General features: G+C 37.9%; 2 protein-coding genes and 1 long non-coding RNA gene across 18 annotated transcripts; 1 reads left to right on the top strand and 2 right to left on the bottom strand.

Annotated features, from left to right (window-relative positions):
* Positions 1 to 59538: 59538 nt before the first annotated feature.
* On the bottom strand, positions 59539 to 126294 carry AKNA (AT-hook transcription factor). Of its 13 annotated transcripts, none has more exons than XM_074211761.1 (22): positions 126197 to 126234; positions 113390 to 113515; positions 108122 to 109323; positions 107333 to 107407; positions 100494 to 100650; positions 98137 to 98291; positions 96346 to 96405; positions 93163 to 93290; positions 89774 to 89990; positions 89106 to 89263; positions 86994 to 87182; positions 84700 to 84988; positions 79594 to 79700; positions 78866 to 79080; positions 78441 to 78549; positions 74133 to 74303; positions 72844 to 72959; positions 67164 to 67301; positions 65689 to 65784; positions 64822 to 64938; positions 63693 to 63897; positions 59539 to 61208 (listed from the first exon to the last, which is right to left on the bottom strand). In XM_074211761.1, exons 2-22 carry the CDS (start codon positions 113421 to 113423, stop codon positions 60923 to 60925), a joined length of 4224 nt encoding a protein of 1407 aa, XP_074067862.1. In that variant the 5' UTR covers positions 113424 to 113515; positions 126197 to 126234; the 3' UTR covers positions 59539 to 60922. The 13 variants fall into 13 exon arrangements, with proteins under 13 accessions (XP_074067862.1, XP_074067860.1, XP_074067861.1 ...); XM_074211759.1 differs by lacking the exon at positions 126197 to 126234 and adding an exon at positions 118829 to 126147; XM_074211760.1 differs by lacking the exon at positions 126197 to 126234 and adding an exon at positions 115678 to 115868.
* On the top strand, positions 78331 to 83953 carry LOC141505695 (uncharacterized). Its single transcript, XR_012473671.1, has 3 exons — positions 78331 to 78609; positions 79891 to 79990; positions 83569 to 83953. It is a non-coding gene; the product is annotated as an uncharacterized LOC141505695 (long non-coding RNA).
* A 2871-nt stretch (positions 126295 to 129165) lies between the features above and the next one.
* WHRN (whirlin) lies at positions 129166 to 261760 on the bottom strand. 4 transcript variants are annotated; one of them, XM_074211752.1, is made up of 12 exons: positions 260909 to 261760; positions 226793 to 227011; positions 203929 to 204054; positions 172690 to 172892; positions 171728 to 171764; positions 160845 to 161057; positions 159552 to 159758; positions 143540 to 143611; positions 141390 to 141975; positions 135680 to 135885; positions 134547 to 134669; positions 129166 to 133481 (listed from the first exon to the last, which is right to left on the bottom strand). In XM_074211752.1, exons 1-12 carry the CDS (start codon positions 261671 to 261673, stop codon positions 133299 to 133301), a joined length of 2940 nt encoding a protein of 979 aa, XP_074067853.1. In that variant the 5' UTR covers positions 261674 to 261760; the 3' UTR covers positions 129166 to 133298. The 4 variants fall into 4 exon arrangements, with proteins under 4 accessions (XP_074067853.1, XP_074067854.1, XP_074067855.1 ...); XM_074211753.1 differs by having other exon boundaries at positions 135680 to 135861; XM_074211754.1 differs by having other exon boundaries at positions 135680 to 135858.
* Positions 261761 to 281179: the final 19419 nt, after the last annotated feature.

Raw genomic sequence — 281179 nt, 5'->3', positions numbered from 1 at the left:
TTTTCTGACATTATGCTTTCTATGCATCCTTTATCACAGACTACCCCAATGCCTGAAATACATTTCGTTTTTTTCTCAAGCTGTTGAAATATTCTCTTCCTGTAAGGTTCAACTCAGCTAGCATATCTGTCATAAACGCTTCCCAAATTATGCACCTGAAAATAGTCTCTCCCTCTTTAGATTTTGGGGACCACTTGTTTGAATATCTCTTTCAATTCATTTATTCATTCATCTAGCATTCATTCATTCATTCATCTAGTATTTTTTATTAGGTTTTTTTTTTTTGCAAGGCAAATAGGGTTAAGTGGCTTGCCCAAGGCTACACAGCTAGGTAATATTAAGTGTCTGAGGTCCTATTTGAACTCAGATACTCCTGACTACAGGGCCTGTGCTCTAACCATTGCACCACCTAGCTGGCCCATCTAGCATTTATTGAGCATTGATAGTACTGGGGATAAAAAAATAAAATTGCAGTACTCCCCATTCCTTAAGTAGCTTATTGTATCATACTACACCTTGATTATACATATGTAGATATGTGACAATTTATTTCTAGTAGAATATAAGTTTTTTGAAATTAAATAGTTTATCATTTGTCATCTTTTAAAACCCAGGCTTGATTACAATGCTTGCATATATTAGTAAGAATGATAATAATAATAACAACCACAACAGTAATAACAACTAACCCTTACATGGCACTTTAAGATTTGCAAAACACTTTATATAACTTAATTCTTTTGATCTTCACAGTGACCTTCAGGAATAGGTTCTAGTTTTATAGATGCAAAAACTGAAAAATAGAGGTTAGGTAATTTCCCAGGCTCATACAAGTAGGAAGGGACTAAAGCAGGGTTTTCTCCCCTCTATGGAAAGTATTTCCCTTTTTTGTTATTGGTTTGTGTGTGTGTGTGTGTGTGTGTGTGTGTGTGTGTGTGTGTGTGTGTGTTGGAGGTGAAAGGGGTTAGGTGAGTTGCCCAAGGTCACACAGCTAAGCATCAAGAGTCTAAGGCCAGACTTGGTCAGGTCCTCCTGACTCCAGGACCAAGTGATCTTTCCACAGTGCCTCCTGGAAGCCCCCAAGGCAGGCTTTTAACTCTGGTGTTTTTTTGTTTGTTTGTTTGTTTGTTTGCAAGGCAAATGGGGTTGTGTCTAGACCAAGGCCACACAGCTAGGTAATTATTAACTGTCTGAGGTCAGCTTTGAACTCAGGTACTACTGACTCCAGGGCCAGTGCTCTATCCACTGTGCCACCTAGCAGCCCCAACTCAGGTCTTCTTGACCCCAATTTCTGTATGACATCTTAGTAGATATCTAGTATGTTTACTGAAGATTCCAAGGAAGTCTCTACCTAGAGTTGACTAATTAGAGTTATATTGTAAAGAAATAACAGGCAAAGAAGAAGTAAAGACAGTTTTGTCACTAGCACCCAGCTAAGTGGCAAAGACCTCAGAAGTCAAGGAAAGTGGGGGGAGGAATGGTGTTTGAAAGGGGACAACAGCAACTAGTGAATGAGAAGCTATGAACAAATAGAAGTTATAAGAGAGAGGGGAGATGGGAATCTGAGACTCAGGGATGGTCATTAAGCCTGAGCTAAAACTCAAAACTGGAATGCCTTCCTTTTACTTCTCTAGAGTACTTGACCTGGATGTCTTCTATCCCAATCACATTCTATTTCTTGTTATATTACTTTATGATTGTATCATGTTACTCTCCCAACATACTGTTATCATTCTAGCACAGAAGGACCTAGTTGCTTACATCTTTGCATCTCAATTATCTAGGCCAGGATTAATATAAAATAGATATTTAAGAAATCCTCAGATAATTGAATTGGAAAGATAAAAAAATCAAGTCATAGAATTTAGGTTCAATTTCCAGCTTTACCATTTCAGAGTTAGATGACTTTGTCCTTTAACATCTATGAATCTGTATTTCCTCATTGATTAAATGAAATGATAATATATTTCATAGAATTATTTTATGTCACAGCATTGCAAATATATAGCTTTTTAGACATGTCAAATATTGATAATATTTTATCTAATATCTAATATATATATATATATATATATATATATATATATATTCGATAGTATATCATGATTAGCTAATGTTATTCTCTCACATTTGGTCCAGAGAGGTTAAGTGATTCCTTCAAATTAAAACATCAAATTAGTGACAGAGACAGGGGTAAATTCTAGACCTTCCAAAGTCATTCCACAATTCTTGCCACTGTACTACACTTATTCTCTATACCTCTGTTGAGACAGAATATTCACAGGTTTCCAACCACCTATGGAAAGTTCCAAAAGAATTAACAATGGGGAAAATTCATCACATCAATATGACCACTAGACTTGGGTCAAGAGGACCAAGGTTTGAATGACAGCCCTGTTACTTCCCATTTATGCAAACATAAATTCAATTTTTTGAGTCTCATTTTCCCCTATCTAAAAAATGGAGAGAATACTATTTGGGTTTTCTTTTTTACTGTGCTTCTGAGAGGAAACCAGTGGATAAAATGTAACATTCTAGAGAAAGAAGTGATATGTGTAAACTATGTGAACAAATAGTTTCTAGTCTTTTTTTAACCCCTTGACAGAACACGCAGGCTTTTGGGGAGACAAAAATCCTACCATTCTTTAATAGTCTGCATAGATATATCACATACCTTTGGTTTCTACCCTCTTTTGTTCTGAGTTTCCCTACTTATCATAGAGTCCAAGAAGCAGAATCAGCAACAAAGAAGGCAAAAAAGAACCAAGTGGATAGAGGAAGCTGGGCATTGTCTTTGGTGCTTCCTTTCTGTGTCTGACTCTTTGTTGGTTTAGATTTAAAGAATGGACAGCAGATCTTCTGCAGGGAAAAATTGGAGTAAATTACATCTTATCTTTGTTAGCTAGCCAAACAATTGGAATTTAACAGAACCTCTTCTTGATTGTGAAATGGGAAGTGGGAGGTATTTCAGTTTAACTTCCTTTAGATTCGTTGTTTCATGTCTTACTGTGAATGGTAAAAATAGTTCTGTTTTATGCAATCAGATATATCACTTCATTTTAAAACATCATGCATTGACTCCCTATTGGTTAGGGAGAAAACATGAATGTCCTTAATTTGACGTTTAAAGGCATCTACAGTCTGGCTCCAATCTATGCTTCCTGCATTTTAACAAAATACTCTTTTGTGCATTTAATAACTCAGGAAAATCTCCAAACATTCACTGATTCATAAGCTCCTCCTTTCATCTCTTGCCTCTGTGTACATGCACATGTCATTCCTTCTGCCTCCTCATTTTTGACTTTTGAAATCCTTCTCTTCTTTTGAGCAAATTCAGGGCATATACTGTCTGTGTACTCTAGCTGAGCACCACCCCATTTGCTTACCCTATCCAAAAGTGACTCCCCTAAAATTTTTTTTGGAGTTTACTCGAATCTCTTATTTATCTTGATCACAATCTACTTGTAGTATGTATTGGTTCTTTCATTTCAGTTGTGTCTAACCCTTTGTGACTCTATTTGGGGTTTTCTTGGCAAAGATGCTAGAACAGTTAGCCATTTTCTTCTCCAGTTCATTTTACAAATGAGGAAACTAAGGTAATCAGGGTTAAGTGAGTAGTCCAGAGCACTAGCAAGTATCTGAGGCTTGATTTGAATTTCCTGATTATTGACCCAGAGCTCTATCCACTGGGTCACCTAGTTACTGCTCCATGTGGTTTGTTACATAAATATAGTAATATGGTAGATTGCAAACTCTATCATGACAAATTCTCAATCTTTTTATCACTGTATGCTCAGGATAAATTTTATAAAGTAAGAAAATAAAAATATTTACTAAATTGAATTAAGTTAAAAACCACCATCTGGTCTCTCCCAAAATCCATTGCATAGAAGTAAATGGAATCAGTGATGGGAAAAAAGACTGTAGACGCCATAGGCTAGTACTTTCCACCCTCAGTGTGAGAGATTTATGACCCAGGAATCTGTGAAGATGGATAAGGGGAGACAAAACAGGAGTCATTGAATGAGGGTTACAAAGAAAGTTGAGGTTAACGGTTAACGAAGAGGTAAATGAGACCTAATGTTCAGATTTAGGATAATCCCCCAATGACTCTGGATCTGCCCAGATTTTTTCTGAGGAAATTGGATGTGTTATTAAATAATTTGGGCCCTCTTATCAAAACATGATGGATAAATGAGGGAGCAAACATAAACTAGGTGTACCTTTTCATGATGGGGAAACAGTAATTAAAACAAAAATGTTAGCGTTAAAGAATGAATTTGGAACAAAGAATAAGGCAAATTCCCTATGGAACACAATCCTGCTCCTTCATGAATTAGAATATGAGGGAAATTATACCCTTTGCAAAATTTTTCTTTGCTATTGACTTGTCTATTATATTCTAAATAAATGCTATTGATTTTAAATTAATGAGGCATTTGATCTGGCATAAAATGGGAGCTGCAGGATTGAGGTAGAAGTTCTTAAGATTTGGATATGAATAGATTCCTACTCCAGCAGTCCCTCGGTCCTGGATGTGATCATTAACATGAATCACTGAGGGTGATCCTGCTGCTATCACAGATTAGACAAAGCGATCCAGGTACATGTGAAGAAGAAGAAAGCTATCATAACTTTAATGTAAGGAAATGAAGGAAAGAGAGCCTGAATTGAGATTGTGAAGCTGAGAAAATGGTGGGGAATGCTTTCCATGCCAGAAGAAAAGCCTGTGTTAATGAAGGAGAGAAATGTAATGTTGAGTTTAAGGAATAGCTACCAGTCCTGTTCAAATCTTTCAAAAACATGAATGGGAATAATAAGGAAGATGTTGGAAAAAATATCCAAGAATAAATTAGAATGTGTCTACTCTCCCTCAATGGCTCCAATCACATCCAATGAAGTGTTCTGTCAAATGAGAGACTTCCTTGCTCTTTAGTCCATTTAGCCCCTTAACCATCAAAATACTCTGAAATTGAAGACAACAAGCAGAACAGTGACAAACCCTCCAGGTTCCACATTTCTAGGATCAAGGGGTGAAAGGAAGAGCTTGGAAAGGAATTCTTCCTTTGCCCTCATAATTTCTGTTTCTGGTATAGGTGTTATCAGTAATCTATTTTCTTCTACCTCTGGACTCAGCAGGAAAGAACAGACATGAAAGGAAAAGACAGTCCATTTTGGACCATTTTAAAGATGCAACCTGCTCTGGCTAGGCATCCACTGAACAAAACTTAGTCTCACCTACATAGTGGGGAAACACAGGAAAGCAGGAGCCTCTATGTTAAGCTATCTGGGTACATTCAGGGCAAATCACCTCCTACAACCACAATGATGGAATGGTCATGGAGAGCGAGGGTCAGTTCTATATCCTTTTGTCTTAATCCTTTAACCTAATTAATTCTGAAGACATTGTTAAACCTTCTAAAGAAAAACTAGTCTAGCTATACCCATGTAAATACCATTATCACCTTGGCAGTTATTTGTCTATTAAATTAAATGGAACTGGTTTCCCAAATGTTCTCTACCAAATGATAAATAATGGAATTGTAAGAAAAGCTTAGATTAAAGAGGGAGAAGTGATAGAAAACTTCTCAATATGTGTGTTCTTTGAATCCAGGAGCCCCTCTCTGGTTATTGCATAAGAGCTACTCAATTCTAGGGCTATAGTTGCCATCCATCACCAGGTCTCATTCCTATATACATTATCTCATCAGGTCCCTAGACATGGACACAAGCTGCTCCTTCAAGACTTGAGGGGTTCTGGTGAGGTACTAAAGACATTATCATTCTTCCAGTTCCCCAGTTTCATAGTCCCAGATTTATCACTGATTCTTCTTTCCTTTCTAACAATGCTTTTATTCAATCAATCATCAGTTCTTGGTTATTTCAGTGCTGCAGTGTCTATCTTAAACTATTCTGTTCTCTCTACTGACATGATCCCAGTCCTAGTTCCACTTATCCTTACTTCTCATCTTACCTCTTCAATAGTCTTCAATTGGTCTTAAGGACCTTTTATTTCAAATTCATCTTTCATGAAGCTATCACAATAATGTTCCTTACATCTAGTGCTCTGCCCCATTTCCACCTCAAAACTCATCAAAACCATCCCATTGTTTCTGGGATATAATACAACCTCTATAACCTGGTATTCCAAACCTTTCAGGGGAAAAGAATAAGCATTTATATAGTTCCTACTATTTTCCAGGCACTTGTAAATATTTGATCAAATCGTTTGGTCCTTATCCCAACCATGAATGGTAGGTGCTGTTATTATCTTCATTTGACAATTCAGGAAACTGAGCTACTCAAAGTCTTAGAACTAGTAAGGGTCTGAATATAAATTGCACTTGGGTCTTGACTCTAAGTCCAATGCTCTATCCACTGTGTCACCTAACTTCCAATAATAGCATGGTTCCACAGTATTTGTTTATAGGTATCCTTTTGATCTTAAGTCTTAAATAATTCTTCATTTGTTTCCTCTTACAGGTCTTATGGACACCTTTTTTTTTGTTCTAGTTCTAATTTTTTTCTTGGGGGGGGGTTGTGAGGCACTGGGGTTAAGTCCTAGGTAATTATGAAGTGCCCAAGGTCAGATTTGAACTCCAGTCCTCTTGACTCCAAGGCCAGTACTTTAGCCACTGTACCACCTAGCTGCCCCTCTAGTTCTAGTCTTTAAGTACCAGATCGATGTGAATTGGGTACAGCTCATGATAGCTGCCTAATATGTCTGTGGTTGTTTGCTAAAGATTAGCTTTGCAAAGATGAAGTTCATTGTATTATTTTCTGATTCCAAAGATTTTCCAATCAGTCAGGAGATTTAGAAAATATAAATAGTTATAATATGAGGGGAATATGACAGAGGCATAGGATTTTTTGACTGGAACAGAGAATGCATGAAGGAAGTGTAGAAAAGTCAGATCTTGAGAGTTCTTTTCCCCCTATGAAGAACTTTGCTGCCTTTATATGGGACAGCAAATATCACCCTCTTATCAGGCATCTCTTGTTCTCATTATGTCCCAATGCAAACATGATCACCTTGTCCTGCTAACTATTCCCAAATATGGAGTGGGGATGACAGTCATTTGAGATTTCCTATACTGTAAAATTTCAAAGCAGCATTTCATTTTCCTTTCCTGAGGATTAAATTTGTATTGCTGCTAGCCCCACCATAATCCTGACTCTAAGAGGTGATAGTAGACTAAGAATTCGAACATGCATCCTCTTACTGGCATTGAGTCTGATATCACAGCACTTGAGAAAGTAACTCCATCATTTGGAGCAAATATAGTGACATATAGTGGGCAAAAATATACTATATTCCTTTCCAGATTACTTAACATGCTAATTAAGAAAGTATTAAATGCTTCTATATAGGCTAACAGAAAGCATGATATGAACTGAGCATAAGCTGTTTTTATTATAGTTGTTCAAGTGACACCTTGCATCCCCAAAAGTGTACATACAGTATATATCAGTACTACAAGATGATGATGATGATGATAAAGAACAAGAACAAGAACATGAAACAAAAAAAATAAGAATAAGCTTGAGAACAACAAAAAGAAGAACAATAACCAGAATCAGTCACAGTAGAAAAATGATAAAAGTAAAAGGTAGAGAAAGGAGAATGAAGAAGGTCCAAAACTGGTGAATGCCAAACAATGAAGGAATGATAGTAATTCTGGTAGCCCAAGCAGGAGGTTGGGGGCAGGGGGGAGGGGAATACTAAGTGATCTCTTAGATTGTACAACCAAGTCATTTTCTCTTCTTCTTTGGGAAGGGACAGTGGAATCAACTTAAAAAATGAAGGAGGGGTGGCTAGTTGGGACAGTGGATAAAGTACTGGCTGTGGAGTTAGAAGGACCTGAGTTCAATTCCCACCTCAGATATTTAATAACTGCCTAGCTTTTTGACCCTAGACAAGTCACTTAATCTCATTGCCTTAAATAAATAAAATTTTTAAAAAAGAATGAAAGGACTAGGGTCCCATTGTTTTCTGGACTGTGGTCAATCCAGAGGTGACAAGCTGAAGCTGATATCTGCCAAACCCTTGCCCTTAGGTTGTTGGCCTCAGAGTAACCTAAGGGAATGCTTGGGGATAGCTATTATGGGTTAGCAGCAAGGGGAGCAACGTCTATATTCTATCTCAGGTTAGGGACTGAGGTAGAAGAACATTGAGACTGAGGAATGATAGCAGGAGAATTCTTTCTTTTCTTTTTTTTATTTTTCTTTATTATTTTTTCATTCACATGTATATTTTTAAGTTACAAAATTTCCTTCCATGCTCCCTTCCGACCCCGTCTCCCCTCAGCAGCAAATAGGTTAGCATAGTACCTACTATTTTTTTTTTTTGCAGGGCAATGGGGTTAAGTGATTTGTCCAGGATTACACAGCTAAGTAATTATTACATGTCTGAGGCTGAATTTGAACACAGATCCTCCTGACTCCAGGGCCGGTGCTCTATTCACTGAGCCACTTAGCTGCCCCGTACATATATGTGTATATATTTTTTTTATTTTATTATTTTTGAGTTTTACAATTTTTCCCCTTATCTTCCTCCCCCCTCAAGGCAGTTTGTTAGTCTTCACAATGTTTCCATGGTATACACTGATCTAGGTTGAATGTGATGAGAGAGAAATCATATCCTTAAGGAAGAAAAATAAAGTATAAGAGATAGCAGAATTACATAGTAAGATAACTGTTTTTTTTTTTTTCCTAAATTAAAAGTAATAGTCTTTGGTCTTTTCCCAAACTCCACTATTCTTTCTCTGGATACAGATGGTATTCTCCATCACAGATAACCCAAAATTGTCCCTGATTGTTGCAATGATGGAATGAACAAGTCCATCAAGGTTGGTCATTACCGCCATGTTGTTTTTTTTTTAATTTATTCTTATTTTTATACAAGTGATGCTTTTTCATACATTACTAAAATATTCTTGTTCAAGAGTAAATATAATACCCCTCCCCCCAAAAAATATAGACCCACATGAGTGATAAAGTAAAGTAAAAAGAAAAAAATTAAAATAAAAAATGATAATGATAATAATAATAGGTGCAGCCAGGTGGCACAGTGAACAGAGCACTGGCCCTGGAGCCAGGAGCACCAGGGTCCAAATCCGGCCTCAGACACCCAACAATCACCTAGCTGTGCCACCCCAGGAAAGCCACTCAGCCCCACTTGCCCTGCAAGCTTCATAGTAATAATAATAATAATAATAATAATAATAATAATAATAATAATAATAGAAAATTTGCTTCAGTCTGTGTTCCAACACCTCCAGCTCTGTTGTGGGTGGATCACATTCTTTATGATAAGTCCATCACAAAAGCTACTTCCATATTTTTTTACCTTTGCCATTGCTGATCACAGCTCCCTCCATTCATACCTCCCCACTACCATATATTATATTTTCTCTCTCCTTTCACTCTGTCCCTCTTCTTAAATGTGCTGTAGGGTAACTGAGTGGTGCAGCAGACAGATCACCGGCCCTGGGGCCAAGAGACCCCAAGCCCACATACCACCGCTTAGGCTCAGCATCCACCCGGCCCTATGGTCCTGGACAGGCCATCCAATCTCAGCCCCTTGAAAGAAGTAAAAAAGAAAATGCATTATATCTGACCACTCTCCACCCCCATGGTCCATCCTCTCCTCCTTCATTCACATCCCCACCCCTTCCCCCTGTCCCCTCCCCTCCTTCTTACTCTAAATGTCTATACCCCATTGAGTATATATATGCTGTTTCCTCTCCTAGCCACCTCTGATGAGAGCAAAGGTTCCCTCATTCCTCCTTGCCTTCCCCCCCTTCTATATCATTGCAATAGCTCATTGTAATAAAAAATCTTATTATATGAAATACCTTAGCCTATTCCACCTGTCCTTTTTCTTTCTCCCATTACATTTCCCTTTTAGCCATTTAGTCCATTTTTACCCTATATTATATCTTCAAATTCAGCTCTCTCACCTGTACTTCATCTATAAAAGCTCCTTCTACCTGCTCTATTAAATGAGAAGTTTCTTATTAGTATTATCAGTATCATTTTTCTATGCAGGAATACATGAAGTTCATCATCATTAAATCCCTCATATTTTACCCTTCTCCTCCACTCCCTATGCTTCACTTGAGTCTTGTATTTGAAGATCAAACCTTCTGTTCAGCTCTGGCCATTCCAACAAGAACATTTGAAATTAACCCTGGTTCACTGAAAATCCATCTTTTTCCTTGGAAAAGTTCAGTTTTGCTGGGTAGTTGATTCTCAGTTGTATTCTGAGCTCTTTTGTCTTTTGAAATATTATATTCCAAGACCTATGAGCTTTTAATGTAGTTGCTGCTAAGTCTTGTGTGATCCTGACTGCAGCTCCACAATATTTGAATTGTATACTTCTGGCTGCTTGTAATATTTTCTCTTTGACTTGGGAGTTCTGGAACTTAGTTATAATATTCCTGGGGGTTGTTTTATTTGGATCTCTTTCTCGGGGAGATCGGTGTATTCTCTCAATTTCTATTTTGCCCTCTGCTTCTAGTATATCAGGGCAATTTTTCTGTAGTAATTCTTTGAAAATGATGTCAAGACTCTTTTGCTGATCATGACTTTCAGGTATCCCATTAATTTTTAATTATCTTTCCTGAATCTGTTTTCCACATCAGTTGTTTTTTCAATGAGATGTTTCACATTTTCTTCTAATTTTTCATTCTTTTGGTTTTGAGGTATTGTATCTTGATTTCTCATAAAATCAGCAGTTTCCCTCAGTTCCATTCTATATCTCAAGGATTTGTTTTCCTCAGAGAACTTTCTTATCTCTTTTTCCATCTGGCCAATTCTGCTTTTTAAAGCATTCTTCTCCTCAATAACTTTTTGAACTGTTTTATCTATTTAACCTATGCTGGTTTTTAACATGTTATTTTCTTCAGCATTTTTTTGGATCTCCTTGACTAAGCTGCTGACTTCTTTTTCATGTTTTTCTTGCATCTCTCTCATTTCTTTCTCCAATTTTTCTTCTATCTCTCTCGCTTGATTTTCAAAGTCTTTTTTGAGCTCTATCATAGCTTGAGCCCAATTTCTGTTTTTCTTGGAGTCTTTAGATGCAGGAGCTTGTACTTCCTCATCTTCAGATTGAGTATTTTGATCTTTCTTGGGATCATAGACAAAGTATTTCTCAATGGTGTTCCACTTTTTTTCTCTGCTTACTATTTCTCCAGCCTGTGTCGGGTTTTGGGGTGCTTCCTGAGCTTTTGAGTATTATTGGAACACCCCCCCACAGGGATCTCCATGTGTGAAGCTCTGTGTTCCCTCCCAGTCTGTGAATGACCACAAGCACACCCTTCTGCCACGGGGCTGAGGTGGGGGGCCTTGCTGTTCTTGAAACCAAAGAGTGAGACAGAGACCAGAATTTGATGTTTGGAGATCTTTATTCCCGAGGACTGCCTGGGGATGAAGAGTACCCAAATCAGACAGTACCTGGGTGTTCAGGGGATAGGGTTTTTATAGTGGTTTGGGGTGGGGGGTACTGAGAGCAAGCAGGATACAGAAGCAAAGACAGCATTTAGATATATTGTCTTGTCATACTACTACAAACATATGTAAACATATGGCTCAGTATAGATAGGGGGCTAGACAGTGTAGGAAAAGGGTCAAGGTCTTTGTATTATGTCTGAACATATTTTCTGAGATGGAGGGAGTCACATATTCACAGGCTTCCCACAAGTTTGAGGGAGTGAAATTTACCATCTTATGGTTCCAGCCACATCTGGGGAAGGGGAGGCAGTCCTGGAATTTAACAGATACAGCAAGATAATTAGGCTAACAAGGGTGCTTTATAAATATTAACCAAATTTATGGTGTATCCATGACCCCAGGGTCAAGCATTTGGGTCCTGTCTGGTTATTTTCAGACCCAAAAGTGCTTATCCAATTTATATTTCTAAGGAATTTCTCAGGGCCCAGAAGGATGTCAGGGACTCCTTTCTATAAAGGAATTTCACAAGCATTGATATTGTACTTCATTCCCCACTTTTTTTTCAAAATAACTCAAACCCTTGAATTATCATCTTCATAACCTGGATAAACATGGACTGCAAGCATCTTTACAAAGGATTCAAGTATCATCATTACACCTCAATCTACCTATGTCTTTAACTTGTACAGGCCAGCTAAATCAGAGATAAGACTCTCCTTAGATAGGATATAAACATACCACCCAATAATCTCCCTCCTTTTCTTTCAGTGGAGAACCTCTGTACCCTACCTCTAACCCTTTTCATAAGGAGAAGGGCATAAGTAGGGGTGTCAACCTTACATTATCAAGGGGAGGTTACAAAAACAGATCCCTTGACTATACAATGTATACATAGATGAGAAATGGTAGAGATGAACTGGTCCAGTGTCTCTCCTCTCTTCTCTTCCCTCCTGGAGACCTCTGATGTCCTTCTGCATCTTCTGAATCTGTTCCAAAAGGTCCTCTCTTCTCAAGTGACTACTTGAGACTTTGTCTTCTAGTAAAGAAACTGCTTAACATTTTACTCAGATCAAAACACATATTTTCATCATAAGACAATGAAATTTTGGAGCTTAGTGCAATTTACATTTTGCCTTATTGCCATATTGATGCACATACTTCACTTTAACACAATAAGCTTTCATTAGTGTTTTACTATATGAGCAAACTCCCAATGAGAATTGTCATATTGTCTTAAACTTGTAACATACATTCAACAATCATCTTAGTTCAGAGTACTCAGCATATGGTTTAAAAATAAAACAATCTTAGCCTTTACTCTTATTACAATAATGGCTCAAACATCCTTAACCAAAATGAAATTTTTCAAAATATTCCCAAATATACCATTGACTTTCTTTTTCCTGATATACTTATCTGACTCACATTCCTTTCCTTAAGCTAACCCTTAAAACTAATTATCCTAAGAATTTCCCATTCTTCTTCTTAACTAAATATCCCTTCTAAAAAATTAAAGAAACTTAATTCCTATCCTAACATGTAGCTGTTAGCAGGTGTCAGAGCCACACACTGAACACACCTAACCTATCTCTGGCTATTAGATCCAATTCACCTAAAATTTCTTTTTCTTGTTTGCTTACTAACTAACTATAAAGATCCAGGCAGGACATTAAAGGAAAATTCCTTTACAGATATAAGTATTGAATGTCAGTGTCCAGGCAGGAGTTATGTGGGTAAGTCAAATGTCTTAGGCTAGATTTATTCTTCCAAGTGAGATATTATCCAAATGTTATTTTAGGGAAATCAAGCCAAAGGGGTCCAACCTCAACCATACTGAGAAATCGCCCCTTTGGCTGTCCATCCCAGTCACATGACATCTTGGCTTCCTTGGCTGCAAGAACATGACATTTACCCAGTAGCATTTCCTTTTGCTGACCATCCTGGTATCTGATATAAAAAGAAAATTGATTAAAAGTCCCATGATCTAAAACAGTTGTTTTACCTAATTAGATCTGCAAGTGAATCCACTTCACAATTTAGATTGGGGGGGGGGGTCATAATCAATCAGCTCCCTTCCTTACACATATATCACATATATGTACTCTGAGTGTCCCTGTCATCAGAATACATTAAAGAGGGTTACTTTCTAAACATTGAAAAAGCATTCAAGTTCTCCCAGTATCTGGAGTATTCCTTGAGAGATTTTAGTTGTAAAGGCAGGGCCATTGTCTGACCCGATTCCTAGCAGGAGGTTAAATCGGGGAGGGGCTCATTTAGAATTTTTAAACTATTTCCAAGACTGTTTCATTAGCTTCTACCCATTCTGAAAATGTGTCAGCAAAAACTAAGAGATACTCAAAACCTGCTGCAGGTGTTTTTACTGTCTCTCTCTTTCTATTGTTTTTGAGATAAGAATTTTTCTACCAGTTCCTCACCCTCTTCCTGCAGCCTTCTTCTCCCCTTTTTATTCAGCCAAGGAATCTTCCTCGGGGGGAGTAGACTGGTTCGGGGGAAGGAGAGACAGAACAGGATTTTTCCATCTAGGAAGGTTCATTACCTTCCCTGCTCTTGTATTCCCCTCTTTTGATCTAGCAAGGATTCTTCCAAGGGGGAACAGACGGGACCTGGTGACAGAGGTGGGGGGGGATGGGGTTTGGAAATTCAGGGGCTGAGGGTTCTAAATTTAACAATACAGTAATAAGCGTAACACATTAAGAACTAGATTTCACAAAATAATCTTTCCATTATTACATCTATACCTGGACCTACAGATCTAGAGCAAGGTCCAACACATCATTTAAAATTTCAGGGAACCCAGAGGGTCATGCTTTGATAATTTCCCTCATTAACAGTCCTTAATTCCAGCTTTGACATCATTACAGTAAAATAGTTTACATTTCCAAAAGCAGATCACATGTTTGACACCACCCTTCAATCTTACTAATTGATAAGTCATCTAATTAGGATTACATAATTTTCAAATTCCTAATCCTTTTCCAAAGCCCCTCATATTTATTCAGTATCATTGGAAAGGATATCTTGCAGTTAAGATATAATGTAAACATTAAATTCTTAACCTACATGAAATATAACATGTTGACATCTTTTTTTTTTTAGGTTTTTGCAAGGCAAATGGGGTTAAGTTGCTTGCCCAAGGCCACACAGCTGGGTAATTATTAAGTGTCTGAGACTGGATTTCCAAGGCCAATGCTTTATCCACTATGCCACCTAGCCACCCCCACATGTTGACATCTTAAAGCAACATAAAACAACAGGTTCTCTTAAAGTTAATCTTATAATTATCTTTTACACGCAAACTTTTGAATTTTTGCTTTATAATTTATTTTATCACTTCTTCCAAATACACTTCTATTTTCTTTTTTTAGGCTTTTTTGCAAGGCAAATGGGGTTAAGTGGCTTGCCCAAGGCCACACAGCTTGGTAATTATTAAATGTCTGATACCGGATTTGAATCCAGGTACTCCTGACTCCAGGGCCAGTGCTTTATCCACTGCACCACCTAGCCACCCCTACATTTCTAGTTTCAAAGAAAATAAGATTCTCTATCAATGCTAGTTTTATACAATCATTTCAAAAGCCCAATGTACACTTATTACCCATGACAGTGTTACAGTTATATGTATAATTTCCTCTTTTTAACAGGTAATAAATAAGTTACATTGATCTCACATATCATTCTCTTTCATATACATGAGATGAAAAACAAAGTCTTTCATAAATTTTCTGGGCCAAAAAGACCTTGAAAACCATAACCCATTGGCAAAGGTATTCTCTAGTTTTTTTCTAATAACAAATTTTTACAAATGTGATAGATGAAACTTCAATTCATTCCTAATTTGTTATTACAAAACAATTTTAAAGTCTCAAAAAAGTATAGCTTAAATTGTTCTTATATAAAGTTTACTAATTGTACACAGCATATTTGAATTGCATGTATGTTTTCTTTACTCCCTAAAATTTTACAATACAAAGAATTCTTAAGACCAATTGTTGCTAAAAAAATCCCTTCTTATGACTACAAGATTTTCTTCATACTTCTCTTCAATTCCAAAAGTCATATTCAAATTAACCTTAAATAATTTTCTTTTCAAATGCCTGAAAAGTTTGTAAATTCTTTTTATCTTTATCAGTACAATTCTAATTTATCAATGCTCTCACTTATAAGAGCTTTCTATCCTCACTGACCAACATTTCTTAATAGTAGAACATTCTATGTTCTGAGAATTGGAGATTCCCCACAATTTGAGATATCAAAGTGATATGTACTAATTCTTTTTACCTTTACTGTTTATCATTACTCACTCACTCCAGATTCTTCCCAAATACATGATCTACATTCCAATTAGTGTAAAATATTACTTTCCCCTTGTTTAGTTATTCTAAATAAAGCTAACTCACAAGTCTATCCTGACTCCCATGACTCTGGAGGGGCCATAAAACATCAGAATCCGAACTCAAACATATTTTTTACAAATCCCTTAATTCAATTTACATGTATCTTTAAATTAGTACATTATAGGATCAATAATAACATAATAAAATGAACATTTACCTAGAAATTGCCTTCATATTAAACTTTACACTTTATGGGGTTTATTACTTTTCTAATCAATTCATTGACAAACATTGCCAAAGGTACCAGTTTAAGCAATTTTTAAATCACCCAAACCTCATATAAACACATATCTCCCTATAGACTTATAGTTCTATACTTTCTTCTTTTCTTACAGTGATTTGTAAACCATTTTCCAAAGTTACCAAAATCCATCTTTGGTGTACAAAGTCAACCCTGCTTAAACCTTCTGTCTACATGCTTTTTCCACTTTCCATACTTAACAAATGGTTCAAAAAAAAACCCCAATTGTCTCTACGTCTGGATTTTCTTTCCAATACTTTCAGAATCTCTTACTCAAACTATACAACTCACATTTTCCTAGATATATATATATATATGTACATATATATATAGAGAGAGATCTATATCAATCTATCTATCTATCTATCTATCTATCTATCTATCTATCTATCTATCTATCTATCTGTATACTGTTCCACCATTCCTTTTCATTAGCTTTTCTTAACCTTAATTCATATTATTCTGAACTAGAATCACATAGCTTATACAGCTATATAAACCACAGGTATGATTCCACTTTTCACAATACATTTTCCATTCCAAGGTTTTAATATTTAATATTTCTTGATTATAACTGCTAAAATCCTGGAGAAGGCAAACAGTCATTCAAAAATTGCTTAGCCTAATTAGAATATTCCCTGCCCCGCTTCTTCAAATAGAGTGAACTGAATAACTTTTATAGAGAGACCATCCTAGATTCTTTCGGGGGGGGGGGGTTGGTCTTCTATTCTTCAACCCTTACATGTCCCATAATTTTCTGTAATAACTAACAATATCTGAATCTATATTGATAAACTCCTGAAGTTCTGATGATGCCATATCATTCTGGAAAAAGATTAATTATTTAGTTTCCCCTATATAGGGATATGTTGATAATCACATTATACACTTTAGGATTAAGCTAACTCTCTTGTCTTTCTGAAATCTATTTTCCCTGTTTTTCAAATTGAAATGGCATTCCTTTCTATGATTCTTTGTTTAATATATTACTTCAAAATAAGGTCCCTTTTAATAACTTACTTTACTAATTCTTCCTGTAGCTACTCTCTCTCCTGAAAGGGGGAGGGAGGGGGGAAACACTCTGGCAGTACAGAATCAAGGAGAATGGGAAAGAAAAGGGAACATAAACAAGGAATGTGGGGGGGGGGGCTTCTCATAATAGTAAAATAACAGGGTGAGTAGTTTGGCCTCAGTCAATTTAACACCAAAACCCATTCCTTTTTTAAATAAAAATAAAAAATCCTTCTTGGAAGTGCTCAAGAGACAATGCAGGGATGAGGAGGGAGGGATTATATTACCCATTGTAACACAGGCAGAAAGCAGGCTCAAGGGGAGAGCCAGTGAGGGCATTAGATGAATACTGCCTAAAAATAAAGAGCAGCAATTTAAATGAGCCAAGGAAATTTTTAGGGGAACTTTTCTCCCTATCTAATAAATCAATAGAAGAACCCGAACACACAAGTAAATAGACAATCTAAACACATAAAGTCAGATGAGGCAGAAGCACAGATCACACAAACACAACAGAATTTTCCAAACTGACAATCTCAACACATATCAACAAACACAGGCCAATGGCAAATTCCTGACGTCTCAGGAATGCCATGAAGGGAGATTTCAGTGTCACATCCGACCATCTCTCCCTCCCAAAGGCCAACCAGATGTGTTCCCTGCTGTCTCAAGGAGCATCTGATACAGAATTCTCCAGCAACCAAATGTCTAGACCCAGAACCAGAACAAGCTTACTTTGGGAGGTGTAACAGGATCTCCACTTAGGCTGAATGGGGGATTGCAGTTGAGGAAATGTCCATACTAAGACTATGTCTACCTAGTCCTGGGGCCCTGGAACATCATCAAGGGCCGACTCCCCAGGAAAGGGAGAGACAGTTCGTTTGAACCTAAACTCATGGCTCCCATGGTCTCCTTTGGTGACACAAAACACCAAGATCTTGCTGGGGCCTCCAAATGTTGAACCCAAAGAGAGCCAGAATTTAATAAATTTGGAGATCTTTATTCCCAGGGACTGCCTGGGGATGAAGAGTACCCAAATCAAACAGTACCTGAGTGTTCAGGGGATAGGGTTTTTATAGTGTTTTGGGAGGGGTAGTTTTTGGGAGGCAGGATACAGAAGCAAAGACAGCAGTTATATATATTTTCTTGTCATACTACTACAAACATATGTAAATATATGGATCAGTATAGATCGGGGGCTAGACAGAATAGGAAAAGGGTCAAGGTCTTTGTGTTGTGTCTGAACATATTTCCTGAGACAGAGGGAGTCACATAGTCACAGGCTTCCCACAAGTTTGAGGGAGTGAAATTTGCTATCTTATGGTTCCAGCCACATCTGGAGAAGGGGGAGGCAATCCTGGAATTTAACAGATACAACAAGGTGATTAGGCTAACAAGGGTGCTTTGTAAATCTTAGTCAAATTTATGGTATAGCCGTGACCCCTAGGGTCAAGCATTTGGGCCCTGTCTGGTTATTTTCAGACCGAAAGGTGCCTATCCAAATTTACACTTCTTGCAAATTAAAGTTTCTCTGAGGTACCATCTCACATCTCTCAGACTGGCCAATATGACCAGAAGGGATAATGATCATTGTTGGAAGGGTTGTGGTAAATCTGGGACACTATTACACTGTTGGTGGAGCTGTGAGCTCATCCAACATTTCTGGAGAGAAATTTGGAACTACGCCCAAAGGACAACAAAAATGAGCATACCCTTTGACCCAGCCATACCAGTACTGGGTCTATACCCTGAAGAGATGATGAAAAAGGGTAAAAATATCACTTATACAAAAATATTCATAGCAGCCCTGTTTTTGGTGGCAAAGAATTGGAAATCAATTGGGGAAATGACTTACAAACTGTGGTATATACATACATACATACATACATATATATATATATATATATATATATATATATATATATATATGTGTGTCATGGAACACTATTGTTCTATTAGAAACCAGGAGGGATGGAAATTCAGGGAAACCTGGAGGAATTTGCATGAACTGATGCTGAGTGAGAGGAGCAGAACCAGAAAAACACTGTACACCCTAACAGCAACATGGGAATGATGTTCAATCTTGATGGACTTGCTCATTCCATCAGTGCAATGATCAGGAACAATTTTGTGCTGTCTGCAATGGAGAATACCATCTGTATCCAGATAAAGAGCTGTGGAGTTTGAACAAAATTCAAAGACTATTCCTTTTAATTTAGGAAAAAAACAGATATCTTATTGTCTGATCTTGTTATCTCATATACTTTTTGTTTCTTCCTTAAGGATATGATTTCTCTCTCATCATACCCAATTTGGATCAATGTACAACATGGAAACATAGTAAAGGCTGAAAGATTGCTTTTCGTGGGGGGTGGGGGGTGGGAGGAGGGAAGTAAGATTGGGGAAAAATTGTAAAACTCAAATAAAATCTTTAATTAAAAAAAAGTCAAGTTTATATTTCTAAGGAGTTTCTCAGGGCCCAGAAGGATGTCAGGGAGCCCTTTCTATACAGGAATTTCACAAGCATTGATATTGTACTTCAACAGGTAACCAAATAATGATTCCTATGTTATCATTTTATTCTTTTAGAACAAAAGCAAAAAAAAAAGTTTCCTTAGCATAAGATAAACCTTATACCTGAATATCCCAATATATTTTACTAGGATTCTTTATCCAGATCCTTCAAGAATTCAGTCTCATACATATGATACATTTAAAACCCCAATGTAATTCTTATTTATGCCACAGTTAATCTGATGGCAAAGGATAAAATCATTAGATGAAATCTCAATTCATTTCCAAAAGTTTAGTTTGATAAAAATTTTAGAATGCCTTGTACAAAGAATCCAGACATTATAACAAATCACTCACAGATAAGAATTTAATAAGCCTACTACATAAATGCCTTCTACAAAACTTTTTTATCTTTCCCAGAAGAAATCAGCAAAATGTTCCTGATAACATGATTATTATATATTTTTCTTCTTCCTTCTGAATAACACATATAGATTCCCAAATTTGCTTCACAATGCATAAATCTCAATTGCTACAAAACTTCTAAGGACCATTTTCCTTGAACCCACAGGTATTTCAATAAAACTCATTCAAAGTCCCAAGATTTCCTAAACTTGTTTTCTATGGCACTAGAAATAAACCCCCATTTCAACCTTAACTTACACAGGCATACTCTAGATAAAACTAATTTAACAAGCTAAGTTCCTTAATTACTCCCATTCTATACAAAAATTTTGTCAAAATTTAACAATAATTCCTGTTTTTAAAATACTCAAAGTGATCCTCAAAAATCTAGTTTAGACCTTCACGGAGTGAGTTTCAGGAGTACAGCACTTTTGGCCATGTGGTCAGAGCAGAGGGATCAATTAAACATGATGTCCTTTCAAAAATCTAGTCTTCCAATCCCTGGTTCATATATTTTCTTTCTTATTCTGCCATATATCCCATCTGTGGTTTCTTTCCCCCTTAAGGCTAAGCACTTAAAGTCTCCTGGGTCCCACCATGGGCAGGGCACTCCTCAGCCAAACTCAGCTTAGAGTTCAAGTCTTAACACAATGGGGGGGTGGCAGAATCAAGCCACCATGTGCACAGCCCCCCCCCTCCCCATCCAGGGAGAAGGCATGGGGCATTCCTCAGACAGTCATAAAAATAGGAACTCTTCTCTCCTATAACTGCTAAGTCTTAATTGTCTCCTTTAGAATTCATGCCCTTCTCAGCTTTTCCCATCACAGCTTTTGGTCTTTAAGAGCTCACCCCCACCTCCCATCTCCAACTCCACACAACAGCATGCTGGTTCAATAAGGGAGTAGTTGAGCTCCAGGAAGGGAGGATGGGAGATGCAGGATGCTGCAGAACTTAGTTCCTCCCCCCACCTTCTGAAATTCCTCCTAGCCCTTCCCATAGTTTAAAACTTAAGCTAGGTCCTCAGATCCAGAAAAACCCTTAGATCCAGAGACTAGGACTAACCCAGACAATTTAGGACACAGTCAGTGACAAACATGACAGAACATACAATTCAAACACACACACACTGGCACACACCATAATAGGATTCAGTTGGCTTCCAGTCATGAGGCTCCCTGGCCTCCTAAGTCCACCAGCAACTTCCTCCATGGTGGGCTTTAAGTTTGGGGGAAACTCCCCCTACCTATTTGGGGTACCCTATAAATCCAATCCTCTGGTCTCTCATCCAGGTCCCAGCCCCATATGAGGACTTCTCAGCCAGATTCTTTTAAGGCAGTTCCAGTCACCAGACTAACCACCATTCCATACCTAGGTCTGTACTCCCAGACATTTTAATCACTTGGCTCTGAGTCCAGGACAGCCTTCCCAGAAATCCCTGAGATATACCTCCCACAAAGAAAGTTGAGAAATGTGCTTGAAATTAAGACAGTTTGAGCACTCTTATCTCTTGTTCTTCCAGGAGAATTATCAAGATTTAAATTACAATATCCCAGAGTCTAAGCCTCCCAAACTCTTTTCAGCAGCTCATCATTATAAATACTTAGTCTAGAGTGATTAAAATGTTTTTTATTGATACATCGTTGCAAAGAAGGACTACCTCTTACTTAAGGAAAGGGACCCCCAAATCACAGCAATGATGGATCTTATATGCAATTGGAAAGGCTTATTCCTCCCCCTTCTAGCCCATCATTGACCAGGTCACAATCCAATTGATGCATTCACCCCCATATGTTTTCCCCTAATGAAGACAGGGGAGTAAACAATAACTTTCTTGAGCAGGCACAAAGGAAAAGAACAGGGGCGGTAGTGCAGTGGATAGAACATCAGCCTTGAAGTCGGAGGACCTGAGTTCAAATTCGGCCTCATACACTTAATAATTCCCTAGCCATGTGACCTTGGACAAGTCACTTAACCCCATTGCCTTGCAAAAACAAAAACAAAAAACAAACTGGGCATTGCATACAATAAGTTATTTGTGATGGATTTTGCCTGTTTTACCTTACCTCAAATCCCACCCTTGCCTAAGCAGAATTCTGACCTGGATGTCTAGATCTTGATTGAATAATCCCTTAGATTATGGGGGTGGAGAAGAGGACTGAGGGGGGAGACAGAAAGGAAGCAGACTCATAATTCTGGGGATCAGGGGAAGCACATCTGAGTATAGTTTAAAAACCACTCCCTACATTAGAGCTTTTCTGTTTCTTATACCTGTTGGGTGCTTCCTTCCCCAAATCATTTTCTATAGTTTCTAGTGAATATTTTAAATTTATATATATGTATATATATGAACCCCAAAGCCCATTGGTTTGGGCTTCTCTCATCTTTGGTGAACAACAGGGATTCTTTCATGTGACAAAACTGAGGAATGGGTGATAAAACTGCCAGTTCACAGTTGTCATTATTGCAGTGCCTCAGTATAGGTCAAAGAGTGCTTTGTTATGGATCTGGGACCTTCTCTTGCACTGATGTTGACTTTCCCTCAGTGCTCCAGTTTTCTGAGCACAGTGTAGCCTTTGTCTCAGCCAAGTCCCCTGGGACAGTAGACCTCTTTATCTCCCTATACTGACCTGGGTCAGAAAAAAAGATTCACTATAACTTTTTTCTGGATTTCCCCATCAGAATTCAGTCTAATGCCTTTTTAAGATGTTTGGAAGAGTTATTAATGGGAGCTCAGCTGCCTTGCTTCTTGGTACTGAGGCATCATTAATGCAATATCTTTTCAAACACTGTTACAAGAGCCTGCTATAGATGGTGACAATAATCCATCCTATTCCGTCTAAACCATGCCATTTCCATGCTAAAAATAATCTTAAATGACTTCCTATTGCCTATAGGAGAAAATTTAAATTCCTTAACCGGTAATTTGAAGTTTTTTTTGTGACTCCTTTGCTTCCTTCTTCTCCACTCATTTCCCTTTGTACATTTTGTTTCAGGCAAACTGGGAACCTCAGTTTCCTGATTTAGTCCTACCACCTCCAGCCTCAGCTTTCACAAGGACCATCCCCCAGGTTTGAAGTGCCATCCCTCTTGATCACTGATAATTGAGAACCTTTGCTTCCTTCAAGGCTGGACTCTGGCACCCCAACCTAGACAAAACTTGCCCTATTCCTGTTCCCTACCCCAACTACCCCACCACACCCAGCATACTGTCTGGTTCTTTCCTAGGCCCCTATTAGAGTTTTACTTCTATGCATTTATTTATTTATATGTCCAAGCCTCATTAATAGGAATGTTCATAAGCTTCTTGAGGACAGGGCCTATCTTTTGCCCCTTTTTGCTCCAACAGTTAGCCCAATGCCTGCCACTTAATAAAAGTTTATTGATTGATTTTGTTGTGTTTGATACCTACTCCTGGGGGGATTGGGGGTCGGGAAGGAATAGATAAGAAGACTATGATCCTAAACTCTTAGCATGTATGGTTGCATGATAACCTTGCATAAGTGGCAGAGGAATAATAATAAAAATTATTATTATATTTATATTTTAAAGGAATTTTAAGTTATGCAAAGTGCTTTACATGAATTATCTCATTTGATCCTCACTACAAATCTATGAAGTAAATGCCTCCTATAATATATAAGAATGATTATTCTCTTTTTAAAACAGATGAAACTGAACACAAAGTGACCTGTCCAAGGTTATACAACTAAAGCATTTAAGGCAAAATGAAAATTCAGGTCTTTTTGAGTTCAAGTTTAAAAAGTAAAAGAGAAAAAAGTCTTGTGTTTTAACCCATATACTTATTACAGGGATAAAGAGTAGAAGGAGGAAAGGACTCATTTTTATAGGCTTGGAAATCTATAAACTTAAGGTAAGGGAGTTTGAAAGGTCCAGGACCTCAGGATTCACCTCATGGATGGAAGTACATACAACTGCTGTAGTGTCCATTCACTACTTGATAGGATTATGACTAAAGCTATATTGACTCGATGAAATTCTACTTTCTCAGAAATGGAGGAAATATCTCATCAGAGCATAGAATTTGGACTTAAAGGGGATCTTGTTGATTAGTTTGACCAATATTTTCTGTCTTTGGTTTTTTTTGGTTTTTTTAGGTTTTTGCAAGGCAAATGGGGTTAAGTGGCTTGCCCAAGGCCACACAGCTAGGTAATTATTAAGTGTCTGAGACTGGATTTGAACCCAGGTACTCCTGACTCCAAGGCCAGTGCTTTATCCACTACGCCACCTAGCCACCCCCTGACCAATATTTGCAAAGAAGGAAACTGATTTCCAGTGAGTATGTGACCTTATTCAAGTTAGTTAAGTAATATAATCAGGAGTTGAACCCAGATTTCTACACTTGAACTTCAGTCAATGAACTTAGAGATTTTTATCCCATATGTCAATTAAGGAATGCTATGAGCATTATATGACTCCTGTTTCAGGTTTCAAGTTGTCTGCTGAAGTCGCTATGTTTATATTCAGAAAGCCATGGATTTGGCATTCAAATTCAGGTCCCCTGGCTTGAAAGTTTGAAAATCCTTGAAATCCTTGAAAGGATTTCCTTATCTGTAGGATAGGTAACATCAAAGATGTTCAAGTACTTTCTTTGAAATTTTGTCTTCCTAAAATGTACTCAATTTCTATCTTGAGGGATATTGGTTTTCTTATTAAACCCATTGCCTCTAAGCAGGAACCAAATCCAGCTCTCCAAGAAAGGGATTGCTTAGTACCCCATCTTTCTGTTATCTAAGTCCAATCTTCTATTCTTTTTTTCTGGGAAGGAGTCTCAGAGGCCATGACTTGCTCTTTCTTGTTCTTTTGGAGAACTAGGTCTAACACAAGAGAGTTGAGAAGACAGGGGAAGGAAAATGCAGCTCTTTGTAATTCTTCCCATAACTTTTTGGGGTTTTCAGGGGAAAGATGAGTCAAAGGTCATCAAGAAATGGAGGAAATGAGCAGGGTCTATGTATTTTTAAAAAGTGGCAAATGTGGGGGGGAAATAGAGAGGATCCAATAGGAAACTGCTCCCTAGATTGATATTTTCATAGTCTTCATCCCCAGAAGGGTAATCAGAAGTAAATGCATGAATTTGAAAGTCAAAAAGACAGAAAGATCCATCAGATAAGGTGGGAATATATGAAGGTGAGTAAAAGGGTTAATATTTCAGAGATGGGCAGATCTGGTCAGAGCCTCCACTTCCTTGAAACCCACCATACATATATTTTTTTAAGTCCCTAGGCTCCCACCCTTGGGAACCAGTACTTCCCTAGAATGAGGTTATGTGAAGTACCAGAAGGACCATTTCTCTTGTATTGGTTCCTCATCTCCTCATCTTACATAAATTTTTCTGTCCTATGACTCACAAACTAAGGTCAGAGATTAAGGACAGACCCAAGTCTTAATGACAGCATTATCCAAAAATATTATTTACAATCCACAAGCTACTTGGCCTCAACTCTTGTCCATTTCCATCTCCACCCTAGATTGTGTTGAGAAGTTCCAGATCTGTTACGTATGAGAGTATGATTACTAGTCTCTGTCGTCCAAAAGTTTTGCTTTCCTCAGACTGCTGATGTAGCAATCAAGCACTTTCCATTGATTTTCTGACAATTCCATTAGCCCTTCCAGGGGAATAATGATTATGTGAGTGAGGTCTAGTGATGTAACTAATCATCAAAATCTCGAGTTTCTTTGACTGTATGGCTTGAGAGTGATGTTTAGCACTTTGGGTTACAAAACTTCTGGGAAAAGTCTAGTCCTAGGGGCCAGTAGGTAGCAACGTGGATAGAGCACCAGCCTTGGAGTCAGGAGGACATGAGTTCAAATCCAACCTCAGACACTTAATAATTATGTCAAATCTGACCTCAGACACTTAATAATTATCTAGCTGTGTGACCATGAGCAAGTCACTTAACTACATTGCCTTGCAAAAAAAAGTCTAATCTGTAAGAAGTCTAAGAGCTGACAGATTTCTGCAAGAACGGAAAAAAGGGATGATAGATTGACAGATCATGGAGGGGATAAAGGAACAAGAGACTGAAAGTGAATGGACTGACTTGATTTTCCTTGGTTATTCCTATTTCCTTGTGCTTGGTCTCAGTTCTTTACAGCCTTATTTCAAGAGTTCAGTCTAAGAGATGAAAGGATAATGATATGGTTTCCTAGCTTACTGATATCAAACTCAAATTAAAACAGTACCAATCCTGATTATATAAATAGAAAATCCCATGATAATATGTTTCATTTTGTTATTTTATTTTGTTAAATTTTTTAAATTTATTTATTTTGTTAAATATTTATTTTGTTAATTTTATTTTGTTATTTATTTATTTTGTTAAATATTTCCCAGTTATATTTTAATCTGGTTTGGCCTAAATTAGGGAGCATTGTGAATTCTCTTATGCCAGACACCTCTATCCTATGCAGTACAAGGTCCTTCTTCTCATTTCCTTCTCTTCTTCCTTTTCCTCCTATTGTTCCTCCTTACCACTTCCTCCTTTTTTTTCTCCCTCCTTCTTTACTTCTTCCATGTCTCCCACCCAGGTCCCCTATCCCTTCCTGTCTCAAATGTCTCCTTTCTGCTCTTGAAGTCCTGCAGCTGGATCTTGACTGGGAGTGGGAAGAAGAATGATCCTGGTGGGAAAAGAATAATATAATAATAATAATAATAATAATAATAATAATAATAATAATGTTTGTCCTTCATCGTTGAAAAAGATCACAACATCAAGGAGGTGATGTCATGACTAGCACACGAACTGGATTTGAGTGAAGGGATGCTATACTAAATCACTAGCCTCACTTTTTCCTCCAAGCCTTCTGGGTCCACGGGCCAGATATGGATCAGGACAATTTGAGATCTTCTTGGATGTAAGGCAATCAGGGTGAAGTGGCTTGACCAAGGTCGCACAGCTAGTTAGTGGCAAGTGTCTGAGACTAGACTTGAACTACCGTACTTTTGACTCCAAGGCCAGTGCTCTACTCACTGTACAACTTAGCTGCCCTGGGAAAAGAATGGGTCCTAGGCCAGTGATCATGCACAAGAAACATGTATGGCCAGGTATAACATGTAGAGGTACATAAATACCAAGAGACTGTGGGGAGGGGGGCATCGCAGAGCCAAGATTGTGGCAGGAGAGCAGCCTTCTTAGGAGCTCTCTCCAAAATATTTCACAAACCTTAAAATTATGTCTCAAACTAAATTTTTGAGAGACAGATCCCTCAGAAAGATCCAGGGAGGCAATTCTCCAGCCCAAAGTAACCTGGGAAATAGTGGGAAGTCTCTGTTCCACAGGTTTGGAGGGGCTGCAATGCACCAGAGCAAAGGAGCTTCAGCCTTCTGGGAACAGCCCCAGGGTGCCTGGGTCCTTGGGTGCCCCAGCTCCTGGAAGCAGGAGCAGTTTCCTGACCTGTCAGGTAGCACCAAGCACAACTTGGAAGATCAGCAGGGAGACCTCTTCCAGAGCAAGCACAAAGCCCTGGTCAAGGTGACCCTCCTCTGCCCATCCCAGATCCCAAGAAATGGAAGCAGGCCTATGGAACTGTGCAGCAGGGAACCTCACAGCAGCTGCTCCTGGAGCACTCAGCCCTTGGAAGGTAAAGAAGTGGAGGGAGACTGTTGAGGTCTCTCCTTGGTCCCTGGGACAGGACTCTGGGGCTTTGACTATATTCTGACTTTGGTTGCAGTCTGGGGCCCCCATAGAGCAGGGACCTTCCTCACAGCCCCAGGGCAGAAGGGTGAGCTTGTGTTCACTCAACAGTCCAGGTGAGTACTCAGAGCCTCCCATAAGACCTTGAAGGAACTGAGGCCCTTGTGGGGGTGTCCCAATAATACTCAAAACTCAGGAAACAGGGTAAAAACATCACTTGTACAAAAATATTTATAGCAGCCCTGTTTGTGGTGGCAAAAAAATGGAAATTAAGTGAATGTCCTTCAATTGGGGAATGGGTATATGTATGTCATGGAACACTATTGTTCTATTAGAAACCAGATGGGATTTCAGGGAAGCCTGGAGGGATTTGCATGAACTGATGCTAAGTGAGATGAGCAGGAGCAGAAGCAGAAAAACATTGTACATCCTAACAGCAACATGGGGGTGATGATCAACCCTGATGGACTTGCTAATCCCTTCAAGTGCAATAACAGGGACAATTTTGAGCTATCTGCAATGGAGAATACCATCTGTATCCAGAGAAAGAATTATAGACTTTTTAACAAAGAACAAAGACTATTACCATCAAATTAGAAAAAAAAAGTGTTATATTATTATTATGTAATTTTACTATCTCATACTTTATTTTTCCTTCCTTAAGGATATGATTTCTCTGTCATCACATTCAGCTGAGATCAATGTATAACATGGAAGCAATGTAGACATTAACAGAATGCCTTGGAGGGAAGCAAGAATGGGAGGGGGATTTTAAAACTCAAAATAAATAAAATCTTTCTTTAAAAATAAAAGCTCAGAAAAAAAAAGCTCAGGAAGTACCCCAAAACCAGGAGCAGGCTGGGGAAATGAGCAAACAGAAAAAAAGGAACCTGACCAAAGACAATTACTTTGATCCCATGAAGGACCAAAGCATACACTCTGAAAATGAGAAGGTCCAAGCTTCTGTATTTAAAGACTCCAAGAAATATAGAAGTTGGGCTCAGGCTATGATAGAGCTCAAAAAAGATTTTGAAAATCAAGTAAGGGAGGTAGAACAAAAATTGGGAAGAGAAATGAGAGAGATGCATGAAAATGAAGTCAGCAGCTTAGTCAAGGTGATTCAAAAAATGCTGAAGAAAATAACATTAAAAACCAGTTTAGGTCAAATGGATAAAACAGTTCAAAAAGTTAATGAGTAGAAGAACGCCTTAAAAATGCAGAATTGGCCAGATGGAAAAGGAGATAAGAAAGTTCTCTGAGGAAAACTAATCCTTCAAATGTCTACATGGAGACATAAACTAAAAGAAGCTGATGATTTTGCAAGAAATCAAGACACAATAATTCAACACCAAAAGAATGAAAAACTAGAAGAAAATGTGAAATATCTCATTGAAAAAACAACTGACCTGGAAAACAGATCCAGAAGAAATAATTTAAAAATTATTGGGCTACTTGAAAGTCATGATCAGGAAAAGAGCCTTGACTTCATTTTTAAAGAATTTCTACAGTAAAATTGCCCTGATATCCTAGAAGCAGAGGGAAAACAGAAATTGAGAGAATCCACTTATCTCCTCTGGGAAGAGATCCAGAAAAACCCCAGAACAATCTAGGAATATTTTAGCCAAGTTCCAGAACTCCAAGTCAAAGAGAAAATATTACAAACAGTAAGAAGGAAACAATTCAAATATCAAGGAGCTACAGTCAGGATCACACAGGACTTAGCAGCAACTACATTAAGGACTTGTAGGGCTTGGAATATAATATGGAAGGCAAAAGAGCTTAGAATGTAATCAAGAATCAACTACCCAGAAAAACTGAACATCCTCTTCTAGGGTAAAAGATGGACTTTCAATGAAGTGGGAATTTCAAATGTTTCTGTTGAAATGACCAGAGCTGAACAGAAAGTTTGATCTTCAAGTACAGAACTCAAGTGAAGCATAAAGAGGGTGGATGGGATAGGCAAATTATGAAGGACTTAATGATGACGAACTGCATGTATTCCTGCATGGAAAGATGATACTGAAAATACTCATATGAACCTTCTCATTTATTTGAACAGTTAGAAGGAGGATTTACAGATGAGGAACAGGAGAGAGCTGAATTTGAATGTAAAATGGAATCAGTGGGTGAAAGGGAAATGTACTGGGAAAAAGGAAAAGAGAATTTAATAGGCTAAGATATTTCATGTAAAAGAGTCAAGAAATAACTTTTGCAATGGTGTGGAAGAAGGGAAGGTAAGGGGGGAATAAGGGAGCCTTCATTCTCATTGGAAGTGACTCAGAGAGGAAACAACATACACACGCAATAGGATTTAGATATCCAGAAGAAAAAGGAGAGAAGGGGGATGGGGGAGGGGGAGGATGTAGGTGATAGAGGAAAGTGTAGATCATGGAGAGGTTAGTCAGATGTAACACATTTTTGTTTTACTTTTTGCAAGGTGGTAGGATTGGGTGGCCTATCTGGGACCATGGGGCTGAGTAGTTGTTGGGTCTCTTTGGTAGGATGTAGGTTTGGGGTTCTTGACCCCCAGGGCCAGTGCTCTGTCCACCATGCCACTCAACTGCCCCATAGAACATTTTTGAAGAGGGACAGAATGAAAGGAGAGAGAAAATATAATAGATGGTAGTGGGGAGGAATGGATGGAGGGAATTACAATCAGCAATAGCAACTGTGGAAAAATATGAAAGTAACTTCTATGATGGACTTATGATAAAGAATGTGATCCACCTGAGACAGAGCTGATAGCATCTGAACACAAACTGAAGCACATTTTTTTCTTTTTCTTTCACTTTTTTGTGCAAGAAGGGGGTATTATGTCAACTCTTACTACAAGAATATTTTAGTAATGTGTAAATAAATTAAAGAAAAATTTTAAAAAAGAGACGATGTGACCCAGGGAACATATATGGATAGACATAGACAATGAATGGCCAGAGAACAGGCATAGCCTGGGAAGCACATCTCTAGAAATGCTGCCATACTTTGCAATTGACCTCTGGCCTTGGAGTCAGGAGAACAGGAGTTCGAATCCAGACTCAGACACTTGATTCTTATTAGCTGTGTGACCTTGGGCAAGTCACTTCACCCTGATTGCCTTGCATCCAGGATCATCTCGAGTCATCCCGATCTCCTCTGGACCCAGAGGTCTCTAGAGGAGAAGGTGAGTCTGGTGACTTAACACAGCCCTCCCCCCATCAAGTCCAATGCAAATGCTTGTCATGGCATCACCTCCTTGATGTCACATTCTTCATTAATGAAGGACTAGGGGCAGCTAGGTTGCACAGTGGATAGAGCACCAGCCCTGGAGTCAGGAGTATCTGAGTTCAAATCCGACCTCAGACACTTAATAATTACCTAGCTCTGTGGCCTTGGGCAAGCCACTTAACCCCATTTGCCTTGCAAAAAAAAAAAACCCTAAAAAAAAAGAATGAAGGACTAAACATTACATTATAAATAGCACTGCTGGTGCAGCTACTATTTGCTGCTGCTCTCTGATGCCATCTGCTGGCTATGTTGTGGATACGCTGAGCTTTTGGTTCTCTTGGATGCTTACCTGGTGGTTTTCCACTTCCAGTTGCTTTCCTCCCTGTAGAAGTAGGAATCTCCTAGCACTTTTTTGTTTGATTGGTTTTCGTTCTTTATGCGACTCATACTCTAGCTAGGTTAAGAATCCTTTAGGCATTTTAAGTCCGTCTTTTGAATTCCTCTCATTGATGTTGATGATACACTCTCAGATTAAACTCATACTATGAGCTAGGGTCCAAAATTTCTTTTAACCCTTGTTATATCTTTGATCTCATTTGAATCATCACAAGGAATCTACATAACATAGAATCTACATAGAAAGGAGCGGAGTGGAGCTGGGAGGAGGATTGTTTTTCATCCCTGATCTGCAATGCAATTAGCTCAAGAATAAAACCAAAAAAAAATGGGGCAGTTAGTGAGGCTATCTTTAAACTGTTTCCCTTCAAAAACCAAAATCATAAGTACTTTATTATTACTTGAATAAGTAATAGTCAATACACTCATAATGCTTAGAATCCAGTTGGGGAATATGACAAAAATATAGTTGATTATAATATATTGATACAGCCTTGTATGGTTTGGTCTCACTTCCTCCATACTACTTATCCAAAGAAGAGTTTAGGGCAAAAGTAGCAGTAGCAATCAAATGTGATCGGTAAATCCATCCAGTGCAGCCAAAGAGAATGTACCAATTTTGATTGTGATCTTCCTTTTATCCTATCCTGCAAATAACATGCCTAGAAGCCCAATCTTCAACCAAAAATCTGGCTTATTTAAATTCTGGGTGTGTCTTATGAAAGGTGTTATTTTAAAAAAGGTATTGTATTTGTTTGTTGCTTGGTCATGACTGATTCTTGGTGACTCCAGGTGAGGTTAGCTTGGCAAAGATAATGGAGTAGTTTGCCAATTTCTTTTCCAGTTCATTTTACAGATGAAGAAACTGAGGCAAACTGGGTTAAATTATTTGCAATTGATTACATAACTAATAAGTGTCTAAAACTAAATTTGAACTAAGGAAGATGAATCTAACACTTTATTGGCTTAAAATTAATGCTTTCAGTTATTTCTGCTTTTGAGTTTTGCTTTATGTTTAGGATTGGCCTATATTTACAACAATACAGTAAATTATTTTTAAAATTGTAATATAATAGTAATATAGTAAGTCATTATAATCTATGCTGCTATGAATATTATATATATATATGTATATATATATGTGTGTGTGTGTGTGTGTGTGTGTGTACATTTCCCACCCCCTCTTTGAGATATGTAGCTTGTAGTGAGATCGCTAAGGCAAGACAGTTTTGTTATTCTTATTGAATAATACTACATTTCTTTCCCAAAATATTTATATAAATTGATAACTTCATTCAAAAAGTTTTTCACCAATTATATGGTTATTAATCATTTGTATCTTTTGTTTTAAATCCTTGATCCCTTACTCTTATAAATTTATGTCATTTCCTTACTGAATCTGGATATCATATTTTTATAATAAACCTAAAGCAAACCCACATAAATCATTAGCATTCCTATATGTCGAAATCAAAGCTCTAGGGGCAACTAGGTGCCACAGTGACTAGAGCACTGGCCTTGGACTCAGGAGGACCTGAGTTCAAATGTGACCTCAGACACTTAATAATTATCTAGGTATCTTGACCTTTGGCAAGTTACTTAACCCATTGCCTTGCAACTCCCCCCCCCCAAAAAAATAAAACCAAAAGCAAAACCCTGCAAGAAGAGATAATTTTAAAAACAATAATATTACCCCATTTAAAATAATTCTAGATGATATAAAATACCTGGGAGTACACTTGTCAAAAATAACCCAGGAATTATATAAACAAAAATTTTTTAAAAAAATATTGTTATGCTAATAAAATCAGGTTTAAATAATTGGAGAAATATTAACTGTTCATGGGAGGCAGAACCAATATAATAAAAATGGCAGTTTAACCAAACTAATTTATATTTTCAACACCATCTCAATTATCTTATCAAAAATTATTTCAATAAATTTTTAAAGATTATTTGGAAGAACAAAAAGGCAAGAGTATCAAAGGAAATATATATTTTTAAATGTAAAGAAAGGAGGTTTAGTAGTACCAGATTTTAAACTGCATTATAAAGCAGTAAGCATCATAACTATGTGATACTAGTTAAGAAACAGAAAGATAGATCAGTGGAATAAAGTAGATATATAATTTACAGCAGCAAATAAAAATATTAACCTTGCATTTCACAAGTGTAAAGACTTAAGATTTTAGAATAGGAATTCATTATCTGGAAAAATATTGGAAAAACTAGAAAGCAATATGGAAGAAATTGAATATAGACCAATATTTTATGCCATTTACAAAAATATAGTCAAGAGAAATATTACAAGAAAATTAGAACATGAAACAATACTTAGACTTATGGATAGATGTACAATTTATGAACAAATAAGAGGTAGAGAACAAAATTAGTATAACATGGATAATTTTGATTACCTTAAATTTAAAAGGTTTTGTACAAATAAAGCAAATGTAGCCAAGATGAGAAGGAAAGTAGAAAATTGGGGGGGGGAAATGATTATATCTGGTTTCTCAGATGATCTCATATCTAAAATAAATAACTTTGTCAAATCTATAAAAATACATATCATTCTTCAACTGATAAATGGTCAAAGTATATGACCAAATAGTTTTATGATGAAGAAATTAAAATAATTTAATCATAAAAAATGCCCTAAATCATTATTGATTAGAGATATGCAAATTAAATAATATTGATATTTCACTTTATACCTGTCTGCTTGGTTAAAATGATGGAAGGGGAAAACAAAAATTGTTGGAGGGGATGTGGAAAAATTGGAACACTGATTCATTGTAGATGGAATTGTGAACTGATTCAACCATTCTGGAAAGCAATTTGGAATTATTCCCAGAGTTATTAAACTATTTAAACCCTTTGATCCAGCAATACCACTTCTAGGTGATATTCCAAAGATGATTAGGGAAAAAGAAAAGAACCTATATGTATTTAAAATGTTTATAACAATGCTCTTGGTGGTAGCAAAAAACTGGAAATTGCATGGATGCTCATCAATTGGGGAATGATGTTTCAAGATGTGTCATATGATTGTGGTGGAATGCTACTGTGCTACAAGAAATAATGAACTCAGTGATCTTAGAAAAACTTGGTAAGACCTGGTTGGTTGATTCTTTTCCTTTGTTATCAAAAAAGTCTAAAATGATATCACCATGTTTGAGACAAATTACAGTGTGTCCTACTGTGGCTGATCAACCCAATACGAGCTTGGAATCTCTACCACAGGTCAAGTACAAATAATCCATGTGAACATCTGTGGTGGGTACTCTAAACTTACATATGTCACATTTCCTTTGAGATGCTTCAATTCTGCCTTTCTCATAGGGCACAGCACTCTCACTGATGAGGGCATGCCATACTGGATAGTCTTGTACCAGTGTCTCCCATGCCACACAATCAATTCCAAAGTTCTTAAGAGACCTTCAGGGTATCTCAGTATTACCTCTTCTGACCCCCTTGTGAGTGCTTGCCCTGTATAAGTTCTCCATAAAATAGGTTTTTGGCAAGCATACATCTGGCATTCTAACAACATACCCAGTCCATCATAGTTGCACTCTCTTTAGTAATGTTAGAATGCTGGGCAGTTTAGCTTGAGAAAGAATCTCAGTGTTTGGTATCTTTTCCTGCCAGGTGATCTTCAGAATCTTCCTAAGACAATTTAAATAGGAGTGATTCAGTTTCCTGATATGGCACTGGTAGATTGACCAGGTTTCACAGGCATATATCAATGAGGTCAGCACAACAGCTCTGTAGACCTTCAGTTTGGTAGTTAGTCTAATACCTCTTTTCTCCCACACTTTTCTTTGGAGCCTGCCAAATACCAAGCTAGTTCTGGCAATGCGTGTGTCAACTTCATTGGTAATGTGTGCCTCCCTGGAAAGAAGACTGCCAAGGTAAATGAACTTGTTCGTAGTTCTCAAATTTGCTTCTCCATTTACTTTATTTGATGGTTCCATATATGGATGGTGTGGTGCTAGCTGATGGAGCACCTGTGTTTTCTTGGTGTTAATTGTTAAATCAAAATTAGCACAAGCACCAGAGAATCGAGCCATACTTTGTTGTATCTCAGCTTCAGAGGTTGCATTGTGCACAGTTATTTGCAAAAAAGAAGATCATGCACCAACACTCTCTCTACTTTGGTCTTGACTTGCAGCCTTTTCAAGTTGAAGAATTTGCCATCAGTGTGGTAGCTGAAGACATGCTCAACCTCAGTGAAGGTATCTGATATCATGGCTGAAAACATCATAATAAAAAGCATGGGAACAAGGATGCATCCTTGTTTCACTCCATTTGTGACTGGGAAATGTCGAGAGCTTCATCCATTATCCAGAACCCAGGCAAGCATACCATCATGAAACTGATGTACAAAACTGATGAACTTCTCCAAACAACCAAATTTTGACATAATTTTCCATAAACCCTTATGACTGATGATATCAAAGATCTTGGTCAGATCTGCAAATGTTATATTCAAACCTCTGTTCTATTCTTGGCATTTTTCCTGGAGTTGTTGGGCAGAAAACACCAGCAAACACCATTCTGCTACCCTTTCTGAAGCCATACTGGTTCTCAGGGAGGTGACCATCTTCCAGGTGAAAGATCAGCCTATTGAGAATCTTACCAGCAATGACTAGAAGAGAAATATCCCTGCTATTGTCATAGGACAATCTATTCCCTTTGTCTTTATAAAGATAAATAATGGGAGCATCCTTGAATTCTTGGGGGATATCCTCTTCATGTTATATAACCTGGAAAATTTCAGTCAGTTTTTGGTTGAACTATGGATCCCCCACCTTGTAGATCTCAGCTGGAATAGAATCAGAACAAGGTGCTTTGCCCCTTGAATGCTAATGGTATTCAAAACCTCTTCTGTTGGAACTTCAACTAGGAAATGATTGACTTCAACTTGAAGTAAAAGGTCAATGGCTTCTTCATTGATTGGTGATGGTCTGTTAAGATGCTATGGAAGTGGGGCGGCTAGGTGGCATAGCGGATAAAGCATCGGCCTTGGAGTCAGGAGTACTTGGGTTCAAATCCGGTCTCAGACACTTAATAATTACCTAGCTGTGCGGCCTTGGGAAAGCCACTTAACCCCATTTGCCTTGCAAAAACCTAAAAAAAATACTATGGAAGTGTTCAACCCATCTCTCTAGGATCATGTCCCTAATCAATGTGGATCCATCAGCCCTGAGTAGTTGAGATATACTATAGGTCTTTGGCCCACAAATAACCTTCAAGGCATGATAAAAGCATTTTGATTTTTTACTGTCTGCATAAAATTGAAATTCATTTGCCTTCTTACTGAGTCGAGTCCTGCATTTCTCTAAGTTTTGCTTATACTTTACTTTTGATGAAATTAAATACTGCCTTCTTAGAAATAGATGAATTACCTTGCTGATAAACTCTGTGGAGTATTCATTTTTCATTTAGCAGCTTTTGTATTTCCCCAACATTTTCATCAAACCAGTCTTGATGTTTGTGAGTGTTCTGACCCAGATGAACAAATACAGTGCAGAACACCAGATCTCTGAAAGCTGTTCACTCCTTTTCTGTTCCACTGTTTCTTTTCTGTTGCCAACTGTGTGTTGGCTAGTTTTCCCTCCAAGTTAAGAACAAACTGTTTCAGCTCAGAGAGATACTCTAATCTTTTGACATTAATTCTTCTAGCATTCATTTTGCCTTGGAGTTTGTCTTTCAGGTCTATTGGATCTTGTGTTGTCTATGAGTGTATGCATTTTCCATGCACCAATGCAATGGTGAGTGGAATCTTCTTTGAAGAAATTTCTTTGGATTTTTTTGGGGGGGCATCTCAACAACATTGTGGGATCTTTGACTGCCACAGTAATCAGGCTAGGGTTGGATAAGCAGACAATTTTTAGAGCACTTTTTCTAGCCCTCCTCATATCAGGAGGTGAGCAGTGTGATCCCTCAAAAGGACTGCTCAGTTACTCAGGGGGCTGCCAAATCCCACTGCTGCTTTCAGTGGTGAAATGACACTAAGATCTGGGCCATCTGTGTGGAGGGTTGTGACTACAGCTCAGTATATCTTCACCTGCTGCTTTATCTCTTTCTTGTTGCCACAGGACTTTGATGAATGGTTATGAGTGATGTCTTTTGATTTGATATTTTTTTTATTGAACTTAAGTGGAGCTACACCAAGTCATTTGCCTCATTCTTTCTTTCGAAGTCATCATGATCCAGCATAGCAAGACAGAGTCAAGACAACTAGTGATGACTCTAGATGCCATGTATGACCTTGGAGTCCTTGATATCTAACCAGGCTCTAAGTGCTCCACAGCACCTGCTTCAGTTGACTTCATGGCTGTTGGAACCAGTGGAAGACTTCACATGCTTGGGGTAGACACCCCCTACTACTCACTGGTGAGTTTGAAACTCCTTCAGTTACCCTCAGCCTGGTTTAGCCTGCCTGCTGAAACGGTTTACCAGGATGTGGTTGCTGTGCATGCCGCAGCTTCTGGAAGCCACAGGGAAAGTTAGGTGTCTCAGATGGACATCAAAGGTAGCAAGTAGCCCTGAAAAGGGTTCAGCAGCCCTCATGCCACAGATACTAGTCTTTTTTTTTAAGGTTTTTGCAAGGCAAACGGGGTTAAGTGGCTTGCCCAAGGCCGCACAGCTAGGTAATTATTAAGTGTCTGAGACCGGATTTGAACCCAGGTACTCCTGACTCCAAGGCTGGTGCTTTATCCACTACGCCACCTTAGCCACCCTGATACTAGTCTTTCTTGAACAAACCCTACTCCTCAGCAAGACTTGAATGAAATGATGAAGCATAAAATGAGATGAACCAATAACTATTTTTTTAAAGTTTTTGCAAGGCAATGGGGTTGAGTGGCTTGTCCAAGGCCACTTGGGTAGGTAATTATTTAGTGTCTGAGATTTGAACTCAGGTCCATCTGACTCCAGGGTCAGTGCTCTATCCACTGTGCCACCTAGCTGCCCCAGCAATATTGTTTTAAGAATGACTCTGATCAGGGGCAGCTAGGTGGCATAGTGGATAAAGCATCAGCCCTGTAGTCAGGAGTACCTGGGTTCAAATCCGGTCTCAGACACTTAATAATTACCTAGCTGTGCGGCCTTGGTCAAGCCACTTAACCCCGTTTGCCTTGCAAAAACCTAAAAAAAATGACTGATTGAATAAGTAATTTTGACTATTATAAATTTCCAAATTAACTATAAAAGCTATATGAAGACACTATCTGCATCCAAAGAAAGAAATGACAAGTAGATGCATAGAATAATTTTACATACACAAACACAGACACACATTTATATGTGTGGGTATATACATATACATAATATATTCTAATGGTAACCATCTCTAGGGTGGAGGTAGCATGAGGAAAGGAAAAAAATTGCATGATAATTTTCTTGTATATTTAAAAGGAATAACAAGTTGTGCACAGTAGATTTACACTTTCATGTACAATCAACTTTTTATTATGCTATGTTATGGAAATGTTTATTTCACAAATTAAAATTAAAATAAAATTTTACAATATTTATGGCATTTAGTTCTCTTGAGGTTATAAAGATAAAAATGAAAGACTCTCAGCATTGTTAGCAGGATACACAAATAAATATATACAAAGTACATAGAAAGCAAACCAAAGTAATTCAGGGGAAGTGGAAGAGAGAAGAAAGCACTAGCACCTCAGGTAATAAAGAAAGGCCTGACATAGGAAGTGTCACCTGAGAGAAGATTTGAAAGGAGCTAGGGATTCCAAGAGTTGGAGGTAAAAAAAGTGTAGAATTTTAAGCAAAAACCTTTTTATGGAGACAAGAGGTGGAATATTGGAATATTGGAAGAACAAGTAAGCTAGTTTAACTTCCTCTTTCCACTGGTTTTAATTTTCCTCTAATTAAAAAAAATTATAAAATATTTAGAATATTGTTCATTTATAATTCACTATTATATGTTGTAAAATGAGAATTACATTATATTTCTACTAGTTTTATCCAATTTTCTCAAATATTAAAAAATTGGGGCCACTAGGTGGCATAGTGGATAAAGCACCGGCCTTGGAGTCAGGAGTACCTGGGTTCAAATCCGTTCTCAGACACTTAATAATTACCTAGCAGTGTGGCCTTGGGCAAGCCACTTAACCCCATTTGCCTTGTAAAAAAAATATATTAAAAAATTGAATAACATCTCTTCCCCAAAGTTTTATGATCCTGATTTTATAAAACTTTTTACTTCTCCTTTCCGCTAGATGAAAAATTGCCCCTTCATAATTCCTATTAATATTTATTCACTTGTATTTCACGTAAAGTTTATTGCATCTCCATTTAATTTTATAAATAAGGCCATTAATGTTTTATTAGTATTGCATTAAATTTATAAGTTAATTTGGACAATATTACAATGTTTACTACATGTTTACTTTGTTCTACTCAGCCATGAATATTGAATAAGCCTTCATTTTTTTAAATTTTAAGGTTTTGTGTGTGTGAGTTGTTAAAATATATATCTTAATATATCTTAACGATAATTCTAAGTGAATACATTTTCACTTTTGTAGCAATATATAGAAATGTTGATTTTTATAGATTTATCTTATGTCTCTAAATCTATCTCAATCTTCTCTTTTTAAAATTTTCTAAATAATCCATCTTGTCATCTAAAAAGGAATCTATTTTAAACTTTTTCTCTATGAATATTTCTTAAATTTTGTCATGTGTTATTACTTCTTATTTTTATTTAAGTAAATGCTACATAATGGTCAGAATATTTTTAACAAGAGTGCTTTGAGTATTGCAGTAGATAGAATGAGGGACCTCAAGTCAGGAAGACCCGAGTTCAAATCAAGCCTCAGTTACTTATTGTGTCAACAAAACATTTAACCTGTCTGTCTCAGTTTCCTTAATTTAAAAACAAGAATATTAACATCATATTTTTAAGAAAAAATGAGATAAGTTTTGTAAAGCACTTTATAAATCTTAAAGCACTGTATAAATGCTAGTTATTATTGTTTCTCTTGTATGTATTATGTATGTATGTGAAGTTTTTGGTTTTAAGGAACACTTCTCTCATTTGCTGGAGAAATAATTTGACTTATTATAATGATTATTTTTTTAAGGTTTGTGCAAGGCAAATGGGGTTAAGTGGCTTGCCCAAGGCCACACAGCTAGTAATTATTAAATGTCTGAGGCCGGATTTGAATTTAGGTACTCCTGACTCCAGGGCTGGTGCTCTATCCACTGCGCCACCTAGCCACCCTAATTATAATGATTATTTCCTTAACTTTGATGATCTTTATATTTCTAGAATAAATTCTACTTGACCAAGATAAATATTTGAAAGCATATTACTGTAAAGTTATCTTAGAAGGAACTCAGAGACCATAGTCTAATTTTATTTTATATATGAGCAAACTGAAACCCAGAAGAGATAGGTGACTTCCCCAGGTCATTTAGGTAATAAGTGTTAGGGGGGTGGATTTGAATCTAGGTCTGCTAACTTCAGAGTATATCCTTTTTTTTCAGTCATACTGTTCAATTGTGCTGTTTCTATAAACTTATAGTTCTTTTCTTCTGCCAAAGTCTTGCTGGATTTAATTGTCAGGATCATATGTGCCTGATAGAAAACATTTCATAGAAACTTGTCATTTAAAAAAAATTATGATGGGGGCAGCTAGGTGGCGCAGTGGATAGGGCACCAGCCCTGGAGTCAGGAGTACCTGAGTTCAAATCCGGCCTCAGACACTTAATCATTACCTAGCTGTGAGGCCTTGGGCAAGCCACTTAACCCCATTGCCTTGCAAAATAAAAAATCTAAAAAAAATTATGTAGTGTAGTTCAATTGAGTTCTTATGTATTTATTATGATCTTCCTTTTCTGTTTGTAATTTGTCATTTAATTTTTTCATTCTTTATTAAATTCTAATGATCTATTAATTGATTGGCATTTTTAAAAAATAGCATCTTATTTACTAAATTGATTTCATTTCACTTTGCTAACTTCAATTTTTGTATTGATTTTTTTTGTTCTGTTTGATTTTGCATCATTTGTCTATTTTCTAATTTTATCAACTGTAATATCTACTCATTAATTTTCTTTTTGTTGTTTCTTATTAATACAAGTATTCAGGGGGGGAAATTGCCCTTGTATAATTTTGGCATATAGCATCTTCTGATTGTCAATGCTTCCTTTAAATTTGATATATTTCCCTTTTTTGTTTCTCATAGTGCTTTCTAAATTGAATTCAGCTTTCTCCTAATATCATTATTGTAACGCCAGATTGTTTGGATAGTTGAAGCATGACAAACTTTTAGACTATCTCAGATTTAAACACACACACACACACACACACACACACACACAACACACACACACACACATACCTTTCAGTATTGTATATATATATATATATATATATATATATATATATATATATATATATATATATTAACTAAGAAAGAGGTTGGACCCCACAATGTTATCTCTCATACAGGGTGTGGTCTCCTCCTCTGTTTCTGGGCACGTTTACTTGCCCTATCCTGCCTTCACACTGGCAGATCTTGGTTCCCCAAGAAGGATCAACTGAAATGCTCCCAAGGTTCTAGGGGTTAATTCTATTGCAAGCCTCCCCTACTCATCATTATGGCTTATGTACTTCCACCAATAAACTTATACATTCACATTATGGTACTATTAACTCTTACAAATAAAATATTTACTAATAAATGAGAAAAAATCAATACTAATCATGATAATAGAACTTAAAAAACCAAAGCAAAAATAATATACCACTGTTAACTCATAAGCCTGAGTCATACTATCCAATGCACACAATTTCTATGTGAGAGAATGGGAACATATAGAAACCTTAATAGAGAGACACAAGAATAAAGATAATCTATGTTTTGTGTTTGGGAAATCTTATAACTCTGAACTTCTGACCTTTATTAGTTTAATCCTTCAAGAAAGTCTTCACATAAAGTTACTTCTCTGCTGTTTCTTTCTGATCCTCACCACTCCTCTTTTAGTTGAATTCATTCCTCTTCTTGGGTAGCTAGGTAGTATAATGAATACAGTGATGGATCTGAAGTCAGAAGTTTAAATTTAGCTTTAGACACTTACTAGCTATGTGAGCCTGGGCAAATCATTCTATCCTATTTGCCTGAGTTTCCTCATCTGTAGAAAGAGGAGGAGAAGGAATTGGCAAATTACTCCAGAATCTCTGCCAAGAAAATCCCAAATAAAGTCAGACACAACTGAATAACAAAAATACCTCTTCTATTTTGAAAGGATTAACCAGTAAGAGGACTGAAATAGAGTTACTTTATTGTGTTGAAAACACACATCCATATATATATATATATATGGATGTGTGTTTACACACACACGCACACACACACACACACACACACACACACACACACAAACACAGTGATTTTATTTAATTCAAAAAACAGCAAACATATTCTTTAGATTAACTTTCTAAGGCAATGCTAACAAGCCTAGGGAGTACTTTATTCCATCGATGGCTGATTTGTCTGACCATTTACTCCCTAGATTTTCTTATAGCAAGGAATTAACTCAGAGAAAAATATTTCATGTAGATTCCATAGGTAAGAAAAAGGAGAACAGTCAGCTCTTTGCTGAATAACTGCTGTATTGTACAATCAATAAAAATTACAATAAATAGTTTCCTAGCTTATTTTCCTTTTGCTTTTTGCTCTCAAATAAGAAGTAGCATCAGAGAATAACTATTACCTTTAACCAGGTTTCAGTTCTCTCAAATGGTAGATCACACTGGTGAGAGATAAGCAAATTCATCTCTCTTCCAATGAGCTTCATTCCTTTTTCAATCAATTAGAATCTCCCAGCATAATAGTTGAAGCCTTACTTAGGCCATAGGAGTTGGCTAGTAATTACTCTTCTGCTTTGATCTTAACTCTCCTGTTCCTATTGGGTTCCTAGGGTTTAAAAAATAGAACTTCTTGGCAGTCAATGAGTCCCTTTCCCTTGTGAGGTAAAATACAAAAATCCACTTTCTGTTAGTTATGAAGTCACTCAATACTGATTTAATCATCTCATCATCTCCAAACTGTTGTTTTCCTCCTTAGTGAGTTTTAACTTCTCAAATTCCAAAGAGTCAAATGCAAATGACTAAAAGATTACAACACTTTAAAGTCTTAGTAAATTTCTGTGAACTCATCCAACCTTTCTGGAAAGCAGTTTGGAGCTACACCCAAAGGGCAACAAAAATGTTCATACCCTTTGATCCAGAAACACCACTACTGGGTCTATACCCTGAACTGATGATGAAAAAGGGTAAAAACATCACTTGTACAAAAATATTCACAGCAGCCCTGTTTGTGGTGGCAAAGAACTGGAAATCAAGTAAATGTCCTTCAATTGGGGAATGGTTTAACAAACTGTGGTATATGTATGTCATAGAACACTATTGTTCTATTAGAAACCTGGAGGGACAGGAATTCAGGGAAGCTTGGAGGGATTTGCATGAACTGATGCTGAGTGAGATGAGCAGAACCAGAAAAACACTGTACACCCTAACAGCAACATGGGGGTGATGATCAACCTTGATGGATTCACTCATTCCATCAGTGCAGCAATCAGGGACCATTTGGGGCTGTCTGCAATGGAGAATACCATCTGCATCCAGAGAAAGAATTGTGGAGTTTGAAGAAAGACCAAGGGCTATTACCTTTAATTTAGAAAAAAAAAACCTGATATCTTTTTGTCTGAACTTGTTATCCCTTTTACTTTATGTTTTTTCCTTAAGGATATGATTTCTCTTTCATCACATTCAATTTGGATCAATGTATACCATGGAAACAATGTAAGGACTGGCAAATTGCCATCTGTAGGGGGGGAGGGAAGTAAGATTAGAGGGAAAATTGTAAAGCTCAAAATAAATAAAAATTTTTTAAATAAATATATATATATATATATATATATATATATATATATATATATATATATATATATATAAAGTCTTAGTAAATTTCTCTGTCTTCAAACAAGGCCTCTCAGTTCTCTAGTTAGTCCTTCAAATAATTTGTCTCTCATATTTTATATGAAAACTATTCACATTTTCATTTCATTAATTTTTCATACTTTTCTCCTTTTTTCTCCTCTTTTCACAACTAACTTGTGTATAACTAAATAAGTTTCTATATAGCACACAAATAAATTTAATCCTTTTTCTTTAGAGACGAGTTCATTGTACATTCCCCCCAATTCATTTTCTGCCTCTCTCAGTAACCAAATTGCTCATATACAACAGAGAGCAATAACTTACATGTGTTTCCCTTAACCAAAATATTGTTGGATTCTGTTTTTCCAATACATTCAGTACCGCATTTCTCTTCTGTAGGGAAATTCAACCTATTTACATTCCAATTTAGAATTGTTGAATTTGATTTATTCACCATAATTACTTGTTAAATTAGTTACTTCCCTCCCCCATCAAAGATATTTAGCTGTTCTTCTATCACCAATACTAATCCTTACCCACTTTCACACATATCTATAACATTCCATACAGTTCTGATATTTTATATTATTAATCCTATTAGGTTTACAGTTAATCAATTTCTCCATCTAGAGACTGTTTATGAGAAAACTACTGTTCAGAAATTGATTCCCTTTTCTTCTGTCTCTGTTCTTATTACCCTTTGGTTTTTCAATTGTATTACCACAAATCAACTTATTTCTCTTTTCCATTTTCTTCAAGGTTATATAATTGATATTAATCAAAACAATCCTACATTTACTTTTTAGTGCTTCTATGGTGAGTGCACTAGTTAATCACAGTTGTAAAATATTGATTTTGCATCCCAACATTAACTTATTATTTTATATGGACTTTTAAATGGTCACCTTTTGTTTCAGAAAATAAATTCTTGTTGATAAGCTGATTTAGGGGGAAAATGATTGTTCTTGTAATCTGAGGTCATATCATTTGCTTAGTTAGACAAATCTGTGCTATTAGTATTTTCTTTCAGCTGCTTTTAAAATAATCTCATCATATTTTTGAAGCATTAAACAATGTTGTGTTTGGATGAATTGAATTTGGGTTTATTGTTGTTTTACTAATTCCATTGCTTTGTAACACAGCCCTTATTTGAAACATTTCTGGGAAAAATTCATGAAATCAGATTTTTCATTTTTTGAGGAATACTTGAATGTTCCCTCCTTGCTCTGTCCTCTGAATTTGTTCCATTTATTAATAGCTTCTAACCTTTTTTTCCAGTTGGGTAATTTTCTAGAGTTACTCTACTTTCTTTCTTGTTTCATTCATTCAGTCTTCCAGTTAGACAATTGTTTTTCACTGAATATATTTTTTATATTCTATAAATATTTAAATAATTGAACTTCATCATCTTCTCTTGAAATTTCAGTCACACTAATTCCTAATTCACTTCATCTTGTGATAAATGCTAACTTCATTTCTTCCATTGATTATTTCAGTATCTTTATCATCTATTTTATATATCTAAAAAATTCTAGATTTATTTTTGGTGGTGTTATTTCTTTTTAAATGCATTTTACTTTTATCCTTTGGGATTTGACTCCTTTGAAACTCTAGAGGTTTTGCATGTATTGGAATTGCATTGTATTTTTTCAATTTCTTTTTTCCTAAAAAACAAACAAAGGGGCGGCTAGGTGGCATAGTGGATAAAGCACCGGCCTTGGAGTCAGGAGTACCTGGGTTCAAATCCGGTCTCAGACACTTAATAATGACCTAGCTGTGTGGCCTTGGGCAAGCCACTTAACCCCCCGTTTGCCTTGCAAAAAACCTTAAAAAAAATCCCACAAACATTTTATTTAAATTTTTTTTAAATTTAAGGCAATGGCATTAAGGGACTTGCCCAAGGTCACACAGCTAGGCGATTAATATGTGCTTGAGACCAGATTTGAACTCAGGTCCTCCTGACTCCACCACACCTTCTAGCTGTCTCCCCCCAAAAAAAAACATTTAGAGTGTTTCTAGTAAGTTTTCTTATTTTGAACATTTTCAGTGCAGTTTTCCATATGATAACTGCAGAGACAAGGTCTTATGTGACATAATAATCATAACAACTTCCATCTATGTGGTACTGATCATGTGCATGGCAATGTGCCAAGGACTTTATAATTGTTGTCTCATTTTAACCTCACAAAACCCTGAGAGGTAGATGCTGTTATTATCACACACACACCCATTTTACAGATGAGGATACTGAGGCAAACAGAGTATAATTGAGTTGCCCAGAGTTACACAGAAGAGCATCTAGTAAAGGATTTGAACTCAAGTCTTGACTGAAGACCTAGTACTTTTCCAAAAATATTTAGTACTTTCATTTTAAGGATAAAGAAATTTAAACCTGGAGATATGAAGTGACTTGCCCTCATAGGTTATATATTATGTAGGTTACAAAATTATAATTAAACCTTGACTCCACATACATATTTTCTACTATGCTACACTTCCTTTCAGTTTTATGTGTAGTGAATTTCCAAATATAGCAGTAGAAATGAAACTCCCTATGTACAGAGAGGCCCATGTAGGGAGGGACCTGTTCTTTTTATGAATTGAAGAGAGGCAGAATAGATATCTTGGCTCTTTTGACCCAGCTCTTCTCCAAGAAAGACTTTCATTTCTTCCAGGAGGTGAAGCAGGATGTGGAAGCTGGAGATCCCTCTCTAGACTCTTCAGAGAAAGGGGATACTGAGCTCAAATTATATCTACTTTCTCCTTTAAATATTATTATTAAGTCTCATCTAACTTTTGATTGCTTTGTCATTTGTGGAGAAAGGGGGACCCCAAGCTTTTATCCAAGGCATGACCCCTTCCCCATCCAATACCAGTTACACAATAAATATACATATAAAATAGTTAGGAAACTCATTTATCCAAATTAGTAATGAAATAGACATCAGAAAAGGTTTACATAGGAGAATATATATCAGACAGCATAGAGTGAAGGAGCTCTCCCATTGGAAGCAAGGTAGGAAATTCCTTGAAGTTCTAAAGTAGGATTGGGGATATTCCAAAGACTGCCATTTTCTTTCATTTTTTCTCATCATCTTTTCCTTCAGTAACTTGAATAGGGCTTGACTTCTTCGATCCTCCCTCTCAATGCTGAAAGCCTGATACTCCATGAAGTCTCTAGCTTAGAGAATCTCCAAAAAGGACTGAAAGGAGATTATTGAGACCTAGAGCTCTTTCCTCTTATTAAGTCTGCCCTGTCCTTCATATAGGGCAGGGATTTCATCTCCAATAAGGAGAGAGTCCCATATCAATGGATTTGGGATAGGGATTACCTTCATTGTATATGGGGAATTAATATTGAAATTCAAAATATTACTCAAAATACTACTTTCAAATGAGAGGAACTAGGCACCAGCTTAGATTTATTCCATTAAAAAGTAACTGAGATAAGGCACTAACTCTGTCCCTAGTGCTAATTATAAATACTTAATGAATTGAGGGATGATCCTAATTCAGATAATTCTAATATTCGGGGAAACTACTACATATAAAATTAATAAACTAATAGAACCTAAGATGTTTTATTTAAAAAAATTAGGGGGAAAATACATACACTTTTTTAGCCTTTATTTGTCTCCTTTTAAAAAAAATCAATTGAATGGTTCTGCAGAAATTTTGAGTGGGTTCCAAAGCAAAATTCACATGTCTCATAACAGGATCCTCCTCTTTAGTGACTCATACTCTTTTTCTAAGCACTAAATTCTATCCTATGGCACTTTTCACTAAGGTGTCCTGAGAGGCAAGTTTGAGAAGATATGGCTCTGATTCTCCTCATCTCACTTAGATTTTGAAAACTGTTTTACTGGGATACTTGGAACTTTGCCTCACACAGCTGGGGCAGGATGATGCTGTGCCTCTCAGAGCTTGCCACCACCCAGCCATCCCCACTTGACTCCCCTGGTCTTTGGGAGAATACAAGGACAGACAAAGTACTAGGATCAATGACTTCATATTTGGATTGGATTTTGGTCAAATGCTTAAGATGTCACATTTTTGGCAGGAGAGCTTTTTGAAGCATCAGGGTACAGGGGAAACATCATTCATTAAACTGGTAGACAGAATATCTAAGCTTCAATTCTATTACAATGAATTGTTAACTCTGTGACCTTGCATAAATTTCTGAATTTCTCTGACTCCTGGTCTGTGAAATCAGAATGGCAAAATGCCTTACCTAACTTACAGAGATGTATATATATATATATATATATATATATATATATATATATATATATATATATATATATGTATATGTATATATATATATAAAGAGAGAGAGAGACATAAATCTATATAATTATAAATAGATTTACATCTATATTATACATTATCACTACATGTTGATGAAAAAGATTCCATGAGACAAAAATTGAATCAACTGAAAGGCCTGTGTGCATCTTTGAAATGGATCTATCCAAGATATAAAGACAATTCACAGAAATGTTAAAAACCAAGTACCATTTCCAATAAATAGTCAAAGGTAATGAACAAGCAGTTGTCAAAAGAACTTCAGGGCAGAGCCAAGATGGCAGCATGAAGCTAACACGTTCCTGGAGCTTTTCCCTACCAAGGACAAATGAAGCCTCCATTCTGACATTCAAACTACAGATCCCACCAAGAAAAAAGAGAAGATTCAAAGAAGTTTTCAACAGTAGACATTGTGGAGGATCTTCAGTGAAGATCTGTGTCTCTTAGGGAAAAGGGAAAATAAAGCCCAGGAGGCAGGAGAGCATGAAAGTCAGTGGAAGGCTTTTAGCCACAGTGTAATCCAGGTCCCAACATTTTAAAGTAGCAGAGGTCCTGGCAGCTAGATAGCAAGTGAGTAGGGAGGATACCAACTCCAAACAAAAGTCTGGACCCTGGGAACACCAGGGCAAAAGACTGGATTGAGTCAGGAACAAATCCCTGTTAAATCAGAACCTGAAACATAAAGGAGGAAACAAACCAAAGACAAGGCCTAAATTACATAGGCAATGTCTTGGCCAACAACAAGCCAGGGATTAGACCCCAGTCCCAGCAAAAAACAAAAAAAGCTTGGATCTATATTTCCTATACCCCAGGAGCTGAGCTAAAACAACAAAGATGACAAAAAAACTAAAAGAGTGGTCACTATAGAAAACTACTTTACAGACAAAGATGATAATAATGCCATGTGTGATGAAGAAATTAGTGAAAAATTACTTGCAGGGGAATTATCAAAACAGTCTCTAAATTGGACTCAAATACAAAAACTCATAGGAGAGCTTTAAAAAGAATTTTAAAACCAAAGAAGAGAGGAAGAAGAAAAATGGAAAAAAGAAATGAGAGTCATGCAGGAAAATTAGGAAAAATTGACCAAAGAAATCAACTCCATTAAAAGTAAAAATAACAAACTGGAAAAGGAAACACAAAGGCTAATTGAAGAAAATAAAACCCTAAAAATTAGAATTAAACAAATAGAAACCAATAAATCCACAGGACTACAAGATTCTACCAAACCAAATAAAAGGGCTGAAAAAAATGATAAAAATACCTTTTAGGGAAAATGAATGACCTAGAAAATAGATCCAGAAGAGACAATCTATGAATCACTGGACTACCTGAAAGCCTAGATCAAAAAAAAGAACCTGGAAAACATCATGCAGGAAATTATAAGGGAAAACTGTTCAAATCTACTAGAACAAGAAAACAATATAACCACTGAAAGAGTCCACAGAATCCCTTCAGAAAGAGACTCCAGGATAAAAGCTCCAAGGACTTATAGCCAGATTCCAGAACTCTCAAAGGAGAGACTATTGCAAGCAGCAAAAAGAAAACAATTAAAATACAAAGGAAACACAATCAGACTCATACAGGACCAATCGGGCTCAACATTAAAGGATAGAAAGACCTGGAATACCATATATCAGAAAGCAAAGGACCTGGGATTACAGCCCAGAATGTACTACCCTGCAAAATTCTGCAAAAACTGTCAGGGAAAGAGATGGATGTTCAACATCCTGACACAAAGACCAGAACTGAACAGAAAATTCAATGGTCAAATACATGGATCAAGAGTTGCATTAAAAAAGCAAATGGAAAGGGGAAGGAAAAAACAAAACAAAACAAACGTTGGTCAAGACCATCAGATTGCATACAATCCTAAAAGGGAAGATATAACACTTCTAATTCTTTAGAACTTTCCTTTCTTAGTATAATTAAAGGGTCAAATATAATTGAAGAGAATAGACTTAAAGGATATGGGTAGAGTTTGGTCTTATCTCTCTATTGAAGAGGTCAGAGTTGACATCACTCTGTTTGAGACAAAAAGCCCTGAAGAAAAACAGGGGTGTTAACTTTAAATTTAAGTGTCTCATTATCTTTTGACTCACTTTAATTCTACTGTGCTTAGCACCTTGTGTAATGAGGCACCATAAAGTTCCAGGTTCTGAGTCAGTGTCTCTGTAACTTACATTTATTCACAAGGTTCTCAAGTGAGACCTCCAGAGCCTCCCAGGACTTAGAGATCTTTAAGATTCTTGCAGTTTGACTTAAACCAAGCTTCATTTAAAAAGGAGTTAAGTATCCTGGATGGGGAGGGGAGTAGAGTGTGAGAGAAAATAGGCCTGGGAAGAGGAGCACAAATAGTTAAAGAAATGATGTAGCTTTGGATGATACTTTGGCTCATGAGGAGAATTTTGTGTATTTGAAAGATTCTTGAAAAGGGACTAAGGTAAAAAATGATTATAATTATAATTTTATGTAATTTGAGACAATGCTGCTTCTCAAGCAATCAAACAATTTGTGATAATACATTGATAACAGTATGAGCTTATCAAGCAATCAAATAATCAAACTATGATTGACGATTCCAAATTAATAATACTAGAATGATAAATAACACCAAGGAAAGGGGCATAAAAATTTATAATTTTAGAGGGAAAGAAAGGAGAATGTGAATAGATTTAGCCTAGAGAAGGAATATGATACATTCTCACTTGAGTTTAAAAAATCTAACTTAATCTACAGAAAGGGAGGGAACTGGGAAAGGGAAAGATAAGGAAAGAAGGGACTGATAAAAGGGAAGGTGAAAGTATAAGTAAAAATAAACTGAAAGCTAAATTTTAAAAAGAAAAGTCAGAGTGGAAAGGTAGTAAAATTTTAGTGAGGAGAAATAAGAGAAAAGGAAAGAAAAAATATAAATGGAGAAATGGAGGGAAATACAGAATTCGTAATCTTAACTGTAAATGTGAATTGGATGAATTGTCAAATAAGACAGAAATGTCAGAATGAATTAAAAATCAGAATCCTACAATATATTGTTTACAAGAAACACATTTGAAGCAGAGCGATACACATAGAGTAAAGGTAAAAGGTTGGAGCAAAATATATTACGCCTCAGCTGAAGTAAAAAAAAAAATCAGGGGTAGCAACCCAGATCTAAGATAAAGTAAAAGCAAAAATCAATCTCATTAAAAGGGATAAGGAAGGAAATTACATCTTCCTAAAATGTACCATTGGTAATGAAACTGTATCATTACTAAAAATGTATGCACCTAGTGGTATAGCATCTAAATTCCTAGAGGAAAGGCTGAGAGAATTACAAGGAGGCATAGACAGCAAAACTCTAATAATGGGAGACCTTAATCTCTCTCTCTCAAAACTAGATAAATCTAACCACAAAGTAGACAAGAAGGAAGTTAAGAAGATGAATGAAATCTTAGAAAACTTAGATATGATAGACCTCTGGAAAAAACTTAATGGGAACAGAAAAAAATATACCTTTTTCTCAGCAGTACATGGCATCTGTATCAAATCTGACCATTTACTAGGGCACAAAAACCTTATAATCAACTGCAGAAAGGCAGAAATAATAGATACACACTTCTCAGACCAGGATGCAATAAAAATTACATGTAATAAAGTGTCATGGAAAGATAAACCAAGAACTAATTGGAAATTAAATAACTTTATCTTAAATAATGGGTGGATCAAACAGCAAAAATAGAAATAATCAATAATTATAACCAAGAAAGTGATAATAATGAAACATCATACCAAAATTTATTAGATACAGCCAAAGCTGTTTTGAGGGGAAACCTTATATCTCTAAATGCCTATATGAATAAAATAGAGAACAAAATAGAGAAAGAAGAGATCGATGAATTGGGTATGCAACTAAAAAACTATAAAAAGAATAAATTAAAGATCTCCCATTAAATGCCAAAAAAAAATCAAGGGAGAGATTAATAGAATTGAAAGCAAGAAAATCATTGCTCTCATATATAAAACTAAGAGTTGGTTTTATGAAAAAGTCAATAAAATAGTCAAACCTTTGGTTAATCTGATTTTTAAAAAAGAAAGATGATAACCAAATTACCAGTATCAAAAATGAAAAGGGTGAACTAACCACCAAAGAGGAGGAAATTAAAGAGATATTTCAGAGCTACTTTGCTGAATTGTATGCCAACAAATTGGATAATCTGAATGAAATGGGTGAATATTTACAAAAACTAAAACTGCCCAGATTAACAGAAGAGGAAATAAATTACTTAAATAACTCCATTTCAGAAAAGGAGATTGAAGAAACCATCAATAAACTCTCTAAGAAAAAGTCTCCAGGTCCAGATGGATTTACAAGTGAATTCTATCAAACATTTAAGGAACAATTAATTTCTATTCTATACAAATACTTTTAAAAAATAGGAGAATAAGGAGTTATGCCAAAGTCTTTTTATGACACCAACATGGTGCTGATACTTAAACCAGGAAGAACCAAAACAGACAAAGAAAATTATAGAACAATCTCTGTAATGAATATTGATGCAAAAATCTTAAATAAAATTTTAACAATGAGACTACAGGAAGTTATTACTAAGATAATACAACATGATCAGGTAGGATTTATACCAGGAAGGCAGGGATAGTTCAACATTAGGAAAACATTAAACATAAAACATTAATTAAATATATTAATAGTAAAACCAACAGAAATCATATGATGATCTCAATAGATGTTGTAAAAGCCTCCAATAAAATATAACTTCCATTCTTATCAAAAACACTAGAAAATATTTTTAAAAACTAGAAAGTTTAGGAATAAATGGAGCTTTCCTTAAAATAATAGTATTTATCTAAAACCATCAACAAATATGATATGTAATGGGAATCAACTTGGAACTTTTCCAATAAATTCAGGGGTGAAACAAGGATGCCCATTATCACCAATACTATTCAATATAGTAGTAGAAACGCTAACTATAGCAATAAGAAAAGAAAAAAGAAATTGAAGGAATCAGAATTGGCAATGGAAAAGCAAAACTTTTACCCTTTGCAGATGATAATATGGTATACTTAGAGAACCCAAGAAAATCATCTAAAAAACTCCTTGAAACAATTAATAAATTCAGCAAAGTAGCAGTACATAAAATAAACCCCCATAAATCATCAGCATTTCTATATATGAACAACAAAGCCCAAAAGCAAGAGACAGAACTAGAAATTCCACTTAAAATAACTGTAGTTGACATTAAATACTTGGGAATCTACCTCCCAAGACTATCCCAGAAACTGTATCAACACAATTATAAAGCACTTCTCACCTAAATAAAGTCAGATCTAAATAATTGGAAAAATGTCAAATGCTCATGGTAAGTTCAAGCTAATATAATAAAATGACAATTCTACCCAAATTAAATTACTTATTCAGTGCTATACCAATCAAACTACTATAAAACCATTTTACCTTGCTAGAAAAACTAGCAACAAAATTAATCTGGAGCAATAAAACTCAAGAGTAGCAAGAGAACTGATGGGGAAAAAAAAATGTAAAGGAAGGTGGCTTAGCTCTACCAGATCTAAAACTATACTATAAAGCAGCAGTCATCAAAACTGCCTGGTACTGGTTAAGAAATAGAGTAATGGATCAGTGGGTTAGGATAGGTTCAAAAGAAATCACAGTAAATGACTACAGTAATCTACTATTTGACAAAGTCAAAGACATCAACTTCTGGGATAAGAACTCAATATTTGACAAAAATTGTTGGGGAAAACTGGGAAATAGTATGGCAAAGGGGCAGCCAGGTGGTGCAGTGGATAGAGCACCAGCCTTGGAGTCAGGAGTAACTGGGTTCAAATCCGGCCTCAGACACTTAATAATTACCTAGCTATGTGGCCTTGGGCAAGCCACTTAACCCCATTGCCTTGAAAAATCTTAAAAAAAAAAGAAAGAAAGAAATAGTATGGCAAAAACCAGGCATAGATCCACATCTCACAGTCTATACCAAAATAAGGTCAAAATGGATATAGAATTTAGACATAGTGATACCATAGATTAATGAATAAACTAAGAAATACTCTATTAGATCTATGGAAAGGGGATAAATTTGACCAAACAAGAATTAGAACACATTATTAAACTGCAAAAATGAATGATTTTGGCTACATTAAATTAAAAACGTTTTGCTGCCAAAATTAGAAGGAATACAGAAAGCTGGGAAATTGTCTTTGCAAGCAGGAGTTCTGATAAAGGTCTCATTTCTAAAATATATATAGAGTTACATCAAATTGATAAGGTTACAAGTCATTCCCCAATTCATAAATGGTCAAAGGATATGAACAGACAATTTTCAAATGAAGAAATTAAAGCTATATATGATCTTATGAAAACAAAACTCTAAACCATTATTGATTAGAGAAATTTAAATTAAAATAACTATGAGGTATAACCTCATACCTATCAGATTAGCCAAGATGAGAAAAAGGGAAAATGATCATTATAGGAGAGATTATGGGAGGATTGAGACAATGATGCATTGTTGGTGGAGTTGTGAATGGATTCATCCATTCTGGAGAGCAATATGGAACTATGCCCAAAGAGCAATAAAATTGTTCTTTGAGTCAGCAATTCCAATTCTAGGACTATAGCCAGAAGAAATTATAAAAAAAGAGAAAAGTCCTATGTTTCAAAATATTCTTAGCAGTTCTTTTTATAGTGGCAAAGAACTGGAAATTGAGGGGATGCCCATCAATTGGGGGATGGCTAAACAAGTTCTGGTACATGGATACTATGGAATTTTATTGTTCTATAAGAAACCATAAATGGTCAGACTCTAGAGAAACAAGGAATGACTTATGAGATCTGATGCTGAACAAAGGGAGTAGCACCAAGAGAACAATGTACACATTAACAGCAATATTTCGAGATGAACAACCTTGATGGAAGCAGCACCTCTCAGAAGTTCAGAGAGCTAGGACAACTGTATTAGACTATGGACAATGTTATCCCCATCCAGAGGAAGACAATCAAAACAAAACAAAACACACAAGCACCAAAAAATACCCGCAACCCTTCAGAATCTGATGAACCCTTTATAAAAATCATCTCTAAAATATCTCTTTCCCTTCATCCTAATTCCTCATACCAAAAATAACTAATCTGTAAACATGTTTATCAAAAACATGTATGTACATGCTAATCTGACTATTTGTCACTGAGGGGAGGGGTTTAGAAAGGGAGGGTGGAAGGAAATTTTGTAAATTAAATTTATACATGTACATATAGATGAAAATAAATAAAAGAACTATTAACAATCATGTGAAAGTTTGTACTGAAAAATGTTGGTGATGTAAAAAATCAAGAGATAAATTCTATGTTTAAAAGATGAAATATGTGTAATGAGCACAACTGTATAAATGGAAAGAAAAAATAGTTGAATTCTGTAATCAATCGATCAACATTTATACTGCATACTAAGCAAATGTGCTAGAAATACAATAAGAGGTAAAAGCCAGATGCTGACCTCTGGGGGGAAACAATATTCCAACAAATTTATACAAATTGTGCAAGTTAAATACAAAATAAATAGGAAGTAATTAATAGAAGGCCCTAGAATTAAGAGGGGTTGGGGAAGGCTTCTAATAAAAGAAAGGTAGGGAGGAGGGAGAGTATCCCAGGAATGAGAAACAGCTAGAGAAAATGCTTGAAGCCCAGAGATGGAGAATCTTGTTCATGTAACCGTGAAGAGACCAGAGTTATTGAATCAAAGAGGATACATCAAGGAGTAAGGTGTAAGAAGATTGGAAATGTGGGGGGAAAGGGACAGTGGGGTTATGTTGTAAAGGTCTTTGGATGTCAAATACAGAATTTTGTATTTGATCTTGGAGGCAATAGGGAGTCACTGAAATTTATTGGGCAGGGGAGAGGCAAGTGACATGATTGGATCTATGCTTTAGGAAAATCACTCTAGTGACTGAATGGAGAATGGACTGAAATGGGGAGAGACTTGAGGTAGGTAGGCTCACCAGCAGATTACTGCAATAATCCAGGCATGAGGAGATAAGAACCTGATCTAGAGTGCTGGCAGTGTCATTGCAGAGAAGGTAGTGTGTTCAAGAGATATGACAAAACTGAAATTCACAGGCCTTGGCAATAGATTGAATATGGGGGGATATGAGATACAGTAGGGGATCCAGGATGACTCATTTGTACAAGACCAATAGACTGAGTGGTGGCTCTCTACAATAATAGGGAAGGTGGGGGTGGATAGGATTTGGGGGGAAAGATAAGTTCAGTTTGGGACATATTATTGAGTTTAAGATGTCTCCTGGAAATCCAATTAAGGATGTCTTCAAGGAAATTGGAAATTCAAGATTGGAAGTCACGAGAGATTTGGGAGACAAGAGAGAGAGAGATTTGAGAATCAGCATAATTAAATCCATTTGAGTTGACATAATCATCAAGTGAAGTAATCTAAGATTTTTTTTTTTTAGATTTTGCAAGGCAATGGGGTTAAGTAGCTTGCCCAAGGCCACACAGCTAGGTAATGATTAAGTGTTTGAAGCTGGATTTGAACTCAGGTATTCCTGAATCCAGGGCTGGTACTCCATCCACTGTGCCACCTAGCTGCCCCCAAGTGAAGTAATCTAGAGTGAAAAGAGAAGCGGATCCAGGATAGAACCCTGAGGGTCACCTATGGCTAAGAGAGGGGTGTTCTAGAAGAGGATCCAGCAAAGGAGATAAAGAATTAGTGGTCAGCTAGGTGGGAAGAGAGTCATGAGAGGGTGATATCCTGAAATCCTAGAGAGAAGAGAATATTGAGGAGAGAATGACTGATAGTGTCAAATGATGGTCAAGGTCAAAGAGGTCAAGAAAAATGAAAACTTGGAAAAGATCATTGAATTTATCAACTAAGAGACCATGAGTAACATTGGAGAGTTACAGTGGAATAATTGGAAGCTGGTTTATGTGAGGTTAAGAAAAGAGGGAGAGGAAAGAAAGAGGAGGAACCTTTAAATAGATATATAGGATGAGAGGGGGAATGGAATGATCAAATGAATATTTCTTGAGGAGACATGGGCAGGTATGTAGATAGGAGAGAGTGAACCTGTAGAAAGGGAGAAATTGAAAATAAGTGAAAGAGTGAAAATAACAGAGGGGGACAATCTGTTGGAGAAATGGGGATAGAATGGGATCACTAGGACAAGTAAGAGGATTAACTTTGGTAAGAAGTAAGGCTATTTCATCATGTGAGATGGGTGGAGGAGGAAATAGTAGTAAAAGGCATCTGAATGAAAAGAGATGAAGAGGGGAGAAGAGGGAGCTCTTGGCAAATAGCCTGAGGTCTGAGGAGGGATGATAAGGTTTGGAACAGTTGTTGTGAAAAGTGGGATAATGTATTAATAAGAGAGGTCTAACAAGATTGCCTAGCAAAGTGGGGGGTCCAATTGAGATTGTGTAACATAAATCTATAGTGGACACAGCAAATGGTGGGCATGATCCAAGTCAGGAGATTGGTAATGAATGGACTAGGTTTTCAAGAAAGTTAGACAGTATCCAGCTGAATTGGTTTACCAATGGGATAATATGGGTAAAAGAAGAGAGTGGCTAGTATAGGGGAGATGACCTGTAAGAGAATTAAAGAGGTCAAGGGATTTGAATTGGTGATAAAGATGAAGAATAGGGCTTCATAAGAGAAAGGAAAGGGAGAGATGAAAAGTCAATAAATTAATGAATAGGGAAGGAGTGGGAAACTTTTTCTGCCAAGGGTCATTTGGATATTTATAACATTTGTGAGCCAAATAAAATTATCAATTTAAAAATTAGCCTGCTATATTTGGTCAAACATTTAATTCACCCTATAAAGCAACTAGAATGAATTTTGAGTCCTCCTTGAGGTTGCCGTGGGAGCACCAGATCAAATGATTTCCCCTGGGTCTTATATGACCTGTGAGTCAGACATTTCCCAACCCTGAGATAGAGTGATTTCAGAATTTTTGAACACAGAGGCGGTACATTTGAGGGTCATGATAAATATGATTCTGTATGGGGCTAAAGTGGGGCAGACTAGTATCCTGTGGGAAGTAAATTGAGGAACTGAGTAGTTAGGATATTTGAGGGAGAGTAAACATGTATGTTGAAGTCTCCTATTATGAGAAGTTCCCTATTATGAGGGGAGATGTCTGTGATCCAGGTATCACAATCTAGAAAAAAGAGAAGTGACCCAGATTGTTGAAGTCAACAGTTACAAGAATTTTGATCATATGGTAGCTATAAACTGCATAAATATCAAAAGTCACTGATGGGAGCAGAAGGAGAATCTGAACCCAACCATGGGGATCAAGTCATATTACAATTCTCCCATTCCAACCAGTGAGCCAAGGAGAATGAGTAAAGGTGCAGCCAGTATGAAAAGGGTGGAAAGGGAGGTTGTGTTATCAGGAAGGAGTTAGATTTCAGTAATAGCTAATAGATGTGAGGAGGGTAAGATTTAATATGAAGGGAAATTTGTCTGTAGAATAGACATTATAGAGGATATAATGGAAGGATTGGAGGCATTTGATTGAAATTTTGGGGTGAGAGGGCTGAAGGGGATGAGAATGATAATGAATAATCAGGTAGTGGATGGTTTATAAGGTTTTTCTGTCTAATTATGACCAAACATGTCCCTGAAATTGCATTTCCTTCTCTTCACTGGAGATGGGAAATATGAATTTGAAATAAAATTACCCATGTTGTCAGACCCTGTTGATGTATTTGTTAGTTTTGATTTTGATTTTTCATTATAAAAGATGGGGAAGGTCATTCAGAAATAAAAATATAAAAACAAAAAAAAAAACTTTTGTTGACGACTTGGCCCCTAAAGTTTATTTCTAATGTAAATGACTATATATGGGGATCTGGAGTTCCAATCAACCTTCTCATTTGGCTTGCTCCCTTCCCATCCCTCCCCACTCTCAAGGATAATATACCTGCTAAATTTTTAGAATCTGAATGTCCTCCCAATGTAGTAACCTCACATAGACAGAAACCTATTTCCACTTGACTAAGTTAATTAACACCCTGGACCCTGTTAAAGCAGACCTCAGCTAAAACAGAAAAGAACCAAAAGATGCCCTTTTTTGATGTCTGAAAAGGGAAGAGGAAGTAGAATGAAGACAAAGAATGCAAGGAATGAAGAGAGAAAAAGGGAGAATAAAATGATGTAAAGAAATAAAAAGTCTGAATAATGAAAATGAAATGAGTTCTGGAAGGGAAGGCATGGATTCAGTCTTAATTTCTGCAAGACTTCAGAGGCTTAGTGTAGGAAACAAAGTCCCTTTCTTGCTTACCTTGCCTCTATTTTCAGTGCAAACATAACTTAGTAAATCAAAAGATGACAAAACACACCAGACACATTTTTTGCTTTGTTTTGTTTTTCTTAAAAAAAATCAGCATTCATTTTTCTTCATTAACCTTTGGAATTAAAATAAGATTTAAAATACCCCAAATATACAAATGCCATAAGCAATGCATTCTAGGAATGCTGAGGTAAGCATCAATGCGGGGGATTATGGTATCCCTCAGTGCGACAGTCTTTACCCAAAAGACAGATTCCTCAGGAAATATCTCAGCTCTGGTCAGTTAAATGCCAAATAAATCCACAGGAAGGAGGAAGGTTTAGGAGTAAGTACCAGGAGAAATTCTTTCAGGAAAAAAAAAACAAACTTCAAAAACACTAGCTTTAAACAGATGGATGGAGAAACACTTCTTTCCAGCAAAAGACTAATTGAAGGATGAGTGTCTGCTGCCTTGAAAACCCAGGGGGTTCTGTCCAATCAGACCACAAAAATAGTGCAGAAGCTGCCAGAAATGAGCCCCCCCCTTTTTTCACAGCTTTTGTATTCGTAGGAGTTGGCAATTCTCCTACCACTTCCCTTCTCCATAAACACACACACCCTGCAAGTCCTTGTCTCCTTGACTCTTGAAGGACTCAGTCTACTCCTGGGGACATGAGACAAAGCAGCTTTGCCTCAAAAAAAGACATCCTTAACTAGAGGCAGGAAAGGACCGTGTGGAAGGAAAAGTGATTCCCAAAGTTTCTTGTTTGCAGAGCACAGTTTATTATTCTCAGCATCACAATGCTGGTGGCTAACTGAAAGCCTTAGCCCTCTCTGTCCATATTTGAAAAATACACTGTTCTCTTGTAAATTAAAAAAAAAGCATTAAAAAAATAATCTTGTCATCTGCTATCAATTTAGCATTCAAATGAAGGGTTTTCCTCCAACATTTCCAGAACATTTGTTTGCTCTTGCAAGAAGTCCACCATTCTAGATGAAACAAAAGTCAAATGTGCTGCCCTCAAGTCAGTTCTTGTCAAAAGAGACAGGATCCCCTTAGACCACGAGCTCTATGCAGGTCAGCAGACAAAGACCGACTCATTTGCTTGGTGGTGAGCTCCACATTTTTGGCTGCTTCCACAGCTTGACTTAAGGACCTACTGAGGTCATCCAGGTCAATGAGATCCAGCTCAGACAAGTAGCGTCGGCCTGGAGTTGGAGTTTGGCGGCTCTGAGATGAGGGTCTCATTTGGGCAGGTTTTTTACCACTGGAATAATGTAGAGAGGAGGAGGTTGAGGTAGGTGCTACTGGAGAATAGTACCTGGGAAGACACAAAATAAATAAGTGAATGGTAAAAACCATAAGAACCTTATGACCTTTTTTTTCTATTGGGCCATAAATCTTGGATGAATCAAATATAATGAAATATGGGTGTTTGGATTAGAAATGATGGTGTTCCTGATCAATGAATAGAGTACCTATGAGATAAATAAGGCATGTTCTATATTATGCTTTTTTATTAAAAGAGCTCAGACAGAAAGTTCAGAAGGCTTAGAAAATGGAAGGGTAATGATCCTTTTTTTTTTGTTGGGGGGAGGCAAATCGTAGTTAAATGACTTGTCCAGGGTTACATAATTATTAAGATCTAAAGAGATTTGAACTCAGATCTTTTTGCTTCCCGACTGAATGCTTTCTCTACTTTGCTACCTAGCTAGCTGCCCTTTCTTTATAACTTTCTATGTTTTATCTTATGAATCTAAAAATATTCTTCTGAAGAATCTATAGGCTTCACCAGACTGGTGGAGGAATCTAGGATACAAAAAAGTTTAAGAACCTCCAATGTAGGTACTACCAACTCTCCCTCTTCAAAAATTACTTTGTATATATTTTGTGTTATAATAATGATAGCTAGCATAGCACTTTAAGGTTTGCAAAATATGTAATACATGTAAAATCTTCTTTTAACATATATATATATATATATATATATATATATATATATATATATATATATATTGCCTTACCAGAATATAAACTCCTAGTGGGCATGAGCTGATTTGTTTTTGTCTTTGTACTTCTAGTATCTACTACAGTGTCTAAAACATAGAAAGTCTTAATAAATGCTTGTTGGATCAAACCTGGATCATCCACTACCTTATCTGAGTCTCACAACAATCCTGGGAAGAAGATAGGGCAAGTATTATACCCTATTTTATGGACAGATTCACAAAATCTAGGTCTAATTATAGGGGCAGCTAGGTGGCACAGTAGATAGAGCAACAGCCCTAGAGTCAGAAGGACCTGAGTTCAAAACCAACTTCAGACATTTAATTACCTACCTGTGTGACCTTGAGCAAGTCACTAAACCTTATTGCCTTGCAAGAACCAAATAAATATCTAAATAAAATAAATGAATGAATAAATAAAAATAAGTAATAATAAAAGAAAAACTACTGTGTGGTACAGTGAAAAGCTCAAAAGGTTTGGAGTCAAAGAATTTGGACTGAAAATTCAGTTTTTCTAGTTACATTACTATCTGTAGAGACAGCTAGATAATACAGTTAAAGCATTAGCCCTAGAGTCAAAAAGACTCATCTTCTTGAGTTCAGATCTGGCTCCAGACACTTACTAGTTGTTTGTGACCCTGGGCAAATCACTTAATCCTATTTGCCTCAGTTTGCTCCTCTGTAAAATGATCAGGAAAAGAAAAAGGCAAACCACTTCCATATCTTTGTCAAGAAAACCTAAATGGGGTCCCAAAGAGTCTAACATGATGGATCAACATCATCTCTTATGATATTGGGCTAATTACTTAACTGCCTTAGTTTCTTCATCTCTAAAATGCAGCAAGCATATAGAAGGTCCTAGCCAGCTGTAAATATTGTGTCTTTTTCCATTCTATGCTGTCTGTTTCTATTTTTTTCTGACTTTTGGTTTGCTTTTGTGAATAGGTTTTCCTGTCTTGTCCCCGCTGAAGCCTGGGTATAGAAGCCACTAGAGTCCAAGTTAGGGACATGCAGGAGCCAATTTCTGTGAAAGAATCAATTATTCACTCTTCAGTATGTCAGTGTTCACTGTGAGCATTGATACCTTAGAAATTGCCAAACACTATAAATCAGGGCTTGATTTATCATTTTGTTAATTTCTACTTTTAAAGAAATGGAGAAAATATTAATAATGCAGATTAAGAAGTCCATTGTGTGAATTTTTTTTTTTAAAAAGAGCCAACTGTAAAATATATACCAAGGCACTGTTGGTCTGAGTCCAAGGCTGATTGGCATAGAAACTTAAACCAGTTGCTTTGTTTCTTACTTGAATTCAGCCCTCTTTAGGTGGCTTTTTGACTCCTAATCAGCTGATTTTTTCCTTGACTGCATCTCAGATCTCCTGAGTATAAGTAGTCCATGAGACCTTTCTCATGGCAGGCATAATCGGTGTGTGCCAGTACACCCAATCATTCTGCCTTCTGAATGGAACTGGAATTTGTTAGATATAAATCTGGATTAATGCAAATAATGTATCCTCTGCAATAATGGGCATTATTTGGATTTTTATTACCTACTTCCATTGCCAGGAATAATTTATATAATTATATAATTATATAATTCATATAAATTTATATATCTTTGAATAGTGTGGATTTAAATCATGTGTTCACAGGATTCACTGTTGACACTAATGAGAATCTGGTTATATGTATCATATAGCAAAGACCTTCTTGCTATCTCCTCAACAGGCCCTGCTTGAGCCTGGCTCAATTGCCAGGACAAAAGAGTTCATCTGGAAGGAAAAGAATGATTCTTACAATGCTGGAGGTGAATAAGGCACAACAGGAACTGGAGGGACATAAGTGAAGGCTGCTCCCACTGGACCTGGAAGTGGGGGTGCCAGATACCACAATCCAAGAGGACGAGGAAGCGATGGTGAAGTGGACTGCTGTTGACGTTGCCCAGATTTCCCAATTGGGCCAGAACTTGGAGGTGATCCCTTCTGTGTGCCCTTGTCTATCCCTGTGGGAAAAATGAGTTCCAAAGACAGTTAATCATTACCTTGCCATGAGAAAAACAACAGATGGGATTATTTCATGTCTAAAGACACCTGCCTTCTTGACTGAGATTCTCAGGTTCTGAGATCCTAAAGCTCTAGGATTCTTTGGCAAATGAGCATTACAAATCTAATTTGAATCACCTTGGCAGAAGGAAATGTTTGCTAAACTAGAGGAGCAAAGAACCCTAAGTAGGTGGTGTTCAGATAGCATTCCTTTTCTTCTGGAAACTAGAGTGAGAATTGGGGAATGTGGTTCCACCCCCCATGCTGTGCTACTGTTCTTCCAATATCCTCCCAAATTTTCCTATCACCATCTTCCTTCCTCATCTCTGAGTTTCTCCCCCCTTTCTCTGTGAGGGGTTCTGGGTCAACATTCCTGAGGAAATAGAGGGTGATAGGATATGTAAGAAAGATAGACAAAAAAGAGACCAGGCTAAATATTAATGGTTGATGTCACTTAGAAACAGAGACTTTTGTGAACCTCTACATTTTTTCGTGTTCCTTATTAAATCTGTCCCCAGGAAAGATGATACTGGAGATTTTAGGGCTATACAAAAGTCAATTATACCTCCTATTATCAAAGGATAGATCTTTGGACTCTACCCTACCCCCTAAACTAGCTTCTATAGAGTGGCCAAGATTAACACTCTGCCTATACCTACTTGGACCATGACTACTAAGAAAGGATTGCTCAGCTCTTCTCTCACTCTTAACCCAAATTCTGTCCACTGGTGTACTATAGTGGAGCAGTGGAGCAGAGACTGACTTACCTTTGCTAAAAAGGCTTTTATGTTATGGAGCAACAGATAAGAACATCAAATTCAAGGCGATTTTTAATGGACTTTTTTTTAGGAGGGGGTAGAGTAAGGAATCAGTTTCTATCCTACCAGAGGGCTCCCTATCCTTCTCTTCAGGACTCCTAGGTCTGTGACACATTGGACACTGGCTCTTCTTGACATAGTCATGGGGAAAAAGTTCTTCTGGATCCTTGCTGGGAGTGTTATCTAAAAAATGAAAAACAATCATTACATGGGACCTTGGGACCTTGACTTTACTCTCATTGAGTTCAACATAGGCAGAAGAATTGTGGTAAAAAATAAAATAGTCCTCTGTCTGTCTTCTCTTGACTCAGAGTTAGGATTAGTTCTAAGGGCCATACTAGGGAAAGGATGTGCCATTTCCTTGGCACCAAAAGATGTTTTGGGGGGTGGAGAATAGCTAGATTGGTGGAAGAGACAGTACCAAATTAGTTTGTGCCTCAGTGGGAGTGTCTTAGTCACCTTGGCTCTAAATGTTCATAGTATCTCCATCTCATAGATAATGGATGAAGTTTCAGCCAGAATTATCTGTGAAGGAAACATTGCCTTTTGAGGCATGCAAAGCTCCTTGAGTATAGGAATTTTAATTTTTGTTTTCATATACCCTCCCTCCTGCCCAACAATAGCACAGTGTCTGGCAAATAACATTATATGTGTATATATATATATATATATATACATATATATATATATGTATGTATATATGTATAGAGAGAGAGAGAGAGATAATATAGATAAAATATAATAATGATTGCCCAGATCCCTAGGGTAAAGACCTCAACCCTTCTAATATGTACTACTAATAGTGACAGAAAGACCTCACTGAAATCAAAATTAACTCTTCAGGCTGGTCTGGTCTATAATTTCTGGCATTAGTTGGATTTTCATTGTCTATTTCCACTGGGTCAGGGACAAGATCCCAAGAAAGGTTATTACCAGGAAGATTTTTCCTCACTGAGTGACAGTAGGGGCAGGAACGAGAATTGTTGTCTGCCTGGAAGCGCTGGGAAGATTTGATGTAATATTCCTGACCTAGGAACACAAACCAAAAATGGTAACTGTTTGCCATCTTGGGAATGGGTGGAACTGGAAATCAAAAAGTCATGATAAAATCATGTTATCACTAGTGAAAAGAACTCGAGTGTGTAACAGGCTTGTCATCTGATGGTCATTGGTCAAACTAGTGTTATTTTAAAACACAGAATCAAGTTATCAGCCTGGAGTCCCTGTGGTATTGGTTCAGGTTACAATGACTCACTAGATCACAGATTTGGAACATATAAAATACCTCAGAGGTCATCCAGGCCAACTTTACAATAAAAAAAATTAAGCTTAGAGATAATAAGAGATTTGTCCAAGGTCAAAGTTGGGATATAAACTCTGTTCCTCTTAACTCCAAACCCAGAACTCTTTCCACTTCAGCACCACATTCCCTCATGGGACAGGGAGAAAGGACATCTTTCCTAAAGTTTTATATCAGTTTCTGCTTGTTTATATTTTCTTTATATTTATATTTCTGCTATGTTTATATTTTCCTGGAAGTTGGAATCACACAGGAAAAAAAGGGGGAAGGAATGGCAGAGAATAAAGATTTTCTTTTGTGCCACAAACTGAAGTTGTTTGAAAGTCAACATCATGGAGTAGAAGGGATCAATGCAAGATGTCCCCAGGTACCAAAATTAATCATTCTTTTTCTTTCCTCCCTTACTCCATCCCTCCCTTTCTCTTTCTTTTCTTCTTTCCTTCTTTCTTTCTTTCTTTCTTTCTTTCTTTCTTTCTTTCTTTCTTTCTTTCTTTCTTTCTCTTCCTTCCTTTATTCCTTTAACTTGTAAAATAAGTTTTATTGATGTCTTTGGATTTTATTTCAGTCATTCCTGAACATCACCTTGTGTCCTCAGTCTGAACTGAAACCTCCTTATTACTAAGACAAACAAGCAAAAACAACTGATAGAATAACTAAATCTGACATCTATTTAACTACCTCTCTGCTTGGTCTCTATGCTAAGAGGAGGAATAGGGTAGGTTAGGTTTCATTATCTGTTCTAATAAGATTAGTAGGTCACAAATTTAATGATGTTTTTTGTTATTACATTCACTGATGTGTAAATTGTAAGCAATTCATGTAAGCAACAATAATTAGCATTTTTTGGTTAAGATTCATTGTTTTATTCTTCTTATTTTATTGTTAGTTCTTTGCTATCTGTAATCAACAATTACTTAGCTTTACTGATCTCACATACCATTTACATTTTTTTTTCCTTCCTCCTCCTCTTTTTCTTAACTAAGATCTTTGCAATACTTTTTTCTAGACTGGCCCCAAGGCCAGTGAATGGAGCTTCAGCACATAGATGAGATGAAGAAGATCTTGAAATACCTCCCCAGTCAGTGTAATGACTGTTTTCTTCTCTCACCTGTGTAGTGGCCTTGGTAGCTGATTTCGTCTGTTTGTTTCCCTCTGGTTTCTCCTTTTATTCGGTCTGGGAGGTTCTGTTCCTCAGCTCTGCTCTCCTTAGACTGGACCCTGGATATGAATTGTTCTGACTTAGAAGCTGCAATGGATAGAGTCCAAAAGAACCAGAAGAAATCATCAGAGGTGTGAGTAACAAAACTTTCACTGAGGAGGGGTCCTTATCTAGAGTGCAATCTAGATTGTAGTAGGGGGAAAATATACCCTGGCACACCTTGGAATTTCTACCCTGATGGAGGAAATAGCATTCTACTTCTTAGGTTTAGTATTGTTCAGGGGAGCAGGGTTTCTGGAGGGCAATGCCATGAAAAAGTAAACAGGGGAAAGAAGTACCTTTAGAAAGGTACTGATATCACCCTTTAAATTTTTGCCCTGGGGGCAAAGCTCCAACTGCTCTTCTCTAGTTACGTCTTTGGAAAGCACTTCCCAGAGGGGGAAAAAAAATAACTGCAATTCTTCTAGTTGATGACAGTAATGCAGAAAAAGGCATAGATATTTAACTTATTATTTGTACTTCAGGTCTTCATCTCTTTCAAATGTGTAAGACTGAGGATATAACTTTTCTCCTATCCCCAAAAAACATTATAGCCAAATTTTGGAACTATCAGGTCAAAGAAAAATGGCCAGAGAGAAAGAGGAGTACAAAAAAAGTGCAGAAGGAAGGAAGAAATGGAATGGGGGTAAAGTATTTCACATAAAGAGGAACAAAAAAAAACCTATTAAAGGGGGGAAAGAGAAAGGGTAGGTGATGGGCATTATTTGAACAAAATGCTAGCAATATAATTACAGTAATATAACACAAGGATTATACACCATGAACAGGTGAGATTCATCCCAGGAATTGACTCAATATTAAGGGGTTGATTCAATATTAAGAAAACTAACAACATAATTGACTACAACAATAGCAAAACCAACAGAATCATATAATTATCTCACAAAATTCTAAAAAAGCTTTTGACAAAATGCAGCAGTCATTTCTATTAAAAACACTAAAAAGCATAGGAATAAAGAGGAACAAAATGATAAGCAACATCTATCTAAAATCATCAGCAAGCATTATCTGTAATGGGAATAAGATCAAAAGTGAAGCAAGGATGTTCATGATTACCACTATTATTTAATTTAGTTCTAGAAATGTTAGCTATGGCAATGAGAAAAAAAAGAAATAGAAGGAATTAGAATATGCAATGAAAAAATAAAACTGTCACTTTTTGCACATGTTATGATGGTATATTTAGAGAACGCTAGAGAATCAACTAAAAAAACTTCCTGAAGTAATTAACAACTTCAGCAAAGTTGCAGGATATAAGATAAACTCACAGAAAACATAACAAAGTCCAGCAGTAAGAGAAAGAGAAATTCCATTTAAAATAATTATAAACAACATAAAATACTTGGGAGTCTATCTACCAAGACAAACTCAGGAACTATATGAACACAATTATATACTTATAATTTTTCACACAAATAAAATCAGAATTAAACATTGGAAAAAATTTCAATTGCTTATAGGTAGGTTGAGTCAGTATAATAAAAATGGACAATCTTGCCTAAATTTTCTTATTCATTATCATACCAATTGAACTACCAAAAAATTATTTGATAGAGCTTCTTCTGGAAGAACAAAAGTTGAAGAATATCTAGGGAATTAATGAAAAACTACAAAACTTCAAGAGGTTTAACAATAACAGATCTCAAGCTATATTATAAAGCAGTAATCATCAAACTTATCTTGTATTGACTATGAAATAGTGATGGATTAGTGGACTAGATTAGGTATACAAGACAAATGACCATAGTAATCTATTATTTGATAGACTGGGGATACTAGAAAACAATAGGGCACAAGCTAGGTATAGACAAACATCTCATACCATATACCAAGATAAGGTCAAAATGGGAACATGATTTAGATATTAAGGTTTAAACCACAAACAAATTAAAGGAGCAAGGAATAGTCTACCTGTCAGATATATGCAGAAGAGAAGAATTAATGGTCAAACAAGAAATAGAGAGAATGTAAAAAAAAGATAATTTTGATTATATTAAAGGCTTTTCCACAAACAAAATAATGCAATATTAAAAGGAAAACAGAAAGCTGGGGGAAAAAAATTTATAGCAAGTGACTCTGAAAGAGGCCTCATTTCTTAAATATATAGAAAACTGAATTAAATTTATAAGAAAACAAGTCATTTCCCAAATCATAAATGGTCAAAGGGCAGTTTTCCGATGAAGAAATCAAAATTGTCTCTAGGCATTATGAAGAAGTTTTCTAAATTTTTTATTAAAGAAATGGAAATTAAAACAATTCTGAGGTATCATCTCATACCTATCAGGTTGGCTAATATGAAAAGACAGGGAAATAATAAATGTTGGAGAGGATATGGAAAAATTGGGACACCAATGATTGCTGGTAGAGTTGTGAACTGATCCAACATTCTGAAGAGCAATTTGTAACTATGCCCAAAGGGCAACCGAACTGCAAACTCTTTGATACACCAATACCACTGCTATTGGTATTCCCAAAAAGATTTTTTTTAAAAAGGGGAAAGGATCTTTTCAAATATTTATAGTGGGCATTTTCATGGTGGAAAAATATTGGAAACTGATGGAGTGCCCATAAATTGGGAATGGTTGAATGTTATGGACTATTCTTCAATAAAAAATGAATAGGCAGATTTCAGGAAAAACCTCAAAAGACTTTATGAACTGATGCAAAATGAAAATGAAAAGAACCAGGAAAACATTGTATACAATATCAGCAACTATAAATGTAATTCAGATCTTCACAGCAGTACAATGATGTGAAACAAGTACAAAGGACTTATAAAGGAAAATACTATCCAAATTCAGATAAAGAACTGATGGACTTCCAGTACAGATTAAAGCATACTTTCTTCACTTAGCTTTCTTTTTCATGGACTTGTTTACTTTTGATCTTTCTTCTTTCACAATTGTGAATAATATGGAAATATGTTTTCTGAGATAGCACTATATAACATATCAAATTGCCTACCATTTTAGGAAGAGAGGAAGAAAAATTTAAAATTTAAAACTTTGTAAAATGAATGCTAAAATTGTCTCAACATGTAATTGGAGAAAAAAATAAAATACTTGAAAATGCAGGAAAAAAAGTCATAGCTCCCCAAGAAAATTGAAAACACTTGAAATAAAGTTCTGTCTCCATCACTTTGAGCGATGGATCATTCACTCAACCTTTTCATGCTTCAGTTTCGTTATCTATCAAAATGAAGGTATAATAGTAATGACACTATGTCTTTCAAGGTTGTTGTGTTTTGAAAATCATAAAGTACCCTAGAAATGTGAGTTTTTATTAATAAAATTACAACCCCTTGATAGATGCACTTGAACAGAACAAAATACAGTGTGGGAATAGATTGGTGTCAGTCTGCTTCCTATATTTCTTCTCTATCCAACCTTTTATTTCCCATTTTCCAAATCCCAGAGAGAAAATGATTAAACATGCCAAAAGTACCCTTCTGTGAAGCTGTTTCACCTTTAGGGTGTCCCAACTTCTAATTCAACCATCCATTTGATCAGATTTATCTGGGTACATTTACTTTTCCCTCCTCTATAAGTCTCTAAACTGCTTCAGGTCAGAGACTTTCACTTTTGTCTTAATATCTCCAGTGTCTACATGATGCCTGTCACACAGTAGAAATTTAACATATGTTTTGTTGAAAAATGAAAAATTACACAGTCCCTACCTTAAGGAGTCAACATGATACAGAAGAAAAACTCAGGATTTTGGAGCCACACGACCAGGATGCAAATTCTTGTGTCTCTGAGTATTAATGCCTATGTGCTTTGGGTAAATTGTTTCTCCTTTTTGGGCCTTATTTCCTCATCTGTGAAATTCCAAGGATGGACTAGAGGGATTTTTAAGGTCTCTTTTAGTTCTAAATGTTTTATTCTAATCTTATGGGGTGGGCAATATAGCTTATATCTAAATAATGACGATACAAAGTAAAATATGATAAGAACAAAGGAGAATGATGAGGGAGGAAGATTGCTTTCAACTGGGGGAATCAGGAAGACTTCACGGAGGAAAAGGTACTTGAGTTGGGTCGTAGAGGAAGGGAAAGACTCCAAATACAAATGCTGATGAAAGGAAGTCACTAGACTAATTTGCTTTCATTCTTTTCTGTAGTTGCAGAAAGTATCTCTGACCCCAGCCAGCATCTCACTAATATGTGCCAAGGTCATGAGAGGGATCAACCATGAAGTAAAATTCTTGACAAAAGGAGAGAAACAATTCCAAGGGTTCCTGTCCCCTGTGTGGACAGTAGTATCAGTGTACCCTTCCCCAGGAACTGTCATTAAGAGGCAATAAGAGTTAGATTTTCATCCTTCCCAAGTTGTTTCTGATGGTAAGAAGCTGTATTAAACTCTTTCAGGACTTGACTTTACATTTAATAAGAGTCAAATGAAGGACCCTCTTTGTTACCCCAATGCATCATCTTTATCCTCATCATCAACAACATTTATACAGTAAACTCAGGTTACGCACAAAGTACTTTCCTCACAACAATCTTGATGGGTTCTTTTCTGAATCTTATGATTTCAGAAAGACAGCAATGAGTTGGATCATAGAAAGGTGCTAAAAAGGTCAAACCAGGATGGCAGAGGGCCTTGAATTTATGTTATATAGAAATAAGATGAAGAGTTGGAAGACGTTTAACCTGAGCAAAGTGGGGATATGATATCTATTTTCAAATATTTGAAGGTTTGTTATATGGAATAGGGAAATAGATTCACTCTATTTTGCCCTAGAAAATAGAATCAGGAACAATGGGCAGAAGTCACAAAGAAGAAAATCAAGATGATGTCAGAAAAAGCTTCCAAACAATGAGAGCTACCCCAAAATGAAAGGCCTGCCTTAAAGCTTAGTGGGTTCCACTACATTGAAAGTCTTCATTGTAGAAGCTGGAGGAACACTTCTTTTTAGGGATGGGTTACTAAGGTTCCTTGTAACTCTCAAGTTCTATGATACTGAGGCAGAGAAAATATCAGCCCTGTTTTTGAGAGGAAGAAATTGAAGCCAAGGCATGAAGGCTGTAATTTGGAATCACAGAGATGAAATGTGAATCCTAGGTGCAGCTACTTAATGGTTTTGTGACCTTGGATACAAGGTCCTACTAATCTGGACCTTCATTTTCTCATCTGTAAAATGAAGGTACCTGGACTAGATAATCCCTAGGGTCCTTTTTCTATCTCTAAATACTATAATTTAATGATGGATTAAGGGATTTGTTCAAGATCACAAAGCTAGAAAATGCCAAGAGGTGTGGGTTTGAACCCAATTCTCCTGACTCCAAGTGCTCCAACGCTCCTTCCACTAACACCAAACCTGCTCAAAGAATGTCCAGTTAGATTCTCTGAAGGTAAAGAGATCTGTCACTGAAGAAGCAGTTTTCCAATTCAGATTCTGACCCCTAGAAAGTCAGCCTTAAAGTGGAAATGTTTTACATGACTTCATATGTAAAATGAGTATCAGATTTCTTGCCTTTTCAATGTGTGAAGGGAGGGATGGAAGAGAACTTGGAACCAAAAATAAAATAAAAAAAATCAAACAAATTTAAAAAAGTCAATTCACTTACTTTGGGCTGGTTGTGGACCTTCCCGGGGCACAGAGGAGGATCTCAGCCGCAACCTTACTCTGCTATTGCTTTGGGTTGTATCTCCATGGTCCCCCCGATATCTTTCTGCAGATTTACTGACAAGAGACAAGAAGAAGACAAAGTTAACTCCTGGAACTTTGCTAAAAAAATACAATCTTTTATAATTGATCTTGACTATCAAATATTCCAAAGATTGTGGGATCAATAGTTAGCACCCTAACCCAAAGAAAGGGCAGCTTCCATACAAACTCATCCTCTTTCTAAAAGCCAATAGCCACATTCCCTCAGGTACCATGTTCTTTTGTGACTGTAAGTCCTCAAATAACCAGGGAGATGCAATCACTTTTTTAGGCACCTGCTGCCACTGTGCTTCGACTGACTCCAGTTTTAGACCACCTGGTACTAAGATGGCAAAGAAACTAATGCTCTGGGGTGGGGTGGGGGGGATAGGAAGCTGAACTCAGAGTCTGAGTTCCTACCCTTTAAAGAGCTGCTTTGAGAGAGTCATAGGAAACAGAATGGGCAGGGGACAATATTGTTTCATTCCTTTATACTCTATCCTGGTCAGGCTACATAGTAAGGATTGTGATCTGATTTGGTCACTCTGTCCCAGCCAGATCTCAAATAGAGAATTGTGTTCCATTCAGGACATCACATCTTAGGAAGGATGGTACCAAGCTGGAGTACATTTAGAGGAAACCAGTGAGGATACTGAACTAACTAGAGACCAAATCTTATAAGGACTGGTTAAAAGAACAAGATACTTAACTTGGAGAAGACAAGATTGGAGTCAAATGCAAGAGCTTGATGTTATGAAAGATTGAAGGTAAAAGGATAAGGAGGTAGCGAGGATGAGATGAATAGATAAAGAAGAGAAACAAAAACATGAACTTGGATATATCATAGTATGAAAACAAAAAATCTGAACTTGGACAGACTTTGAGAGAGAGTGGAGGATTGAAGAGCCTGGAATACAATGAGACATAGGGTCATGTAAAACTGGACATTACTCAATGATAATCTCAACAATAGGTATTTAAAGGGCTGTTAGTGTGAAAAGGAAATTAGATTTGCTTTAGTTGACTCCAGTCACATGAAACCACGTGGTTTCAGTATTGGCAATGGTAGCAAGTTTACCTCTGCAGTGGCCTTTAAAGAGGAACCCACAGGGTCATTTTATAAGGGATGTGGTAGCTGTCCAAACTTGGGTTCAAACAAATGACCTCTGAATCCCTGCCAACCCTGAGATTCCACAATTATCTAAGTACCTGGTGTGGGATGAGTTCCCCAAAGCAAAGAGGTCCTTTGCAAGTCTGCTACGAGCCCTGGTACCAAGTTGGAAGTTATGACTTGAGATGTCCCGAGCTGGGTTGTCCAAGCTAGCCTCTATCCTCTCTCGGAGTCGGGTCACTTCTTGCTGTAGGGCCCGGATAGCTTGACTGTCATAAAAATAGAGTTGGTGAGCACAGTGCAATGGGGGAATTCTAAGGGGTTCCTGTGACTATTTTGTCTTAGGCACAAGGGAGGGCATGTATCTGTTGGTCATGGCATACATATGATTTCTAGGCATCATAGGACCATAGGTTTAGAGCTAAATGAACATCAGAAGCCATCTTAGTCCAACTTCTTCATTTTACAGATGAGAAAACTAAGGCCCGTAGATTTTAAGTGACCTGTCCAAGGTTATACAAGTAATAAATTGAAGATCTGAGATTTCAGCTTGGGCCATATAACCCTTTTCTACTATACCATGAAGAGAAGAATAGGCAAAGATCACTGAGAAAAACAGTGGCCATGTATACAACTTGGTATCTTCCTCAGAGGGTCCAGTCCTTGAAGGCTCAGGGTGTTAAGCTCCTTGTCATCCTCTTTTCTCTACATCCCCTTTATTTTCCCTCACAGGGGATAAAACCTCTCTGATATCTCTAACAGGAGGTTTCTCCCCTGAGGCCTCCCCAATATATTAATCAATCAATCAATAAGTATTAATGGAGCATTTGCTTGTGCTGTTGAAAACTAGAAAAACAACAAAAACCAAAAGACAAAAATAAAAATCCCAGATCCTGTTCTCAAGGAACAGACATTCTAATCAATAGCTACTGGGTTTTCTGAACAACTCGTTTTACCATGATATCCCTTTGCCTTCCTCAGAGGAACAGGCAGGTAATGTAGGCAGGATGAGATTCTTGTAATGAAAGGTTCTGGTTGATATCTGTTTAGTAGAAATCTGACTGTATTTAGATCTATGAAGGAGAATTTTCTTTCAGGACAAATTTGGGGGTGGGGGGAGTGGTAGCTTTTCCCTAGGTCCTTTAAGAATTTTCATAGATCAGATGCTCTGGCAAGTGTGTCTAATCCATGACCCCATAGCCCATATGAGGCCCTCAATGTCCTTACTTTTTTATCATTACATTTCATTATTATACTTATTAGGAATATGGACTTTGTAGTCATAAATATTAAATATGGGTTGTTACATTGTTTTCATCAATAAATATTAAATAAATTAAACAAGTTTTTGTTGGACAATGTGCCCCAGAAGGGCTAAAAGACTAAAAACTCATGCTAGAGGATCATATCACCTCTTTTAATCCTCTTATTTTACAGATGACGAGCCTGAAGCTGAAAGAAGAATAAATAATATATCTAAGGTTACTCATAGTCTAGTTAAGTGACAGTAAAATGTCAAACTCAGTTTTTTATTCCAAATCCTGGGGGATTTTCCCATAACAACATCCTGCTGCTTCCACATAGATTTTACAAGTTGCCCATTGGAGAGAGAAAGGAGAGTTGTTTTCAGCATCTTCTCCTGGATGATGAAAGTGGAATTCATCACAGATGTTTACTATCATCACCATTCAGACAGGAGAGGCCACTGGGATGGTGAAAAACATGAGAAGTCTAACAGGAGTAACAACAAACTATTCAGGAGGCTGGTAAAATATACATAAAATGCCCCAACTATCACCACACCTTTTTGCCTTTAAGTTTATCTTTAATGCACCAACTTCCCTCTTCCCATCTCCTCCCCCCTCCCCCCCCCCACCAGAGTGTGAATAGAAATAGTGATTAGTGTTCTGTCACAGGCAGCATGGGACACTAGACTTATAGGCAAGAGACCCAGGTTCTAATTTGTAACTTTGCCACTAACTTGTGTGACCTTAGGAAAGTAGTGTTTGTTATCTATACTTCTAAGTATCACAAATGGTAGTAGGGATGGAACTAGAGAAAACTGAAAGGGACCCCAGGGACCATCTAATCCATTCACTTTACTCTACAGATGAAGAAAGTGAGGACCCAGAGATCCATCTAGCAAGTTGCAAGAGTCAGGATTTGAATCCAGGTCCTCTGAGCCTTCAAATCTAAGTTTTCTTCTCACCACACCAGATGGCTATGTTCTTTCTAAATCAGATTCATTTGCTAGGAACGAAACTTGGGTCCTCTTCTTAAGTGGGTTCCATCTAAAATGTTGGTACGTCAAGGCCCCCTCAAGTTGGAGACATTTTGTGACCCTGCCAGATGCCAGTTTCCCACCCCCATAGGCACAGCACTCATACACACAAGAAAGAGGAATCCAGGATCTTCAGAACTTCCATGGTCATCTTCCTGAATAATACATTTCTTCTAACATCACTGATTCAGCCAGGTTCCCAAAAGGTTACAGTTTTCCTAATACCAGGTCAACTCTTCCCCCAATGGTAGCTCCTAATGCTTCTTTCCAGACCAAGAGAAATGAGAGGAGAGGAGAGACCCTTGGGGGTTCTTCTAGCTCTACCGCCTTGGAGGAGTTAGAGCTTAGAACCTGCCAAAGCTACATGTGTCTGAGTTGCTAGTTCCCTAGCAATCCCCATGGAGACATTTGTTATGGCTTCATAATCTGGAGATGTATAATGAGGACACGTGTGGTCTGGGGAAAGCATTCCTGCCAATAATCATTGGCTGTGCAGGGAGCTCTGGGGCAACTTGAGAAGGACTGGATTTTTGATTCTAGGGATCACTGATGGGGGAAGGGATTTGGGTCAGTCAGGGCTATGAAAGAGAATTAGGACCCAGCTTTAGACTGGCCTGGCTTGTTACTCCTCTAATTCACGGTCTGTTGAATTGCCATCATTCCAAGGATGACAGCAAATGTTCCTGAGGATATTTTATAGTTTATCCTGGAAAGGACAATAGTAACAGATATTATTAATATAGTGTTTTAAGACTTGCAACAACCTTGTGAGGTAGGTGCTATTATATCTATTTTACAGATGGGGAAACTGAGGCAAACATTGGATAAGTGACTTTCCCAGGATCACACAGTTTGTAAGTGTCTGAGGCAGAATATAAAATAAGAGCTCCCTCCCTCCAGGTACAGTACACTATCCACTGCACCACCTAACTGCCTTTTATAAAGGCAGTTTACCTGTGAACTAGAACTTTCCATGCCTTTTGTCTTTATTCTAGGCAGTGTGTGTGTGTGTGTGTGTGTGACCTATTTGGCAATCTGGTGAAACTTACAGACCCCTTCTTAAGAGAAAATAAACTAATTATTTTGAAACACAATGATCAAAAATATAGAAATATTGAGGGGGAAACAATTCATAGGCCCTAGGTTAAGAAACCCTTAGGCATTAGAAAAGATGAATGACATCAGAGGCCTTTCAGCTCTAACTTTGGGGTAGACCCTGGGTCCAAATTTATCACTTTTATTCGTACCAGCTGTGTGACCTTAGGCAAATTACTTATCCCCTCTGGGTCTCATTTTCCTTGGCTTTAAGATAAAACAAGAGTAGCTGGTCTCTAAAGTCTTTTCTATGTCCAACACTCTATGATCTATGATCGAATAAAAGGGTCTCAAAAATAGAAGAATCAACAGGTGGGCTCACAGCTGATCAGTATGGTTGACTTTGCTGATGGTCAGCTTCCAACAGTCCAGAGAAATGTCTACCGCTTGCCAAAAGCAGATAAAATGAGAACAGAAAAGAATTAAAACTCCTATTTATCTTTTTTTAGATTTGTTTTTGGTTTTTTTTTTTGCAAGGCAATTAAGTGGCTTGCCCAAGGTCACACAGCTAGGTAATTAGTAAGAGTCTGAGGTCGGATTTGAACTCAGGTACTCCTGACTCCAGGGCTGGTGCTCTTTCCACTGCACCACCTAGCTGCCCCCTAAACTCCTGTTTATCTTAAGATTTCTCAGCAGAACAGTATTTGACTAAATACATAGGAGAGTCTCACATTGTACAATTGGGAGAAAAAGGCAATCAAATGATGTTTTCTTTTCTTACCAAGACATTCCCTCTAGGATCAGAGTAGTGACAGGGAGTCTCAGCATCCGAAAAGCTGCACATACTGAGGAATTTCCCCTAAAATTCATGAAGATTGGACTGTGATATTCAAGGCAGCAATGTCCAATTTCCAAAAGTATTGAACTGAGACTCCTGAAATCTGCTACTCACTTGCTTGTGTGACCCTGAGCAGGGATACTTCAATTCTCTGGCCTCAGTTTCCCTTAAATGGGGATACTGGTCTAGAAGACCTTTAGTCATCCTACTTGCTCTACAATTTTATTATTTAAATGGTCATGTAGGACTCACTCTCTCACTTCCCGGGAGATGAGGTTGCTGAGTGAATCTCTTGCAGTCTCTTGAGGTACTTCATCAGAAGGGTTGGGAGCAGGAGACTGGCCATCTTCTTCCAAGGCAGCTGATAAAGAAAAGATTGCAAGAAAAACAGGAGCCAGATAAGGTTGCAAATTAGTCTCAGGTAGGTTACTAATCCAGGGGTCAAAATAATCTGCATGATTGTGGATTTGGGGTCACTATGTTGTGGGGGAAATCACAGATTGGAAAATGCACCATCAGATTCTCCTGAACTAATTACTAGCGTGAACCTGACACTGGCCCAATCTCAAAGGCCCAATCTCTTCTCCCTCTCTCTCACTTTCTTGCACCTTGTATTTGGGCAGTACTATGAAGTCAAACTGTCACCCAAACATTTCTTCTATGTTACACCTACTCACCCATCCTTTCCCCTGGTCCCGGTTTGTGCTGGTAGCTCTTTGTCCACTTCCTTGGGAAGGTGTTGGGCATTGGGTCAGACCTCTGGACCTGGGTCTCTGACTTGTTGAACCCAGAGGATACTCTGACAAATTGGTCTCTTCCTGGATAGTGGGAGGATGGAGCTTGGGGTAAACATACTGTAGATGACTGGGGTAATCTCCTTGGGTCACTGGTACTAAAAACATATTATGACACAAAAAAAATATCAATTAGGCTCATTCAAACTGTCCCTTTTCTTGCATTGGGTTGAAAATGCATTGATTGTTCTTGCCCATGTGCTTTTATCTCATACTCTCTCAAGTAAGGATATCTGGTTCAATCATTCATAAGATTTAGAACTGGAAAGGGACTTTAGAGATCATCTAATCTAGCTTGCTCATTTTGCAAATTATGATTTACCAAGGATACACAGCTCTGAAGTGACAAAGCTCAATTAAATTAATTAAATCTAGTCCTATTTCTACCATACCATCAGTCTTCTTATACCCATTGTTTTTCCTCCTTTCACTGCACCCAGCTTAATCTTCTGTGTTCTGTCCTAAGCAATCATCCCGTGACAATTATTTATATACTCTACTACTATCCCTCTATAACCAATCTATCTCCCCAGCACACATAGCTCTCACCCTGAGATCCTCACAAGAAGAAAGGAATCATGGGAGGGGAGGAGATATGTAAATTGTTATACCTGGTATGGGAAAGTCGGTGGTCTGGTGTCTGGGTTAATGGTGATACTCTGCTGGTTTCAGATCCCACAAAGCCACTATCAGTTTCTGGAGACACTATCCGGTGCTCCTGAAAAGTAACAATAGTCTCCCTTAACACCAATCATATTCCTAATCCTGTCCCTAGGAAGTTGGTTTTAATTCCAGCCTGAATACTTCCCTGCTTGTTTCCACAAACCAGACATCTCAACTGATATGCACAAAACCTCAGAGTTGGAACAGACTTCTGAGGTCACTTGTTCTCATTTGTGCCTGAACAGAGAGATTCCATCTACAAACATCAACAAGGACATCTATTCATCCTCTGCTTGGAGATCTCCACTGATGGGCAACTTGCAATTTCCTGAGACAGCACTTCAGGTCAGCTTTATTAGGAAGCCTTTTGCCACATGTTGTCACATGTTGTCACATGTTGCTCCTTATCTTGTCCTCTCAGGTCAAACTTATAGAGCAGCTAATTCCTTTGCTGGATGACAGTCACCCAAATAATGATGATCATTTTCTCTTTAGTTAAGTGTTCTCTTCCTCAGACTAAAATACTCCTATATCCTTCCAGGACATGGCTCTCAGAATGAAGGAAATAGATAGAATCCCCATGAAGTGGGATACTTAAGAGAGTAGCATTTGTCAGAAAGATTGGAATTTGGGGTTAAATATTTATGGTGAAAAGATTATAGGGTCAGGTCTAGATAACATTTCGGATCCCTCCTTCAGCTCTGAGATTTAAGATTTACAAAGGAATATTTCATCCGAAGCCTTATTTCCAATTCAGTGAATAGAATGTATCAAGGTCTCAGGGCTTATGTAAGAAAGAGAACAGAGACTTCTGAGAACAGAATCAAAATGGTGAGAAAAGCACTAAGCTGAGCTTCCCTAACATTCTCCTACAAACAATAAAATAATGCCTCAAATCAAAATCTGGAGTGGCAAAATCAACAAAGGATCAGAGTGAGATTATCCTTCCAATCCAAGACAATGTAGGAGATTGGAAAGAGAGCTCTGTGATATGGGGAGAAGCACCAGTGCTGAGACTAGGTGGTGGTGACAGCTTTGGGAGTTTTCAAGCCAGAGATGATCACACCATTTTGAAAGTACCAAAAGCTTCCACCACCACCACCCCCCCAGAGCTATTTCTGAAAGCAATAGTGTGAAAAAGTTTGAAGCTTGACAATATGCCCCTCCCTGCCTCTACAGTGGAAACAGAATTCAACATTAACATAAAATTCCAAACCAAGAAATTGGGTAGAAAAAAGGAGCAAACAATAACAAAAGAATCTGACCATAAAAAGCTATTATGGTTACAAAGGAAGATCAAGACACAAACTCAGAAGAAATGAAATAAAAAAACCTCAAAGAAGGAATGTGATTTGAACACGAGTCCAACAAGAATTCCTGCATGAGCTAAAAAATTATTTTCAAAGCCAAATCAGAGTGGTAGATGAAAAATTAGATAAAGAAATAATTAAAGGAAGAAAATCATGAAAAGACAATTAACAGCTTGATAAAAGAGACAAAAATACTAAAGAAAACATCTTAAAAACATAATTGGTCAAATGGAAAAAGAGATAATGACTCCATGAGACATCAAGAAGTAATGAAAACAAAGTCAAAATAATGAAAAAACAACTATCTCAGCAGAAAAAAAAAGAGATCAAGGGAGATAATTTAAATCTAAAAACCTGGGTCAAAATCCAGACATGTTTTAAGAATTTTCAAGGAAAACAGTCCCAATATACTAAAACTAGAATCCAAAACAGAAATTGAAAGAATCCACTGATTGTCTTCTGAAAGAAATATTAAGGTGAAAATTCCCAGGAATATTATAGCCCAATTCCAGATCTTCCTAGGTCAAAATTCCATAGACTCATAGGCTAGGATCATAGAAGATTTACTAGTTAGTATATTAAAAGAGTAGAGAATTTGGAATATGATAGTTCAGAAGACAAAAGAACTTTGGTTATAACCAAGAATAACCTACCCAGCAAAATTTGAGAATAATCCTTTGGGAGGAAAAAAATGGATAATTAATAAAATAGAAGACTTTGAGCTAAATAGAAAAAATAGGCTCAAATACAAGACTCAAGAAAAGTATAAAAAGGTGAACATGAAAGAGACATTACATGGGATTAAATAAAGTTAAACTATTTACCTTTCCATATGGAAAGATGACACATGAGTCTTCTAAGAACTTTATCATTATTAGGACAGTTAGAAAGATTCTATATAGAAAGAGGGTGTAGGAGTGAGGTAGTTATCTTGGGATGATGTAAAGAATATAGATGAGAAAGAGGGAGACCTTGGTGGAAGGCAGAAAGCAGAGGAACAATGAGAAAAAAAGAGACATGCAAGGAAGAACTTTTACAATGAAGGGGAAGAAAGAGGGGGGGTGGGTAGGTATTGCCTGAACTTCTAAATTGACCTAAAGAGGGAATATGTATTCACTTTCAAGAAATCTATCTTACACAACCAGAATGTAGAAAGAAAAAGGGATAGAGGGGAGTAATAAAAGCAATGAGACAAGAAATATCAATAAGACAAGGAAAAAAATTGAAAGAAAAAAGTAGGCAATAAGGAAATAAAACTATCACTATGATGGTATTTTTAGAGAATTCTAGAGAATCAACTAAAAAACTAGTTGAAGCAATAACTTCAGCTAAGTTGCAGGATATAACCTAAAATAGAGTCATTAGCATTTCTATATACTAACAATAAAACCCAACAGAAAGAGATAGAGAAATTCTATGTAAAATAACTGCAGAAAAATAAAATATTTGGGAGTCTACCTGTCAAGACAAACCTAGGGATTATATGAACACAATTACAAAGCACTTTTCACACAATTGGATATTAATTGCTCATGGTTAGGCCAAGCCAATATAATAAAAATGACAATTCTACCTATATTACTTGATCATTCAGTGCCATACAAGTAAAACTACCAAGAATTATTTTGTAGAACTAGAAAAAAAATCTTAAGAAAATTCATCTGGGAGAACAAGAAGGAATATCAAGGGGATTGATGAAAAAAAGTTAAGGAAGGAAGCCTGGTATTTCCATATTTCAAACTGTATTGCAAAGTTGTAATCATCAAAAATAATCTGATATTGGCTAAGAAATGAGTAGTAGATAGTGGACAATAACAATAAACATACTTGATAAATCCAAAGATTCAAATTTTGGGGTAACATTTAATAAAAATTGGCTTAGAGGACTAAAAAGCAATTTGGCAGAAACTAGGTTGAGGCCAACATCTCATACCGTATACCAGGGATGGGGAAGCTTTTTCCTGCTGAGGGTCATTTGTTAGTATTTGTGGGCCTGGAAGCATGGAAAAATGTACCTGTCAGATTTATGGATAAGGGAATAGTTTACATCCAAACAAGATAGAGAAGATTCAAGGAAGTAAGAGATAATTTTCATTATATGAAATTTGGGACAATAACAATAATGCATTGTTAGTGGAGTTGTGAACTAGTTTGACCATTCTGGAGAACCATTTGGAATTATGACCAAAGGGTTATAAAAATAGGTATACCATGGACAGCTAGGTGGCACAGTGGACAGAGCACTGGCCCTGAAGTCAGGAGGACCTGAGTTCAAATGTGACCTTAGACACTTAAAAATTACCTAGCTGTGTGACCGTGGACAAGGCACTTAACCCCACTGCCTTGCAAAAAATGAAAAAGAAAAAATATGTATACCTTTTGATCTAGCAATACCACTAACCACATTCATATCCCAAAGAGATCAAAGAAAAGGGAAATGGATCTATTTGTACAAAAATATAGCAGTTCTTCCTTTGAATGGTAAAGAACTGGAAATCAAAAAGGTGCTCATCAATTAGGGAATAGCTAAATAAGTTTTGCTACATGATTGTAATGGAATACTTATGTGCTATAAGAAATAATGAACCAGATGGTTTATATGAACTAATACAGAATGAAGTGAGCAGAACCAGGAGAACTTTTTACGCAGTACCAGCAGTATTATGAGAATAATCAACTGTGAAAGACTTAACTACTCTGATCAAGATAATGATCTAAGACAATTCCAAGGGACATATTTTCTGAGAGGTAACTGATGAATTCTGAATGAAGATTGAAGCATACTTTTAAAAAAATTATTTTTGTTTTATTTTGTATTTTCTTTTGCAATATAGCTAATATGGAAATGGTTTTCCATATATAATCAAAATAAAACTGCTTGCCTTTTCAAGGAGGGGCAGAATGGAAGGACCAAATTTGGAAATCAAATTTTTTTTAAAAAATGATTTAAAATTTTATACATGTAATTGTGAATACTTCATAAAATAAAGACAATTTTAAAGGGGAACATATTTCATGTCTCATTTCTAGACCTCTTCTTGTTGCTGCTCAGTATCTCATTGGCCTTTCTAGTCATATAAGCATATGGACTTCATCATTGTCATCATTGGAGGAAAGGGTCAAACACCTTTCAAAATCAGATTCATACCAGATTCATACAGATAAGACCATTTCCTCCTGCCACATTAATTCTTCCACCGTGTGTGTGTGTGTGTGTGTGTGTGTGTATGTATGTGTGTGTATGTTGGGCCAGATTTTATTACCACAAGGATTAGGCAGAAACTCTTTTCACCAAAATAAATAAATCAAACTGCTCATTAGCTTAAGTGTATTCTTATGTCACAAAGAGATGAAAGTTAGAATTCAAAAAGGACAAGGGTTACCAAACCTAGGTGACTGTGACACAGCAATACATATACCACACATACATCTCACAAAGTTATGAGTGAAGGTCCCTTAGTAAAACTTAAAACTCTATAAAACTATGAATTGCTAATATTATGATCATTATTATTATCATTCCTACTTTACAAATGAGGGGCTAAGGTTCAGAAAGAGGAATAACTTGTCCAAGGTCACACCGTTTCTAAGAATCAAGAATCTGGATTCAAACCCAGGACTCTATTGTTCTTCATTATCTTGCCTACCCTATTGTTGTTTGAATGACAACTTCAGATAAAGGTTTGCACTGGATTTGCACAGTATAGGGTGTTATAGAGGGTATATATATAATTCATTCAATACCTTGTCCTGGTTCACATCCAAGTTTCTTGCCAGTTGCGGGGAGCTGGCCAAATGGAAAGACTTCTGAAGGGGTAATGAGCCTGAAACATTACTGCCGGCCAAACTGGTGGTGCTGCTCTGGTGAGAGGATGGCTGCTTTTGCTCTGTGACTGGTAGGGCAAGCTTGGAGGCAGGTGGATTTGATTGAGCAATGGGACTCTGAAGAAGCCCACCCAAGTAGTGCCCACCATTCCTCAGAGATGACAGGAGCTCCAAGGGCTGAGTCGATTGCCTCTGCTCCACAGACACCCTGACAAGAAATAAAAAACACCCATAAGCCTCATCCTTCTGAGGGCTCCTCAGGCTCCGCTATTTGTCTTCTCTGGTGCTCACTCCACGTTGGGAGGGTGGGGAAGGGGAGCCATTCTCTTGATTATAGGATCATAGATGAAGTTCTCTTAAGGTTCCAACTGAGAAGTTCCTGGACTTTAGGAAAAGAATCTCTGGCCTTACATGCATGTCAGGATACTGTGGAGCTCATGAGCAAAGAATATGACAGAGCCTTAAGGAAATATATGACCAGAAGAGAAGGCATACTGAGAGCTCATGAGGGATGAGAGGCTGATGTGTCACTGAAGTGATTACCTGGTGTCCACAAAATTATTCAAAGAGGAAGCATGAAGGTTTTTTGTTATGTTGGATAAACTTTCCATTAGTATTTAAGGAAAGAAAAGTGGCTAATTATTACTCAGGATGATGAGATGGGATGCCCTGCCCCTTGGATTGGAAATTGCAGATCCATTTAAGTGGTGAAGGAATTAAGTTGGCAATCAGTGTTGAAACTAAACCCTCCCCATTGGCAGGATAGACATATCACAACAGAGTGCCACTTTTTAAAAAGTGGCAGGTGTAAGAATTAGGAATCTGGGTTCACGTTATGACTGTCATTTATTAGCTATCCCTTCCACTCCCCACTCCTATCTATCCCCCTACCTATCTATGCCCTCCACCCCTCTGCCTCTCTATCCAATAACTCCTGCCCTAAGTACCTCATAATAGGAGTAATAATAATTAAAATATCATTATTTAATATAAATATTATTTACATAGGAAATATATGAGGTTTTAAGTACTTCTTTAATGTTTACTTAACATTTTTCATGTCATTTCATTTGATCTCAACACAACCCTGAAGAAGGTGCTGTTAGTAATCTCATTTTACTTATGAGGAAATGGAGGTACAGAGAGGTTAAATGTCTTGACCAAAAGTTTCTTTATATAGCTAGTAAGTGGCAGAATTTGCACTGGATTTGCACAGGAGCCTGATTGTCCTGACTCCAAATCTTGTTTTCTATATACTATATCACCTAGTTGCCTCTGAAAAGTATAAAACAGTAGCCCTGGAGAAGAGAAAAAATTGAGAAAATGTGTCTCCCTTTCCTCTTTATAGATGTGGGGCTCTATGGGTGTGGAATATTACAAACCAGATATAACTGACAAATTGGTTTGCTGAATTACTTTTTAATCTTTTTTTAATTCTTAGTTACAAGGGTTAGTTCACTAGGTATATGAGAAAGGAAGGATACAGTTGAAAATGAAAGTGATGTAAAAACAAAAAGATATAATAGATTTAAAAGAAAAAAGTATTAAAATAGCAAAACATAAAAGGGTGACATTACAACATCTCATTATTTTAAGCATCCTAAGGAAGAACAGGGTGTTAAACATTTTCTTGTGAAGAAAAGGAAATCTCTCTCAAAATAGAGTTATGATTATGGGCAGCTAGGTGGTACAGTAAATAAAGCACTGGCCCTGGAGTCAGGAGGATCTGAGTTTAAATCTGGTCTCAGACACTTAATAATGGCCTAGCAGTGTGACCTTGGTCAAATCACTTTAACCCCAATGCCTTGCAAAAAACAAAAAACAAAAAAAAAAGAGTTATGGATTGTTCATTTGTTTGCTTTCTATATTACAAGCAATAGTAGAGGGGCTGGGTGCAGGGAGAGCATCACTTTCATAATCTTCCTTCATGGCTTAGCTCAAGGTGCCAACTCCTTTATAAAGCCTTCCCTTTTTCTTCTGTCCTCAAATTATGTTATACTTACTAACCTGAGTATAAGTTATATTTTTTGTCTCCTCCTCACCCCCTACTTATAGTTTAAGGTTTCTAAGGTCAGAGACTTTACTTTTGTCTTTGGATTCAAACTATGTATTTTGCACATACTCAGTGTTTAATGTTTCCTGAATTGGATCGGGGAAAACTTAACCTCTTCTGTCATTGAGATTCCTTAATCTTGTAAAGAAGAGTGACTTACTCAAGACAGTTTGGGTACTTCCCTTCCTCTTGTTCTGTCCTCCTTGATCTGGCTTCAAAAGCATTGGGATTACCAGCAACTGGGCCATCAACTTCCTCGGTGGAATTCTTCTCTTCCTGAGTGGAATTCTTCTCTTCCTGATCTTCTTCCAACTTGACAGTAACAGGTAATGACTTGATACTGTGGCATCTATAATAGACCAACCAGAAGAGGTCAATACCCTGATAGTCCTGGAATGGTTTTGACTGGGAAAACACTGTAGGCATGACCAGGAACTGGTGCTCAAGATAGGGACTGGCCGATGATATACATCCTAAATCCAGTCTCCAAGCTATGAATGAGATACTTCTTCCAAGTAAGTCACTTAATGGATTTTTTATGGATGAATCTCCTAAATCAGAGTCGGAGATCATTTAGCTATACAGTCTGGAGCTGCCAAGGCAATGGCAGGCAGGACTTGAAATTCAATAAATCTAGGAGCTTTTTAGGGATGAATTAATTAAATTTTTGGTTAAATATAGCAGCAAAAGATGTTATAAATATTCAAGTGACCCTTGACAGAAAAAAAGGTTCCCCACCCCTACCCTAAATGAATAGATTATGACTCTCAGAGAAGTTTTTATAAAGACTAGAAGGAACTCTGAGAGATCATATGGTCCATCCTCTGCCTTCACAAAGCATAATATTAATCTATCCCACACAAATGAGACTCCATCCAAAATTTTCAGAGAAAATTCTATAGCACAACCCTACTTCAGTAAGCACCTATAGAATGGGAACTATTTTTGTTTTTCTTTGCATCCTCAGCACTTAGCACAGTGCTTCCTTGCATGTTGATTGTTGATTCATCCCAATATCTCACTTTAATCTCTACAATTTTGGCTCACATTTACTCTAGTCCTTATAGTTTGTGGAAGTGGAGAATAGCTGTTCTTGATTATCTACATCAAATCCCTTTTTTATGGATCCATAAAACATTGATGGACTCAACCTTGGCCATCAGAACAAACCAGGTGGTACATAAGAATCTCTAGGCAAAGATTCCCTAGGCCCTTGTAGCAGCAATCTGTACTGTGCACATGTTATTCACAGGCTCACAGGTTCATCTTGAGTTAGAAAGGACTTCAGAAGCCATCTAATCCAAACCTTTCATTTTATAAAAGAGAAAACTGAGATCAGCAAAGTCAAATGATTTGTCCAAGATCACAAGATAATATGTCAAATATAGAATTGAGTTTTTCCCCTTGTAGAACCTGTATGAATAGATTTTACAAATTTTTAATTATTTTTTTCAATTAGCAAAAATCTATTTTCTCTCCTTCCTACCATCTCCCCCCAAGGGGGAGGGGGAAAGTGAAGAAAAACCAAAGCTGTTGTAATTCCTACACTGGCTATGTTCCCCCAAAATATGTCTCAAACTGCACTCTAAATTCATCACCACAGATGAAACATGACCCCAGGTTATCTCACTGTCAGTACTCTTTCCCTAGTCATAATGATTAATGTACCATATCCTCCTATGTGGAAGGAATGATAAAGCTCCAAAATTACTATTTGTCTACGCTATGGTGAGGTCCCCTGTTGTGAGAATTTCAGTCATTTTCAGTCACATCTGACTCTTCCTGACTCTATTTAGAGTACTAAAGTAGTTTGCTATTTCCTTCTCCAGAACATTTTATAGATGAAGAAACTAATCTGGGTTAAGTGACTTGTCCAGGGTCACACAGCTAATAAGTGTATGACGCTGGATTTGAACTCAGTAGGGTGAGTCTTATTCACTTCAGGCCCAGTACTCTAACCCCTCCCACATATGAAACAAAAAAGAATTTATTTTATCACCTATAGTGTATTTTATTCTAGCAAAAAATTTCCCAGTAATTAAATATTATCAAGTATTAAGCATAGTATTGCATTGCATAGTCAATTTAAAGCAAGCATTCCTTAATCAAGGTTTTGATAAATTTTTCCTTACCAGATCTTTGTGAATTCTCTAACTTGTTTGGATACAAGGAGAGTTAGAAAGGTTTGAGGATGGGAATTTTTTAGAGCCAGGAAGGTTGAGGAGTTCCCATAAATGGATAGGACTCTCTGAGCCTGTCCTTGAACACTTACTGGGCTACAAGGCTCTGGAAATCTTCCTCCATTTGGAGCTGTTTGTACCGAAGTGACTTCGGCAGTCCTGGGCTCTCATCTTCTAACTCACTGCTGGCAGAACTCACTTCCGTATTCATTCCACCCAGAAAAGTGTCCTCATTTTGGATAGCTGAGATCTGTAAGAAAGAGAGGAAGGAGTCAGAGAGAGTCCAGTTAGCCGCAGTGTTGTGGACAAAACAACTGAGAAACATAATTCTTCTAACTTCACCAGGAAAACGTACTTATGCAACCTCAAAAATAGTTTTCTAACAAGTCTTCTCAGTTCTCAGATTTCTCCTTTCTAGTCTATCTTCCACACAACTGCCAGAATAAATTTCCTTAGGCATAGATTCATACATATCACTTCTCTTATTAAAAATCTTCAGAAACTTCTAATTTATTCCTAAGTTCAAATTCCTTTTATAAATATTCAAGGTGCTCTGAAATCTAGCTTCATGAGAAATGATTAATGAATGTCTTTTGCATGCAATAGACCAGTCAAAGAGAACCCGATAATAATAAATATTGAGTCCAATTCAAACAGATTCTCATGAACATCTAACACTAAAAGAAAATAAGAAATCTAATGTAGTTCATTCCTCACTGGGTTCAAGAACTGGCTTCCTCTTACAGTGGGGAAAGAATACCTCGGGGTAGGGGGTGCGGATAGTTGGCATGGGGGCTTGAGTTGATGGATCAGGAGACAGAATTAGCGGGTCTAATACAGGTGAAGCTGCTGAGCTGCCATGGGATTTTTCTTCTGGAGGCATCCTCAGAGAGTGCTGGTCAGGTCTTAGGTCATCTACCTCATCCATGAGCTCCTCAAGGCGCATTCCCAGTCGAAATATTTCTCCTTCCACTTCTCTGAAATAGGTCAAACCATAGTTATGTAGGAAAATAAAGCCAGAGAGAGAGAGAGAGAGAGAGAGAGAGAGAGAGAGAGAGAGACAGAGAGAGACAGAGAGAGAGAGACAGAGATAGAAAAAGAGACAGAGACAGAGAGCAGAGACAGACAGAGATACATTGGTATATTGTCAAAGAGGAAGGAAACACACTGGCTCAGGATTTTAAAACAACCTGTAGGGTAGACTTGTCCCTGTATGCATAACTCATAAAATCTATACTTAGAAGGAAACTTAGTCTGACCTTGTTTTACACATGAAGAAACAGACCCAGAGAAAAGAGAATGACTTGCCCAAAGTCACAAAATAAATAAGGAGCAAAGTAATTCCAAAGTCAGTGCCATTTTCTTGAGGGCATTTTAGTTACTAAGGCATGAAAAATCCTAGACATAGAAAACATGAAGATTGGCTCACCAGAAGAATAGAAATCTAATAGTTAGAAAGGCTATAAACCAAGGCCACTATAGTCTCTGAGAGCCTAGACTGGGAAAGAACTGGGAGATCGTGGACATATATATGTATGTATGTATGTATGTATGTGTGTGTGTAAATATATATATATATATATAAAAGATATATATATATATATACACACATATATATAAATAAAGTATGTATTCTGTGTTTGCACCAGCTTATCTGCAAGAACCAAGGTGCTTTATGTTCACTGTCACAGAACCTCAAACAGTTAGAAGCAGTTCTATAAGGGATGTGTTAGACACATTTCTTTCCATATAGTTTGTATGAACCCTTCTTGTTAGAATCCCTTGTTAGAATCTAACAATTCCTTGTTAGAAAAAGGGGTTTTCTGGAGCCAGATCACACTAGAGCTTATTGTTAAATTTTAAGTATATGTATTTGTACATTAAGAAATTAGCCAACCAAACAATGACTGATATTGTTTTGTGAGTTGTCTAAACTTGAGAAAGTAATGAAAAAATTTGAACAATGAAGATATAAAAGTGTGTCATGTGTACATTTCTTTTTCAGAGATCCACCAGCACAACCCCAAGCCAGTAAGAGAGTTCTCTAGATCAGTGATGGCACATGAATCAATTTCTCATTTTACTATAGGGTTAGAAAGAACCACCCCACATTCAAACACCAGTAGCTCCCTATTGCTTCTAGTATCAACTATAAAGTCCTCTGTTTGCAACTTAAAGTTCTTCATAGATAGCCCCTTCCTCCCTTTCCAATCTTCCTATACTTTACTCCCCTTCCTGAATTCTATGATCCAACAACATTGGACCTACTTTCAAGTCCTCACACAAGATTGTCCATTTTCCATCTCTGTGTATTTGGCCTGGTAGTCACCCATTCTTGGAATATATCATTTCAAACTCCTTGGTTTCTTTCAAGAATCAGCTCCAATTCCATGTTGTATAGGAAGCTTTTCCCCAATCAATCTCTCCAAAATGTTAGTACCTTACTCTCTAGGACTATTTTCCATCTACTTTTTAATATATTTTGTATATCACTAATTATAGATATGTCTTTCTAATTAGAATGGGAGCTCCCTAAGGCAGGGGATATTTTGTAGTTCTCTGTATACTAGTATTTAATAGACCTTAGTAATGCTTATTGACTTAAAAAATGAAGCTCAACAAGTTGTGGCATATGATTGTGATGGAATACCACTGTGCTATATAAGAAATGATGAGCCGGATGATTTCAGAAGAACCTGGAAAGAATGAACTGATGAAGAGGGAAATGAGAAGAACCAAGAGAACATTGTACACAGTAATAGCAATTCTGTACAATGAATACCTCAGTATTCTCAGTATCTCTATTTTTTTTGCAAGCCAATGGGATTAAGTGGCTTGCTCAAGGCCACACAGGTGGGTAATTATTAAGTGTCTGAGGCCAGATTTGAACTCAGGTACTCCTGACTCTAGGGTTGGTGCTCTATCCACCACAACACCTAGCTGCCCCTATTCTCAGTATCTCAATGATCCAAGACAATTTTGGATGATAAAATGAACAATGCTATATACATACAGAGAAAGAATCAATGGAGTCTGATTATAGATAGATTGAAGCACATTTTTGTTTTTACTTTATTTTTCTTAGTTTTTTTAGGGGGATGTTTTCTTTCACAACATAACTAATATGGAAATATGTTTTTCATGACTATAACTTATATCAAATTACTTGTCTTCTCAATGAGGGGGAAGGAAGGGAAGGAGAGAGAGAATCTGAACTCAAAATTTAAAAACAGAGTTAAAATTGTTTTTACATGTAATTGGGGGGAAAATAAAAGATTGACTATTTTAAAGAAAGAAAATTGGGGCAGGTAGGGTTGTGTAGTGGTCAGAACACCAACCCTGGAGTAAGGAGTACCTGAATTCAAATTTGACTTCGGACATTTAATAATTACCTAGCTGTAGGGAGTGGCTAGATGGCGCAGTGGATAGAGCACCAGCCCTGGAGTCAGGAGTACCTGAGTTCAGATCTGGCCTCAGACACTTAATAATTACCCTAGCCATGGGGCCTTGGGCAAGCCACTTAACCCCATTGCCTTGCAAACAAACAGAAAAAAAAATTACCTAGCTGTGTGACCTTGGGCAAGTCACTTAACCCCATTGCCTTACAAAAAAGAAAAAAGGCTCAGGTAGGGGAATTAAATGACTTGACCAAGTCACAAAGGTAATAATCATGAGAGGCAGAATTTAATCTCAGAGTCTCTGACATGGATACCAGTTGCAGACTCATTTTATCCCTCAGTCCTAAGAAGCCCTCTAATACTTGTAAGTTGCAGAACAAACACCAACTTACATTGTTAGAGAAATTTCCCCCAATGAGCTTCTTATAGTGATGAAATTATAGGTCCAATACTTATCTCCATTCACTCATTTACTTGCTGATACTAAATTACATAGTCTTAATGTATAAAATACTTTAAAGGGATGAAATTGTGTCACTTTTAAAATATACAAATTGAATTTTTCCACAAGGTGAATTGGGCTTCCTGTGGTAATGTTACCATTGCCCTTTCAATTGATTATTGTGAATTACTGAATATTGACCACAATTTTCCTAGAACATAATGCCAAGAACCGTGGGGAAGATTTTAGGGGGAAAATTCTGGCCATGCAGATGCCATCCTTTCAGGCAATGGAATTTCTAACACATACCTGTTAGGATCAAATTCACCAGGAGGCACCTCAGGTTCCTGGAGCTGTTGCATACGTCTGTGCTCACCTCGTGCCCAGAGATAGGTTTTCTCCAAAGCATCTTGTTCTTCCTTCAGCCTCCAAAACTCCTGGAACAAGAATAGAGAGAGGCATGAGCTTCCAGAGATTATGGGAACCCCACAGAGTCACAGGGTGGGCAGCATATGTCTCCACAGTTAAAAAGAGCTAGGGACAGTTTTAATGTTCCCATGAAATGAATTCAGAGATTAGCAATTTAGAACAGCACAGCAGAGAGGGTTAATTTATATCTTTGGACCCCAGGATGCCTGATTTCAAATCCCACTCATTAGCTTAGATTGATTTCACTTTTCTCTCCATCATTCACTATGCATTTTCTTTCCTATTTTTCACAAACCAGCCATCTCTGATCTCCCTAATCATACACAGGCTGTCCCCGAGGACTAGACTGTATACTCCCTTCAACTTGGAAACTTAACTCCTTTCCAGGATCTGTTTCTAGATTAGACCTTCCTTGATTCCCCTAGTTTTAAACTAAATTTACATATTTTATATTTACTTCTCTATGTACATGTGGGTCTGCTCTCCCTCCAAAGAAAATGTAAACTGCCTGAAGGCAAAAAGCCTTTTCTTTCCTCCTTTAAGTATCTCCAGTACCTATCGCACAGTGCCTAGAATATAATAGGAATTTGACAAATTCTAATTAAATTGAATTGAAGCTGTTATTTTTACCAAAAGTTAAAAAAAAAGCCAGAACATGATATTATTGAAACTACTTCTAGCTTCTCCGATAAAATACCAGCCAAAGTCAAACAGTTGGCAACCCAGAATGCAATTTGATTTTCAGTAGTATGAATGTTAGTTACAAATATCACTTCATGCACCGATTGGACTTTACAAGTCAACCCAAATGAGTCTAGCTTCTTCATGAGGTTCAGCTTGTTCATAGTCCCTAGCACTCCACTCAGGACAGGCTCCCTCTCACCACTCAGGATTTGGAATTATTTCCCCTTCCCATCTCCTCCTTTACTTTTCACCCTCATTTTCTGGCCATGGGGATTGAAAACTTTGACTCAGGGAGGCTAGGTGGCGCAGTGAATAGAGCACCGGCCTTGGAGTCAGGAGTACCTGGGTTCAAATCTGACCTCAGACACTTAATAATTACCTAGCCGTGTGGTCTTGGGCAAGCCACTTAACCCCATTGCCTTGAAAAATCTGAAAGAAAGAAAGAAAGAAAGAAAGAAAGAAAGAAAGAAAGAAAGAAAGAAAGAAAGAAAGAAAGAAAGAAAGAAAGAAAGGAAGGAAGGAAGGAAGGAAGGAAGGAAGGAAGGAAGGAAGGAAGGAAGGAAGGAAGGAAGGAAGGAAGGAAGGAAGGAAGGAAGGAAGGAAAGGAAGGAAGGAAGGAAGGAAGGAAGGAAGGAAGGAAGGAAGGAAGGAAGGAAGGAAGAAAGAAAGAAAGAAAGAAAACTTTGACTCTCACTTCTGAAAGTTGCCACCCTGTGGCTTAAAACTAGTCATGATATAGCTTAGGGTATAGGAAGAAGAAATATGCAGAACTGCAGAGCAGCCTGGTGCAACATAACTAGGGGATGACTTGGGCACTTAATTGCACCATAGAAGCTGCTGTTGTGATTTTCAAATCTTGACAGATGGGCCAGCTCTCTGGTCTTTGGTTCCCTGATCTTTTTTTTTTTTCCAAGGCAAATGGGGTTAAGTGGCTTGCCCAAGGCCACATGGCTAGGTAATTATTAAGTGTCCCAGACCGGATTTGAACCCAGGTACTCCTGACTCCAAGGCCGGTGCTTTATTCACTATGCCACCTAGCTGCCCTTTGGTTTCCTGATCTTGACCTCACTTGGCCACTAATGTATGAAGATACACACACACATACACACACACAGACACACAATCTGAAGATATTTATTCTTAATTTGTACATATATATTTAGTTAGATTAGATTTATGACCACTGTGTATGTTTATGTTTTTATTTGTGACATATTTGTTTATATTTATTTTGTTATATTTATATGTAATATATTTAAATTTAAACATAATAATCATATATAAATATTTCTGTATATTTAATACACTATAGATATATTTATATGTAAACTCATATTAATATATAACAAATAAATGTAATTTCATATTTATATGTATAATTTCTATATATAAATAGAATTTTATATTTGTAAATAATTGACATATATAAAATTATATTTATATATTTATATGGACTTGGAGTCAGGAGGCCAGGAGTTCAAATCCAGCCTCAGACACTTGGCTCTTACTAGCTGTCTGGCCTTGGGCAAGTCACTTAAACCTGATTGCCTCACATCCAGGGCCATCTCCAGGCATCCAGATTCATATCTGGCCACTGGACCCAGATGGCTTAGGAGGAGAAAGTGAGGTGACTTAGCACAGCACCCCCTCACTCAAGTCCAATTCACGTGCTTGTCACAGCATCACCTCCCCTGAAGTCATGGTTTTCTTCAAAAATTAAGGACAAACTATTATTATTATTATTATTATTATCATCATCATCATCATCATCATCTGATACATAGAGATAATTTGTATGAATAATTTTTATATAATTTTTATTTTATTTATATTTCTATTTTCCATTTTATTTACTTGCTTTTATTCTTTTATCAATAATTTATGATTGTATTATTTGTTGTTTTATCTATTGTATGTGTGTATATATATATATATATATATATATACATACATACACACACACACATATATTTGTTCTTGCAAGACAATGAGGTTAAGTGAGTTGCTCAGGGGTCACACAGCTAGATAATTATTATTAAGTGTCTGAGATCAGGTCCTCCTGTCTCCAGGGCCAATGCTCTCTCCACAATGCTATCTAGCTGCCCCCTAAGCATTTGGTTTGTTGTTGATTTTGTATCTATTAATATTAATAAACATAAGTTAATTATATGTATGATACATAAATTTATATATATCAATGTATACATATATAAATTACATAAATATAAAATTATATTTATAAATATTTTATAAAATTTGGAAGAGTAAGGAGTGAGGTGAAATTTCAGGGATAAATGACTAAATACAAATAAATACAGATATAAGCTATATCTATATACAGACAAATACTGAAATAAGAAGAGCAGTAGTTAGTGGTACCTTGAGCTGATCCTGAGGTACCAACCTTCCTTCCTGGACCAGTCCTTCAAAAGATTCCACCTGGATTAAGGGGGAAAAATTATGGATACATCATCATACAATAACTCTTTTTTTTAATACAATAACTCTTGAAGATGACTCAAGTTAACAATACTGCCTGCATTCTTTTCAGACCTTGATTTTTAACCTCAGGGCTTCATAACTATTGAGCGTTCAAAGCAGGTCCAGTTTCCTGACTCTATTCCCTTGTATCCACATGTTATTGGGGAGCAGGCTGCTGTTGTTGTGGGGTAGGGAAATCCACTCGGACCTTTCTTAGGCTAAATGTAGTGCAGTGGTTGTGTATGAATTTGTTTTTGAACGAAAGCAAATTTACTGTCATGTCTCTGAGGGTTTTGGTACTTAGGATCCTCTGGGTGAGTTCCACAAAACCTCTTTGCTAATTCTGATCATTTGATTTTGTTTGTTTGTACAAACATTTGATTGTGTTTGTACAAATCTACACTAGATTTGTAGCTAAAATATCAGCAAGGCTCTGTTGCTAACTTCTTGTGAGATCTTGCCTAAGGTCTGCTTCAGCTCTAAAATTCTATGATTTTATGGTCTTTGAAAGATAAATTCTTTGATAGAAGAAACTATAAATTTAATTTTCAGGAACAAAAGTATTTTAGAAAATTTTTAAAATCCCAGGACTGTGAGCTAAGAGTCTGCTACAGCTTTACAAATATCTGGATGACTTTCAACAGGTCATTTCATTTGTTTTGGTCTCAGTTTTCCCATCTGTCAAATTAGAGGATTGAATTGACTGATCTCTGAGTTTCTTCTTAATATTTTATAATTCTATGGGCTTTTTTAACTTCTAGCTAAATCTCATTTTATTAAATATTTTAATTACATATTAATTGTAATGAGTTTTATGGATGAATCTTGTTTTTAATTTCACAATTACTTCTGGATCCAGCCCTGCCTGTTCCCCAACCTTGAATTTGCATATTTCCCTAACATACAGAAAAAACGAACATAAAACCAATTAAAAAATAAAAATGAAATAAAAAAATCAACCATTCCTGCCAATGTAGGGAAACTTCTGCCCATATATGTATTTCCCCATTGATTATTACAATTTCTCAGAGTTCAGATCACTTTTCAAATTATTTTCTATGAACCAATGTTTATTTAACCTAGAGGAGAGAAAATTGGTGGGAAATTTTATGTTGGAGTGTAAAAATTACACAGAACTCTGAGAAAAGATAATGAGTTCCTATTTCCTTTCTCTGATGAGATCCAAACAAGAAAAGATGAGTTTGAATGACATGAAGACTTAAGATTCAGGAGTGCTGGAGCCAGCTCTAACTTGTTTATGAGACTTAAATTTTCAGGGTTTTTTAACCTCAGAAATTGGTATTCACAATAAATCAGCATTTGATTTATTGTTTTGTTGATTGTCCAGATTTAAAGTGTTAACAATGCAGATTAAACATAAAAATGTGCATACATTTTCCCTGTTTTTTTAAACATTTACCAAACACACCTCCTTTTTAGATTAGATACAAAGAAGAATTTTAGATATCAAGAGGTTTTTCTCCAAGAGTTTTTTAAACATCTTAGTCAATAATCAAAAGGTCCCTCCAATAGCTTTTCTCTTTTTGTGATGTTTGGGATCTAGTCCTTCATGGGTATAAGGGAGGAAAAATGGCCTCTGAAAGTTCTGGGACTTGAAAATTTCTGCTTTTGCTTTTGCTTTATGCTCCTTTGTACTTGCTCACACCGCAGAGCTGGAACTTAGCCCACCTGTGCTAGGAACTTGACCACCTCATTGGCCAGTGTCTGAGTCAGACGATCTCCCAGCGGTGGCCCTAGTGTAGAGGTACCATTGCCATCTGTCGGTGGATCAGGGTTTGCTGCAACTGGAGATGGAATCAGATCACCCTGAGTTGCTGCTAATTCTGGAAGAGATCAATACTGAGAGTCAAGTTTAAGGCTGATAGTCCTTTACATAGAAGAAATACAAACCAAAAGGGTACAGCAGGCCCAAACCCTCCACAAGACTCCGCTGGCTACTTAAAGCAGGAATGGGGGCTACAGGGACTGTTCTGGTCATATCCTATTTCCAGAGGCCAATAAGCATGGGAAAAAAATCTTGGAGAACTTAATGATCCAGTACTCAATAGGTTCATAAATTCCAAGGTCCAGTGAACCCAACTATAGCCATTGGGCTGCTCATGTTAGAATCTCACAATGAAATAATATATAAAAACATAAAACAAACTTTTAAGTCTTATGTAATGATGATGGTGGGATGAAAGAAAAGGAAATCAGGTGGTGAAGCAGAAGAGCCTGGAGATAGGAAGATCCAAATTCAAATCTACCCTCAGACATTTATTAGCTATAAGATGTTGGGCAAGTCATTTAACCTCTATCTGCCTCAGTTTCCTTAGTTGCAAAATAGGGATAATAATCACACCTACCTTCCAGGGTTGTTGTGAGGATAAAATGAGATAATATTTATAAAAGGGACTGGCACATAGTAGGCACTATATAAGTGGTGGCTATTATTATACTATTATTATTCAGAGAACTAAGAAGCATAGTTTTCAGTTCTTCTAAGAAGTATTATCTTAACTTTTGATATTTTAAATGTTAGGTTCCTGTCCAATGACAAACAAGTTAATAGAGTTCCTTAAAAATATGGCTCATATTTCTATGCATTTAATGCTTTCAGAAGGCCTTCTCCCAACAGCCCCTCAAACTAGTACTTATACTTATTCTACCCATTTTATAACTGTGGTCAGGGCAATCAAGCAACTAATCTAGAATTCCATAGCTAGTAAGTACTAGAGCTAGAAATAAAACCAAAGTCTCTTCTAATTGCAAATGCAAATTTCCCACCAAATACCATGCATGCAGAGCACTGTACTAGCCATCTGGGGAAAAAGGTCAACAGTATCTCCCATCAAGGAGCTTCCATTTTGGGAGTCCTTTGCCAACTGAATGGGCCCTATATACAAATAACTGCAATGGAATTGGTGGGTAAATTAAAAAGTAGAGATCTCCAAACTGAATGAGAAAGTCCATGATAAAAGAAATAGGTTTTCCTTCATTGGAAGCCTCCAAGCAATTCATCTGTCAGATATGTTTCATGGTAGGAGTCTTATTTTGGCATAAATTGAACCAGATGGCTTCTACCACTGAGATTTTGTGAGATTGAGGGCTTCTCATGGAGCTAATATGAGATTTCACTGACTAAGTTAACAACAACAACAACAACAATAATCATCATCATCATCATTATCATCATCATCATCATCATAGCTGGCATTATACACTTTAAGGTTTGCAAAGCACTTTGCAAATATTATCTTTTTTATCCTCATAAAAACTCTTGGAGACAGGTGATATTATTTTATTTTATATTTTTATTTTTTTATAGTTGAGGAAACTAAGGCAGACAAAGGTTAAGTGTCACAGTCTAGAGTTAAATTTGAACTCGCCTCTTCCTCACTCCAGACCTGGCACTCTATCCACTCTGCCACCCAGTTACCTGAGGAGTTTAAAGGGAATGATAAATAGAAGACCTTGGTTTGAACCCGTGTGATCATATGCAAATTCTTTTTCTGTTAAATGATATGCCTGGAAAAAATAATCTCTCTAAATTCCTTCTAGCTCTAAGTTCTAGGAACCTATAAAGTGTCAGGAAAGCAATTTTTTTTATCTTAATAGTATTTTATTTTTTCCAATTAATATGTAAAGATCATTTTCAACATTCATTTTTGTAAAAGTTTGTTTTAATTTTTTTCTTCCTTCCTCTTCTCCAAGACAGCAAGCAATCTGATATAGTTTATATATCACACACTATATATATACATACATACATATCACACAATATAGCACAATCATGTTAAATATACAGGAAGGTAATTGTAATGGTATGTCACTAAGTATGACCAAGGTCTTTGAGAATTTGGGGCTACCTTCTGGTCTTTGTGTACCTTTGGCTCTTTCAGTAATCTTGTTTATCAGATGTGGAGTCAATGACCCTCAATGACAACTCTTACAACTAGATGGATAATTGGGACATTAATGTAGTTAACAATGTAGCTAAAATCTTTAACAACCATAGTTCTGCCATTTCCTCCTCTGAAACTCACCTGGGTTCAACAAAGCCTGTGATGTGGTGTTGGAGGTTGACTGCCATTCTGCCATCCTAGCTTGGGGAATGGTAAAGGACATGACCTTGGTCCCATGGGGCATGATGCCCATATGAACACCGTGGCTGGGCTTGGGTGGGTCTGAGTATAAGTTTACCTGTGAGGAAGATAGAAATCAAGAACAGTAAAGGAAAGGGGAAATCCAAAGAGAAATAGTGGCCATGTCACACATACTGGTAATCTTCAATAAGTGATTAACTCTGAAAATGGGGAGCAGCATACACCACCTGCCTCTGGGACCAGGAGGAAAAGGGATGCAGTGCCAGGGAGCGGACACTAGGTGGAGGCAGAAGACCAGTGCTTGATTTCTGGTTCTAAAGCTAATTAAAGCATTGGAATTGATGCTAACTAATGAGTTACCTATTAATTCATTAACCGATATTGGGAAATTCCCTTGACCTCTTTGAGCTTCAGTTTCCTTATCTTTAAGATAAGCCTTGAACTAGATAATTTCCAAGGTGTCTTATAACTCTAACACTGAATCTTTGAATAACAATTTGGTTTCTCAAAGAAATAAAAAAGATGGACTTTGGCCAAGTCATTTTTGCTACTTGAGCCTCAGTTTTCTCATCTATAAAATGGGAATTGTATCTATTTGAACTATCTACTTCATAGGGCACTTTAGAGAAACAAAGTTGTTATAGTTCAGTTGTTGCATCTGATTCCTTGTGATCTTGTGAACCTTAGTATTCCAGACCCTTTTGTCTTCCACTGTCTCCTGAAGTCTGACCAAATACAAGTCATTGCTTCCATGACACTACCTACCATATCATTCTTTGCTGCCCCCTTTTCCTTTTGCCTTCAGTCTTTCAAGGTCTTTTCCAATGAGTTCCATCTTCTTATGATCTAGTCAAAGTATTTAAGCTTCAGTTTAAATTTGACTTCCAAGTGAATAGCCAAATTAGAGTGCTGACTGCTTTGATCTCCTTGTCTTCCAAAGGACTCTCAAAAATATTCTCCAGAACCACAGTTTGAAAATATCGATTCTGTGTTGTTCAACTTTCCTTAGAGTCCAGTTCTCACAGTCATTTGACTATAGGGATTTTTGTTAGCAAAGTAATAAATATCAAAGGAGATTTGAGAAACCCAGCAGGGTAAGAGATACGGTCAGGATAACCTTGATTCCCAATTTTGTCTCCAATATTTATTAAATGTTTGACCTTGGAAAGTTACTTCCTTTCACTTTATCTCAGTTTCTTCATCTACAAAATGGGATAATATTGACCTCACAGAGTTGTTGTCTCAGCTGAGATGTGTGTGTAAAGTCTTTATAACCTTGACATTATCTAAAGGCATTTATTATCATTATTCTTAATGGCTATAAAGCACTTTGAAAACAAAAAAATAAAAAAAATAAAAATTTAACTATCATCATTACCAATATATGAGGAGTTTCCCTATGAAAAAACAAGTGTTTTTTTCCCTCAAACATAGTGAAGCTTACATATCAAAAGAGATGTTCTCACCTTCAAATTATTCTTCTTGGGAACTTATACACTAGTTCCAAAGAGGCTATCTTGCTCAAGACATATTGCAAACTTTTCTTTTGGGAATGATCTTGAGATCCATGACACCCTAGAATGGCCCAAATGATATCCCATCTTCACTTTGGGGGTCAGTCTAATCCTGAGATTCAGTCAACAGATATTCACAATAGTGTCAGGGGACTTAAGCTGTGTTACTTAAGATCTAAAAACCAGTGTAGCAATAAAATAATGGATCTACCTTTTTTGTGTGTGTCAACTGGCTCTAAAAGCAGGAACCAAAGAAGAGAATAAATGTATTTGGAGAAATATCATCCACATTGAAGTAAACATTGTTGTCTAGTCGTTTTTCACTTATGTGTGACTCTTCATTTCCCCATTTGGGGTTTTCTTGGCAAAGATACTGGAATAGTTTGCCATTTCCTTCTCTGGTTCATTTTACAGATGAGGAAACTGAGGCAAAAAGGGTTAAGTAACTTATCCAGGGTCACACAGCTAGTAAATGTATAAGACCAGATTTGACCTCAAGATGATGAGTCTTCCTGGATCCAGGTCTGGCACTCTATCCACTTCCCACCCTAGTAGTGCCCTAGATTGCTCTAAACAAGCAAAGTGGAACAAGAACATAAGAAAATAAGCATAAAGCTTGCCAAGATGTCTGCTTGAAGAAGATACTCATCTTTGGATACCTAAGTTCTAGATCCTAAGATTTGGACCTTGAAGTTTTATCCAGATCAACTCCCTCATTTTACAGATGAGGAAACTGGAAATCAAACAGGTTAAGTGACTTGCCCAAAGTCAAGTAGGTGGCAGAACCAAGATTTAAATCCAGGTCTTCCAACTATAAATTCAGTACTCTTTTCATAGCAAAATATTCATGTTTGTTTAAAAACAAACCAAAAAGGGGCCAGTCTTTTTGCTTTATTGCCACACCTTGTCCACCTGGTTCAGGATATAGACCAAGGACTTTGGACCCATTCTATTAATGCTGAGGAAGAGAGCACCCTAGAAAAGCAAATTCTCTCTCTGGAAGAGTGCCTATTTAAGTTTCTCTCCACGTTCCTCTGGAAAACCTATTCCAAAGTGGTGTACATCATTAGAGCTGCTTGGCTCCTCTCTCCCTCCCCCTTTGTGGGTCTTGATGGAGAACAAAGCTGGATTTTAATAATCCCCTCCACCATCTGTTCACCCTCCCTCTCTCTGTGAGACCAGTCGCCCCATACTTCTATTGGAGATCCAGAGCTACCCAAGGGGCAGTTCCTGCTGCAAAGCTTTGTCTTCTCTATTTGTGGTAGCACAAATCCCTAGGGATTCTGAATAGGACAGAAGAGAGGAGTGTGAGACTGGAGGATGAGGACCCTGGATCATTTCTTAAGCATCTATTGTCCCTATCCTCTTTTAGATCTGTGGTAAGGAAAAGGAAATGTTCCCCCATCTTCTCCCTCTTACCTTGTGCCCCCCAACCCCCTCCCCCCATGGTGATGTAAAGAATCTAGGAAGTGATCAACAAACAGTCCAGAAACAAGGGCTCTTCAGACCCCTACCCCTTGTCTGGCTCATAAAAGAGAAAGGTTTCACATGGAAGAGAAAAATAATGATTCAAATGAAAAGAATTAAAAGGGGGAGAGGTGATGGAGGTGTACATGATAGATCTGAGGAGCTCACGCATCTGTGTCCCTGAACAGCTGACTCCCTTGAAAAGAGGGACTCACAGAGGATCTGGGCTATACCCTGCAAGCAGAGAGCAGTAAGAAGCCAGATAATCAGAGTGCAGATTTGGAACATTTACAACAATGGATTCTCTCTAGGAGTCACATATGGCATTTGAGAGACTTAGAAAGTTAGAAGAGTCACTGATATCAATCAGAAGATGAGACAACTCATGTATACATTTGAGAATTAGCAGCTTTTACAAATAACCCTGACAAGGGCATCATTCTTCCTTTTCCTTTTTTCTTTTTTTCTCCCTTCCTTCCTCCTCCTCCTCTTCCTTTCTTCCTTCTTCCTCCTTACTTTCTCTCTTCTATCTCTGTCTCTGTCACTGTCTCTCACTTTCTCCACTCTTCCCCATCACAGAGACTAATCAATCCAAACCATTTTGATCAGCCACAGGATCTTTGACCTGTTTTGTTTCCAATTTGGGCTGGTTCATCCTGCCTTAAAACACCTGGTGGCTCTTGCTTCTTGGGGCTCATATTCCTACAGACACTGGATTGTCTTAGTCCACTGCAGCTGAGAACTCTTGAACTTGAAAGGACCAAAATTCAAGCTCCAAGAAGCTGGGATTACTGCCTCTTACCCATTCTTAGCTTGCTTATAAAACCAAAGCTAGTCCAGGCTGCTGGAATGGTATTTCTAAACAGACCTCATACTGCAGAGCTAATTATATATCAGAAGGAGAGCAAAATGAAACCTTTGTGTGGTTTGAAAAAAAAAAGATTTAGTTCTGAAGAGTTTTAGTTGCTTAGATGGGCCTTCTCTGTGTGTCTAAGCTTGTCTTTCTGTTCTCTTTGTTTGGAGATACTCATGCAGTGGATAGTCCTGTAAGTAGCTGAAGGTCTTCAGATAACAAACATACATGACAGAGTTCTGTGATGGTAATGCTGTGTACCAAGGTCCAGAATGGACCATGGCATCTTTGCTTAGGCCTTCTGGGTCATTCCTTGAAGTCTCAGATGCATCTATGCCAGAGATCGAAAGAACACACATTCACAAATCAATTCTAGTAGCCCAAAGTACTGTCATTTCATTATCATCACCCTCCTTCTTAATTTTGGGCATTTTCAAAACACAAGTAAATGTCACCCCCCCCACCAGGGCTTCATGCTGTACCTCCCTATCTCAAGGGAAATCTTTTGCATATCTTGAAGTACTGTATGCATATAAATTATTCCTACAAATATTTCCCTTTTTCCCTTCTACTTGGATCCTTCTTGTTGATTGCTTAAGGACAAAGAAGAGCATGTAGAGCCAGAATGGTGGGGAGATGTAGAAACAATAGGAAAGACACAGCTTGAAGAATATTGATTTTCAGTAATACTTGACATGATTGGGAGAAGATAGGTTACAACTGGAGAAAGATGCCAGGAGGTTCCTTTTGGTCCTGTCCTCAGGTCTTCTAAACAATTCATCTCAGTTTCATAGAGGACAGGTCTCTTTCCCTAATGGAACACTGGGCTAGGAAGTTGCACATTGGGGCCATGAGCTAAACATTGTATACTAAGCTTGCCTGGGTCCTCAACTTACACCACTCTTTCTCCATTAATAACTGCTACCTACTTGCAAACCTTCAAGTTTACAATTTGCTTTCCCACACATTGTCTCATTAGATTCTCAAAACAGGCAGAACAATTCTTCTTTTCCTCATTAGATAGGCTGCAGATAGCATCCCATTTCCTCAGATGAGAAAACAGACATCTGAAGTTTTAAGCAACTGGTCCAGGTTAGTTGTAAAGGATGGAACAAGAACCCATGTCTCTGGTATCCTTCCGTAGCAATCTTCCCATGATACTACTTTGTCCCTTGGTCTTATCTAACCTCACCCTCATTCACATAACATTTCAAAGGGTCAGATGCTTTAGAAACAAAGTGGGACAAGTAGAACAAGAGGAAAGACAGGCTCTCCTGTTTGGATTCAAGTAATAGGTCCCATTGGGTATGTAGGTAAGAGAAAGGACTGAATTTCTGCTACTTAACAGGCAGAGCATATGATTTGGAAATAGAAAGAGGTCCCAGCTCCTGACCATGTCTGAAGCCCCGAATTAGAGAGTAACTGAGGGGATAAAGGCAGGAAGCTGTAAGAGGTTACAACAGAGCTCAGTTTCCTCCCCTCTAGCTTTAGTTCCTTAGCCACAATGAAGTAAAACCCAGAAAGAGGAAGCACCAAAAATGCAAAAGACAAACCTGCACTTGAGAAAGAGATGTGGGGGCAGGGTAGAAAATTCTGTGAAGATAAGATCATCCTGCCAGTCAATTCTACACAGCCTCAGAATTTCAAGCAGAAGGGACCCCTTACTTTATAGATCAGGGGTGGGGAATGTCTAGGCCAAGGGCATTTGAACTTTTAGGGTTGAATTAAATGTTTCACCAAATATAGCAGGTGAATGTTGTTATAAATATCCAAATGGGGGCAGCTCCACAGGTGGCACAGTGGATAGAGTACTGGCCCTGTAGTCAGGAGGACCTGAGTTCAAACCTGAACTCACTTAATAATTACCTAATTTTGAGTGATTATAGAAACCAAAAAAAAAATATCCAAATGATCCTTGGCAGAAAAAACTATCTGCTTGTTATAAATAGTTAAAGAAAGACCAAGGAAGTTAAATTACTTACTCAGAGTCATAAAGTCCCTAAGCAATTGAGTCACATTTGAACCAACCTCTCTGGCATCAACACCAATTCTTTCATGCTCAACTCCAGTCCAACTGAAGGACATGAGAGCATGATGTTCTGTAGAAAGCACCCAAGAGGTACTTCTAGGGTAGTCTTTTCTTTGCAAAACAAAACAACAACAAAAAAATCATAAAATATTAAACTAGCCTTATTCATTTTCAATTCATAATTCCTAAAGCATTTTCACCAATGTTGTTTCATCTCACTGAGTTCTCATGACAACCATATGAAAAAGGGGTAAATAGATATCATTATACCCATTTTCATTTAGAGAAATGAAATGACTGAGTTAGTGGCAAAGTTAGGATGAAAACCCAGGCTTCCTGGGTCATCATTCAGTCTTCTTTTCAGTAGGCAGCCCAATAAATAGAGTACTAAACCAGGAGATAGGAAGACCTGAGTACAAATCCATCCTCAGGTGATTTAACTGCTGTCTGCCTCAGTTCCTGCAACTGTAAAATGGGGAGAATAACAGCATCTACCTTTCAGGGATACTGTGAGGATCAACTGAGATATTTATAAAGCACTTTGAAAGTTTTTTTTTAGGTTTTTTTTTTTTTTTGGCAAGGCAAATGGGGTTAAGTGGCTTGCCCAAGGCCACACAGCTAGGTAATTATTAAGTGTCTGAGACCGGATTTGAACCCAGGTACTCCTGACTCCAAGGCCAGTGCTCTATCCACTATGCCATCTAGCTGCCCCACTTTGCAAGTCTTAAAGAAATAATGGCCACCATTACATCACACTGCTCAGTTTTAGAGGAGCAATACCCTTTCTTAAGGAGGGACATTAGGCAGACACTTGCCAGGCAGGTCACCTTTCTATCTAAAGAACCTGAAATGCTACCTATATATGGATCAACCATTGTCACTTGCAAACACAATTCTAATGATCTCAATTTGGTACCTTGGCTCCAAGTCGCAACTGGTCAATGGTGTTCTCAGCCTCTGCATATTTGGTGAGCAATTTGTGGTAGTCTTCCTGCAGAGAAAGGCAAAACAGTTGGACATCTATTAAACTGGGCACCAAAGGAAACAACCACATGATGTGATCCTTTCTCTTACAATATCTTAGCATGATGCTCTCTGAGTAATTACACAATAAATAGCAGACCAAGGCCATGCTAATGGACACTGACCATATTCTAATTCTTTACATTTTCCCTAAACTTGTGGTTTCATTTACACAAAGAGCTTCCAATAAGAAACTCCTTTCCAAGCAGATTAGTTTCCACTCTGCTGTTTAGGCTTAGAGGTTGATTGGAGCATTATATGTGACACAGTCATAGAAACACAATATGAAAGAGTTCCTGAATCCAGGTCTTTCTCATATGAAGGTCAACTCTCTATTCCTTTCAATTAAGAAATAACACTTTTTTTAAACACCATTTGGTTTTTCCTTTTGCTGATTTCATTTGTTTTAGAGGTTATAAAATGGGTCCCATGGGAACCAAATGAACACATAGCTAAATATCTATGAATGGACCCAAGCCCTCAAAATGTTGACTGTTTTAAGTCATGATCTTTAAATGGCATGTATGTATAAAATTTATAATTTTTGTATTCATGGGTAGATATGGAAGGGACCTAGGCTGTGCCTTATACTCAGCCTCACAACTTCATGTCAAGTCAGGGCTAACATGGGGACTCTGAGGTTCTTCTAGCCCCAGTGACCAGGATGCCATGAGTACTGTACCTGTAGCTGCTGCACCAGTTCTGTTGCCTGCTGAGGTGTTTTGAATTCCTTGGGCACTCTGGCCACAGTGTAGGAAGGAAGAGAGGTGTTCTGAGGGGAGCTATCCCTATTGCTGAGCAGCACCTCCTGAACAATCTCAGCAGGTGACTTGAAGATCAAAGGTCTCATGGAACCTTGGAACTGTCTCAAGTGGCTCTTTCCCTTGGGAGGACGGTAGCTCTCTTCATCTTTAGGAAATCGTACTTTGGGCTCCACCTTGGAGAAATCAGGCAATGGGTAGTTCAGCTGCCCCCTGCCATACTTGGAGACTTCAGATGAGGAATGGGCAGGTGTGTTGACCCCTTGCTTGGGAATCCTGGATTGGTTCAGCCTCTTTGGAGTACTCCTCTTTGAGGGACTGAAGGAGCAAAATGAACCACTGCATTGGGAACGAAGTGCTACAATGGATGCCTTCTTGGATTTTTGAATTTGGTCCAAGGGCTGGGTTTCTCCCCATTGAAAAGGAGAATTAGCCTCCTCCCTCCCAAACTTATAGCCAGGACTGTGGGGCATCTGAGTCTTAGAGTTACTTGAGTTCTGAGAGGTTGCAGACCCTGTCTTGTGGACAGTTTCCAGGTTAACAGGTCTCTCTTCATAAGAAGCATCAGAGTTCATTTTCCCATTAGCACTTGGGGTATGTTGTAGTCCCACTGGGGAGAAAGGGCTTGGGAAGTGGATCTGGGAGGACTCATCTGGGGTAATTCTTGGGTGATCATCACTCAGAGATGAAACTGCCTCTGATTCTGAGGGGTACTCTGAGCTGTTTCCAAACTGACCAATACTCTCAGGCATGCTGCCTGTTGATCCCACAGAACCTGGTCTTAGGTTATGGCCAGTGGGGGCATTGGTGGAGTACAGGCTGATATCAGATTGACCTGAAAGTCTGTCCTCTTCATGGCCATAAAGTGATCCTTCAAGATCCCCCTGAGCCTCTCCCAGACTTGTGGGACTGATGCTGAGGTCAGAACTGAACTGATGCTTATACACATGCTGTGGGAAGTTGTTACTTGGACCCTGAGTTCTCTGCAGCTCTAGGAAATCCCTGTTGGCTCCGTGAAGTCCATCCTCAGCCATGTCCTGCCAATGATCTTGTTGAGGAGACCCATAAAGAGAAGACGTGGAATTTCGTTGGTGCTCTAAATCCTCCAGTTCATTTTCATCATCTGGAATGACAACAATGATGTACTTTATCAGAGTGAGTTAAGATTTACAAAAATATTTCCTCCTCTAGAAGGTGAAAATAATGAGGCATATGATAAGATACTCTTGCTGAATGGCTGTAGATCACTAGTAGAGGAGACCTAAGATATTAGCTCATCCAAGTCTCTCCTTTTAAAGAGAAGGATATTGAAATTGAGAAAGAAATGACTTGTCCATGGGAAATACAGTCACTAAGTTAAAGTCTTCCCTTTCAGGATAAGAAACTAATGACACTTAACTGGCCATATTTGACATAGTGATAAGAGGCCCAGAAAGTGGGCAGGGGAGGTTGCTTGTGAGGTTGTTTGTGTCTTTCTTCATTTCAGTGCTGTCACTCTAGGCTCGGGAAGGGTCAAATGACCTTTTTCTCTCAGGACCCTTTCTTCAAGGGAGATACAATGCAAGAGGAACATTAATGCCTACAAGGATACCTCACATCAAGCAAAACTCGTTATGTGAAAATATTTATTTACCTAATAACAATAATTATTTTTTATGGTGTTTTAAAACTTATGAGTACTTTACATACCCTGTTTCATTTGAGACTTCTATCACCCATGGTTGTGCTGGAACCAGTTTGTATTGACTCTCAAAAGCTGATTGTTAAATTTTTTGTGTGAATTTATATCTTGTGGATCGGCAAATTTTACAAATCAGACTTGACTTATTGTTCTGTTGATTTCTAGACTTAAGAAAGTGATGAAGAAAATGTTAATGCAAATGAAACTTAAAATTGTGCTGCACATACTTTTTTTTGAGAACCGGTGGTTAAACATTTACCAGTATACTTTTGTCAACACCTCACTAAGACATATACTATAGTAAGAAGTAAGTTTATAGAACTCAATTATTTCAATTCAGTTCAACAAATATTTATTAAATGTTCAGGGTAATGATGTCCATATATGCAGGAGGTGCTTGGGAGTCACTCATCATCAAAGAGCTTGCATCCTTCTGCAGGAGATATAATATATGCAAATAAGTAAATACAAAATAGAAAAGGGGGACAGCTTGGCATAGAGGACAGAGAGTCACAATGACCCAGGTTCAAGATCAACCTTAGACATAGGTCAGTTCTGTGACCTTGAGCAAGTTACTTAATCTATCAGTGGTCCTAGGCAACTTTCAAACTATAAATTGCAAAGAGAGTTGCTAGTCTACTGGTATTTCAATGAAAATCAGAGGTTTGGACCAAAAATGAAAGTGCTTTTATGCCTAGTTGAGGGCATAAAAAAAGACCTTGGAAAGGAGGTAGTCTTTTGATGCCTGCTATTCCACCATCCAAGAGGTAGAATGATAAAATAGTTAATATTAGAAGGTTGTAGAATTATGAAACATCAGGCCTGGAAAGGGCCTTCAGTATCTTCTAGTTGAGCATTTTCCAACTGAAACTATACCTTGGATAGCAAAATATTTAAATTCTCTACTGGAAACTCTCCTACCTTTCACAGCTAAAGGAGTGACATAGAGCAACAAAGAAGATTGGGAGCTATATAGAAGAAAAGGCCAAGAGTGGGCATGATAGGCCAAGGAAAGGGAATTTTTAAAAAATCTGTGACTCTAAGAATTAAGGATTTTTAAGAGCAAAATGTCTTGTGTACCCATACAAATTTGTCATCATCATAATCAGTTAACATTTATATAGCACTTTTAAGGTTTGCAAAGAACTTTACATAATCTCATTTGATCTTCACCACAATCCTGAGTGAAGTGTTATCATTATCTCAGTTTTGCAGATAAGGAAACTGAGAATGAGAGGGTTAAGTGACTTAGCCAGGAGCAAAGAGAGTATATGTATCTGAAGTGCAAGTGGAACCTCAGGTGTGCCATTCCATTCTTCTCCAACTATTTTTCCATTAAATCACTCCCATGACAATCATGGACTTGTTCCAATTCATAGAATCAAAGTTTAAAAAACCCTGGTGTGACCTAAACTCGTCATTATACAGAGGGGAAAACTGAGACCTAGAGAAGGAAAAGCATCCAACCACCTATAGTTCCAAAATAGCAAATCTGGCAGTAGAACCTAGCTGTTCCAAGTTCCCAGATTCTTTTCCCTATAGCATACTCCTTCTTAAAACTCACCAAAGAATAAAATAGAGACTAAGAGAGGAAGAGGGTGAACTGAGAGCAATAAAGGGAATGATGAAGGCGCTGATTCTAAGTATCCCAAAGGTCTCATACTTTCTTGGTCAATCCTATTAGGTAGGCTCATCCTAGGATTGGCAATTTCCTCCTGGAGCCAGGCTAAAATGGTCACAAGAGGCAGCTGCAAGTGTGGATCAGCTCCCAGGACTGACTTTATCACTCTTCACTTAGAGTGGAGACACAGATTCCACTGTCACGGGATATGACATCAGTCAGGAGTATTCAGTAGCCAAATAGCCTTTATTCCATGGCTTTCAGACAGGGTGGAAGGCAGTGTTGGAGAGCTCCAGGCAGGAATCCTAACTGATCTAACCCCTGCACCAAAGATCAAACTACTTAATTTTCCCCCCTCCCAGAGGACAGAAGGGAACCAGAAGGAAATTTAGAGACCAGCTAGTCCAATGGTTCTCAAAGTGTACCCCAAGTCCCTTTTAGGGGGTACTCAAGGTCAAAACTTTTCATAATCACATTTTAATTTCTAATGTGGTAACTATTCTAATGTGGTAACAAACAAAAACTTTTGGGGAGGGGATTCTCAATAATCTTTACAAATGTAAAAAAGGTTTGAGAACGGCTGGTCTAAGTGTCCAACAGGGAGAAACCCCTGAGAAGTGAGGTGACTTCACCACTCTTGCATGCCCAGTCCATCTCAGAACAGGTGGGTTTGGAGAAAGGGACCCCATTTTTCTGATTCCCAGTTCAGTGCTCTCTCACTATATTACAGTGCCTCCAGATAAGTCCTTTGAAAGATTTGGTTCTGCCTTTAATAAGGAAATCTCTAAAATATTAAGGAATAAAATGGGGTAAGGGAAGGAAAAAAACTTTGGGAACAACTGTGTTCAGGGAAGAAAGGGTTAATCTGCAGTCAAAGTAGAGAGGTAAGATCATAGATTCAGAGCTTGGAGACATCTCAAAAGTCATTGTATCCTCATTTTATAGCTGAGGAAACTGAGACCCAGAAGGTTTAAAGGAACCAGGATACAGATCTAGGGTCTCTGATTCCAAATCCAGTTCTCTCTGACACCAGCTTGCTAGTCCAGGAGCTAAGCAGGTCTCTCATTTTGCCTTTCCTGGTATTTGCAATATTTATCACAGGGTCTGGCACATTGCTTATATAGTTGACCTGGCTTTCCTCCCAGCCCCCTTAAAAGGCAGTTTCTTTATGTAGACCAAGTCACACATTAGCTTCTCAGGCCCTGCAGCTCCCTAGAGACCCCTTTCTTTCCAAAAATAGTTGTGTACTGACCTTTCTCAACTACTATAATTGCAGATTCTGCCCAAACCTCAAATACCCAAAAAGTTGAATGAATTCAAATGTTCTGAAAAGGTCTAAGAGTCAAACTCTCCCTCCTAGAGGCAGTTGGTGGCAAGTGGATACAGCAATAGGTCTGGATTGAAGAAAACCCAAATTCAAATCCCATCTCATATACTTATCAGCTATGTGACCCTGGATAAATCACTTAACTCTGCCTCTATTTCCTCATCTGTAAAATGAACTGGAGAATGAATGGCAAGCCACTGAAGGATCTTTGCCAAAAAAAAACCAAAAACAAAAACAAAACCCTCCAAAATGGGGATCACAAAGAGTCAGACACAAATGACTGAACCACAACAACTAGCTATATAAATATTTATTCCCTTCTCCTCTCCCTAATAGAAAAGCAGTATAAAATAGTGGAACCAGCAGAGCTGAGTTCAATACAAGACTCTGCTTCTTACTGGCTGTTTAACTTTGGGTAAGGGAGTAAAATAGGATGTTCTCTATGATTCTTTCTGACTCTAAACTCTAATGTCCTATGATTTATACAAATTGTTTCAGACAATTTATTTTCTATAAATTGTTAGCTTTAAAAATAGGAATATTAGCTCTGCTTAACTTACAGAAGTAAACTGTCCACAGCAGTAATGTTATCATCTCCTAGAGCAATAAATTGACCCAACTTCTTAGCATGGGTGTGACTGACAGGAGCTCTCACTCTGCAAAGACTTGGGTGTGAACTTCTCTCCCTGTGAAAAAAACAGTATTAGATGGAGGGGCCCTAGGGGGCCAACTAGAGAGTAGAGTTTTTTGGGGTTTTTTCAATGTGGTTTCTCAGTTACCAGCCACCCAATCACAAGGGTTGAAGAGTGAAAAAAAAAAGGGAACTTCTGTCACTTGGGATGAGTCACCATAGGCAGAAATCTCACTTTGACTACATGCAGCAGAGTATGCCATCTATGGCTACCCTTACATTTACAGAGTCCTACAAATCCCCAGGGTTCACATCTGCCCTACGATATTGGAGTGGCTATCCTTTACATCTTCACTGATACCTCACACCAAGACCTTGGTACCATGAACATATGGCCATGGCAGATTATCATGGAAAATTTTGGGGGCTTCTATTACCTATCTGGGTTAGCCTTAATCCCAGAAATAAAGTGGAGGGGACATCAGGTGGAGGGGAAAAATTATCTTTCTTTCATAGCCTTGGGCTTCCTATTTCTCTTAAAGTATACTTCTATTTATTTTTTAGATATAAAGAATCATTTTCTGAGAAATTTCACATCTATTATCTCATTTGATCCTCAAAACCTCTGAGGAAATCAGTTCAAGGTTCCAATCTAGCTCTGGTCCTTAGAAGCTATGTGACCTTGAACAGGTTCTTTACCCTCTGGGTCACCATTTTCTCATCTATAAAATGAGGGGGTTGAACTATATGATCTTTAAGGTCCTATCTTTTTATAAATCCCTCCAAGAAAAAGGGTTATTGGTCCCATTTAGTAAAATGGAAAAAAAAAAATGAGACTCAGAGAATTAAAATGACTGTCTAAGGTCATACATCTAGTAAGTAGACTAGACCAAAACCCAGGTCTCTTGACTCCTAATTAGTGAATCTTCTTGAACCAGAAGCTTGGTACCTGAGTCATCTTGACTCTTAGAGGACAAATAATGGAAGTGTTTCCTGTTTATGCAATAATAAATAATCTTACAATCATCCACTGTTTCATATAACAGTCATTTATGCATGTAAGATAACACACTCAAGGATCATATTCTATTCACTGCAAGATACAATGATTTTATAAGACCAAAAAAGCACCCAAGAAATGTTAGGTTTTCTTCCCAATCCCATGAGTTCCCCATATACTAATAGAAGCTAAGAATTTAGTAAACCCTGAGTTCAACACCACTATGCCCAATCTCATTTGGCTCATCAACCCAAAGACACCAACATAAAGAACTCCACAGAAGAAATCCCCAATAGACTCAACTTTCCACTGCACCCAAGAAAACTGTGTCACAAGTAGAGAAAAAAATCACTCTGGTGGTAGAACATCATAGTAGAGAACATATTGGAGGAGAAGGCCAGGAGAAATCTGGTTTTCATTTGGGTTAAGGGTAGGAGTGGCCAGGTTACAAGGAAAAGGATACAAGAAACCTGGAAAAGACCTAGATACTGTCCCTGCTACCCCCCACACACCCCCAAGTCCCTACCATTGGTCTTATTCTAACTCTAATAAGTCAAAGCAGTTTCACTTTGGAAGGGAAGAAATGGCTTTGTACACTTTTCCTCTCCTTTGGGTTCAAGAGGCTCAAACTATGAGAAACCAATGGGACCAAAGCAGACTCAAAATGCAAAGCCAGGACTCAATCTCAAGAACTCTCAAGCCATGGCCCTTCTAACTGGCTGAGGGACTGAGTCAGATTTGTCTAATCTCTGCCTCTTGGGTCAGAGGGAACTTGCTGAAGCCAGAGTTCATCTGCCAATGGCTTTGCTATGAATTAGCTTCTCCTGAATCACAAATACTTCATCCTGGCCCAATCCCACTGGTCCACCCTTCCAGCCGGGACACCGAAGTCCCATGACTACAGCCCTCCTGGCTGCATCCCCATTAGTTGAACTGCCCACTCTGGATGCTGATGTAACCTCAAGAAATCCATAGCCCTTCTCCCATTCTTTTCAGGAATTCAGCAACCCCCTTCCTTAGGGTGTGCACTGGTAGGAAAGGGAGGAGGGGCAGCCCATCGAGATGAAGGTTTACATATATTGATCATCCCAATTGCTAGATACTTCCTGACTTGCTCTCGTGTCTCCGTTTCTCCTCTCTTTTATTCTTTCAAGTTTTTTGATTCAACCAGCCCAAAGACCTGAGCCCCTCAACTCCCCACCCCCATCCGTGCTCACCACTCTTTTGCCCAGGACAGACCTGAGGACTCCCCTCTCGGGTCCGGGTCTCAGGAGACTTCGGCTTTTCTTTGTTCTAATTTGCTCTGCCTCCCTCCCTCCATCTCTCCCAGGTTCCCTGGCACACTTCCAGGTCATTTTGTGAGCAAAGCAAAGGAGCCCTCACGGAGCCACATCTCTGCCCCTCAACCCCTTCCCCGCCCCCTGCCTTTTCTTCACAAGCTGAGCAGGAAGCACACAGGCAGATTTCCTACAAGTTTTCGTCAGAGAACGAAAAGGGTGTCTGTGTGTGTGTGTGTGTATATATGAGCGAGCAACCAAGAGATCTTAACCCCTTAGAGACCTTCTATGGTCTCTTACCAGCTAGGAAAAGAATAGTACATTGGATCTGAAAAGGACCTTAGAACATTAGAATGTTAGAGCATAAAACACAGAATGTTGGAGCTGGAGAGGCCCTTAGAGACCAATCTTGTTCAAAGTCTTCTTTTTACAAATGGGCAAACAGATATAGGAGAGAGGGGAAGTGGCTTTGTTTAAGGCTGCTCATCAAGTAAGCAGAACTGTTAGGTAGTTTGGCAGTCATAGACATTGAAATTTGGAGTCAGAGAACCTGGATTCAGATTCTGACTCTGCTACTTAACTATACCTGTATGACCTTAGACAAGTCACTTTCCCTGTCTGGATGGGTCTCCATCTCCCAGCTTGTAATATGAGTTTGAATTCAGTGATTGTCTTGAGCATTGTTCTGGATACTGTCCCTCCTGGGGCTCTTTTCATTATATTGCGATGCATCTCCTATGAGATCTGCATAATATGGAACTTATAAAATACAATCCAGAGAGTTAGCAGGATGCAGTGGATAGAAGGCAGACCTTGGAGTTAGGAAGACTTGGGATCAAGTACTGGACAAGTCAATCTCTGAATGTCCCAGGCAGTTCTCTAAGATGAGTTGCACTGGAGGAGGGAGTTTTGACACCTAGTTTCTCAACAAGTTTGAAATCATAAGTCCCTATCTGAACAAAAAACATTTTTAATTGTCCTTTTTGTGGTCACAAAGAATTGGAAATTAAGGGGATGGCAATCAATTGAGGAATAGCTGAACAAGTTGTGGTATAAGATTGTGATAAAATACTATTGTGCTATGAAAAATAATGAACAGAATAGTTTCAGAAGAACCTGGAGAAACTTATATGAACTGACATAAAGTGAAGTGAGCAGAACTAATAGCAAGATCAACCACGAAAAACTCCATCTCTGAGAGAGAACTGATGAAATCTGAGTATAGATTGGAGCATCCTTTTTTTACTTTGTTTTTCTTTGGAGGGAACTTAGGAGCCACATGGCTAATATGGAAATATGCTTTATATGATTTTACATATATAATTAATATCATATTGCTTGTTATCTACAGGGGTAAGGAAGAGGCAAGAAGGAGGGAAAGAATTTGGAACTCAAAATTTTTTCAAATGAGTGTTAAAATTCTTTGTACATATTTGGGAAACATCTAATGGAATAAATAAAAATATATTTTAAAAAAGAAATAAGAAAATTGACTTCTTACAACAACAAAAATTACAGTTCCATCCATTCTCCTTCATCCCCAACCCTTTCTATAGTTATAAAGGACTCAACTTTAAAACTTTAATTTAGAGCTCCCATTGCCTTTTTAATTAAAAGCATTCTAGAGTCATATTAGTTCATGAGCTGGGATGAGGTAAAAGTAGAAGTGGGGATGGAGAAAAGGAGGAAAGAACTTCCCTGACTTTCCATGGATACTTTTCTGAAGCCTGAAGAAAGAAAAGATAAACCTTTCTGCAGTTTCCTTGTCCCTCTTTGGTTCACATCCCTGTCTGCACCACCAATTAAATATTTTCCAGTTATTTTAACTATACTGAGCCCACAATGGAATTTAGCACCATGAGGTGTTGTGTACCTTAGAGATGAATCTTGAATTGTTTTCACTCCCCCATACCAATTCTTCCCCACCCATCCATCTCCCCCTTCAGCAGGCCAAAGGACCAGAGATCTCAGAGACCATCTCATCCCAAGTCTTCATTTTACAGATGAGGAAACTGAGGCTCAGGGAGGGTAGGTGATTTGCCTAAGGTCATACAGTAAGTGCTAACCCAAGTCCTCTGGTTCCAGAGCCTCTTTCCACTGTATCATGCTTCTTCCTAGTCAACTGAAGCATTTAGGATCCAGCTCCTTGGTATCTTCTTTGGTTTTCTTTACCAGTCAATTCCATCTAACCTCACCATTGTCCTTTCCTCCAAGATCCTAGCTGTATTCCTTAGCCTCCTCCAGGCAAAGTATTACCCCATCTAACCAGGTATTCACCTCCTCCCTCCTCAGGACAGAAGGCCTATCCTTTATTCAACTAGCATCTCAGGACCTGTGAGTGCTGTTCAGACCATGCTAAAAGAAAGGAAGACAACGTGCAAACAAAAATATACAAAGCAAGTTATATTCAGGATAAATAGATAAATAGAGGAAAGATACTGGAATTAAGGTTTCCTATAGGAGGTGGGATTTTAGTTGGGAATTAAAGGAAGCCGGGGAGGACATTCAATTCAACCCTAAGAAAGAGCATTTGCTTTGGGCAAAAATCCTTTGTCAGGGTCTGAAGGATATGCACAAGTGAATAAGGTATGATCTCTGAAGTCTGCTAATTCGAGGACTGGGTTGGGGTGATGGAAGGGATAGGGTTGGGAAGAACAAGACAAAGTTTCTGTGACCCTTTCATTGGGATCAAATAGATTCTCTACTGAAGTCCAGAGATAGAAAAGATTGATCTTCCAGAAGCTTCCTTGCCCCCAAATTGACCCATATCCCTGCTCCACCCCTAGTAGCCACAGATTCTCCAAGGATTTTAGCTATACTGAATCCCTTGAATAATAGGGTTCATATGCACCTCATGGAAATTTTCCGTTTACTCAAAACTCAAATCTCCTAACTATGAACTGTGAGTCCTCCGGTCCCATATTATTCTCCTATAAGCATATGGTCCGGTGATCACTAGTTGGTCTTAGAATTCAAGGACCTAGTTCAAGTCCACCTCTGACCTAACTAGTTGTGTCAGCCTTCTCTGAATCCCAATCTCTGAGTCGTCAGGAAAATAGGAAGCATGGGGGTGGGGGGGTGGTCTACTTACATATAGAAGGGTGGATGAGTCTGGCTTCTGTCTGCCTTACAGGTGTGGTGTGATGCAGAGGAGGAGGAAGACCATCATTCCCCAGTAGAGTCCTTTCCCCCTCTCCCCCTGGCCAATAGTAGGGTTTCCTCTGGGCCTAATGATCCTCCCGTTCTCTCCTGTGACTTGGCCACTGATGGGGTTATTGTGTTCTGAGCATATCATGGCTTGACATTTCCATGAGGGGGTGATTAAAGAAAACTATGCTCTGCAATTAGTGATACAAGGATTACAATTGTGGAGCCTGAGCAGCCATTGAAAGTCTGAATGAACTGGAGATCATCTGGAGGGGCTGAGGGGAGGCTGCTTAGCCTGAGGGGACAGCTGCCTCTCTGGAGAGACTGCCAGGACCAGTTAGAATGCTTAAGGAAATGACGACAGGCTTTATAAGATGAGTCCACCAATGTTCTAACCCAATTGTTTCATTTACCTTAAATGTCTGAAGTATTACAAATCCCAGCAATGCTTCTTGCAGGGCGTCCTCCAGACCCCTAACCCACTTCCTCTTTGTCTCAGCAATATCACCAATTTAGCATCTACAAAATAAGCATGGGGAAGGGAACATACTCAGCCACAGCAAGATGCCATTTTCTGATCTCAGTTCACCCCTACCCCAGGTAGTGTGGTCTAGGGAAGTACAGAGAGACCTGGATTCACATCCCTGCCCAGACAATTATTAACCTTGAGATCCATGGTGAGTGAGTTAAACTCTTTGAGACTCAGTCCACTTGTCAGTAAGATGGGGGGGGGATGCTATTTATAAGACCTACCTCACAAGTTTTGTGAAGATTGAATTTAAGTTGCTTATTAGAGTATTGCCTGTGAAGTCAAATGCCACATCTGATGTTTACTACCTGTGTGACCTTGGGTAAGTCACTTATCCTCTCTAGGTCAAATTATAGAATGATGGAGTTGGACACTGTTCTAAATTTATGAACCTATGAGTCTATGATTTTATTAAACCAATTACCCTGTGGTATTGTTTTTCATGCTGTCACTAAACTACTTCTCTATTATCTAAAATATATATTGACTCTGTTGCCTGCTCTGGTCTCCTAGCTTCTGTCTTTAAAAATCAGTTTTTGATGATAAATAAGTTAAGATACCCTTGCAGAAAGGTTCAAAGATTTTATCACTACTCTACATGGACCAAGCCTACTTCCATTAATGAGTACCAATACAGTCCCCTTTCAACCTACAGTCACTCCCACCTTCTAGATAGCTAGTATAAAATACAAACTTCTGACATCCTATCCAAGAAAGTAAAGACAAGAGTCATGGGCATTTATTTTATAACTCCTAGGCTCTATCCAATTTCCTTCACAAAGAACCTAGATTTCTTTTTGAATCATTTTGATTTGCCAGAGCTGAATTAATCTTCTCTTCCACATAAGACTGTGCATTTGGACAGTACTTGATTTTAATAAATGACTTTGAGTTATGTTCTCATTCAGGGATAATCCTGTCCAACTTTTCATTTTACAGATGAACTAAGTTATCTTCCAGTTCTGACATCCTTTGATTTCCATGATCTTGATTGTCATGCTGGGTTTTGAATCTATAGGATCTGAGAGTTGGGAAGGACCTCAGAAGGAATACAGTACAAACCAGTACAAAGCTGAACAGAAGAAATCCCTTCCATGAGACCTCCAACAGTGCCCATCCTGTCCCTTCTCAGAAAATTGAGACTTTCATCTGTGAAATGGGTGAGTGTTCTGTTGAGTATTTGCCAGATCTCCTAGAAAACCAGAGGCAACCAAGGATTCAGACCCACACCTACTGCCTATGGGACCAGTGATGGGTCCATTGAGCCAAAACATCTCCTGAGTTATAGTATTGATCCCATGCAGGGGAGCAAGGATGTGAGATAAAGTACCATATCCTCCCAATTCTGGGAAAATGTGATAACACAATGTTAATTCTAGCTGCTTAATCATATAGTGGGTGAGTTTCCCTGTCCTTCATTCCCTCTGTTGGTAATGGCACTAGACACAAAGGGACCTGTCAGCTAGATATATTCTTGCTTTGGCTCCATGTCCTAGCCCCTCCCTCTGCACATGTCTTGGATGTAGATGAATAGTTTCTTTTATCTCCCAATATTGGGCTGGTCCCTGGAAGAAATCCAGGTGGCTGCACTAAGCGACGTTGTTAAAAGATGCTATCAGACTTCACCCCTGGGAGCCCAGGGCATCCAATTTGGCCACAAAGCCTTAGGTTTGGCTTAAGGTTGCCAAAGACACCTGTAACGGAGAATAGTACTCACCCTGGAGTTAAGAGACAATTCAAGAAGAACAGAATACCTGTCCAATAATTCTCTTGCCTGCATTGTCTCCTCCACTGACCCCACCCTAGTCCAGGTCTTTAATACTTCATACTTGGGATGATTACAATAGATTTGTAAGTACCCTTTAAGGTTCTAGTAGCATATATAGGCCACTGGATTCATTGTCCTAGAGCACAACTATCATCCTGTAACTTTTCAGCTCAAAAACCTTTCAAGGCTGGGTTGCCCATTGCCCACAAGTCTAAGAAAAAAAAGTTTATGTTCCATAACCTGGCAATCATAAGAATACTTATGCCTGTCCACCCAAATAATCAGGATTCCTGTAATACTGATTGTGTCAGGGTGCTGGCCAGGCCAAGTTTCACAGATTAAAAGGATGATGAAGAAACTAGAAGAATAAATCAGGGTACCCTGAAAATATCAGGGTATATGTGTCTCTCTTACTACTCTCCCTCTTATGAAAGTAGGATTTTTCTCTGATGGACCCTCTCTGGGTTTGCTTTATGCTCCTCATAGTCATCTGCCAAATCTCACCCAAGGCAGCACATCATAAGAACCTGATCTGAATATTTGGAAACAGACTCCCACACTCTTTCTCAATGTATCAATCTTGGCTTATCTTGCACATATTGCAGATAACTAAGTTGCCTTCCACTTCTATATTATCAATGGTCTTGCTAGTTTAAAGGATGTCCCATTTACATCACTTGCTTTAGGCTTGCAACCAACAGACAAAAAATTAATACATTTAAAAATCAGTCACTCAAATGTAATAGTTTTACCCTGGAAGAAATGTCAAATGGGAAGAATTCAGAGAAGCATGGAAAGCAGACTCATTTAGATGAGCAGATGTACAATGAAGGAAGCAGAAAAAACAAAATACACAATGATTGCCACAATGCAAATGGAAGAACAACAACTTAAATGGAAAAAATCACTATATAATTATTATGACCTAAGTTGGTTTTGTAGAAGAGAGGAGGAAGCAACTCTCTCACCTCTGCCAAGGTGAGGGACTATGAGTCGTAAACCTTGCAGAGGATTTCAAAGTGAGGTTCAGGAATCCTTGGGTGTCCCTGAGACCTTTATAGTGAAACCATGTATTAAAAACTATTTCTATAATAATATATAGACATCTTAATTTCTAACAGTAAAAAATCAATAGATGTAATCTTCATATATAAAAAAGCTCTTTGGGGAGGAGGATGTCCCACTAATTTTTAAGAGTATAAAAGGGGTCTTGAGACCAAAAAGTTTAAGTTTGAGAACTGCTAACCTATATTGTTAGACTTAGTTGATGATTGACTAGTTTTTGCTAAATTGCCTCTCTCTCTCTCTCTCTCTCTCTCTCTCTCTCTCTCTCTCTCTCTTTCTGTTTCCCCATGTCATTATCTGTCTCAGTTTTTCACTCATTGTTATAAGGTATGGCTTGTTATAAGGAGAGAAAGTAATAGGTAGGAGGGGTGGCTAGGTGGCGTAGTGGATAAAGCACCAGCCTTGGAGTCAGGAGTACCTAGGTTCAAATCCAGTCTCAGACACTTAATAATTACCTAGCTGTGTGGCCTTGGGCAAGCCACTTAACCCCATTTGCCTTGCAAAAACCTAAAAAAATTAAAAAAATTAAAAAAAAGAAAGTAATAGGTAGGAATGAAAGATATCAATAAAAAAAAATTTAGGTAATAAAACAAGTTCTAACTACACATCTCTTTCTTCCATGGTTCTTCCTGAACCATAGTGCCATGGTTCAGGTACTATGGTTCTGTCTAATGAAATGGGAAGAGGACTGGTCTAATGAAATGGGAAGAGGACTGGTCAATGTGAAGAGACATGGTTTCAAATCTCTGCTCTGATACTATGTGACCATGGACAAATCACTTAACCCTTATGGACCCTCCATTTCTTCACTTGTAAACTAGAAATAATATTTGCAAGAACTACCTTATGGGTTCATGGTGAGAAAAGTACTTTTTAAATCTAAACAATGCTTTGTATAAATGTGACCTTATTTTAGATTGCCTGTCCTCACATTGGAGTAAAATACTCTAGATCAGCCTATCAGTCTCTGTGTAATCTGTCTGGGTCTCCCTTTACCTGTCCAACTACTCTTTCTGTAATCTCCTTGATTTTGGAAGCTTCCTGAATTGCCAACTTTGGAAGCTTCCTGAACACCTTCTGTAAAATGAGGAGCTTAGCCTAAGTGGGTCTTCAAGGTTCCTCTCAGTTCTAATCTTCACTCATTCTTAAACTTTTGAGGTGATTAAGAGTATGATGTTCTTTCCACCACAGGAAACTGAGGTTCAAAGAGTTTAAAACATTGGTCTGAAGTCACATGGCTGGGCTTAGCGCTTGAAAGAGGACCAGAACCCAGGTCTGTGATGCCTAGATTCGGGCCATGGGGTTGTTTTTCACATTGCTCACCATAATCAATCCAAGATTAATGTTTTAGAGAAGTAAACAGGAGAGGGGCTAGAGCCAATCAAGAAAGACAAAGGCTCATAGAATGGAAAGAGATCTACTGTGAAGTCAGAAGATGTGAGTTCAAATCCCACCTCTGAAATTCCCTATCTGGGAAATCTTAAACAAATCACTTAATTCTCCCTGAGCTTCAGCTTCACTCTCCATAAACTAAAGGGGATGAACTAGGTAACCTCTGAGGTCCCATCCAGATCTAAATCAATGTTCCTCTAAGGACTTGGAAAGTGATAGGAAGAGTTGATGAGTATAAAGTCAATGCTTTACAATTTACTAAAACTTTTTTATATTATTCTCATTAGATTCTCAGAGAGAAAGAAAAGGCAGGACAATTACTTCCATTTAATAGATGAGAAACCTGAGATCCTAAATATTAAATGTTCTTTCCAAGATCAAAGAGTTTATTAGTGTTAAGAGATTTGGATTCTAGGCCTGGTTCTTCCTGTAAGTAATGTGTTCTAAATAAAAGAAAGCTCCCCCCACTGGGAAAGTTATTTTTCTAATGCCAGGACCTAGAGTCTTAAAAATATTTCTTCCCCCAAGTGAAAGAAATAGGAATTTAAATGGCATGTATCAATTTTCAAAATATCCTCTAGGCAAGACAACACACATCTGCTCCCAACTTTTCCAAATCTCCCTGGAAACTCAAAACTTGGCATCTTCTAAGGTACTCCAGTCATCAACCCTGGAGAGCTGATGAAATCCCCTGCTTAGAAAAGGCTGAAATTCAGAAGCAACATGGCTTAGTAGACAGAGAGCTGATCTTGTAGTGTATGAGACCTGAGTTCAAGCCCTGCCTTTTGATATGCCTGCTGGCTGTATGACCTGGGTAAAACTTGACCTCTCAGTGTCCCAGGATACTTTCTAAGATGACTATAAATTGCAGAAAGGGTGCCCACCTACCTAAGTAGAAAAGAATTCCCAGAAGATCATAGTTATCTCCAAAAAAAGGAGGGAAAAAAAGGTTGGAAACCAAATCCTTGAGTTTCTAGAATTTTAGCACTGTAAGAAAACTTCAGGACTACCTATTGCAGCTCTCTCATTTAACAGGTGAGCAAGTCAATTTTGCTATCTGGGTCTCTGGCTTCCCAAAGAGTCAGGCCTGGAACCTTCCTAAATCCAGTTTTCTTTCCACTGTGCATCTTTGTATGACTTGTCTCCTCAGAATACTTGATTCCTACTACCAATCATGAGATTATATCTATTTTCTGTTTTCTCTCTCTATTCTACAACTCTCTGATGTGTGACTCTAAAAATATGCTGAACAAGCTTGTAACTGGACTAAGTCCCTGTGGTCTTCTCCTACCACCTTTCACTATCCTATCTCAACCATAACCCTCCCCAAACCAAAACACACACCACCCCCAAAAAGGGGTGGAAATTATTTGGAGCTCATGGGAAAACATGAGATAGGTCAACTCACAGCTTCTTGCCACAGTGTGCCCTCGGTTGCCTAGTGAGTGAGACCCACGCAAACCAGGGCACAGGCAAGAGCGCCACCTCCCTGGGGGTAACCACAGCAACTTAGGTCCCAAGACACCAACCTCAGAAACAAATCCAGATTCCTGAAACCTCCTCAGAGGAACTTCTTGGAAAGTGGGTTTGCCTGATATGTAGAGCTGCACCACAAGACAATGTCACTTCCTATCCAGAAATCTTCAGACAAATCCTTCCAATGTGAGTGGAGTGCTTGGAAATGACTAATGATGCTTTCTTGCCCCATCAAACCCACCCCAAGAAACACTTCGGGGATTTAGAAGCTGGCCCTTTCCCATGAAGGGCCTCCAGGTACCTGTCCCATATGTAAATACCTCCAGATAATCTGATATTTCTTCCCTGGAAATGTAGGAGAGAGAGAAAGAAAAAGAAAGAACACTTGCTTTCCCCCAGAAACAAGTTAATAAAATCATAGAACAATAACTTTAGAGATGAAAAAGTACTTGAAGACCACCTAAATCAACCCCTTTACTTTTACAGATGGATACACGGAGACCCAGAATGGGAAAAAGCCAAAGGATCTAGAGATAAAAGGAAGTTCAAAGATCATCTAGTCTAACTCCCTAACTTTACTAATATGAGGAAACTGAGATTCAGACTAAATGGCTTGACCAAGTGACCATATTACAAGCAGATAAATAGTATGTAAGATAGCTGACCTGGGAACTCAGGTCTTCCCTCAGTTCCCAAAGTCAGATCTCTTAGGGTCAAAACTGTACGTCCTGGAAGGAATCTTGAAGATCACCAAGTTCAACCAGCTCGTTTTACACTCGGGGAAACTGAGGCTCAAATTTATTAAAGTTATATAACTCAGGTCATGCTGATCCAGGACTAAGTCTTCACGCTCAGGGGGAAAAAAAAGGTACCAAGAAGTTTATAATTCAGCTATGTCTGGAAAAGAAAGGAGTAAGTGGTATCAGAGGGTGGGGTGCCCCAGGGCGTAGTCTCTCCTCCACCCCGTTTTGTCCGAGGAGCTGGGGCCCGGCGCAGGACACGCTGAAGACCAGCCCGCGCGTCCCCAGAGCTGGGCAAAGTTCCTGCGCACCGCTCTGGGACGTGATTTCTGCCAGGCTCACCTGAGCTGCTGCAGCCGCCACCCTGCTGCCAGGTGGGGATGGGCGTCATCGCTCTTCGCCAAGCTCCCGGACCGGGCGGGATGCCACGCTCCTCCGCCGCCGCATCCCGGGCCGCCGCGGAGCCGCGAGCTGGACAACCCAGCCCAGCTCCGGGTAGAAAACTCTTCCCCGCCTCCTCTGGGCAATTTCCTGGAGTTAAAGACTGCAAACAATAGTCTCCAATCTGAGAGTCGCAGCTGCTCGGGGCGGGGGGCTTGGCTCGATTTTAGCATAATGCTAGAGGTCTGGCCAATGGGACAAAGGGAACGGCCCCAGGAAGGCGGGGGTTGAACCCTCTCTACCAATCGAGGAGACGCATCCGTTTCTGCTCTCCCTTCATAGAATCAGTGGTGTCCGGAAAGTCTCGTCCTCTCGGAGAGAGGGTACTGAGAGATGCGACTAGAAAGGCCTTTTAACGTGCCTCCCCCAAACTGAAAATTAAGGATTTAGAGTTGGAGGGGATCTCAGATCCCTTTAATTTACAGAAGAGAAAATGAGCCCAAGATCAAACAGGTAGCCAATAGGGGAAACAAAACTCTTAATCTTTTGACTCCAAATCTGTTTCTGCTTTCTTCTTTTCCCTCCCCTCCTCTCCCATCCCGCTACACCCTCCGCCCCTGCTCTCTTTTCCCTCCCTTCCTCTCCCCTCTTCTCCCGTCCCCGCCCCGGCCTTATTTTCCCTCCCCCTCCTCTATTATCTTCAATTCCTGACCTTGGTTTCCCCAACTGTAAAACAAGACACCAAAGCCCCTCCCAGTTCTGAGAACTCATGTTTTGTTGACTCAGGAGATGGGAGTATTTCCTTGTGTGTCTTCTGGGAAAATTGTCGACATCCTCCTTTTTCCCCCCCTCACGGCTGCTCATCTCCTGCCAGAGGGAATCCATAGTTCTCACCACCCTTCCTTCACCCTCTTTATTTATTCTTAATACTTCAAACCCTGGATTTCATGAGGTGCCCTAGTCCGGTGAGTGACAGAGAAATATAATCCTTTTCTTCATCCCTAGGAGCGAATGACCTGCTTTCACTTAACCCAGAAGCTGGGCACTGAGAAATTTTGGCAGTAGGCAACTTTGAAAGTAGAACGTTCTAAAGAAAAGAAAGCTCTCAATGGGAAGGTTATTTTTCTAATGCCAGGACCTAGACGCTTTATAAATACTTTTCCCCCAATTGTCTCAGGGACAGTAAAGGAAAAGATCTTTGAGATGATTTGGTCCAAACTTATGATTTGGGGGTGGCTAGGTGGCGCAATGGCCCTGGAGTCAGGAGTACCTGGGTTCAAATCCAGTCTCAGATACTTAATAATTACCTAGCCGTGTGACCTTGGGCAAGCCACTTAACCCCTTTTGCCGTGCAAAAACCTAAAAAAAAAACCAAACTTATGATTTGACAGAAGGGAAAAACTGAGGTCGAAGGCGGTTAAGCACAAGTCCAAAACTAGCCTATCTCACAGGAATGTTGTGGAGCATATCTTTGAAACAGTTTACTGCTATACGAACTTGGAGGGTCTGTGTCATTTTTATTATTTTAGAATGTCTGAAGTGGAGACAACCTTAAGCAGCATGTTATAGGAGAAAAGGCTAAATATGACCCCAAAAGTCCAACTAGCTGTGTGACCCTGGACAAATCACTTGATATCTCAACACCTGTTTTTTCACCTTTCAAGGAGTTTAATGATATTTACACTTCCTACATCAGGGAATAGAAAAATACTTTGCAAAACTTTAAAAACAGAAATGTGAGCTATTATTAACATAGAATTTCATACTGAAAGGGACCATAAGGACTGACCATATAGTCTAATATCTCCATTTTTCAGTGAGGAAATTGAAGCCTAGTATGATCAAGTGATCTGGCCCAAATTACACAGTAGGTTATTACCAGGTAGAACAAAGGATACAAAATCAGATCTCCTAACTCTCAGCCTCCACTCAGAGTTCTAATGAAACTCTTTCCTGCTCTCTAAAAGGATGCTGGTGTCCTGGGCTTTAGAGTCAAGATCCTAATACCTGTTGAAAGTCTTTTTCTGAGTATGAGGAACTAATGCTTTTAGGACAATTTCCATTCACCTTCCCAAGGCTACAGGCTTCTCCTCCTCAGCAATCTCATTTTCAGGACAAATTTTAAGAAACGTGTTGGTAGGGGTGGCTGGTTAGGTGGTGTAGTGGATAAAACACCGGCCTTGGAGTCAGGAGTATCTGGGTTCAAATGCGGTCTCAGACACTTAATAATTACCTAGCTGTGTGGCCTTGGGCAAGCCACTTTAACCCTGTTTGCCTTGCAAAAAAAAAATCTAAAAAAAAAAAAAAGAAACGTGTTGGGATGAGGGAAGACGAGAAAAAACAAAATTCACTGAGTCACTTTAGTACATGGGAGGGTTGCCCCTCCCCAAAAGTGAATGGTAGTCTTATTCAGTAGTTCATAAAATTTTCCCAGGGAAAGCAGCAGGGTTATAGGTAAGATGAGGCAACTGGATCTTTTTCCCAAGTTGGGTAATTTTTAGAGAGCTGATAGCACTTTTACTGGGGGTGGGGGTGGGGGTGGGGAAGGGGTACTTCCTCTCTAAATGAGGGCAGAAGATATAATTGAACTTAGCTACCTGAAACTTCCTTTCCTGTCCAGCTTTTTCCTTAGAAACAGTGAAATATCCTAATTGCCCCTTGAGGGTCTCATCCACACATATCCTTATTACCCCATCAGGGCAACTAGATGGTGCAGTGGGTAGAGTGACAGTCCTAAACTCAGGAGGACCTAAATTCAAATCCAACCTCAGATACTTACTAGTGAGATCTTGGTCAAATCATTTAATACTTATTTCCTCAAATCCAGGGCCCTTTCCAGTTGTCCTGATTCATATCTTGCCACTGGACCCAGATAATTCCACAGGAGAAAGTGAGGCTGATGACTTAGCACAGCACCCCTCACTCAAATCCATGTCAAGGTGTTACCTACTTCATCATGGCCTTCTTGGAGAATGATGGACAAACATCAACTTACTATCCATCAGGCTTTCCATCCACCTTCCCAAGGCTGTAGGCTTCTCCTCCTCAGCAACTCATTTTCAGCAGCAGGAAAGAAACCTCAAGCCATTTCAAGGGTATGCTCCTTTACCACCCCTGGTCCTAGTAAAACTGTACCTAGTCACAGCTCCTGTGGGAGTGGACAGCTGTGGCCAGCAGTTCTTTGTTCTAAATGAACATGCTGCACTTCTCTCTGCCTCCTTTAAACCTTTATGGCCCTTATAGTTTATAACACAGTAATAGCCTGTAATGGTTTCCTAACATCTTTTTTTTTTAAATCAGAGCTATTTGTGTACCTGTTGTACTGCTGGGTCTAGATTGTTTGAGGTCCCGGTCACGTTAGTCAGATGCCAGAGAAAAAACACTAGCCTTGAAGTCAGGAAAGAAGCCTGGGTTCAGGTCTAATAACCATAGAAGCTTGGGTATGTCACTTTTTTCTGGTTTTCAGCTTCCTCACTTGTAAGACAGAGATGACAATTAACACTATCATATCTCACAAGTTTGTTGTGACTAAAGCACTCACTAAATCATAAAATGTGCTAAATGTGTGCTTAAATGTGCCAAGAATATGAAGCATTGTTTATAGAATATGATGAGTCTCTGTGTGATAGACTGGGTGACCAGAGAGCAAGCACCTTCCTCCATGGTTACTCTACATGGTTCACTTCTTTACTGTGTTGGTTTAAAGTAGGAGTTATCAAAATTTACAAAGCACTTTTCTCCTGATTAGTCTGTGAGAGTGGTAATACTAACAATAACTATATTTATACAGTATTTGGATAACTAGGTGATATATAATGGATAGAAGGCCAGACCTAGAGTCAGGAAGACTCATCTTTCAGTGTTCAAATCTGACCTAAGACACTTACTAGCTATGTGACTCTGGGCAAGTCATTTAACCCTGTTACCTCAGATTCCTCATCTGCAAAATGAATTAGAGAAAGAAATGTCAAACTATTTCAATATCTTTGCCAAGAAAATTCCAAATGAAGTCATGAGGAGTAGATACAACTGAAAAACAACTGAACGACAACAGCACAGTGTTTAGTATGGCTACATTTTTGAGATTTTTGTTCATTCGTTTTTCAGTTGAAATTGATACCTCCTGGCCTTATTTAGTGTTTTCTTGCCAAAAATACTGGAGTAGTCTGCTATTTTCTGATCCAACTCATTTTATAAATGAAGATTCTGAGGCAAATGGGGTAAAGTAAATGGCCCTGGTGTCTGAGGTCACATTTGAACTCATGAAGAAGAATCTTCCTGACTCCAGATCTGGCATTCTATCTACTGTGCCATCTAACTGCCCCAAGGAAGGAGATAAAAACAAATATTATTATCCCTATTTTCCAGGTGAGGAAACTGAAGTACCAAGAAGGTAGAGCTTGCCTCACAAAGAGGGCAAGTGTCTGTCAGGACTCTTTTGACCCCAGGTTCAGTTTTCTTTCTACTATATATGATGCTTCTCCATGGGGAAATTGATACTTAAGGAAGATTGGAACAAAGCCAAATGTATATTTAAATATATAGTCAGAATTCAAACACAGGTCTCCTCACTTCAGCTCCAGAATGTATTTCACTAAACCATGTTGTTTCATAAACACATGTACACATGTATTTACATGTGTGTTATCTATTCTGCTATTCATTCAACATTATTGAGCATTTAGTATATATATAAGGCTCTGAAGATATTTGAGGATGAATATTAATTTTGTCCTTCCACTGACTATAAACTCTTCAAGGATGAAGGCTTCAACTGCATCCATTTCTATATATGCATAGCAGAGGTCTTAGGAACACAGATGCATAGGCATTATCCATGAGTATGATTCACTTACCCTAACCCCATCTTCTGTCATCAACAGAGGTTTCTAACATATACACTAGGAGTTCCTGGCTGTCTTGCTTGATCCCTCACTATCTAGTTTTTTGATTTGCTGGGAATTGGCCTGGTTCACTGAGGGGAACTGGTTCATAAATCCAGCTCAGGTCTCATTCCTTTATGAAAGACTAAATGACTACTCAAAGCCAGCTGTCCTGAGGTTACAATAAAATAGACTTTAGAAATCATTTCTGGAACTGTGGCTATTAGGACCCTAGATAGTCTTTCTGAAATATACCTCTCTAAGCCATTTCATCAGGATATTGCACAGAAACCTTCCACAGTGTTTTGTGGGGAGAGAGGAATTTCAAAGATATCATAGGCTTTGATCCTTGGAAGTTTCTTAAGGATTGTAAAGTTTAACTCTCTCATTTTAAAGACTGAGAAAATGAGACCCAAAGACTTGGCCATAGGCACAGAGGCAATAAGTAGCTAATAAGAGAATTCAAGCTCAAGGCTTCTGACTCTCAACCCAGGGCTAGTTTCATTATGCTGCATGGATTTCCTTCAGTGAACAACCTCATGAGGCACCTTCAGGGACTCTGGAAAAGCCAGAGGAACTTGGTTCCTAAAAGGATTCATTCCTTTCAAAGTCCAACTGAGAGATGAAGGGAGACCGGTCTTCAATCAGTATGAAGCTGGCCCCCTTGTGGCTTGCAGAAGAGATGCATCAGAATGGATTGTCCTGTTTGGGTTAATCAATCAATGGGAATGAGAATCCCATGTGTCACTGTCTTGAAGGAACTTAGATAATAAAGGAGACCTGGAAAAGCTCTCAAGGCGTCATCTAATCCAAACCCCAGCATCAAGACATTTAAGGTAGTATTGCCTCCACTTTATGGATGAGGAAACCAGGGCCCAGGATAGTTAAATGATTTTCCAAAGTTCATATAGCTAGTCAGTATAAAAGAGAGGCACAAAATTCATTAAACATTGCTGGAAGACAGTGAAAGACAGCAGAGAGACTCCTTGGTGTGAGACCATGACCTTATGATGCTTTCCAATGAGAAGAAGGTAGGCCCCACAGGATACTTTTTCCTAACATGTTAGATTTATTGAAAAATTAAAGTCACAAGCTCTTCATATAAATCCACTGACATTGCTAGCCATTTACAAGGCATCCATTGTTAGGCTGTGCACAGGGTGATCAGAAAGGATAGGTGCTAGAAGGGAGGGGGGAGCTTGGGTAGAAAATAAATAATAAATAAGACAGTGGAGAAGAAAGCTGGGTGGAATAAACAGCCAGGGCAGGAGGACGCTTGCTGCCCACCCAGGATGTGGCACTGATAGCTGTAGGGAATTTCCAGGGGACCATCCTCTGGCAGCCGAGGCCCCAGAGCTCTCTCTTTACCCCTGCTCTGGCTAACAGTTTCTCAGAGGAAAGAGAGGGGATGCTGAATGGAGCCTTTGGGACAGTTGGGGTACATTCTTCTCTTCAAGGGGGAATAAGAGGGGGAAGGTGGGAGGAGCTAGTAGGTAGGGCAGAAGAGCCTCTAACCCAACTCAGAAGGGATTCAAAAGGGTTCAGGATGAAAGTAAAGGACAAACACAGCTGAACACATGGTAAAGACAGGAAATGTTCCTTACCACAGAGGTGGAGCCAAGTAGTGATAACTGTAAACAGGTGAGGGGAAAGATGAACAATAACTTAAGGTCTCTCCTGCTTCCTTTTCTGTTCTTTCCTTGAAGTTCTTTCTTTCCCTCCCCCTTGGGCCTCTCTTGTTCTTAGTCCTTCCTTGTTTCCCCATCTTCCTTCCTGCTCTCTGGGCTCTTTGGGGGCTGACTGCTAGACCAGGGGATGCTAAGATCTGTCTGCCTGATCATGTGCCTGGGAGCAGAATCCTCCCTGAGGGCAAGGGGCATGGGTGGGCCCAAATCTGGGCTTGGTGGTCAGGCTGGTTGGAATAGCTATGTCACATCACCTTGCAGAGCCAGGTGTGTGCCTGTCCCCCAGCCTGAGGAGAGGGGTATGCCTTTGCCACTAGCGGGGCACTAGAAGATCTGGGAAGGAGCATCTGTTTGATATGGAGCTACGTGCAGTTTTACACGTGTGAGACACAACACAGAGCTCATCAGAGCCTCCACTGGATTTGGTTACTTGGATCCTGGGTGCTCTCCCTTGGGCCATCCATCTTTCTCTACTCAGCTCTGGGGGTCCTTCCCCTAAAGCATCACATTGAACTCAGTAACCAGGAAGTCCACATAATCCCGGTCCTTCATCTTGAAGGCTTCAGCAATGATGCGGGCAGCCTCACGGTGTTCCTTGCCCCGCATTGTCGTGCCATTCACCTCCAGGATCACATGACCCACCTTCAGCTTCCCACAGTTGTGGGCAGAGCCACCTCTCTGCAAAGAAGATAGACAGGAAGAGGATGTCAGCTCCCATGCCCATTGCTCTAGACCAGCTACTGGTGGCTCAGACAGACTGGGCTCACCCAGCCCAATTAGGAGCTGAACTTTCTCCCATTAGTTCTAACGTACACACACACATGAGTAGTTAGTGAGAATGCCTTCTATATTTGTGTGGCAGCTGAGACATGTAGTGATGTTTACATACAAATTCAAAACAAACCCCTGCACCCAAAACATACTGGGTATACTATGGGTATACTCAAGTTGAACACACAGATCATATTAAATGCCCAAGTGGCTGATGACACCCACCCATTCTAACTTTATAGACTTGTTATATTCCAGATCCCGTCCAACCCCACCTTGCTCCAGGAGACAGGTAGTAACCTATACAACTCTCTGCTTCCATTTAAGCTTTCTCTATGACCAGGAATTGATTCTCTTCCTTTGTTCTATGTTCTATATTCCTTATTCACCTTTCCTGACTTCTGGTGGGAGGGGTTAATGACAAAGCTGAAATTAGTGCTGTCCCAGATCATATCTTTGCTAAGTTTCAAAGTACAAACTATTTTGGATAGGACCCAGTACTGCTTTGATTAAGATACCCCTGTGGGGAAAAAATACAGGGGAGGGGTGGCTAGGTGGAGCATCAGCCCTGGAGTCAGGAGTACCTGAGTTCAAATCTGGTCACAGACACTTAATAATTGCCTAGCTGTGTGGCCTTGGGCAAGCCACTTAACCCCATTGCCTTGCAAAAAACCCCCACCCAAATACATACATTTATATATTTATATTTATATTTATATAATATATATATATTACATATATATATTACATATATATATATATATATATATATATATATATATATATAGGGGAGAGGGTCAGGTAAGAGGTGGGGTGAGGCTAAGAAGTCTGGAGCCACTTAAAATTCTTAACATTCTGATGTTTTCTGAAATTCTCACCTTGGTTGCTTGGGAAAAGAAGAGTCACCTAATCAAAACTAGAGAAACCCAAAAAGGAGTTCCTCCTTTTCCCAGATCTTATTTCTATCCATACCTGAATGGTGACGATGCGTGGCAAGGGCTGTCGAGTATTAGCACCACCTTCAATAGCAATACCCAAGGTGGCTGCACTCTTCATCACTCGGATCAGAGAGGATGTGGGCTCCAAAAGACCAGGCTGAAGGCAAAAGAAATGTTAAACATCAACACCCAAGGTTGCTCTTTTTGTGTCCCTAAACTATCTTGTATAGATTTCCTTTCTGGCTCTAAAATTGGACAATTCTGATTTGTCTAGGCTCTTCAGTCCTATCCAAAGAACATAGGGTATCAGAGTTTGAAAGAGACTAAGAGTTCATCTGACCCAAACTACTCATTTAAAAAACTTATCCAGTCATTCAGCAAAGATCTGTTAAGAGTCTACTATGTATGATGCACATGTGTGTGGGGGGGAATACTTATAATATAGCCCTCATCCTCAAGGAATTTACAAATTATCAAAATGAAGACGCTGAGGTCCAAGAGAGGTCAATGACTTGTCTCAGGTCACACAGAGAGCAAGGATTAGAACCCAGTTTTTGTGTGTTTATTTATTATATGTTTATTTATTATATGTTGAGCTATTGTACAGGTTACAGCCCTTATGTGGAAGAAAAGCAACCCAGAAGCAAGCTAGATGGGTTTACATTTTCACCAAGTAGAGAGAAAACTCCTAGTATCTTTTGTCACCACACCTAGGGTGTGATAGAGGTTGGGTAATTTTGACAGACCTGGTGTCTAGTTTGCCAGCTATTGGGTCAATGTGCAATAGGAAGAAGTTTTTCAGTTTTCTGATTCAGTGTTTCTAGGAATGGGGCAAGACCAGCATGAAAGGAGGTGATGAGAAAGCCTCTATGACTGAGTGCCCTGGAGGCAGGGTATGGCAAAACCCTACCTGTGGGGTTCAAGCACAAAATGCATACATCTACTGACCAGTTTATGCCTCTCAAACCACACCCATAAGCTGGGTTGAGAAGAGAGTCAATCATACCCCTTGCTCACTGGCTTCTGAATCACATTTAGGCAACCCCTACCTTGGGCAGATATCACCCTTTCCCCATCTCAATACACCTTGGAAATGTTCCCCAAGGTTGAGTCCAATCCCTAGCCTGCCCTAGCTATCAAGTTACCTTGTGTCTGTCTATTCCTTACCGGTTTGGTTGTTGCCTCTGCTGCCCCCTCATTCCGGGGGAGGTCCTTGCTGCCTCTGCCCTTCGAGGATGCTTGTTGTCGGCCTCGGTCCTTGCTGCTGGCCTCTGCTTCCCCGGTGTCCACACCACTGTCTTCACTGAGAGTCTGCCCGCTGTCTGATAGTTGGGAAAGGGTAGAGGCTGCTGGGGGTGATAGCGGGAGAACAGCTGTTAGCAGGAAGGAAAACAGAATATGTTGTCAGGAGGTGCTGAGTAACACCTGTGGAATCTGGCCCTCCAAGTCCCTTCTACTCTCCACATGTAATTGGACATAAGGCACAAGTAGATAGATAGGAGGTTAAGGATGCTTGTTAGGGCACTAGATTGATCTAGGAAATCTTAGTTTCTTTTCAAGTAGCCCTGTGAGACTATGGGACCCAGAGATTGGTATAGGATTTTTTGACTTGAGTCATAATAGAGAGAAGCTACACATTGGCAGTAGTGTTCTCTAGACAGTTAATTCAATTATGAGATATATGCAGAGCTATTCCACAACTATATTCTACTACAGAGAAGCCCACCAAAACTGCAAGAAGGCATCGCTTGGTGATGATCCATGATTTAGTTTATTGAAATTTTTTCTTACTTCTTGTAAAGTGAAAGTATGAAAACAATTGAGTGTCATCCCTTTCTCTCTATAGGTCTTGACTTTTGTCCTGCCACTGGACTTGGAGGATTCAGGGAGAGTGAGGCTGATGACTTTGTACAATTTTGCCTCATTTAAATCAATTCACACAGAAGTCAAGACATAGCCTGTGATGTCATCGATTCCCTTAGAAAACAAAGGACAAACAACAATGGTGCATGATGTTTGTTCTTCGTTCTTGGAGAAGACTATGACGTCAGAGAGGTGATGCCATGACATGTACATGAATTGGATTTGAGTGAGGGGGGCGCTGTGCAAAGTCACCAGCTTTACTTTCTCCTACAGAGTCATCTGGATCCAGTGACCAGATATGAATCAGAATGACTAGAGATAGTCCTGGCTGAGGTAATCAGGGTTAAATGACTTGCCCAAGGTCACATAGCTAGTAAGTGGCAGTTAGGTGGTACAATCAATAGAACATCAGTCCTATAGTCTGGAGGACCTGAGTTCAAATCTGACCTCAGACACCTAATACTTAACAATGGTGCAAACTATATTCCCATTATTTCCTTCATTGTAGAAGGATGGGGAAGGTCTACAATGGTTATCCTTTGGTTACTGTCAAATATCACTTCTATTTAGATGACTTGTAAAAAATCTTTATCTCTATCTGAACTCTGATCTATCCAAGACCCTGACAGCTAACTATTGGCTATCTCTACATGAATACCCCTCTAGCACCTCCAGATGAGCATATCTCAAACCAGAGATGTGTTATTAAATGTTTAAATGACTGGGTCTCAAAAAATATACAACACATATTTAAGTTTAATCTTCATTATTAACATTGTCTCTATCACTTTCTTAAGGTCTAAAGTATAATCAACCAAAACAATATATCAGACCCTGCTTTATCCAGTTTGTCAATCTTCAAGGTGGAAGCTGAAGCTCAAGGTGAAAATTTAACAATAGGCCCACCCTCTTGCTTAATCAGGCACCAACACATTCTTGTCTTGAACCAAACTCATCTTACCCTTAAATCAGGTTTTCCTTCTGACTACCATACTTATATTTATGTTAATGTCAATTATTTGTGTCCATAAATTTAGCAGTGATGTTGATTCCTTTCTCTCCTTCCCTCTCCTCTTCTATCCAATTAATCAGTTCCAAGTCCTAAAGAGTCTATCATCTTTCTTTTTCTCTCTATTCATTTTTGTGTGTGATTTTGCAGGACAATGAGGGAAATAAGTGATTTGCCCAAGTCCACACCAGTAGCTAATTATTAAGTGTCTGAGTTTGGATTTGAACTCAGGTCTTCCTGACTCCAGGGTTGGTGCTCTATCCACTGGGCAATCTAGCCCTCTCATTTCCTCTCTATTCTAACTGCCATTCTAGTACAGACTCTCAATATCTCCTTCTGGACAACTGCAATAGTCTACCATGTCTTATCTCTGCTACTTTTTCCTTCTTGCAATCCATTCTTCATCCCGCTCCCAGAATAATTTTCCTTACACATATACCTCTTTGTTTCATATTCCTCTGTTTGGCATTCATGTCCCCCCATTCCTTGGTCTCACTGTTTTTCCAGCTTCTTTTTCCTACTAAGAAGTTCCTTGAGGGTAAAGATATTGTCTTAGCTTAATTCTTTGTACTCTAGTATTTGGTATAGTGTTCCTGAACGCAATAGGCACTTAATATATACTTATTTTTCACTGAATTTTATTTTACATCACTCCCCCTACACACACTGTACTTCAGCCAAAATGGACTGCTCTGTATCCTCAGACATGACTGTATTTTGCTCACATTGTTCCCAGAACTTGGAATGCCTTCTTTTTTCTTTGTTAAAGTCCCTGTGCTCTAAAACTCAACCCCCAGCCCACATCTTCCATGAAGCCTTCTCTGATTACTCCAGTTGGAAATTTTTTATCAGGCTTCCCCTGGGCTTGTTTTCTGGCTCTTTTATGATCTTTTCATGTATTTTTTTGAGGCACAATGGATGGAGTACAAGGTCTGTAATTAGGAAAAATCAACATTCTGAGTTCAAATCTGGTCTCAAACACTTATTAGCTATGTGACCCTAGGCAAGTCACTCAACCCTGTTTGCATCAGTTCGTTATCTGTAAAATGAGCTGGAAAAGGAAATGGCAAACTATTCCAGTATCTTTGCCAAGAAAATCCAAATGGGGCCATGGCTGAAATAGCTGAACAACAATACTGTGTGATCTGGGTTGTATCCCCTAACTATTCTATAAGCAATTTGAGGACATAGACTATCATTAAGTTTGATATCTCCTCCAGGACCTACCACAAGACTGCACACAGCAGACACTAGCTAAATGTTTATTGAATTGTATTGGAAATAAATAAAGGGACTCTTTCTGACAATGTGGTTCTGATAGAGTTGTACCTGTGCTGAAAAAAAAAAGGTCCCAGACAATGGCTACAGAAAATAATAAATCACTCGCTTTCTCGAGTCAAGACAGTCTGTGAAATAGGTTGGAATTAAACATGGTAAGAAGCAAGATGAGAGACAGCAAGAGGAAGAGAGCCTGCTCCCTGATCAGAGTTGGACACCAGAGTTGGAATCCTGCCTTTCTGAGGTAATTAGAGTTCAGAAATAGGATCCAAATGGATTTCAATTGAAGAGAATTCCTTCTTCTCCAAAAGCCTACTAACTAGCCTAGAGAAGCTTAGTTTAGGATGGAGGTTCCTATTCTTTTTGTGCCATGGACCTGCTTCTATGATTTGATGAAAATAAGGGACCTCTTTTTAGAATAATGTGTTTAAATGTATAAAATAAAATTACAAAGTAAACCAATTATATTGAAATATAGTTATGGAAAAAAAATTTTTAAACTTACAAGACCAGAGGTTGAAAACTCCTGGTTTAGGGAGTCATGTTGGGTATTTCAAGTCTTACTATTCTATTCTTTACTGGTCTCTGCTACTGATATAGACTATAGTTCTCTAGACTTCAATTTCTTATCTGCAAACTGGGAGAAATCATCTTTCAACTCTGAGGTTAGGTAGGAAGGTTTGTGGTTTAATTTCTGATATTTGCTCAATGATCTAAGTTGGTATTCTTAACCTGGGGCCCATTAACTTTTTTTAAAAAATAAATATTTTGATGACCATTTCAATATGATTGGTTTCCCTTTTAAGGCTATGTATCTTATTTTATGCATTTAAAAGCATTTTTCTGAGAAGTTCCTAACTGTCATCACTCTACCAAAAGAGTTCTATGACAGATAAAAAGGTTACAGCCCCTGATCTAGAGGTAAATTAAACAGGTTCAAAGTTTCAAGTGCTTCCCATCATCATCTACTGGCATCAGATCTCTCCAGCTAGCAATGACAGGTCCAACCATAAGAGGGCAACATGGCTCAACAAAGCCATGCTTTCTCTTATTTGTTCTGAGGGAGGGAAGTAGGAAAGCTGGCAATGAATTGTGAGACTGTTCCAAGCCCTGCCTTAGAGGGTATCAAAAGTCAATTGAGAATCTCTCCCTCTTAAAATGTTGGATTTCCTACTTGGAAATTTGGAACCAAAGAAGTCAGTCGAATCCTCCTAGCTTTGTCAGCCACTGGGATGGTTCATCCTGGAGGTGTGTCATTGCTACCCAGGGAGGAAGAGAATAGAGGTGAGGGTCTGAGATAGCTCAGCATTATCTCTCCACATACACAAACCATAGCACTGTGTGTAATATACTGTAAAAAAAATGGTCATATCCCTTTCTATTTTCTCCCTGTCATTTTAAAACTCATTCTAAGGACAAAGTATGGAAAGCTCCCATTAATCCACAATGGCTAGGGAAAGACATTTTTTTTTGGTTACTATATACCCTACTATCCATATATTTAAAATATTATAATAAATATTTGATTGAATGACTGGTTCTTGGAGAAGTCATTATTTTACTAGTTGGGTAATTCAGCTGTCAATACAGATTGCAACCCCTCTTAGCCATAGTGGATGACGCTTTTTAAACTAAAGCTTCCAACCTTAGACCAATCTAGTGACTCTCTCCTCCTTATTTAGCTGAGTTGGTCCTTGAACAACAGATACCTATCACCTTCCCACCCTCAAAGTCTTTCCAGCTTGGTAGGATCTACTACACTTAGAATGATATTGTCATGCTACGCTACTGTCAAAGCCTCTGGTCACCTTTCTGCTACAATGAGGCAATGGGGTTAGACATCAGTGGAGGATACCTTCTATAGGTGGGGAAAAGAATATTCTAATTTACAAGATTCTTGTAAAGAGCAAATGAGATAATGTATATTATGCAATTCGTAAAACTTAAAGTATTATATAAATGATTATTTTTCCCCTAATCTGTACTGTGATTGATATGGGGAAGTTCTAATGTGAAAATTCTCTCTAGGTCATAGAAATTGGAAGTTCAACTATAACGGGAAATCTTAGAGAAGTAGGTGAAGCACAGAAGAGGTTAAGTAACTTTTTCCCTGGTGTCAGAGTGAAAATTGTGTTAGCAGGACATGAACCCAAGTCTTTGTGATTCCAAAGTTGTCCATCTATCCAATCCACCATGCTGCCTTACTAATATGGGTTACCATTTTTTAAAAAAACAGGATAGAATCAAATATACTTATCTCCCTTGGGTCTAACAGATCTAGAAGGAAACCTTGGAGTCTTCTTGTCCAGTGTTCTTGGAGAAACTGAGACCCAAAGAAATAGAATAACTCTCTGAAGGTACACAACTCATAAGTGGCAGAGCTGGGATTTGAGCATAGTTCTTCTGACTTCAAAGTCAGCATTTTTACACCATAGTGCACTATGTAGCACCCATTAAAGATTACACAGAATATAATTAGGTCACTTAGGAAGCTTCACAGAAATCTCTGCAATTATCACTGAATAGAAGGGACAAAAGATGGAAAAGCAGACTTGAACCTTTACTGGCCTCAGGGCCACAGTCTGGAAGGAAAAAAAAAACTGTGGGTATGGAATAAGCCCCTAATATCAGTTTCTTTCTTTGTTACTTTCTCATAAAAGAAAAGGGTAGAGAAGCAATTGTAGACCCATGAGTAGGGAGAGAGATTCTGTCTGGTGGGCTACTCACCTCGAGTCTGTGGCAGGGCCCTCACTTCATTCACATCTGGTTCACTGTTTGGCCGGTGTACTTCCACCATAACAAAGTGATGGTTTGTTCCTGACTTGGGGCTGGTCTTATCAAGGGGCATGGGGACAGCAGTAGGAGAGGGAAGAGGAGGACTTGGGAGGCTGCTCCCTGAGGAGGCTTCAGGGGACATGCCCTTCAGATGAGTTGGAGACTGGACCCTAGGGAAGGGGCCTATTGGATGCTGGTTGACAAATGACAGATGTGTATCCATTGGTCTCTTCGAGTTGTGACTGGCTGGAGAAATTGTGGCATAGATGGGGCTGGCAAGAGAACCCTCTATGGAAGAAGTGGCTCCAGTGGATGGCATGCTGGGTGCATCCTTCTCTGGCTGACAAGTTGGTGAGCTAAGGTTGCGGGGTGCTGTGAAAAAAAGCCCCGATTGAGAAGACTCTGAAGAAGGGCGTTTGAGATGGTCTTTTCCAGTCTTTCTCTGTTGGGGAACAGAAGAGTCAAGGGACTGAGCTGGAGGAGGTGGTGGTGGAGGCTTGAAGTTGGGTGGTGGCTCAGAAAGAGATGCAACATCATCCTGCCAGAAAATCCAACAAGAACAGAGGCCATCAGACTCCATCACTAGAGCTGGGAGAGAGACTCAAGAGATGAGAGGTTGAACCAGAACCAACCAAGATCCAGGCTGGAATTCTGTCTCCTACAGTTGTCAGGGTTCTATCAGCCACGTGACTAGGCCTGCTTGAATAATGCAGCACCATAGTGGAAAATCTGTGTCATCTCAGCTGCTGATAGAAGACTGACCCCTGTGGCTTGGATCTTGGCAAGTGTCTCTGCAGACGGAATTGTTACCTAATAGCCTCCTCCTTTTGGGAATCTTACTAAGTCCTTGGCATCAGCAATATCCTATAGCAATGAGTCTTTACAGACTTAATTATAGGCAATATTTAGAAAAAAAGACACTTCCTTGGCTTTGCTTCATTCTAAGGGGTTAGCTTATAACAGTAAAGAGCACAGTGGGAGTGGAGGAAGAAAAAATGAGCATACAGGTGACATTATCCTTCAACTCTACACAAAGATTCCTAGCAGCTTTCAAACAGGAACAGAAGAAGATATAATAGATAATGTAGGATGGTAGCTGTTAGGACAGAGAAAACAAGGATTAAACCAAGAGAAACAAAGGGAGAGAGCTATTGCAGTCAGAAAGGACCGTCTGATAAAAAAGATTAGACCTAGAAGGGACTGGGAACCCACAAGTCTCTGAGATGTAAGGGTCCTTCTCTAAGCCCCTTAAGAAGCATCTACTCTCATTCCCTCATTTTATATGCTGAGGATACTGAAAACCAGCAAAGGGACCTGTCAAAACCTGCCAAAAATCCCACTCACACTGGAGGGAAGGGCAGTGCTGGCTCTAGAACTCAGACTCAGAGCTCCCTTTTGTCATTACATGAAGTGTGTTTCATTAAAACCAGTTTAGTTCCTGGTTTATTCCATTGGTTTTTTTGGTGTAGTTTTGTGCCAGCTTCTAATTTCATGAGAGTGGGGAGTCCCAGATATGGAAATCCCCTGTTCTTTTCTATATCAGCTCCTCTTCTGTAATTTAGTGCTTTAGAGAACTGCCCAAGGACACTGAAAGGATGAGTGCTTAGTCCAATAGTCACAGAACCAAGTCTATGACAGAGGCAGGACTTGAACCCAGGTCTTGGTGGTTTCAAGACAGGTCCTCTAACTCAAGTCTGATGTTAACTACCTGTTCTACCATGGAAAAGTCACTTCAACTCTCTGGGCTTAAATTTCCTCCTCTATAAAGAAAGAGAGTTAGATTAACTGGCTCCTGAGGATATGAACTTATACTTTATGATGGCATGCTGCTTCTCTTTTAGTTCTCTAACCCACCCCCCAACTTGGAGATACTTGGGGTTAAATGGCTTATCTAGGGTCATACAATGAGAGCGAGAGCGAGAGCGAGAGCGAGAGTGAGAGAGAGAAAGAGAGAGAGAGAGAGAGACACCAGATCTGAACTCAGGTCCTCTTGACTCCAGGGCCAGTGTTCTATCCATTGTACCATCTAGCTTGTTCTAGTTCTTTAAGATCAAAATGTCCTATTCCAATTAAAGGCCAAAAAAGAAGATGGAACATCTTACCAAGGAAACATCTGGTAGAGTATTGATACTGCCCTGGATTACTTCCCCAGTTTCTTCAAGGTCTAGTGTATTCTAGAAAGAAATGGAAAGGAAAGCAGTGAGCAAAAACACTGAAAGGAAGCAAGTTACTTGTCCTCTGAAAGAACTACCCCATCTTTCTACTACTTCAATAACATTTACAATATCTCTCCTCTTACCTCCATCACCTCACTAAAAACAACATGTGGAGGAAATTTTTTTAAATTTTGCTTATTGTTAAAGTGAGTACCGGTTGCTAGCTTTCACTTCTGTATGTTTCATTAAGTGACTCTTCCTGAGAGTCAAGTACCATCCTTTGAGAATGCCCAAGTAGTATTTATCTCTGTTCCTTCATCTGTTGTTCCCATCCTCTGCTGTAAAGGGTGAGGCCTCCCAAGGTCTTGGCAATCACCAATTTAAATCAGAGCCAGATGTTTGCTTTCTGTGTAATTGCAGCCCAAATGACATTATGAAATGTCAAAATATGTCCTGGCCCATGTCAACAACTAAGGTAGAGACAGAAAAATGAGCACCAAGGAAAATGAAATTAATTCATGGCTCTCCAAAAACCATCCTGGTAGAAAATGGCAATCAGGGAATGGGAGAGAAGCAATTTGGGTCTAAAGTGACTTTGACTAAGCACTCCCAATTAATGCCAAAGAATTTATAAAGATATCATTTGCATGTATTAGGAAGAGCAAAGAGGAATGTAAGAATTTTGTTGATGTCTCTTGCAGTTAGAGGAGCAATTCCCAGCATCCAAATACAGCTGAGACATGCACAGGTATAGAGAAAAAACATAACCTTGGCCATAGTGGGCCTCATTCAGCAATTTGAATTAGCACTGAGCCATGTCTAGAGGATGACCAACTTGGTGGGTTATGATCACAAGGCTAGTTGGCAGCAGAGCTAGGATTCTAATCCAAGTTTTCTGATTCCAAATCCAAGTGCACTGGCCCAAGCTCTGTACTGATCAGCTATGTGACCACAATTAAGTTACTTGACCTCACTGAGGGAATTTCACCTATAAAATAGGAATCAGGATACTTGTACTACTCATTGTATTGGCACTTCCTATTCTAGCCATATTTGGGTGCTCAACTGAAGAGATGTCAAGAGAGGAGGACTTTGTAAGTCACAAAATTATTACAGTGGCTTGGAGGAGAGGATGAAATATTAATATATGGATGAATCATAAATATTGGAGATAAATGTATTCTTGGGGTGCAGGTTCTTCTTTACAGAGATCCTTCTATTCTCTAAGGGCAAGAATGCAGTGATAGGCTTCATCTGGTGAACCTGTCATAATGCACCCTTGCTTTCAAGGTTTCACTTAAGGACTGCCCTCTCCCTGGAGATTTTCATAAGAACTCTTTCCAATGAAAACCCAAAGTACACTCTTACCTCCATTTCCCAAATTGACACCTAGCAAACACTTCTTTGTATCATCAGTAATCTTTCCCCAACCTCACCGACAAGGCTAAGTAAACCTGGAAAGTTACTTAACCTCTGCCAACCTCAGTTTCCTCTTCTGTAAAATGGGGATAATAATAAGATAGGCCTATTGTGAGGACCAAAGGAAATCATACTTATAAAGCTTTTTAAAAATTTTTTGTTCTGTTAACTGTTATCATCTCTGTCCTCACCTATAAACTGAAGAAGTTGGACTAGGTGATTTCAAAGGGTCTTTTCAGCTTTACATCTATAATCCTACACTACATATTCTTCCTTTTGGGCAAGCTGAAGACCTCAGAAAAGTAGTTATGGTATTGTCAGAGGCCTAGGATGATGACAGTAGACAGCTGGAAGGCAAAGAATGGTTTTTCTTCATCACTGCATTGGTCAAAATTGGCATTATTGCATTGTGGACAGTGTGAAATATTATTTCATTCTCTGCCATTAATGGTGTAATTGATGCTAGAAGGTGCCAAAGAGAAGAGAACACATCTTCTGTTCTATTGCCTGTTATTTATTGTTGGATAAACAACTGATTAGGCTGGAGCTGCAGGACGTCTGCATTTCTCCATCTGCTAAATCCAGTTGCTCAGAAGGCTCCTGTCCTTAAAGTCTTACCTCATTTGCTACTAAAATAGACAGAGACAGCAGTTTAATAACCCAGTGTATTAGTCAGCAAAGATATTCAAAGAATAGGCTTTTTATCGCTAAAGCTTCCCGATAAGGATCAAGGTCAGAAGAACTGCTCAAATGAGGGAGTTAAGAGTAAGCACTTACAGAGGAAAATGGCATAAAGATTTAGAACCTAGACCCAGAAGAAGAAGCTTCCAATAGGGAAGGAAGATATTTGGGGGGGAGGGCTGGGGGAGAAGAGGAGGCAGATCCTCAGGTCACATTTTCCATCAGTGTCATTTGGGAGAGAAAGGGAACCCACCTAATTGGAAGTTAGAGAAAACAATTAAACTTTACGGGAAATCCCTGATCCAGCTGAAATACTCAGATTGAAAGCTTTCTTTCCCTCCCTTCCCTTAACACTTAACACACTTCCTATCTGCACTATTATCCTGTTCTATGTATATGAAGACCTGAAGGGCAGGGTCCCTATCTTGCATTTCCCTCAGGACTTATCGAAATTCCTTGCACATAAACAGGTGCTAAATTATCATGGGTTGTTAAAGAAAGAAAACTGAGTTTGGATTTAGAAAACCAGTATTCAAATACCAACTCTGCAACTTATTACCAATGTGACTTTGGATAAGACTCAACTCCTCTCTGAGCTTCAATATCTTCAGCTGGACTAGACTTAGGTGATCTAGAAAATACCTTCTAGGTCTAAAATTCTATGAATCTGTAAATCTTCAAGAAGCTACGAATTGAAGAGGATTTCCTAGAAACCTTTCCTTATCGTCTTCTAAATTGGAGATAAAAATAAAACAATTTTTCAGGGTTGTCAAAAGCAGGGCTAGGCCATCCCTAGTATCTAATATTTTAGGTCAAACATAGGGATTATGTGTGGCTACAAATTGTAATGACTTTTAAGCACAGGGTTATGACTTTCAAAGCAAAGTATATTAAGATTTTTGCCATATCTGGCCATCACCTCCAACAGGCCCACAAATGTCTGGTAAATGTGATTATGCTCTGCTATCATTTGAATATTTAGCTTTTCACTCTATTAAAAACAAAGACTACTATAAAGTTACTACTTTGGATTCTTTGTTTTATTATGTTCTGTTTCTGGTTCTTTATTTTATATGTAAATGATCTAAGTTTCAATTTCTCCATTTGTTAAATTCAAGGTTTGTACCGAAAATGGAGTAGTAACAATTTATATTTTAACTCTTACATTTTATAGTCTAATGCAAGGTTTCTTAACTTGTGGTCTGTGAATTTGTTAGAAAGATAGATGAGTGAGAGTGGGGCGGGGGGGGCAGGAGGGAAGGAAAAGTAATGACAAACTATATTTCAAGGTAACTGATTTCCTCCGTAATGATGCATTTAAAAATATTATCATGAAAAAGAGTTCCTAGGTTTTGTCAAATTGTTTAAAGGGGCACAAAAAAGAAAGATCAAGAACCTCTGTTCAAAAAGTCTCAGAATCTTTGTAAATATTTAATATTTACATTTAATATTAATACAATAGCACCTAGCACAGACTTGGTGTACAGTTGTTTAGCTTGTTCCTTCCTCTGTCTTCCAGATCGAATATCTCCTATACCCCCTTCCTAGTAGTTCTTGTTTGACCTTTGCTCTTGAAAAGGACTATGACATTAGGAAGGGGATGCCAGCAGAAGTTGGATGTACCACTTGTTGGATGTATTATACAGCTGAGATTCTTCTATATACAGGATGAACTAAATGGCTTTCTGTGGCCCCTTCCAAATCTTACATTTTGTGACTCTGATCCTATGCACTAAGACCCCTTCCAGGTCTAGCATTATAGTTATAAGGTCCTTCCCACCTCTAATTCTCTGCTCCTATGACCCTTCTAGTTTTAACATCCTGATTTGTAAGACTCTGCCTATCTCTAATATTCTATAATTCCTTTGTTTAAAAATCTAACAAAGGGGCAGCTAGGTGACGTAGTGGATAAAGCACTGGCCCTGGAGTTAGGAGTACCTGGGTTCAAATCCGGTCTCAGACACTTAATAATTACCTAGCTGTGTGGCCTTGGGCAAGCCACTTAACCCCGTTTGCCTTGCAAAAAAAAAATCTAACAAAATCTAAATCCTCCAATGAAACCATATTGTCTTCCACAGTCACACCCAATGCCATCGGAGACAACATCTGTTCTTCCTATTCTACAGCTCTGGAAACTCAGAGATTAGTCAACATTCTCAAGATTGCAAAACCTCAGTGAAAACTCAGAAGTAGACCCCAGGCTTCCTAGCTCTTGATGGAAGGAGGACAACCTGCATATTCCTTTTATGGTACTTATCCATTCCAAGAGCAGGAAGTGGTTCTTAGAAATGCTGCAGGCTCTATCAATGAATAAACATGGAAGACAAATGGGGTTGCTGTTTGCATTTAGTTGTTTTCTGGAGCATCTGGTAGAGGTGCTGAGTTTGGCATTGTTCAAACATCAATTTCCAAAGTTTAGAAGTTAGTATTAAACAATTACATTACATCTTGCCAGCTGCAGGTTATTTTGTGTTGGTTTTTTTCCTGGTTGCTATTAACTTTTTACGGTACCCTTCTTCCTCACTTTGACATCAAGAATATTGATGGAATCACAAATCAAGGTTCCACTAGAGACATTAGATGAACCCTAGGATTAAGTTGTTTTCTTTAAGGTTTCTGTGTGCAGAATTTAATGGGAAAGACAGAATGGTATGGGGGAGAAAGACCTCGACTTAGGCTGGGAGAACCACATTTAAATCTTAGCTGTACCACTTTATAGCTGTGTGACTTTTACAAGTCTGTTCCCTTATTTTTAAAAATGAGAGTTGTTCTGCTACAAGAGTCTTAACACAGATCCTAAAGTAATCTGTGGAAATATTTCAGAAGATTCAAGAATTTGGATGACAAATATATTACATCTTTATTTTCACCAACCTTTAGTTTCTTTTGTAAACCTTTGTATTTTATGTATTTAAGAATATTCTTCTGAGAAGGTGTCCATAGGACTCACGAGTTTGCCAAAAGAGCCCATGACACAAAAATGGTTAAGAAACTGGTCTAAATATTCTCAAACATCCCATTTAGTTTTAAAATTCTCTGTAATTCTATGCAGAAGGGAGAAGGGACATGGACCAAAGACACATAAATGGAAAACCAGGTGAAAAATAATCTTAACCTAATAAAAAAAAAATCTCAGACCAAAACACATTACAGGATCAAAGAATTTAGAAGTTAGAAAGGACATTAGGGATCCATCTAATCTTTTCATTTTATAGATGAGAAAATTGAGGCCCAGAGAAGTGATTTGATTAGCCCAAAGTCAGATTTAAGTTGCTGACCAGGAATTTGAAACCAAGTCCTTTCCCTAAATATAATACTTATACTACATTTAAGACTCTCACAGTTTTCGTCCTCAAGTCAGCCAAATATAGAATTGGCCCTGCACAAATCCTTACCACAAAGGCAGATGTTACATAAGCCCACTGTAGATAAAGGTGAAACATTTGTCACCTGAATTGTTTCTTACTCCAAACTTCAGAGCAATGTTAGTCAGAGACTTGCAATAAGAACTTCATATACCATTAAACTGTTGGGTGAATTTATTATTCCAGGTGCTTCACTGAGGGCTCTGTTTGTGTATGTGTGTGCATGCTGAGGAATCTTAAAATGGAATTTAAAAGAAGGAATATGAGATCAGGGGCCCATCAGCTCAGGATGAACAGTGACTGGGGATTTCAGCCAGGGTCTGAGACATCTCAGCAGGATTAGCAATTTGAGGGAAAGAAATGAAAATATTATAAACAAAAGCTTCTCAATTTCCTCTCTCTATGGATTCTCACTTCACTTAGTGAGAATATAAAGAACCAATCTTTACAGAATGCAGAAACTGACTTGGAAACAGAGGGGAAAAGTTGTGGTAGAATATAGTCACTAGTCTACTGAAGAAAAAACAACATCAAAAGATCTCAGAAACCTAGTCAATGTAGTATCCAATTGTGACAATAGAGGATTGATGATGAAGATGCTCACCTCTCAACAAAGAGGTAAACAAGTACACAAATGAGGAATCTACTGGTAGACAGGGTCAATGTGCTGATCTATTTTTCTTGACTAAGTTTATTTGTTATAAGGGAGGGAAGGGGCAGTAATTAGGAAATGGAAATGAAGGGGGGGGGGAGAAAAGAGAATAGCAATTTTTTAAAGAGTCAACCAAAAATAGGAATTCCAGGTCAATATTCTAGGAATGGCAAGGACTTCCAGAGGCTATTAGGTGAGTTTATGTCTCTGTTTCTGGGGGGGGGGGGGGGGATTACATTTAAGTAATTCAATTAAATTCAACAAATATTTATTGCTACCTATTAATAGCAAGGCTTTGTATTGCATCTACTGTGCCAGAAGGATGAAGAAAAGGAGAGGAAGAGGAAGAAACAGGGAAAAAGCAAGAAGGAAAAAAGAGGAGGAAAATGAGGAGAAGAGGAAGAAAAGGAAGAAGAGGAGGAGGATGTGGAGGAGGAGGAAGAGGAGGATAAAGGAAAAGGAAGGAAGGGGAGGAGCAGGAAGAAGAAGAAAAGAAGAAGAAGAAGAAGGGAGGAGGAGGAATAGGTAAAGGGTCATAACTTTGACATGGAGGTGCTTCAGTCCTTCTACATGCAGTAGAGTTGGGACTTGCTCCCAAGTCTCCTCCTTTAGTGAATAATTTCATTATCTGTTCAAATGTTTTTCAGATCTAGCATTCTGTCATATGTCATATTTAACATTCTATAGACATTCTTAAAGTCTTTAAGCTATATTTTGTAACCTATCATCCTATGCTCCAAGAACTATTTCAGTTTGAAACCCCTATCTTCTGCTTCCTATTTCTAATATCCTGAATCCAAAGCACTGAATCATTTCTCTCTAAAGACATTGTAACTAAGCACTTGTATCCATCTTCACCGATCTAGGCTGTATAATTCCAGTCTGGGGAGGCAGTATAGTGGAAATGATGCTGGATTGGAAGTGAGAGTACCTGAGGTCCAATTCCAGCTCTACCATTTATTCCCTGTGTCGCAGTGTACAAATCACTTAACATTTCTGTTGACAAAAGGGGAGAGTTGGACCAGATCAAGAGTTTTTATTCCCAGGTCTGTGAATTGCTTTATTTTTTTCCAAAATATTTTGATAACTGTATTTCAATATAATTGGTTCCTTTGAAATCCTGTGGTTTTTATTTTATGCATTTAAAAATGTTACTTTGTGAAGGGATCCATATGCTTCATCATCCTGCCAAAGGGATCCATGTCACAAACACAGAAGGTTTAAGAATCCCCAGATGAGGGGTGGCTAGGTGGCACAGTGGATAGAGCACTGGCCCTGGAGTCAGTAGTACCTGAGTTCAAATTCGGCCTCACTTAATAATTACCTAGCTGTGTGGCCTTGGGCAAGACACTTAACCCCATTTGCCTTGCAAAAAAAAAAAAGGATCCCCAAATGAGATAATCTTTAAAGATCTTTTTCAGCTCTAAAGCTGTAATTCTTGAGTTTTTCCTCCTAGTACTTCTTTCCCAAGATTTTAAAATTCTTGTATTCTTCCCTGGGTTATTTCCTGATTTAAAGAGCAAATTATTTCCTTGTCTTATGGTCCATCTCAATCCTCTGGCATTGATGCTGTTTAGCTAACTCACTAAAATGTTCACCAACTGACTATAAGTTAAGAACAAAAACTCTATTTTTGAGGAACTCATGGGAGCAGCCGGGTGGCAGAGTGGATAGCTCACTGGTCCTGGAGTCCAGAGGACTTGAGTTCAAATCCGATCTCAGACACTTCATAATTGCCTAGTCACTTAACTCTGTTGCCTCAAATAAATAAATAAAATCTAAAAAGAGAGACTCATGAAAATATTGGGTGGATTTAAGTTTCTTTTTGAAAACAATCCCATGAAATTTCATTAAAGATGGCTGAAATCTAGCTACTATTCAGCGAATAATTTTGGACAGTTTGTCTGAGGTATCAGTCGATCAATAAACAAGTATTAGTGCCTATCATGTGCCAGCACTGAGCTAAGTGCTAGGGATATCAAAAAAAAAAAGGCAAAAGACAGTGCCTTCAAGGAACTTACAATTTAATGGAAGATATAATATACCAACAACTATTTATAAATAAATTATGTAAGATAAATTGGAATCAGTCAATAGAAGAAATGCACTAAAATTAAGAAAGATCAGGAAAGGCTAAGCAAGCCTAGGTCAAGATATAATTAGATTTGCTTTTATAATTAGTTATTTTTTCAGTTCCCTCCAATTCTTTGTGACCACACTGGGTCTTTCTTGGAAAAGATACTAGAATGGTTTGCCATTTCCTTCTCTAGTCCATTTTACAGATAGGGAAACTAAGGCAGAGTTAAATGACTTGCCCAAGGTCAGCTAATGTCTGAGGTCATATCTGAACTCAAGTCTTTCTGACTCTAGGACCAGTACTGTACCTACTGTGTCACTTAGCCACCCTTAACAACAAATAACAAAAGTGTCAAAATGTAATTCATGCTCTCTGAAATACCCTCAATAGTAATAGCAAAAAGTAAAACCTACTTTGCATTTGTATAGGGCTTTACCAGAATTCAAAGAAATTTTATTTGATTTCATTAAGATGGGCAAGGCAGGAATATTCCCCCTTATTTTACAGAAGTTGAGACTACAATGAGTGGTTCAGCATAACTAACAAGCAACAGGACTGAATCATAAATCCGAGTCTGTCTTTTCTCACCAACTGGATCATAGAACTAGGGCATCCCTGTCTTTTCTGTGGTTCAGGGAGAATCAGAAATGCCTTAAACAGGCTAAGGCTAAGTGAGGCAGGTTAGACTCTAAAGAATTGAGAACAATCTTCCACTTCTACTGCCCTGAAAATCACAGACCCAGCAATTTTAGAATTGCAAAGGACCATAGACACCAAAGGGACATAAGACAGGCTTCATTCTATGAAACCATAAATTTGGCACATTTCTAATAAATGTTTGTCACATAATAAAATATCAAAAGTGATATTCTTTCCACAGCACCCCACCTTTAATCAATACAACTTTTAATTTTGTTATCTTAGCTGTTATTTTTTTATGGGGAGGAAATGATGTTATTTGGAATCAGGTGAAAATTCTCAGGGTTGACAGTATTAAGCAAATAAAAAATAAATGCGATTTCACGATTAGGAGAACTACATTTGATATTCCTTGATCGTTAGCCTGTTTGTGGAAAACAGTTGCAATAGGAGAAGGCATTTAACCTGGGAAAGATAGCCATTCTGACTGATAAAAGGAATTATTCTAAATGGTAACTGTTCCCCCCCCAATGGCAGTGACGAAGTTCAGGGACACTGTTACCTAAATGTTTCCATCTGACCCTGTACATGTGCCAAAAAGAAAAAAGGGGCAACTTTGCTGCAATAAACAAGGTTTAATTAGTTATTCTGAATGGGTATGTGAATTTGTAAGGAGGGAATTTGTTGGGAGTAGAGGTAGTGAATGGATTATTCTCAGAAAATTGGAACCCTATCCTTAAATAAAAAAAAAATTTTAAACATCTTCTGAAATACTGGTAAGAAGAAACAAAGGAAAATACTTTCAAGACTTTTTAAGGAGTGATTCAATAGGGAGAAAACTCCCCATCAATTAGAAAAGTTCAAATATAAGCTAGATCATGACTTTACTGAAGGCCTGTATAAAGGAATTAATATTTGGATAAGGATTGGGCCTGATATCTTTTGCTCTTCCAACACTATAATTACAAAAATCTAAGAGTGGGACCCCCAAAGTCAGTTACCAGGACCCTTGGAGTGGTGAGATTGTAGGGTGCTACCTCCCTTTCAACACTCCTACCCTGACAGAATACTTCAGGAGGGTTCTTGAAGGTGACTCCAAAGCTATGGAGTATTACTTAATGTGCGTGGGTTCCTTTGTGGCTAACAGCCCAGCAGGCTTCTCTACCTTATAATGTACCTTCTTTAGTACTGAACAAGAGGTAATGCTATAGAGATCCAGAATTCTTAGCCTGCTGCAATAGTTATCCTTGTGGCCCATGGAGAGCTTGGGTATAGGCTGAGAGTCAAGGGCTGACTGAGGCAGGTACAGAAAGAAAAGTAGGAGGCCACACAAAATTTTTAGGGGTAGTGGATTACAGTTTTCCAGCTGAAAGGGTCATTGGAGGCATCTATGGTTGAGCCCCTTCATTTTATAGATGAAGACTTAGAGGACCAGAGAGGTTGACTGAATTTTCCAAGGTCACAAATGTCAGAAACAAGATTCAAATTTGAGGCCTCTGACTTTGAATCAAATCTCTTTCCACTGTACCACCATCTTCCTGTCTACCTCCAAACTATTCTAGCCTTCATCCCCACTGGAAACCATGACTGTAGCCCTAGAATCATCCTGGGATCTTATCCTTATCTAGCCCAGATCCAGTCCTGTACTCTCACTTACCAGACATTTCTAAACTATACAGTTCTATACCCATCCCTCTACTATTGTCAACTCCTCTTTATGTAGTATTTTCCTTAATTAGAAAGTAAGTTCTTTTGAGGGCCAGGACTATCTTGCTTGTATTTCTATGCTCACTGCCTATCACAGTATTTGGTATATTTGTTGTTCAGTCATTTCAGTCATGTCTGATTTTTCTTGACTCCATTTGGGGTTTTCTTGGTACAAACATGGAGTGGTTTGCCATTTCCTTCTCCATCTAATTTTAGAGATGAGGAAACTGAGGCAAACAGAATAGTAAGCATCTGAGGTCAGATCTGGACTTCGGTCTTCCTAACTCCAGGGCCGGCATTCTATCTACTTCACTACCTAACTGCCCAGTCTGGTTCAATAATCTGTCCATAACAAGAACTTAATAAATATTCTCTATCACTCTACCATCTTTCTATCATCTAACTATCTAGCTAGCCATCCATCTATCATCAATTTCTTTATCTACTAGGAGACCCAAGTTTAAAACTATCACACTGGTTAAGGTCATTTTGTTTCTTTCTACTGGATTTGACTTCCGAGATCTTTGATGTGTTTTTGAGTTTCATTAGGAAAGGGAAAGTGAGGGAGATAAAAGATTAGTACATATGGACATCATTCATTTCTGCTTACCCTGAGATCCACAGTCACTAATGTGTATAGATAAGTACTCATCCCCAGAACTAGAGGACAATAATTCTCAATAACTGTCACCTGAACTTACATGGAAGAAAGTTAAGAGGTCTCAGTAAAAATTCTTTTGCCCTTTAACTTTCCTGAATACTTGATACCCAAAGATTGAGGGTTAGTAGGTGAGCAAAGAGACTTATGAGAAGGCCCAAGACATTTATCTCCTTAAATGACAGAGGGCTTATATATGAAAGAGGCAAAATACATTAGATCTGGGCAGTCCATAAAGAAATGAACCAATGGTTAGAAATAGACAGTCACTAGTAATCAAAATAATACTTGACATTTTTAACACTTTTAGAAAATCAAAAGACTTGGCATACATTATTTAATTTGACCATCACAGCAATCTTGATGGGTGGGTTTTATTTGTTATTCAGTTGCTTTCAGTTATATCCAACTTTTCATGACCCATTTGGAGTTTTTTTTGTCAAAGACACTGGAGTTGTTTGCCATTTCCTTCTCCATCTCACTTGACAGATAAGGAAACTGAGGCAAACAGGGTTATGACTTGCCCAGGTTCACATAGTTAATAAATACCTGAGGCCAGATTTGAAATCATAAAGATGAATCTTCCAGACTGCAGGATCAGCATTCCATTTACTGTATCACTTTGCAGTAGGTACTCTAAGTATTATTTTGCCCTTTTTATGGGTGAGAAAACTAAGACTCAGACAGGTTAAGTTTCTGTCCTATGCCCACACAGCTATTAAATGTTGGAGATAAGATTTGAATTCAAGTCTTTCTGGACTCCAACTCTTTCTATGCCATATTATGGTGGTGACATAGTAATCCTATAAACAACATGAGGTAGCTTCTATCACATATTTGAATAAGTAAAAAAGTTAGACCTGGAAGGGACATTAGAGAATACAAGGCTGGAAGGCATCTGAGGACATTGAATGCCAGAGATATGAGACCCCCCAGGACATAGAATAGCAGATTCAAGGAGACATTAGAATATTGAATGTCAGAGGTATAAGGGACCTTATGACACGGAATATCAGACCAGAAAAGACATTAGATTATAGAATGACAGAAGTATAAAGTACCTTAGGACACAGAATTTCAGAACTGTAAGGTACATTAGAACACAGAATGTCAAAAGTATGAGTCCTGAGGGTATAGAATGTCAGAGCTGGGAAGGATCTTGAAATAGAAATGTTAGAATTGATGAAGTGATGTGGCCAAGGTCATAGAGAAGGAACCAAAAGATCTCCCAGCTCTGCCACTCTTGAGGGCTCATTCCACCACAGCACACTGACTTGGCAGCTGTCATGTGGTATGATATGACAAGGAGGAAGAGGAAGATTGAAGCCATAAGAAAAGCCTAATGAGCTGGCAATCAGACCAGACAATGAGACAGAGAGATCCAAGAACAGGCAGATGGGCACATAAAAAGACTGAGAGGCAAACAGGAGGAGATGTTGGAGAACATGTCCTTTCTATTCAGCCTCCTACAGGGCCAGACCTGAGAGACAGTCCTCCTTTGGCAGCCAACCATGTTCTGTCCTTCACCCCACCCTCGACCCCATCTTTTTTCTATGGAAACCACAGCAGGAAAACTCCCCGGTGAAAGGACCATACCTCCATTAGGTCTATTAACCATAAGAGCCGCTCCTGGGAAAGATAATTCAGGCAAACACAAAAAGGGGGAAAAACAAAATAAAATAATGCATTAGGGACTGGAACAGATGCAGTAAACCACTACCACTCCATGCACAAAAAGGCAATAAAAATAAACATAAGACCCTGGTGAAAAGAATCCCCCAGTCCTTCTTACCACAAACCCACTAAGTAACACATTTTCTTGCATGAAGGTGTTAAAGTAAAAAATCACAGGAGCAATTCAAGGCAGATATTTTAGGGGGCCCTTAGAGCTAAGCGAAGATTAATACTGAAAGTCATCTAGTGGTCATGAAACAAAGCTAAACTAAAAATAGAAAATTAGGGGCTATCTAGTAGTACAGTCTGTGGTCCTGTGCCTTAGGGGAGAAGTGAAGACCTTTAGTCCTTTCTAGAAGCCTTCATATGAAATGCAGGCAAGGCCTTGGATGCAAATACCATCCTCAGGCTTTCAGTCAGATGGGAGCCAGGGCTTGAGTCTGATTGAGTGCCACAGTCTGGGGAATGTCTCAGGAATGATGACAGAAGAAGGAAAAGGGCCAGATAATTAGATTCAGCCTGCGTAGCTTGCCAAGTTCCAGACTGTTAGCAAGCTTCACGGCTGGGTATTCAGAAAAGATATCCTAAATTCCCTAGAACACAACAATGGTGCATACACTAGGCATTTAATAAAGTTTTCTTCTTGCTTGGATGGATGGATGGGCATATATATGAGATATGTGTGCATATGTCTGTGTAATATTTTTATGTACATATATATGTATGGGTATAAATATATGCTTGTGTTTATATATGCATATACATATATAAACATATATACAAGTCTATATACATATATATATATCATCTTAATACAGAAATGTATTAGGAGCAGTTGAAATATAACCAAGATTGTGCCCTTCCCTGGCAGTCTGTCTCTTATCCAGGTATAAAGTACTTCACTTTTCCTGAAGACAGTTTCCAGGTTTCCAAGCTCATGGTTATTGGTCACGCTTGAGGACAGTAACTGAGGTACTGAAGTTCATCTACATTGCCTGGAAGGCTTTGAGGACTTTTTCTGGATGTGAAGGGCAGTGGTGATGATTAAAGTTAAGCCTCTAAGCACCAGGAGGTATTTGCTAATAAAAGTGACAGGAAGTAAAAGGACCATCTTACAGGTCAACAGAGACTGGACTGAATATGATGAAGCCTAGTCAGACGGAAAAACAAATCCAGATATAGAAACTATGTGCTGAGGCCCTCAGCACAGAAGGGGAGGTAACACCAGTTCCCATAAAGCAAAGTTCAAAATTCTGTCAGGTGACTGGGCTTTTTAAGACTTATACCAGATTTTAACTTTGGGTAAGTGATATTGGCACAAGGCAGAGCTCAGGGAGTCAGAGAATTAGAGAACTAGTGAGCTAGAATGGAGATGCCCACAATAATGTGGTGAGTTGGTAGTTGAGCCAGGACTAGAACTTCTTTCTATAATGCTTCCAAGACTTTTGTTCTTTAGACCTGAAAAAAGTACAACTAAATCTAAATGATTGCTAATGGGCAGCAGATGATGGAAATTTGTTCCTGTCAGAGTCCGTCTCTTAAGGGATGTGGCTTTTAATTCAATCCTAGATTATCTTCAGAGATTCAGAAGGCATTGCTTTGTATTTGAATCCCGCACTATGTCTAAGTGGCCAGGATTCTCACCTGAGGGTTACCCCTGGACAAGGTCTATCCCTTGTGTAAGTGCTGCATTGTGTAAGTGCTACATAAACCACTAACTGGATGAACAAGACACCAAAGTGAATTTGCTATGCCAATCACATGGAGAGCAGCTTCATCCTGGAGAACCAGGACTCCAGGTGATCAGTTTATATCCTGAAGCATGAAATGATGATGTTGTTATAGTCAGGATTTTTATATTACTTCCTGCATCTATCTAGGAAAATCATTTGGACATGGACCTCTTGTGGGAAATAAAACTTCCCATGGGCTCTGTTCCCATACCTGTCCCCAATTTAAGGAAGGGAAGGACAGTAGGGAGGCACTCTGCAAAGGAAAAGGAGGAATGCAGTCTAAAGAAGGCAATTTGTGACCTCTTCAGATCTGGTACCAGTCAAAAGGTCATGTATAGATCATTTTTAGAATATTCAGAGGTAGTGTGGTATAGACAATAGAGTTGACCTTGAAACCAAGATGACTTGAGTTCTAGTCTTACCTTTGACACACTGGCTGTATGACGCTGGGTGTGTCATTTATCCTCTCAGTGTTACAAACAATTCTTTAAGACAATAATTTGCAGAGAAAGTGCCAACCTGTGTTGGTAGAGGAAGGTCCTCACCAGGAGCTCCCTCCACCAATGGAATCACAGGGCATTATCCTTCCTTGAATATTGACAGACATGAGAAATACAAGAGACAGTGTCATAAAAATCCCTAGATATTATGAAAATCTCATTTTTATCAATTGTTCCAACTTCCTTTCCTAGCATATCAGAACAGAAAGGATCTTGACAAACAAAAGTCAGAATTTCATCTCCATTGTCTTTTCCTTCTCTTTTATTGGTAGGGGTATAGTGAACTGATTAAAGGCATGAAACAGGAAGGAGAAACTGAGTCAGGAGACCCAGACAAGCTGAATAATCAGCCATTGAATTATCCTGAAGCACTGACCCTATGGTAAAATAGATGCTTACAGACTGATGTGTCACACCTGATGATGGAGAGTACAAAGAAGGATTCCAGCTCCTCCTTGTACCCTCCTTCCTCCAACACATCATTTAACTTTGATGAAAGGTCTTGAATCCGCTGGGATCAAGAGGCACTCACTATTTGTTAGATCACACTGTTTCAAAAGGTCAGCTGCAAAAAGACTTTGACCAAGGACTGGTTACAGTTTGGGAGGGAGGGAAGGAAGGGATGGGAGCTGCTCTTGGGGGGGATATAGTCTGATGTGAGAGAGAGAAAGAGAGAGAGAGAGAGAGAGAGAGAGATAGAGATAGATAGATAGATAGATAGATAGAGAGAGAGAGAGAGAGAGAGAGAGAGAGAGAGAGAGAGAATCAGGGACTGGGAGGAGAAGACCCCTCCAGTCACCCCCAAGTAGACGGTGAGCCCAAGGGTGGGAGGTCGGAGGGTAGGAACACTCACTCGAGCGGAGCTGACCGTGGTAGAAGTGACGTGGCTCCCAGAGGAGGAGCCAGTGTCACTGTAAGAAACCACAGAATAAGTGTCTGTGCCAGCGAAGGATGGCTGTCGGGCCTTCATGGACTCAATCTCCCGTTTCAGCACCATGTTGTCAAAGCGATCGAGATCATGGGGGGAGATCAACCCCCTCACCTCAGATAGGAGGGAAAACTGAAGAACAAAAGAACATATCCAGCTGAGAGCTCCAGGAAAGAATTTTCCTCTTCTATTATCTTAGACTAAATAATCTTTAAATTCCCCTTCAATTTTAACTCCTTTTCACAAACAATCTATATTTCTTGACTACTTTGGTAGAATAATTTACTCAAGGACATAGGTTCATAGATGTAGTTCTGGAAGAGATCCCAAAAATCATGTAGTTTAACCTCTTCACATGAGGAAACTGAGGCTTAGGGAGGAAAATTGACCCACCAATGGTCATACCAGTGGTAGTAGGTATCAGCAGTAAGTCCAGGTCCTCTGACTCCAGACCCAGTGAACTTTCCTCTATACCAAAGTAAAGAATTCCAAATCTAAAGTCAGAAGACTTGATTCCAAATGATATCACAACTCTGCTTACCTTCTGTCTGGATGACCTTTGGCAAGTCACTTAACCTAAGGCCTGGGCTTTAGTTTCTTCATCAATAAAGCAAAGGGATTGAACCAGATAAACTCTTAAGATCTCTTTCACTGCTAAATCCTCTTACATTTCAGACCTTTGTCAAGCTATCTTATGTATGTGGATGATGGAAATTTCCAAGTTCCACCTCAGCCCTAGATTTTCACACAAGATTCTGACAATTATAATCGACATGACTTTGAGCCAGTTTCATAATTTCTTCAGACTTATTTCCTCATCAAATGATGAGTTTGGACTAAATCATCTCCAAGATCATTTCCAGTTCTAAATTCACAGTCCTATGATTCTCCAGGCCTTGAAAACCCCAAATCTATTCATGCTTTTCCAAAATCCCTTCCCTAGTCCCTCAGTCCCCTACAAACACTGTTCCACAAAATGAGAAGTTGACTTGAACTTCCAACAAAGGTATCTTGACCTTAGGCATGAGTTTCTTAGATCTGGGGGTTCTGGATGTATAACTTAAGCCTTTACAAAGTATAGGTGAAAGGGGGATTCCAACAAGCATTCTAGTCTCTCCTCCTCCCTCCCTGAATTGTAGCTGCCATTTGGAGCCTCAAAGTCTCCAGAGCTGGTTTGGACCAGCTCCAGTGACAAGAGTCCTGTCCACATCATGGTACCTTGGCTTGGGTGTTGAGTAGTTCAAACAGAGCCATAATGAGGGCATCCACATGGATGTTATTTTCCTTGTACTCATCTAAGTAGTAACCCATGGTTGCTCTCTCCTGCTCATTCAACAGATGCCGTGCTTGTTCCTCTAAGATGACCCGAGTCTGGTTGACCATGCTGTTCAGGGTGACCTGGGACCTGGCTGGACCCTTGTAGAATCCCAACTGAAAGACAAATAGAATCACACAGGAAACAGAATTTACTTTGGAGTAAGAATCCATATCTCCTTGGCATGACCAAAAAACATGTTAGCCAGGCTTCCATAAGCCACAAGAGGGAATCTCCCTCACAACATACCATTCACAGCAACATCCCAAGAAAGGCAGCATGACCCAGTGAAAAAGTGGAGTTTGTCCTGATTCAAATCCTAGCCTTGACAAGAACAGGTAATAAAATGCAGTAGAAGGCACAATGGATCTAGAATCAGAAAACCTGGTTTGAATGTTGACTCATGCTGTCTATATGTCAGACTTGGCAAGCTACAGAAAATAGCAACTAACATTTATCATAGAAGGCATCTAGATAGCCTCAAGGAGAGAGAAGTGTCCCAGATTTTCATTTTCATTCTCTGTCTGTCTCTTTCTGTATGTCACTATTTCTGGTCAGTTTTTGCTCCAAGTTAAGGAAAGGGGTAGTAACTACTGAGAACTGATTCTCCATCAATAGCTTCTACTTTAACTAAAAGATCTAATAATAATAATAGTAGTAGTGGTCATAGTAACTTCCATTTATGTAATACTTTAAGGTTTTTCAAAATACATTACATATGTCATCTTACTTAATCTTCACAATAACCCTGAGAAGTAGGTGTTAATTTTTATCTCCATTTTATAGATGAGGAAACTGAGGCTGAGCAAGGTTAAATAATGGCAATTATAAAGCATTCTAACATTTGCAAAGCATTTACAAATGTCTCATTTTATCTTCTCAACAACCTTAGGAGATAGGTACTATTATTATTCTAATTTTATAGATGAGGAAATTGAGGCAAACAGTGCTAAATAAATGACTTGCCCAGGGTCACATAGCTTATAAGTGTCTGAGGCTAGATTTGAGCTCAGGGAGAGGAGTCTTCCTGACTCTAGGCCAGCCCTCTACCCACTGTGCCCCATGGCTGCAAACTAAGGAAGCTCCATTAAGTGTTCTCTAAGGTTCCTTTTTTAAAACATTCTATGATTGAGTGACCTGAAATAATGAAGTAGAGTTATAGGAAGTTGAGATAAATGAAGCAGAATCTCAGAGCCCTTGATGCTGCCTCCTGGGAGAAGCAAGATAGCTTTGAGGACTCAAACTGACTTGGCAGTTGGTACTCCTGAAATGATATGTGTACAGGTTCTAAATATCCTGAGTTAAAGCATCCATGCTCTCCAGACCTCAGACCTGTGCTCTGATAAACTGGGACCCCTGAGAAGACATGGGACAAGTTCTGTAACCCTTGTTCACTCAGTTCAATTTCATATTTATCCACCACCTACTTTGGGCAAAGTCCCACACAGGCACTGAGGAAACAAAGCTAAAAATGAGTCCCTACTCTTAAAGAAAAAACAGGATTCTAATAAAATGTAACTGATGTGAGACAGCATGGCATAACAATAATAACAGCAGCAGTTAACATTTATGTAGCATATTAAAGTTTGCAAAATATTTGACATAAATCGTCTTCTTTAATCCTCACAATGACTTTCTAAAATAGGTATTAATATTAACCCCATATTACAGATATGGAAACCAAGACTGATAGAGGTCAAGACTGACTTGCCTGGGATCAAAGTTAGTTAAGTATCTGAATTCAGGTTTTCCTGATTCCAAATCCAGTTCTAACTACTGCAGCATGGAGAGCTGACCTAGGAATTTTAAAGACTGGAGTTGGTGACCTTCTCTAACATAGGTTGGCTGAGTGACCCTGGGCCTGTCACTTATCCTCTTAGTGCCCTCAAGCAGTGATCTTAGACTAAAATTGGCAGAGAAGATGCAAGTCTTTGGAGAAGTTCATCAATGGAAGTTCCCCACACCAATGAAATCACAGGTCAAGTTAAAAAAATGAAAGATTATCCATAAAGAAGTGTGATATGAAGCAGAATAAGAAAAGGGTCAAGGAGAAGTTTGGGCAAATGGTTATGAGAAACATGAGCAAGTTAGATCCCAGTCAGTTAGGAAGGTCCTGGAGGGCTTTAGGGAGGATGTGGAGCCAGAGTTGGGCTTGAAGTAAGGGAAGAAATTCATCGAGTAGAGAAGAAGGAGTGCATTCCAGCTCATGGGGGACAGGCTGCCTGGGGTAGGATAAATCAGAAGAATTCTTATATTTTGAGGTTTTTGCAAGGCAATCAGGGTTAAGTGACTTGCCCAGGGTCAGACAACTAGTAAGTATCAAATGGCTGGGGTCAGATTTGAACTTAAGTCTTCTTGACTACAGAGTCAGGGCTCTATCCAATGTACCATCCAGCTGCCCCCACTGTAACCCTGACTGGTTGAAAATATAATGTTTCCTCCTATGAAAAACAAAGTGGTGGTACTGGGTTATGGTCCCTTTTGGTTTGACTCATAAATTTGTAAGATTATGGGATTTAGCAATAGAGAAAATTTGACTTCCAGCTTTGTACCTAGGACCAGAAGGCTAGAAATGTTGGCTGGAGGCAGACTACGAGAAGCCTTGTATACTGAATTAAACAACATGTATTTTGGGTGGCTAGGTGGCATAGTGGATAAAGCACCGGCCTTGGAGTCAGGAGTACCTGGGTTCAAATCCAGTCTCAGACATTTAATAATTACCTAGCTGTGTGGCCTTGGACAAGCCACTTAACCCCATTTGCCTTGCAAAAACCTAAAAAAAACCCCCAAAACATGTATTTTGTCCCGCTGGCGAGGGGTAAGGAATAACTTGGGATGAGAGTGTTTGGGATGAGAGAATGACTTATTTATCACCTGTGATCCAGTCAGTCCTAGGATGGGCAGTCTTTGGAGATCATGGGTAAAACATTCCAAGCACTGTTGGTTTGGTTATTTTAGATATGAATCTATAAAAGTAATGAGGAAGATTAAGCAAATATGCCAGGCTACATAAGAAAGAATTGCATGAACTGCTGTGGGGTGAAATGAGCAGAACCAGAAGAACATTGTTCTATTTGTAGCAACACTGAGGAATGGATCAACCATGATAGCTGGAGCTCCTCTCAATAGTTCAGTGATTAAAGACTGAGGAATCTGTTAAGAAAAATGACATTGACCTCCAGAAAAACAATAAATAAGCAAACCAAAAAAACTATGAAATCCAAACACAGAGCAAAGCATACTCACTTTTTAAAATTTCTTTTATTTTTTTCTTTCTTGCTCATGTTTTTTCCCCTTAACTCTAATTCCTCTTTTACAACATGACTAATATGGAACTATGTTAAACACAATTGTACATGTACAACTTTTTTAAGATTGTTCACTGCCATGGGGTGGGGAAGGAAAGGGAAGGTGGAAGAAAAATGTTGAACTCATAAATTTACAAATGGATGAATGTTAAAAACTGCACATCTCATGTCACTAACTTGATCAGAACCCTCCAGTGACTTTCTACTACTTCCAGAATAAAATTCCAACTCTTAGCCTGGCATTTAGGACCACCACAACAAAAAACAATAAAATCTTCAATAATCTGACTCTAACTTTCCTTTATAGAAGGGGTAACCTAATGCATATGACCCCACCTAATGTATATGACCCATTTGGTCTTGTGCTTCCATGCCAACTGCAGAAGAGACTCAAAATTTAATAAATCTAGGTGCTTTGGGGGGATGAATTAATTACATGTTTGACCAAATATAGCAGGTTATTTTTTAAATTTTTAAAATTTATTTTAATTTAATAATTCTGCATGCCTGCAAATGATGTTATAAATATTCAAATGACCTCTCCTTCACACAAGTTCTATTCCACATGGGACTGACAACCTGTTGTTCACACTGTCCTCTTCTCCCTTCTGTTCTAAACATGAGCATTTCTCCCCACTCATGGAAGGTCTTCCCCATTCATCTCTTTTTGATGAAATCGTTTTCTTTTTTTAAGGCCCAGTTCAGGTGGCACTTTTTAAAAATTTTATTTGGTTTTTTAAAATTTCTTTAAGGCAACGGGGTTAAAGTAGCTTGCCCAAAGTCACACAACTAGGCAGTTATTAAGTGTCTGAGGTTGGATTTGAAGTCAGGTCCTCCTGACTCCAGGGTGCTTTATCCACTGTGCCACCTAGCTACTCCCACAGGTGGCACTTTCTTCATGAAGCTTCCTTGACTTTCCAGACTGAATGTGTTCTATCTTCAAATTTTCTTGGGGAATCTTTATTTAGACTTCTTCCCTGTATTATTTTGTATCATCATGAATTATACTTACCTGTATACTATATTTCCCCATGTATAAGATGCACCCTTTTTCAAAAAATTTGGGCTCCAAAAACTGAGAACGGTTTATACAGTAGTGTTTTTTTTTTCACTTTTTCACGCTTGTCTTTGCATTCATTGTTTTGCATTTGTTAATGGTAATTAGCTTACATTTTGCCATGCTCTGTCCAGAAATGGCTCAGGAAAGATTTTTGTACAGTGCTGAATTCAAGTTCAAAGTGATCCAGTTTGCAAAAGTGAATGAAAATTGATGAAATGTCATTCTGATCCTCCTCTGTCTGAGGAAAACAAGCCAAGACTGGCTTCAGGAAAAAGAAACCCTATTGAAAACACCACAGCAGAAGAAGGTCATGAGAGGTAAGTCAGCCAAATAGCCTGATGAAGAGAAGGAATTGAAAAGATGGATTGAAGAGAAAAGAGTGAGTGGCATGTCCACAAATATGGTTCAGCATGAGGCAAGAAGAATTGCTGATGAAAAAGAAGTGACTGATTTCAAAGGAGGACACAATTGGTGCTTCAGGTTCATGAAGCAGAATAGACTAAGCGTGTGGCCATGTACCAGCTTGCCCAAAAGATGTCTGAAAGCTATGAACAGAAGGTCCTTGAATTTCATGGTGAATAAAACTTGAGTTCAATAACTGTATGTAATGCATTATTTTCAAATTTCAGGCTCCAAAATTGAGGCGTGTCTTATACTCGGGGAAATATGGTAAGTGCCAAGCAAATATCCTTTCCTCCAAGTAGATCACCACCCCTTTGAAGGTATTGTTTTATTTTTTATCTTCAATGCTATTTTCTTCATCCAGAAATTCCCTGTAGGTTGAGTCGCTATCTTAATATTCCCCAGTTCCTGGAACTGTGCCTCATATATAGCAAATTTAATAGATTTTGTTAAATTAAATTGAATTCTATTATCCTGCCATCTAGCCAAAGCCAGCTCTCTAACCATCCAGAGAAGCCATAGTGCCAGATCCAGAGATCTAACACAAGATACATTGCCACTGCAGCTTTATTCCCCTGGGTGAGCCTTAGCTCCAACCTTGGGCCAACAACCCCCACCCCCAGGCTCAACAAGGGGGAAAGAAAGTCTTCCCAAGGTCAGGGGCTGCCCTGAGGATTTTCTGAGCTATCACTTTTCAAGGTTAGACAGTTTAGTTCTCAGGTCTTGGGGATTCAAATGCCTCAAAGAGGAAAGAAAGAAAATGACCAATCACCTAACATCCCGATACCTTAAGGAAACAAATGGGAGTAAGATGTTTTATCAAGGTGAAAGCTTTGAGTTTATCAGCCAAAGCCACCTGTGTAACCTCCCAAATCATTTTCTCTTAAAAGTAGAGGGAGTGAAAGGAACAAAGACAGGCAACTCAGGCTGCAGAGAATTGAAAAGATCACTAACAAAGCTAACAAAGACTCCAATCCCTTTGGCAAAGGCTCCCTCCTGGGTTCTTAGCAACGCTGCCAATGCAGACTACCCCTGGCTAATCTCTACTATGAGACAACTATCCGAGGTCTTCTCTCTTTTTGGAAACTGTCCATTGGTCCATTTTTAATTCCAGAAAGGCTTCCCCCTAATATGAGACAGCCTCAGAATCATAAAATCATGACTAGGATTCATAAATTTTTCCTCAGAGCTTTTAAGGGATAGAAGAAATCATTCAGTCCATCCTTCTTCCTTTTACAAATAATGGAGTTAAAGCCCAGAGACTTGATCCCCACAGGTAGAGTGCCCTTCTTTCCATTCTTGAAATTAATTGGTGTTTACTTTGTACACATTTTTAAATTAACTTCTATGTGTACAAGTTTCCATTTGGCAGAATGTAAGCTCCTTGAAGCAGGGTCTGCTTCATTTTTGTTTCTGTAGCTTCAGCACCTGGCCTTATATGCTCACTGAATGAGTGAAAGTGACTTGCCCAAAGCAAAAAGATAATTGATTGAATAGAATTGATATAACAACTATTCAGATTTATATTAACTGCCTTAACAACACTTCTGAGGAGTAAGTACTAATAACCTCATTTTATAGATAAGAAAACTGAAACCTAGAGGCATTGTTACTTAACCATAACCAAACAGCAAATGACTGTCAAAATCAGCTTCACACTCAAGTTTTCTGAGCCCTTTCCAGTGAATCATATTGGACTTATCTTCTGAACCACCTCTGCATGCTATATTAACAACAATAGTGACAACAATAACAACTGACATTTATTCTATATATCCTCAGTTTAGTAATAATTCAATAATTATTAAGCACTTATTATGTTTAAACCCCTTCTTTGAGGGCTACAGTGGGACTGATATTGAGATGGAAAAAAAAAACCTTCACCAGTCCTTGACCCCAGGGAGATCATAATTACATAGACATATCATGGACACAATTAAGGATGATATTCTAGGTTGTAATAGGAATAAAGAATTAGACAAAGAGTTATGATGAAGAAAACATTTCAACTAAAAAACCAGGGAAGGCTTCATAGAAGAGGTGATATCTGAGCTTGATCTTGAAGAAAGAGAAAATGGGATGAAGATGATGATGACGATGAAGATGAACAAGCAGAGATAAGGGAGATGTGCATTCCAGACATGCAGTGGAAGCAGAAGATGGCAAGGCAAGATCAGGAAATACGTAGTAAGTAATCTAGTTTGACTTGGACATTGAGGGTGTAAAGGTGAATTTTATGAAATAAAGATGGAAGGGCAAGATGAAGACAAAATATAGAGGACCTTCAAAGCTGGGCTAAGGGACTTGTATTTTCTCCTAAAATGATAGGGAGTCACTAAATATCTTTGAGCAGAAGAGTGGCATGGTTAGACTTGTGCATTAAGAATGTGTTTCTGGCAACTGGGTGAAGGATTTTTGAGAAGGGAAAGAATAGACAAAGAGGCAAGTGAGATTTTAGGAAATGCAAACTCATTTTCAGTTAAGGTCAAACATGGTCATATGAAGCCAAACATAATTAGGAAGATGAATCTGCTACTGTTACAAAAATTATAGTCTTTTTCATAGAGTTAAACAAAAATGAGTTTCAAACTATCTGTAGTTTGAAATTAGCATTTATTTTTCGATTATCCATACTGCCAGTTCTATCTCAAAAGCACAGATAATTGAGTTAACTAACAGGAACTGAGAACAGAAAAGAGATGGACTCAAAATTCAAAATGAGATAGATGTTTTTGGATTGCTTAGCTATGCATATTTGTTGCTAAGGTTTTGATTTTCTTTTCTCTGTGTGTGGGAGGGGAGGAAAAAATAAATGCTTGCTAATTTTTTAAAAATCAATTGAAAAGAAAAAAAGACTAGGCTTGTCTAAATTTATAATAAAACAAAGATCTTTGGGGGATAAAGATCAGAGTCCTGGCATACAGATGTTACAAGATTAAGGGAAACATTTTCTTTCTATCACTAATTCCACAGATATTAGTTGGAGCCAACTTAGCATCCTCAAAGGGACCGGGGACGGGGAGAAAACATGAGGATAAGGGTTACTAAATGGCATTTCTGACCCAGATCCTATAATTCTAATATGACCTGGGCATCTGGAATTTGTTTAATCTCTGTGAGGCTGGGTGGCATGGAGGGTAACCTTGAAGCTCAGTCTACCTCTCAGGCCATGAAGAATTTCTCCTACAGACGTTTACAAACTCTGGGTAAGATTTTTGGCACACACCCAGAACCTAGGTATTAACTTGGCAGGGAGAAGCAATAAAAGAAATAGAGCAAGAAAGGACTGAAATAAAGATGAGGGAGAGGGTAGGAGAAGCTGGAGGGGAGGAGGAGACACAGACTGGGTAGTGTTTTAGGGAATCTATCTATAGCACCTCAGTTTATTACTCATTTTAATGTATTTGGAACATCATATACATCTGCACAAACTCCAGCACTTCTTCAAGACTTGAGATTCAGATAATCCAAATGTTCCTATTACAAACAAAATTAAAAAAGACTTCCCAAACCTTTGTCTGCTCTACCCTGCCCACTTTCACACATTTGTCTGCATATTGATTTTGTCAGACCATACTAGGTGTCAACATAAAATTAAGGGACCTGGCAAATTCTATTGCCTATCTATGTTTTCTTTTTTCCTTTTAAAATATTTTAGCATTCATTTTTTAATTTTGAATTCCAATTCTCTCACTCGCTCCAGCCCCTTTCCCATCCTGAAAAAAAGGCAAGCAGCATGAAATCAATTATACATATGAAGTCATATAAAACATTTCTATATTAGCCTTGTAGGGAGGGAAAAAAGCAAGAAAAAAAGCAAGAAAGTGAAAAAAGTATGCTTTGGTCTGTACTCAGAGTACATTAGCTCTCTGTCTGGAGATATAACTTTTTTTCATCATGAAAAATTGGAATTATCTTGGATCATTGGATTGATCAGAGAAGCCAAGACTTTCATAGTTGATCATCTTTATAATTGTTACTCTGTACAATGTTCTCCTGGTTCTGCTTACTTCATTGTTGTTGTTCAGTTGTTTTAGTCATATTTGACTCTTTGTGACCTCATTTGGGGTTTTTGCTTTGTACTATATCAATTCATATCTCTTACTGGGTTTTTCTGAACCTATACCTCTTGACATTTCTTATAGCACAATAACATTCCATCACAATTATATACTGAAGCTTGTTCAGCCATTCCCCAATGAATGTTTCCAATTTTTCATCATCACAAAAAGCTGCTCTAAATATTTTTATACATATAGATCCTTTTCCTCTTAAAGATTCTAGATGACAAATTCAAATGTCAGCAGTCTTCCAAATACAAAGCAAATAGGAGGAGCCCTGACAAATGATATATGTCACTTATTTCTCTGAACCTCAGCTTCTTTTTTCTATAAAATAGATTTTATAATACCTGTCCTCATTATCTCAGGGGCCTGCCATGAGGATCAAATGAGATAATTTATGTAAAATGCTCTGTAACTCTAAAGCTCTCATTAAATGTTAGCATGATTATACTTTCCTACTCTCTAAAATGGGGCTAATAATACTGATGCTACTTATCTTACAGGGTTGTCATGAGGAAAATACTTTGCAACTCAAAGGTACAATGGAAATGTGAGTTATTATAATCACAAAAAATGAACAAAGAAATTAACATCTTCAACACTTTAATGGTAGATGATTTCACTGAGTGTGGGCAGTGAAATCCTCTCCCAAGACAGGTCACAATAATTCCTCCATGGACTTTATGAACAAATATAATTTTAAAAAATAGTCATCTGGTGGTATTAAGACCTAATAAGGTGGTTAGATACTGGGAAAGGCAAGAGAAGCACAATATCTCACACTTAGAATAGAATAGAACCCTTAACTAAGCAGAAATCTCTTCTGCAATACTGACTAATGATTATTCAGGCAGCCAGTCACTATTTGAAAAAGCTTCAATGAAGGATAGTCTGTTATCTTTGGGGAAGCAGCCCATTCAACTTTTGGACAAGTCAAATTGGTAGGAAGTTTTTCAGCACTTCCAGTCAAAAGCTACCTTTGTAATTTCTACCCACAGCTCCAAGTTCTTCCCTCTGGGACTAACTGTCCATTGGTATACTTGAATCAATTCAATAAGCATTGACTAACGTACCCAGAACTTGGGAGATCCAAAGTTTAGATAAGGTTCAGTTCCTGCCTTCATGAAGCTTGAAATTTAGTTGGATATTTAGCACACACAGAGACATAAAATAATGCAAGCATAGTAGCAAGGTCCACAAGGAAAAGAAAACTAAAGGGAGGTTTCCTTGCACTGGAATCCTCTTCAAAAATTTGACAGGATCTAATAGAAACTGTGCTCTGTGTCTTGGGATCCGAGAAGCCGGGTCACCTGGTTTCAGGTGGCTGAAGGATGAGGCATCAGAATTTCAGAGGAGGAAAATCACCTTCATAACAAGATGGAGCAGGGTCACAAATCATCTCAAGACAAAGCCTGTTTCTGTTGCCCTTCAAAAATACTCATTTCTTTTCTCCTCCAAATATTCAGGCAACACAGCTTTCCCTGGAGATTAACCAGAGAAACGTATTCCTGTGGTTCTCAAAGCTTCTCCAAAGACCCAGACTCATAAGGGGCACTTTCAAAAGTCCCATTAACCAATTCCCCAGGAAGGGAAGCTCAGGGATGGGAAGGCAAAGATAAGAGTAGCTTGATAATCCATTAAATGTCTTAAAACTGGAAGAGTCAGAGAACTAGCTAAATTTGATCATTTATCAGTTTTTTTCCAGGTTGAAAAAAAGCTATGAAAAGAAAATGATCAAGCCAATTGAGAACTGTTATGTGTCTGTGTGTATATGTGTGTGTGAATATATTCATAAATATATACTCATATATATATATAATTGATAAGGTAAATATAGTAAATTGATATAATAAATCAACTTCTGTTGCTTTTGAGTCAGTATTAAACGCTAACTAAAGAAAGGATAATTTTTTGCTATTATTCATGTCCTCAGATGATTAAGAACTTCTTACCTTTGCTGTTCCTTCTCCTGTGAGATCCCCAGGTACCCTGCAAAGAAAGATAACAATTCTTAGCATTCTCTAAGTAGTTCAAAATGACCTGGTCAGAGACAATTGCTTTTCTTTGGTGAGGACACAGAAGAAGTTTCCACTTCAAAGGAAGATGAATTTCCATTGCTTTCCAGGAAATACATTCTTGAGATACTGAACCTGGATAACTTGGCTCTTAATCTTGAGTGTTACGGAATTGTAGGCTACTAGGGACACAATTAATGAATTAGCAAGCATTTATTCACCGTATAGCTATAGGCAAGGCATTTGAAAATCAAAGACAAAAATGAAACCATCCCTGCCCTGATTTCATTCAATCAGCTAGAAATAGGAGTCTGGTAACTTTCAGATATGCAGTGATTTAAATTCAAGTCAGAGAATGATGATTGATAATAATAAGAGCTGATAAGGATATAGCACTTTAAGATTGACAAAGTATTTTAAAGACATTGTTTCAATTAATCTTTATAAGTAACCCTATTGAACTGTATATCAATCAAAGTATTTAAGTGCTTATTTAGTGCTAGATATTGCGCTAAATAAGAGCTGAATTTGTTTTACACAAGGGGAAATTGAGGCTCAGAAGAGAAGTAGCAGGGAATTAGAGAGGATAATTATCATTTGCAAGTAGAGACCAAAAGATGAATGTCTAGTCCAACCCTCTCATTTTACAAATGAAAAAACTGAGAACCATGACTAGTCCATATCACCTTAGGTAAGAAATAATAGAATTAGTAGTATCAGTATGCTCCAAGTTAATGTCCAATGTTCCACCCTCCAAATGATCTTGTCTGACATAGGCAGTGACCAACCACAGTCTCCTGAGACTCACAATCTCCTCAGAGCATGGGCTACAGGAAGTGTGAGAACTAACATGACTTTCCAAAAATGCCTCTGTGGGCAAGAGAACCCCAGAAACAGACCCTGCTGAGTTCACCAGTGTCTCTCCGATCCGAGAGCTGGCAATCCACTTGGTCTCATCTACGGTGGTTCGGGCATGGGGCAGCCTACCCACATCCTTCACTGTCATGATGAGATGCCTCGATGACTTTAGCAGTTTGACGGCTTCATCGTGGGGAATGTGCAAGAAACTCTTCCCGTTGACTTCCAGGATCTGATCCCCAACCTGAAGGTATCAAGACCAAGAACTGAAATAAGTGCAAAGACATACAAAGGGATAGATTAGATTTCCAAACTGTTCCAAACAAAGGACTGGGAACTTGATGATAAAACAAAGGAGTGTCCATCCATGTACAAGATGTTCTTGAAAGGCACATTCCCCAGATACAGGGTCTTACACCTAAGTCAAAAGTTTTTCATAGTGAAGTGGAATCTATCTATCTATCTGTCTGCCTGTCTATCTATCTATCTATCTATCTATCTATCTATCTATCTATCTATCTATCTATCCTAAGAGGTTTAACCCTCTGCCACATGGCTTCTCTTTCAGTGGATCATAGTTGCCTAGTTGGAAGAAATCTCAGTGAAAACTAGGCTAAAGAAGTTGATTGATTTGTCCACTATTAAACAGAGAGTAGGTACTGAGATTTGAATTCAAATTATGCTGCCTCCAAAACTAAGTGTTTGCCCTCTTCCTGTTCTTTCCTGGGATTCTCTCCCTTTCTAGGCCCATGAGGGACTAGGACATACTCACAATTTTTCTTCCACCCTCCTGACCCTGAAGCAATATTCAGCCCTTCTTCATCATTTCCTTCTTTGCATGTGGATGGGTGTGTATGTGTGGGTGCATATGTATTTGGGGGTAAGGGAATGTTTATGCATCTATATATGCGTGTGCATATGTGTTCTGATTAAAAAAAGGTAAAAATAATAAATAAAGCACATTGGTATAGAACTTTAACATTTACAAAGAACTTCCCTCAAAACAACCCTGTGAGATAGGTAGTACAACTATTATTATTTCCACTTTAGAGATGAGAAAACTGATGCTAGAGGAGATAATTTGCTTTTCCAGGGTCAGCCCCTGTTAGAATCAGAATTCAAGCTCAGATCTCTTGCTCATTTTATTGTATCACACAAAGTTTTAAAAGATTTATAATGACATTTGTCCCTGGTATTACCTGGAATAAATACAGGCCTGTGCCTGTATAAAATTATATTATATGATTACATATAATTATATCATATAATATAAGCATATATGATATACAGTTAGATTAGTAATATATAATCATATATATATATATATATGTATATCCCTTCCCAATCTATGTGTGATACACACACACACACACACACACACACACACACACACACACACACACAGGGGCAACAAGATGGCATAGTGAATAGAGCACTGACCTTGGATCCAGGAGGGGGGAGTTTGAATCCAGTCTCAGATACTTGCCACTTATTAGCTGGATGATCTTGGGCAAGTCACTTGTTATACTGAAGCTGAATCTCTAACTCTATTCAAGACTCAGTTCACAAGCCACCTCCTACATGAGCACTTTTTTGATGCCCCCAGCTGCCAGTGCTCACCACCTCATGTTCTAGAAGTTACTTGAATATACTCAGCAACTCATCTAGTCTTATATTGAGGCAGTTAGATGACACAGTGAGCAGAGTCAACTGGAGTCAGGAATACCAAAGTTCAAATCCCTTTTAGACATTTATTATCTTTGTCACTTTGGGCAAATAATTTGACTTCATTATATCTCAGTCTTCTCATCTACAAAATGGGGTAATAATATCATTCACTTCCCAGGATTGTTGGGAGGATTAAAGGAGATAATTGTAAGGTTCTTTATAAATCTTAAAACACTGTATACTTAGAGCTAGCTATCTTGTTTTGTTCCTAGAAAATGTAAGCTGTTTTATTTTTGTCAATGTATTTGTGTATATATATATGTGTGTGTGTGTGTGTGATACATATATATGCAAATATATGTGTGTATATGTGTGTGTGTGTATATATATATATATATATATATATATATATATATATATTCTCAGCACCAGCAACCAACCAACCAACCTATCAATCAATAAATATTTATTAAGTGCCTATTCTGCCCCAGATACTATGCTAAACACAAGGGAAATAAAAAAAAGCAAAAGACAGTCTCTTTCCTCAAGGAGCTTACAATCTAAACACAACACAATACCTAACACAGAATGGGCACTAAATAAATGCTTGTGATGTTGCCTTTTTCTATTATATGCCTAACCAACCCCTCTTATTTTCAAGGTTTGGTCACATTGGGCTCTCCAGTTATTTTTCTACAGTATCACATTTTTTTTCTTATAGGGAGAAACAAAGAAGAAAATGAATACTAATCAGTCTCAGAGTGACTGATTTTTTTCTTGAGTCTTGTGTAAAACATCCACATGTATGTCAGCAATACTGGTAAAGTGGAACCACATAACACTGGTGCTTAAAAGGACTTTAAAGTTCATCTGGCCCAACTCCTTTATTGTATAGAAGAGGACATAAAGTCCAATAATTTCATCCAAGATTACACAGTATCAGAGAGGAAATATAAGAAACTGAGGCCAAAAGAGATGAAATGACATGTATAGGAAGAGAAAGGGGAAGGAAAGGTAATTTCATCCAAGGTCACACAGTTATTTATGATGTCTGAAAGGAAACTCTGGAAGAGGTAACTGAGGCTAAGAAAAGGAAATGATTTGTCCAAGGTTACAAAGCAGTAATTTTCAGTCAGGATTTAAACTGATTTTATTTTTTATTTTTTAGGGTTTTGCAAGGCAATGGGGTTAAGTGGCTTGCCACACAGGTAGGTAATTATTAAGTGTCTGAGATCAGATTTGAACCCAGGTACTCCTGACTCCAGGGGCCAGTGCTTTATCTACTGCGCCACCTAGTTGCTCCTGATCTTGCTTTTCCAAAGTCCAACTCAGTATTATTGCCCTCATGTTGCTAAGCAGAACTAAAATCATAAAAGTATGCTGACAGGTTCTACTACAAATAATATTAGCTAGCATTTATACAGGGATTATAGATTTGCAAAAGACTTCATGTGTTATCTCCATTGATCTTCAAAGCATCAAGAGGTAGATAGTATTATTGTCCTCATTTGAGAGATGAATAAACTGATGTTGAGAGTGGTTAAGTGACTTGCCCAGAGTCACACTGCTACTCTGAGGCAGAATTTGAACTCTGATCTTTTTTTATTCTAAAGTCAGTCCTACATTTGCTGCGCCACCTAACTGTTCAATTGAGCCCTCACTCCAGCAATATAATCCTATAACTCCTCCCTAACTTGTTCTCTATTTTATTCCCCACAGTCTTCTTTCCTTAAATCTCTCTCATCCTGCAACCCCATCCTCCTTAGATATGAACATTGCTTTATATTTTGCTTAGAAAATAAAGGCCAGGGGCAGCTAGGTGGCACAGTAGATAGAGCACTGGCCCCAGACACTTAATAATTACCTAGCTGTGTGGCCTTGGGCAAGCCACTTAACCCCATTGCCTTGCAAAAACTAAAACAAACAAACAAACAAACAAATAAATAAAGGCCATTCATAAAAAACAACATCTTCTCTCCCTGTCTACATCAAAAAACTCTTTGGCCTCATTCCCATCCTCTTCTCCTTAATTCCAATCTCTGACAAAAGAGATATTTTTCCCCAATATCCCTACATTCATGTCCTCTAAAAGATATCTCCTTCTAAAAATACTCTCAATCCCTCTTGTCTTCAACAGATTGTCTCCACATTTATCTTCTCTTTAATTATCTATTTCCCCCATATTCCAATTCCCTGACTATACACACTTTTCCTTTAAAAAGTTTCCACTAGGGGTGGCTAGGTGGTGCAGTGGGTAAAGCACAGGCCCTGGAGTCAGGCGTACCTGGGTTCAAATCCCATCTCAATTACCTAGCTGTGTGGCCTTGGGCAAGTCACTTAACCCCATTTGCCTTGCAAAAAAAAAGCCTAAAAAAAAGTTTACACTAGAAGACATATAAACTGATTCAAGTACAGTGAGAAGAACCAGAAGATCTTCATAAACAATAATAACAATATTGTGTGATAACCAACTGTGAATTACTCAGCTGTTCTCAATATGATCCATACAAGACAATTCCAAAGGACTTATAATGAAAAATACCATGCACCTCCAGAGAAGGAACTAATGCAACCTGAATGCAGATTAAATTGCACTTTTAAAACTTTATTTTCCTTGTTTTCTTTTTTTGGTCAGTGTTTTCTTTCATAACATGGCTAATATGGAAATATGTTTTGCAAGATTGTACATATATAATTTGTATCAAACTGCTTGCTTCCTCAAGGAGGAGAGTGGGGAGGTAGGGAAGAACAAGAAAATCTGGAATTCAAAGTTTTAAAAAACAAGTATTAAAAAATGTTTTTACATGTAATGGAAAATTTTTTAAAATCTCCACTAAACCTTACTCTTGAGAAGATGCCTTCAAGTTATTGTCCTATATCTTTCCTCCCTTTCAGGAAAAAAAAAATAACTCTCTACTTTCATTGTCTTCACTTCTTTTCTTCTCATTTTCTTCATAACCCTTTGCATTCTGTCTTCCAGTCTCTCACTGACTGAAATACCTCCTCAAAATTTGCCAGTAATTTCTTAAATCTCAAATTTAATGGCCTTTTCCAATCCTGAATCTTTTCAGCTTTTCTACAAATTTCATTTTATTAATTGCCCTCTCCTCAATTCTCTCTTCTTTCTGGATTTTCTTAACAATGTTATTTTTTAGCTCTACTATCTAATAGCTCTAGCTTTGGAATTCCCTTCTCTTCCTTTTCTAGTCCCACTTGCCTGATGTGAATGGTTCCTATGCGTTTAATTATCATCTCCATAAAGATGACTCCCAGATCTGTATATTTATTCAAAAATCTCACTCCTTAGTCCTAATCTCAATTGGACACCCACTTTTACTCTTCCCCTAAATGATTCTTTATTCCATTTGGTCTATTGGACATGTCAAATTGAATATTCCATAAACATCTCAAATTCATCAGGATCAAAACAAAATTCATCATCATTCCATTAAAGACCAAGTTTTTCCTATTTTCTTATTTCTATAGAGGGCACTGCTATTTATCCCAACTCTAAGGTCCACAACTTTAGCACCATCCTTAACTCCTTTTACTCTCATCCCAATAAAATAAATAATTATAATCAATAATAATAATAATAGTAGTAATAATAGTTAAAATTCATATGGCACTTTAAGGTTTACAAAGAGTTTAGATATATGCTACCTCATTTAATCCTCACAACCACTCAGGGAGGTACTCTTATTATCTCCATTTTATAGATGAGGAAACTGAAGTTGAGAGGTTAAATATTAAATAGTTTATCTGAGGTGGAATTTAAAATCAGGTCATTTTTTTTATTCCAAGTTCAGTACTCTTTAATACATCAAATTGCTTCTATCTCCATAACATCTCTCTTAGTTGACTCCTTTTCTCTATTCTCATGACACTGCCCTAATTCAGGTCCTTCTCATTTCTCTATTGAGCCCTTACAAAAATTAGAAATTTTTTTTTTGTTCTTCTATCCAGTCTCTGACCTTACCACACTGCTACCACACTGCTTACACATAGATTTGACTTCTTCTATTCCATCAACTCCAGTGGCTCCCTATTGCCTTTAGGATAAAATAGAAATACCTTTGTTTGGCAATATCTTCCCAATGTGGCCCCAACCTAACTTTGCAGCCAAATTATACATTACTACACTTTTCACATCACAATCCAGCCAAAATTGGCATCTTGCTCTTCCAAACAAGCCTACCTCCATGCCTTTTTTACTGGCATGTCCTCCAACTCATTCTCCTACTCTTCCCCAGCAGCTGTCTTCCATTTTAGCCTGACTCAATCTCCCTTCCTTGCTCATGCAGTTCTCTGAACCTACATGTATTATACTAGAGGTCAGTAGGGTCTATAGACCAAATTCATCTACTGCCTATTTTTGTTCAGGTGGGAATTAAGGATAATATTTACATTTTTAAATACAGGGAGCAGGGTGGATTTGACCTTCTTCACATCAGTCTTTTAGAATCACTTGTTTCATTGTACACCTTAACAACAATATGGGGTGATGATCAACCTCGATGGACTTGCTCCCTCCATCAGTGCAATAATCAGAGAAAATTTTAGGGGATCTATGATAGAGAAAACCATCTGTAACCAGAGAAAGAACTGTGGAGTTTAAATGAAGACCAAAGCTTATTATCTTCAATTGTTTAAAAATTGTCTTATGTATTACATAATTTTGTTCTATTTTTGCTATATTTTTTCCTTAAGGATATGGTTTTTTTTTCTCAACACATTCAGTTTTGATCTATGCATATCATGGAAACAATGTAAAGACTATCTGCCGGGGTGCCTAGGTGGCACAATGGATAGAGTACCAGCCCTGGAGTCAGGAGTACCTGAGTTCAAATTCGACCTCAGACACAATAATTACCTAGCTGTGTGGCCTTGGGCAAGCCACTTAACCCCATTGCCTTGCCAAAAAACAAAACAAAACAAAAAAAAACCTGAAAAAGGGCAGCTAGGTGGCGCAGTGGATAAAGCGCTGGCTCTGGAGTCAGGAGTACCTGGGTTCAAATCCGGTCTCAGACACTTAACAATTACCTAGTTGTGTGGACTTAGGTAAGCCACTTAACCTCATCTGCCTTGCAAAAAAACTAAAAAAAAAAGACTATCTGCCTTCTGTTGGGGGGAGGGGGAGGGAAGGGAAGGAGGGAGGAAATTGTAAAATTCAAATCCTTGCAAAAAAACTGATTGGTAGAAACTACTATTGTATATAATTGAAAAACAAAATATTTATATAAAATAAATAAAAATAAAAATAACAAAAAGAATCACTTGTTCCCTTTCTGGCTCTGCTCTAATACCATTTTAAAACCATTCCTGATTTTCTAGTTCCAAGGTCCTCCTTCCCAAAATTTGCTTGTATTTGTGTTGTTTTTCCCAATAGAATATAAACTCCTTAAATCAGAGACTATTTCTGCTTATGTCCCTTGCACTTAAAATTGCTTGCTTACTTTATTGATGATTGATTGACTAGCTCTCAGATCCTGGATTCTTTTCTGTAATATTTCCAAATCCCAATATATCTCTACTAGATTGATTTCCCTAAAACTTTTCTTCCACAATAATAATAATTATTGCTATTATTAATGTTATTGTTATAGTAAACTTACATCTCATAATATTTATTATTGCTGCTTGGTTATTTTCCAGTCATGTCTGATTCCTTGTGATCCCTTTTTGGGTTTTTTTTTTTAACAAAGATATTGGAATGGTTTGCCATTTCCTTCTTCAATTCATTTTATAGAGAAGTAAACTGAAGTAAACAAGGTTAAATAAGTTGCCCAAGGTCACACAGATAGTAAGAGTCTGAGACCACATTTAAACTCAGATTTTCCTGACTCCAGGCCCAGCACTCTATCCACTGAATCATCTGGTTGCCCTCTTATAGCACTTGTCCCATCTTTATCCATGTAATGCCAAGAGTTCTAGGCTATTGTTAATTGACTAGATCCCACCTGCTGTGTGTAGGATTTATGGGAGAACAGGGATGAGAACTGCACAAGATGAAAGAATGTGTTCTGATTGTGCTCTTCACAAACAGAGATTGTGTCTCACCAGAGATCCTTACTGCAACAAACTATTAAAGGTTTCCAATCATTCCTTGCTATTGAACTTATAGCAGTTCCTTAGTAACTAGTGGATCAAGTCCAAGTTTCTCTATTTCATATGCAAAACTTTCTAACAGGTTACCTATCCAACTTCAATCTTCTACTCCACCTCAACAAGTACTCTCCATTTAATCCTGGCTTAATCTCCCTTCCTTGTTTTTGCTCATGCAGTTCTCTGAATCTACATATATCATATCAGAAGTCAGTAGGGTCTGTAGGACAAATCCATCCATTGCCTATTTTTGATCAATTTGGAGTTAAGAATGATTTTTACATTTTTTAAATATAGGGAGCAGGGTCAAATTTGGCCCTCAGACCATAATTTGCCAGCTCCTGGTATATTCCAGTATATTAAATTTCTTGTGATTCTGTTTCTTTTTTATTCCCCCAAAATTATAGTTCCTATTATAGTTCCTACTCCACTAAAACCAAAGTTTAAATGATTTTCTATTGTGTGAACAAACACATCTAAGGAAGAAAAGCAAGCTATCAACAACCATATGAAAAAATGTTCTAAATCACTAAAAGTAAGACAGCTACAAGTTAAATCAACTCTAAAGTTTCATCTTGTATTTAACAGATTAGTAAAGTTGACAAGAAAGGCAACTGCACTTCTAATGGAGCTGTGAATGAGTCTACATATTCTGGAAAGCATTTTCCAACTATCTCTTCCAAATTACTAAACTATGAATACCCATTGATCCAGCAATGTCACCACTAAGCATATAAATATATATATGTATATAAATATAAGTAAATTCATCTATTATATATATATAATACCCTCAAAAATCAAAGAGAGAAAGAACCACATGTTAAAAAAATATAATCATAGAATGATTTTTTGTTGTAGCAAAGAAAGAAAAAGTAAGGGGTCACCCAAAATTGGGGAACAGTTGAACAAATTATGATATACGAATGCAATGGAACATATTTGAGCTATAAGAAATAATGAAAAAAGAGATTCAAGACTTATATGAACTGATACAAAGTGAAGTTTGTAGAAGTAGGAGAACAATTTAAATAATAATAACATTGTAAAAACAAAGTTTTGAAATGTGTAAGCACTCTGATCAATGGAATGACTAATCATGACTCAACAGGACTGAAGATGCTATCCACCTCCAGAGAGAAAAGTGATAGACTAGAGATATAGAGTGAGAAATGCTTTTTAGGAAATAGACAATATATGGATCTGTTTGGAATGCCTATGCCAGTTATTATAAGATGGGGTTATAAAAATGGAGAAGGGGGAAGATAATGATAGAGAAAAGGGTTAGTGAAAGCAATACCAAAGATAAGAGAAGAAAAGGAAGAAAAGAGAACAAAGGAGGTTTAGTTGGAAACAAAGACAATTGAGATGATTTTGACAGGTTAAAAAAACAAGCTGTGCATAATAAGATTTGTAATTCATATAATATACTATACTTTTTGTGTTTTGTTTATGAAAATATTCATATTTGCTGTTTTCCATATTCAGAATAATAAAATCTTTGACAATTTAAAAAACATAAATTATTTCTGCTACTTCTTTCCTCCTCCACCCTTTTCTCTGATTCTCTCATGAACTTTGGTGCACAGAGCTCCTTCTCTGCCACACATTTTTCCCTTTCTGTGTTCTTGACTTGTTTTACTTCCCTTTATGCTAATGCAACTTGCTGCAAATGAAAGCTTTCCTGGAATGCTCTGACCTGTTTGGTAGGAATTACTCCATTTCTTTTCCTATTTCCATCAGTTTATTAAGTCATTTCTCTTCGTGCTTTGTGATTTTTTTTATGTCACTCTATTACATGCTAGCTTCCCCATTGGAATGTAACCACTTTGAGAGTAAGATCTTTTGATTTTCTTAGGGTAGGACTTGGAACCTGCCCCTTCTCTTCTAGTTTTATGTACCTTTCATATGATCATATCTTCTTGCTGAGCTCTGCTCATTTGGTTGGGTAGATATTCAGCTACTCTACTCACTGTGCAGTTTAGACATGCATGTTTAATAGCAATGAAATGCTCTGTTTCCTTAAGTAAGTCTCTGTCACTTTTATTAAATAATAATCATAATAATAATCCTTGTCCTTTGCTTCATTTTAACTAGGTTTTTTTGATTAAGCCAAGAGCTCCAAGAGATTACTTTGCATATAATGGTAGCTTTGGTAGCTTTCTATAAAAAATAATGAGGTGATTTACAGAAAGTAATTCACCATTCCCTTGGGAAAGGCTGGTCACTTTGGATGAACTACATTAAAATGAGGAGAAAGGCAAAGATGAATAAATATAGGAATGGATCAGTGCAGGTAAAAATAGGGCATAGTGAAAGAATTCAAATGTGGAAAGCATTGGAGGTCAATTTACTCCATTGGTTCTGTCTGAACTTAAGGAAGTCTCTTCTTTAGCCTGGGCCCAAGTTTCCTTGAATTAATAGAAAGGAGGTGACCCCTAAAAGCTCTTCAGGCTCTAGGTTTCTATGTTCTATATTCTAACATCCTGTGTTCCCAGGTCCCTTCCAGCTCTGATATTTTATATTCTATAGTCTAATATTCTATGTTCCATGTTCTACCTTTGACATTCTATTTTCTATTATCTAATATCCTATGTTCTAAGTCCCTTCTAGTTCTGATCTATATTCTGTAGCCTAACATTCTACATTGTAAAACTCTAGCTCTGACATTCTATGATTCTATATCTTCACATTCTACATTCTAAGGTCCTTTCTAGCTTTGACATTCTATATTCTGTAACTTAACATGCTATGTTCCACAGTCCCCTTCAGCACTGACATTCTAGATAATATAGTCTAGCAATCTATGTTCTATGTCTCTTCCAGTTTTGACTGTCTATGTTCTCAGTCCCTTCCAACTCGAACAACATATGTTCTATAGTCTAATATTCTACATTCTTAAGCTTTTTCTAGCTCTGCCATTCTATGATTCTATGTGCCTTATTGAAAAAAAAATCACTGTAGAGCTCCTGGGAGAAAAGCCAATATATTACAAATACATTGGCAACTGTATTTTCTTATGCACAGAAATGTTACTTTTTGCTGGAGCTTTCTTTGAAGTTGGACTCACAATTAAGTTGACATTTAAGGAAGCATATACCAATCTTCACAGTCTCTACAGACCAGGAAGCCAAGGCTAATATTTTGTTCTTGCTAATCAAGAGAGTAGGGGAAGGTAGGGAGCAACAAACAAACCATGAAACAAGAAAACAAAACAAAATACATCTGGACTGCATCACCTGACTGGTTTGCTTCCCATTGCCCACACATTCAAATGGATAACATTTTCAAAACCTAAAATTAGGTACCTAGCATCATGCATATGTTGGGGGGGGGGAGAGGGTGTGCTGCTGTTGGAGGGCATTGAAGGATAAAACAATAAAAAAAATTTAATTTAATTTTTTATTCTGGAAGTAATATTCATCACTTAAGACGTCACAAGTGATAGCAAACCACAGAAATGCCCTTCATTGTCAGAATAAGGTAAGATCCCTACATCATCTTCAGTTCATCAGGTGACAAGGTAAACTCCTTTAGGTATTGACACAAACATGAAGAAAGCTCACCAAGGACAGAACATAGAGTTTCTCCTACACACAGGACAACTAACAGTTCCTAGGGAATTTATTCTCTTCTGTGTCAACAATAGGCAGTGAATCAATTTTTCTCAGTAAACAAAGCAGGCATGGCATGAATTATCTCTGTATATCTATGGAATATAAAATGAATTTGATTCAGTCAGCAAATACATGTTGAGCAAAATATTGCAAAGCCCCATGTTCAGTGCTCTGGGTGGGGGGGGGGAGGTATGCTAGGGGAAATAAGGCAGGGTCACTACACTGATGGAGTTACAGCCTAGTCAAGAAGAAATAAATCATGCACACAAATAGCTATAATCCAAGGTAGTACATTGACAAGCATTTCATGAGTGGTACAGTGATACAAGAACTGTAGCAGTTCAGCAACAGTAAAGATTATTTCTAGCTGAGGTGAGGAAAGAAAGGTTCATGGAGGTGAGATTGATTCAGGCCTGGGATCATAAGAACTCCCAAGTGGGTATGGAAAAAAAATACTTGGGGGGGTGTTGGGGGGGAGGGAAAGAAACAACAATAATAGTTTACAAAATTTTCAAAGTATTTTCCTCACAAAGGTGCTGAAATAAGTAGTGCCACAACTTTTATCCTTATTTTACATCTAAGAAAACAAAGGCACAGAGGTGATATGACTTCCCCAGGTCATGCAAGGTATCTAAGTTATCAAAGCTGGAACTGAAACCCACATCTAGGAGATACATGTAAGGGAAGAAAAGACTGGAACTATAGGCTGGGATCAGACAGAAGAGGGTCTCTCTTCCATGTAAAAGTCTCTACTAGGTAATAGTTGGATGAGACTTGAGATAATAAGCTGTTCCCAGAGCCTGAACTCCTTCCTGGAAATTCAGCCTGGTACCTTAGGGAGCTCCCTGGGAAACATTTATTACTGTAAGTTTCTACTAATTGAGAAGAAGATGGCAATATTTAAAGAATAAGTTATATGGCATGTATAGCTCCAGAGAAAAAGCATAGAATGAAAAAAAGGAAATTAGAGAGAAGAAAGTTTTAACTTACTAGAAAGAACTCCCTAAAATTAGAGTTAATTACCACAAAAGAAGAACTATGTGACAGTCAAAAGCCAACTTCAAGAAGTGGTGAGACCCCTATCAATGGAAGGTGTTCAAGTAGAGACCTAATGAATGCCACCTGTCAGAGATTCTGTAGAGCAGATGCTTGCAAGAGACTAAAATGCTCTGAAAATCATCTCTAGCTCTCAGAGTCAGTATAATGAAGGTTCTACAAGTCTATGGACATTTTTACAAATGGTTTTTTCCACAGAAGCAGCAGTTGCCAATGAGCTTATATTCCTGAGACATGGCCAACATCTCTCCAAACACCGGCAAGTTGTAAGAAGTTAATGGGAGGTGGAGGAGAGGAGGACACTTCAGAGCTCAGATAAAGAGGATGTGAAGAGATGGATCTGGATGAAATGGTACAGAACAGGTAAGAGATTGCCCCTCGCCCAGGAAAGCCAATGAAGCTTTCAGTAGACTGCTTAATGGCACTTTGTGGGATTGCTGCCTCTACCACTTGGTACCTACTCAGCTTTTCTTGAAGGCTTAAAATGTAGATGAAATGAGGTTTTTCTTTATACTAAAGTCGTTTGAACACACTCTCCTGAGCACAGGTGGGGGTCAGATAGTAGGAGTGAAGCTTTGGAGAATCTTCTTCTATGGACTAGTTGAGCCCATGCTGGATTCCAGAGAGAGGCCTTGTTGTAAATAAAATCCATTTCCATTTCCAAAACACCACACTGCTTCTAATACTAAGACCCAGATAGATAAGAGCTACTTGTAGTGCATAAACTTTGCATGAAGATCCACTGGCAACAATATTGGACATGACATACAGACAGCTGCATTCATATCCCTCTGAAGACAGAAACCCTGGGTCCAATTCTAGCTCTGAAACCCTGGGTCCAAATTCCAACTCTGATAAATATTACCTGTTTGATCTTGAGTAAGTTCCTTTCCCTGTGAGGGTCTCAGTTTCCTCATCTATAAAATAATGACATCTAATGATATCTAATAGTCTATCTCCAATATCCAACAACCCTATGAAGCCTCCCCAACTGGAGCTGAATTTCCTTGACACTCCAGGAAGGTGTTAAAAAAACAACCTGATTTACAAGCAAAAACCCGGGTTCAAATTCTGACTCTACCACCAATACTACCTATGTGACCTTAAGAAAATCATTTAACCTCATGGGACTTTATTTCTTCATCAGTAAAATGAGGGGGATTATACTCAATGACAGCCAAACTCCCTGTTCATTCTCAATCAATGATCCTGCGATCTAGGGTCCTAAAAGGATAAGTTTTCCCTATAAGGAAAAGGATCAGACAAGACATCACTGGGATTCAAGTTCCTCCCAATTCCTCCAGAAGGGAGAAAGAGAATGTGTGCTCAACCATCTTTGCTGAAATGTTTCCTGCCCCAGAGCCAAGACAAAAATAACAAATAACTCTTGAGAACAAGTGGGTGCAGTCCGTCTCAGGGAGACAAAATAGACAGCATAATCTTGGCTTCACCGGCAATGATTAGAGGCTAACTCCACCCCCTCTCCCACTTCTTCCTTAAGTAAAGACCTGACAGCTGCCCAGAGTGGAAATCAGAGGAAGAAGAACCAAAGGGGTTCATTTGCCTTCATGTCACCATTCATGTCAGTGAGGCAGGAAGTTCTAAGTCCCTCCTATGTATACACCATTGTGCTAGGCAGGGGACTTGGCTGATTTGTGTGCGATTGGTGTGCTCCATTGTTTCAAAAGAGGGGTTCTCTTGGCATAATGGTGAGGTGGGGAGGTGGCATTTCATACTTTACTAGGCATTGTTAATGTGTTAAGATAAACTCGTAGGTAAAAATAAAACCCAATTATAGGCAGCAACTATTCTTAAGGCCTCAAAGGGATTTTTTCCCTTAAGTCTCATACAGAATTATGACCTGTATTTGTTTAATGCATTTATCATGTAATATTTTGTATTGCATTATACTTACCTGTTTCTGTACTTTATTTCCCTACTAGACTCTAAGCTGCATGAGGATCGGGACCATGTTTAATCTGAACTTTGATTATCTTAGTGTCCACTAGAATCCTCTCTCACATACAGAATATGCTTTTTAAAAAATTTGATTAATATTTTATTTTTCTAATTACATATAAAGACAATTTTCAATATTCATTTTTTGAAAGATTTTGAGTTCCAAATTTTTCTTCCTTCCTCTTCTCCCTTCCTTCCCAAAATAACCATCAATAACAACAATCAATCACATAAAAGATATTTCCACATTAGTCATATTCTTAAAAAAAAGAGATAAAAAAAGTAAAAGAAAACAAAAAAATGAAAATAGTGCTTGATCTGCAATTAGATTTCATCAGTTCTTTCTCTGGATGTAGATATCATTTCCTATCATGAGTCTTTTTAACTGACTTGGATCATTGCATTGCTAGATGAGCTAAGTCAATTATAGCTGATCATCACACAATGCTACTGTTACCACATAGTATATACTTAGTAAATGTTTGTTGAAGGAAAATGAATTCCTTTCTACCACAGAATGAATTCCTTTCTACTCTCCTACATGTTTTGGATTCTTCTGGGTAGCTCCCAAATTAATGCCTCAGATCTGAAATTCTAAACTAGGTAAAATATCTAGGCTCAATTCAACTGAACAAGCATTTATTAGGTATCTATTATTTGCCCATATACTAATCTAGGCACTGAGAAAAGAAAAACAAAATTTTTAAAAAAATCTTCTTTTAAGGGGTGGCTAGGTGGCGCAGTGGATAAAGCACCAGCCCTGGAGTCAGGAGTACCTGGGTTCAAGTATGGCCTCAGACACTTAATAATTACCTAGCTGTGTGGCCTTGGGCAAGCCACTTAACCCCATTGCCTTGAAAAATCTAAAAAAAAAAAAAATCTTCTTTTAAAGATCTTATTTTCTTCCAGGGGAAACAGCATGTATATGGATAAATAAAAACACACAAAATGAAGACAAAGGAATTTCATGAATTGGGGGTAGAGTGATAATAACTAGAAAACTCAAGAAGGGTCTCATGTAGGAAATGGCACCTGAGCTTTGAAGGGAACAATGATTCCAAGAGATATAGGATTGGAAGGAGAGCTTTCCAGTTTGTACAAAGTCAGTTTCCTTGTGAGGAGGCAAAAATCATGGAAGATGGATGCTTATACAAGGAATAACAACTAAGCTAAGTTGTGGGGTATCTGAGGAGGAGTCATGTGAAATTAGGGTAGAAACAGAGATTGAAACTGGTTTGTAAAGAGCTTCAAATGCCAAGCAAGAAGGGAAGGTAATAGTAGTAGATGTTTCCACCTTTCTGAGACATTTGAGCAGCACCCATAGGTAATGACCTAGAATATAGGGTCCAATGGACAAAGATCATCAAATGAAGGCAAAAGTTTATTTACTTCTATTAAGTAAATTATTTATTTCTTTTCCAAGGTCATTCAATTCTCTCTCTCTCTCCCCCCTCCTGAAAGAGATTTTTGGAATAATTTTGTCTAGGTTGTTATGAATAGGTTGTGTATTTCCATTCTAAGCACTATCCCCTAATTCCTAACTCCCACATAAGATCCTCCTCAAACTCACAATCTATAGCCTTTGTAGCTTGTCCTCAGTTACAAATACCTTTCTCCACTTTGAAAACCCAAGAACATAGAACCTGCTCAACAACAACTTTTTAAAAAGATATTTCTAGCACATGGTACTCATTGGCTCATTCTTTCAATCACCCTTGAACTTCCTATCTACTCATATTCTTTTCTCTCATCCAACTACTGTATTATAACTATGACAATGATAAATGGAAAAGTCCAGCTGACCTATTTAAGTTTCTTTTGTACCCAGTGGTGGAAGTCTGAAAAGAAATCAGTCTAACCACTTTGCCATATCATTACATTACAATATGCACTCCTTAAGTATCAATCAGGAAAGAAGAGGAAGGGGACTGGGGTGAGGGAGACTAAAAATCTTCATTCCAAGATGCTCTGTGGACTCAAAAAAAAGAGGCAACAAGTTAATGCCCTGGCTCCTGTCTTCACAACTCAGATAATGAGTTGCTGAGAAACTGATTGCTAGGAGTTGGAGGGAGGAGGGTTTGCAGGGGAGGGAAGAGAGAGAAGCCAACAATTTGATCTTATGAGCTAGGCCTGGGAAGGGAACTTCATCCTCTCAGGATACGAGCAAGTGGGACAGAGACAAGTGATTCTGAAGGGAGTGCTCAATAAACATTATCTCTGAGGTTCTTTCAATCCATTCTGATGGCATTATTGAAATGGATTTTGCTGCACAGAACAGTGCCCAGCTTGCTGCATTATCAGGATGAAAATTCAAATTCTATTAGAGAGTTTTATTGCAATTATGAATCTTTAATAGTTTTCCATGTCAAGTATAAAATTTTAATGGCTTTTTTGGGGGATACCAGATAGCAATGCAGTTTTAATGAGACCACATAAGTTTTCTCCCACAGTCCTGAAAGCTGCTAATGCTGTCCCGATAATAGAGACTTGAAGAAAACTACTGGAAAGGGGGTTGAGGCAAACCAGTGACCTACACAGCCCTGTCAGTCAAGGGCAGAATTTTGATGGGTTAATCACAAAAACCCTATGATAGATACACCAGGAGAAAAATGTCAACAGAAATATAAGTTGAGATGGAACATATGACAGAAGTTGAGATAGTATCTTGCACTCTGTTATTTACAAGATAATTCTAAAGAAAACCCTTCAGCTAAGAAGCTTCTCCAATGACAACCACTGACAAAAGAAACTTCTAAAATACACAGCAGGTTTCCTATCTGTGGGTCTCTACAAGAGTGTAGAGCACTTTCCATCATTCGGTAAGTATTCAAGGTTATGAGGATACACGGGTTGCTAAGAGATAGGCAGGGGATGACAAAAAGAGATCCCTGACTGTCAATCTGTTCATTTATCAGGCAGTCAATAATCTAGATTTGTCTAATAGAAAAGTCCATTTTGGGTAGGAAGATAGGCATTGTGAAAGGAGGAGTAGCAAAAGAGGATGGGGATTAATCTGAAGCCCCAGAGCACCAGGAGAGTTGTCTCATGTCTCACCTCTCAGGTTTCCAGGGCCTGATTTTCCCCATTGTGGGTTATGAAGAGCCTTTTTTTCTGTCACTGTCTCCATCCCCTTATGTTTGGTCTTCCCCTAAGATTTGTCCTTCATTTTCGAAGAACACCATAACAAATTGGATTTGAGTGAGGAGGATGCTGTGCTAAGTCACCAGTTTCACTTTCTTCTCCAGAGCCATTTGGGTCCAATAGCCAAATATGAATCAGGATGACTAGAGAAGGCTCTGGATGTAGGGCAATCAGGGTTAAGTGACTTGCCCAAGGTCACACAGCTAGTAAGTGGTTAGTGACTGAGGCTGGATTCGAATTCCTGTCCTCCCGAATCCAAGGCCAGTGCCACCTAGCTGTCCTAAATAGCAACCAAGAAGAGTTAAAGGGCAAATCAGTCCATTTTTTCCTACAATTACCAAAGTTGATTAATCTTTTTATGGGGAATAGGAACTGACCCTACTGAATAAAATAAAATAAAATACCTATCTGGGATAACTTTTGAATTTCATCTAATTCCTTTCTTGTTTTTCTCAGCACCACAGACAATGGGAGAGTACATTAGTATGTACTTAGTTATTTGCAAGGATGACTATTACCTAGTCGTCTCCCCCCATTAGAATATAAGCTCATTGAGGGCAAGAACCCTGCTATTTATTTTCTTTGTAACCTCAGCTCTTAATATTTAACATGATCCTAGTACATAGTAATCACTTAAGAGTTTATTGACTTGTCTCTCCACCTGACCTTACGTTTCATTTTAGGGACACTGAAGTTTTTAAAGAACAAAGAAATTAACTGATTTCTCCATGGGATTGGCTAATAAATGTGAGGAGGTAGCATGTTAACCTAGGTTTTCCTATCTTCATACTCAGAATTCTATCTAATAAGGCCGAAAGGCAACTAGAGTCAGGAAGACCTGAGTTCAAATCTAGACTCAGACAATTACTAACTGTGTAATCCTAGGGAAGTTACTTAAACCTCTTGCCTTCCTAAGTTTCCTCACCTACAAAATGGAGATAACTTACCTCCCAGGATTGTAAGGATCAAACGAAATCATATTTGTATAGCACTTTGTAAACTTTAAAGCACTAAATAAATGCTGTATATCAGGGCCAAACTTTCTAATTATTATGTGTAATAATGTTTCATTTACAAAAGTCAATTTTGATTTACAAAGAGCTTTTGCATATTCTATTATTGTAACATAACATGTTACATTAAATATAACACATACATATATAATGTTTTGAGTCATATCACATGTATAATGAGTATCATATTGCTTGCCTTCTGGTGGGAGGGGCTTAAGGGAGGGAGAGAATTTGGAACTCCAATTTTTTAAAAAATGTTTAAAAAACAGAAAAAAGAAGAAATAATATAGCATATAAGTCAGTGAGAAGCTTGTACCAGATGATCTCTGTGTCCCAGAAATGAAGAATGATTTGCCCCAAATCACATGGTAACTTAGAGGCAAAGTTACTTGTAGGGTTTCGGATTCAAGCGAGTGGCATGTGAAAAGAACAAAATTTGGTTCAAATCTCTCAAGTATAAAAGGATCATAAACAAAAACATGGCAGTTCCTTACTTGGGCTTATGTCATAGACAATCACAAAGAGCCAGGCTTTCATAACCTTTGTAATATGACGTACTCGTACTAATGTGCCTCCCAAGCCACTTAATTTAACTACCAAAAGGGAACAATTTATTTCAAAGTTCTAATGCTTGAATTAAGCATCTGGTTAATAATTCTCTCAAGTGACTGTAGGGGGTTGCAGTCACTACTTTTTTTGTTTTCTTTTGGGAGTCTTCCTCTCAAACTACTTTACATTTAACTAGCTACTTTGTATATAGTGGCATTTATTCTCTTTATATTTATTTTGTTATATATGTCTTTATTGTCTCCCCTTTTAGAATGTTTACATCTTAGGAGTCTGGAATTGTTTCTTTCTACTAGTATTGTCAGCATCTAGAATAGCCTAGTTCACAGTAGGGTGCTTAATAAAGGCTTATGGTTTGATTATTCATATAATTTATGTAAGAAAGGTTACAAATTTATGGTACCATGTCACCATGCTGCAAATCATAACTAACCCTGGATCCTAGGACTTTTAATTTCATCTTGCTTTATTTTAAAATTTTTTTCCATACCACCATTCCACATTATAAGTATTATGCACATATATCTGTGTGTATATATGTAAGCATGTAAAATATATATTTATGTATGCGTGTGTATTTAGGCATATAAAATATATACAATATTGTATAAATACACATTATATAGAGCTATATATGTACACATGTGTATATAGATTATTTTTGCATCTATCCATGTATATATTCACCATGTATATATTCACTATGTATTTATAAACACACACACACACACACACACACACACACACACACACACACACACACACACACACACTGGTTCACTTGCTTTTTCCAAAGCAATTAAACAGATCCCAAAGGAAAAAAAAAAATCTCAATTTTTCAGTTTCATAAATTCATGATCCTAAGCCTCTTTTTTTTCCTTTGTGCTCCTCACAAGTGAAAAAGTTTTTCAGGAGCAAGTCTCTGAGTTAATTTAAGGAACTGTTGAAGAGATAAATCTGGGCTAAGAAGGGGGTTCTGCTCCTCTTCTAAAATATTCTTGAGTAGATAGTCTCATTAGTTATTTTTTAAATTACTACAAAGCTTAACTGGGTCCACAACCTCTCTGAAGTTTAAACAGATCTGTATAGTAACCTAAATTCTCCATTTTTCCATATGATATTTTTCTTTGGATGATCTTGCCCAGGTCCTCATTTTTTTTTAAATGGCTACCAAATGGATCTGCATAGGTGTACAGAGCAATCATATACTGATTCTGACCCTGTGTGATCTCAGGTAGGTTGTTTCCCTCCTCTAGACCTTTATTTGTCCTCTATAAAATATGTGCATCTATGTGAGTGTGGATGGGGTGGAGATGGGCATTGCTTCGGACATAATAGACATCTACCTTACAAATCTAGCATGCTATGCTTTAGGTTCCAATGTTCTGAGTTTTAAATCCCCACCTACTATGACATTCTATGTCCTAGATGTCAAACAAGTCTCTGAATAATATTAGGGGACAATTTCCTTCTTCCCATCATGCTTTCTCTATTTTTCCCCTCCCACCTTTTTATCAGTTCTCTTTTTCATTTTATGTGCTGAACATTCTATAATGAAGGCGTTGGCATGTCATTAGCCCCTGATTAAGATCTGAATCACAAATAAGTGGAAGAAAGTGACCCTGATCAAATGACCAGCCCCCCCCCCAAATATCCACACTGCTCTCACCATTGGGGACCTTTCAGATGAGAACAGAGGCATTATTCTACCCCCTATCTGAGCCTCTCAATGCATGGCCTGGAGCACGTGGACCTCTCACCATGAAAGCCCTTTTATTTTCCTTTTTACAAGGTAAGCCTGTGGTTGCCTTTTCAACTTGATAATCACTGCCTGACTCATGAGAGTTTTTAGTTTCTCTCTTTTATTTTTCTAGCCATGTAACTGGAAGTAATTATAGCACTAGATGGTGCTCCTTTATTCATGCATGAGGGACCAAGCACTTTGAACTTTTACAATTTATCACCAAGAATTATTCAGAGGCAATTTCAAAAAAAAAAGCTAGAAATTATGGTAACACAGAGAGGCAACTATACTCACTGTCTCTGCTAGAGATGCAAGGATACTCATCTTGCACACATCAAATTTATATTCTGAGGTCTTCCATAAAATCAGATGTGAACAATGCCTTTTATTAGCTAGCAGGAGTCTAGATTTATCATGAACATATTTTCATGTACTTAACCACCTGTTCACAACTCACTGTTATGGCACCTATTACAGGATCTAAAACCCAGTGGCCATTCAAGCAGCCCTAGTTAATTGATGGAAATGTTATGATATTATAATCCCTTCCAAAGTTCCAACCTTCTACAGCTGCAGAAGAGATTACTGTACTGGGAATGAGGCTGGACTAAAATTTATAGGTTTATAAAGAGGGGAGTTGAATGGGACTTTAGTAGTCCAACCGGTTAAGTAATTTATAAGTAGATGTTTAAGTCAGAAGGGATCTAGAATATTGGAGATGGACAGGATCTTAGAGATTATCCAGTGTACATCTCATTTTACAGGTAAAGAACCTGAAGTCTAGAAAAGGAAAGTATCTCTCTAGAGTCAACCTAAAAGCCTCTACAAGAGCTATACAAATGGAAGAGATGAATGGAACAATGGTTTTTTTTTTTTTAATTTTTCATTTCTTTTGCTAGAAGGAAGCGGTTCTGCCCCATAGAGAACCTGGAACTCATTAGGGAAGAGATCATTAGGCCAGGGACAAGGGATCTCTTAGCAGCCTTCTCTGGTATCACAGACTCTTTGACCACACATTACTTAATTCAACTGAAAAGTTAATCTTGATGGGGTTCAGTCTAACACTAGTTCAACTGAATTTAATACTAATTTTCCATAAGCTAAAGTTGTTTTCCCCTTCACTTTACTGTCAGCTCTAGGAACTAGAGAGAAGTAGAAATTCAAAGGGAACCAGCAAGGACTCTGTATAGGTCTTCTAGCATAAAGGACAGATTAGAAAGTCATAGATAGGTTGTCATGCTCTGGTGGAAATTTTAAAAAGGAGTGTTGCAAGATTTTTTGCTTTTCTTTTCCTCTCAGAGGAACCTGGGTCTTTTCAGGACAATACAGGACAATGTCAAAAAAAACTTCAGAGAGACCTTTTGTGACCATGACACCCAAAGCTTCATCTGGCAAGAAGATAAGAAGTAATTCCAATTTCTACAGCAGTCAGAGTAGAAACTGCTATCCATTCCATAGAGATTTTTCCTTTTCCTTCTGTGTGACTTTCAGTGATAGACTGAGACTCAACATGTCTGTTCACTTGGCAAAAGTAAAGGTCAAAATATGGATCAACTTCTGGACAATTGGGATTTCAGGCCCATCTAAAAGAGGGAAATTGTCAATCACTCAGGAATTTAATATTGCATTTTACATTTTCTATTCACTTCAGGAAATATACTCTAATCTATAATATGATTTTATAGCCTTTTGAATCATATGAAAAAGAAAAGAATGTTGATGAGCATAGATGTTGAGCCATTCTGGTAAACATGTAAATTGTTAATCATCTCAAGCTATTCACTACAGATTAAATGAGACAAGGGAGAACTTGGGCTGATGTCTAAGGCATGAGGAGGCAGGAAACAAAGGGAAACTGTTTCCATTTTCAGAAAGGTCTAGGAAGGTAGTAGTCTATTTCCATTCATGTATATTCAAGCTCTAAAGGAAAGGAAGGAAGAAAGGAAGAAAGAAGGAAGGAGAGAGAGAGGGAGGAAAGGAAGGACTTTATGAGTGCCTACTATGTGATAGTAATAGCTGTGCTAATCACTTTACAAATATTTCATTTGTGTTGAGTTGAGAAGCCCTAGATATACTTTCTCCTAATGGGAAATACTGATGTTATCTTAGTGGCATGGGAAATTTTCCAATCTACAACCTGCTTCCTCTTTAGCCATTTCCAGTTCCTTCAAGGATTCTCTCTTTACTAGGCTAAAAGTCAGATCCCCTGGGTCCTAGACCTGACTGTACCACTTGCTGTGGGAACTTTGACTTGTCACAATTTTCCCCTGGGTACAAGTTTCCTTACTATGTACAAAGGATATAGGAATATGTACCCTGATAATGTCACTTAAATATTGTGAAGGCTATATGAGAAAACATATATGAAAGATAGAAGTAAAAAGTGTAAAAGCAATATATGAAAGCAAGGTCACAATGAAATTGGTGCATGGAAGTAAATATGGCAAAACCGACAAAAACATTTTCACATATACAAATTGTGTGTGTGTGTGTGTGTGTGTGTGTGTGTGTGTGTGTGTGTGTGTTATACATAGAAAAGATGAAAGATTAGGAGAGAGGACAAAAGAAGAATTAAGGGGCAAAACAAGAAACTGAGATTCTCAGTCACCCACTCATATTCATCACTGATAGACAAAAATTTCACTGTCTTCTAGGAGAAAGGTGTTCTTTCAATAAATTCTACCCGGTTTTTAACTTGGTTAAAGCATGTGTTTGCTCTCAGAGTCATATGTTTTGAGCTAAAGTGATCTTGGCTCCAAAATTGAACCATCCATGATTCAATCTCTTCATTTGCAAATGGAGAAACTGAGGCTCAGAGAAGTAAAATTACTTGCTGAAGATTACATAAATTTTAAGCAACAAAGCTGGACTTTGAATTTGGATCTTCAGACTCTAAATTTATAATTCTTTCCACTATATGATGACATAGTATTCAGGGAAGAGACTATAGGAGATCTCGGTCAATGATTAATTGGGTGTCCTTTATTTCTTTAAGCCTCAGTTTTCTCATTTGTAAAAAGGAAGTTGGATCAGATGGTTTCTGATGGATGTCCATTTCAATTCTGAATATATAATCCCACTATCCATGTTACTCATGCTCAGTAAAGGAACCTCCTGAAAACTCAGTGAGTACAGCCAAGGAAGTGCCTCATTTTAGAGAAGGTCCAAGACTACTATTCTAAGGAGAAATCCCATAAATGAGAGATAGAGCTGAAAAGACTCTTGTTTTCTAGTGGTACCTGAGATAGATCAAGCTCTACATACATACCTGTACACCAATGGTGGGGGGAGATGCATCATTTTTTTACAGGCCTATTTCACCTTATTTCACCATCACTGTTTATAGTATTGGTCATAACACCTGGGATTTAAACAATCCATATGCCTGTATCTTTTGGAAATCAACAAGTATTATTTACATTAACTAAGGGTCTCTCCCTCCTCCCAATCCTTCTTCACATACTTTCAATTCATAGCATGTGTGTACACAAATCATGATTTCCAAGGAGCATTATGTTGAATAGATAGCAGGCATCTGGTGAACACCTAAATAGTGCTAGAGAAAACAGCAGAACCTCAGCAACATTAAAAATCAATAAGCCCAGAGTCTGATGTGAGTGTCACACTGCGGCAATGGCAGTGACATGGAGGCCTCTACTACCGTGGCTCAGTGAAGGGAAAAAACAGGGAAATAAGAAGATATTGCAGAGTCTGGTTTCTTCATATTTCTTTCAGGTGAAATGATGGAGGGAGGAGGAGGAGGAAAGTTGGGAGAAAGCATTTGTGTGGGTCTGTAGATGATCAATGGATATCAGTTTCTAGTTTTACTCTATCTGGATTTCACAGGATCATGGAATGCTGGAAAGACCTTCAGAGATAATCTAGTCCAAATCCCTCTTTTTCCAGATCAATCAACCAATCAATCACCATATTACAGTCTTTTCCAAAGGTCTACAATATGACAAGGACAATACAAATACTAAAACTAAACAGATCTTGTCCTTAAAGGGCTTATACTCTATCAAGTGAAACAACATGTACACCTACAAGTAAATATAAAATATGTACATAGTAAACATACAAAGTAATTTCTGAGGGCAAGGACAGAATTAAAGAAATTAAGTTATCAAAATTCACGAATCTGGTTAGTGACAAAGGCAGGATTAGAACTCACACCACCCATCTTCCAGTCTAGCACTCCACCCATGTGTTTTCCCTCTCTTTAAACCAGTAACAAGATTTTGAAATGTCAGTGAGTTCAAGGAATATTGTAAAACAAATATCCATTTGATGCAAAAAGCTATTTCCTAAGGATGACAGCAATAACACTTATTGTCACAGGTTTCAGAAAACACTTTCCTCAAAACAACCCTGTGAAGCAAGTAATAATAACCCAAGGATTATTATCATCCCCACTTTAAAAACAGCAGAACCCAAGAAACAGGAAAGTGAATTATTCAAGGTGCCACAGCTAATAAATATCAAAGTTGAAATTTAAACCCAGGACTCCGGAGTCCAACATTCTTTCCACTGAGCTAAGCTGCCTCACCTGTGAAGGTAAGCATAAGGAAGGGCACCAAATCACTGACAATGGAAATGACTGACCATCAGCCTTGGCCAGGTAGGTACAGATTTCAGAATTCTTTTTTCTCTCTCCACCCATTTAAATCTCAGAGAATCTAATGTTTCTGAGAGAACATGGTCAGACTGGCAAGAGACAAGAATAAATTACACTGGCTTGAGAGATGCTTCCTGTCACAGAAAAGACGCTGGTATTATTCTGGAAAGGAGCCTCAAAGACCACTATATCTACTTGTTTTATCTCAGAGGAATGTGGGTGTATCAGAGTGAACAGATTTAAATGGCTAGGTTGACATCATGGTCAAGGATATAAATTGTCACTGTCTTTTAGGAAGATTTGCTGAAAATGAACTAGAAGGGGTGACAGTACCTTCTGAGTTGTTTTCTCTAATAAAATAAACATCCAATCCCAGTTCCTAGTTCTATTTAGGAGAGCTTTTAATTTCTCTAGTTGTCTCAGAAGTTGGGTTCAAGTCAAAAATCCTCAATGAGGGAATTATGAGGTTTTTATGTGCCAGGATCCTGGGGGAACTGTGGAGATGTGAATTAATACCAAGACTCCCACACAAAATCAACTGAAAATAATGTTAATGAGGAAGTTGAAGTGCCCACCTGGGCCAGTTTGGGTTAACTTAGTCCTGAGGTGGATTGATTGAGGAACCAGCTATATTCATTGGGCAAGAAAGATATAAGAGTAGTTTTTAGGAGTTTGGTAACTCCTGCAATCTCCTTTAAAGCTTCCTACAGGTGACTTTTATCTTCCTGAACCTTGGCAATGACTTCTAATTGGGGTTGCATTTGTATTTGTTTGTATTTATACATATAAACAAAAGCATGTGCATATATTAGGTACACACATACACACACACATACATATATACCCATGTATCTATAATACATAATTACATATAGCTATACCTTCAGATATGATGTATGCATATATACCATACATATATATGTAGACATATATATATGCATACATATGTCTAAATATCTGTATAGATATGATTATTTGTCTGAATCCTGGTATTCTGAGTGATCTATGGCATGATGCAGAAACTATACAGAAGATAAATACTGTGGGCCTGTCCCTTACTTACACATTTTGTACATTGAATATTATAAATAATAACACAATATTTTAATCATGCTTTAAGGTTTTCAATTCCCTTTACATATGTTTATCTCATTTTATCCCCTCACCAACCCTGTGAGTATCATCTCCATTTTACAGATGAGGAAACTGAGACTGATAAAGGTTAAGTGATTTGTCCTGTGATACAATAGCTAGGAAAGTGTCTGAGGTTGGATTTGAACTTTGGTCTTCCTCACCCCACATCCAGAATGCTAATTATGCCACTTAACTGCTTAAATATTGCATCAAGTTTAGTTTGGAGAAGAAAAAACAGAGGGGATGTGTTTGGTGTCTTTCTGCAGCTTTTGAAAGACTGTCAGGTGCTCCATCTGGTTCTAGAGAGCAGATCACCCTCTGTGGTTGGAATAGTGGGTGGAAATTACAGAGGCAAATTTCAGTTCTGTATGAGGAAATAATTCCTAGCAATTAAATTTGTTCAAAGGGAATGGGCTGCCTAGAGAGGAAGCTCCCCAACCTGCAGGTCTTAGGAAGAAACTGGATGAATACTTATCAGGGATATGTACAGGTTGGATGAGATGAATGCATGGATAGCATTTAAAGAGAAAAGAAAGGGTTTCAAGGTGATTTATCTTGGGTCCTAGACAGGATGACATTTGAAAAGTGAGAAAAAGAAAAAGAGAATAGTTCTAAAAGGAGATTCCCTACAGACAGCTGGAGATACTATAAGCAAAGACCTGAGATGACTACGTTTGGATTTTTTTCCCAAATAAGAAGGCAGGAACCCCTGGAATAGCATGACTTTCTTTTTTTGGTTTATTTATTTTATATTTTATATTATTACAATAATTTTGTTATGAATCCCCCCCCCCCCATCAAGAAGATGAGAAACCTCAAGAATAGTGAGAAGCGAGAAGGAAAAAAAATGTACTTCAGTCCATGTTCAGATTCCAATGGCTCTGTCTCTGGGGTAAGTTGCTTTCTTTATCATAAGGCATGGCTTTCTTTTTCAAGGTTTCCTGAGACATATTTTTAGATTGTTTGAACTACTTCTGTCCAGAAAACCTGTTCTTTCTCCCTTTCAAGTGGAAAGGTATAGCAGCCTTTTTGAAAGCTCATTTTGATTCAAGAACAGTCTAAATTCTCCAATGAGCCAGAGTTTCCTTGCCTTATTTACTCACTCCCTTTCTATGGTCACTAGAATTTCCTATGGTGATGTGATGGCTCAGAAAAGTTTTTCTCATTGTCTTGAAAACCTTAATGCTGTTTCCAATGGTGACTTGATAGCCTTAGGAGTAGCTTCTGGAGAAAAGCAGCTGGCCTAGTAACCTAAGCAAGAGCTGGTGGTGACTTTGTGTAGGTGGTTGAGAAGGTACATGGGTATCTTCTCCTTAATTCTAGATCCAAGCCAGGCCTGAAACTCAGAGGCCTGCAGGAAGGGTTGGTATTTTCATCCTGGAGACTGTCTTATCAGCCAAAAATAAAAACTATTTACAAATAATGTATGTGATTGGCTTGCCACCTACATGATCAATCTCCCTTTTTCCTATGTACTCACAGTGCAATTATCCACACTGAAAAGTACATTAGTCAAATGGGCTTCCAATAAAGCACAGAATATGGAGATGTTCATACATCTGAAAGAGCTTTCGAGAAAGAGAAAGCGGTAACAGTAGTGAAGAAAATAAAATACTTTACTGCATTTGATATTGTAGATGGGAAAAAGCTTTGTGAAAGGCACTTTATGTGCAAATAAAGCATTTTATTGCCCACAATGTAATCACAAGCCCAAAGTCATCAATGGCTCTATAGAATTTCTTGAAAAGTGGCCAAATAAGCATCTTCCCTCTAATGTCTATTCTTTTATGTTATTGATGAGGGAAAAAAAAGAGATGGAAGGAGAGAGGCAATAGGTTGAAGCCTGGAAGAAACCTTAAAAGTTATTTACTCCAAACCCTTCATTTTACAGATGAGGAAACTGAGGTCTAAGGAGATGACATGACTTGCCCAAGTGACAGAGACAATAGGAAGCAGAGTTGGGATTGGAATGCCATAACCTCTGCCCCAAACCCAGAACTCTTTCCACTACCATGGGCAAAAGGGAGGGGAAGAAAAAGGATTAGGGAAAGAGAGAGGAAGAGGGAAGGGAGGAAGAAGGGGAGGGGCAGTATAGTTCCAATTTTCAAGAAATGTTTTTGTTTAAGTACTTAGAGCAGGGATGGGGAACTTTTTTTTCTGCCAAGGGCCATTTGGATATTTATAACATCAGTCATCTTTTATATTTGGTCAACATTCAGTTAATTCACCTCTCTCCTAGATTTACTGAATTTCAAGACCCACCTGCAGTTGCTGTAGAAGGAGGTTCACTGACCCTGATTTAGAATGTGTTTGCTATAGGAAGATTTATGTTTTCTTAGTTCATTTAAAAGAAACAGGATAGAACAGTTACGAGCTTTGTCAAGACACAGGAGACCTTGGAGATCATCTAAGTCCATTCAGCTATTTCAATTCAGTAATAAGAAAAAGCACTTTCAATAGTGCTGTGAGGTAGGCATCATAGATATTATTCTAATTTTTCAGAGAAGGAAACTGAGGCTCAGAGGTGGTAAGGAATTTTCAAATGATCACACAGCTGTCCATAAGGCAGAGCCCAGGTGGCCTGACTCTATCTGCTATAGCTGGAGCCTATGACTGTTTCTCTTAAAAGGAAACTTGGCACTCACCAAGGTCAATTCTTTTGCCCAAATTCACATAATTAAAGGAAGATAAGGCCTAGGTCTCCTAGGTCTCAAACAAAATATTTTACCTACTATATTCTTAGGTAGGAGGGGGTGGAAATGGAGTCATGGGTTCAGTTGATGAAATTTTTCCAGGCTATAGATTTGGAACCTTATCTGTCAGGCTAAGTAATAAACTATCCATCACCAAGGTCTGCTCTATACTGTTCTCAAATGAATCCCATAGAGATTAAACAACTTCTCTAAGCAGTAGCAGAGATAAGCTGCCTTACTCCTCAGAGTTCAGTCTCAAAATTTGGTGGTTAGCTGCAATGACATCAGAATATGAAAGATATCAGGCCCAAACCCTGAGTTTCATCTGACACTACATCACTGAATCAGTCAATTAGAATTTATTTAGCATCTGATGTACAGAGGTTTGTCCAACTTCCCCCCTGGGATCACCTTCATCAGAAAAAAAAAATCCTCATTAAGAGCTTAGTTCCCTTAGCACAGTACTAGTTTATGACAATGACAGAGACTCTGACCCTGCCATCTAGGAACTTCTAGGAACCCGGAAGCCCTAGGAGTCTTTACCCTATAACCATCAATAAGGCTCTAGCAGTTAGTTCCTGTCTCCTCTACAAGCACACTAGTAAACACACCTGAAGCCATGGAAATCATAAATAGTGAATGGGGTATGTAATGGTCAGTCAGTTTATAAGAATTTATTAAGCATTTTCTATGGAACAAAAAGACCTTTAGGTTGCACAGTGGTTAGAATGCTGGGCTTGTAATTAGGAAAACCCAAGTTCAAATCCAGCCTCAGATACTTCCTAGCTGTGTGACCCTGGGGAAATCACTTAACCCAAGTGTGCCTCAGTTTCCTCATCTGTAAAATGAGCTGAAGAAGGAAATGTCAAAACCATGCCAGATCTTTGCCAAGAAAATTCTAAATGGGTTCACCAAGAGTCAGACAAGACTGCAAATAACCAACAACAAAAAAATGGGGCAAACATGATGTTAAACTCTAAAGATACAAAGGAGGGCAAAAAGAAGAGCTTTACCCTTAAATTCCTCACATCTTAATGAAAGAGAAAACATATAATAAATTATGTACATTGAGCCATTGGAGTTTACTGGGGGATAAGAGAATAAGTATGACTTCATTAGACTTCTACCTTAGAAAGATCACTTTGATAGATTAGTGAAGGATGGAGTGGATAGAGGAGAAACTTGAGGCAGGGAGACCAAAAGGCTCTTCTAATAGTCTAGGAATAAGGTGATGAGGGCCTGAACTAGTGTGGGGATAGTGTCAGAAAAGAGAAAAGGGTGTAGATGAGAGATTCTGCAAAGGCAGAATCAACAGAACCTGACTACAGATTAGATATGGTGGGGTGAAAGTGTAGAGTTATGTTGTGATAGTGCCTGATGACAGCTACAGATACCTCTAAATGGGTTTAGAAGATCACCAACCCTTAGGATGCTGCATTCCTTTCCTAGAGTATCACCAGTGCTGTGATTAGTATAAGGAAGGTGCTAACACTGAAACCATTAACCATTTTTTAAAAATATTTTTAAAATTTGTTAAAATCTTAACAATTTATTTAAAATGTTACTTAGTGTAAGATGGAACCAAATGGGTCAAGTCCACAAGACTCAGCCAATCTGAGTACCAGGGTAGATAGGTTGCTTAGTGGATAGAGCAGTGGGTCTAAAATCAGAAAAACTTAAGTTCAAATCCAGACTCAGACAATTACTTGCTGTGAGACCCTGGGTATGTCACTGTTTGCCTCAGTTTCTCATCTGTAAAATAAGTTGGAGAAGGAAATAGCAAATCACTCTAATATCTTTGCCAAGAAAACCCCAAAGGGGTCATAGAGAGTCAGTAATAACTGAAAACAACTGGACAAAACTCTGACTACTATCATCACAAGGAAAAGGTTGCAAAGATAGTACTTCTTTCCCCACTCTCCTCCCTCAAAATGAAGCTCATGGGATTGTTAGGATAGCTCTCACCTTGAGACCACTACCTTCTGCTTCAGATCCTGGATCCACACCAGTGATATAAATTCCCAAGGAATATTCAGCTCCTCCTCTTATCATGAGGCCCAGAGACCTCCCTTCACCAAGTACCAGGTTCACCTGCAGAAGGTAGAGGGGCAAGACAAAACAAAGGGACTTATCAGTAAAAAGGACTCAAATCTTAAGGACCCAAAACTACATTATACCCTTGACTATGACTTTCCCGCCATCATAGATTTCAGAGCAAATAGGAAAGATCAAGTGCATTTTGAAGAATATGTAAACTTATTTACAAGAAATTGCCCAGATCAATGCATAAACCTCCACAATAATTTGAATTCTGGTACAAGCCATACCCATTTGACCTTGGCCAAATTATTCTCCCTCTCTGGACCTCAGTTTCCTCCCCATAAAATGGAACCTAGACTAAAATTTCAGTTCTGGCATTCTGTGTTCTGAGATCAAATCTTGACTGACATTAACTAGCTGAATGAGTCTAGGCAAGTCATTTCCCCTCACAATATCTCATTTTTTGAAAGGGAATAATAATCCTTCTGCTTTTAGAGTCAGAAGACTGAGGTTAGAATCACTTCTTTTTATTATGTATGGTCTTGGGTAAATCACTGAAATGGAAGTCACTCAAAATCTCTGGGTCTCAGGGTCTCACCTATAAAATAAAAGACCTGGATGAATTCATCTCTAGGGTATCTTTCAACTCTGACATTTTACATTCATAGTTATCATGAGGAAAGTGCCATATAACCCTCTTTGTACTAGAGAAAAGTCAGCTCTTCCTACTGCCTAAGACACCATTACCCCATTGATACACTTGCCTATAAAACGGGGGGGGGGGGGGGGGGGGGGGATGAGATCATTGAGTTTTACATAACATAAGCCCAGGTCAAATTTTCAACTGTCCTGAGCATAGCATAACATCCAAGTTGCAAGAGACCCACTGATCCAAACCCTACATGATTAAAATTCAATCCCAATTTCCCTCCATTTTACCTTTACTCACTGTTTTCTTTCTTAGCCTCCTTTTTATACTATTCCTGTAACCTAATCTTCCCCTGTCTTCCCACCCTCACCTCTTCATCCCCATTTGGAAGGGATAGCAAGTTGTTCATGGAAGATTTTCAGTTTGATGTGCAATCATCTTTTTTTATTATACTGTGTTATGAAAATGTTTGTTTTGTTCTGTGAATTGACAATGAAATAAATTTTAAAAAGAGATTCAATCTCAAGAATTTACAACTTTCTGGACAATGGATGTTCTAGCTCTTTCCACCCAACAATCTTCAGAGAAAAAGAACCTATTCTCTCCTTAGGCAGCCCCATTCTGTTTAATAATAGTTAGCATTTTAAAGTTTGGAAAATTCTTTACAAATATTATTTCACCTTAGCCTTACAACAACCTTGAAAGATATGTGGTATTATTATTCTCCATTTATAGATGAGGAAACTGAGGCAGGAAAATATTAAGTGACTTGTCCAGGATTACCCATTTAGTGTTGTATTTGAACCAGATCTGGCCTTCCTTTTTCAAAGGAAATTTGAAAACTATGCCAACTTGCTGCCTTCATAGGCAGCTTGAATTATTGGGAAGTTTTATCCTGAAATCAAGTCAAAATTGGCCTTTACAAATATCACACAGTTTTCTAGTTCTTCCCTCTGTCACTAAACAGAACAAAGTAATCAAAGACACCTATCATGCCCCCCCCCCCAAGTCTTCTCTTTTCTAAGTTAAACACAATAACACAGCCAGGTCGGTCATTTCCTCAATCCTCCTGTGGTAGCTCCCAGAACCAAACATAATTCTCTTGAGTTAAATGTAAGAGGATTTCCACAATTCATGTTCTAGGTCTTTTATAGAGTTCCTTCTTAAAGCACTTTAAAATACCATCAATTTCTTGGGCTTCCATGTCACAATGTTGGTTCATATTGAATTTTAGTCTAGTTAAAGTCCTGATCACTCCCTTGAGCTCTTATCTAGCTACCTTTTATCTACATTCTACTTGGGAAATTTGTTTTTTTAATTCAATGGCAGGATTTAATCTCTAATAAATTTCATCTTATTAGTCCTAGCCAATTATTTCAGTCTATTTATTGATTCTGACTGTTACACAACATGTTGTCTATCCTTCCCAACTTCATGTCATCAGTAAATTACAGGCAGGTCTAATCATTCATCAAAGTCATTAGAAAAAAAAATGGAAAAGAACAGATTTAATGGCATGCCAATAGAGTCCTCCAAGTTGATACTGAGTCATTCATTAAACATTGTTCTGGGGTCCTGTCATTCAATTAAATGGATTCCTTGGGGGAAGAAAGTTTAAACTTTCAATATTCTGGCATGTGGAGAGACTGTGTGTGTGTTTGTGTGTGTGTGTGTGTGTGTGTGTGTGTGTGTGTGTGTCTGTGTCTGTGTCTGTGTCTGTGTCTGTGTGTGTGTGTGTGTGTGGTCTGTCTCTGTCTCTCTCTGTCCCTGTCTGTCTGTCTGTCTGTCTGTCTGTCTCTCTCTCTCTCTCTCTCGCTCTGTCTGTCTGTCTGTCTCTCTCTGTATCTCTCCCTTCTCTCTCTGTCTCAGACTCCTTGACTCTTCCCCCTGTTTCCTAAGGGATGCCCACAGATTTTCAGTCATTCAAAGAGAATGAGGGCTGGGACCAACAAATTCCTTGGTTCAGATGACCAGGTTCTGTTTTCTCATAATTTAGCTCAAGTTGGAGTTAGTACACTTAAGAGTTCTCAGCAGAGAAATTTTCTAGAAACCTATCATTTCAACTTTTCACTTTGATAGCAATTTAAGATTGGCAGCACACTTCACAAAAAAACTGAGTAATAAGTAGATAATTCAAGTCATGTCATTCTCATTTTGCAGCTAAACATTCTGAGGCTGACTACTAGATGTGTATCCTAAAAAAGATTAAAAAAATAAAAAGGACCTACATGTACAAAAATATTTATAGCAACTCTTTTCTGGTGGCAAAAATTGGAAATTGCAGAGATATCCATAAACTGTGGAATAGCTAAACAATTTGTCATATGTGATGGTGATAGAATATATTTTGCTGAGGAAAATGATGAGCAGGATGCTCTCAGAAAAACTTGAAAAGACTAACAGAAGCTGACACAAAGTGACATGCACAATGTACAAAGTAATAGCAATATTGTATGATGAAGAACTGTGAATGACTTAGCTATTCTCAGCAATGCAATGATCTAAGACAACCCTGAAGGACCTATGAAAAATGTTATACATCCCCATAGAAATAACTGATGATATCTGAATACAGACTGAAGCATACTTTTTTGTCTTTTTTTCACAACATGAATAATATTAAAATGTGTTTTATATGATTATACAAGTATAACTATTGAAATGCTAATGAAAAAGGGAGGAGGGAGAAAGGGAGAAAATTTGGAACTCAAAGTTTAAAAAAACAAATGTTAAAAATTATTTTTATATGTGATTGGGGAAAAATAAAATACTAAAAAAGGGCAATAATAAATAATAAATAAAGATTCTGAGATTGAAAGAGGAATTAAATAAATGACTTGGCCATGGGTGTGATATCAGTAAGTAAGATTCAGGATAGGAATCTAGGCCTTAGGATTCCAATTTCAGAATTCTTTTTACCATCTCTTTATTAATATTTAATAAATATTTTAAACTTATCTTCAGAGTGACAGACTCTACCATATTAATCACAATAACTAGTAGGGCAATAGGATTTAAAACTGGAATGGACCTTAGAGATAACCTAGCCCAAGGGTTCTTAATCATATTTATGTCCTGGATCTCTTTTGTAGTCTGGCGAATTATAAGAATTCTCAAAATAATTTGTTTAAATGCATAAAGTAAAACATGGGATTACAAAGGAAACCAATTATGTTGTAATGTATGTGAATGTATTTTTTAAAAGTTCATGGATATCAGATTTAAAATTCCAGATCTGGTTCAATGTCTCCTCTTTAGAAAAAAAGAAGCAGAGGTCCACAGAGATGGAAATTCACCTGCCAAGATTACAGTAGTTAAATGGCAGGACTAACATTCAAATATCCATTATTTGATTCTAAATCCAACTGCTTTCCTGCTATGTACAATGCCACAATGCATATTGGGGTGGGGATGGAGTGTCATAATCACAAAGAAACCTCATCCCACATAGTCCCTTCCTGTGCAGGCTAAATTGTATCCTGAATGCCAAAGAATTACTGCAGCTTCCTCAAGTGCCCAGCTTACAAATGGGGAATAGTTTACACAATGTAAGAATCTGGTTCCTCATTTTTTTTTTATAAGCAAATAGGCCATAGAATATCTTGGCAGCCAGGATAGATAATGACTGGGAGATGCTTCATATTAGCAGAGATTTAAGGTAAATTTTTTCAAGAGAGATAGGTTGCCTAATTTGTGAAGCTCTTGAGAATATATACAGTCAAGCAAGTGATATCACTAGCAAACATAGCACATTTGAAAACAGAGAGCAACAGGTACATGCATCTTAGTCCTTCCCATGAACAGATGGCTGGCATCAGGAAATGTTAAGCAGGATATTTTTTGGAAATGCCAGCCTCAGCTTTGTCTCCAACTCTGAAGAACTGTTCCCAAGTATCCTTGCTAAATCAAAACTTTCCTGGAAATAGCTGAGACCATTGCATGGACAATCTTACTGGGAGCATAGGGGATGTACTGAGTTCTAGAGTCTACCGGCCCAATGGCACCCTGGTGGACTACTGTGTACCAAACTTTTCAAACACAGTAACTTAGACCAGAGACCAAGCTAAGCATAGGGTGACTCTAAGAGACAGCAGCAGCAGCAGCAGGGGCAGCTAGGTGGCATAGTGGATAAAGCACCAGCCCTGGAGTCAGGAGTACCTGGGTTCAAATCCGGTCTCAGACACTTAATAATTACCTAACTGTGTGGCCTTGGGCAAGCCACTTAACCCCATTTGCCTTGCAACCCCCCCCAAAAAAAAAGTAGCAGCTCATCACTCTGCTGGAGATAAGTACAGAGAAATTTCTAATGAAGATCATAGTCATTTCAAGTTAAGATTTTTTAAGGTTGAATTTTTATAGGCTATTTTTAATTCGCTTCTATTACAGATGTTGGGAAGTGAGGCTGACCTCTTGCTTCATAAAAGCTTTTAGGTTTCTTTAGGGATCTAGTCAAACTAGAATAACAAATATTTATTAGGTACCTGCTATGAAGCATTCACTTTACTAAAGTGATTTTAATCACTGTAAATGATTCAGAGAGGTCACAAAACTCATGTATTCTTTACTCTCCCAATAGAATGTAAACTACTTTTGAGGACAGGAATAGATTCTGTCTCTTTTTTTTTTTCCTTTGAATCCTCCATAGCCAGTATGTGGTTGGCATACAGGTGGGACTTAATAAATGCCTAAGAATTGTTGGTAAATTAATTGATTGCCTCTGATGCTATTGACAACTCTTGGACTTCTATTAAATTACCATGTATTCCATAATCTCCGCTGTCCTCTAGAACTTCACATTATTTAGGGTACTTCTCACTTCTCACCTAGTCTACAGTTATAGACTTCTAAATAGTCTCCCTATTATGAGTCCCTTCCCATTCTAAACCATATCTCCACAGTTGCAAGAATTACTTCCTAAAGTTCTAGTCTGATTGTGTTATTCTCCAGGTCAAAAAGTTTGGGTACTCACCTATTTCTTCTGAGATAGAACAAAACCTCCTGGCAGTGTCCACTACTTCCCTTTATCAACTCTACATTCCAATTAAACTAAAATATTAACTATTCCCCTGATTCAAAACACCACCTTCTTACTTCTGTCCTTTGCCTTTTCACCAACTGCCCTCCTCACTAAGTGAAGTATAATAATCTATGTGTGTGTGTGTGTTGCATGTAAATATGATCTACTATCAATATACTAAATATACTATATAATGAATATATATATGCTCTGCCTCTGGTCTTTCCTGGCTTCTTCTAGACTCATATCAAGTTCAACCTTCTAAGAGATGCTTTTGCTGATACCCTTCACTGCTGCTCTATAAGATTGCCTCTCATTTATTCTACATACAAATGCATGCACATATACACACATGCACTCAGTGTGCACATATAGTATATATAACATTTATATATTTTATATCTATATGTTACATGTAGTAGTAAATATAGACTTCATGCTTATATATTATACGCATACACACACATACACATACACAAAAACACTAGAAAATAGGATGTGTATTGTTGTTATTTGTCCTTCCTTCTCAAAGAGGATCGTGACATCTGGGAAGTGATGCCATGACATGCAAGTGAATTGGATTTAAGTAAGGGAGGGCCTGCTAAGTCACCAGCCTTCCTTTCTCTTATGGAGTCATTTGGATCCAGTGGTCACATATGGATCAGAGATGGCCCTGGATACAGGGGAAACCTTGGCCTTTTAAGCTAAGATCTTTAAGAAGTCTCAGTGTGACTAAGGCAGCATCCATTCAGTGATTAGGGAAAGTAAAAAGGAAGTATAACTAGATGGTTCAGGGGATAAAGCACTGGAATCAGAAAGAGGAGTTCAAATCCAGTCTCAGACATTTGACATTACTATCTGTGTGACCCTGGGCAAATCACTTAACTCTGATTGCCTCAAATCCAGGGCCATCTCCACTCATCCTGATTCATATCTAGCCACTGGATCTGAATGGCTCCACAGGAGAAAAATAAAGTTTAGGTTTAGCCTCAAATCCAATTCACATGCTGTTCATTCCTGATATTATGGTTCTTCTAAAATGAAGGACAAATATCATTTATGTATTTATATACATTTTTATGTTCATGTAATATTATTTATGTGAAAAGTGAAGTATAATAAATGTGTATATTGCATGTAAATATGATCTACTATCAATATACTAAATATACTATATAATGAATATATATGCTCTGTATATGATATATACCATACCATACAAATATATTATACATACATATATAATACACTGTATATTTATATACAGTACATGGGAAGATATATTATATATTCTATTTATATACTAAATATATAAATATATGCATGTATAATTACATAAACTATAAATGGTATATTTACATTATATCATATAGATTAATAAATAAGTTCATATATAACATGCATATATAGTATATTTATATAGTAACTATATGCCAACTATATAATATGCATACATAGTCTATGTCATATAGAGCATATTTTATATATACTACACATATATAGCACATATAGTATTATTAGAGATTTATTTGTGTGTGTATATGTATATAATGTAAGAGTATAGATGTATCTATAGCATATTGTGATATATAATATATTATATTTCTATATATTTACTCTATATAAGCAATATATTGTATACTATATAATATACATATGTAGTATATTTTTATATACTATATATGAAGATATCACAATTATGCAATTTATATAAATTTACTTATATACAATATATGATCTATATACTATCTATACTATACATGTATTTATGTATATATATGCATATATAGGAAACATACACATGTAGTACATTTATATTTAATAGTATACACACTCACAAATATGTGTCTGTGCCTATTTGCTTGCATATTTTCTCCCCTCATCAGAATGTGAGCTCCTTAAGGGCAGGGTTCCATATTTTAGGGCTTTCTCTGCATCACCACCTTGTTATCATGGTGCCTAGCTCATAGTCAGTATTTAATAAATGCTTGCCCACTGACTGATGGTTCTATGTACGGGATGCCCTCCATAGCTGTAATGCACTGCCTCTTCATTCCCATTCTCAGAGCCTGCACTGCCTTCATGGCTCAGATCAAGTACCACCACCTGTGAACCCTCTCTGACTTTTTCCCATTCACCCTATTTTGGCTATTTACTATTTTCTCTTGGCTATTTACTATTCTCTCTTGCCTCAGTTTTCATTATGCTATCTTTATTTGCACCCAACCCTCCTCCAGTGGAATGTGAGCTCCTTAAGGGCAGAGATCGTCATTTGTCCATTTTTATCCCTAACTCAGATATATGTTCATTGGTTAGCTTTGCTCATGATTCCAGTCTAGTATTCTATCTCAGCAAATTCTAGCTCAGCAAAACATTGGAAGAACTATTGTTTTGGTCCCTCTTTGCTGACTCAATCATGAATAGAACTCACCTCTGAAAATAAAGTACAGAAACCTATCTCCAAAATACATTCTTTTCCAAGAGAGTCAGGCTGCTTCTCTCTAAAGGAACTACAACAATAGCTCTTTGTGCCACAATATAATTGGTCCTTTATTCTGTTCAGTGGAAACACACTTTGATTTGGTTAAATTGAACAACTCGTGCATAGCTAAGAAGAATTGAACACTCGATCAGAGCTGGAGAAACAATGAAGAAGTTAAACTCCACTTTGTCACTGATGCTACTGTAATAAATTTGAGGAAATGGTGTCAGAGACATGACTTATCATAGGAGCAAGAGAAAGAACACATGAAAAATTGCAGCAGAATGAGAGTTCAAAAATCATCTCTACTGGCAGGAAAATAACCCATTGGGAGGTATTTTTTTGGTGATAAAACATCATCTATAACCATGACTATCCCTACTGTCCTTATTCTCTGGTCCTGTTCCAAGTCACTATAAAAATTTCCACAATGGAAAGAAGTCATAACATCATAGAAGCATAGCTCTAAAGTGAAAAGACACCTAAGAGTTCATTTACCATTGTCTGAGTAACCTTTGGTATTTCATTATACCGCTCTGTGCCTCAGTTTCTTCATCTGTAAAGTGGCCCCTTACATGGTGTTCAGGAGAAAGCTCTCTGTTATCCTTAAAGTGTTGTGCAAATGAGTCATTATCACTGACTCTTGTGTCCAAAGTAAAAATACAACCAATGATTCACTTTTCTGAGTAGTAAATATATTGCTGTGACCTTATATTATACTTACTTTATTTTTTTAAAAAGAGCTCCATATTTTTGATTTTCAGTTTCTAGTCAAAACAATGACCCTTTCTCTTTAGATGAAATACTGATCTGTCCATATTCCAACTTCAACCCAGGCTATATTTAACTCAATAAATATACTCCTTTATGCTGTGTATCTTTCTTCTGAGGACCTAATCACTTTTTTTAAAACAACTGATACATGACCCTTTTCCAACAAAATCCTGCTCTACAGGATTACTGACCATTTCTCCTGATCTGACCAAAAATGATATTTGTATATCACTTAGCATAGGTCCTATACATTAAGCTAAGTGATGAAAAAGTTGATGTTCCCTTTTCCCCTCTAGCATCACCTCCTTCCTGAATCCCCTGCTTTGGGTAATATTATTATCATCTATGCTTTGAATAAAAATGAAATCCTAGATCAATACTTGAAAATAGCCACTGATACACCATCTCCTCTAGGCTGGACATGGTCCTTTGGCAAGGTTAAAGACAGATCTCCAGTTATAGCTATAGATATGAATAGTTCTTTGTAGCTTACAAAGAGCTCTCAATGGGCATTATATAGGCATTACTATCCCTAATTTACAGATGAGAAAACTGAGAATCAGTAAGTAAATGACTTACCCAAGGTAAATCACCTAACGTTATAAGAGTCAGCATTTGAACCCAGATCTGACACTTTTCACAAGAGTAACTTACTTCTCTAGGCAAGGGTTCAGCTTAAGCTGAACCTCAACAATTTATTTAAAGCAATTGTTTTTAACTTTTTTTACATCATGGAGTTCATTGACCATCTGGAAGAACCTATGGACCCCTTTTCAGAAAGGTGCTTTTTATTTTTTTTTTTTTGTTTTTTTTTTTAAAATATTTTTCAAGGCAGTGGGGTTAAGTGGCTTGCAAGGCCACACAGCTAGGTAATTATTAAGTGTCTGAGGTCACATCTGAACTCAGGTACTCCTGACTCCAAGGCTGGTGCTCTATCCACTGTGCCACCTAGCCACACCATGAAAGATACTTTTTAAATAAATAACAAAATTCACAGGATTAAAAAAGAAACCAATTATGTTGAAATAAGGTAAACATTTTTAGTGGGTTTTTTTGCAAGGCAATGTGGCTAAATGGCTTGCCCAAGGCCACACAGCTAGGTAACTGAGCCAGATTTGAACTCAGGTACTCCTGACTCCAGGGCTGGTACTCTATCCACTGCACCACCTAGCTGCCCCCAAGATTTTTAAAAATATTTTTAAAACTAAGTTCACAGACTCCATGTTCAAGACTCCTGATTTAAATAAACAGTGCTTTCCAAACATCCTTAAGATCAATAGTCTTAGTGTAGAACCCTAGAATTTTAAAAGCTCATTGCTTCCTCAACTTCTCCCCAGCCTTTAGCAAACATGTTATGCTGAACATCATCTGAGTTTGTGCATACAGGGAAGAAGGAGGTATGAAAGGAGAGCTCTCTTCCCATACATCTCTCTGCTACTTCTTAAAATGTCATTGAGCATATATAGGGGACATGGAGTTGGGAAGTCTTGGATAATAAAGAGTCAGAGTCTATTTGCAGTACTGATAGAATCAACCTTTACTAAAAGGTCTATTTTTGACAAGTAAAAGTAATTATTTTTGGAGAGTTGTTCACTGATGTGTGGAAACAAATGCTCCTTAAGATCATTTCATAGCTTTTCTACTATGCAAGTCCAAAAATAATAAAAAGAAAATGCAGACTCAGCACTAAAGAACACTAGGTGAAATACATGCATGCTTACTTGCAAACAACAGGACCAATTTTCTCCACTTGCATCAATTCCTCATCAAGAAGAGATTCATAGAATTGTAGAGCAAAAGATACCTCAGAGATCTCTCAGCCATCTAGTCTGACCCCAATATGAAGAGGAATTTCCTCTCCAACAATATCCCTGACAGATGGCTATACACTTGAAGACCCCCAGTAGGAGGCAATCTATCACCTCCTAAACCAGTTTAGTCTGCTTCTGGATAGATCTAATGAATAAGGAGTTTTTCTTTACATCCAGCTTAAATCTTCTCTGTGCAACATTCAATGCAGGCTCCAAGTTTTGTCCTCTGGGGCCAAGCAGGACAAATCCAATACATCTTCAATACTTCTACACTTGAAGACAACTATCATGTTTCTCCCCATTCTGTTCTTCTTATATTTCTGGATCATTCAATCAATCTTCATTAAGCCTGGTCTCCAGGTTTCACCATCCCACCCATCCTCCTCTGAATGTACTCCAGTATGACCTTGTCATTGATAAAATAATAACTGAAACTGGATACAAAGTCAGATATAGATGGACCAGGATAGAGGGGAGCAGGACTATACCCTCCTTTATTTTTTTTAATGAGAAAATGATTCAGTACCTTTTGGAGTCCAAAATAAGCAGGTCATTTCTTGGGCCAGGAGAAGACTATTTAATAAAATGAAGTTGTACTTTATCACCTGACCTTAAAGGATGACCATCTGCTTGTACTCACCCTATCATGAAGGGAAGAATTGGGTTTGGGGACATAAAGAAAATTTTCTCTTCTACCAGGACCAACCTGTTCCTAAAGTGATCACATCTTCCAAAGTGATCCACATCTTTTTTGTTCCATTTATTCCCTTCACTCCCATATTTGTATCAACTTCATATACCCCCCAAATCCTTTAAAATTAGTTTAAAATTAATTTTCTCCAAAAAAAAGAGATATCTTATTGTCTGATCTTGTTATCTCTTAGACTTTTTGTCTCTTCCCTAAGGATATGATTTGTCTCTCATCACACTCAATTTGGATCAATGTACAACATGGAAACAAAGTAAAGATTGACAGATTGCTTTCCGTGGGGGGGGGGGTGTGGGGGGATGAGGGGAGGGAAGTAAGATTGGGGGAAAAATTGTAAAACTCAAATAATATCTTTAATAAAAAAATAATTAATTTTCTCCAGTGAATAGGAAAATTTGAGAAGGACTTGAATTCAAATCAGACCTCAGACACTTTTTATAGAAATATAACCCTGGGCAAGTCACTTCACCTCAATTGCCTGAAAAAAAACCCAGTTCTATTCCTTTAATTTTTCTTGCATTTGATATAGTGGAAAAGAGTACTATATTTGGAGAGTCTACTATTTAATATGAGACCTTAAGCAAGCCAACTAACTTCTCTGGATCTCAGTTTCCTCATCTGTGTAAAATGAGGGGTTTGGATTAGATATTACCTCATTGTTCTAAATCTTATAATTCTATAATCTCTGATCCTACAATTCTAAATAAGTGAATGATTTAAATTAAATATCTATTCTATGGCTCAGATCTATATGTTCTGTATTTATAAAACATGGATTGATCTTCAGCACCTTACGGAAATTACTCTTTAGTTCATATATGAACCCTTAGAATTGGACTTATCTTGTTTCCACCCAAGACTTTATAAATGTAGGTAAAAAGGACTTTCAGCTCCTACAATATGTACTCAGGCTAACAACATATTATGTATAAATATATATATATATATATGTATATATATAGATGACCTTTATTTTACTTCATAGAAAAAAATGCAAAAAGGACATAAAACTCTAGAGAGTTCTATAAGAACCAAGAACATTTTCCTTTATTTCCTACTGAGTCCATCTAGGTGACAGACTATCTAAAATGGAGAAACTCTGAAGGAAGACAGAAATATATGCCCCTCATACTCTAGCAAGTCTTTCTTTCCTCTAAGGACCTAGCCATGCCTCCAGATATACAGACCTGTCTTAAGTTTTGGATTCCCTCAAAATGAAATGTTTTTTGGATTTGCTAAATATTCAGTTCTCTTTCCCAGTGGATAGTAGTAGTAGTAGTAGTAGTAGTAGTAGAAGAAAGAGGAGGAGGAGGAGAGGAGTGCAAAGAAGTACAAAACATTAAAAAAAGAAGAAGAGAAGAAGAAAGGAGAAAAAGAAAGAAGAAGAAAGAAGATAGAAGAAGAAGAAGAAGAAGAAGACGATGACGATGACGAAAAGTAGTGGAAGTTTCAATTACTATTGTCATAGTAGTAGCTACAATTTATTTTTCACAATAAATTTTTACTAATATTTTCAGTTTCTTCCTCCCTCCCTCCCTCCCTCCCTCCCTCTCTGAGAACTATCCCTAAGGACAAAATGTATTTTAAGGGCAACTACATGGCTCAGGAGATAGAGCTCCAAATCTAGAAACAGGAAGCCCTCAGTTCAAATCTGGTCTCAAATATTAACTGTGTGACCCTGGGCAAGTCATTTAATCTCTGTTTGCTTTAAATTACTATAAAAGGAAATGATAATCCCATGGACAGTTGGGTCCATGGGGGTCACGCAGAGTTGGCCATGACTGAACAACAACAATTCTTTTAGAGAGAAAAAAGTCAGCACAGCTAATTGATACATTGAAAAAGTCCAAAACCATGTTCATTTTATAATACTTATGAACCTCCACAAAGGGGTAGGTTGGAGGGTAGGGAAGATTCTCATATCTCTTCACTATAGCCAGCATTTATAGAGTGCATTAGTTTTTGAAGATTGCTGTAGAATATGATCTCATTGATCTTGAGAAAGAGATACTATTATTATCCTTATTTTACCAAAGAGAATGCACAAGCTTCACAGTGTAGTGACTTACTTTGGATCATACAACTAATAAGTGTCTCAGGCAAAATTCAAACTCAGCTCTTCCTGACTCCAAGTCTAGCACCCTATCTCTTCAGCTTCCTAAGCACCTAGGTGATCGTCTTCATAATTTATTATAGTAATGGATTGCAAAGTCCATAACACTCTGGTTTAGTGCCTTGGTGTTTCTCCAGTACCCCAGCACTAACAGATATTCAGTATTACCCAGGAATTCTCACCACTCAAGTCCAGGCTCATTACTATCTTTCTCATAACTTATCTTTTTCAGATAATTTTCAGATTAGCCTATGTATATCTTATTTCTAAATTACTGTTTCCCCATTATATCATGAGTTTCTTGAGAACAGTGATTTGCTTTTGCCTTTCCTTATATTCTAGTACTTAGCCTAGGTCTAACATATAGTAGGCACTTAATAAGTGCTTATTGAGATGACAACCACTTTAATGATGCCTCCAGTCACTACCATAAATAGAAGCATGTGATTCCCTCCTCTTTGGGGTTCATTTGGTTTCAGCTAAGTGGCACAGAGGATAGAGCACTGGCCTTAGAATAAGGAGGATGAGAGTTTGAATCCAGCCTCAGACACTTGATAGCTGTGTAACCTTGGGCAAGTCACTTAACTCTGCCTGGCATTCAAGGCCATCTCCAGTATTCCCAATTCAAATCTGGCACTCGACTCAGATGGAGGAGGAAAGTGAGACTGGTGACTTAATACAGCACCCTCTCACTCAAATCCAATTCATGTGCTTGTCTTGGTATCACTTCCCTGATATCATGGTCTTCTTTGAGAACAAAGGACAAACATCATTTGGTTCCCCACTCTAAGAACTTCATCTCCTGTTAAACATGAGCTCCTAGGGAGCAGGGATGGTCTTTTACCTTGCTTTGTATTCTTAGTGCCAGGCTCTAGGAATTGTATTAATATGGTATCTGGTACATAGTAAGCATTTGATAAATGTTTACTGACTAACTGGCCACCCTTTTATAGCCTGTCTACACCAACCATCTCTGGGGTTAAGAAATTCCTACAGCTGCCTCTCTTGGACTAAGGAATCCCCTGGGCACCAAGCTCTCTCTGTAAGTGTACTTGGCTTAGCTCTGGTTCTTTGATAATCCTACTGGATGTCTGCAATTTTTTTATTTGCCAAAGTCAGTCTAAGGATGAAATCTCCAATAACCATGACTGAACATGTGGTTAAAGGGATTATATCTTCCATAGAGAGCTGTTCTCAAAAGCAGAGCATGCTTAACCTGACCAAACTGACCAGACAACTCATCTATCAAGGAGATGGTATCAATCATCTTTATGAGGATGTCTGTTTTCTATACCTTTTTTACAGAATGCACATCTAGGATGGTTCCTCAACTGTAAAATTGGGCTCATAATAACTCCTACCTCACAGAATTTTTCTAGGATCATATAGGAAAGAATATGTAAATGGTTTTTTCAAACCTTAGAGCTATAGAAATGCCAAATAATATGATTGTCACTATCTCTATGATTTCCATATGGCCCTTACAAAATTGCAACTTCCTTGGGGCAAGGACTGTGTCTTTCATTTTCATGTTCCCTTCACCTTTAAACAGTACTCTGAACATAGCAGGCACTAAATAAACATTCACAGAATTTTTACAGATTTTTTGCAAAAAGATGAGGTAAGAACATTTTGGTCTTTATACGTTTGTTTCATGGCCTTGATTTTAACCTTGATGAGCCCTTTGATAACAAAACTAGCCAAACGACTGACATTTCATTTTGAATCCACCTTATAAACTTTCTATTTGGCTCTGCATCTTCATATTAAGCTATTTCCTTCTCCCACCTGGAGTGTTAATCCTAGATCTCTGGGCACATTTCCTTTTCAAATACCTTGCAAAAAAAGTCTATACAATATAATAGTTGATTTAATCCTTTTCCTTTATCCCTCCCCACCCCCTTACTAGTTTTCCAGTAATGGAAAGAATTTTTTGCATTTTCAATTTGGCCACAGATCTGCCATGGCTGCCAGGCTCCTGCTACTCCTTGCTCACTGTGTACCACTCTTCAGGGACTTGTCTGTAAACTGCCCTTGTAAAGGGAATTGAGAGGCAGGGAAGCATAAGTCTGAGCACACTGTAGGTCACTTCAAGGGTTCCTGGCATGCATAAATGAAGAAGCTCAAATTTTTTTCTTAATGCTTCAAAAAGGTTGTGAAAAATAACATTGTGCCACTTAGTTTCACTCCCTCATCTCATGATTGCAAGATAACACCATTTCCCTTGTAATGGCTGACTTACCAGAAGAGAGGTGAAGCTCAACTCAGAGTATAAAACCCCTAGACTAAGCACCAGTCTTAACATCCAGTGGCAAGTCATATCCATGCATACCAATGAAGCTTGAAGGACTAACTTCTGCCTTGATCAGAAAAGACTATAATGCAGCATATCTTGCATATTAATGTTAAGCAAGTAGCATTAAAAAAAATGTCATGATGTAATCAATGGGGGGAAAGGGAGGGAGAGAAACTGCAAAGACGATGACTGGCGATCAATAAAATCATAATAATAACCTACATTTATATAACATTTTGTGGTAACTAAGTAATTTTTATCCATTACCTCCTTTGATCCTGGTAAAAGACCTGTTCGTTACAAGTATTAGTATTTTAATTTCATAGATGAGGAAGCAAACATGTAAAATAAAAAAGTGACCTGTCTCAGGTCACACAGGAAGAGAGTGAATAACAGAGTTGGGACTAGAACCCAGGTTTCCAGATCCCCACACTGGTTCTTTCTATTACCCATAGTGCCATTATACCATTTTTAACCCACTGACCGCTGGTGTCCACAGTAATAAAAACATGATCAAAACTTATAAACAACAATCCCAATAAGTACAAAGTGCATGATCTAAACATTCTGGGAAAATATGAGATAGGTATTCCCCACTATCTCACTAAAGAGATGATAGATGGATAAATAAATAAAGAGAAAAGGAGAGATGGATAGATAAATGGATAGAGATGTGTGTGTATGTGTGTGTGTGTGTGTGTGTGTGTGTGTGTGTGTGTGTGTGTGTATGTGTGAGAGAGAGCATTTGTTAAATGCTTACTGTGTTTAGGGCACTGTGCTTATCATGGGGGGGTGCTACATATGAAAAAGCAAACAAAACATTTAAAAAGTCTGAATGTTAAAAAAGCTGAATCCAAGAAAAATCAAGAGAATGAATTCTTAATTACTTTGTACATTGATGATGTTCTGTGACCTCACTGGTATGAATACTCCCCTCCATTTATTCTTTCTACATTCCACTCTTGTTGATGTTTGCCCATAACTCCTTTTTAAAAGATAGAGGACAAAGAGTAAGCCTTATAGCCCAGGTCTCCCTACAACTACTCCAACAAAGCTCTAATAATTGCAGACAAGGAATGATATAGAAATCTAAGGAGAAAGCACAGTAAATCAGTTTTCTAGTCTAAGGTCACAAACTTGGGCCATGGTAAAGTGATTAGTGATGTATCTATGGCACATGATAGCTAGATAGTGCAGTGGACAGAACACTAGGCCTTAATATGGGATAGATCTGAATTCAAATCCAGCCTCAGGCCCTTTTCAGTTATGTGACCCTGGGCAAGACACTTAACCCCTATTTGCTTCAATTTCATCATCTGGAAAATGGGGATAATAATAGGACCTAATTCCCAGAGCTGCATGAAAATCAAATGAAATAATAATTGTAAAGTGCTTAATAAAATATCTGGCAACATTGAAAGCACTCTATAAGTAGTGGCTATTATAAATAGTGGGTTGGGCCTGCAGTATTGTTGGTCTGACTACTCTGAAGACCTAGATGGATCTCAGATTCAAGTCATCCACTGCATTGGATGGTCCCTCCAAACATACTAATCTCAGACTTCCTATATCCCACTCTTGACTATGTTTTCCCATGAATCAGTGATAGAACTGTCCATTATGCTAAAGGATAGAGACCATCAACATGCATCTTCATCCACTGACTTGTGATTATCCATTATTCAGCTAATAAGATATGCCTGCCCTTTAGACTGAGTTGGGAGACATAAGCTAAATGCTCTTTGTGGAGAAGCATTGTGGTACTATAGAAAAAGCCTTGGCTTTGGATCCAGAAAACCTGGCTCTGCCATTTCTAAACTATGTGACTTCAGCCCATGCTGGGCTTCAGTCTCTTCTACTGCAGAATGAAATGATCTCTCCGTTTCTTTCTGGCTCCAAATCTTCTCTGTTCATGCACCGTAACACTGGATGTAAAGTCAGAAGACTAGGTCACTTTAACTTCTCTATGTCTCAATTTCCTCAAATAAAATAGGGCTCCTAATACTTGCCCTACCTATTTTACATATCAGTTGTAAAGGAAATACTTTTTCAATTGTTGAATATGACATAATTATAATTTAGCAGTACACTGCATTACTTGAGGTCAGAAATGCTTTCCAAACTGAGGATGCATACAAAAGTCAAAGGATGAATGGCAGAGAAGGGTGAGAAGAAGGAAAGGACAAATGCCAAGGAGAAATGTTTCCCATATGAGGTGTTCTCACAGATTACAGTCCAGGTATTTCCTCCACATTAAACTGACAGGCATCTAAGATACAAAGCAGCCTTTTGCTACTTCTCTTTTCCTTTAAATGGAAATGACAATGACGACATCCCCTTTTCATGAACATCATGAATATTTCATCAGTAAAGCATGGAGCCTTTCATTCCATAATAGATTTCCTTTCTGGCAGGTAAGAGTGACACTCACTCTCCAAGTCCTCCCCAGGGTGACCCAAAGAACCTCTTGGGTGAACCTGATTTATTTGGAGTAAATGAGTATGTAATGAAGTTGGTGAGAGAGGAGGAGGGAGGAGACTGCTGACCAGAGAGTTCAACATTAAAATCTAGCCAAGTCACTCTGAACTTTTCTCAAGCAAACTGTTCCTGGCTGAAACTCCTACCTTGCTGTCCTTTCCCTGTTGCCTCTAGTCCCCTGTTTGACTTCATTCTATGTTACATTCTGGCCAAACTGGTCTCTTTCTGTTTCTTTGCATAGATCAATCTATCTCCCAACTCTCTACTTCGAGCATTTGCATTGGTCATTCTCAACCTTCCTCAACCTTTTGCAATTAGTCATACTTTTCCTAATTTAAAATGTTACTTCCCACCCTTCCTGACTTTCATGCATTTATTTTATATTTATTCCATATATGTATATGTATGTTTATATATACAGGTATATGGGGGGAGTGGCAGGCAACTCTGTCTCTCTCTGTCTCTGTCTATACACAAACAGACACAAAGACAGGTAAATACCTTGAGAGGAGGGATTATTATTTTTTTAATATTTGTATCTGCAGTGCCTGGAATATAACAGAAGCTTTATAAATGCTTGTTGATTGACCACTTAATTGATTTTCCTCTTTCCCTTTCTATACAAAGGAGCTTTCCATTTAGAATCAGAGAAGCCAAGCTTGCGTGCTACCTCTGTGGCTGAAGGGCTGCACCATCTGAGAAAGTCAATTTCCCTCTTTAGGGCTTAGTATCTTCATGGGGGGTGGGGCTTGAACATTTCCTCTAAGTTCTGTTTCTAGCTCTTGGGCCTACAATAATTCAGTGATTCCATCTTGCTCTCCATTCAGATCTGAAGGAGTCTAGGAGGCAGGCAGTTAATTTAACGCCTATCTATATCCCTAATGTACAGTAACATTCCTTGCCATTGGCTAATTGGAAGGAACTAGACCTGTGATTTCATTGGTTAGGGAATTCCCAAGGTAGAAGAAAGTCTCTCTGCCAATGCAGGTCAACACTGTCTTTTTAAATCATAGTTTCAGAGAATTGCCTAGACCACTGAAAGATCACAATCACACAGCTCATATATGTCACAGGTTAATTAATATATTCAAAATGCTATATGCTCTTTTATGCATTTGTTAGCAACAAAAATAACTTTCATTTATAGAGCACTTTGTGGTTGACAAAACATTTTCATCACAACAAATTGTAAAGTAAATAAGATGGTATGCTTATAATGATCCTTATTTTACAAACAGGAAACTGGATTTGTCCCAGGTGACAAACTTAATAAGTATCTGAGCCAGGGTCTGAGTCAAGTCCTCTTTCCATCACATATTCACAGGTATTGTATATTCTTGCAAGACTATGTCACCAAACAAGCATTTTTTAGTGTTTACACTGCCACCTCCACAATTGCTTTATGGGGGGGGGGGAGATACAGAGAGGCAGGGCTGGAGTCAGCTTGACCTTTCATCCTCTATAACATTCACCTTGGGGACAGTTAGGTGGCATAGTGGATAGAGCACCAGCCCTGGAGTCAGGAAGACCTGAGTTCAAATATGACCTCAGAAACTTGATACTAACGTGACCTTAGCAAGTCACTTAATCTCACTGCCCCACAAAAAAAAAAAAGTTGTTATATATAATTTTCACCTTGGTCATTCCTCCCCATTCACACTACCTCCCATCTTTCTTTAACTCCCATTTCTTCTGTAGCATAATAAACACTGTTTTACCAGTAGCCTCAGGATAGAGAGGATTGACCTCTGCTGGGGTCCAGGTAATCCCTCCTCCACACCTTTCCCCATATTGATCCCTATGCTTAGAATCTTCTTCCTCCTTCTACCACTTCCTATTTTCAACATCCTTCCCATTTCTTTTGAGGAACAGCTCAAATGCTGCCCTCTTGGTAAGATAATCCCAGAATTCCCACTACACAGCAAGAAGATATTATTTCCTCCCTTTATCTGATCAACTAGACCTTGTATTACTCTTATGTTTGTCATATTCTAATTGGTCAAATTTGTATGAAAACAGAGGGCAACTAGGTGGCGCAGTAGATAGAGCACTGATCCTGGAGTCAAGAAGACCCTCAATCTGGCCTCACATACTTACTTAATAACTGCCTGGTTGTATGAAGTTGAGTAAATCACTTAACCCCATTGCCTTAAATGAATAAAAATAATTTTAAAAAGAAAAACAATTGTATGAAAACAGTAGCCTCAGATCCAGGAAGACTTGGCTTAAAGTCCTGCTTCTGATACTTATTGGGCAGTGACCAGGTAACTCTCTAAAATGATACCTAAACTTCAGAGAAAGTGCCAACTGAACTTTTGTAGAAGGAATTTCCTCATCTGTAAAATAATAGGCCTATTCTCCATCCCTTAACTGTGCACATGGCTAATTAGGCCTACAAGATTCTGAACTTCACTAGGGCAAGAGAAATGACATTTATCAGTACTTTCATAGCAATCTCATTTGAGTTTTATCACATCAGAGCAAATGACTCTTTTAGTCACACCCAAGTTTTCTATGCTAACCAGTGGACCAGCCCTAGATAGAATAGTAATGGAAAAGTTTGCCTTGAATATTTGCAGCCTCCCCCTTAACTTCACCCCAAATGAGGAAATTGTCTCATGTTCAGCTTTTTGAAAAAGAAGTGTGACCAGAATGATGAGGCTATTGGCGACTTTTCTATGTGGGGATTGGGTGTAAGAATCAGGGATGTTTCAAGAAGACAATAGTGATAAACAGCTTGGGGTGCAGTGGATAGAGCAATGGCCCTGGAGTCAGGAGGACCTGAGTTCAAATCCAGCCTCAACCACTTAATAATTATCTAGCTGTGTACCTTGGGCAAGTCACTTAACTCCATTGCCTTAAATAAATAAATTTTTCAAAAAAGAAAAAAAAAATGGATGAAAACCACATAGCCTCAGACTCAGGAAGACTTGTCTTAAAGTTCTGCCTCTGATACTGGGCAGTGCCCAGTTAAATCTCTAAAATGAATCTAAACTTCAGGGAAAGTGCCAACTGAACTGGTAGAAGGAATTTCCTCATCTTTGAAATCATCTGATTTGGTCAAGTCAATTAACCCCACTGCCTTGCAAAAACCAAAAGAAGAAGAAAGAGGAAGAAGAGGGGGAAGAGGAAGAGGAGGAGAAAAGGAAGAAGAAGAGGAAGAAGAAGAAGATGATGATGTTGATGATGATGATGATGATGATGATAGTGGAGCCAGGGTAACAGGAGAATAACAAGAGTTTTGTTGGATTTTCCCAGAATATTACTATCTCATGGACAATGTGAGGCAGGGACAGTAAAAATGGAGCTGGGGAGTAGTAGGCTTAGACTGTATTCAGAAAAGTCTAGATTCAGCTAGAATGTGGGAGGTCATTTATTCACTCTAGTGTGTCCTAATCCAACATCTAGAATAATGAGTTCAATTCTAAGCATCACATTTTAGGAAGGACATGTCCAGAAAAATGTAAGGAGGAGAATGAGGAGTCTGGAGACATGTTGCAAGTGGTTGAAGGATTTGACATGTTTAACTTAGAGAAAAGAAGACTTTCTTTTATAATAATCAGAGGGTATAATGACTGTCAAGTACGTAATGAGCTGCCATGAGGAAGAAGGATTAGATTTTTTTTCTGCTTGACACCAGAGGGAAAAGCTAAGAATAAAGAGGGAGAGGAAATGTTGCAGAGACAGATTTCAGTTCCAACTAAGCCATGATGTCCAAGAAGTGGGATGAGCTGTCTCAGGAGATGGTCGATTCCCCTCACTCAGAGACTCACTATAGACACTGGATGGTCACTTCTCAGGGATGTCACAGAAGGATCTCCTGCTCAGGTAGAGGGAGCTTGGGCTGGGTGACCTCAGAGGCCTCTTCCAAGTCTGGTAATTTGTATTTTTCTAGGCCATAGGGGGCAGATGTAGCTATAAATGGGTACTGAAAATAAACTCAGATTCAAGCTTATTGCTTCAGCTTCCAGGATATCTAGAGCTTGGAATAAATAATTATGTCTAGATCTTTTTTTTTTTTTAACTTCTTAAACTCTAATTGCCCAGGACTTTAACAGAGAAGGGATGTTGTACCAGGAGACCACTTCACTATTATTGTAAGATAAAAGAAACCTGGATTCCTTCTACAGTTATCCCTTCCACATTGAGTAGGTTAGGGACACAGCATCCTGGCAATCTGGAAAATCCATGTAAAATTTTTTGACTCTCCCTTCATTCTAGAGAAGAAGCCTGAATTATTGTGTTATTAAAAGATAAAAGGTATAATATTATACAATACTATACATAGATTTTTGCATTTTGAGTTTCTAAACTTTTTTTTCTGTGTTGTCTATTGACTTTCATGTATGACTTGCAGCGTCTGTAAACCCCGCCCCAAATTCTCATTGAATTTCTTTTACCAACCTGCAATATATTGAAAATAGGGAAAGTCAAGATGTAGAAGGGATAATAATATTTACCTTTTTCTCATCTCCCTCTGGAAGAAACTGCAAGATGCTCCTTCTCTCTCCTTCCTGTCTTCGAAGAGAGCTGCTCTGGTGCTGGGGAAGCCCCCCAGGGGGAGAAATGCTCCGGCCATGAGGATCCACCCAGGTATATATGTGGTTGGTTACATAGCCCCCTGGGATGCGCCCGACAGAATGCACAGACAAGATTAGCTTCTTCGATCCTTTCAGTGCCTAGAGACAAACAGAAAATTCCAGTTACTCTGGATAGGATAGCACTTGGCTGCATCTCAGTTCTATCATTTGCTATCATTGGTCTCCTAAGGTGATCTACTTCTCCCCTGTGGGCCTAGTTTCTTCCTTTGTAAAATAAAGGGATAGTTTTACTAGATGGTCTCTAAGCTACCTTCAGTTCTAACTCTTATAATCTTATGATCTATCCCAGAGTCACAAATCTCAGATGTGGCAACCAGAAGGGGATACATTTAAGAGATGAAATAGGGGGTGGCTAGGTGGTACAGTGGATAGAGCACCAGCCGTGGAGTCAAGAGTACCTGAGTTCAAATCTGGCCTCAGACACTTAATAATTACCTAGCTGTGTGGCCTTGAGAAAGCCACTTAATCCCATTGCCCTGCAAAAAATGCTAAAAAAAAAAAGGAGAGATAAAATGGCCTAGGGATTAGAGTACAGGATTTAGAATGAGGAATGACTGAGATTGAATCCTGCCTCAGGAAGCAAATTACTTAATCTCTCTGTCTCAGTTTCCTCATCTGTAAAATGAAAGGGTTGGATTTTATGGTCCAGTTCTATAATACAGCATAAACTTTGCCTGGCTGGGGTCAGAGACCTGTGGAATAACCAAATGTGACATCCATTTAACCTAAAAGAGATTGGTGTTCCCCTAAAATAATGGGAACAATCTTCCCTGCATCTCACAATATTTCATACAACCAGACAAGAAGGACAGGAAAAAGTATAGTACAAGGTACAAAAGAAGACCTCCTTGCCCTTTGGGCAAAAATCCCAAGAAAAATGGTCTGATTTTCCCTTCATTCTATTTCCTCTCACACAATGCTAATGATCCTGCTTATCATGAAACTTCCAAAGACTGCTCCTAATAGGAATGTTATTAGGAGGAAGGAGGCAATTCAAAAATGCCCCAAGGTCCCATTACTCTAGGTCCCATGTTCCTCTAACAAACTCTTGCAGATGAGTTTAGAACTCAACATTTTTCTCTAGCCTACAAAATATGGAGGTAGCTCTTCTGTAGAACCAAGGGCTCTTTAGGCAATGGCCATATATATCCAAATCTGTCTAGAGAGGTAGTGAAATACAATGGAAAATATGGTTCAAGTCCCCACTCAGATGTATTAGCAATTACTTCAGCTTTGTAACTCTCATTTTCCTCATTTATGAAATGAGGGGGAAAGGCAGCTGACCTACCCAGCTCACAGGATTGTTGTTAAGCAACACTTTAGAAAACTTTGTAGAATTATGAACTATTATTACTGACTGGTAATATTATGGTCATAAAATGAATAGTCACCTATCAATAGTCAGACTCCTGACTTCCAATCTTACCCTACTCTAATCCCTTCTCTGGAGAGTTACCAACATAATCTTCCTAAAGCATAACCATGGTACTTCTCTGCTCAAGAACTTTCTTCAGTCCTTGCCTCTAATATAAGATACAAGCCACCTCAACTTAGTTTTTAAAGCCCCTCCCAATCTGGTTCCAATCCATCCTTCAAGGTTTACCACATCTGACTCTTGCTCATATACTCTGTATTCTGATCAAAGTAGTCTATTTGCCATTCCTTGAACTCAGCACTCTTATCTCCCACCTTCATGACTTGGCACAGCCTGTCTCTGCATGTTTGAAACATTCTTCCACCACTTGAAAAACCTTGTTTACTTCAGGGTCAGTTCATGAGTCCTCTTCTAGCAATTCCTATCCTTAGACATCAGTGCTCTCTTCTTTCTCAAATGTGAATTATATCTGCAAGCTATACCTAATAAAGTTATGATGTTTCATCTGAAATCCTTTTTTTTTTTTAGTTCTGCTTTGGATGATGATGATGATGACGATGATGATGATGACTGATGATGTTTGTCCTTTGTTCTTGAAGAAAATCATGACATCAGGGAGGTGATACCATGACAAGCAAGGGAAATAGATTTACATTTTTTTTTTTAGTTTTTACAAGGCAAATGGGGTTAAGTGACTTGCCCAAGGCCACACAGTTAGGTAATTATTAAATGTCTGAGGCCGGATTTGAACTCAGGTACTCCTGACTCCAGGGCCGGTGCTCTATCCACTGCACCACCTAGCTGCCCAAGTGAAATAGACTTAAATGAAGAGGTGCTGTGCTAAGTCATCAGTCTTACTTTCTCCTCCAGTGCCATTTGGGTCAGTTGGCCAGATATGGAGCAAGATGACTGGTTCAGTCTCTGAATGTGAGGCAATCAGACCAGTTAGTAAGTGTCAACTGTCTGAAGTTGAATTTGAACTCAGATCCTCTGGTCTCCAGGGTTGGTGCACTATCCACTATACTACCAAGCTATTCCTCTGCTATGTATATGGACATGTTCAAGGGGGTGGGGAGTTAAGTGCAAAATTATAAATGTCAAGCATGAGTCTGAAGAAGACATGTGAGAGATATTCCTTACAGAGATGGGAAGTCCACAGTGAATGTTTTCAGACTTTTACAATGTATTATTCACTTGTGCTGACTTTTTCTTTTTTTCTTTCTTTTCTTGTCTTTCAAAAATATCAGTTGTTATATGGAATAGCTCTCTGGGAGTATGAAGTGGGGGAGCCCGTAGAAAACTATATAATGATGTAAAGAACAAAAGACATCAAGAAAAATTTATTTTTAAAATAAAATTATTTTTAAAACAGTAAAAAGTTTTATCATGTATATGTTAATCTATTTATGTGTTGTATCCCTTCCCTTTGCTCCCATCTTCACCACAACCAACAAGAGTAGAAACAAGAATAAACTCCTTTAGAGGAAAGAGTAATTTTGTTTGATTTTCATATACTGAGTGCTTCATATATGTTCATTGGAATGGAAGTGTATGAAAGAACAAACCTGTTGAGTTTGCTTAGTTTTAGTCACTTGGTGGAATCAAGCCTGACCCAGATCTGTCACCAAGACTCCTAAAAGATTTCCCAAAACATCACAAAATTCGCCATTTTCAAAGACAAAGGAGAGCCACAGGGAGCTGACAGTGTTTCAGTTGTATCAACAAGTACAACCTCTTAATCTCCACCAGGGGAGGAAAAGTAGAAAAGGAAGCTGCCTGCTCTCTTAATTTCATAGTTAAATGTCAGTGTCTGATGGAGAGATAACCACAGGAGACCAGTTCTCTGAGACAGCGATAAAAAAAAAGTTGGGAAAGATGAGCAATGAGAGCTACAGTGTTCTTTTATGGGTCCCCTGGTGCTCCCCTGACAGAGGAGTTGGGAAAATAGAATCCCAGGCATAATTAAGATGTGTGATGAGTGAAGAGTATGCTTGTGCCTTGAGGAAGCTGAAAGAACAAGCCTGAGAAGAACAGCCAAATGGTGCAGAAAGGGGATGAGCTTGGGGGTCAATTCTGTTTTTTGAGAGGCATGACCCTAAAAGAGGTCATCATGGTGGAGTATATGAACAGTAGCGCTTAGGGTTTTGTCAGACATCAGTGATGCTCATACTCTGCATCCTGAGCCATCATTAGTCTTCTCCACTTTTGTCTTGCCTCTAAACACTAAAAAGACTTGGTTCTACAACTCACCAACAAATCATTTACATTTTCAGGACTTCAGTTTCCTCATTATAAAATGGGTATGATATATATTTACCCTGCCTGCCTCAAGGGGTTTTCATAAGGATCCAATTAAATTATACATCCAAACAAAAGTACTTTTGCAATGAAGAAAAGTGTGCAATGCTTCTTTTGCAAGGGAAAGAGAATTCACAAGATTCAAAGTCACAAGACCTTAATTTAAATCCCATTTTAGCCACTTTTCTGCCCCTGTGACCTGTCAGTGAGTTTCTTCTTTTCTCTTAGCCTCAGTTCCCTCATTTGAGGGGGAAGGGAAGGAAGAAAGAAAAGAGAGAAGGAAAGAGAGAAGTAAAAAAGGAAGGAAAGAAGGAAGGAGGAAAGAAAGAACCAAAGGACCAAAGGAAGGATGGAAGGAAGGAAGGGGGGAGAAGGAAGGAATGGGGGAAGGAGGGAATGGAAGAAGAAAGGAGAGAAGGAAGGAGGAAGGGAAGGAAGAAGGAAGAGGGGGGAAGTATTTACCAAGTATCAACTAGTACCAGGAACCATGCTAAGCACTTTATCAGCATCTCATTTGATCCTCACAACCCTAGGAGGTAGATGCTATTATTAACTATATTTTAGAGTTAAGGAATTGAGACAGACAGAGGTTAAATGATTTGCCTGGGGTCATACAGATAGTAAGTGAATTCAAATTTAATCTCAGGTCTTCCTGACTCCAGTTCCCCCTCTATTCACTGTACCACCTATTCCAATGAAGGCTTTGGAGTAGATGACTTTTGCTCCACAGCTTTGGAATTTTTACACCTCAGGCAAGTGGTATGGAGCTTTTCTTCAACTGAAAGAGAGCACAGAGACACCAGTGCAAGACAAATTCTAAGGAATTGGGGGATCAGGGCAGGACAGGGCAGGGAGCTCACTTCAATCCACCACCTGGTGGACTCCTTTATTTTTTTTGTTTTCAAGTATAATTTCAATGGTATAGGGAATTTATAGTAAGGAAATTCCCTCTACCAATATAGATCTTCAAATTACAGTCTTAGAAATTAAATGACTTGCTTAAGGTCACCAAGCTAGTACATGTCAGAGATAGAATTTGAACACAAGTCTTCCTGACTTGGAGATCAACTATATTTCTACTCCATTATATTACCCAGCCCCTGAAGTAAGATAACTTATTTTAACTATTTCTGCCAAGTAGGTGGTAAGTTCTGGTGTTTATGTAATACTATAGAATTAAGGAATCAGAGATGTAAGGGTGGAAGAAACTTTAGAAGCCATCAAGTTTAACCCCCTCATTTTACAGATGAAAAGCTTCCACAGAAAGGTGGAATGACTGCAAGTGTTACCAATACCCCTTCTGAATACCCTCCTGAACAAAGTCTTAGTTGGTCAGTTGGTTTACCCTAATTGTGGCTCTCTTCCTAGGTATTTTTTATTTCTAGATCCAGGATCTCAAGACCCCTGCTGCTTTCGTATTTATTCAGGAAATTTTAAATTTTCTTTTGTATTCTTTTAAGGCATCATTTGAAACCCTATTCCTCATAAAGGGAGAGGACTGCTAATGATCCCTGTCTTGTCATCTGATTATAGGTTTAACAGAAGAACTTGTAGCAAGAATTCAATATTCATTTCAGTTCTTCATTGAATTCACTTAGTTAAACCATCTATTTTTCAATATGTAATCATTAATAGTTGCCAATAGGCACATGACTGGAAAGAGTTGCAAATGCTCACACTGATATAATTAACATCTCTAAGATGGCCCTGGAGATGAGTGTAGAAAATGTGGTTTTTCCTTTCTTTGGAAGGGGGGGCCTACAGCTGTGGAATGCTATATATATATATATATATATATATATATATATATATATACATATATATATATATATATATATATATATATATATATTATCATATTATCATTGATATAGTATCATGTTTGATTTCACTGAACTTTTTTCTTCCTTTTTATTCTTTGTTGAGAGAGACAGGTTTCCACATAAGGAAAGGAGGGTGGGCAATATATGTAAATGAAGATGATATTTTAAATATATTGATTAAAATCTCAATATATTTAAAATCTCAAACTGAGGCAATTCATTTATCTGTTTCATAAACATGGTCACTAAATAAACCTAAAAGACTCTAATCTCAGCAACATTAAACTAGATATACTATGCAAAGCCTTCCAAACATCCAACAACAAAATTTGGAGTTGGAAGGAACAAAAGAATGAATCTAGAACCATTCTCTTATTTTATCATATTCATTTTTTATACATATCAATTGCCTTCCAATAAACATCTAAAGTTTCAACAAAATACCTTCTCTGAGAAATTTAATTTATTGATTGTTAATTAAAAAAGAAGGAAAGAGCCCTCTAACATCAATAACCATCAACCACTGAAGTTCACCTCTCTATGTTTTTGCCTCTCTATGTTCATGCTATTAAGCTATTGTAGTCCTTGTGTGTATTATTCCCTTGGTTGTATTTGCTTCACTCTGCATAACCTCATACAAGCATTCCCAGGTTTCTCTGAATTATTTTTGGTTTTCATTCTTTGTGGTCTAGTGATATTCCATTATGTTCATATACCATAATTTATTCAGCCATTCTCCAGTGATTAGACACATATATGTTTCTGTTATAAATCATGCTGCTGGCAAAAACAATACACACTATAACCAAAATAAATAACTCTAAATTAACAAGTCTGTTGTTGTTTGTTATTGTGTCATTTCAGTCATGTCCAACTCTTCATGATTCCATTTGGGGTTTTCTTGGTTAAGAAAGTGGAACAGTTTGTCATTTCCTTCTCCAGTTCATTTTACAGATGAGAAACTAAGGCAGACAGGACTAAGTGACTTGCCCAGGATCACACAGAATATAAAGGTCTGAACCTGGATTTGGATTCATGAAGATGAGTTTTCCTGATTTCAAGCCCAGTGTTCCATCCACTGTGCTAGTTAGCTGCCCTAATAAAGCTTAGAAACATGTAATTGGAGTGACCAATCTTTTCACTAGAGAAGCATCTTTCCCTTCCTTGGAGGGGAGGGGAGCTATGGGCTCAGAATGTTGCATAGATTATCAGATTCACCTTTGTAAAGATTTTGCAGCTGTTTTCTTTTACTAAGTTGGAGTGAGGGGAGGTAAAGGGTGAGGAAAATAAGGAAATGTTCAGAAATTTCTATTATGCAAAAATAAAAGGCATCAATAAAGCATGAAAAATAAAACAATGCTGTTGTGAACATTTTTGTACATTTATGTTGCTTCCAATAACTTTCTCTGAGAACTGTTTTATATGTAAAAGCTTTCAGACTAGAAACATTCAGCTTCTTTGCTGATTAGTGTCAGCCTGCCTGTGACCTCAGGGTGGGAAAAAACCTGTCTTTCTCTAAACAGCAAGAGCTTCTCTGATCCTGGGCTGCTTGGCAACATGGACCCCAAGCATCCCAAGAGAGCTTGTGGGTGCAGTCTTGAGCCAAATCCTGAGACTCACTAAAATGGAATGGGTTTCTTCCTTCTGCATAGCCTGAAGACCACCATGCTAGAGGCTCCCTGATTATAACCCTTCTCAGATTTTTCTTAGTTCAATTTTGGAGGGGTTAGGTCCAGTGTGAGACCATTGAGGAGTTGCAAATGAAAGACTTCATTGCTTTCAGACTTCATTCAATCAACAAGCATTTATGGAACGATTTTTAACCTCTTTTGTGACATGAACCCTTTTGCAATCTAGTGAAATTTATGGACCCCTTTTCAGGATAATGTTTTAAAATAATTGAACGAAATGCTAAGTTTCAGATAGAAGTTAGGCGAAAATAAAAATATAGGGTTTTTTTTCCCATTTGAGTTCACATATCCCAGGTTGAGAATATCTGATCTAGGTGGCTTGATGAATAGAGCATTGGCCTTGGAGTCCGAAGGACCTGAGTTCCAATTCAGTCTTAGATACTATACACTTACCAGTTGTGTAATCTTGGGCAAATCATTTAACCATTGCCTTGCAAAAAAAAAAATCCAACAACAACCAAAATCTAAGAATCTACTATGTGCAGGGAACTGGAGCTATAAAGGCACCATGCTCCCCTTGAGGAGTTTCCAATCTACCAAGGGAAACACTATGTACACATACAATATACATAAAATATAGGGATAGAAACTGTACCTGGGATTTCATCAGTATAGTGAATCTATTGTGGAATCTACCAAGGCATGTCAGTACTTTCTCTGCAACTTAGAGTCTTAGAGTGACTAGACTACCAAAAATGACTTGCTTTATTGATGTCTTTTTTTTTTTGCATAACACAAGCAGTATATGTTCAGAGATAAAACTTGAACACAGGTCTTCTTAGCTCTGAAGCTAGTTTTCTACCCACTACACACATTGTGCATTAACTACAAAATATATACCAAGTAGATATGAGGTAATTTGGGTAGGGGCAGGGGAGGATGTTGGTAGAAGGGAGGTCTAGAACCTGGGATCATTAGGAAAGGCAAATATATGTAGGAGGAGGTGTTTTAGTTGGAATTCTAAGAAAGAGGAGTAAGAAAGGAGCCCATTCTGTATATTGGATATAGATGGTTTGTGAAAAGTCATGGAAGATGGAACTTCCTGTGTGAGAAGCTGTAAGATCAGTAGGTTTAGACCACAAAGAACATGAAGAGGAACAAAAAGTAATAATTAGGTTGGAACCAGGTTTTGAAAGGCTTTAACTGACACAAAGAAATATTTGTATTTGATCCTAGAGACAATAGGGAGTCCCTGGAGCTTGTTGGATAAGGGAGATTCATGGTCACATCTAGGTTTTAGGAATATCATTTTCATAAAGAATGTATTGGAGTGGGGGAGAGACTGCAAGTGGGAAAACTAATTAGGAGGCTTTTGCAATAGTCCAGGACAGTGGTGATGAGAGTCTGAACTAAAATATGGTGATTCTGTGAGTGAAGAGAAAGGGAAAGATATGAAAGAAAATTGTGGAAGGTAGAATCAACAAGGTTTGGAAACTGATGGAATTAGCTAACTTGTCTAATTCTTCTGAGGGAGGGCAGGAAGGAGGAAACAAGGGAGGAAGGGAAGAAGGAACAAAGAAAGGAAAGACAAGTGAGAGGAAAGAGGAAAGAGAGGGAGTGGGGGAAAGGAAAGGAGGGAGGAAAGGAAGGAAGGAGGGAAAATGATGAAAGGAAGGAAGAAAGAGGGGGGAGGGGAAAGGTAAAGGAGGGAGGAATGAAGCATTTATTAAGCCCCTATTATTGCGAAGTACTGTGCTAAATATTTTAATATTATCTCATTTGATGCTCACAAAAATCCTGGGACATAGGTGCCATTATTATCCCCTTTTATAGGTGAGGAAACAGATGAAGAGAAAAGAGGAAAGGAAATAATACAAATGACACAGAATGATACATATTCCTTCTTTATCATCTGTATTAGTAGAATTTCCTTGGTCATTTCTAGAAAGAAGTCATAGCCTTCCAGGAGTGCCATGAGAGCTAGCAGATAGCACCTGCAGCTATAACATTTCTGCCATCTATGTCTCACCAGATCCCAAAGTTTCCCAAGCCACAGTTCTGGAGATAGAATTCAGCTATTCCTTCCCCTCCCCCACAACAATTTATCCTTTCCCTGAAGAAAGAGAATTGAAGAAAAATAAGCAATTTGCCTTGTATGTTATTTACCTGGTAGGTGATTTCTTATTTCAGAGGTATGCAATTGCCTGGGTAACCTTGTCTCCATTTCTATTGCTCCAAGCAGAATCCTCCTTGCTTGGCTTATTTCTGGAAACTAATAAGGAAGCCTCACTGGATTACAAAGTAGACCTAACTGACTATCCCCAATTACCTCCTGGACATTGGAAAAGCAGGATAAGTACTAGACTGATCAATAGAAGACCTGGGTTCTTGTCTTGTCTCTATCATTAGCCAAATGTATGACCTGGAGCCAAGTGACTTAATTATACCTTCTGTGAACCTCAGTTGTCTCAAATATAGAATAAGGAATTTGAAGCAAGTGGTCCTAAATGTTCTTTGATTCTAACATTCTATATTAGACTTCTAGTTCTAACATCCTTTGTTCCTTAGTAGAGTCAAAAGAATTATGAGACATTGAGAAGAAGTATGGAACAATGGACAGTGATGAGCCTGAAATCAGAAGGACTTGGGTTGAAATGCCACCTCAGACTCTTATCAAGCACGTGACCATAAACAGGTTACTGAGCCACAATTTCCTCATTTGAAAAAAAGTCAGATAATATTTCTGATACTGAAAGCAGCAAGTAAATAGTGCTGGACCTGGAGTCAGGACCTGGAGCCATCTTCCTGAGTTCAAATCTGACCTCAGACGCTTACCAGCTGTGTGGCCCTGAGAAAAATCACTTAACCCAGTTTGCCTCAGTTTACTCAGCTGTCAAATGAGTTGAAGAAAGAAATGGGAAACCACTTCAATATCTTTGCCAAATGAGGTCACATAGAATACACACACACACACACACACACACACACACACAAACTCTATAATACCTGCTATCTGGGGTTTTTATGAGACTCAAATGGGAAAATGTATTTTAAAAACTTTTTAAAAATTAAATTGTTATGCAAATATCTGCTGTTATTATTATCATTAGCAGCATTGGAAGATCTCTTCCAGCTCCCCCATGCTATGTTCTGCAATCTACCATGTCATATCCTCAGATCCCTTTCAGTTAGATGAGAAGTTATGATGGGCTTCTCTTCTTCCTGCCATTATCTGTTAACCACCATGCTAGGGACTCCCTGGTATCAACCCTGGTTATAATGTTTCCTAGTTCCACTTTGAAGGTGTTAGTTCCCGTGTGAAACCATTATGGGGGAAGGTATGCAGAGAGTTGCAAATTAAAAACCCTTTTGGTTTTAGTGGTTAATCAATCAACACACACATTTATTAAACACTTGCAGAGAGATTCTTTACCTCTTTTATGTAATAAAGTGGGAGTGGGAAAGAGCCTTCTAATAATATTCTTTGTCCCAAGAGTCCGAGTGCCAAGGTTCCTTGGAGTTGTACTTTCTGATTCTATAACTTAGGTCATAATGGATTCTTGGTTCTTTTTTCTTCTTTTAGACTATTTCTATGATTTCAGCAGGATAGGACATTGTTTCATCTCTACCATTTAAGTTTAATTTATAGATTTATATTCTTAGAGTTTTGGAGCACCAAGAGGTCATGATTTGCCCAAGGTCACAAAGCCATTATGTGGTAGGAATGAGATTTGAATTCAGGTCTTACTGACTCTACAGCTCTTTATACATTATACTTCCTCTGCTTTGAGATAATAAGATAAAATTTACTCTCACTTTGCATACTGCTGCATAGTCCCCTGGGCCTGATCTCAATTTGTGAAATTTAGGAAGTTTCCCATCTCAAAGTATAAGATCTGTGAGAAGGTTGAGAACTGAATGTCATCAATAGTGAGAGAGAAAAAAATCTGCTCTTCTTCTGTACTATTCTTAAAGCTCCTGGAAGTACACATCTATAGATAGTTTTTATAAAAGTTTATCTTTGAACTATTAAATGGTCTTGATTATGAAGAGATCATTTATTCAGTCTCTCACAAGATGTTTTCTAAGGGAGCAACATTGTCATTACAAAAATATAAATGCATATATTTTTCATCTACATATGTGTGTGTGTATAAATAGATTGTTGATATTGTTGTTCAGTTGTGCCTGACTCTTGTCACCCCAACTTTGGTTTTTTTGGCAAAGATACTAGAGGGATTTGTCAAATTCTTCTTCAGCTCATTTTACAGATGAGGAAACCCAGGCAAATAGGGTTAAGTGACTTGCCCAGGGTCACAGAGCTAGTAAATGGTTGGGACTGGATTTGAATCCAGTTTTTCCTGGCTCCAGACCTGGTACTCTATCCATTGAGCAACTTAGTTGCCTAGAATAATAGAGGCAGACAGATCAATGTTTTAAAAGTTAGTGAGTAATTTAGGCAAGAGGATTAAAATATTCTATAAACAAATCCATTACTTTTTAAAAATCTAACCAAAGCCAAGATTTACATCAGTCCTCTAAGGACTAAACAACTTAACAGGTCAAGACAGGTTTTTGTCATTGTTGTTCAGTCAATTTCAATCATGTTTGACTCTTCATGACCCCATTTCAGATTTTCTTTGCAAAGATACCAGAGGTACCTTGCCATTTCCTTCTTCAGTTCATTTTATAGATGAGGAAACTGAAGTAAGTAGGGTTAAGTGACCTGTCTAGGATCACAAAGCAGTATCTGAGACTAGATTTGAATTCAGGTCTTCCAGACTCGGTGCTGTATCCATTGTACCACTTGTATCTGTAAGACATGGGTTAGTACAAATGCTTATGCATATATAATATGCATAAAATAATAATAATAATTACATTTATGTGACACTTTAAAATTTACAAAGGGTTTCCCTTACAAAACTATGAGGAAACTACTTCTAGCAATACAGTCAGAGAAACTAAGCCTTAGAGAGTTTAAGTGACTTATCCATGGTTTACACAGCAAGTGCCAGATATATTTGGAAGTAGGAAAGCCCTACTCATTCAATTACAACACACACACACACACACACACACACACACACACACGTAGAGAAAAGTAACAACCAAGAACAATACAGGTTAAAAAAATAAATTCATTACAAAGGCCTCATTTTTCAGATATATAGAGTACTGAGGCGAATTTATGAAAATTAGGAGCCATTCCCCAACTGACAAATTGTCCACAGATATAACAAGCAGTTTTCAGAAGAAAAAATCAAAGCTATGAATGGCCACATGAAAAAATGCTCTGATAATATGAATAATGAGAGACAACTCTGAGGTACCAGTTCATGCATATCAGATTCACTAAAGTGAAAGGAAAGGAAAATGACAAATATTGCATGAGAAATGAGAAAATAGGGACACTAATGCACTGCTGATGGAACTGTGAATTGATATAACTATTATGATGAACAATTTTGAACTTTACTCAAAGGGCTATAAAACTGTACATACCCTTGGACACAACAATACTACTTCTAGGTCTCATGCACAAAGGACTCATGCACAAAAATATTTTTTAATAGCAACTAGTTCATAGTGGCAAATAATTGGAAACTGAGGGGATATCTATCAACTGGGAAATGAATGAATAAGTTTTGGCATATGAATGCTATTGTGCTATAAGAAATGACAAAGGAAAAACTTATATAAACTGCTGCAAAATAAAGTAAGCAGAACCAGGAGAACAATACATGCAGTAACAGCAACAGTGTTACAATAATCAATGTTGTAAGACTTTGTAACTAATCAGTACAATGATTCATAGCTCCAAAGACACATGATGTAAAATGATAACCACCTCCAGATAGAGAATTGATAAACTCAGAGTAAAGATTGAAGAATATGTTTTTTTCTCTTTATTTTTCTTCCTTTATTTTTAGAACATGGCTATTGAAGAAATAGCTTTCATGACTTCATATAAATAATGAGTTTCATATTTCTTGTCCTTCATTGGGTAGGACGAGGTAATGGAGGAAAGACGAGAATTTGGAATTGAAAATAAATTTTAAAAAATACATAAACCCATTTACAAAACATTACGATGGAGGAAAGTGGAAGATTATCTGTAATATTGTGATTAAAAAGCAGGAAATAAAACAAATCTAAAATATTGAAAAGAAACTCAAATGAGCCAAATCACCTCAAAAGCATTTAGAGATGAGGATAACAAATATAAATATATATTCAAATAGAAGACATAATGAATCTTTCAGTGTTTCTGTAATTATCTATTTTGTTATCAATGACAGAAGTATCAGCACTTTTGAATGTGTTAACATTTATCCTTGTTACACTCTAAGAAGAAACAGAAACAATATTAGCACAAAGTCAACTGCAACAGATCAGTAGGTATCAAAAAGATGTCCTAATTTTCAAAGTATTGTATAATTATAATGGGAAAGATAGCAAAAATAAATAGAAAAAAATAACAGGTAATATTTATGCCCAAAAAAAGCCACAGGAAAGGGTTAACTATTTCTATGTAAATGGTTTTCTTCATAATCTAAATATTTTATTTTATATATTTTAAAATGTTATTCTGAGAAGTGATGATTCACCAGTCTTCCAAAGTTCATGAAACAAAAAAAAAGTTAAGAATCACTGAAATAGAGGAAACATCAATGAATACTGACCCATCTGCTTGCTTTCTCATTTTTCGCAAAGCTTTGTGAGAGTAATTCAAAACCCATATTGATGGTTTTCTTTATGAAATACGAGAAGGGAACCAGTCTTTTGAAAACAATTTTCAATAGCAGACCACATCGTTGCAGTCACTCAGTTTGCTGAAAGGTGCAGAGAATATGGGATCCTGCTGTGTTTCTTGTTTGTTGATTACAAAAAAAAAATTTGACTTTTTAGAACAAGACACAGCCTTAAAAACTCTCTTCTACTGTGTGGCCTTGGGCAAGCCATTTAATCCCATTGCCTTGCAAAAAAAAAAAAAACTAAAAAGAAACCTCTCCTTTAAAAGTCTCTCATGTTTATGTTAAAATTTTTAAAAATAATTTAGTTAAATGCAAGCACAGATATAACTCTTATTCAACAATCCTCTGACTATTAATATTAAATAAATCATCTAAAAAGATGTATTCTTGCCCAGGGTGTTCACAATCACAAAGGGTAGCTTGCACAACATTCAAATGGAAGATGATAAACTCTTCCACACAAGTTCATCTATGAATGATATTATAGTGGCTGCATCAAACTATAGTAAAATATAGATGGTCTAAAAGAAAGCCATTATTACTTGAAAATCAGCCAATCAAATCACATAGGAAAACCTAAATAGATAAAAAAAAATGTCTCAGTTGAGTGGCTATTCTCTGAGTATAGTATGTCAATACATATATCCAGGAGAGGAATTTCTTGTAGTCCTAATTAAACCCAGCATTGTATGGGAGGAAAAGGAATCAGATTGCCTTTGGGAAACTACAAAACTTAATAATATAGAATTTGTTTCCTGGTATAGAGAGCAAAATCTTTTCAATGCTAGTGTTTTCATGACACTTGCAACATACTTTCAAATTTCTGGAATACTTAAATTCTCATAGGAATCAAAGATATAAATTGTCAAAAGAACAATATATAAATGAATGGTTGGCAAAGGTAAGCTGTAACATATTTCCAAAGATGAAACTACACTCAAGAGGTACTATCCCATCTACTCTTCAACCAGAACTTTTCCAGTACAAGATCCTTGTCAACTTCCCTGTAGGCACATATGTGGCTACTCCCTTCTCTTCCTACCACTTGCTTTTGTTCCAAGAATAATAATCATGTTAATACTATCATTACTACTGGAAAGGTAAGACAATCCATGTCCCCTTAATTCTACTCACAATCCAAGAGTATCCTTCCACCAAAAGGACCTTCCCTGATCAATTCTCCCCCTCTTGTCCCATTTTTATTGAATTCCTCTAGTAGAATGTAATTTACTGGAGGGCAAGGAATGACCTAATTTATATTTTTGACCTCCTCCTTAGTATAGTGCTTGGTACATATTAGGCTCTAAATAAATATTTATTGAATTATTGTTTGATTAGTAAGGAATATAATTTTACAAGTGTGTAATCTGAAAAAACGTGAGTCTATCATGTGGCCAGAGTGAGAGATAGTAGGAAAGCCCAAGTATTCTCCTAGTATCCATGAAATGCAAAAAGAACCAGAACAACAGTCCAGCATTTTCTGTGGAAAATTGATGAAAGAACATGAACATGAATTACAAAGGAAGAATCTCTAATTGTGCAGGGGATGTCCATATTGATGACATCCATTGAAATACAGAAGTAATTATACATATAAATAAGGAAATTTTTCTTTTGCAAAGTCTCCTGAAGGAAATTCCAAAAGAATTCTGGAAATCATTATAGTATTAAGTAGCTGGAAGGATAGGGAATTATAAAAATGATTGTTCTGAAGAGACATGAGGAGTCGGGGTGACTGGGTGGTCAAATTCAGAGGGTATTGACAGTATTTGTATTCTTGAAGGAGCACAGAAAAAATAAAGTTAGCACTTTTAGCATAAAAATAAACACACACACACACACACACACACACACACATATTAAAATAGGAGGTTACAAATTACATGCTTCCTCTATCTCACCCCACCCCAATCCCTTAACAGTCATATCACAAGTTGTTCCCTACTTAATTTGGCTTCCTAACAGAATCCTGCTATAATAATCTCCCCACCAAACCTCCACTTAAGCCCTTTTTCTAGAGGGTTGAACTAAATGACCTCTAAGGTCCCTACTATCTCTAAACCTATGATCTTGGGAAATTTCTTTAAAACATTAAAAAACAATGTACTACTTACGTAAAATTAAAATCTTTTTGCCAATAAAAAAGTTAATTCAGTTAAAATTCTAAGAGAAGCAGACAAATAGGGAAAAAAATCTTTACAACAAATTTCTCTATATACATTTATTTCTAAGAGGGGTAATTGATTCAAATTTATAGGAATAAGAACCATTTGCTAGTTTATAAATGTCAAGGGATATTGAATAGATATTGAGAGGGAGAAATCTGAGCTATAATAGCATAGGAAAAAAATGTTCTAAATCACTCATTAGAGAAATTCAAATTAAAACAAATCAGACTGACAGTTGATTTAAAAAAATCAGATTGGCAAAAATGACAAAAAAGGAAAAATGGCAAATGCTGAAGGGACTATGGGAAAACAGGTGCATTCATGCATTATTGGTGGAACTGTGAACTAGTCAGTCATTCTGGAAAGCAATTTAGAATTATAGTCCCCAAACTATTAAACTATGCATATCTTTTGATTCATTGAGACTAGGTCCATTTCCCCCCCCAAAAAAAAGATTAAAGAAAAGGATCCATATATAAAAACAGCAAAAGCTAGCGTTTATATAGTGCTTTAAGGTTTGCAAAATGCAAATATTATCTCATTTTATCTTCATAATAACCTTATTGGGGAGGTGTTATTATTAGCATTATTTTAGATGAGGAAACTGATGCAGAGAGCAGTTAAGTGCCTTGCCCAGGTTCACACAGCTATTATGTGTCTGAGGCAGAATTTAAACTCAGGTCTCCCTGACTCCAGGTCATGCACTTTATTTACCTAGTTGTCTCTGTACAAAATATTTATGGCCTTTTTTGTAGTGACAAAGAATTGGAAATTGAGGAGAGGCCTATATATCCAAGTTGTGACTGAACAAGTTATGGTATATAAATGTGATGGAATATTATTGTGCTGTAGAAAATGATGATGAAGGGGAGAAGTTTTGAGAAAACTAGGAAGACTTGTATGAACTGATGTAGAGAACAATTTATAATAACAATAACAAGAAGAATGAACTTTGAAAAACTTAGGTCATCATGAACCACACAATGATCCAGAAGATTCTTATTAGGGAGGTGATAAAATTAGGTGCAGATTGAGACTTTTGGGGGGAGGAGTGAAGAGAAGAGAGAACATGACAAATTTGGAAACTTGTCTTGCTTGACTATCTATATTTGTAAAAGAGTTTTTATTTTCCCCAGTTATTCAGGGGGAAAAGGGGATGGAAACAAAATTAAATTGAATATTTTAAGAGAAAATAAATAGAATTAAACTTTTTTTAAAAAGAAAGAAATATTGTGGTGAAATGCAAGCAACACTGGTTCCTGAATCAGACAGGAGATGAGGGTTCATATTCCATATTTGATTTTTACAATCTATGTGACCTTAAGCAAGCTGCTTATCCCTGGACCTCGGTTTTCTCCTCTGTATTATGAGGACATCTGAGGTTCCTTTTCCTCTAGATGGTCCCTTAAATATACAAGATTGTCATTTACATCCTCTCTGTTTTCATATGATCACAGACTGATCACCAGTAGGAACCTTGTAGATCATACAGGGCTAATGTTTTTTTGAGGTTTTTTTTAAATGTCATGAACCCCTTTGGTAGTCTGGCAGAGCCTACAAGCCCCTTCTTAGAATAATGTTTGTTGTCAACATTCATAATCAAAAGAAAAGCTAAATTTCAGTTAGAGGCTAATAAAAAAGAGATCTTTTTTCCCCTTCCAAGTTCACAGACTCCCTGAAATCTATCCATGATCTTAGAACTTCATAGCTAGCTAAATGAACTTCTTCATTTTCCAGAGAAGTAAACTAAAATCCAGAGAGGCAGTGACCATCTCATGGTCCCCAGAGATAGTTAGAGCCAAAGGTCAATTCAAAATTCAATTCCAGGTTTCTGGTCTCCAGATCTCTGGACCTATTTAGTCATTCATTTGACAAACATTTATTAAATGTTTATTGTTTGTTCACTGTACTGGTAACTGGTGTCATATGACTTATAAACTTAAAAATGCAATGCATAGTGAAGGGTCAAGAAGGCAAAGGAAAGATCTAGACAAACTGCTTGGGGGAAAAAAAACTTAAGAAGAGAGAAGTAAATGATAAAATTGCCTCTAAAAAGAAAAAGTGAAGAACAATTGAATCATTTAAAAGAAAATGCACAAATCGCTTCTGATCTTATTTACCATGTTTCTAACTCAAGCCTTGAATATCACCTCTGTCAGCCTCCTCTTCCCATAGCTTGAGATGCTATCATCTTTTTCCCATTCTCCCATATGTAAGGAAATATGCATTTTGTTTGTGTTTAATACATATATATAGTATTATTTATTGTTTGTGTTTAATACCTATATATGCATTATATATATATGTATATATATATATATATACATATATATATATATATATATACATATGTTCTTTCTACAAAACAGAATTAAATGGTGGCACAATGGATAGGCATTGGACCTGGAATTAAGAAGACCTGAGTTCAAATCTAGTCTCAGATATTTCCTAACTGAATAATCCTAGGAGAGTCATTTAACCCTGTTTGCCTCAATCTTTTCATCTGGAGAAGGAAATAGTAAACTTCTTAAATAGCTTTGTCAGAAAAACCCCAAATGCAATTGTGAAGAATCAGATACAAATGAAAACAACTGAAGAGCACTGAATCTGGAATCAGAAGTTCAAATCCTAGTTCTGTCTTTTACTATCTGTGTGACCTTAAACAAATCACCTAATTTCTCTGAGCTGCAGTTTCCTTATGAATAAAATGATGGCATTGAACTGGATTATCTCTAAGGACCTTTGAAGTATTATAGTTAGGATCCATGATCAAGGCACCTTTTGGGAAATGGAGAGTAAAGGGCAGGGAGAGACAGAAATGATATAGAGGGATCAATACTAGATAACTAGAAGGATAGCAGTGTTATCAATAGATGGGATTCTTTATTTTGTTCATTACATAAAGTATGTGCTTAAAAATGTACAAATGTATTGCAGACACCTAGGGCATTTGGAGGAGAAAAAAAAGAATTTGTAAAAAAGATTTCAATTCTATTGATTTAAATTGAGTTAAAATGAATTCTCATTCAAAAAAAAAAGGAGAAATTCAGTCCATTAGATTCAAAAGGAGACTGTTGGTTACAAAAGAGACCCAGCTCTCTTATCTCCACCTGCCCCTGAAGATTAGAATTGGCAGAATGGGGTAATGTTAGCATTAGCTTCAAAGGCATGAAATGTGCTCTTGCTGTTAAAAAGCTGGGCAATTCTTGGGAAGGCCATCATCCTCTCTGGAGTTCAGTTACTTCAGTTGCAAAATGAAGGGATTAAATGACTTCTAAGAACCCTTCCTCCTCTAACCTTGTGTGTTCTAAGGTATTTTCCAGTAAGAAGACAGCATATTAAAACATGGAATGTGGGCAGCACAGGTTTCTGCCACCAGCCTTTTCCCTTTATGACCTTATTCTTTTTTCAGGAAGGTTCACTGAAGTCAGAGCTTATGAACTGGATTTTACCAAGCAACTGACAAATAGGAATATTCCAAAGAAAACCTTTTTACTTCCTCTTAACTATGAGAATCTAAAAGCTGTCCAAAGGTCACATTTTTGAACAGTAAATCCCCACTGCATTTTGTTATACTTCTACATATCTTTTTGAATTACAGTTAGGTTCAGATATGAAGAAAATAGAATCAAAGAAAGGGGAAGAAGTATAAGCCACAGGAACTGTTATAAGAAGTTATAATAAATACAAGTGACCACCAAAATAGTGACCACCACTAAGAAAAATGATTCATGGAGTTTGAACAAACACCAAAGACTATTACCTTCAATTTTTTAAAAAAAATCATTATCTTATTATGTAATTTTGCTATCTCTTATACTTTTTTTCTCTCTCATCACATTCAACTGAGATCAGTGTATACCATGGAAACAATGTAAAGACTAACAGAATGCTTTTGGGGGGGGGGGAATAGGGGGAAAATTGAAAAACTCAAAATAAATAAAAGTTTTCTTAAAAAAATGATTCAAAAAGACACAAGACAGAGCAGATTCTAAAATGATATTGATGCCTTCTTGAATCAATTCTCAATTATCCACCAAGCCAGACTTTAGTTTTTTCTATTTAAGTTAATCACTTTAAAAGTTTTTTCTAGTCTCCTTTTTTTAAAGGAATAAGTAGATCCAAAAAAAAGTTATAAATATAATAGACTATAGCTACTCCTGGAGAGATTAATAATGCAGTCTTTTATTTTCTGGGATCAATGTCTGTAACATATTCCACCCTTCAGGAAGATCTATTTATGTCAATAATATTTTCTCTGTCTATTCAGTGAAGAAATTGATGGAATTCATTGTACCCATTACCTATTGCAACCCTTCCCTCCCTTAATACTTCCCTTTAATCCTTAGGGAAAGATGAATAGCTGTCCCTTAATTGGGAATTCTCAAAGATAAGTTTAGAAATCAAAATTCTATACTTACAAATCAATCACTCATTATAAGCCAGACCCATAAATCAGACAGATGTAAAGTTATTAAAATCAAAATCAAAAACAAACAAAAAAATCACTGTACTTAACAGTAAGGAAGTATTGGCTTCTGTGATAAAATGCTGTTGGTCAAACACCATCTGTTTGACCACAATCACAACTCTGACTTCCGATATTTACCATGAAAAGAAAAATACTTTTAAAAATACTTTTACCACAGAGACAGAACTGATGTTATTGGAACACAGACTGAAGCACATTTTTTTCTTTTTTTTTCACTTTATTTCTTGTTAGGTTTTTTTTTTATTTTTGTGGGGGAAGGTGAAATTATGTTTACTTTTTACAAGAAGACTATTTTAGTAATGTGTAAATAAATTAAAAAAAGAAAAAATACTTTAAAAAATCTTACTTAGTTGGAGAACTCAATATCAACAATATTACATTTTTTAAAACTTTTAAAGTGATGTCTTTTGCTAGTCATACCCTAGCTATTTCCACATAATACCAATATGAATTGAATATAAATCCTAGAAACCCACTGTTGAAATAAAAACAGCTAGGGTAAAACTAACTAGCTCAGTGACTGCATCTGAAAATGTAGGCAATGATCTGAATTCATTGTTCCCTACTACTCTTCAAAAAAAAAAGCCTACACTCTTTGGATTGCATTCAGTCTTCTCTGATTTACCCCCAATGTATTTGTCTAGCCATTTTTCCCACTACTCCTTGTCATTTCCCATATATTCCAGACAAAAAGGGGTACTAAATATTCACAATCTGTTGAATGTAATGTTCTGACAGTCTAATCATGTGAAGATGTCTAGTAGGCAATCAAAATTGTGGGATGAATAAAGGTCAGGAGAAAAGTCAAGCCTAGAGTCAAATTTGGGAGTCATCTGCAAAGAGCTAACAGTTGAAACCTGGGATTAGTTGGCCTAGATTGCCAAGACAAAGAGGAGACAGAGAGAGAGAGAGACAAAGAGAGACAGAGAGAGAGAGAGAGAACTTCTTGGAAAAACTCTCCTGAAGAAGTTAAACTAAGAAGTTAGAGGTGAAAAGGGTGGGACAAAAGATTTTGAACTACTAACTTAACTGAGTATGGAAAGGAAGAGATAAAGGACAGAGGAACTAAGAGAGTGATTTCTGGAACCTCTATTAGGCTGAAGGATAAAGGAGAGGCAATGTGAAAGGGAGCTCTGAAAGATGCAGAATCAGTTTTGTACAATATCATAGAATCTTTTTTTTTCAGATTTTTTCAAGGCAAATGGGGTTAAATGGCTTTCCCAAGGCCACACAGCTAGGTAATTATTAAGAGTCTAAGACCGGATTCGAACCCAGGTATTCCTGACTCCAGGGCTGGTGCTTTATCCATTATACCACCTAGCCACCCTGATGTCATAGAATCTTAACTCTGGAAGGGAATTATTTCATATGATTCAATTCTTTCACTTTATAAATGAAAAATCTGAGGTCCTGAGAAGTTTTGATTTGCCAAAAGTCATGAGGCAAATCAGCAATGGATCTAGGCTGAGAATCTGGCACTTCTGATACTCAATCCAGAAATCTTTTCACCCTCACCATACTTTCTACAGTAAATCTTCAAAAAAAGAAATATATTCACTTTCCCCTCCTAGAAACATCAATTGTTTCCTCTCCCTCACTCACTCCCAGAAGTGTTGAGCATAGATGTAGAATTTCTCAAGCTATAAGAACCACCATATATCTTCTTCAGCCCCATATATTCTGGAAAACACTGGACAAAAATGATTTGGAACTAGGAAGAATGAAGAAATCTTCCTCCCCCTAACAAAGGAATCAACAGCAACAACAAAATGATATGGCTTTTTTCTGACATGTGAAACTCTTGGAAATATTCCTTCTTGGACATCCTTAGTGACAACATGGTTTACTTCACATAATAGAAAGAAAACTGAAAGAATGTCAGAGGACCTGAGTTCCAAGCTTGATTCTTCCACAAATAGTCTGTGCAACTCCAGGCAAGTCAGACTCATATCTGTGTTTCAGATTTCCATCTGGAAAATGGAGAGCTTGCTTTTGATGAAAGAAGACAAGGAAAGATACTAGAGAATGGAGAATGATAAAAAGTCATTAAACTTGTCAAATGGTACTTTTTTTTGTTAATACTGATGGAGTAAGTAGTTAAAGAATCTCTGGGTGGCACTGAAGAAGCAAAACAAGAATGGACTATTCTAGATGCCAGACAATAAAGAGAAAAAACAAAAGAATAGTACAAGAGAATAGTAGAGTTTTAAGCACTTTATGTACTTTTAGGTACATCAGTGAGATAGAATGGAATGGTGGATAGACAGCCAGCCTCAGAACCATGATCTGTGCTCAAGTCCTACTTCTCATACATACTGGATGCAAGACTCTGTTTTGCAGAGAAGATACTGACCTGCTTTGATAGAAGGATTTTCCTTTTTGCATGAACTGATGCTGAGCGAGATGGGCAGTACCAGAAGAACATTATATCCCCTAATAGCAATATGGGATGATAATCAACCTTAATGGACTTGCTCATTTCATCAGTGCAACGATCAGGCACAATTTAGGGGTATCTGCAATGGAGAATACCAACTGTATCCAGAGAAAAACTGTGGAGTTTAAACAAAGATCAAAGACTATTACCCTTAATTTAAAAAAAACATTATCTTATTATATAATTTTGCTATCTCTTATACTTTATTTTTTCCCTTAAGGATATGATTTCTCTCTCATCACATTCAACTTAGATCAATGTAAAGGACTAACAGACTGCCTTCTATTGGGGGGGGAAGCAAGATTAGGGGAAAAATTATAAAATTCAAAATAAATAAATGAAGAATTCCTTACCTAAGAGTTCCCTGTTCCTCAAATAAAGGAGACCAAAAACATTTATGTAGGTAGTCAGGAAGGAACCATTGAAAAGGGAAAGATGAAGAAAGAGGAGGAAGAATGGTTGATTGATAGAATAAGATCTCTGTTCCCTGGGTCTTCTCTTCCCTTCCTCATCTGTTGAATTCTTTTCCACCTTTAGAGTGTAAATCAAAGGTTTCTCTAGGGATTCTTTCCTGGTCTCCTGTTGGTGATGACTTTATCCTTTAAATCTTGAATAAACTTCATCTTGTATTTTATGTATCTGTATTAAGATCCTATTCTTCTAGCAGATTGCAAGTTTCTGGAAGTCAAGGGCTATGCTTAATTAGATTTTGTACTCTTGTTGATGCTTAGTACACTACTAATTGCCCAAAAGACATTTAAAAAATTTTTTGTGTATTTGTACAATATGAAGAACCAGAGGAAAGAACTCTCACTAGTAAAGAAGAGAGGCATTTATTCCTCAGAGATAAAGAGAGAAAGAGGAGAAAAAGAATACAGAGCTTTGAATTATGGGGAAGCAGAGTTCAGAAGGGCTCACATTGCATAGATTTCATCCTGATTAAGCAGGAGACATGATCACCTAGTAAAAAAGAAATGGGAACAGAGATAGATAAAATAGTTACTATGGGAAATGAGACTGTGAGTCAACAAGATGAATAAAAGAATGGAGATGATGCTGACTCAACACTCACCAAAGAATTGACCATTGTTTGTTCTTGGTATCTCAGCTACATCTGCTAAACTCTACAAGTTACCTAGGAAGGCAAACTTTTCATCTGTTATACTGAAGTCCTTTGTGAAGAGCTCTAGCATCATTTCAGTGAAATAAATTAAAAGTGGGGGTGGGGTTGGGGTTGGGGTTTTATTTTTAAACAGTACAAAGATCCAAAATTATCATTTAACTTTGCAAAATCATTTAAAGGAAGTTAGACTGCCTCATTATACACAGTTTCTTGGAAGCATTGTGGTGAAGTAAAACTAGAGGCATAAGGCTGGGGCAATGCTCTTTCCTAGGGAGAATTAATATTATTGGTCATTGTTGCTATCCCTTCACTGTCTCTATTTCTGCTTCACATCAAAAAATTAGAAGGGGAAAAAAAACCTCAAAAAAATAGTAACTAAGTTCACCTTATCTATAGGATTTCATGATTGCAATGAGAAAAGAGATAGCAGAAGAAATGTTGACTTGCAAGATGAATCCATTCAAATCTGTATTTATGGGGGCACTCTGGAGAGTTGAATAGTTATCCAAATAAAGTGAGTATCTTCATCACTTCAATCTGAACTAAACATTTTTATTTCTGTTTTGCTCTGGCCTGGCCCAACACTTCCCTTGGTTGGATGGTGAGCCAGCCTAAGTCTGTCAAGTCTAATAGTATCCTAAACCTGCTACTCCTTCTGACCTAGGTTTTCCTCAGTTGGCATAACTGATCACGCAGTTTGCAATCATATCCATCTCTCATAGCCAATCAGTTACTGAGTCCTGTCAATGTCATCACCTCAACGTATCTGGCATCTGAGTCCTCTTCTCTCTTCCCTAGAGCAGGTATCCATTACCACTCTTCAGGATTATCATAAGGATACCTCATGGGCCTTTTACTTCAGCTCTCTCCTCCAAATTGCTTTATGTTGTTGCCAGAATAATTGTTTTTAGTCTCATCATATCAATTCTTTCCACAAAAATCTTCATTAACCAACCATTTCCAACCAATTAAGGTTCCCTTGTCTTTACTTGGTAATGTAAGGCCCTCCAAAAATGGGACCCATCCTGTACTTAACTCACATTACTCCCCTCTATACATTCCATATTCCAGCCTAACAAGACAAATCTGTACTCAGAATATACCCTGCACTCACACTGTTCCCTGAGCCTAGAAAGTCCGTTTCTCCACCTGTTAAATTTCTATTTATGTTTTAAAGCTCAAATGCTAATATCTCCTTGAACATTATTCCTTTGTTTTATTTTGTTTTAATCTCTCTCTCTCTCTCTCTCTCTCTCTGTATATATGTGTGTGTGTGTGTGTGTGTGTGTGTGTGTGTGTGTGTGTGTGTGTGCATATGTATATATATAGACATTTAGTGGTATTTTTCCAATTACATGTAAAGATAGATTTCAACATTCGTTTTTGTAAGATTTTTGAGTCCCTAATTTTTCTTCTACTCCTTCCCCAAGATAGCACACATGCACAATCATGTTAAATATATCTCCACATAAGTCATTTTGCAAAAGAATCAAAACAAAAGAGAAAAACCACTAGAAAGAAAAAAAAACAAAAAAAAAGTAAAAATAGCATGCTTTGATCTCCATTTAGACACCATAGTTCTTTCCCTGGATGAGGATAGCATTTTCCATCATGAATCTTTTGCAGTTGTCTAGGATCATTGTATTGCTGAGAAGAGCTCAATCTAACTTAGATAATCATTGCACAATATTGCTGATACTGTATACAATTCTGAACACTAACCTCTTACCCCTAGCAGTAACAACCTCCTTTTTTGGGACCTAAGATAGTATTTTGCTTTGTACCTCTCCAAAGAGCTGATATTCTTATCTATTATAATCATCTGAGTATGTCATTTATCCCTATATTAGACTGGAAACTGTGAATTTTTCTAAATTGCATTTTTTCCTAATATCCTGTATAGTGTTCTATAAACATTATATAGACATATATGTGAATGTGTGTATATCTTAGCAGCAACAGCTCAGCTCTGAATACTAAGCATATAAGTCAGTAGTTGTAGTATATGCAGTAAATCAAACCAGAGGGTCTGTATTTGGGCAATGCTAGAAGAGTACCTAGATGAAAATAGAAAAGCCTGGGCAGTCATCCATGTTTTGTCTACATGACACCAAACAACAGTGTGTGTGTGTGGGTAGGGGTGTATATAGTATTATATACACATTTATATATTACATATAATTACATACACATATTTCAATACATATATATATATACATTATATATTATATATATATATATATATATATGTATATCTGTTTATATGTTTGTGTCTATGTAGGGCAGCTAGATGGCAAAGTAGATAAATCATCAAGCATGGAGTCCTGAAGACCTGAGTTCAAATCTGCGTCACTTAACCCTATTTGCTCAATTTCCTCATCTATAAAATGAACTAGAGAAGGAAATAGCAAATCACTTCAGTATTTTTTGTCAAATAAAAACACCACATAGGATCAGGAAGATTCAGATAACTGAACAACATATATGTGTTTACTTGTCTGTGTGTGTGTGTGTGTGTGTATGTACTGAATAAAATTTTTGTTGAATTGAAAAGACTTGCATCTGTTACGAACGTTTGGTTCTTTGAGTTAATCACTATAGCAATGAAACAGCGCAGTGAATTTAATACTAGAGATGGAGTTAGAAGCAACTGAGTTCTAATTCTGTCAGACACTCACTAGTATGTGTCCTTGGCAAACCCTTTAACCTTTGTCTGCCTCAGTTTCCTCATCTGTAAAATGGAAATATTAATAGTACATGCTTCCCAGGGCTATTATGAGTATCAAAAGAGATAATATATATAAAGAGTTTGCTCAATCTTAAAGAGATATTTAAATGCTAGTGATTATTAACCAGGGCTTCTGACTTTTATACCAATATACAGTTTTGGTCTTAAAGAATAAAACAGTGTTGCCGTAGGTTTTGGGTTTTTGGTGTATGGAGCATTCTAGTTAATTGATTAACTTCAAACCTGTGATCTTGCTCCAGAAAAGTAATGGAGGGTAATGGTTAGAGCTCTCTGGACATGTCTCTATAAGTGCCAAAACATACAGTGGTAAAACTGAAGAATCCAAGTGTCTTATGGGCTTTTTCTACATAGTATCAAACATCTGTATCTTTGGGAATGACCAGATATTTGGTATCATTTAAATAAAACATCTAGATGATTACCCAGGCCTTTCTATTTTCATCCAGGTGCTCTTCTAACATTGCCCAGACAGAGCCTCTTGGGTTTTGTTTACTGCAGGCTGATGTATTTGCTCAGTATTCAGAACTGAAGCATTGCTGTTAATATGTACACTCAGGATATTGGAAGAAAAAAAAATAGTTCCAGAATGGACTGCCAGTTGAGGCAAAAACTTGGCCAATTTAGCATTAAGAACACTTTAATTCTCAACAGGAAAGTGAAGAGGATGGGGCTGAAAAATCAATCAGCTTAAATATATTTTTCAATATAGAAGGAAAAGTTTAAACTTGGGAGTAATTTGCTTTGCTTGAGAGTAGACTTTGAAACATCTTCCATGCTTTGTTCAGAAAATATACTTAACCTAAAATCAGATCTTTTATTGTTTCCAAATGCAGAAACAGTTCTATTTTGGAATCTTGGAGACAGAAGAGCTACTAAAGTAGGTTCACTTACTGGAAGCATGATTTCCAGTTTTAAGAGTTATACGACAAAGGAAATGAATTGAGTAATCTCAACTATAGGAGCTGCTTGCATTCAGTTGTGTTTACTTGAAAAGAGCTTCTCTTAAAAAACATTGTCAGGAATGGTGGGTTTTTGGGGGAGAAAGGATGTTGGGTTAGTTTACTTTTCATTTTTAACTACTTTATTAATATTTTTAACTTGTTAAATTTTTCAAAAATATTTATTATATTTAGCACTTTAAATTTTAAATATACTTTATTACATTCTTATTTGAGTTGTCAAATACTATCAGATAGCTATTGCAAGTATTATTATTCTCATTTCACAGATGAGAAAGCTGAAGCCTAAAAGGTTTTAGGGTCATGTGGCTACTAAGTGGAGGTAGCAAAAATTAGATTTGGGTTCTTGTCTACTATGTTACACTGTCATTACATGAGTAGGGTAGACTCACTCACTTGGAACAAGAAGAGGCCTCGATCTTCTCATTTCATAGACGGAGATGATACCCAAATAACTTGTCCAAGGTCACCCAGGGTTTAACTGTCAGAACCAAGATATGAACTCAAGAACTGCCTCCAAATGTAGGATTCTTTTCAATAATCCATAGCATAAATGTCACATGATGAGGTACAGAATGATACACATATTTTTGACATTAAAAATGGGGGAGGGGGAGGATTAGAAGAGTTAGTAATAATATTGTCAAAAAAGAAAAGCATCAGTGAAATATTTTAATGCATATAAGAGAACAAGAGGTTTCAGAAAGAAATAAGGAAAACTGAAAATGTTACATAGAAATCATGTGTTTTTTTTAAAGCAAGCTATATATAATAAAGATTTAAGGTTTTACCTCTAATCCTCTTTTCATGTTCTAATTTGTATATGGAAATGGGTTTTTCTTAGTATTTATGAAGATCAGGATATATTTTTTAATTATTTATTTATTTTATTCTGAACTTAAGAAATAAAACGAGCATTTAAAAAATTTAAATCATCCTATGATAGCAGACAACCTTCTAACTACAATGAGTATGATTAATAAAGAGCAAGGGATGAGATGGTTTTCTATGGAAAACTGGGCACAGATCACCTTCAGGCTCTACATTTCATGGTTCCTGAGATAATCAGTCTTTTCTTTTCTATAAACAAAGTGAAGTCAAAAGATAGACATTCCTGATTTTTGGTACTGCCCATCCTAGCCACTAAGAATTGTTAGGAATGGAACATAAAATGATCCTTATTCCATCTTGATACCCCTTGAGCTTGCCAACTGCCAAAAGTAAAATGTCTTCAGTAGAGAAAAACCAACAAGGAACCCCCGGGGCAATCGAGGATGTTTGTGTTTCAATCCAGGACAGCAAAGAAACAAGATCCAGTTAGAAAAGATTTTTGTTTTAGCCTACAGCTAATTCTAGATACAAACAAACGCAGTCCCTGCTAATCACATTCCTACTGTCCTTGTAGTGACTTGCCCTGAGCCTCCTAGGGAAGAAAGATGAATTGCTTCCTCTTGGGTTGTAAATGAATCTTTCTGGAAACAGAGCTATATAGCAAGAGCTTTTAAGCCTGTTTGAATAAACAGTCCTCATAAGAAGATGAACATTAATCCTTTGGCAATCTGCACATGCTCTCTAGGTGAGTTCATAGATATAGCCTCACATTGTACATACTTGAATATGTAATACATCCAGATCAATAAGAGTTGGCTACACATATACTTTACTATCTCTGTGGCTGATAGCATTGAATTCTGTGGGAATAAAAAAAAATGACTAGAGGTTGAAAGACCCAATTCACTGAACTTTTTATTCATGTATTTTTCTAAAAGAAGCAGAGTCTAAAATGATAAAACTGTTGCAAAAATATCAGTCCTTTCTCCTTACCAAAAAAAAAGTATCTTTCTTTTCCATTCTAAGCACTTCTCTGATTAGGACCCAAAAGAATGCAAAGCTAATTAATTAAAAGAAGACTTAAACTTCACAAGCATAAGTTGATAAATGTAATTTTTCAAAAACCTCAACGGCAACCAGTCCTGTGAATACATATACACATACACACACACACATATATATATACATGTATATAGATATTTGCATGCATGTATATATAGATACATATGATATGGATTATTTCATTAAAGAAATTGACCCTAGAATCACCATTGTCTTAAATGTGATATGACAAGAAATAAATCCAATAAAAACATATTAGTAGCAACCTTTCAATATTGTCTTTAATACTCAAGGATCATTCAGTACCTGGGTTAAGTCCCTGGGAAGTTCTTGGGTGCAAATAAAAATGTTCTGTACTGTTTCCAAATTGGATAAGAGAAAGAGACCAGTGGGGAAATTGCATTTCACAATCTGAAGGAAAAAATTTGCTAATAATCTGTCATAGTCTCAGATAAGCAGATACTACAAATTGGCAACTGATAGATTTGTAATTCAGAAAGAGCTAGACCAAATACAATGACAGTAATATGCACTGATTGCTCCCTGGGATATTATAGGAGGTGAAGAGAGGGGGTTATAGTAACACTAATTAAAATAAAAGGCAATCTAACTTTCACTTAAAAAACCATTCACACTACAATGGGCCTGTGGGATTTCCTGCCTGCAAAAGCTGCAGCAGTAATGAAGTCATTTGCTTTTAATTTGGATGAAACATGGACAACAGAACACCTGGAAGCACTGGTTGCTGATGCCCACAGAACCACAAGGCTTACAGAAAAATGGACATGTACACTGACTTGCAAGCTTTTACAATTCTATTTTCTGTACCTAAACCTCATTTGCTCAAAAATATCACCATTACTAATGTTTGGAGTCAGGGGAGAAGAATAAATTTCTAGCTGGTACAGTATGGAATCCATTAATTTATGTCACCATTTCTTGATTTAGTGTGATGCTGTCTGGGTGCCAAGATTCCCTTCTCAGAATAATACATCTTCAGCCAACTTTCTTTTGGGTAGACTATAGTTTTATCTTAAAGGCACAGTAAAGAAAGGAACAAAAAAAAATCCCAGATTAGACTCTATGTCAGAATAAGAGGAAAAGGAATGGATGGAAAGAAAACTGGATTTGTGGTGGTCCTTATCATTCATTCAAGAGAGTTTCATCAAGCCAAGTCAAAATGTTTAAGGGGGAGTTGTTAAATAAGAGGTGATCTGTGATGTCAGTCTCAGGGTAAACAGGCTTTTCAAGGAGAGAGGTTTTATATATACATATATATGTATGTGTGTGTGTGTGTGTGTGTGTGTGTGTGTGTGTGTGTGTGTATTTTATATATATATATATATATAATATAGAGAGAGAGACATAGCCCCTCAATAAAACTTGTATATTTATCACCAACATCCTGCCTCTGCTTCTGGGTGGTGTTAGTTTGTTTCATCAGCTAAAGATGAAATCACCTTATAAAATGCAATTTCCACTTTGTAAAAATATTGGTGGGTTTGGGGAGGAGAGGTGAGTGTGAGAGGACTGAAAGTCTGGCTCATCACACCTAGGGTGTGACCTAACTTCCGAAACTTGATTTCTGTTGTGGATTTTGATCCTTCTTTCTAAGAGCACTCACCCCTCAACCTCCAAATAAGACATATGCAACTGATTTTAATATCAAAACTACATTTTTGAGAATGAGTCCTACTATGATGAAAGGAAGAAAAAAAGAAGTTAAATTATCTCATCAGATTTTTCCTACCAAATTTTATGAGCTTAGGGTTAAGTGTGAAAATGAGATCTCATTTTAGGCACAGCAGATGAAAGTCTAAGACATAACATTTTATAAATGAGAAAGTTGTTGATTTTGGATACCTTTAGCCTAAAGATCATGCTACCAAGAACTTTAGGCTTCCTTTGAGGGTAGACCTAAGGGACATCTTGTTCTCCAACCTATTATATTTTGCTATTAAGGGGAAAATAGTCCCTTAAATTTCCATCTGCTTTCATTTTACAGAGAAAAATCCTCATTTCATGGAAAAGAAGTAATAGTTCTCTATTTAAAGGATGCATTAAATGTCTCAGGAGAAATGAGAGTCAACTTGCCAAGACAGTGTATAATTCTTATAACCAAAGACAATAATGACATTAAGACTAAAAGTCAGTATGTTTTAAGTAAATGAGTAATATATTTGGAATCTGAAGACCTGGATTCATGTCCTACTTTTTAATTATGTGACCTTGGACAAGTCACTTCCCTCCTCTGGGCTTCAAGGTAAAATGAGGGAATGGAACTAGATGTTCTCAAATGCTCCTTCTAGCTCTGACATTCCATTCCAAGATAGATATTGAGTCTTTTACTCCATTGAAATCAGACCTTTATCCTGTGCTGGGTGCTGAATGCACTGGATTTCCTCAGTTTTCAAAATGTTAACAGTGAACCAAAGGGCCATTCATTTTGCTTTTTGCATTTCAAGTACTTCAAAAATATATTTCCGGTTAAGTAAAGGGACTGTGTAGACTAACAGGGAAGAAGAGATTCATTGTGTTCAAATGTTCATTACAGATTAGCCTTGGAATTCAAGTTATAGATCACTGAAGTGCAGGTCACAGCAGCTCCGGAAAGGTAGCCCTTCTACACAATGAATTCACAACCTGATTCATCCCTATTGCTGAATATGAAATTTCTTTTCAAATAAATTACCTGCTCATTGCCCAAAAAAATGGCTTTAAAACTTCAGTAGCCTGCCTCAGTGATTTTAAATGTTGCTTTTCAAGTGCCAATGGTAAATAAACTTTGCTAAAGGGCTGGCATTCTGTCAAGTTTCCATCTCTGTTTATACTATCCCAAGTTTTGGGTTCCTGTCTAATAGCATCACTCTTAGCCAAGGTTCCAGAGATTTTCATCTAACTAGATGAGAGACTTCTTCACTGTACTGTTCAAAACTGGGAACACAAAATGCAATTGATATTACACACAATTCAGACTATGAATCTTCTGTTTCTATTGCTTTTTTCCCCCCAACTTTCTAAAAGCTTGGAAACGTCCTGCTTCATACCTCTAAAATGATTAAATAGCTAGATAGTCTTTAAGCAGAAAATTGCATTGGAATGTATAAATCACCATTTATGTCACACATCATCACAGACTATATTTATTATCTGTGAACTACACACCTTTAAAGCGGTAAGGTTAATGGACCACATCTTTCTAAATATATGAAGTGCTAAAGGTAAAAATGAACTAGTGGGAGGGGAAAAGGGAACAAAGGAAGGAGAAAGGGTAGTGGGGGAGGCTCTAACAATGGTATCCAATCTACCCCTTGAGATTCCTATCACTATTGTGGGAGGGTCAACATGACCAGTTCCTTCTAGGAGTTAAAAAGACATTTCTAACCTAGGTTCAAATGCTGATCCTTCCACTTACTATACATGATGCTTGGTGAAGTCATTTAACCTCTGGACCTCAGCTTCCTCTCCTGAAACAAAACTGAATTGAACTAGATGGACTAGGGTCCCTTCCAGTTCTAAATCTGTGAAATCTAATGCAGAGATGTTTCCCAAAGGTGATGGGGAGAGGTAGGGAGGAAGGAGAGAAAAAGAGGGGAAACAGGAAATAATTGCTAACTACATAAGGGCTATAGTGGAAAGAATGCTGTACTAGATTAGGAGGCCTGCTTTACCATTTATCCATCACTGCCATAATCCTATCATTATCTTGTAATGATACTTCCCTTCTCAAGGCCTCAGTTTCCTGTTCTGTAAAAATTCCTTGAGTGGGACTAAGATCTCTTCTAGCTCTGTCACCAAATGTTCTACCTTCTAAGTCTGTGGTTCTACTGCATCGAATCCACTGCAGACTAGAAACCTGTCTTGGAACGCAGGGGTCACGGAACACTGAGCACACAACACAGGAAGCAGAAGGAGCAGGTGTCTTTTCTCCTTGCCAGTTCCAAGAATCTGAGTCTGGGGGCTGCACTGACCAAGACTATTTCGCTGAGGATCTTGGAAGCAGTAGCAGTAGCTGGCTGGTGAGGGTGGTGTAGGCAGGCAGGTGGGCTAGAGAAAACAGCTCTCACCCCTAGTCAGGCCAAGACAAACTGCTGTGGCAGATGTCCCTGGGATGTAAGCCTCGCTCCAAGATAACTAAAGAGCTCACCAAAAAACTTTCTGACAAGGGAGGGTGAATAATGCTTGTGAGATCTACCTATCCCCAAATTAGCGGAGAATTTTAAGTCCGCATTTTGCTCAAGGCTGTCTGCCTGTACTTCTTGCACCTACCTTGACCGCCTCAGCGTGGGTCACTCGGCCCAAAGACTTGTCGTTTACTCTCAGGATCTGGTCGCCCACCCTTAACCCTTCCTTCTCTGCCAGGGAGCCTGGCTCCACCAGGGACACGTAAATCCCCACGCCGTGCTCAGAGCCACCTCGGATGCTGAAGCCCAGACCCTCGTTGGTCTTGCTTCTCCTGAGACTCACGAGCCGGACCTCCCCGCGCAGCTCCTCTAGGGGCGCCCCCTCGGGGCCAGGGCCGAAATCCACTTGGGACAGTCGGCTGGACAGTGCCTGGGGCCGCGGGGGCCAGTAGGCGGCAGGAGGAGGAGGAGGAGGGAGGGGGGCGGCAGCGGCCACTCCGTCCAGCGGTCCCGGACCGACCCCGTTGGCGCCCCCGGGGGCCGACGCGATGGGGGACTTGATGTAGGGTCCTTCGGACGTGTACTGGTCAAAGAGCAGCTGGTCGGACCGGGGGATGACCAGGCGCAGCATGGGCAGCAGCTGCCTCTTGTCGGGGCTGTCCAGCAGCAGGCGCAGGCTCCGCACCAGGTCGTAGACGTTCCTCCGCGAGTGGTAAGCGTTCAGGCAGTGGGTGAACTGCTCCCGCTCGGCCTCGCTCAGCAGCAAGTTGAGAGCGTGGTGCAGCTTTCGCACGTTGCCCGACAGCAGCCGGAGCCCGCCGCCGGCGGAGCCCGCCGCCGCCCCGGCCGCCGAGCCCAGGGAGCCGCTGGAGGACGAGGTCACGGAGAGGCGGTCCAGCTGGGCGCTCATCTCCCGACCTCGGGTCCGGCCAGCCCCGGCTGCGGGCCCTGCGGCTCCGGACCTGCTCCGCTGCCTGCAACTCAGACCATTCCCGGGCGTCCCCAGCCAGGCTCCGTCTTCTCCCTGGCCTGGGGGGGCCCCCTACCTCCTCGATCGGGGGCTCTCCTCCTGAAGCCTCCCGCAAAGCGAGCCCCGAACTGTCAAACCGAGGGCTCGGGGCATCTCCGGAGCCCGGGACCGTGCTCCGCGAAAGCTTCCCCGAAATGCAGAATTGGGGAAAAGTGGAGGGAGAGACCCGCTCCTCCAAGCGCACTGGGGGGACCGGCGCTCTCCCCGCGGCCCGGGAAGCCGCTCCGAGGCGGCGAAGGCGCTCGCGGCTCCCCGGGTCGGCAGCGGGGCACTTTTGCTAACTGTTGAGCTCCCCGCCCCCCCGAGCTCCGGCTCCGGCCTCGGCTTCCAGCTAGCTCCGACGTCTCATCCCACACCCCGCCCCTCGTCCCCCCCAACCTCCCCCTCCCGCGGGATCTTCAGGAAATGACGTCCCTCCCAGCGCCCTCCAGTTGCCAGGAGACGGGAGCGATACAGTCCAGTCCGGGGAAAGAAGAGAGCCCAGGAAAGGGGAAGGGGCTTGGGGAAGGAGGAGGCCTGGCCCCCGCCCCCCCAGCCAAGTTCAGGTGTCCTCACTGCTCACCCGCTCCCTCACTTGGGAGGACGAAGAGAAAAGCTTCAGGGGTTGCGGTTAGTTTAAAATACACAACTTTCCCTGGTCGTAATCCAGAATATGCAAGAGGAAAAAAAATAGTATTTTTTTTTCAAGGAAATCGAGGCACACTTATTAGGCTTCCTTTTTCTCGAGAAATTGTCTGGATAATTGCCTCAGTTCTCCTTTAGTTTGGCCACAGCAGGCCCAGCTTAAATTAGTATCTAGTGGACACTACTGTTGTTTTTAATACCCAGTTAAGCCGGCTTTAGGTATCTGTTAGAGGAGGCTGGTCACCGGCTGTTTGATAGCCGCCATCCTTCTCTCTTCCTCGCAACTGCTGTTGAAGCTTTGATTCAGTTCCTCAAACACATTGAAATAAACAAAAGAAAACAAAAGAAAAATCATTTTATTCTCCCTGAAATATATTCAATTGACCTTTTCAAAGATCATCAAACTTGGGGTGTAATATTTTCAGCTCGGGTCTTTTGTGAATATATTTCATGTTCAGCTTTCCCTTAGTTGGGTTTCTAATTATAATGACTATGATTGGTTTGATACATGCATCCCTGGAGATTACTATCACTTTGTTCCTGCAAAACTGCAAACACAATCAAACGCAGAACACCACCACCAGAGATAATTATGAAAAGGTGTTTCTTTTTTGGGTTTCAGAAACACTGTTGGACACATATTACTCGGGTACAAAAGGTTTTTATTTGAAAATGCTGGAGACTGGTAGTATCCTCTTGTCTTTTACATCAGCCAAAGAGTGCAGGAGATAGTTTTCTTTTCTTACATCTATCTTGCATAAGCTTACCTTAGTATCAACTTGCCCTTTATACTCTTTAAAGAGAGCCAATGTACCTCTATCCTATTTCATGTCTAAAGATGCATTTCTCTGTGCAAGAAATGATCCCTGAAAAGACCACGATGTCTGTGCATTAGGAAGTTGCCAGAGGCCCAATCCACAAGAAAGGGAAGGCAAGACTCCTGTTAGAATGGTCTGGGGAGGTTTGGCCTTACACTGCCCCCTTCAGAATGAAAATATTATTCTCTCTATGTGTAGTCATCTCACTTTTCACTCGAACTGAAACACGCCTTTAAAAGGTTATTATTGTCCCCTGATGCTGTTGAAATAGAAGCAATCTTCTTCCCTTTTGTGACTTTTACAGAAATCTAATCCCAGGGTATAGGCACAGAAGAAGGCTGGGGGGAGGGAGGGGAACAAACAATTAAAAAACAGAAACAAAAATGACAAGGATGGAATGGACTTGACTAATAGTAGTTCCTGGATGTCGTTGTAGGGCACCTTTCTGATTTAATCTAATCTTTTTTTCACAGCAGATCTTGAAAGTTGTTTTATATTACAAAGCCCCTTTAGGTTTTCTTTTCTTTATCCACTGGGATATATTCTATAGGAGGTGATAAAAGCAGTTTTAAATCAATTTGGAGATGCACTTCCCACAAATGTTTAATGACATTATTTTATTTTATTTTGAAATAGTGACAGCCACTAGATGAGACTATCATAAGTACAGTAATGATGGTTGTAGGAGCTACAACTAGAAGGATCTTAGAGATTGTCTAGACCAATTCCCTCACCTACAGAGGAGTAAACTGAAGCCCAGAGAGGGGAAAATGACTTTCCCAAAGTCACAGAGGCAATAGAAGGAATTTGTGCCTAGGTCCTATGATTTCAAATCAATATACTTTTTTATTTAAATTTTTTTCCTGGGTGGCTAGGTAGCATAGTGGATAAAGCACCAACCTTGGAGTCAGTAGTACCTGGGTTCAAATCCGGTCTCAGACACTTAATAATTACCTAGCTGTGTGGCCTTGGGCAAGCCACTTAACCCCATTTGCCTTGCAAAAAAAAAAAACCTAAAAAAAATAAATTTTTTTTCCCAACACATGTAAAGATAGTTGTCAACATTGATTTTTTTGTAAGATTTTGAATTTTGCATTTTTCTGCCTTCCTTCCTCCTCACCCACGACAGTGAGTAATCTGATATAGAGAATATGTGTAAAATCATGTTTAATATGTTTCCAAATAGTTATCAAATCAGCACACTTTACATAAACATGTTATCTCCATAATTGCATGATTACCTTTGTTGAAATGTTTAATATTTAAGTTAATTTTTAATTTAAGGCTTATTTAAATTAAAAAATATAAAACCAAACACATCATACACATTGCCAATTAAAATCTGAATAATAATAATAAACAACAACTCTTATTCCAAAGCTTTAAAATTTAAAAAGAATATTCCTCCTTTGGTCAATCCAGGAAGGGCAAGTAGTTTATTATTATCTCCATCTGAAAATGTAGAAAGTGAGACTGAGAGGTCTGAAAGGTCATGACCAAGATCTTATAATGAATACATAGCAGAGACAAGTCTTAAATTCAAGTCTTCCCTGTCAGAATCAGGTTCTTTCCACAGACTGCTTTATAGTGGAGTACTGATAAAGCAATGTTAGGAGGGGGGGAAAGAAACACTACAATTGAGAGATGATTTTTTTTAAAGTTGGAATTTGGTGGGACTATTATAAAGATTAAACATCCCTAGGGCAGCTGGGTGGCATAGTAGATAGAGGACTAGTCTTGGAGTCAAAAAGATATGAGTTTGAATGTGAACTCAGACACTACGCTATCTAATCCTAGACAAATAACTTAGTTTGCCTCAGTTTCCTCATCTATAAAGTAAACTGCAGAAGGAAATGGCAAGAAAATTCCAAATGGGGTCATGAAGAATTGGACACCATTAAAACAGCTAAACATTCTTGATATCCTGACCAGAAAAAATTGGGGAAATGAGAGCTTTTCTGCCACTGAGCAGATTCTACCCCTTGCAAAACAGAAGCGGGATCTGAAATAGAATGAATGAGACAGCTTTTTTCACTTTTAGATGTTACTACTAGAGAAAGGATTTCAACTAGTTGAGTAATCATTGCAGATCACAAAGTGTGTTGGTTCCTCTCTGGAGTAACCAAGAAGACAATATTCAGTTGGGAAAAGGCAATTATTGCCCACATGGTGTGAAGGTAATTGAAAGGAGTATAGAAAGATAGAAAAAGATGGAAGAAAGAGAAAGTATGAAAACACAACGAAGAGAAATTAGATAAGATTTTTCTTCTATTCACTTTACCCTACCCTCTCTCATCATCCTGAACAAACCATTTAGTAACCTTTACAAGCTGGCTTTCAACATCTGTAAAAAAAGAAAGGATTTTTTAGACTCAAGTTTTAGAGCTGTAGGGGAGTAGTGAGTGAAAGTGATATTAAAGTGCTGGATAAAAAACCTGTGCCTCAATTAAGCAAAGCTGATCTGGGAACTAGATTAGATTAAAGAAGGGAAATTAGGCTTGGAAAGCAGTAGGAGTGACCTTTTCAATGATACCACATTGTAATCCATTTGGTTCAGGAATAGAGATTCTTTTAATGAGTAGATTATTTGGGTTGCACAGAAAACAGACCACTCAATTCTTAAGTGGACTTGGTTTAAATTAGAATAGCTTTTTTTAATGAAAACACTTTGCCAGAGAACAGCAGTTATTTAAGAAAAAAAAATTAGTTCCAATTATTCTGAATATTTCAAGTAAAACTATTTTGAAGGTCTAAGTTAAAGGGATAATTGCCTCAGTTCTCCACTGCACCGTGTGTGTTATTATTTAGAGACAGCATGCTATAGTGAAAAAGAATACCGGGAATAGTTGGTTCACAAATGAAGAAAATAACCATATAAAAGAATGTTCCAAATCACTGATAATAAGAGACATGCAAAGCAAACAGCTTGTGTTTCAACTCACACCTAGCAGATTGACAAAAATGACCAAAGAAGGGATTAGTCAGTCATGTGTGAATGAGGAAAAGACAGGCACTATTGGAGCTGTGAAAACAATTTGGAATCTTTGAAGAAAGTGATTAAAATGTTTATATCCTTTGATCCAGAGATTCCACAGCTAGGCAAATACTACAAGGAAGTAAAGACTCTGTATACATCAAAATATTTATAGTGGAACTTTTCTTTTTCTCTTTTTAGGTTTTTGCAAGGCAAACAGGGTTAAGTGGCTTGCCCAAGGGCCACACAGCTAGGTAATTATGAAGTGTCTGAGACTGGATTTGAACCCAGGTATTCCTGACTCCAGGGCTGATGCTTTATCCACTACACTACCTAGCTGCCCCTATAGTAGAACTTTTTACAGTGGCTAAAAACTAGAAAAAAAATAGAGGTCCATCAGACTGAGGAAAGGCTAAATGGCAGTATATGAATGGAATGGAATAATACTGTTTTATAAAAAAAAATTATGTGAACAGTACAGAGATGTATCAGAAAGGCTTCCACCTCTAGGAGTTTAAGATCTATGGGAGAGATATAATAATGGAGAAGAGTCTAAATATGTAACCCTACCCCATCTAAAATAAATAATAAGATGTTAAGTATAGGAACACACCTAGATATGAATAAAGCCTAGACACCTCCATTGAATCAATCAATCGTTGATTTTAAATAATTTTTAAAAGTCCTTGACCAATTTAATTATCTTAGAAAGACACTGGATGGACTAGCATGACAGTGCATTGGAATTCTATTTGAATTGATTGAAGGACCCACTGGTGCAAACTAGTCACATTTGGAGATTTGATTGTCTATGAGTTTATTGATGGAAGCCTCTGTATCCAAATCCTTGAAAGATTTTTTTTTTCTTAAGAGCAGGAGAGATGGAATGAGAGTATCTCAGCATCAACCTTAACCTTTACTGGATGAGGAACTTGAAAACTGAACAATCAGAGAATATGGATCATTATCATCAGCATCCTAGTTAATAAAGTGACACTGTCTACATCAGAGTAGAGGACAGATTGAATTTGATAAAGAAAGCAGATTCAAGACTCTGGAAGCCCAACAGAAAATTACCATCTTAAGGACTCCATCATACAAACTTCTAGAAACCTCATTGCCCCACCTCTGCCACTCTCCCCTATGCACTCTAAGTACATCACAGATTTCCAGGGGGATATTTGTACCACCTATACTATCAAAAATAATAACTTTGTGAAAGCAAATTAAGTTTAGTTGACTGGTATTGACGGATGATCATAAGAGGAAGCACACTGATGGGACTTTTGAGTGATAGAATTTTCTCCCACCCTTTCCTCTTCCTACTCTAAGAGCAAATATTCTTGCTATCCTAGGATTATACATATATCCATATTAGTCTCACTATGAAAGAAGAATCTTCCCTCCTGGAAGGGGAACTCCAGAGCCTGTGCTATGGGATATCATGAATTAAGAGCAAAAGAAACAATAGAAATTATTCAATATGTATTTATTAAACACTTTCTTTGTTCTAGCTATTGTGCTAGGGGATTCCTAAAAAGGCAAGAAAAGAAAAAAGAAACAAAATCCTGTTATCTGCCTTCAAGAAACATGCATTCTAATGTGAGAAACAATAAGCAAATAACTATCAACTAGTGGTACCTGTTGGATGGGAAGGGGCAGAAAAGACAACTTGTAGAAGTTGGGCTTTGACAATAATGATAATAAAATTAGGTTTCATATCAAACAATATGCAATGAGCACTTTGAGTTTAGAGGCAAGATTAAAGTGGACTGAATTAAAGGATAAGAGCTAGGATTTAAATAATAGTCAGATTTAGACAGAAATAAGACAGGGAGTTAGAAACTTTACAGAACTGGAAGGGACCTTAGAGATCATCATTGGGAAAATCTAAATCTAACAATCTTAATTTCTGTTGTTTGAAGAATTATGGGAATAATAATTTGTTTTATATGGTCTTTCAACTTTTATAAAATACTTTCCTGAAAATATTTGTGGAAAATCATATAGGTGTGATTATTTCCATTTTACAGAAGAACCCAAGGCTTAGACTTAGAGAATTTAAGTGATTTTCTCAGGGTCACATAGTTATGTCAGAGTCGAGATTTAAACCCAGGTCTCTTGACTCCAGGTTCAGTCTTCTTTCTACTTGAACTCATTTTCCCCACTAAAGGAGATAGAAAGGGTTACTGAAAACTGAAATCAGTTTTGGTTTTCAGAATATTATCCTTGACTGTGTGGCCAATTCTTGCTTCCCAGTTGGATTCAGTCTGAGGTACTTAGCTTCTCTTTGCCTCAAGGTTTCTAAAAACACTTAAGAGTACTTTTGACACCCTTTAGGATACTCATTGCCATTCTGGAGACTACAAAGATCTTCAAATATAGAAGACTTAAAAATAGCAGTATGGCAGTGCTACTTTTATATGTCTGAGGCCTGTGTCCAAACTGCTTTTCAAATTATGTGTAATCTCACATCTCTCAGACTGGCCACTATGACCAGAAAGGACAATGATCAATGCTGGAAGGAATGTGGGAAATCTGGGACATTAATACATTGTTGGTGGGGCTGTGAACTCATCCAACTTTTCTGGAGAGCAATTTGGGATTATGCCCAAAGGGCAACAAAAATGTGCATACCCTTTGACCCAGCAATACCACTACTGGGTCTATACCCTGAAGAGATGATGAAAAAGGGTAAAAACATCACTCGTATAAAAATATTTTTAGCAGCCCTGTTTGTGGTGGGAAAAAATTGGAAATTAACTGAATGTACTTCAATTGGGGAATGGCTTAACAAACTGTGGTATATGTATGTGATGGAACACTATTGTTCTATTAGAACCCAGGAGGGATGGGAATTCAGGGAAGCCTGGAAAGATTTGCATGAACTGATACTGAGCCAGATGAGCAGAACCAGAAAAACATTGCACACCCTAACAGCAACGTGGGGGTGATGATCAATCTTGATGGATGTGCTCATCCCTTCAGTGTAACAACCAGGGACAATTTTGGACTATCTACAATGGAGAATACCATCTGGATCAAGAGAAAGAATTATGCACTTTGAACAAAGACCAAAGACTATTAGCGTCAAATTAGAAAAAAAATGTTATATTATTATGTAATTTTACTATCTCATACTTTATTTTTCTTCCTTAAGGATATGATTTCTCTGTCATCACATTCAACTGAGATCAATGTATAACATGGAAACAATGTAAAGACTAAACAGAATGCCTTCTGTTGGGGGTGGGGGAGGGAAGCAAAAATGGGGGAAAAATTGTAAAACTCAAAATAAAATTTTTCTTAAAAAAACAAATTATGTGTAATAATAAATATCTGTCACACAGACTAGACAATAGCTCAGTGCATTAGCTCTAAGACTTTAAGATATTATGGTTAATATTGCACATAGATGACATTGGAATTTCAGTATTGTTTGATCATAGAGTCAATCCCTAGAACATCAATGAACCAAAAGGGAACAATTAATAAATGTTTAATTGAAGTCTTGGTAAAGTCTATGTTAAATTTAGAAGAGACCTTGAAACATCAAATTTTAGAACTGGAGATTTCATAGACTATCCAAGTGTTAGGAGAGCCCTTAGCAGAGAAAATTATAGACTTGCAAGATGCATAGAAATGAGCTGGAAGGATATTAGGACATAAGACCTTGGAAGGTAAGATTTGAGAGGGACCTCTGAACAGAAAATATTTGCCCTAGAAGGAATCTAACAATCATATAGGATGTTAGAATCAGAAGAAAATAAATAGCATCTGGGTTTTTTTTCACCTTTTCAAAGAATTAACAGAAGTACTTGGATTTTGCCAAGAGTGATCAATAAAATTAACACAGAAAATTTGACAGTTTAAGGGTGAGGTTCTGCAATAACACTGGGTAATAATAATAATAATAATAGCCAGCATTTATATGAACTTTGAGCTTTATAAAGTGCTCTCTAAATGTTGTCTAATTTTATTCTCACCATGACTCTGGGAGGAAATTGAAACTGATCAAGATTAAATGACTTACCCAGGGTCATGAAGCTATTAGGTGTCCAAAGCTGGGATTTTGAACTCTGACCTTTTTAAAATTTTTAAATAATTTTTCAACTATTATTTATTTTTTCAAATATATTTAAATATGTTTTTTTTAATGTTCATTTTTTGTAAAGTTTTCTCCCTCTCATTCTTTCCTCCTCCCACTTAAGGATAGCAAATAATCTTGCTGCTAGAGTTATATATATATTTCCATCATTCACACTGTGAAAAAAGGATCAGAAAAAAAAACTATGAGAAAGAAAAAACAGAAAACAAATTTTAAAAAGGTGAAAATAGTATCCTTTGTTCTGCATTCAGATTCTATAGTTCTTTCTCTGAATGTGGTTGGTATTTTCCATCAGAGGTCTTTAAGAATTGTCTTTGCTGTATTGCTGGGTGTAGTTGGGTCTATCATAGTTGGCCATTGCACAATGTTGCTGTTATGATATATAGTGTTCTCCTGGTTCTGCTCATTTTACTCAGCATCAGTTCATGTAAGTCTTTCCAGGTTTTTTCTGAAATCTACCAGCTCATCATTTCTTACAGAGCAATAATATTACATTATAGTCATATACACAGGTTATTCAACCATTCCCCAATTGCTGGACATCCCCTCAATTTCTAATTCTTTGTCACTAAGAGCTGCTATGAATATTTTTGTAAATGTGGTTCTTTTCCCCTTTTTTGTGATTTCTTTGGGATACAGACCTAGTAGCAATATTGCTGGATCAAAAGTCATGCATGGTTACATTGCCCTTTAGGCATGAACTCTGGCCTTCTTGACTCCATATCCAGGGCTCTTGTCACTTTGTCACATAGCTGAATCTAAGGAAAGCCCTTCCTTCATATCTTTTTTTTTACAAATAATTCCACATGTAATCTAAAGAAACAGAAAAACAAGAAGTTCTGTCCATTTTGAAATATCTCTCTGCTCCAATTTTAGCACTTGACTTGAGGATGGAGAAAATTGTTTCACTCCCATCAATAGTCTTCAAAAAGCATGTACATGTTCTGCTTGCTTTATCCATAATTATAAGAAAAGCCAACACCCCAATGCCATCAAAAAATGCTACACATTAAATAACCTTTTTTGATTTAGACCAATTGCAGTAATTTTCCAGAACACACTACCAAAAAAAGAAAGCTCTGTAATCTCCAGAGTCTTTATAGGCCTAATTAAAAGGCACTGTACCAAGAAGGAGATAGAGGTTACATTTTTGAATCAGATATTCTCTATTTTAGAATGGGAGGAAATGAGCATTTTAACTGATCTGTGAGGAGGCAGGGAAGGGTCACTCAGGGAGAATTATTTGTTATGAAGCTCTTTAAGGAAGATATTAAGAAGCTACACTCTGACTGGGGTTGTATCTTGACTCGATCCAAGGTTACTGCATTGGCTCTCAGTCCTCTGTAGCTGTCAAACTAGAAAGACATGAGCTTGTGCTTGTTGAATAAAAGCAGATTATTGAAGCAGGGAGGGCTGACATAAGATAAGATTGTGGCACAGTTAAAAGTATAATTTTGTAAATACCAAAGAGCAGTAAGTGTGTATGTGAGGAAATGGGAATAGAGGGTGCTTCAATCAATCAGTTAATATTTAGAAACTGGCTACTAGCAGGCAGAACCAGCACTGGGGCCCTGAGGTAACAACCTTTTAGACTTTGTGACAATATGGTATAGTCTAGGATGTACATAACCTTTTTTTTTGGATCATAGTTTCCTTTGTCAAGCTAATGAAGCTTATGGACATTCTTTCCAAATAACATTTTTAAATGCATAAAACAAAATATACAGACTTACAAAGGAAGCCAATTATTTTAAAATAATTATCAATAGTTTCAAAAGAGACAGCTAGGTGGCACAGTGAATAGTGCACCAACCTGGGAGTCAGGAAGACCTGAGTTCAAATATGAGCTCAGACATTTAATATTTACTTAGCTGCGTGACCTTGGGCAAGTCACTTAACCCCATTGCCTTGAAAAAATCCAGAAAATAAACAAAAATGTTTAAAAAAAACAAATTAGTGGACCCTGTAAAAATTATACACAGCCTCCTTGGAGATTCATGGACAGAAATTTAAGAATCCTGTCCTAGTAAAAAAGAGTACTGGGTTGGGAATTCAATAACCCTAAATCTTGGGTCTTTTGACTCCTTACTCTGATACTTACTCTGTGTGCGTGTGTATGTGACCTTAAACTAATCCTTTTACTAGTTCTGGATCTTAGTTTTTAGATATAGAGCTAGAAGGGACCTTAGTGACTAAATTTCTTCACTTTACAGATAAAAAAGCTGAGGCCCAGTGAAGTGACTTGTCCAAGGTCACATAGACAGTAAGGGAGAATTCAAACCTGGTCTTCTGATTCCCAATTCACTGTTCTTCCCATGTTAAGCCCCAAAACCAAGGTTGAGATATAGGGATATAGAATGATATACTTATATATATTTATATATTTATATATAATATATACACACACACACACACACACACACACACACACTCATTTAAGTTTACTATGCAGTAACATTAAACAGATTATTGAAGCAGGCACGACTGGCCCAAGATAAGATTATGGCACATTTAAGAAATATGGTTTCTAAGTCAAGAAAATTAACAAAATTATATTACAAGCTATGGTTTGTAGCATAAATACTACACTGAAAATTTAATAACTAGTTCTCTAGGTAAAAGCAGCATTCAGAACATGCCTAACAAGGGCTCTGGGTATTAAGTGATAGCTATTCAATCACCTTTCTAACTGTGTTCACCCCTCAGTAAGACTAAGATCTTAAAGACTTGAATTTAGAGATTAGCTCTGCCACTGGAGCACATTTATAATATTAGGTAAATTACTTTCCCTCTCAGTGTCGATTTGCTGTCATTAAAAGTAGAATAAAAATTTGTATTCTCTCATATTCTAGAATGTGAAATCATATATATACATATATATGCATGTATGTATGTATATCTTAGTGATTCTATTCCAAAAAAGTAGCTGAGTTAAGTTGTTATTCTTGTATAGGATGTCATATCATCTTAAGCCATAGGAGTTAGGAAGGACCTTAAAGAAGATTTAGACTAATATTCTCATTTCATAGATGAGAAAACTGAGGCTCAGTCAAACAGAAAGTAAGTACTGTGCTGAGTTTCAAATCTAGGTCTTCTGACCTTAGATCTATTGTCCTCCTTACTCTAGCATATTACCAGGACACTGAACCTCTAGGCTCAGGCCCGATCTTCTCTGCTGCTTAGCAAGCTTTCAAAATTCCATTGCTGGCTCCCCCCTTCTCAGATTCCAAGACAGGAGTGTCAGCAAGTACTAAGGTAACTTGCCATAGCCCCAGAAGCCAGGTTATTCATGCATGTGCCTCACAGGATGGTTGCTGCTCCCCAGGAGGCACAACTAAGAATAAATATCAAGGAATCATTTATGGTCAACTAACAACAGTGAGGTAGTACAGTAGATAGCTAGAGGACTGAGCCTGGAGTTAGAAGGTCCTAAGTTCAAATCCAGCCTTAGTCACTTATTTGCTGTGTGACCTTAGGCAAATCACTTAACTAATTTTCTCCACTGTGTAAGGAAGCAAATAATAATAAATCTTTGTAGCTTCAGTGTCAGAAAATAACATTTAACTAGAACACTGCCAAAGTTCTCTCTAAGAGTGCTACCTTTCCTCGGTGCTGGCTGGGACATTACCAAGAAGATATGTGAGCTAAATTCTAAGTCATCCATATTCCATGAGGCCGTGGAAAGGGTTTCCCTTTGAGCCCTCTCAGCCTGGATCCTCATCTATTAAGTGGAAACAATAATATTAGCATTCACCAAACCTTCAGAGCTGTTAAGAAGAGAGTAGAAAGTGCTTTATACTTAGGAACCTGCCTATTCAGCACAACTTAACTACTGGAGTATCTGCTACTAGATACTTTTGAAGATTAAAATTGTGCAGAAAGTTTCTTCCTCCCTTCACTCTTAGGAGTCTACTTTCTTAGCAATTTTTTTTTATTTTTCTAGTATGGGCAGATATGCAACTATATAAAGAAACTGAATGTTCAGCAGAAGGCCTTTCTGGTCATGGAACAAAGGAAGGAGGAATATAATCAACCTGTATTAGTCCCCATTTCTACCAAACCATACAAAAAAAGTAGGCCTGGGAGTCCTGACTCATTTTAACCTCTTAATAGGCTAAGCCTTTCTGAGCCTCTTTAAAACTTAGCAAAATGTCTGTGTTGTGAAAACAAAGAGCTCCTGAAATCAGGAGTCTATGAGTTATTTTGTTTCAAAAGGTTTGTAGTCACCCAAGCCTGACTGGAACAGACCTCATGGCTCATTGACAAGACTTTCATTACATTCCAGTTAAGATATTTATTTAGCAGTGTTATGCCCTATGATATTTTCATAGGCATGGCTTTGTTTGGCTTTTCAGGAATTTGTCAGTTCCAAGTTTCATTTCATTTCATTCTAATTCTCTTTGTAATAATATCTGACTGACTCAGCACCTAACACAGTTTCTCTGTAGTCTTTGGCTCTTTTTCATCATATTTTTACCATAGACTATTATCTAATGGAACCACCTTTTATACTAGGTCCTTTTTAGTTAACTTCGTTGCAGGCTGGCAGGCAAGAAACCAGTCAATGGTTCTCATGAGCAAAGCGAAAACAAGCAACCTTTGAATATGCTAGTAAAAACAATGAGATTTGATGTCTTGGCTGCTACCCACAATAAAGATGCACATCTCAGATTCTGAAGGCATCTGAATGCATGACCTTCTGCAAATTAACCTGTCTTGTATTAGTTAATGTTGTGCATATAGATAAAGGGAGTAAGAAACACCATCATTACCATCACCATGGAATTTAAGTCCATGACCAGATGAAAAATGCAAAGAGATGGTAGGGGAAAGAAAAGTTAGATTTTAGGTCTTTTCTTTTCCTTTTTTTCTTGCAAAGCAATGGGGTTAAGTGCCTTGCCCAAGGCCACAGGGCTAGGTAATTAGTAAGTGTCTGAGCCTGGATTTGAACCTAGGTACTCCTGACTCCAGGGTCTGTGCTTTATCCACTGCGCCACCTAGCGGCCCTGATTTTTAAATGTTTTCAAAACAACCTATAAGTCCAGTGATCTGGAGGGTAATTAAGAATGATAAAATTTTAGAACTGCAAAGAGTATTCTAAGAATATGGACCATTTCAACAATAAGGATTCTTAGAGCATTGAATATTAGCAATAGAAGGGATTTTTGTACGTAGTATGTTGGAACTAGAAAAAAAGATTAGAACCTACAAATGTCAAAACCGGAAAGACTTTAGAATGTTGAAGAAAATAATATTAATAACTAACTTTCCTTTTTAGGCATGTCTGCCCTAAATATTTTTTGTTTAGCATTAATCCAATATCCAAAACATTTCTGAATTAGAGAATGAGATGCTCAAAATGGCCTAGTTCACCTATTCCCTACACATGTCTTTCTTCTATCCCAAGACAGTTTGAAGTGACATTGATAGGATTCTTGAACAAGGAAAGGATCACAATATATTGAAATACAATTTGGGTTAACATTCCAGAATATTCACAATTTAGTTCCTTCCTGAGTTCTTTCAAGGATTAAAAAATGTCTGCTATTAATATCTTAACCTTGAAAGCAAAGATAATTCTGAGGAGGGTCATGGTTTCAAGTAGATGAGGAAAGCAATGATCTTATCTAGACAAGAGTCAAATTTGATTATCACCCTTAATCCATTTCCCTAAGAAAAATCTTAGTTTTTTTCCATCTACTTTCCTAAAGAAAATTATAAATAGGATTTTAAGTTGAAGAAAAATTATTTTTAATATCTTCAGGTGAATTAAAAAGATCTTTAATATGTTTCTGCCTATCAATTTCCAGGACATTTTCCTTCCTTCTTCAAAAAGTATAAAGCCTGGGCAGCTAGGTGGCGCAGTGGATAAAGCACAGACCCTGGAGTCAGGAGTACCTGGGTTCAAATCCGAACTTAGACACTTACTAATTACCTAGCCGAGTGGCCTTGGGCAAGCCACTTAACCTCATTTGCCTTGCAAAAACCTGAAAAAAAAAGTATAAAGCCTGACTCACAAGCTTTCTCTCCTCCCCAATCCTCCCATCATACTAACAAACTTCCTTCCTCAAACACATTAACATCTCAATGCCTTAACTTGTTCATTTACTCTGTTGAACTCCACCTTATGGCAGTTTACCACAGAGATAGCCATATCTTTGATCTTGACATCATAAATCTTCTTTTCTCAACAGTCTATATCTCCCTGCTACAGACCTTCAATGTCTCATTTCTAGACAATTGCAATATCCTTATAGTTGGTCTCTCTGCTTCAGGTGTCTCCCCACTACACTCCATCCTCAACTGGGTTGCCAAACTGATTTTCATAAATCAAAAATCTAACAATGTGTGTCACACACACACCACACACACACACACACCATTTTGAGTAAACTCCTATGGCCTCTATCACCTCCATAATCAGATAAAAATCTTCTACCTGATTTTCAAAGCTATTCCAAAACTTGCCCCTCCTAACTTTGCAATCTTCCCAACCTCCTGTTCCCCATGAACCGACCTCCTTCTATCCAAAGCACAGTACACTCCATTTCCTAAATCCAGGTCTTTTCACTGGCCATCCTCCATACCTGGAATTATTTCCCTCTTTGTGTCTGACTCCTGATTTCCTTTAAACCCCAATTAAAATCCCATCTTATAAAAAGAAGCCTTTCCTCCATCCCCTTTAATACTGATACCTTTCCTCTGGGATCATCTCCAATTTCTCCTGTATAGATCTTTTGGGTAGACTGTTGTTGTTTACTTGATGTTTCCCCCCATTAGATGGTGTCCTCTTTGATAGAGACTGGTTCCACCTTCCTTTACATTTCCAGCTTTTAGAATAGTGTTTGGCACATGGTAGGTATTCAATAAATGTTTGATGGACTGATAATTAACATGACAGCAAAAAACAAAAACAAATATGGAATGTCAGAATAAGAAGAGACTTTAGAAATTATCCAGTTTGACTCATTTGTATTAGAAATGAAGAAACTGAGACTCAGAAGGAGAAATGACTTTGTCCAAAGTCATAGAGCCAGCAGGGATAGAACCAGGATTGACCCTGGTCTCCTAAATAATGTAGGATTTCTAATTTATGTGGATTCTGATCTTTAATGCCTGTTGAGCAAATAATCCTTGCTATCTTTTTGTATGATAGCAGAGAATATGATAATTATTCTATTAATATCATTTGCTTGAGCATAAAGGAAGGAGAGAAGGAAGCTAGGGAAGGAGGGAGAGAGGGAAAGAAGCAAGGAAGAGAAAGAGAAAGGAACAAAAGAATTTGGTAAGTATCAAGTATAAATCAGGTTCTGTGCTAAGTACTTTACAAATATTATCTCATTTGAGCCTCACAACAACCCTGGGAGGAATGTTCTATTATAATCCCTATTTTACAGATGATGAAACTAAGTTAGGCAAAAGCTAAGTGACTTGATCAGGGTCACACAGCTGGAAAGTGTCAGAAGCAGAACCCCTAATTCCAGACCCAGTGCTCTATCCCCTTTTGTCTCCTAACTAATTGAAAAATCAAGTCCTTGAGGACTTTCTTCTGGTTCCTTACAGCAGTGTCTCTAATAGAATGAAATAATGAGTGAAAAGGTATTTATTAAATGTTCACTAGATGCCAAGCACTATGCAGCTGTTTTTCCTCACCACAGCATTGTGTATGCTCCATGAAACTTGGAATTATGCTAGATACTAAATCCAAACAGTGTAATACAGGTTAATTAGGAACAAATCTCTTTGACTTTATGGTATATGAAGCTGCAGAAATTGATTATGTAGAGATTTTTAATTTTAAGGTCTTAATTTCTCATACATTGTATTCTCCTGATAGCTTCTACCTTGTGTTTCTATTAAAAACACACTCAGAGTACACATACATGTGCTGTGCTTGTGTGTGTGGGTATACACCCATATAGATAACTTTTAATCAACAAACATTAATTTTCTTTCTCTCCTTCCCTTCCTTCCCCTCCCCTCTCCTCCTTTAACAATAAGTCAGTTTGACTAGGTGAGCCTTGGGTTTCTCTCATAGTCTGAGACAACATAGAACTGACCTACCTAGCTACAATGTGCATCTCTACTTAATCAAGAATTTTAAAGCCACTGACTGTATCTGCAATGAAGGCTAAAATCCCTTGACTCATTAAAGTTGGGACCATTGCTTTCTTTCTTTCGTGTTAACCAAGCTCCTAAAAATAAGATTGGCATGTTGTGTCTTTGTTTTAATTCCGTCATTTTCTCAGTGGACTCTGATTGCATTCAAAAATATTTATTCATTTGGTGGAATGGAATAATTGTCCCTATTCCCTGAACTTCAGAGAATGACAGTCAGGTACAGAACAGCAATAACCTAAAGGACATAGAAAACAGCAAACAATTCTTTCTCTCCCTATGCTCCTAGGGAGCTCCTTCCTTAACATGAAGCTCTCTTAGAAGTCCAAGATGGGGGACTGCTAGGTGACACAGTGGATAGAGCACCAGCCCTTGAGTCAGGAGTACCTGAGTTCAAATCCAGCCTCAGACACTTAATAATTACCTAGCTGTGTGGCCTTGGACAAACCACTTAATCCCATTGCCTTGCAAAAAGAAAAGTCCAAAATAAAAGCATAAAAGCAATTTGATTTTCTTTCTCTCAAAGTCAACCTCCTCTCTAGATTTCCCTATTTCTACCAGTATCTAAGTTATCCATAGTTGAAATTTGTCATCCCTATTCCTCTCTCATCACTTCATGCCTGGATTAACTCAGTGATCTCCTTCTGACCTCCTGATCTGGCTCATGAGTATTAGAAGGGACATTGAACACCATCTAGCCCAAACCTTTCTACGATAGAGGAGAAAAGTAGAATATTACCCAAAGTCACAAAGTTGGTTAGATAGAGTTGCTGGAACCCCCTCACCTCTCTTGATCCAAGTCAACACTTTTCTCTCTCCAAAATTCCACTTCCTTTTCTGGGATCAAGTACTATATCTTTGTTTAAACTTCTCAGGACCCCTGAAACAACTGGTCTTTCACCCACCTAACTTATAATTCAATTAGAACAATGCGGTCAAATGGAGAAAGTGCTGTTTCTAAAGCCAGAAGACCTAGGTTCAAATCTCATCTCTGAATTCCTTTGTTTTCTAGTTACTGTTCCATTCTGATTCTGTTTTCTCATTTGTAAAATGAAGAAGTAGACTAGATAGTTAGTTTCTGAGGTTTCTTCATTCATTTATGTATAAATTTTCATGACTCCACTTTCCATGAGGTTTTCTTGGCAAGATATTGGAGTGATTTGCCATTTCCTTCCCTGGTGTATTAAGGCGAGTAGAAGATAAATGACTTGCCCAGGGTTACACAACTCATAAGTGTCTAAGGCTAGATTTGAACTTAGTTCTTCTGACTCTAGGCCCAGTGCTCTATTGAGTCATCTAGTTGCCCCTAAGATTCTTTCACACTGTAAATTATCAAGCCAAAAGTACCCTTGACTATTTGTGTAGTTCCATAAGAACCTTATTAAAATTTTGTCAACCTTAACTTTGTTCTTGCTGGAAGGTGGAGAATCAGTTCCCTATAATCAACAACTGCTTTTCTCCTTCTACTCCCTATCCTGCTCCCATTCTCTGAAAAATTTGTTTCAAAGGTTGTCTTATAAATTGGGTTCTGATTTCTCCAAGGCTTTTTTGGTGAGCATTTTCCTAAGGTTCTTTGCAATTCTGATATTCTTGTGTTCCAAGGACTCTCTTTCTAAAGGAAACTGGTATTTCTCTTTTCTTCACACCAGTTCCCATCAATATTTGAACACTATTTCCTCAATGAGTGTTTCCTTCGCAAATTCCTCCCCAAAGTTTTAGGAAACCTAGAGCCTTGCACCACTTACACCTTCAGACCTACTACCCCCTTCCCTTTGTTTGGGGACACCTGAATGAGCAGTGAATGACAGATAGAATTTTTACCAGTAAGATTGCCCTCTATAGTCTATCTTACCACCTATTCTCTGGACCCTCAGGTATTGTCATATGGTCTGTCTTTTCTCAGTCAACATGCATTCATTAAGTACTAATTATGTTCTGGATACTGTGCTAAGTAAGTGCTAGGAATAAGAGAAAGGCAAAAACAGTCCTTGTTCTTAGGAACTCTCAGTCTAATGGGGAGAGGATATGAAAAAAAATACATGCAAGTTACATACAGTGTAAATCGAAATGAGGAGATTAAGAGAGATTGGTAGGTATATAAACCAAGTCTTGAAGGAAGCCAAGAAAGTTAGAAGGTAGATGTGATCAAAAAGAGAATTCTATGAGTGAGGAACAGTCAGAGAAAAAACATGGAGCCATGAGATGTAGGTTCTGTTTAAGGAATAGAAAAATGTCATTGTATCTGGATTATAGAGAACATGGAGGGAAATAAAGTGTAAGAGAACAGGAAAGTAAAAAAGGATCAATTTGTGAAAAAATTTAAAAGCCAAAAAAAGTATTTTATAGTTTATCCTAAAATTGATAAAGAGCACTGAAACTTCCTGTTCAAGGGGATGACATAGTTATACTTGTGATTTAGGAATATCATTTTGACTGATGAGAGGAGATTGAATGGGAGTAGGGAGAGACTTGGGGCAAGGAGACCAGTCAGTAAACTACTATAATTTTCTAGGTGTGAAGTGATGAGGATCTGAATGAAGATGACAACCCTAGGAGCATATGTATAAGGAAACATAAATGAGAGATGTTGTGAAGGTAATAAGAACAAGACTTAATGAAAGATTGGATATGTAGGATGAATGTAAATGAGAATGATAAGACTGGGAGCCTAGGTGACTGAAAGGATGGGGGGTACTTTCGACAGATTTTGAGAGAAAGATGACTTCTTAGCAAAGGCACTCTGT

This window comes from Macrotis lagotis, chromosome 1 (assembly GCF_037893015.1).
Source record: "Macrotis lagotis isolate mMagLag1 chromosome 1, bilby.v1.9.chrom.fasta, whole genome shotgun sequence".
Classification (NCBI taxonomy): domain Eukaryota; kingdom Metazoa; phylum Chordata; class Mammalia; order Peramelemorphia; family Peramelidae; genus Macrotis; species Macrotis lagotis.
The sequence above is the reverse complement of the archived record's forward strand: the minus strand, read 5'-3'. Positions and strand labels throughout refer to the sequence as shown.

Excerpts from the sequence above, each read along its gene's own strand:
- AKNA (XM_074211756.1), bottom strand. The coding sequence starts at position 126,245 with ATGACGCCCATCCCCACCTGGCAGCAGGGTGGCGGCTGCAGCAGCTCA. Across the intron at positions 107,408-108,121 it reads AACTGGTGCAGCAGCTACAG|GAAGACTACCACAAATTGCT; the intron begins GTACAGTACTCA and ends CTTTCTCTGCAG. Across the intron at positions 79,081-79,593 it reads CACCGACTTTCCCATACCAG|TACCAGTGACCCAAGGAGAT; the intron begins GTATAACAATTT and ends ATATGTTTTTAG.
- WHRN (XM_074211752.1), bottom strand. The coding sequence starts at position 261,673 with ATGAGCGCCCAGCTGGACCGCCTCTCCGTGACCTCGTCCTCCAGCGGC. Across the intron at positions 171,765-172,689 it reads ACACTGGTGAACTCAGCAGG|GGTACCTGGGGATCTCACAG; the intron begins GTCTGTTTCTGG and ends CTTTCTTTGCAG. Across the intron at positions 159,759-160,844 it reads TACTCAACACCCAAGCCAAG|TTTTCCCTCCTATCTGAGGT; the intron begins GTACCATGATGT and ends TTTGTTCTTCAG.